A 274,077-nucleotide genomic window follows, 5' to 3' on the forward strand; every position below is an offset into this window, starting at 1 on the left:
AAGCGTAGTCAGCATATTGGAAAATGCAGCCCAAGGTGGGTCTTGATGTGCCACAGGTGCTGCGGCTGACTACGGGGGGCAGAACTCTCACTACCTGAACCCTCAGCAGAAATATTTTCCTCAGATAAATCCGTCTGCGGATTTCCCGCCCTGTGTAGCAGACATTATTGGGAATGTAGCCGTAGGGCGTAACAGTACAATATAGCCAGACAAACACAATACCTGATAATAACCCCGTGTTATGTGACCGCAAATGTACAGCACAACAGAGAAATTAAGCGGTATGAAGTGACTGAAACACAGTGAAAAATACTAAACAGTTTATCCTGTGGAACACTATATGGTATATGAGACCCTGACGCACTTAGATCCCCAGGGTAAAGAATATAGTGATAGCAATATGTGTGGTACACAGAAAAGAATTCACACAGCAGCTATAGGCACACACAGTCACAGGTACAATGCAGAAATTATTACATATAATCAATAAAACTGCACTGGACTAGTAATACTACATATAGCTATGTATGTATACAGATATAACAATGCACAGTAAACACTGGATGTATATCACAGAATACTTGTACTAAACATTCATATAGAATACTTGTACTAAACATTCACTTGTTCTTAACTAACGCTGTCTAAAGACATGTAGTGTCCTGTAAATGCACAGCGCTGATGAGGCAGGCGGCTTTACAGAGGAGACAGTGCCCAGCAGTCCCAGGATCAGCGCAGCTCTGTGAAATGGCGCCCAAACGCTGACATGCAGTTAGGGAGAGAGAGATATGCAGCTCCAGGGCGGGAACACCTGCTGTAGATGGCGCCTGGAACTGGGGGAGGGGCTACAGGTCCGCGCCTTATCCCCTCTGCTGGACTTCACCACCGGGTACTATGGCGCCTATGTTAAATGGATTTTATTAAATCCCACCTGTGCTCCCTGCCCTGGTGGATATAGTGGGGTCCCTGCATTGCCAGTGTCCATGCCAGCGGTGCGGTCCGTATCCTGGGACCGCGTCTGGATCGCGATTTCGTCGGGTCCCAGCTAGGCGACCCTCTTACCTCCTCCCTGAAGTGCGGTCACGCTATCCAGGATAGCAGCAGCGGTGATGTATGCCTTAAGGGAACCGAAGAGCCTCCGCTGCAAGTACCCGGCAACCAGGGCGCGGGAGTATGCAGCGCCGCTGAGGAAGGTGACAGAGCCGCAGCTCTATAGAGGAGGCGGTGCAGTGCATCCTGGGAACAGTCAAAGCTTTAGCCTGTTGGTGCCTCGGATCAAGATCCAACTCTACACCCCAATGTTATTCCCTGTGGAATACCAGTGTACCCCGCTGCAGAAACAAACATTTGTGTAGTAGTTTAAAATAATCTGTACGGAAAGATCCAAGAACATCCTGCCCGCAGAAAACCACAATCACAACGGTTACTTTTTCCTGATAAGATGTGTCCCTTGTAAATAATAATAAAAAAAATTGATCCCTGGGGAATTTAACATTGAGCCTTTAAATCAGTACAATACTGTACATTAAACACACACCGCTGATCATTTTACAGCACTTGATTTATTTAATATAAGTTTTATGTGGGTCAGTATAGACAAAACAAAATAGATTTGTGGCATTATTGAATACCATAAACATATAACCAAACCGTTCAAACCAGTCATTCTCAGAATTCCTGGGACTGAAATACTGTGTGGACAGTGCCAGACCAGAACAAAGGTTTAGGGGAAACAGGTAATACTAGTTCAGATCCTAGATCATTCCAAGTGCTTTAACTTCATGAACCACAGTTAACCTTTTCAGGCGGTTTGATAAATGGTACTCACGGAAATCCATGAGTTTCTTCAGCTTGGTTAATACCCTACAGTCTTAAATGGACAGCAATTTTCATTTACAGTTTGTTTGTTTTTTTAAATACAAAGGTGGCAATTCTCCAAGCACTGTGATTTACTTTTAATTCAAATCAAAATGCCCAGACATGGGGTAACTGACACCAACAATAGCTATTAAATGTAATAAATCACTTCATTAGTAATTGTGTAGACAAAATTTCAGTTGTATTTCTCCTGACAGGTTGCTGGGTTTGGCGACTTAACAGTGAGTACGCGTTTTAGAACATTTGAAGGCTTTTTTCACCCCATATTTGACAATGGTGTGTCAGAGGGTGAACGTTCATTTACAGAGTCCACAGTACAAAACTGAGCAATAATGGCACTGGTATTAACCGTTGTCTAGTGTCAGTCAGGCACCCCTCGAAGTACAGCAAAAAAAGAAAAAAAAAGCCCTGTAAAAAAGTTATTGAGCAGCAAATGCAGACAGGGGATTGGTGTGCGTATGTTAGGGAGAGGATGCCCGTCGTGTGTACTGCACTCTGTATCTGGTGACTGTCATGCCATGAACCTCAGAAACCTGACATATTGTCTTGCAGGGAACCATCTCTTCATCTTCTTCACCAGTCAACCAGTCCTGTACCAATTCTGCTGCCCTGGGATTGACATTTTCTTGTAACCAGCTCTTGTGCCAGGCAGCAAATTTCTCATGGTGCTTCTGGAAGACCATAGGCTGAAACTAAAGTTGAAACAAAATTTAAGTTTGAGAAGAGTAAGAGGGGAAAAAAAAAAAAAAAAACCCACTAAATTTCAAATGCAATTTAGGTTGGAGTATGAATAATAGGATTTTAATTACCTACCGGTAACTCCTTTTCTCGTAGTCCGTAGGGGATACTGGGAATCCATTTAGTACCATGGGGTATAGATGGGCCCACTAGGAGCCATGGGCACTATAGAAGTTTGATTAGGTGTGCTGGCTCCTCCCTCTATGCCCCTCCTACCAGACTCAGTCTAGGAAACTGTGCCAGAGATGACGGACATACTTTGTAAGAAGGAAATAGATAAGGAAAGTGGTGAGAATTCGAACCAGCACAACCATAACAAGAGGAAAGCCATGCTAACCAAAACTTGTAAACAGGAACAGCAACAGCTGAACCAAACAACATTTATTAACCAAGTAACAGTGCAGAAGAACGAAGCACCGGGCGGGAGCCCAGTATCCCCTACGGATTACGAGAAAAGGATTTACCGGTAGGTAATTAAAATCCTATTTTCTCTTACGTCCTAGGGGATACTGGGAATCCATTTATTACCATGGTGAGGTACCAAAGCTCCCAAACCGGGTGGGAGAGTGCTGAGGTTCCTGCAGAACTGAATGACCAAACTGAAGGTCCACAGAGGCCAAGGTATCAAACTTGTAAAACTTTGCAAACGTGTTCGAACCCGACCAAGTAGCTGCTTGGCAGAGCTGTAATGCCGAGACACCCCGGGCAGCCGCCAAAGAGGAACCCACCAACCTAGTAGAGTGGGCTTGTACAGATTTTGGAATCGGCAAGCCTGCCGTGGAATAAGCATGCTGAATAGTGAGCCTGATCCAGCGAGCAATTGACTGCTTTGAAGCAGGACACCCAATCTTGTTGGCACCATATAAAACAAACAGCGAGTCCGATTTCCTGTGACGAGCAGTTCGCTTTACATACTGTATACCTTCAAAGCCCTTACAACGTCCAAAGACTTTGAAGTAGCAGAGGCGTCCGTAACAACAGGAACCACAATTGGCTGGTTGATATGAAACACAGACACCACCTTAGGAAGAAATTGCTGACGAGTCCTGAGTTCAGCTCTGTCCTCATGGAAAATCAAGTAGTGGCTCTTGTAAGACAATGCCCCCAGTTCCGACACACATCTTGCTGAAGCCAAGGCCAAAAGTGTGACGGTCTTCCACGTAAGGTACTTTCCGTCTACCTCCTGTAATGGTTCAAACCATTACAATCGGACCGATTAGAGGAACTGCAGCACCAAATTTAGATCCCAAGGTGCCATGGGAGGCACAAAGGGAGGTTGGATGTGCAGAACACCTTTTAAGAAGGTCCGGACCTCAGGGAGAGAAGCCAATTGTTTCTGAAAGAAAATAGACAAGATCGAAATCTGGACTTTTATGGTGCCTAGACGTAGGCCCACATCCACTCCCAACTGCAGAAAAAGCAGGAAACATCCCAGATGAAATTCCACCGCAGAATATTGTCTGCTCTCAAACCAAGAGACATATTTCTTCCAGATACGATGGTAATGTTTAGACGTTACCCCCTTCCTGGCATGGATCATAGTCGGGATGACCTTGTCTGGAATTCCTCTCCTGGCTTGAATCAGCCGTTCAACTTCCACTCCATTAAACGAAGCCATGGTAAGTCTTGATAGACGAACGGGCCTTGTTGCAGAAGATCCTCGCGAAAAGGCAGAGGCCACGGATCTTCGTTCCGCATACCAGGCCCTTCGTGGCCAGTCCGGATCAATGAAGATTGCTTGAACCTTTTCCCTTTTTATTCTTTTTAGAATTCTTGGGACCAGAGGAAGTGGAGGAAACATGTACACCAGCTGGTAGACCCACGGAGTTGTCAGGGCATCTACCGCCACAGCCTGTGGGTCTCTCGACTTGGAACAACACCGCTTGAGCTTCTTGTCGAGTCTAGAGGCTATCATGTTGATCTGTGGATATCCCCACCGACACGTCAACCACCAGAACACTTCCGGTGTGAAGGCCCCAATCCCCCGGGTGCAGGTTGTGTCTGCTGAGGAAGTCTGCTTCCCAGATGTCTACTCCCGGAATGAAGACCGTCGACAACGCCACGGTGTGTTTTTCCGCCCAGAGGAGAATTATTGACATCTCTGACATTGCAGCTCCGCTCTTTGTTCCACCCTGTCAGTTTATGTACGTCACCGCCATCACATTTTCCAACTGGAACTGAATGGCCTGATTCTGAAGAAGCCTGCAGAAGGGCATTGTAGATAGCCTTGAGTTCCACTTTGTTTACTGGAAGGACGACTTCCTGACTTGACTATCTTCCATGAAACTGAACCCCCTGGGTGACTGCACCCCAACCTCTCAGGCTTGCGTTTGTGGTTAGCAGAATCCAATTCTGAATCCCGAACCTCCGACCCTCGACTAGGTGACAAGTATGTAGCCACCACAGGAGGGAGATCCTGGCTTTTGGGGACAGACGAATCCTCTGGTGCATGTGAAAATGCGATCTGGACCATTTGTCCAACAGATCCAGCTGGAAGGGCATGAAACCTTCCGTACTGAATCGCCTCGTAAGAGGTCACCATTTTTCCCAGAAGTCGTATGCAGAGATGGACAGAGATCCTGGTTGGCTTCAGGACAGCCCGAACCATCGACTGGATTATCATTGCCTTTTCCAAGGGAAGGAATACTTTCTGAGACTATGTCCAGTATCATTCCCAGGAAATGAAGCCTCTGCATTGGTTCTAGGTGAGATTTTGGTAGGTTCAGAATCCACCCATGATCCAGGAGTAGTCTGGTTGAGAGACCAATGTTCTCCAACAACTGCTCCCGGGATGGTGCCTTTATCAGAAGCTCGTCCAGGTACGGAATTATGATCACTCCTTGTCTGCGGAGCAGTAACATCATCTTTGGTGAACACCCTCGGTGCCATGGAGAGACCAAATGGCAGGGCCTGGAACTGGTAGTGACAGTCCTGCAGTGCAAACCGTAGATAAGTCTGATGAGGCGTCCAGATCGGAATGTGAAGGTACGCATACTTGATATCCAGAGACACTAGGAATTCCCCCTCCTCCAGACATGAGATTACCGCTCTCAGAGACTCCATCTTGAATTCGAACACTCATAATTACGGGTTCAACGATTTGAGGTTCAGAATCGGTATTACCAAACCGTCCAGCTTCGGTACTACAAACAAGCTGGAACAGTAATCCTTGGTTTGTAGATGAGGCGGAACTGGAACAATGACCTGGGTCTGTAACAGTTTTTGAATGGCGTCCAGTAAGGTTATTCTTGCCTCTTGTGAAACTGGTAAGCCTGATCTGAAGAATATGTGAGGTGGGTGCTCCTGGAACTCCAGTCTGTAGCCCTGGGATATAAGGTCTTTAACCCAGGAATCCTGGCATGATCTTGTCGAGACATGACTGAAGGCGGAAGGTTTTGAGGAAGCAGAGCTTGACCTCTGTTGCTGTGACCCGGCAGTAGCTGGTTCTCGTGGTTTACCTCTAGCGGCGGTAGAACCACCTCTGGTCTTGCCCCTAAACTTGGCAGTCCAAAAGGACTGTAAATTGGATCCTGAACAGGCCTTCCTAGCTGGGGGAGCTGCAGAAGGTAGGCATGTGGACTTACCTGCAGTAGCTTTGGAGATCCATTTGTCTAGTTCATCTCCAAATAAGGCCTCACCTGTGAAAGGTAGGACTTCCATGCCTTTCCCGGAGTCCGCGATCGCAGTCCACTGGCGTAGCCCTAAGCCCCTGCGTGCCGACACTGCCATAGCTGTAGTGCGTGCATTAAGCAAGCATCTCTCTTTTATGGCTTCCACCATAAAGTTTACAGAGTCCTGTATATGTTGCAGGAGCAAAATAATCTCCTCTTGAGGTAAGGTGTCTAACCCCTCAATTAGGTTACCCGACCATTTAGCAATGGCTCGCGTAATCCACCCACATGCTATAGTGGGTTTCTGGGACAACCCAGCAGCTGTATGCAAAGATTTCAGCGTAGTTTCAATCTTGCTATCAGCCGAGTCTTTTAGGGAGGCTGCACCCGGGACAGGCAATACAATTTTCCGTGAGAGCCTGGAGACTGATGCATCCACTATCGGTGGATTTTCCCATTTTTTCCTATCCGCAGGAGGAAAAGATGATATCAACCTTTTAGGGATTTGAAATTTCTTATCTGGATTAACCCACGGTTCTTCAAACAGGGTATTGAGTTCCATTGACACAGGAAAAGTAGCTGAGGATTTTTTCTTTATATTAAAGTAAGATTCCTCAATCTCCTTTGTCACCTTATTAGAGATATTGAGGGCTTCCCTCATAGCATCTATGAGAGCCTCTATTCCCTGCGACAGAGTACCCTCCCTTACCTCTGAGTCCACCTCACCCTCCTCATTATCAGGACATGGGCCAAAGTACGTCTTTGCGGACAAATGGCAGGGGACTGAGACGCTGGTCTGGGTACGGAGTCCTTTTTCATAAACTCAGCCATAGACTGTCTTAAGTGTTAAGTCTCTTTCTCATTCTGAGATAATTTAGTAGAAATGGTGGAAATCATTCCCCTAATGGAGTCCAGCCATGCTGGTTCTGCCCCACTAGCCTGGGAAGGGATACTACACACCAGTGAACCCCCTGGAGAAGAGGAACATTGTGCTTTACATGAAACAGTCTTTGCCTGACATACTGTAGCAGTGACAGCACACACACACAGAGGAAAAATAAGAATTTACTCACCGGTAATTCTATTTCTCGTAGTCCGTAGTGGATGCTGGGAACTCCGTAAGGACCATGGGGAATAGCGGGCTCCGCAGGAGACTGGGCACTCTAAAGAAAGATTAGGTACTATCTGGTGTGCACTGGCTCCTCCCTCTATGCCCCTCCTCCAGACCTCAGTTAAGGAAACTGTGCCCGGAAGAGCTGACATTACAAGGAAAGGATTTGGAATCCAGGGTAAGACTCATACCAGCCACACCAATCACACCGTACAACTTGTGATAACCTTACCCAGTTAACAGTATGAACAACAACTGAGCATCACTCAACGGATGGCTCATAACAATAACCCTTATTAAGCAATAACTATATACACGTATTGCAGAAAGTCCGCACTTGGGACGGGCGCCCAGCATCCACTACGGACTACGAGAAATAGAATTACCGGTGAGTAAACTCTTATTTTCTCTAACGTCCTAGTGGATGCTGGGAACTCCGTAAGGACCATGGGGATTATACCAAAGCTCCCAAACGGGCGGGAGAGTGCGGATGACTCTGCAGCACCGAATGAGCAAACACAAGGTCCTCCTCAGCCAGGGTATCAAACTTGTAGAACTTTGCAAAAGTGTTTGAACCCGACCAAGTAGCCGCTCGGCAAAGCTGTAAAGCCGAGACCCCTCGGGCAGCCGCCCAAGAAGAGCCCACCTTCCTTGTGGAATGGGCTTTCACTGATTTTGGATGCGGCAATCCAGCCGCAGAATGAGCCAGCTGAATCGTGCTACAGATCCAGCGAGCAATAGTTTGCTTTGAAGCAGGAGCACCCAGCTTATTGGGTGCATACAGAATAAACAGCGAGTCAGTCTTCCTGACTCCCGCCGTTCTGGAAACATATATTTTCAAAGCCCGGACTACGTCCAGCAACTTGGAGTCCACCAAGTCCCGCGTAGCCGCAGGCACCACAATAGGTTGGTTCAAATGAAACGATGATACCACCTTTGGGAGAAATTGGGGACGAGTCCTCAATTCTGCCCTGTCCATATGGAAGATTAGATAGGGGCTTTTACATGACAAAGCCGCCAATTCTGACACACGCCTAGCCGATGCTAAGGCCAACAGCATGACCACTTTCCACGTGAGATACTTTAGTTCCACGGTCTTAAGTGGCTCAAACCAGTGGGATTTCAGGAAATCCAACACAACGTTAAGATCCCAAAGTGCCACTGGTGGCACAAAAGGGGGCTGAATATGCAGCACTCCCTTAACAAACGTCTGAACCTCAGGCAGTGAAGCCAGTTCTTTTTGAAAGAAAATGGATAGGGCCGAAATCTGGACCTTTATGGACCCTAATTTTAGGCCCATAGACACTCCTGACTGTAGGAAGTGCAGGAATCGACCCAGCTGGAATTCCTCTGTAGGGTCCGTCCTGGCCTCACACCAAGCAACATATTTTCGCCATATACGGTGAAAATGCTTTGCTGTCACGTCCTTCCTAGCCTTTATCAGCGTAGGAATAACTTCATCCGGAATGCCTTTCTCCGCTAGGATCCGGCGTTCAACCGCCATGCCGTCAAACGCAGCCGCGGTAAGTCTTGGAACAGACAGGGCCCTTGTTGCAGCAGGTCCTGTCTGAGAGGCAGAGGCCATGGGTCCTCTGTGCGCATTTCTTGCAGTTCCGGGTACCAAGTCCTTCTTGGCCAATCCGGAACAATGAGTATTGTTCTCACTCCTCTTTTTCTTACAATTCTCAGCACCTTTGGCATGAGAGGAAGAGGAGGAAACACATATACCGACTGGAACACCCACGGTGTCACTAGCGCGTCCACAGCTATCGCCTGAGGGTCCCTTGACCTGGCGCAATATCTTTTTAGCTTTTTGTTGAGGCGGGACGCCATCATGTCCACCTGTGGCAGTTCCCATCGATTTGCAATCTGTGTGAAGACATCTTGATGAAGTCCCCACTCTCCCGGGTGGAGGTCGTGTCTGCTGAGGAAGTCTGCTTCCCAGTTGTCCACTCCCGGAATGAACACTGCTGACAGTGCTTGCACGTGATTCTCCGCCCAACGAAGAATCTTTGTGGCTTCCGCCATTGCCACCCTGCTTCTTGTGCCGCCCTGGCGGTTTACATGGGCGACCGCCGTGATGTTGTCTGACTGAATCAGCACTGGTTGGTCTCGAAGCAGGGACTCCGCTTGACTCAGGGCGTTGTATATGGCCCTTAGTTCCAGTATATTTATGTGCAGACAAGTCTCCTGACTTGACCACAGCCCTTGGAAGTTTCTTCCCTGTGTGACTGCCCCCCATCCGCGGAGGCTTGCATCCGTGGTCACCAGGACCCAGTCCTGAATGCCGAATCTGCGACCTTCGAGAAGGTGAGCACTCTGCAGTCACCACAGGAGAGACACCCTGGCTCTGGGGGATATGGTGATTAACCGATGCATCCGAAGATGTGATCCGGACCACTTGTCCAGTAAGTCCCATTGGAAGGTCCTCGTATGGAACCTGCCGAAGGGAATGGCCTCGAATAATGCCACCCTCCTTCCCAGGACTCGAGTGCAGTGATGTTTTGGTTTTAATAGATTCCTGACCAGTGTCACGAGCTCCTGAGCTCTCTCTATCGGGAGATAAACCCTTTGCTGGTCTGTATCTAGGATCATGCCTAGGAGAGGAAGATGAGCTGTAAGAACCAACTGCGACTTTGGAATATATAGAATCCAGCCGTGTTGCCGTTTCACTTCCAGAGAAAGTGATACGCTGTTCAGCAACTGCTCTCTTGATCTCGCTTTTATGAGGAGATCGTCCAAGTACGTGATAATAATGACACCTTGCTTCCGCAGGAGCACCATCATTTCCGCCATTACCTTGGTGAATATTCTCAAGGTCGTGGAGAGACCAAACGGCAACGTCTGAAATTGGTAATGACCATCCCGTACCGCAATTCTGAGGTACGCCTGATGAGGTGGATAAATGGGGACATGAAGGTATGCAACCTTTATGTCCCGAGTCACCATAAAATCTCCCCCTTTCAGGCTTGCAATAACCGCTCTTAGCGATTCCATCTTGAACTTGAACCCTTTCAGGTATATGTTCAGGGATTTTAAATTCAATATGGGTCCGACCGAACCGTCTGGTTTCGGGATTACAACATGGTCGAAAAATAATCCCCTCCTTGTTGAAGGAGGGGAACCTTGACCACCACCTGTTGAAGATACAATTTATGAATTGCAGTTAACACTGTTTCCCTCTCGTGGGGGGAAACCGGCAGGGCCGTCGGTGAGGGGGCATCTTCTCAAAGTCCAGCTTGTATCCCTGAGACACAATATCTATTGCCCAGGGATCTAACCGGGAGTGAACCCACTTGTGGCTGAACTTACGAAGGCGTGCCCCCACCGGGCCTAGCTCCGCCTGTGGAGCCCCAGCGACAAGCGGTGGATTTTTCTAGAGGCCGGGGAGGACTTCTGTTCCTGGGAACTAGCTGTGTTGTGCAGCTTCTTTTCTCTGCCCCCGCCTCTGGCAAGAAAGGACGCACCTCGGACTTTCTTGTTTCTATATTTGAAAGGCTGCATTTGATACTGTCGTGCTTTCCTAGGCTGTGCAGGAATATAAGGCAAAATTTTAGAATTACCAACTATAGCTGTGGAGACCAGGTCCGAGAACCCTTCTCCACACAATCCTCAGCCTTCCACATGCCTCTTAAGTCGGCCTCATCTGTGCATTGCATATTCTACAGGACACATCAAGCAGAAATCGACATAGTTTTGACTCTAGGACCCAGTATACTCATGTCTCTTTGGGCATGTTTTATATATATATATATATATATATATAGTCCAAAAGAAAGATACGGCACTCCAGGGCTAATATAACATGCCTTAGGGCAGCAGAGAATAAAGCTGGCGGCGCAGCATAATTGTGTCAACGTTTCATTTAATTTCTTAAATTTCGTCAGGACAATATTGTCCGTGATATTGGGGGGGGGGGGTTTACATATATACAGTGCCTGACTGTATATATGTATTTTATGCCAAAAAGGTACTTCAATTGCTGCCCAGGGCGCCCCCCCCAGCGCCCTGCACCCTACAGTGACAGTGTGAAAGTGTGCTGGGAGCAATGGCGCACAGCTGCGGTGCTGTGCGCTACCTTAAATGAAGACAGGAGTCTTCTGCCGCCGATTTCGCCGTCTTCAAGCTTCTGTTCTTCTGGCTCTGCGAGGGGGACGGCGGCGTGGCTCCGGGAACGGACGATCGAGGACAGGTGCCTGTGTTCGAACCCTCTGGAGCTAATGGTGTCCAGTAGCCGAAGAAGCGCAACCTAGCTGCAGATAGGTAGGTTTGCTTCTCTCTCCTCAGTCCCACGTAGCAGTGAGTCTGTTGCCAGCAGAAGCTCACTGAAAATAAAAAACCTAACAAATACTTTCTTTTACTAAAACTACACAAAGACCCTGTTAATCCTCCAGGGCGTCAGATAGTCTCGGGGATAGGTTCTCTTTCCTCTCGACTATCCAAATATGTAGATTCCTTCTTACAAATACTGGTACAGGAACAAAAGAGCTATGTGAAAGATACATTACACATTCTACAAATATTAGAAACTGTAGAATGGCAAAGTCACTATGTCCTTTGCACTAGCGATGTCCGCTCACTATACACATGTATAGCTCATGATATCGGGAGTGATGCCAGTAGATTCTTTTTATCTAAATGTACAGAACTCCCAAATTCACAAATAAATTTCATTATTAGCTGTATACAGTATATACTGAGTAGAAACTATTTTTGGAACCAAGGAGTGTTCTACAATCAGAAGAAATGGACAGCAATGGGTTCCTCCTTCGCACCCAGTTACGCAAATTTATTCGTGGCCAGGTGGGAGGAGGAAACCATTTGGGAAAATAACCCATTTAGGGAGTATATCGTCATTTGGAGGAGATACATCGACGATCTGTTCATATGGAGTGGGCCGAGAGATATTCTATCTGAATTATCTTCAATACATGGAGAATAATCACTATGGACTGGAATTCACATCCACTGTCAGCCCAGATATGGTAATATACCTAGACTTGGAGATTTTCATCCAGGAAAACCAAATATGTACACGGAACCATACAAAAGAATGTAGTGGCAACAATACACTTAGTCGAACCAGTAATCATCATACCAATTGGCTGAAGAATATTCCGAATGGACAATTTAGAAGACTCAGGAGGAATTGTACACATTCAGAAACTTACATACAACAATGTCAAATCATGAAAAAGAAATTTATGGACAAAGGATACAAAGAAGAATATCTTCACACTGAAATCGAGCAGATTGCCAAGATGGACAGAAGATCAATGTACCAATACAAACAAGAAACCAGTAACGCTGACAATAAGACAGTGTTCGTAACACAATTTAACAGTCAGCACCACCAGTTTGAATTTATACTGCAGAAACATTGGCACATTTTACAGTTAGATAAACAATTAAAACCATATATAAAGGACAAACCACAGATTGTGTATAGAAAGGCAAGAAGTCTGAAGCAAAATTTAGTCAAAAGCTATACACAGATGGAGACAACAAATCAAGAAGACAGAAAAGGTAATTTCCATTGTTTGTGTTGCCGCCCCTGCAAGATAACTGGTAATAAATCCACAAAACCAATCTCTGAATTTATGTCAAATATAACTAAGAAGATATACAACATTAGAGAAAAAATCACATGCGACTCAGAAGGAGTCATCTATCTTCTCTATTGCCCTTGTGGATTCCAGTATATTGGACAGACCAAGAGAAAACTTCGAGTCAGGATCTCTGAACATATATATATATAATATATACAAGGAATTGGACACACATAGTGTCTCCAAACACTACAAAGATTGTCACAATAGTGACCCATCAAGTCTGAAATTTATAGGGATTCAAAAGATATTTAAAAACTGGAGAGGAGGAGATATAAGTCTTGAATTAAGAAAGAGGGAAACCAAATGGATATATTGTATGAGAACTTTACAACCAGAGGGATTAAATGTTGAAATAGATGTTAACGCCTTCTTGCTAGACAATTAATTCCATTAGATTACCACATGAAATTACTATCAGGAATATATTAAGCAATTATATTAATCTTATTGAACGCCATACCAAAAATTAACGAAAAAATTCTTTTTACACCCTTAGGGAACATAAGGGCACATGGTTGCCGCTTTTTATTTATAACTTCCATTTTAACATTTCCTGTTTTAAGTAAAAATCAATAAAGTTTTTTAACTATAAATAAGAAGTCTATACAAACAAACACCATCCTAGTTAAAGGGTTTTTGAACCCGAAACGCGTTGGAGATTCTACGGTGTATAACGGAGGACCTTCTGCCAGTGTATGCACACGCTGGCACGCTCCGAAGCAAGAAAGCCGCATGAGAAGACTAAGCCGGAGCGGCCGTAGCAACGGAAAGACGGGACCAATTACATCCGCGGCAGACACTTATGCAGTAACATCAAGCCGCGAGAGGTACAAGTAGGGATAGCAGGGAGAGTAATACCCGCATAAAAGGACTGTTCAGCCCGACCTTAATTGGGAAACCACTACTACTAATTATCTCCGTTACACCACCTTATCACAAAAGAGCTGTAACATTGTTATTAACCAATTTCTTTTTTACAGGTATGTGCGTTCAACACATAATTTAAATAATCAAGCACTCCTATTGATTGTTTCTTTTATTGGTATTTATTATATGGAGCTGCTGACAAAGCATATACAAGCGCGGCAATTATTTTATTATCTTACTTTCTTTTACTAGCAGGCTCAGGAGAGCCCACTAGGAGCACCCAGCTCTGGCCGGGCACAGATTCTAACTGAGGTCTGGAGGAGGGGCATAGAGGGAGGAGCCAGTGCACACCAGATAGTACCTAATATTTCTTTAGAGTGCCCATTCTCCTGCGGAGCCCGCTATTCCGCCTGGTCTTTACGGAGTTCCCAGCATCCACTAGGACGTTAGAGAAAGGTTAAATACACAGTTAACCCACAAAGAGCCCTTCCAGGGAGAGACAGAGAGAGTATGGAACCAGCACACGGCGTCCTTATTGTGAATGCCAAGCATAGCCAGGTCGCAGACTAAGTACCTAGATTAGGGACTTAATACACTAATAAGCACCCCCCCACGCTATAACCCCCTGGTACCTCTGAGGTAATCTGGAGTCTCTCCGGAGGAGCTGCGTGTCCCTGTCAGACAGCGTCAGTGTCAGCTGCAGTAGGGAAAATGGCGCTTGTGAGCTGCTGGATCCACTCATAGTGAAGCACCACCCCTTCAATGGCGCGGTCTTCCCGCTCTTCTTTATACTGGCTGTGTGTGTGTCTATGTGCATAAAATGGAGTAAACCTCATTTAATGGCTGTGGTGCCAGTCTGGGTACTGTGTACGTTGTAGTGTACACAGTCAGGAGACTCAGTCCGCCCCGTTCAGAAGCTGTGCGTCTCCATACCCTCATGCCACCATAATGGCCGGCGACCCGCTAACCGGGACGCCGGCTTAGTACTCACCACTCTTCTTCTGTTAGGGGTGTCGGCGTGCTGCGGGAATGTACGCTCGCCGTGGCGGGGCTTGCAAATAGTTGCCTCAGGAGCTAGTGTCCTGTCAGCAGGGAATGGGACAATTAACCCTTCAAAAGGTTGGGCCGTTCCCCCCACCTCCTCCCCAAGTCCCACGAAGCAGGCAGGCTGGTGCCATCCAGTCCTGCCTGAAAATAATAAACTTAGAAAATAAATGCAGAAAACTCTTCAGGAGCTTCCAGCAACGTGACCGGCTCCTCCGGGCATATTTTCTAAACTGAGTCTGGTAGGAGGAGCATAGAGGGAGGAGCCAGCACACCTAATCAAACTTCTATAGTTCCCATGACTCCTATTGGACCAGTCCATACCCCATGGCACTAAATGGATTCCCAGTATCCCCTAGGACGTAAGAGAAATAAACGTTATGGTAAGAACTTACCGTTGATAGCGTGATTTCTCTTATGTCCACAGGTATCCACAGGATAACATTGGGATATTGTCGAGCGACAGCGAAAATGGCACCAACACGGTCACAAGCTTTCTGGCCTCCCAGGATGCATTGGGGCCTCCACTATATAGTCCCGCCCACTGACTCAGTCAGATCAGTTCTTTCCACAGCGATTATAGGCAGGAACATTAGGTAGAGACCTGTACAGGCGATAAGAACACACATGCACACCCTTCCATACAAGAAGGAAGAGGTTTTTAGTGTTTGTCTAGATCCTCAAATCAGATGCGTCCGGGTGGGATCCCTGTGGATACCTGTGGACATAAGAGAAATCACGTTATCAACGGTAAGTTCTTACCATAACGTTTATTTCTCTGGCTGGGTCCACAGGATTATCCACAGGATAACATTGGGATTCCCAAAGCCATTTTAGTGGTGGGGACGCTCCTGATTGCACAGGAGGACCTTTCGCCCGAAGTCTGCATCATGAGAGGCAAAAGTATCCAAGGCATAATGTCTGATGAATGTGTTTATGGAAGACCATGTGGCTGCCTTACATATCTGTTCTGCTGATGCACCCTGTTGTGCTGCCCAAGAAGGACCTACCTTACGTGTAGAGTGTGCAGAGACATTAGCCGGAATAGGGAGATCTGCATGAGAATAAGCTTCAGATATTACCACTCGGAGCCATCTCGCCAGCGTCTGTTTACTAGCAGGCCAACCTCTCCTATGGAATCCGTAGAGGATGAAGAGGGAATCTGTTTTCCTGATGGCACTAGTACGATCTATATAGATTTTTAAAGACCGGACCACGTCCAGTGACGCTTCTCCCGCAGATAGTCCCGATACCTGAAAAGCTGGGACTACAATCTCTTCATTCAGGTGAAACTTTGACACCACCTTTGGAAGATAACTAGATCTCGTTCTGAGAACTGCTCTGTCTGGAAAAAAACTTAGGAAAGGAGACTTACATGATAATGCTCCTAAATCTGACACTCTTCTGGCTGACGCCATTGCCAGTAAAAAAAGAACTTTAATCGTTAACCACTTAAGATCCGCTCTCTCAAGTGGTTCAAACAAAGGACCCTGGAGAAATTTAAGAACTAAATTCAAATCGCAGGGAGCTGCAGGAGGAACAAATGGAGGTTGAATATGTACTACTCCTTGGAAAAACGTACGTACATCCTGTAGGTCAGAAATCTTCTGCTGAAACCATACAGTCAACGCTGAGACTTGCACCCTCAAGGAAGCAACCTTCAACCCCTTATCTAATCCTGCCTGCAGAAAATCCAAAATTCTAGCTACTTTAAAGGCTCTTGGATTGTAATTTTTTCCAGAACACCAATGAATATAGGCTTGCCATATTCTATGATATACACGGGCCGAAGAAGGCTTTCTTGCTCTAAGCATGGTTTGGATTACTTGCTTTGAAAATCCTTTAGCCTCTAAGATAGAGGTTTCAACAGCCACGCCGTCAAAGACAGGCGATCCAGATGACTGTGACAACAAGGACCCTGCATTAACAGATCTGGACGTTGAGGGAGCAGTATTGGTGCTTCCACGGACATTCTCCACAGATCTGTGTACCAATGCCTTCTTGGCCAAGCTGGAGCTATTAGAATGATTGCTCCTTTTGCCTGTTTTATCTTTCTCACTACTCTGGGTAACAGAGATATTGGAGGGAACAGATATGCCAGCTGAAACCTCCATTCTACTGACAGTGCGTCTACCAGGACTGCTCCTGGGTCCCTTGTTCTTGATCCGTACCTCGGAACTTTGTTGTTTAGACGAGACGCCATAAGGTCTATCTCCGGTAGACCCCATCTGTTCACCAGTGTCTGAAACACTTCTGGGTGTAGTGCCCATTCGGTTTCCTGAATGGTGTGCCGACTGAGAAAATCCGCTTCCCAATTTAGTACACCCGGGACAAATACTGCTGACAATGCTGGGAGATGGAGTTCTGCCCACTTTAGAATGGGAGTTACTTCCTCCATCAGACTCTTGCTGTGAGTCCCTCCTTGATGATTTAGGTATGCTACTGCCGTCGCATTGTCTGAGCGGATCTGGACTGGTCTTCCTTGTAGATTGTCCTTTGCCTGAACTAGGGCCAAGTAAATGGCTCTAATTTCTAACAGATTTATCGGCAGGCGACTTTCCCTTGCGGTCCATTTTTCCTGGAACCATAGGCTTCCGAGTACCGCCCCCCAACCTTGCAGGCTGGCATCTGTCGTCAGGACTTGCCACTCTTTTATCCAAAAGGGTCTCCCCTTGTTTAAATGGTCTGTCTGTAGCCACCATGCTAGAGACCTTTTTACATTTACTGGAATCTTTATCATCTGCTTCTTTATTGTTTGATGATTTCCGTTCCATTTTGTCAAAATGAGATGCTGCAATGGTCTGGAGTGGAATTGCGCATATTCCACCATGTCGAACGTTGATACCATCAGACCCAACAGTCGCATTGCTGCATGGACTGACATTGTCTGGGCTTGCAACGCTTCCTGAGCCATGACCTGCACCTTGACTATTTTCTTCTCTGGTAAGAGAACTCTCTGTAGGTCTGAATCCAATATGGCTCCCAAATGAACCATCCGCTGTGATGGATTCAGGGACGACTTCTCCCAATTTATGAGCCACCCGTGTCTCTGTAAACAAACTATCGTTTGTTGGAGATGGCTCAACAGTAAATCTTGCGACTGTGCTAAGATTAATAGGTCGTCTAGGTATGGGAATATCCTTATCCCTTGTTTGCGCAGACAAGCTGCCATAACCACCATGATCTTGGTAAACACCCTGGGGGCTGTAGCTAGCCCGAAGGGCAGAGCTTGGAACTGGAAGTGTTCCTTGAGGATGGCAAACCTGAGGTAACACTGATGTGATAGTGCTATATGCACATGTAGGTAAGCATCCCGCACATCCAGAGATACCATATAGTCTCCCGGTTCCATAGCCAACATTATGGAGCGTAACGTCTCCATGTGGAACTTCGGGATCCATATGTAATTGTTCAACATCTTCAGATTTAGAATTGGTCGATATGACCCATTTGGTTTCTGGATTAGAAACAGATTGGAGTAATACCCCTGTCCCTTTTGTGATGGAGGTACTGGGACAATCACACCTGACTGCAGTAATTTTTGGACTGCTTCTTGCAGGGCATTGGCCTTCGACTCTATACGAGACGGGCTGGTGCAAAAAAATCTTTGAGGAGGCTGCCTCCTGAATGGGAACCCATACCCCCTGAGATACTACCTTCTGCACCCAGGTATCTGTTGTTGACTGTTGCCATGTGGGTGCAAATTGCAGGAGTCGGCCCCCAACCCTGGAATCCTCCAGGCGGAGGCCCGTCTCTTCAGGCTGAGGGCTTTTGTTCAGGTTTGGAAGCTGGCTTTTTGCTAGCCCACTGCTTCCTACCCCTGGATTTAAACTGGGGTTGTTTAGGCTCCTCTTTACCTTTCGCTTTGCTTTGCCAGCGAAATGAGCGAAATTTTAAACCCTTGGACTTAGGGTTGTAGGTAGCCGGAAATCTGACCTTCTTCGATTCAGCCTCTGACTCTAGGATATCCGATAAAGGTTTTCCAAATAATATATTACCCACGAAAGGCAATGCTTCCAATTCCTTCTTGGACTCCGCATCTGCCTTCCAGGTCCGTAGCCAGACTGCTCTGCGAGCGACTACTGCCAGGGCTGAAGCTTTAGAAGCAACAGTGCCTACATCAATGGCTGCTTCTTCTAAATACTGGGCAGATTGTCTTAAACGGCAAAGACGATCCTCTTGCTCCCTAGTAGGAGAAGGGATGTCATTCTCTAGTTCCTCTATCCATTCGCCCATTGCCTTTGCTACCCAGGCCGAAGCCATAGCAGGTCTTACCACTGCACCCACAAGAGAAAAAATATTTTTCAATAGGCTCTCTACCCTCCTGTCTGTGACATCATTCAAAGAGGTAGATGACAGTGGCAAAGCAGATTTGTGCACTAGTCGCAGAAAATGTGCATCTACTTTTGGAGGAACTTCTCTCTTCGAACAATCTCCAGCAGGAAATGGATAAGAATCCTATCTCCTAGGAATCTTATACTTTTTACCGGGCGCTGCCCAAGACTCATCCATCATTTCCGTCAACTCCTCTGACGCTGGAAATTCAGCTTTCACTGACTTTGTTCGTTTGAATACAGGTGCTTTTGCTTTTAACGCTGTCTTGGCTGGTTCTTCCAGAGAAAGCACAGCCTTTACTGCATTAATGAGTTCAGCTACATCATCTGAACTAAAGCTCTGCGACTGATCATCATACGGAGTTGAATCTATTGTTTCCACATCATCATCCGATGTATCCTCTTGTGTAGTCTGCCATACAGACGTATCTGTCTTAGTCTTACCTACCCCTTGGTTGCTTGTAGAGGCTACTGGAACCAAACCATAGGAAGGGAGCTGCATGTATGGGTTCATAGTGTAACCTAACCCTTGAGGTGGTGCTACTGGAGCTAACCTGTCCGCTATTGAAGACAGAGTCTTTGCGAACATATTCCATAGTGGCTCTACTGGAGGTTGAACTAACTCCTGTTTTTTACTTTGCTGAAAAGCGAAACAGTTTGCACACAAACCCTCATAAGTGACCAATTGAATCATATCAATTACCCCTGACTTACAAGATAAGCATGTTAGGGCTGTAGGAGTGCTTGACAAATTCTCCTCATCACTTTTGCCGCTCACAGACATTTTTTCTGATATTGACTACACAATTTTGTGACTGAACCACACCCTATAATCAGTATATAGAGGTGAAATCAATCTGACCACAGTGCACCTGATTTGAGGGTCAGAACAGGACTGACATTACACAGAAAAGTCAGCACACATACTAGCAGTCAGTCACATGTTAAAGCATTTAGACATTGTCATATGAGAATACAACCTCCATAATAACTTATACATAAGTAGGAAAATTGTACTTCTGTTTAACTGGTTCTTTTTCAACATAACATGCAGAAAACACAGTAATATACAGGTCTCATATGCAATAGGTACTAAAAATTAACAGTGCACACTAAGAAGTAGAAGGAATTTTTAGTACTGCATACCCTGCCTCCAGGGAGCGGGATACAGGGAGACTCACCACACTTCCATATCCAAGCAAAGACGCTCGAAAGACGCTGAGTGGATTCAGACGCTACTGGTGTACACTGCCGCTCTTGGTAACTGATAACGGACACGGACGCTCACCAACGGACACGGACGCTGAGCGACTCCACGTGCATGCAGACACTAAAGGCCTGCGACTCGGTCTGGGCGGGTTTATATCCAGTGTACACAACCGCAGCGTCTAAGCTGCGACCGAGTACCCTCGTGGTAGCGTCTGAGCCGGAAGTGAGGTCATTCAGTTCATGAAACGAGAGACCCGCGGGAACTGGCCATGAACTCGGAGGAGGGACGGCCAGGAGAGCGTCTGAAACCCCCTGTTGACTTAAACTCCCAGGATCGCGGCCTCACCTAGTCCTGGCGCCTATGATCCCCGGAGCGTAGCGCTGTCACACTCGAGATGTTCGGCGCATCAACACGCTGTTTGTAGTCTCCACCAAATCAGCGTAGCTGTGTCCTGACCCCTCTAGTAAGAGGAAGTCCATATACTCACTGTCTCCCCATGCTCCGGCCACAGCCTGGTAACGTCTGCTGGACCTGCTAGAACATCCGACACAGACGCCCGTCGAGACAGCACTGTACCGCGAAGGTAAGCGTTGTTGCGACCCGGTGGGGAGTTGTTGGAGCGACTCTTTCTAATACACGTTTAAGACGCTGTTAAGAGAAGTCGCTCAAACCAAAACAGTAAGTCTATAAAAAATAAAGTAATGAAAACTTGAGGCTGCTTTCACAGCAGCCCTGTGACCATGCGGCTTCCTACCGCACCAAGCAAAAAACTGATCTGACTGAGTCAGTGGGCGGGACTATATAGTGGAGGCCCCAATGCATCCTGGGAGGCCAGAAAGCTCGTGACCGTGTTGGTGCCATTTTCGCTGTCGCTCGACAATATCCCAATGTTATCCTGTGGATAATCCTGTGGACCCAGCCAGAGAAATACAGTATATCCATCCATTAAGACTTTTTAGATGAATTACTGATCCAGGTGCCCTCCACTTTGCAACAGTTATACATACATACATAAACACACACACTTATTTTAGTAGTAAAAGTAGGTGTCAACCTTTGGAACTTTTTAACTAGCACTGGGAAGTATTAGACTGGGAGCCCATGACCTACATTAATATCAGCATTAATGACTATTTGCATTGCTGAGCCCTCTAAAATCTTTTTTTTTTTTACAAGCTCAAAAAGTCAAACTGTGAGCAGAAGGTAAGTATCGCAGGGAGCGTATTTGATTGAACATGTATTATCGCCATCCACTCTGGTGCTGCAGTTCCATCCTCGCAGCAGCTCCCGTCCTCTAAAACTCAACAAAAACAATAGTCACCTATGCCAAACCGATAAAGATATGGGACTCGTGGTCTTGGGTAGTTGGGAGGGTTAATTTCCCCAAATAAATTGGTCTCTATTAAATTGTGGGATGTATCCAATCATGTATGCCAAAAGTAATTCTGGGCAGCTTTTGAACCTTTAACCACTTAACTGACAAATTTTTCCCTAAAAACCACTGAAAAATTTACTATTTTTTTAGCTAATAAAGTAAAATAGCCCCCAAACGCCCCAGTGGAAAAAATCTCAAGCCTTGCCCCCTAGTGGTAATATGCAGAGATCAGTATAGCTGTGCTGGGGGTTGGGGTGGGGCGGGGAGAGGGGGGGTGGAAAAATAAGAATTTACTCACCGGTAATTCTATTTCTCGTAGTCCGTATTGGATGCTGGGGACTCCGTAAGGACCATGGGGAATAGACGGGCTCCGCAGGAGACTGGGCACTCTAAAGAAAGATTTAGTACTATCTGGTGTGCACTGGCTCCTCTCTCTATGCCCCTCCTCCAGACCTCAGTTAAGGAAACTGTGCCCGGAAGAGCTGACATTACAAGGAAAGGATTTTGGAATCCAGGGTAAGACTCATACCAGCCACACCAATCACACCGTATAACTCGTGATAAACTTACCCAGTTAACAGTATGAACAACAACTGAGCATCACTCAACGGATGCCACATAACCATAACCCTTTGTTAAGCAATAACTATATACACGTATTGCAGAAAGTCCGGACTATGAGAAATAGAATTACCGGTGAGTAAATTCTTATTTTCTCTAACGTCCTAGTGGATGCTGGGGACTCCGTAAGGACCATGGGGATTATACCAAAGCTCCCAAACGGACGGGAGAGTGCGGATGACTCTGCAGCACCGAATGGGCAAACACAAGGTCCTCCTCAGCCAGGGTATCAAACTTGTAGAATTTTGCAAAAGTGTTTGAACCCGACCAAGTAGCAGCTCGGCAAAGCTGTAATGCCGAGACCCCTCGGGCAGCCGCCCAAGAAGAGCCCACCTTCCTAGTGGAATGGGCTTTTACTGATTTTGGATGCGGCAATCCTGCGGCAGAATGAGCCTGCTGAATCGTGTTACAGATCCAGCGAGCAATAGTTTGCTTTGAAGCAGGAGCACCCAACTTGTTGGGCGCATTCAGGATAAACAGCGAGTCAGTCTTCCTGACTCCCGCTGTTCTGGTTACATAAACCTTCAAAGCCCTGACTACGTCAAGCAATTTGGAATACTCCAAGTCACGAGTAGCCGCAGGCACCACGATAGGTTGGTTCAAATGAAAAGATGACACCACCTTTGGCAGAAACTGCGGACGAGTCCGCAATTCTGCCCTGTCCATATGGAAAACCAGATAGGGGCTTTTACATGACAAAGCCGCCAATTCTGACACACGCCTAGCTGAAGCTAAGGCCAACAGCATGACCACTTTCCACGTGAGATACTTTAGCTCCACTGTCTTAAGTGGCTCAAACCAGTGGGATTTCAGGAAATCCAACACCACGTTAAGATCCCAAGGTGCCACTGGTGGCAAAAAAGGGGGCTGAATAAGCAGCACACCCTTAACAAACGTCTGAACCTCAGGCAGTGAAGCCAGTTCTTTTTGGAAGAAAATGGATATGGCCGAAATCTGGACCTTTATGGACCCTAATTTTAGGCCCATAGTCACACCTGACTGTAGGAAGTGCAGGAATCGACCCAGCTGGAATTCCTCTCTAGGGGCCTTCCTGGCCTCACACCAAGAAACATATTTTCGCCATATACGGTGATAATGTTTTTCTGTCACGTCCTTCCTAGCCTTTATCAGCGTAGGAATAACTTCATCCAAAATGCCCTTTTCCGCTAGGATCCGGCGTTCAACCGCCATGCCGTCAAACGCAGCCCCTGTTGCAACAGGTCCTGTCTGAGAGGCAGAGGCCATGGGTCCTCTGTGAGCATTTCTTGCAGCACCGGGTACCAAGTCCTTCTTGGCCCCAACGAAGAATCCTGGTGGCTTCCGCCATTGCCACCCTGCTTCTTGTGCCGCCCTGGCGGTTTACATGGGCGACTGCCGTGATGTTGTCTGACTGAATCAGCACTGGTTGGTCTCGAAGCAGAGGCTCCGCTTGACTCAGGGCGTTGTATATGGCCCGTAGTTCCAGGATATTTATGTGCAGACAAGTCTCCTGACTTAACCACAGCCCTTGGAAGTTTCTTCCTTGAGTGACTGCCCCCCATCCTCGGAGGCTTGCATCCGTAGTCACCAGGACCCAGTCATATATGCCGAATCTGCGGCCCTCGAGGAGGTGAGCACTTTGCAACCACCACAGAAGAGACACCCTGGCCCTGGGGGACAGGGTGATCATCCGATGCATCTGAAGATGCGATCCGGACCACTTGTCCAGCAGATCCCACTGAAAAGTGCTCGCATGGAACCTGCCGAAGGGAATGGCTTCGTATGACGCCACCATCTTTCCCAGGACTCGCGTACAGTGATGTACAGACACCTGTTTTCGTTTTAGGAGGTCTCTGACCAGAGTCATGAGCTCCTGAGCCTTCTCCTCCGGGAGAAACACCTTCTTCTGGTCTGTGTCCAGAATCATGCCCAGGAAGGGCAGACGCGTCGTAGGAATCAGCTGCGACTTTGGAATATTCAGAATCCAGCCATGCTGACTCAACACTTCCTGAGAGTGTGCTACGCTGATCAATAACTGCTCCCTGGACCTCGCCTTAATGAGGAGATCGTCCAAGTATGGGATAATTGTAACCCCTTGCTTCCGAAGGAGCACCATCATTTCCGCCATCACCTTGGTAAATATTCTTGGTGCCGTGGACAGGCCAAACGGCAACGTCTGGAATTGGTAATGACAGACCTGTACCACAAACCTGAGGTACTCCTGATGAGGCGGATAAATGGGGACATGCAAGTAAGCATCCTTGATGTCCAAAGACACCATAAAATCCTCCTCTTCCAGGCTTGCAATGACCGCTCTGAGCGATTCCATTTTGAACTTGAATTTCTTCAGATAAATGTTCAGGGATTTTAAATTCAATATGGGTCTGACCGAACGGTCCGGTTTCGGTACCACAAACATAGTGGAATAGTAGCCCCTTCCCTGTTGAAGGAGGGGAACCTCTACCACCACCTACTGGAGAAAAAGTTTGTGAATTGCCGCCAACACTACCTCCCTTTCCATGGGGGAAGATGGCAAGGCCGATTTTAGGCAACGATGAGGGGGCGTCACCTCGAATTCCAGCTTGTATCCCTGAGACACAATTTGTATAGCCCAAGGATCCACCTGTGAGCGAACCCACTGGTGGCTGAAATGTCGGAGACGCGCTCCTGGCTCCGCCTGCGGAGCCCCAGCGTCATGCGGTGGATTTAGTGGAAGCCGGGGAGGACTTTTGTTCCTGGGAACTAGCTGCATGGTGCAGCTTTTTTCCTTTACCCCTGCCTCTAGCAAGAAAGGATGCACCTCTAACTTTCTTGCTCTTCTGAGAACGAAAGGACTGCAATTGGTAATACGGTGCTTTCTTAGGCTGTGGGGGGACATAAGGCAAGAAATTTGACTTCCCAGCTGTAGCTGTGGAAACTAGGTCTGAGAGACCGTCCCCAAACAATTCCTCACCCTTATAAGGTAAAACCTCCATGTGTTTTTTAGAGTCGGCATCCCCTGTCCATTGCAGAGTCCATAAGACCCTTCTGGCAGAAATGGACATTGCGTTTACTCTAGAGCCCAGCAGGCAAATGTCCCTCTGGGCATCCCGCATATATAGGATCGCGTCCTTGATATGTGCCAGGGTCAGTAGAACAGTGTCCCTGTCCAGGGTATGTATCTCCTCAGACAGAGTATCCGTCCATGCTGCTACCGCACTACACATCCAGGCCGAAGCAATTGCTGGCCTCAGCAGTGTACCAGAATGTGTATAAACAGACTTCAGGATAGCTTCCTGCTTTCTATCCGCAGGATCCTTTAGGGCGGCCGTATCCTGAGACGGCAGGGCCACCTTCTTAGACAAGCGTGTCAACGCCTTGTCTACCCTAGGGGAGGATTCCCAGCGTAACCTGTCCGTTGGCGGGAAAGGATACGCCATAAGTAATCTCTTGGAAATTATTACCTTCCTATCAGGGGAATCCCACGCTTTTTCACATAATTCATTCAATTCATGTGACGGGGGAAAAGCTACTTCTTGCTTTTTCTCCCCATACATATAAATCCTCTTGTCAGGGACAGGATTTTCCTCAGAAATGTGTAACACATCCTTCATTGCTATAATCATGTAGCGGATGGCTTTAGTCATTTTAGGCTGCAACTTTGCATCATCGTCATCGACACTGGAGTCAGATTCCGTGTCGACATCTGTGCCAACTACCTGGGATAGTGGGCGCTTTTGAGACCCTGATGGCCTCTGCGCTGTAGGATCAGGCATGGGTTGAGACCCTGACTGTCCCAAGGCTACAGCTTTATCCAATCTGTTATGCAAGGAGCTTACATTATCATTTAACACCTTCCACATATCCATCCAATCAGGTGTCGGCACCGCCGGCGGCGACACCACATTTATCTGCACTTGTTCAGCCTCCACGTATCCTTCCTCGTCAAACATGTCGACACAGGCGTACCGACACCGCACACACACAGGGAACGCTCTGACTGAGGACAGGACCCCACAAAGGCTTTTGGGGAGACAGAGAGAGAGTATGCCAGCACACACCCCAGCGCTATATAACCCAGGGATTACACTGTACCTTAGTGTTTACCCAGTAGCTGCTGTTTTATATACCTCTGCGCCTAAATTTATGTGCCCCCCCTCTTTTTTCCCCTCTATTGCACCTGTATACTGCAGGGGAGAGCCCGGGGAGCGTCTTTCCAGCGGAGCTGTGAAGAGGAAATGGCGCTGGTGTGCTGAGGAAGAAGGCCCCGCCCCCTCAGCGGCAGGCTTCTGTCCCGCTTCTTATGTGTAAAAATGGCGGGGGCTCGTACATATATACAGTGCCTGACTGTATATATGCATATTTTTGCCATCAGGTATCTTATTTGCTGCCCAGGGCGCCCCCCCCCCTGCGCCCTACACCCTACAGTGACCGGAGTGTGCGGGTGTGCTGTGGGAGCAATGGCGCACAGCTGCAGTGCTGTGCGCTACCTTAAGTGAAGACAGGAGTCTTCTGCCGCCGATTTCGATGTCTTCATGCTTCTGCTGCTTCTGTACTTCTGGCTCTGCGAAGGGGACGGCGGCGCGGCTCCGGGAACGGACGATCAAGGTTAGGTACCTGTGTTCGATCCCTCTGGAGCTAATGGTGTCCAGTAGCCTAAGAAGCGCAACCTAGCCGCATTTAGTAGGTTTGCTTCTCTCCCCTCAGTCCCACGTAGCAGAGAGTCTGTTGCCAGCAGAAGCTCTCTGAAAATAAAAAACCTAACTAAAATACTTTCTTTCTTTGTAAGCTCAGGAGAGCCTACTAAAAGCACCCAGCTCTGGCCGGGCACAGATTCTAACTGAGGTCTGGAGGAGGGGCATAGAGGGAGGAGCCAGTGCACACCAGATAGTACTAAATCTTTCTTTAGAGTGCCCAGTCTCCTGCGGAGCCCGTCTATTCCCCATGGTCCTTATGGAGTCCCCAGCATCCACTAGGACGTTAGAGAAAACAATGTTCCCCTCCTCGCACTTTTAGTTTAGGCGTATGTGCTCCAGTGTGCCACTTGCGCTGCATTCTGAGGTACTATTTCGGGAGCGATGTCAGTGGTGACAGAGAGCAACATCACTCCCAGGGGGCTGTGGGGAGTGCCGGATGTATGGGATACAACCTGCTCAAGTAACGCACTCCTGGCTGCAGTCGTATCCCATATGTTAGTGACAGCTTGGAGAAGTGTAACCACCTACCTATCATTCCTGGAGATGTAATAATTATTGGCACAGGGGAGCAGTGAGTAGCTCCTGAGTAAGACTTCAAGTATACAAAATGTTTGAGGCCCATGTACTTTCATAGATGTGCTCACCTCTTTGGCTCTGGTTAGTGTTCCCCAGCGGTACATGTAATCTTCAGAGTTTACTATAAACATCATTTTGTGACTATTGAGCCTGAAACGGCAATCCATATTGCTGGCACTTTCTACTCCCATCAATCTTTTCCATGAGCTTTTCACTTCATCTTTCATCATCCGCATTGTCCTGCACTGCCATCTTTGAAAATGTCTGATATTCCTGCAGAAAGACACGAATCAGCAATATAAAAATCTCTAATAGTATATTATAAAAAAATAAATAAAAATAAAGTAGTGAGCATCTTGGTTGGGAAAACGGACCCCAATTTTTCTATAACAAATTTTGGCCAATACCCACAGAGGTAGGTAGTTCCATAAAAGTTCCTACATTGACCGATTATGTGCCTCTAATGATTAGAATGTACATCAGAGACCACGATTTTTGCATATGTAAATTTTATTTCTGTATAGATGAATGACAAGGTGTTTTAGTTAGTTAATTTACTGTACTTCGTTCACTTATAAAACTCAATAAAAATCTATTGGATTTAAAAAAACAAAAGTTCCTACATACCTCTGCAAAAGCACTGGCTTCAGAACAAATCCCTCATTATGGTTGTGTTGTTCTCCTTCCACAGCAATGAACTGCTCCATGTAATTGGATAAGTGCTGGAATACACAGAGGGATGACCATGAATCTAATTGTCACGCTATGCTTCTATACAAATATTTTTCAACCAATTAAAAATAATAATAATTTTTTAGCTGCAGGCAAAATGTGCTACATCTAATCAGTCATGACAACCTATTTTGCCCTGGCTTCGGGCAAAATGAAAAAAACAACAACTGCTTTTTAGATGGACAAAACACCAGACTTTGGGGGTAATTCAGACTGGATCGCAATCTGAATTCCTATGTGGAGTGCGCTCGTGCAGCAGGCGCACTACACGTGCGCACCCCGGGATCCCAGTGAGATGCTAACAGCATCTCTGGGCTGCGCTTGCCTCTGCCTGATTGACAGGCAGTCGCGAGTCGGGAGGTGGCGTGCCAACGACGTTAGAATGTTGTTGTTGGGGCGGGCTGCGTGACGTCACTGGCAGCTGCTGCGACCGGGTGGGGGGTAGCACATCTACGATCAGATCTGTGTTAGGCTCTTTGTATATCCTCAATATTTTTATATTAGCAAATATCTCTATTATGGCTTAGGGTCTCCCTAGGGAATGGTTACCTTGCACTATATCATATACCAGACAATCCCAAACTTTACCATTGCAGTCCAGGTTTTAAAATATCCATGCTTAAGCACAGGTTACTTAATTAGTACGTCAGTCAATATGATTTAACCTCTCTGGACTTAAGCATACAGGTCTTTTAAACCTGGACTGTAATGGCAGTATCTGGGAAACGATCATATACAATAGATGTTTTTAATAGTGTTCACTCCAGGGTGAACCATGGGCAGGGCACATCTGGAGACCAGGCAGTTCTGAGTGGCTGTGGCTGTCCTGGAGGAGGTGGCCTTGGGGGCTGTCCCCAAGCTCTCCTAGCACTGTGAATACTATTCCGGGCACGAGTGATGACAGTAGAGAGGAGGCGGTTTCGGCATCACGCCTCCATAAGGGATGGGCGCATTTTGTCATTTTACAATTGTGCAGCGAGTGACACTATTTACTTCGCTGGGTAAGCAGGCCACGCTTGTGATCAATGGCTTGCATAGGAGGGTCTAGTATGCAGACAAGGTGTCCTCGTATGCATTTTTGTCCAATCCAAAGACAACAATTTCTCTAGTGAAGTACAGATGCAGGTCTAGACCCCTGCATCAGACTACTGGCCAAACTCTCACTGCAGCCCTATGGCTACCATGCTACCAGCTGCCCAAGTAGATCACTGGCACCCTTCATCCTCCCCTGCATTTAGACTCCCGCAGCAGCCCTGAGTTGCCTTCAGGTAAGAAGAGAGAAAAATAATGAAAATATCTATACACAGGGTGCAGGTAAAGAGAGGATTTTGGTACTTACCGATAAATCCATTTCTCTGAATTCAGTCGGGGACACTGGAGATCTCAGACAGCTGGGGAAGGGGGGGGGTGAAGGATGCAGACCGGAGGTAGCACAATCTAAAAAAAAATATGCACAGCTGGCTACTCCCCTTCACACCCCCTAATCCCTCCAGTTTGAAAAATTGACGGAGAGAAGAGGGAACATGAAAAGATTAGACCATCCTGGAAGGAACCAACCATACCAACAAGTCAAACAGCAACCAAGAACTATGAACATAATAATCAAACTGTTTGAACTAAATATAACAAGAACACGCAGGCTTACAGCACTGAGGTGGGCGTCCAGTGTCCCCGAGTGGATTCAGAGAAATGGATTTATAGGTAAGTACCAAAATCCTCTTTTCTCTTTCATCCACTAGGGAACACTGGAGATCTCAGACAACTGGGGATGTCCCAAAGATTCTCCCATGGGCAGGAGCGCTGTCCGAAGCCTGAAGAACCAAACGTCCAAAACTTGTATCTCTGGTTGCAAATGTACCAAACTTGTAGAACAGAGTGAACGTTTGTGCTGATGACCACATTGCAGCTCTGTAAAGTTGGGTAGTGGAGGCTCCTCTAGCCGCAGGCCATGAAGCACCCACTAATCTGGTGGTATGAGTACTTGCCCGAAATGGAACACTCTTACCACCAGCGATATATGCTTGTCTTATGGTTAGTCATATCCATTTGGCCAAGGTTCGTTTTGAAGCTGGCCAACACCTCTTGGGTCCATCATACAGAACAAACAAAGTATAACATTTCCTAACAGGAGCCGTAGCCTGTACGTAAACAAGTCCCCCTCTGTCAATTCGAGGAAGGAAGGAACCACAATGGGTTGGTAATGTGGAAACCCGAAACCACCTTAGGTAAAAAAATCTGCTTTAGTACAGAACTCCGCTCTGTCTTCATGAAAAACTAGGAAAGGTCTTTTACACGACAGAGCCCCCATCTCCGAGTCCCTCCTCGCTGATGCTAAAGCTAAGAGCAGGGCCTTTCCAGCTCATGCATTTCAGATCTGCCTTCTCCAAAGGCTCGAAAACTGACGATTTCAAAAATTCTAGTACTAAATTTAAATCCCATGAGGCCGTGGGAGAACGAAAAGGTGGTTGTATCCTCACCACACCCTTTGAAAATGTCTGGATGCCAGACGTTGCTGGAATAAAATGGAGGGGGCCGAGATTTGTACGCTCTTTCCCGTTTCACCTTTTTCAACACTCTCGGTAACAGGGGAAATGGCAGGAAGATGAACATCAGATCATATGTTCTGGGAATCGCCAGCGCGTCCACCGCCTCTGCTGCTGGTTCCCACGTCCTGGCCACATATTTTGGCAGCTGATGTTTGTTCCGAGAGGTCATCAAGTCTATCTGCGGTAGACCCCACTGTCGTACTACTGCATTGAATATCTGAGGGTATAGATCCCCTAGATGCATATTTTGACGACTGAGGTAGTCTGCTTCCCAATTGTCCACTCCTGCAATGAAGACTGCCGACAGGATTATGTTGAGCTTTTCTGGCCTCTTTTAAAGCCATGTGACTTTTTGTTCCTCCCTGATGGTTTATATATGCTGTTGTCGTCACATTGTCCGACTGCACTCTTACGTGCTGAGCCCATACTAGGTCTTCCACCATCAGAAGTGCATTGTAAATGGCTCTTAGTTCTAGTACATTTATTGGGAGACTGCTCTCCTGCGGTGACCATCTTCCCTGAAACTGATGACTGTCCAATACTGCTCCCCATCCTCTGAGACTGGCATCTGTTTTCAAAATTTTCCAATGCCAGATTCCAAACCTCTTTCCCGCAATTACCATCTTTCCTAGAAGGCGTACACAAAGATGCAGAGATAGTCAGGTTTTGTAGAACCCGACGTACCATTTCCTTGATGTCTTGAATCTGGTCTTCTGGGAGAAACACCTTCATTTGAATCGTATCTAAAATGGGGCCTAGGAATTTAATTCTCTGCATAGGTTGCAGATTGGATTTCTTGAAATTTATGATCCAGCCGTGTAGAATCAAACTGGTGAGTAATCTGAGCCTCCCGGATCAACTGGTCCTGAGATGGAGCCTTGATAAGAAGGTCATCTAGATATGGTATTGTTACCCCTAACAATCTCAAATTCACTACCATGGCTGCCATGATCTTTGTGAAGACTCTCGGGGCTGATGATAGACTGAAAGGTAGAGCTCTGAACTGGTAATGAGTCTTGCCCACAGCAAACCGTAAATAGGTTTGGTGCGGGGTCCAAATTGGGACATGTAGGTTATGCATTCTTTATGTCCATCGACACCATGAACTCCCCTTGCTCCAGTCCCGCAATGATTGATGACTGTATTGATTCCATTTTGAATCTGTCATTTGTCAGAAATTGGATTAACACCTTTAAATTAAGAATTGGTCTGACAGACCCGTTCGGTATTGGCACTACAAAAAGATTTGAATAAAATCCCGATCCTCTTTGAGAAGTTGGAACAGGCATAATCACTTGCGTCTGAAGTAACTTTTTAATAGCCATGTGTAATGCCTTTGCTTTCTGAGGGCATCGAGGAAGGCCTGTCTTAAAGAACTGACTGTGAGGTCGGTTTAGAAATTCTATTTTGTAACCCTGGGAAATAATCTTGTTGGTCCAGACTTCTGGTGAGGTTTCGGCCCAGGTGTCCTGAAACCTTTCCAACCGTGCGCCCACCATAGGAGACCCAAGGTGAGCTGGGAGAACGTCATGCCACGGTCTTGTCAGCGGGTTTAGGGTCCTGCTTTCGGACTGTGGTCTGGTAACAGCCTCTGTTTCCACGAGTTTGACCGCCAAAACCTCTTTTTCTAGATCGAAAGGATTGAGACCTAAAGGAATTGAACACCAGCCCAAAGTAATTTCTTCTGATCGTTGGCGTAGTTCTACGATACGTGTTAGGCAGAAAAGTGGATTTTCCCGCTGTTGCCTGCAAAATCCATTTGTCCAATTCTGGCCCAAATAGAGCTTCCCCTACAAAGGGGATCTCCGCCACTGCCTTCTTGGAACCAGAATCCACTTGCCATTCTCTGAGCCACAGAATCCTTCTGGCCGATATAGCCAAAGCCGAGATGCGTTGACGCTATCCTGCTAGCATCCGTCGTAACTTGGAAAATGTATGTAGCCGACTCACGGATACGCTAGTCGAACTATACCTTCCTGGTTGTTATCCGCTACTGCCTGAACAATTTGACTAGCCCATGCTACAATAGCCTTACTAACCAAGCATTGACAATCGTAGCTCTTTGTGATGCTCCTGCAGCCACAAATATAGATTTTAGCGCCGTATCCAACGTACGTTCTGAGACATCCTTTAGTGTAGTCACGTTTGGTATAGGTAAGATTGTCTTCTTAGACAGTCTAGCCAAGGAGGCGTCCACAATTGGCGGGACCTCCCACTTAGACCTTACACCCTTAGGTAGTGGGTAATTAACTGTAAACTTTTTGGGAATCTGGAGGCGTCTATCAGGGTTCTTCCAAGCTTCTCCCATTTGATCCTGGAGTGTCTGAGGAATTGGAAAAACTGCTGTTTGTGGTTTCTGAGACTCAAAAAGAACAATGACCTCAGGTTCCTTAACCTCTTCTTTGAAATTAAGGACTTGTTTTACTGCCTAAATAAGGAAGTCTAATCCCTTGACCTCAGCATCCTCAGTTATCAGTTATAGCCTCTACTGACTCTTCCTCCTCCTCCGCATCTATGAGACCCTCCTCCTCTTCCAACTATTGGGAGGTGTCTCTTTACTGCTTTACGCTCATTCATTTCTACCTGTGCGGGTGGAGTTATTCTAATTAGGAATTCCTCCATAGTCTTGGAAAAACCCGCAGCCCATTCTAAATGTTGCTTGCATGATTCCACTATTTCCTTGGAAAGGTCTGCCAGGACATTTTCCCATGACCCGGATGGACCACTGCACCCAGGTTGAGCGTCCATTCCTAAACATGTGTCGCACACCCCGGAGCTGCCAACTTTTGTGCTCTTTTTCTCACGTTTTGAGCATACATAACAAGTTTTTGTGGTCATGGTTGGTGCTTTAGACATGTTAAAAACACACACACACACACACACACACACACACACACACACACACACACACACACACACACACCAATCAGCAGTACTTTTACCCTATTAGAATAGGAGGAGAAAGACCGTAGGGATTATAAAGAGCAATGAAAAATTTAGGAGTCACACAGCTGGAATTATATTAAAGTGGAAAATCAAAAATTCATTAACCAGCCTGACGTTTGCAAACACCACACCATCAACTGTTGGTACAGCTTGAGTTGACTGGCTTGATATTCTGGTGCTCCTCCTCCGCAGGACCTGTCAGCAATGGCATTTGTAAGATTAAACATTCTTTATTTGAATAATTACAGAAGATCTCAACAGATTCTAAAGCCTACACTAAGCTGGCGCCAGTACCTCTCCTGGATACCTGCCAGCAAGAACCGCAGTTCCTAAATACTGCACTGAGCGCAATATATATATATATATATATATATATATATATATATATATATATATATCTATACAATTCCTTTGGCAGCACTCCCAGTCTCAGAGTGTATCGGTCCGGTGCCCTCCTGACCCGTATGGCAACGGGTATAACGTAGTGTACATTCGGCGGCACTCCGGTACAAAGAAGCATACAAGCAGGTTGATAGAAAACAACGTTTCGAAGTTTTTATTAATAAAAACTTCGAAACGTTGTTTTCTATCAACCTGCTTGTATGCTTCTTTGTACCGGAGTGCCGCCGAATGTACACTATATATATCTATATATATATTCTCTATCTATCTATCTATCTATCTATCTATCTATCTATCTATCTATCACTAAGATATTCTCCGAGCCACTGCCTCTCCTTTCTGTAACAGGACTCTTAGCAGTCCGCCCCCCTCAGGGGCTTGGCGCTCTATCTACGCGCCTGAGGAGAAAAATAAAATGGACGAAAATGAAATTTTTCCTTCAGCTCGTGGTCTACTCCCAACCTGTTCGGCTGCTCACCAAGAGCCCCATGTTCTACACACCCGCTCTGAGAGCCGCCAGGGAACCCCCTTTACCTCAGAGTCCCCCCGTGAACCTCTGTTTTCTAACACTCTTGTATTGCTACGCGGCTGTGCTGCCGTCCACGCGGCTGCCGCTCAGAGCCTCCGGCCGCCTGCACCGCACCTCCGCTTCAGCGGAGAACTTAGCAGCTCACCTCAGTCAGCTGCGCGCCTGGTAACTCTAGCCCTGCAGCCGCCGACTATACTAATGAGCAGAGCGCTATTTACTGCACTGAGGATAACCTTACTGTGCTTGCTTGCCACCTCTGTTGATCTTCTGAGAGATGCCAATTCCTTCCACACGGGATCTTTGTCATACTTTTTTTTAAATAAAGTATTTTGGGAACCATCACCCTCCTTTCATATAGGCAGGCTTGGCCCCTTGAAATTTTAGAAAGGTCAGAAAAACATTTAATGGAGCAAGAGCTCCTTTCTTGTGCTGCACCTCCAAGCACAATTTTTCAAACAGAAGGGATAAGGGGGCGTGAAGGGGAGGAGCCAGCTGTGCATCATTTTTTTTTTTTTGTAGACTGTGCTAACTCTGGTCTGCATCCTTCACACCCCCACCCCAGCTGTATGAGATCTCCAGTGTCCCCTAGTGGATGAAAGAGAGAATAGAATAAAAAAAAAAACAAAAAAAACTCTAGTCAACATACTCCTTCAAGCCTTAATTTAAAACAGAGTAAGGGATTGGAGGGGAGGATCTTCTATAATACAAAAATTTTTACCTATTAAGTGCTAGCTCCTCTACCCTCACAAGTAGAGGAAGTAGTAAATTATTCACAAACTTTATGCTTTTTGTTTCAGAAGAATAATGAAAACTACATTTATATATCCAGCAAAACAATAGTTACATTCCTTGAAATGCTTCTACCTCATTAGAGAGGTGCTGTGATGATAAGATCTCACCTGCACTTCAGCGGGATCCTCTGTCTGCACATCTTCTGTGTCAAGCAGTTCAATTGTCATTATTACCTGGCCCTGTCTCTGCAGAAACATCACCTGACAAAGAGCAGAATTAAATAAATGGCACATAAAGCAGAGTTATTCTAGAGACCGTTTCTACGGATTTATTAGTGCAAGTTTGATTTAGTATGGGAGGGGGGCTACCAAAAACAGTGAAAAGTAGTGTTAGGCCAAACTAGATACATATTTGTCCCAAAGATTGGTATGTTTGTTACTGTAATCCTTTAGACTAAACCAATCAATGGTGGGCGTAGGTATCATAAGATGGGTATGAGCTGGCCACAATGTTGTGTGGGCACACTGAGCGTGAGTTAATACAAGTACATAAATCGCATCAGACCAATAATCTCTACAGTTGGGGGTTCTGTCCTCTGCAAAAAATAAGATTTTACTCACCGGTAAATCTATTTCTCGTAGTCCGTAGTGGATGCTGGGGACTCCGTAAGGACCATGGGGAATAGACGGCTCCGCAGGAGACTGGGCACACTAAAAGAAAGATTTGGTACTACCTGGTGTGCACTGGCTCCTCCCTCTATGCCCCTCCTCCAGACCTCAGTTAGGATACTGTGCCCGGAAGAGCTGACACAATAAGGAAGGATTTTGAATCCCGGGTAAGACTCATACCAGCCACACCAATCACACCGTATAACTCGTGATATTTAACCCAGTTAACAGTATGAAATACAACTGAGCCTCTTAACAGATGGCTCAACAATAACCCTTTAGTTAGGCAATAACTATATACAAGTATTGCAGACAATCCGCACTTGGGATGGGCGCCCAGCATCCACTACGGACTACGAGAAATAGATTTACCGGTGAGTAAAATCTTATTTTCTCTGACGTCCTAGTGGATGCTGGGGACTCCGTAAGGACCATGGGGATTATACCAAAGCTCCCAAACGGGCGGGAGAGTGCGGATGACTCTGCAGCACCGAATGAGAGAACTCAAGGTCCTCCTCAGCCAGGGTATCAAATTTGTAGAATTTAGCAAACGTGTTTGCCCCTGACCAAGTAGCAGCTCGGCAAAGTTGTAAAGCCGAGACCCCTCGGGCAGCCGCCCAAGATGAGCCCACCTTCCTCGTGGAATGGGCTTTTACTGATTTAGGATGCGGCAATCCAACCGCAGAATGCGCCAGCTGAATTGTGCTACAAATCCAGCGAGCAATAGTCTGCTTAGAAGCAGGAGCACCTATTTTGTTGGGTGCATACAGGATAAAAAGCGAGTCAGTTTTCCTGACTCCAGCCGTCCTGGAAACATAAATTTTCAAGGCCCTCTTGAAGCTCTGGGTACCAAGCTCTTCTTGGCCAATCCGGAACCACGAGTATCATTCTTACTCCTCGCCTTCTTATTATTCTCAGTACCTTTGGTATGAGAGGCAGAGAAGGGAACACATAAACCGACTGGTACACCCACGGTGTCACTAGAGCGTCCACAGCTATCGCCTGAGGGTCCCTTGACCTGGCGCAATATCTCTTTAGCTTTTTGTTGAGGCGGGACGCCATCATGTCCACCTGTGGCCTTTCCCAACGGTTTACCAACAGTTTGAAGACTTCTGGATGAAGTCCCCACTCTCCCGGGTGTAGGTCGTGTCTGCTGAGGAAGTCTGCTTCCCAGTTGTCCACTCCCGGAATGAACACTGCTGACAGTGCTAAGACGTGATTTTCCGCCCATCGGAGAATCCTTGTGGCTTCTGCCATCGCCATCCTGCTTCTTGTGCCGCCCTGTCGGTTTACATGGGCGACTGCCGTGATGTTGTCCGATTGGATCAGTACCGGCCTGTTTTGAAGCAGGGGTCTTGCCTGACTTAGGGCATTGTAAATGGCCCTCAGTTCCAGAATATTTATGTGTAGGGACGACTCCTGACTTGACCCAGTCCTGTATGCCGAATCTGCGGCCCTCTAGAAGATGAGCATTCTGCAGCCACCACAGCAGAGACACCCTGGTCCTTGGAGACAGGGTTATCAGCCGATGCATCTGAAGATGCAATCCGTCCAAGAGGTCCCACTGAAAAGTTCTTGCATGGAACCTGCCGAATGGAATTGCTTCGTAGGAAGCTACCAATTTTCCCAGGACTCGCGTGCAGTGATGCACCGACACCTGTTTTGGTTTCAGGAGGCCTCCGACTAGAGATGACAGCTCCTTGGCTTTCTCCTGCGGGAGAAACACTTTTTTCTGTTCTGTGTCCAGAACCATCCCCAGGAACAGTAGATGCGTCGTAGGAACCAGCTGCGACTTTGGAATATTCAGAATCCAGCCGTGCTGTTGTAGCACTTCCCGAGATAGTGCTACTCTGACAACAACTACTCCCTGGACCTCGCCTTTATAAGGAGATTGTCCAAGTACTGGATAATTCTTTCGGCCATTACCTTGGTAAATACCCTCGGTGCCGGGGACAGACCAACGGCAACATATGGAATTGGTAATGACAATCCTGTACCATAATTTTGAGGTACTCCTGGTGAGGAGGGTAAATAGGGACATGCAGGTAAGCATCCTTGATGTCCAGTGATACCCTGAAATTCTCCAGGCTTGCAATAATCGCCCTGAGCGATTCCATTTTGAACTTGAACCTTCGTATATAAGTGTTCAAGGATTTCAATTTTAGAATGGGTCTCACCGAACCGTCTGGTTTCGGTACCACAACATTTTTGGAATAGTAACCCCGGCCTTGTTGAAGGAGGGGTACCTTGATTTCACCTGCTGGAAGTACAGCTTGTGAATTGCCGCCAGTACTAACTCCCTATATCCGAGGGCAGCAGGCAAGGCTGATGTGAGGTAACGGTGAGGGGGAGTCGCCTCGAACTCCAGCTTGTATCCCTGTGATACTACTTGCAGAACCCAGTGATTCACCTGTGGGCAAGCCCACTGGTCCCTGAAGTTCCCGAGACGCGCCCCCACCGCACCTGTCTGTGGAGCCCCAGCGTCATGCTGTGGACTCAGAGGAAGCGGGGGAAGATTTTTGATCCTGGGAACTGGCTGTCTGTGCAGCTTTTTCCTTCTTCCCTTGTGCAGAAAGGAAGTGCCTTTGGCCCCCTTGCTTTTCTGAAGCCGAAAGGACTGTACCCGATAATACAGTGCTTCCTTAGGGTGTGAGGAAACCTGAGGTAGAAATTTTTCTTCCCAGCTGTTGCTGTGGATACGAGGTCCCAGAGACCATCCCCAAACAATTCCTCACCCTTATAAGGCAGAATCTCCATGTGCCTTTTAAAGTCAGCATCACCTGTCCACTGCCGGGTCTCTAATACCCTCCTGGCAGAATGGACCTTGCATTTATTCTGGACGCCAGCCGGCAAATATCCCTCTGTGCATCCCTCATATATAAGACTACGTCTTTAATATGCTCTATGTTAGCACCATATTCTCCCTGTCTAGGGTATTAATATTATCTGACAGGGTATCAGACCCTGCTGCAGCAGCACTATTCATGCTGAGGCAATTGCAGTTCTCAGTATAATACCTGAGTGTGTATATACAGACTTCAGGATAGCCTCCTGCTTTTTATCAGCAGGCTCCTTCAAAGTGGCCGTATCCTAAGACGGCAGTGCCACCTTTTATGACAAACGTGTGAGCGCCTTATCCACCCTAGGGGATATCTCCCAACGTGACCTATCCTCTGGTGGGAAAGGGTACGCCAGCAGTAATTTTTTTATCGGGGGAACCCACGCTTCTTCACACACTTCATTCACTCATCTGATGGGGGAACAAAACACCGGCTGCTTTTTCTCCCCAAACATAAAACCCCTTTTATGTGGTACTTGGGTGAATGTCAGAAATGTGTAACACAATTTTTATTGCCGAGATCATGCAATGGATGTTCCTAGTGGATTGTGTATATGTCTCAACCTCGTCGACACTGGAGTCAGACTCTGTGTCGACATCTGTGTCTGCCATCTGAGGTAACGGGCGTTTTTTGAGCCCCTGATGGCCTTTGAGACGCCTGGGCAGGCGCGGGCTGAGAAGCCGGCTGTCCCACAGCTGTTACGTCATCCAGCCTTATATGTAAGGAGTTGACACTGTCGGTTAATACCTTCCACCTATCCATCCACTCTGGTGTCGGCCCCACAGGGGGCGACATCACATTTATCGGCATCTGCTCCGCCTCCACATAAGTCTCCTCATCAAACATGTCGACACAGCCGTACCGACACACCGCACACACACAGGGAATGCTCTGACTGAGGACAGGACCCCACACAGCCCTTTGGGGAGACAGAGAGAGAGTATGCCAGCACACACCAGAGCGCTATATAATGTAGGGATTAACACTATCACTGAGTGAATTTTCCCCAATAGCTGCTTGTATAAACAATATTGCGCCTAAATTTAGTGCCCCCCCTCTCTTTTTAACCCTTTGAGCCTGAAAACTACAGGGGAGAGCCTGGGGAGCTGTCTTCCAGCTGCACTGTGAAGAGAAAATGGCGCCCAGTGTGCTGAGGGAGATAGCTCCGCCCCTTTTTCGCAGACTTTTCTCCCGCTTTTTTAAGGATTCTGGCAGGGGTAATTATCACATATATAGCCTCTGGGGCTATATATTGTGATCATTTTGCCAGCCAAGGTGTTTTTATTGCTGCTCAGGGCGCCCCCCCCCCCCAGCGCCCTGCACCCTCAGTGACCGGAGTGTGAAGTGTGTATGAGGAGCAATGGCGCACAGCTGCAGTGCTGTGCGCTACCTTGGTGAAGACTGAAGTCTTCTGCCGCCGATTTTCCGGACCATCTTCATGCTTCTGGCTCTGTAAGGGGGACGGCGGCGCGGCTCCGGGAACGAACACCAAGGACGGGTCCTGCGGTCGATCCCTCTGGAGCTAATGGTGTCCAGTAGCCTAAGAAGCCCAAGCTAGCTGCAAGCAGGTAGGTTCGCTTCTTCTCCCCTTAGTCCCTCGTTGCAGTGAGCCTGTTGCCAGCAGGTCTCACTGTAAAATAAAAAACCTAACATATACTTTCTTTCTAGGAGCTCAGGAGAGCCCCTAGTGTGCATCCAGCTCGGCCGGGCACAGAAATCTAACTGCGGTCTGGAGGAGGGGCATAGAGGGAGGAGCCAGTGCACACCAGGTAGTACCAAATCTTTCTTTTAGTGTGCCCAGTCTCCTGCGGAGCCGTCTATTCCCCATGGTCCTTACGGAGTCCCCAGCATCCACTAGGACGTCAGAGAAATTTTTTGTAATTGCTCCCCATTATAAAAGCAAATTATACTTACCTATAATTTCATTTCTTCAAGATACTTCATGGCAGCCTTACACGTGGGATTGTATCCCATTGCCCAAGATGTAGACAGGAAGTTATTTTGGACCTGGGATCGCACCTTTTGGGTATATACAGTACCTCACCCTTGCCTCTTTGAGTGTCTCCTTCATTCGCTCTTTAAAACACACCAGTAGGGAGGGCATATTGTAGGCTGCCATAAAGTATCTTGAAGAAATTAAATTATCAATAAGTATAACTTGCCTTTTTCTTCTGCAATACTTCATGACAGCCTTACACGTGGGATCTTACCAGCAATAACAACCAGAAAACCATATATGGTGCTATTTATTCATTCATTCAAGATGTTGTCCTTTCCAGGACCAACTCCCAAAGTGGGCAGTAGACACATCCAAAGCATAATGACTTCAAAAAGTATGGACAGATGACCATGCAGCTGCTGCACAAATGTCACTGATAATTATTCCTTCTTAGCCAGGGAATTCGCCACAGCCATGGTCAAGTGTGCCTTAATATTCTCCAGAACTTCACGACCATTCTTTTCATATACAAATGTTATTCGCACTCTAATCCACCTTGCAATGGTTTGCTTCATGGGTGCACAACCTTTTTTCATACCTGCATGCAGGACAAATAAGTATTTTGTCTTCCGAACATCCTTAACTCTGGTTAGATAAACAGAAATCACTCGACACGTCCAACATAGGCAATCTTTCATCCTTCTCATTTTTTGGTTGAGGAAAGAACGAAAGTAAAATTATTTCTTGATTCACATGAAATGTTGACACCACCAAAGATGGATTTGCTCTTAGAACAATCTTATCTGGCAAAATATTTAAGTAGGGTTCTTCTGCCCATAGCGCTTGTATTTCACGGACTCTTCTGGCTGAAGTGATAGCAGTTAAAACACAACCTTCTAAGTTAGCGACTTCATTGGAATCTCTTGCAATGGTTCAAATGGAGACAGTGTTAAAGTGTTCAAAATAAGATTAAAATCCCATTGAGCTAGAATTAACTTTAACGGAGGTTGTACTCTTTTCAAAGCTTGACAGAAATTCACCAACTGTTCTTCAGATAATCTTGTATCTAATAATACGCTTAAAGCTGCAATGTGCACTTAAAAGGTGGAGACATTTCTGAAACGTTTCATGCAGGAACTGTAATACATGAGCTGTGTTAGCTTTCATGACATCAAATCTGGAATTAGCCCATAAAACAAAGATTTCCAAACTCTATAAACAAGCTAGAGATGATACCTTCTTCCTTGATTTCATCATGAACTGAACCACTTATTCAAATAATTAATTTTGACTCAATAGCTGCCGTTCAATTTCCACGCTGTCAAATGCAGACTGAGGGTTTGGATGAAACAACAGACCTTGACTCAATATCTCTGATGAAAGTAGTAACTTCCATGGGGTTCCTACTGCCATTCTCAGTACAGTTGGAAACCAGACTCTCCTTGGCCAATAAGGAAGGATCATAATCACTTCTACTTGGTCCTCCCTGAATTTTCCTCAAGACACGAGCAATCATAGGGAACGGGGGAAACCCAGCGTGAACTTCCATGTTATGGAGAAAGCACCCACTTCACTTGTTTGTGGTAGATGGTACCTGGAAAAGATTTTGTTACAATTTGCTGGAACAACTTCTATCTCCCATTCTCCTGGCAACACTATGTGCCTGATGAGGAAATCTGCAACAATGTTGTCCCTTCCTGGTACATACAGGGCTGATAGGGTACACAGATGACGTTGTGCCCATTCCAAGATTCTTGTTACCTCTTCCAGCAGTATCACACTCTTGGTGTCCCCTTCCCGGTCCAAATAAGACACCACAGTCATTATCTGAAAATACCTTCAACTGGGATTGAAAGAATCTTATTGCATTCCAAACCGCTCTCATCTCTCTCTGGTTTGAAGATATCTTCCTCTCCCATAGAGTCAAAGACCCTTGACAGTTCTGATTTGCTAGATGTGCTCCGCAACCTGCTGTACTCGCATCGGTTGTCAACACAAAATAATGAGGTTCTGTCAGGGATGTTGCTCTGAGATAGAGACCCGCCTCTGTCCACCAAGACAGGGATTCTTTTGCAACCCAACTCCGTTTCAGTTGGTAATTTAAAGACACTCCTTTCCGACTGTATTTCAATAGCTCCCACTGTAACTTCCTCATTTGCCATTTTGCCCAAGGAATAATATTTATGGTCGAGGACATCATTCCCAACAACCGCAGTACGACACGTATAGCTATTCTATTGCTTGGTTGTATCAATGTGGCCAGTTCCTGAATTTTTCTGAATCTTTCCCGTGACACAGGAACAGAATTTGTTGAACTAGACCCAATTTACTTTTTTCCCAATTTATCATCCATCCATGGGACTTAAGGACCTGTAAAGTTTTGTATACAGCATTTCTTACGGTTTCTCTTGATCTTCTGCAGATTAATACATCATCCAGATACGGCCATATCGCTACCCCTTGTTTCCTTATATGAGCAATAAGTGCCACTAACGCCTTTGTGAACGTTCTTGGGGATGAAGCCAGACCGAACCAAAGGGAGGGCATGTTAACTGCAGATGTTTTCCTAGGACGCAAAATCTGGAGTTGTTTTCGATGTCCTCTGTATATCGGAACATGGAAGTAAGCACCCTTCAGCTCTATGGATGCCACAAAATCTTATTTGTTTACACTCATCTAGATAGATTTAAAAGTTTCCATTTGGAATTTTATTATCTTCAGAAATTCGTTCAACTGTCTGCGATCCAGAATTGTTCTGAACCCCCCTGTGGATTAATAGAAACCTTTCCCTATTTTGGATGATGGGACGACCTCCACAGCCTTTAAATTGATTAGTTTTAGTGCTTCGACTGAGTCACAGTGGGGTTTCTTGATTCTACAAATTTGTCCTTTTGTGGGATCTCTGAGAACTCTATCAGGTATCCACGAGATATTCTATCCAGAACCAACATATCTACAGATTCTTTCCATTTTTGGGAAATTTTAGAAATCTGCCTCCTACAGGTATTGCAGGAGGACTGGCGTAGTCATTGTCTTCGACATTCTGTCTTTCTTATAGGACTGCTGTATGTACCTGTCGAGAATCTGCCCTTATACTGCTGACCTGGCCTGTAACTTCTGGCTTCTCTAAACTGCTGTCTAGAAGGAATAGCTGGATGCCTAGATCTCTTGTCCCGGGGCAATATTGCTAATTTGCCTCCCGTCATCGTCTGTATTATAGCCCCCAATTTGTTACCTAACAATAAGGAACCTTCATAGGGTAAAGACACCAGCCCATTTTTGTAGTGTGCGTCTGCCGACCATGAATGCAACCCTAGGACTCGTCATAACTAGGGAGGCCAATCCCGGGATCGGGGGGATCCCGGGATTTGGGCCCAAAAATGCCGGGATTTGAATCCCGGGATTGGAGCATCCAATCCCGGGATTCACAGGATTATACTGCGCATGCGCGGCGGCGGGAGGGTGGGTGTGTAAGTAATAGTACTTACTCATTTAGGCGGGCAGCAGCCATGAACAAGTTGAACGCGCGCGGCACTTCACATGTAGCGCCGGCCGCCAGCCAATCAGAGCTGGCGGACCGGCAGCCAATCAGGGAAGCTGCAGCGGCAGCCAATCAGGAGCGACTGCTGTGGCCGCTTCCCTGATTGGCTGCCGGTCCGCCAGCTCTGGTTGGCTGGCGGCCGGCGCTTCATTTGAAATGCCGCCGTGTTCAGTGTGTTAATGGTTGCAGCCCGTCTAATAGTAAGTACTAGTACTTACACACATGATCCTCTCTCCCTCGCCTTCCTCCCTCCCTGCCGCGACCTACACCCTCTGTCCTGAGTCCCGCACCGCTACCTACACCCTCCCTACCTCCCGCACCACTACCTACACACTCCCAACCTCCCGCACCGCTACCTACACCCTCCCTCCAGCGCTGCTCCCTACAATTTTCTCTAATCCCTACTGCAATCCCGGGATCCCGGGATTGACCGTTTTTCAATCCCGAATCCCGGGATTGAAAAAACGGCCCGGGATTGGCCTCCCTAGTCATAACAAATACATCGAGCAATGATTCACCAAATATTCTATTGCTTTAAGCATAATAGCCAAACTTTTCTGTAGATATTGTCTTGAAATTTTCACTTCTATATCAGCACTTAATATAGACCCCCAGAGTCTCAAAACCCTAGAAACCGAGGCTATGGCACCTCCAGATCTTAAAGAAACAGCTGTAGAACTATGGAATTTCTTCAATGCATTTTCAAGACGTTTATCCATACCATCTCCTAAGATCACACCATCTTCCAGAAGAATGTTGGTTTTGGATAACACCTCTGCTACTGCAGCGTCAACTTTAGGAATAGTACACCAATTCAAGTACTGCTCATCATTAATTGGGAACATACGTTCAACTCCCTTGATGTTACCGAAACGTTTATCCACACCTTGCCATTCCTTAGACATAATTTCCTTAAATAATTTTATCCACTAGAAAATATCTTTCTCTTGGATCTATCCTCAAACATTAAATCCGTATCCTCAGGCTTTTCCACAATTTCTTGTAATTCATGGATTTATAAATATTCTTCAACAGACTATTCACTAGATCCAAATTAAACAGCCTAGTCTCTTCTAAGATTTGACCAGACTGCACTGGACATATTCTGTTCATTCTCCTCAAACATATAGTCTGGCGTAACAGAGACATACTTCAAATCCAAACCCGTTTGAGATATAGATCTCTTGGCACACTGCATATCTAACAGTTCATTTTTAGTGACAAATTATTTTTTCATCCACTCCATCAAATCTTGCAGCTGCTAAGACTGATTAAAACCCTGTGAAGGCTAATTAATACAATCATCACAAAACTTGACTCCCAAGAAAGACTGTCATTTGCAGCACAAAGATTAGAAATAAGGACAGTTATGATAGACTTACCATTGTTAACTGTCTCTTTCTGCGAATTACACTGTGTTCCACAGGGAAACATTGGGGTGTAGAGTGGATCTTGATCCAGACGCACCAGTAGGTAAAGCTTTAGCTGTCCCTGAGAGCACAGTTTTGATTACCAGTCCAACGAAGGAGCAGGCAAGAGAGAAGGCAGACATTACTCACATAAGAACACATTCTCACGACAGGAGAAGGTACCAGTGGCTAATGCCATACAAACGCAAAGAAGCTAGGTGCGTCAGAGTGGGCGCCCTGTGGAACCCAATGTACTTCGCAGAAATAGAGTCCTCCTTTTCGGCAGCAGGATACATTGGTTTCCACAGGGAAACATTGCAGATGTCCTAAAGCAGTTCCTCACGCGCCTTAGCGGATGTGAGAATCTGACGTCCAAAAGGAGGCATCCTGGGAGGCGAAGGTATCAAAGGCATAGAAACTAAGAAACGTATTCACTGAGTAGCCGCCTTGCACAATTGTTCTGCGAACGCGCCACAGCGGGCCACCCAAGAAGGTCCAACAGACAGAGTAGAATGGGCCTTTATCGCAGCAGGAGCTGGGAGTCCAGCCTGCGCATAACCATGTGCAATCACAATTCTAATCCATCTGGCCAAGGTTAGCTTGTTCGCAGGCCTAATAGAGGCAGTAATCTCCACAGATACGGACAGCCCTTACCACATTCAAAGAACATTCTTTGGTAGACCAGTCCGAAGAGGTAAAGGCCGGAACTACAATCTCTTGGTTAAGGTAAAATGATGACACCACCTTAGGCAAATAACCTGGTCTAGTTCATAGAGCTGCCCGGTCACGGTGGAAAATCAGAAAGGGTGGACGACAGGACAAAGCGCCTAAGTCAGACACCCATTTTGCAGAGGCAATAGCCAGCAAGAACAGGACCTTGGCCGTAAGCCATTCAAGGTCCACAGACTCAAGATGTTCAAAGGGAGACCCTTGTAGGGCATTAAGCACAACAGACAAATCCCATGGAGCCACAGGGGGAACATAGGGAGGCGGAATACGTAGAACCCCCCACAGTGAATGTATGAACATCAGGTATAGAGGCAATCTTGCTCTGAAACCATACAGACAAGGCAGATATGTGAACCTTGAGGGATGCCAGACGAAGACCTAAGTCCAAGCCTCTTTGCAGAAAAGCCAGAATTCTGGAAGTTTTAAATCTACCAGCGTCATAATTCTTATCAGCACACCAGGTGAAAAAAGAATGCCAAACCCTGCAATAAATTTGGGCAGAGGCCGGTGTGTGGGCCTTCAGCATAGTTTGAATAACCGCCTCAGTAAATCCTTTGGCCCTCAGGAGTGATGCTTCAAGAGCCATACCGTCAAAGCCAGTCTGGCCAGGTCCAGGTAGAGACATGGATGTTCTGTCGACAGACCCTGCAGGTCTGAGAACCAATGCCGTCTGGGCCACGCAGGAGCGACTAGAATTAGCATTCCTCCTTCTTGCTTGAACTTCCGCAGTACCATGGGCAGGAGTGACACAGTATGGAATACGTAAGGCAGCCGAAAGTTCCACGGATCTGCCAGTGCATCCATGAACGCTGCCTGAGGATCACTGGTCCGAAGATCGGAAACCTTGTGATTGTGTTGAGACGCCGAGGTCTACGTCTGGTAGGACCCACCTGTCCAGCAGGAGTTGAAAGACTTCTTGATGAAGGCTCCACTCTCCGGAGTGAACGACCAGGCGACTGAGGAAGTCTGCTTCCCAGTTTAGGACACTGCCGATATGGCTGGCAGATGGCGTTCCGCCCAATAAAGGATTTTTGACACTTCTATCATTGCCATGCGGCTTCAAGTGCCGCCTTGATGGTTTATGTATGCCACCATGGTGGCGTTGTCAGACTGTACCTGAACAGACCTGTTCCGTACCAGAGGCAGGGCTAGAGAAAGTGCATTGAACACTGCCCTCAGCTACAAAATGTTGATCGGGAGGTGTGATTCCTCTAGTCCAACGACCCTGAAACGAGTGTTGCTCCAACACCGCTTCACATGCCTGCAAACTGGCGTCCCTTGTCAGTGAGTCAATGAGTCCATCTGCAATCTGATCAGATGAGGTAGGCCGTCCCACTTTGATAGGATCAACCGTCGCAGGGGACAAGAGTAAAACTGAGCGTACTCCACCATGTCGAAGGATGACACCATCAGGCCAAGGACTTGCATCGCCGAGTGTATCGACACTCTGGGGCGACGAATGAAGTGTCTTATCCTACCCTGAAGCTTCAGGACGTTGTCTGGAGACAGGAACAGTCTCTGTGTGTGTCCAAGAGTGCCCCAAGGTGCACCATGCTCTAAGCTGGGACCAGCGAGGACTTCTTCCAATTTATTAGCCACACATGGGATTGCAGGAAATCCACCATCATTTGCAGATGACTGAGGAGGACTTTGTAAAATTTGCCAGAATCAGCAGGTCGTCCAAGTACGGGAGGATTCTGATTCCCTGGCAACGGAGGTGGGCCATCATCACGGCCATGACCTTGGTGAAGATCCGAGGAGCCGTAGCCAGTCCAAATGGGAGAGCCTGGATTTGACAGTGAAGGATGCCAATAGCAAACCGCAGGAACTGCTGATGCGATATGGCAATAGGAATAACGAGTTTTATGGTAAGAACTTACCTTTGTTAAAACTCTTTCTGCGTGGTACACTGGGCTCCACAAGGATAGACATTGGGGTGTAGAGTAGGATCTTGATCCGAGGCACCAACAGGCTCAAAAGCTTTGACTGTTCCCAAGATGCATAGCGCCACCTCCTCTATAACCCCGCCTCCCTGCACAGGAGCTCAGTTTTTAGTTACCCAGCCCAATGCAGTAGCAGGAAAAGAGACGACAACAGTTAGTAGCCACAAACACCACATTCTCACGACAGGATAAGTGTCAGCGGCTAATACCATACCATCCCAAAGAAGGTAAGTGCGTCAGGGTGGGCGCCTTGTGGAGCCCAGTGTACCTCGAAAAAAGAGTTTTAACAAAGGTAAGTTCTTACCATAAAACTCGTTTTCTGCTGCGGGGTACACTGGGCTCCACAAGGATAGACATTGGGGATGTCCTAAAGCAGTTCCTTATGGGAGGGAACGCACTGTAGCGGGCACAAGAACCCGGCGTCCAAAGGAAGCATCCTGGGAAGCGGCAGTATTGAAGGCATAGAACCTTCTGAACGTGTTCACTGAGGACCACATAGCCGCCTTGCACAATTGTTCAAGGGTCCCACCACAGCGGGCCACCCAAGAAGGTCCAACAGACCGAGTAGAATGGGCAGTAATGTGAGCAGGAGCTGACAGACCAGCCTTCACATAAGCATGTGCAATCACCATTCTAATCCATCTGGCCAAAGTCTGCTTGTGAGCAGGCCAGCCACGTTTGTGAAAACCAAACAGAGCAAAGAGAGAATCAGATTTCCTAATAGAAGCAGTTCTCTTCACATAGATACGGAGAGCCCGTACCACATCCAAAGACCGCTCTTTGGGAGACAAGTCAGGAGAGACCAGGGCCGGAACCACAATCTCCTGATTAAGGTGGAACGAAGATACCACCTTAGGTAAATATCCGGGACGAGTTCGAAGAACCGCCCGGTCATGGTGAAAAATCAGATATGGGGAACTGCACCCAAATCCGACACTCTTCTAGCAGAGGCAATAGCCAGCAAAAACACCACCTTAAGGGAAAGCCATTTAAGGTCAGCTGAGCACAGAGGTTCAAACGGAAACTCTTGCAACGCCTCCAACACCACCGACAAGTCCCAAGGAGCCACAGGCGGGACATAGGGAGGCTGGATACGCAACACACCCTGAGTAAAGGTATAAACATTAGGCAAGGTCGCAATTTTTCTCTGAAACCACACCGACAAGGCAGAAAAATGAACCTTGAGGGAGGCCAGACGCAGGCCTAAGTCTAGGCCCTGCTGAAGAAAAGCCAAAAGTTTGGCTGTACTAAACTTGGAAACGTCATAATTGTTAGATGCGCACCAAACAAAGTAAGAATGCCAGACCCTATGGTAAATCCGAGCAGAAGCTGGTTTCCGAGCCCGCAACATAGTTTTAATGACCGCCTCAGAAAAACCTTTAGCCCTCAAGACGGAAGCTTCAAGAGCCACGTCGTCAAAGACAGTCGGGCCAGGTCCTGGTAGACACAGGGGCCCTGAACGAGGAGATCTGGGCGTTGTGGAAGTAGAATCGGACGCTCTGACGATAGGCCTTGCATTGAAGAATCCGTGAAACTTCCTTCATTGCCAAGCGGCTGCGAGTGCCACCTTGATGGTTTATGTAAGCCACTGCTGTGGCGTTGTCCGACTGTACATGAACAGGACGGTTCTGTATTAAATGCTGGGCCAGGTTCAACGAGTTGAATACCGCCCGCAATTCCAGAACGTTGATCGGGAGGAGAGACTCCTCATTGGTCCACCGACCCTGAAGGGAGTGTTGCTCCAACACCGTGCCCCAACCCCTTAGACTGGCATACGTCGTCAACAGGACCCAGACAGATATCCAGAAGGGACGGCCCCTGCACAATCATTGGTCCTGGAGCCACCAGTACAGTGACAGACGGACCTCCGGAGTCAATGAGATCATGTGATCCGGTGAGGCAGGCCATTCCACTTGACCAGAATCAGCCTCTGGAGGGGGCGAGAATGGAATTGAGCATACTCCACCATGTCGAATGCTGACACCATGAGGCCCAGCACCTGCATCGCCGAATGTATAGACACTTGCGGACGAGAGAGGAAGCAACAAATCTAGTCCTGAAGCTTCAGGACTTTCTCCTGAGACAAGAACAACCGCTCGTTGTGAGTGTCCAATATCGCTCCCAGGTGCACTATGCTCTGATCAGGGACCTGGGAGAAATATTCTTCCAGTTGATGAGCCACCCGTGGGCTTGCAGAAACCGGACAGTCAGATCCAATTGACGTATGAGAATTTCTGGGGAATTTGCCAGGATCAACAAGTCGTCCAGATACGGTAGGATCCTGACCCCTTGACGGCGGAGTTCCGCCGTCATCACCGCCATAACTTTGGTGAAGACTCGCGGAGCCGTGGTTAAACCAAAAGGTAATGCCCGAAACTGATAATGGAGGTTGCCAACCGCAAACCTCAGGTATTGCTGATGCGACGCTGCTATAGGAATATGCAGGTAAGCATCCTGTATATCCAGGGAGACAATATAATCCCCAGGCTCCAAGGCCAGAACATTAGAGCGAAAGGTTTCCATACGGAATTTGGAGATTCTCACAAACTTGTTCAATGCCTTGAGGTTGAGAATGGTCCGGGAGGACCCATTCGGTTTCAGGACTAGAAAGAGCGGAGAATAGTACCCCTGGCGCCTCTGAGCAAGAGGCACCTGTACTACCACTCCTGTGTCCAGGAGGGTCTGTACCACCGAATGTAAAGTCTTTGCCTTCACCTGATCCGAAGGGACGTCTGTCAGGCAAAATCGGCGAGGGGGACGGTTTTTGAAGGCTATGGCGTAACCTCGAGTGACGACTTCCCGTACCCAGGCATCTGAAGTGGTCTTCAACCATTCCTGGATATACCCTAGAAGCCGGCCCCCCACCCTGGGATCCCCCAGGGGGAGGCCCGCCCCTTCATGCGGTAGGCTTATCGGTCTTGGAAGCTGGCTGACGGGCAGCCCAGGCTCTTTTGGGTTTCGGCTTACCAGGTTTGGAAGTGCGGGTCTGTTTGTGGTACGCCTGACCTTTTGCTTTACCTGAAGGACGAAAGGAAGTACTTTTAGCCTTCGGCACAGAAGGATCGGTACTTGGCAGACAGGCAGTTTTGGCAGTAGCCAAATCAGCCACTATCTTATTTAAGTCCTCCCCAAACAGAATATCTCCCTTAAAAGGGAGTACCTCCAGGGTTTTTCTAGAATCCAGATCCACGGACCAGGATCTCAGCCACAATATCCGGCGGGCCAGGACTGACGTAGTAGAAGCCTTGGCTGCTAGAATACCGGCATCAGAAGCCGCCTCTTTAATATAGTGAGAAGCTGTGACAATATATGACAAGCACTGTCTAGCATGGTCAGAAGAAATTTCAGCTTCCAACTCAAGGGCCCACGCTTCAATAGCTTCTGCAGCCCATGTCGCTGCAATAGTGGGCCTTTGCGCAGCACCCGTAAGGGTATAAATCGCTTTCAGACAACCCTCCACACGTTTATCCGTAGGCTCTTTCAGAGACGTGACGGTAGTGACCGGTAGAGCTGAGGAAACCGCCATCCTTGCCACATGCGAGTCCACTGGAGGAGGTGTCTCCCAATTTTTTGACAGCTCTGGCGCGAGGGGATAGCGAGCCAGCATGTGAGGCACAAACTTCTTGTGAGGCACAAACTTCTTCCCTGGATTTTCCCAAGATTCCTGACGTATATCTGGTGAGGTGATCAAAATGAGGTAAAACTTGTTTAACCACCTTCTGACGCCTGAACCTATCTGGTTTCTTAGGAGGGACGGATGGCTCGGGATCATCCGTAATCTGTAGAATCAACTTAATAGCCTCCAAAAGATCAGGAACATCCACTTGCGAACTACCCTCCCCATCAGCAGTATCTGTGTCAGAATCTGTGGGGTCAGTGTAAGCGTCATCTTCATCAGACGAGGTGTCAGTGACAGCAGTGGATTGTGAGGAGGTAAGAGCTCGCTTAGAGGACACCTTGGTCTTAGGTGAGCGAGGGTCAGACTTTTTAGTAGTCAAAGACTGGTTCAATTTCTTCAGTTGAGCAGACAAGTTATCTGCCCAAGGCGGCTTAGCCGCGGGGACCACATACAGTTGAACCGGCATATGAGGTCCCATAGGGGCGTTAGTTTAAAAGTGTGGAGAAAGCAGCCCACAGTGGGTCATTATGGACCCCCGTTGCCACAGTCCCACTGGGGGGCAAAGAGCCCCCAGAACCAGAGCCCTCGGCTGCTATATTATCCTCATAGGGATCTGTGGCGTCAGCAACACCGGTAGTGTGTTCAGCCCCAGAACCGTTACCCTCAGAAGCAGACATGATATAACTTGCAGTATGAGGTAACACAGTACAATTATCAGCAGCACAAAACCTCTTGCCCAAACCCCTGCGCGGTGTAGTCAGCACAAGCAGGGATATAGGAGAGATATGGTGACTAAAATCACAGAGAAAAATACAATTACAGTATATCTTGTGAATATTACAGTATTATAAACCTGACGCACCAAGCCCCCTCAGGTTACAGAATATAGGGATAGCAAGTTGAGTGAGAGACACGAAATGAAATTCACCCAGAAAGCTAATGCACACACATGTAGTCACAGTTGTACAATGCAGAGGTTATTACAAACAATAATACTGTACTGGACTAGCTTATATATAGCTATGCAGTCAATAGATATAACACTGCACAGTAAAAAAACTGGATGTATATCACAGGGCACTTATACCAAAGAACCCTGACTAAATGCACTTTTTCTTAACTATCACTGTCTAAACGACATGTAGAATACTTAAGTGTCTTGTAAAGTCACAGCGCTGACTATCAGGCGGCTTTACAAAGGAGGATTTGCCCAAGCAGTCCCAGGAACATTGTTGCTGCGATAAATGGCGCCCAAACACTGACAGGGAGTGAGGGAAAGACAGATATGCAGCTCCAGAGCGGGAACATTTACTCCAGGTCTAAAGGGGGGTACTCACGGAGCGATCGCTGCTTAAAATCTAAGCAATCTGACTAGATTGCTTAGATTTTAAGCACGATCGCTCCGTGTGTAGCCCCCTCAGCGATAGCGATGCGCAGCCCCGCGCATCGCTATCGCTGCTGCTAGATTGGCCTGCATGCAGGCCAATCTAGCGGGTCGCTCACTTCACCCGCTGGGTGAAGTGAGCGGCCCCCCCGTCTCCCCCCGCACGCTCAGCACAGATCGCGCTGTGCTGAGCGCCGGGAGAGATGTGTGCTGAGCGGTTCGCTCAGCACACATCTCTCTGACATCGGCCAGTGAGTACTGGCCTTAAGCCTTATCCCCCGCTGGCAAAACCACCTGGTACTGCGGGCTACTTGTAAAAAGGTTTAGAGAGAAAACCTGACCTGCACCCATGCCCCGGTGATCTAGTGGGATCGCCTGTATGCCACAGTGTCCACCGCCAGCCCGCCTCCCACCGACCGCGCCGGACCCACTCACCACCTTCCGAAGCACGGCCACGCGATCCCGGAGAACCCCAGCCGTGTGTACCTGACAGGAAGAAAACCGCAGCCTCCCGCTGTAGTTACCCGGCAACAAGGGCGCGGGAGTGTACAGCGCCGCTAGGGAGAGAAGGAACTGCAGCAGTGAATGTCTCCTGACATCTACACACTGCTGCAGCCCTTGAAGTCTTCACTTTTCTTCTTTAACAGCTCTTCTTTAGGGCTGCTAGGAGCAGCCCCTCTGTTAAGTGCCTGCTATCTGCGGCACCAACTACAAAACTGAGCTCCTGTGCAGGGAGGCGGAGGCGCTATTCATCTTGGGAACAGTCAAAGCTTTTGAGCCTGTTGGTGCCTCGGATCAAGATCCTACTCTACACCCCAATGTCTATCCTTGTGGAGCCCAGTGTACCCCGCAGCAGAAATAAAGATATATATCCTGTATATCTAGGGATACCATATAGTCTCCGGGTTCCATAGGCAGCACAATTGGGTGCAGCGTTTTCATACGGAACTTGGACACTCTCACAAAGTTGTTCAGAGATTTGAGGCTGAGTATAGGCCAGAAAGACTCATTGGGTTTCGGGACCAGAAACAGGGTCGAGTAGTAACCTCTGCCCCTCTGGGACAAAGGCAGGGGTACAACCACGCCTGTACTCAGGAGGGAACCTACAACTGTTTGCAGAGACTGCGCTTTCAACGGATCCGAAGGGAGAGCCGTAGTGCAGAACAGGTGAGGACGTCTTTTGAAGGAGACAGCGTACCTGTGAGACAATTTCCAGTTCCCATGCAATGAAGTGTCTTATCCTGTACTGAAGCTTCAGGACGTTGTCTGGAGACAGGAACAGTCTCTGACTGTGTGTGTCTAAGAGTGCCCCAAGGTGCACCATGCTCTAAGTTGGGACCAGCGAGGACTTCTTCCAATTTATTTGTCTCAGGTATGTCTGACCTTTTGTTTTCCCTTGAGGCTGAAAGGAGCAAAAAGTGGTACCCTTTGCCTTCTGTGCAGAAGGATTAGTAGATGGGAGAAAAGCTGTCTTAGCAGCTGCCAGTTCAGACAAAATTTTATTTAGGTCTTCCCCAATCAAAATATCCACAGTGGATATTTGGAGTCAAGGTCCACTTTCCATGACCACAACCACAGTATGCGCTCATCAGGACAGATGTAGCAGAAGCCTTGGCTGCCAATACTCCCGCCTCAGAGTGTAATAAGAGGCAGTGGTAATGTGAGATAGGTATTGTCTGGCATTGTCAGAAATATCCTCGGGCAGCTCTTCCTCTAACGCCTGAACACACGCCTCAATACATTTTGCGGCCAAAGAGGCAGCAATAGTGGGTCTATGAATAGCTCCAGTAAGGGAATATACAGATTTCAGGCACCCTTCAACACGATATCTGTCGGTTCCCTCAGTGAGGTGACAGTGGTGACAGGCAGAGTGGATGACACCACTAGACGGGTGACATAAGAATCCACCGGCGGTGGAGTCTCATTCGTTACACAACTCTGCAGGGAGAGGTAAGCGAGCCAAGGACCGTTTAGGAATAAGGAATTTCTTCCCTGGATTAGACCAGGGTTCCAGTCTGATGTCCACTAAATGATCAGAATGAGGTACAACAGTTTCAACCACCTTCTGCTGTTTAAACTTATCAGTTTTCTTCGCCACAGCAGTGGAATCCTCCTCATCAGTGATTTGAAGGATATGCTTAGGAGAAACCATCACGGCAGGGACATCAATTTGTAAGGGAGAATCCTCATCAGTAACACAGGATTCAATGTCTGACAGGACCGTATGCTCCCCCCTCCTCTTCAGATGTAGATTTCTGTCTAACCAGAGACTGGTTTAGCTGTTCAGTTGGTTAGACAAATTTTCTGCTCAAGGCGGATTAACCATGGGCACAATTTCTGGGAGTAATGGCACAGGCGGCCCCATAGGGGGCGCAAGGCGCTCCACTAGAGTACCCAGCAGGGTAGTGTATGCTGCCCATGGAGGCTCCTGACTAATGATAGGGGCTGCGGACTGACTGGGAGGTGCATGACAAGCAGTACACAGACCATCATACAACACTTCCCCCTCTGATACATCCTTGGAGCATGCTTCCACAGATTTACTGCCTTTTCTGTTAGACATTATATATGCAACAAATTGGCTAACACAGTACGATTATAAAACCAGACAAAAGCAAAAACCTGTGGAATAAAACAGGGTATAACGTGACTGTAACACAGTGGCAATATACTTATATAGATCAGATCAACACTGTGTATAACTTATATCGTAAGACCTAAACGCACCTAGTCCAGGGTACAGAATATAATGACAGTTATATCTGGGAAACACTGACAGTGAAACCACACAGCAGATACAGGCACACAGTCACATGCAATGCAGAAATTATGAGAACAATAAAGCTGCACTGGACTTGTATAAATATATCACAGCTCGGCCACAGACTGGAGGATATAAAATACTTGTACAATATACTCTGCGATGTACATCTTCTCTTAACGAACGCAGTCTCTAAGACAGGTAGGATACTCAAGTAAATGTAAAGTCTCAGCGCTGTAGACAGGCGGCTTTACATGGGAGACCTTGCCCTGCAATCCCGGAGACCTGCTGCAGCTATGCTGTCAAGAAGGTGCCCAGAGTCTCTGTGAGGGAGAATGAGGCAGCTCCAGGGTAGGAAATCTTTAAGGAGATGGCGCCTGGGCCGGGGGAGAAGCTACAGGTCAAGTGCTGCCTCCCCTATGCTAGACTTCCACTCCAGGTACTGTGGAGCCTTATTAAACAGGTGTTCACACACCTGACCTGTGCTCCGATTGCCCTGGTGGTCTTATGGGGTCCCTGCCCATTGACAGGGTGCCGCCTAGATGACCCTCTTATCTCCTCCCCGTAGCAGCCACGCGATCCAGGAGAGCAGTCTGGGATCGTGCTTAAGTCGAGACGTCTCCGCTGCAGGTACCGGGAATCAGGCCAACGGGAGTGTGCGGCGCCGCTTGGGAGGTGATGGAGCTGCACCGCTGAATGTCACTCTGTCACATAGCACTGCTAGCCCAGTCAGAAAAGCGGAAAGTCTTATTTAAAAGTGCAGGCACCAACTCAAAAAACAGAGCTCTCAGTGCCTGGGGGTGGGGTTATGGAGGAAGCCCCTATGCATCCTAGGACAGCTAAAGCTTTACCTGTTGGTGCCTCTGGATCAAGATCCACTCTACACCCCGATGATTTCCTGTGGAAACCAATGTACCCTGCTGCAGAAATTCTTTTTTGAAACCTTCTTTTTAGCTCCCAAGTCCTTAGACACACTATAATGGTATAACCTCATTAAAATGTCACCTTACTATGCTTAAGGAATAGCAACAATTGCCCTCTATGAGGACTTACTTCCTAAGGGCATTCTCAGGCTTTTGGGGAGAAGGATCTTTATCCATGGCACAGTCCACAGCAGTTCGGTTTCAGTTTCACCAAGTACCAAGAAAGAGGCACAAAGCAGCTCCTATATTTCAGTGGTGTGCAGCACCATCTTTTATTGCTTATAGGGGGCGGTGCATGCGCAGAAAGCCCTCGCAATGACTTCCGGGGAAGCTGCGTCATCACGCTACCGCCCGCCGCCAACCATCACAATGCCCGCTGGTAGCTACGTTATCGGCATGGCCCCGATCACAGTGGTCACTGGGGAAGCCACGTCACCGGCACGACTCTCGCCAACAACCGCAATGTGCTGAAGGCATGAACCGGGACTTCCGCCTGCCTCCAACCACTCTGGATCTGGGTACGGCTCTAGACAACATGCAGCAGCGAAATAGCCACAGACAAACCCCGGGCACTTACTGGCCCAAATCCGTGCTGCACACCAAACCTTTCCCAGGGAGCCACTCATCCAGACTGCAGCTACAGAAGTGCACCTGCTGAAAACCATGAGGTAAGTCCTTGAAAAAAATAAAAAATAAAGCTAACCGGTACTAACTAGGAGACAGGAAAAAGACTGTGGGAGAGAGGCAGGGGTGAGGCTATATACCCAAAGTGGTCAGTCCCAGGTCCAAAAGAATTTCCTGTCTACAAACCTACGTGTAAGTCTGCCATGAAGTATTGCAGAAGAAGTAATATTCTATAAAATACTGTATATTGCACAAAAATACAAGATATGTAAAGTACAGAGAGTAAGAGTAAATTTGTGTCACTTCAGAAAATACTGTGTAACTGTAAATGCTAGAGTCATCTAAAGAGTTTTAAAAATGCTTTATTCACATTAAGATACTTTCTGGGGTACACAGGAATTGATGTCAGATGTTCCTTTCATTACCTTGAAGCAATTCTCATCTGCCATGCAGTGTTCTGCTTTCCACTGATAACTGGTTTCCTTTGCTGTGCGGACACACTGGGTGACCAGACTTCCTCCTGCAGCTCCCCTCTTTTTCTCAGTCAGGTACAGCTCCACCACTTTCAAGCAGATCTCATCACTCACCAGATGGTGGAGCTATGAGAAAGAAACAAAGTGATAGGTGTCACACAAAGGCTCTAAAGAATATTTATGGTGCCATATTAGAAGATCTGTTGCTAGTCACCACACAGGTAGTGTGCTCACCTGCCGTGTGATGTTTTGGATCAGCTTGTCCATTGTGAAGCCAATGTAAGCATGTATAGTGAACATTTCCCGTAGTGTGTCCTCATAATGTGTGGGGTCTAGATTTCCAACAAGAAGGTTCCTCGCCATGTCTAAGAATGCAGGATAATACTCTTCTAACTCCACCTCGCCTGAAAAATCAACACCATGTCTGTATTACAAAGGACATCAACAAAGGGGATGTACTGGGCTTGTCAGGCTAACATGTTTGTACTGGCGACATTTAACCTATACTAAAATAAATAAAATAGTATGGATAACAAAGTAACACTACATCCATCATAAACTGAAAAAAGCAAAAGTGCAAAATAACAAAGGCACACTAGTTATCACTTCATTATCATTAGAGCCAAGCATGCCGTTATGCTAGTACGCCTACATATTTCCCGCCATCTGGCCTAGCTTATGTATGTGCAGATGGCGTGAGGAAACATTTCTTAGCATAACATTGTCACATGTGGGTCATTGCTAATGCTTGACTGCTGCTGGAGATGCGGAGAGGAGACACTGAACCGGAAGTACTTAATACCCTGTGTCCATTACTGTATTTTAATTGTACTTAATTTATACTTGTGTTTTCCCTTATTTATTGTCCTTCATTGTCCTTATATATTCGTCTACATATAAAGATTGCCCCGCTCTTTTTTGATTTTCTGAAAGTAATAGGGAGTCGGCACTAATTAAAAAATGGGTGGAGCCGCGACTGAGAATCTCACTCAGTGCGTGTCGTGCATGATGTATGCGCACCTGGAACAACAGTCCGAGTGTGAATACATCTGTGCGAGATGTGAGCGAACGGCTGCCCTGGAAGCCCAGGTAACTGATCTAGAGCAGACCGTTACGCGACTGAGGGATATTCACAATCTTGAGTAAAGTTTAGGTGGAGGAGTTGCAGGGGAATCACTGGTAGACAAGGATGATCAGGTAGCCAGCTGGGTCATGGTTAGAAGGAAGAAGAGGGGAGACAGGACATCTCTGATCGGCCCAACCCCAATAAATTTGCTCGATTGGACGAAGATTCCGAGGATGGCAGTGAGGAAATGACAGAACCGGAGGTGACTGTTCCCTCTAGCAACCAGAGGAGCGGTCCCTCCAGTACAGATGGAAAATAGTGAGGTATCTAGTCAGATTGTAGTGGTAGGGGATTCTATTATCAGGGAGGATAGACAGGGCAATCTGCTACCAGGACCGTGATCGCTGTACAGTCTGTCTCCCGGGTGCTCGGGTACGGCACATCGCAGACTGGGTAGATAGTTTGTTGGGAGGGGCTGGTAAAGGCCCGGGTGCATGTTGGCACCAATGACAGAGTTAGTGGTAGGTGGGATGTCCTTAAGAAAGACTATAGGGAATTAGGCAAGAAACTTAAGGCAAGGACATCTAAGGTAATATTCTCCAAAATATTACCAGTGCCACGCGCTAGTCCAGGGAGGCAGAGGGAGATTAAGCAGGTAAATTAGAGATTGGTGTAGGAAAGAGGGGTTTGTGTTCTTAGAACACTGGGTGGACTTCTCAGTCAGGCGCCATCTTTTTGTTGTGATGGACTGCACCTGAATGAGGAGGGGGCTGCGGTGCTGGGGGGCAGGATGGTTAGAAGGTTGGAGGAGCTTTTAAACTAGGAGCCTGGGGGGAGGGTTTAGCTAGAAACAGCGGGTCAATCAGCGAGAACAAGGATGGGGGTAGTGAACAAATTGGGGGTGGAGAAGGGGGGAGCGAAAGATCAGCCGGCACCACGATTGTGGCTCAACAATATGGTATATAGAAAATGATGCCCATAGCATAAGGGAAGATACTAACATCAGCAGCAGGGGCTTAATAAGTCTTAATAGGTCGAATAGGGATATTAGTGAGAGAGGCTGTAGTATGTATGATTGGGGGTAAGGGGGGGGTGGGAGGGAGAGAGGAGAATAACAGTCGGTAAGGTTAATTCTAGAAATGCACTAGAAAATATAGATAAGTTAGCAATAAAACAGACAAGGGAGATGCTAAGCTAAATTGTATGCTTGCGAATGCAAGAAGCCTATCAGGTAAAAATAAGAATTTACTTACCGATAATTCTATTTCTCATAGTCCGTAGTGGATGCTGGGAACTCCGTAAGGACCATGGGGAATAGCGGCTCCGCAGGAGACTGGGCACAAAAAGTAAAAGCTTTAGACTAGCTGGTGTGCACTGGCTCCTCCCCCTATGACCCTCCTCCAAGCCTCAGTTAAGATACTGTGCCCGGACGAGCGTACATAATAAGGAAGGATCTTGAATCCCGGGTAAGACTCATACCAGCCACACCAATCACACCGTACAACTCGTGATCTGAACCCAGTTAACAGTATGATAACCGTAGGAGCCTCTGAAAAGATGGCTTCCAACAATAAACAACCCGATTTGTTTGTAACAATAACTATATACAAGTATTGCAGACAATCCGCACTTGGGATGGGCGCCCAGCATCCACTACGGACTATGAGAAATAGAATTATCGGTAAGTAAATTCTTATTTTCTCTGACGTCCTAGTGGATGCTGGGAACTCCGTAAGGACCATGGGGATTATACCAAAGCTCCCAAACGGGCGGGAGAGTGCGGATGACTCTGCAGCACCGAATGAGAGAACTCCAGGTCCTCCTCAGCCAGGGTATCAAATTTGTAGAATTTAGCAAACGTGTTTGCCCCTGACCAAGTAGCTGCTCGGCAAAGTTGTAAAGCCGAGACCCCTCGGGGCAGCCGCCCAAGATGAGCCCACCTTCCTCGTGGAATGGGCTTTTACAGATTTTGGCTGTGGCAGGCCTGCCACAGAATGTGCAAGTTGAATTGTACTACAAATCCAACGAGCAATCGTCTGCTTAGAAGCAGGAGCACCCAGCTTGTTGGGTGCATACAGTATAAACAGCGAGTCAGATTTTCTGACTCCAGCCGTCCTGGAAACATATATTTTCAGGGCCCTGACTACGTCCAGCAACTTGGAGTCCTCCAAGTCCCTAGTAGCCACAGGTACCACAATAGGTTGATTCATGTGAAACGCTGAAACCACCTTAGGGAGAAATTGAGGGCGAGTCCTCAATTCCGCCCTATCCGAATGAAATATCAGGTAAGGGCTTTTATAGGATAAAGCCGCCAGGGCCAACAGCATTACCACTTTCCATGTGAGATATTTCAAATCCACTGTGGCAAGTGGTTCAAACCAATGTGATTTTAGGAACCCTAAAACTACATTGAGATCCCAAGGTGCCACTGGAGGCACAAAAGGAGGCTGTATATGCAGTACCCCTTTGACAAACGTCTGAACTTCAGGCACTGAAGCCAGTTCTTTCTGGAAGAAGATCGACAGGGCCGAAATTTGAACCTTAATGGATCCTAATTTTAGACCCATAGACAATCCTGCTTGCAGGAAATGTAGGAAACGACCCAGTTGAAATTCCTCCGTAGGGGCCTTCTTGGCCTCACACCACGCAACATATTTTCGCCAAATGCGATGATAATGTTTTGCAGTTACATCCTTCCTGGCCTTGATCAGGGTAGGGATGACTTCATCTGGAATGCCTTTTTCCTTCAGGATCCGGCGTTCAACCGCCATGCCGTCAAACGCAGCCGCGGTAAGTCTTGGAACAGACAAAGTCCCTGCTGGAGCAGGTCCTTCCTTAGAGGTAGAGGCCACGGGTCCTCCGTGAGCATCTCTTGCAGCTCCGGGTACCAAGTTCTTCTTGGCCAATCCGGAGCCACGAGTATCGTTCTTACTCCTCTCCTTCTTATGATTCTCAGTACTTTTGGTATGAGAGGAAGAGGAGGGAACACATATACCGACTGGAACACCCACGGAGTTACCAGAGCGTCCACCGCTATTGCCTGAGGGTCCCTTGACCTGGCGCAATATCTGTCCAGTTTCTTGTTGAGACGGGACGCCATCATGTCCACCTTTGGTTTTTCCCAACGGTTTACAATCACTTGGAAGACTTCTGGATGAAGTCCCCACTCCCCCGGGTGGAGGTCGTGTCTGCTGAGGAAGTCTGCTTCCCAGTTGTCCACTCCCGGAATGAACACTGCTGACAGTGCTATCACATGATTTTCCGCCCAGCGGAGAATCCTTGCAGCTTCTGCCATTGCCCTCCTGCTTCTTGTGCCGCCCTGTCTGTTTACGTGGGCGACAGCCGTGATGTTGTCCGACTGGATCAATACCGGTTGACCCTGAAGCAGAGGCCTTGCTTGACTTAGGGCATTGTAAATGGCCCTTAGCTCTAGGATATTTATGTGAAGAGACGTTTCCATGCTTGACCACAAGCCCTGGAAATTTCTTCCCTGTGTGACTTCCAGCAGATCCCACTGAAAAGTTCTTGCATGGAATCTTCCGAATGGAATCGCTTCGTAAGAAGCCACCATTTTTCCCAGGACTCTCGTGCACTGATGCACTGACACTTGTCCTGGTTTTAGGAGGTTCCTGACTAGCTCGGATAACTCCCTGGCCTTCTCCTCCGGGAGAAACACCTTTTTCTGGACTGTGTCCAGAATCATCCCTAGGAACAGTAGACGTGTTGTTGGAATCAGCTGTGATTTTGGGATATTTAGAATCCACCCGTGCTGACGTAGCACTACCTGAGATAGTGCTACTCCGACCTCTAACTGTTCCCTGGACCTTGCCCTTATCAGGAGATCGTCCTGATAAGGGATAATTAATACGCCTTTTCTTCGAAGAAGAATCATCATTTTGGCCATTACCTTGGTAAAGACCCGTGGTGCCGTGGACAATCCAAACGGCAGCGTCTGAAACTGATAATGACAGTTTTGTATCACAAACCTGAGGTACCCTTGGTGAGAAGGGTAGATTGGGACATGGAGATAAGCATCTTTGATGTCTAGAGATACCATATAGTCCCCTTCTTCCAGGTTCGCTATCACTGCTCTGAGTGACTCCATCTTGAATTTGAACCTTTTTATGTAAGTGTTCAAAGTCCGGCTTCGGTACCACAAACAGCGTGGAATAATACCCCTTTCCCTGTTGTAGGAGGGGTACCTTGATTATCACCTGCTGGGAATACAGCTTGTGAATAGCTTCCAATACTGCCTCCCTGTCGGAGGGAGACGTTGGTAGAGCAGACTTCAGGAACCGGCGAGGGGGAGACGTCTCGAATTCCAATTTGTACCCCTGTGATACTACCTGCAGGATCCAGGGGTCCACTTGCGAGTGAGCCCACTGCGCGCTGAAATTCTTGAGACGGCCCCCCACCGTGCCCGAGTCTGCTTGCAGAGCCCCAGCGTCATGCTGAGGACTTGGCAGAAGCGGGGGAGGGCTTCTGCTCTTGGGAAGAGGCTGCATGGTGCAGTCTTTTCCCCCTTCCTCTGCCCCGGGGCAGGAACGAGCGGCCTTTTTCCCTCTTGCCCTTATAGGGACGAAAGGACTGGGTTTGAAAAGACGGTGTCTTTTTCTGCTGAGAGGTGACCTGGGGTAAAAAGGTGGATTTTCCAGCCGTTGCTGTGGCCACCAGGTCCGATAGACCGACCCCAAATAACTCCTCCCCTTTATACGGCAATACTTCCATATGTCGTTTGGAATCCGCATCACCTGACCACTGTCGCGTCCATAACGTTCTTCTGGCAGAAATGGACATCGCACTTACTCTAGATGCCAGGGTGCAAATATCCCTCTGTGCATCTCGCATATATAGTAATGCATCCTTTAAATGCTCTATAGTTAACAATATACTGTCCCTATCCAGGGTATCAATATTTTCAGTCAGGGAATCCGACCAAGCCACTCCAGCGCTGCACATCCAGGCTGAGGCGATCGCTGGTCGCAGTATAACACCGGTATGTGTGTATATACCTTTTAAGATATTTTCCAGCCTTCTATCAGCTGGTTCCTTGAGAGCGGCCGTATCAGGAGACGGCAACGCCACTTGTTTTGATAAGCGTGTGAGCGCCTTATCTACCCTAGGGGGTGTTTCCCAACGTGCCCTAACCTCTGGCGGGAAAGGGTATAGTGCCAATAATTTATTAGAAATCAGCAGTTTTTTATCGGGGGAAACCCACGCTTTATCACACACCTCATTTAATTCATCTGACTCAGGAAAAACCACTGGTAGTTTTTTCACACCCCACATAATACCCTTTTTTGTGGTACTTGTAGTGTCAGAAATGTGCAATGCCTCCTTCATTGCCGTGATCATGTAACGTGTGGCCCTACTGGACATTACGTTTGTCTCGTCACCGTCGACACTGGATTCAGTATCCGTGTCAGGGTCTGTGTCGACCATCTGAGGTAACGGGCGTTTTAGCGCCCCTGACGGTGTCTGAGACGCCTGAACAGGCACTAATTGATTTGTCGGCTGTCTCATGTCGTCAACAGTTTTTTGCAAAGTGCTGACATTGTCACGTAATTCTTTAATTACTACCATCCAGTCAGGTGTCGACTCCCTAGGGCAGGCTTTTTCAACCAGTGTGCCGTGGCACACTAGTGTGCCGTGACCAGTTGCAAGGTGTGCCGCGGAGCCAGAGCAGCTTCCTGCACCTTCAGAGTGAACTGTTGGCCCAGGCTCTTCTTAGAGGATCAGTCGTGCTCCGGCTGTGACGTATGCCTTGAAGACGCTGCGGTGTAATATCATAGGTCACAACCGCCGCGTCTCACCACCCAGCCAGCCCACCTGCCTGCATACACATCTTACAGTTCCTGCCTGCACACACAGCTTTCCTTGCCCACCCACATCCACACCTGCCCGACTGCCCGCTGCTCAGTATTCGCAGTACTCCACTATGAACAACCCCCGCCACTTAGGGACAGGGAGGAGGACAGCTGACCGGTAGGGACTAATATTTGGTATTTTTTTTCTCCTGTGGGGAACAATAGGATTTATGTGGGGAGAATAAGGAATTATGGATTTATGGGGGGAACAATGTGAATAATTCATGTGGGGAGCAATAGGATTTATGTAGGGAGCAATATGATTTATGTGGGGAGCAATGTGATTGATTTTCCTGTGTAGGCCAATGTATGTGTGGATATTTTTTTACTATGAGGGCCAATGTGTGTGTTTTGTTTTTTTCTGTGGGGAACTGATGGTGTGCCTTGGCAATTTTAAAATATTGTTCGGTGTGCCGCGAGTAAAAAAAGGTTGAAAATCACTGCCCTAGGGGGTGACATCACTAACACAGGCAATTGCTCTGCTTCCACATCATTTTCCTCCTCATACATGTCGACACAATCGTACCGACACCCAGCACACACACAGGGAATGCTCTAATAGAGGACAGGACCCCACTAGCCCTTTGGGGAGACAGAGGGAGAGTTTGCCAGCACACACCAGAGCGCTATATATATATACAGGGATAACCTTATATAAGTGTTACTCCCTGTTATAGCTGCTGTATTTATATATTAGCTGCCAATAGTGCCCCCCTCTCTGTTTTACCCTGTTTCTGTAGTGCAGGACTGCAGGGGAGAGTCAGGGAGCCGTCCTTCCAGCGGAGCTGTGAAAGAAAATGGCGCTTGTGTGCTGAGGAGAAAGGCTCCGCCCCCTTCACGGCGGCCTTTTCTCCCGCTTTTTTTCAGGAAACTGGCAGGGGATAAATGCATCCATATAGCCCAGGAGCTATATGTGATGCATTTTATTTAGCCATATAAGGTTTTTATCTCATTTTTATTGCGTCTCAGGGCGCTCCCCCCCAGCGCCCTGCACCCTCAGTGACCGGAGTGTGAAGTGTGCTGAGAGCAATGGCGCACAGCTGCAGTGCTGTGCGCTACCTTATTTGAAGACAGGAACGTCTTCTGCCGCCGCTTTCTCCGGACCTCTTCGCTCTTCTGGCTCTGTAAGGGGGCCGGCGGCGCGGCTCCGGGACCCATCCAGGCTGAACCTGTGATCGTCCCTCTGGAGCTAATGTCCAGTAGCCAAGAAGCCCAATCCACTCTGCAGTCAGGTGAGTTCGCTTCTTCTCCCCTTAGTCCCACGATGCAGTGAGCCTGTTGCCAGCAGGACTCACTGAAAATAAAAAACCTATTTAAACTTTTACTTCTAAGCAGCTCAGGAGAGCCACCTAGCTTGCACCCTTCTCGTTCGGGCACAAAAATCTAACTGAGGCTTGGAGGAGGGTCATAGGGGGAGGAGCCAGTGCACACCAGCTAGTCTAAAGCTTTTACTTTTTGTGCCCAGTCTCCTGCGGAGCCGCTATTCCCCATGGTCCTTACGGAGTTCCCAGCATCCACTAGGACGTCAGAGAAATGGGGGAATTGGAATGGCTTGCATCACATTCTCAGTATGATATTATAGGTATTACGGAAACATGGTGGGACGACTCTCACGACTGGGTTGCGAATATGGAGGGATATTCTCTTTTCAGGAGGGACAGGGTTGCCAAAAGGGGAGGAGGGGTATGTCTCTTTGTTGAACCACCTCTAAAACCAAATTTTATTAGATGGTATTTACGAGGGGGCTGGAGATAACGTGGAGTCGCTATGAGTTGAGATCACAAGTGGGGGCACTGAAGCAAAGAAACTAGTCATTGGCACGTGCTACAAGCAACCGGATATTGGCGTACATGACATGGAACAACTTTTACAGCAAATTGAAAGAGCTGCGGGAATGGGAGACATCCTAATGTTAGGGGATTTTAACTATCCTGATATAAATTGGAGTAACGATTCATGTGTAAAAACTAGGAGCAGCAGGTACTTAAATAAATTAAAGGATCAATACTTGACTCAAATAGTCAAGGACCCAACTAAAAGGTAAAACTATTCTGGACCTAGTTATTACCAATAATGTGGACATTATATCAAACACTAAAGTTGGGGAGACCTTGGGAAACAGTGATCACTATATGGTCACATTCAACATCAGTTACGAGAAACATAGCTATAAGGGAGCAACCAAAACATTTAACTTTAAAAACGCTAACTTCAATATGCTGAGACGGAGCACTAAACGACATTGACTGGGAAGTTTTGTTTCAAGGCAAGGACACATCGGAAATGTGGGATGCTTTAAAAGGGTTGCTTGAAAGCAATATTCACAAATACATTCCCATGAGCAGTAAAAGCAGAAGTACTAAGCATAAACCAATGTGGCTTAATAAGGAAGTCAAGGAAGCAATGGCTAATAAGAGGCATGCTTCCAAAACATTTAAATCTAATAGAGAGGAGGTTTCATTCCGGTATTACAAGGAATGCAATGAAAAATGCAAAAAAGTAATAAGAGCAGCTAAAATTGTAAACGAAAAGCAAATCACTATAGAGAGTAAAACCAATCCTAAAAAGTTTTATAAATATATATAAACAGTAAAAGGTTAAAGAATGAGAACGTAGGCCTATTAAGAGATGAATTGGGAGCTTTGATAAATGACAACAATTTAAAAACGGAAATATTGAACAACTTTTTTTCCCTCCGTATTCACCAGGGAGGATGAGCCGGTGACAGCAGTGCATAGCGACAGGGAAGGAAATGAGTCGTGGCTTGATGCTTGTTTAAGTGAGGAAGTAGTCCTGGAGAGACTAAGCTACTGTAGGTAAAGATTAATAAATCACCAGGCCCAGACGGTTTTCATCCGAGGGTCATTAGGGGAGCTTAGGTCACAGCTAGCAAAACCCCTATACTTGATTTTCGATAGTTCAATTAGATCAGGCATGGTACCTAAGGATTGGCGCATAGCTGAGGTAGTGCCTTTATTTAAAAAGGGAACAAAAAGTAACCCCCAGTTAGTTTAACCTCTATAGTGGGTAAAATATTGGAAGGCATTTTGAGGGATAGCATAGAGGAGCACCTACAGGCTACTAAGTTTATTAGCAAAAGTCAGCATAGGTTTGTAAGGGACAGATCATGTCAAACCAACTTAATTAGCTTCTATGAGGAAGTGAGCAAGAATCTTTATCAGGGAAAAGCAGTGGAAGTGGTGTATTTAGATTTTGCAAAAGCCTTCGATACAGTGCCTCATAGGAGACTGATCAACAAATTAAGGAAACTTGGCCTAGGATATACTATTTGTAGATGGATAAGTAATTGGCTGGATAACAGAGTACAAGGAGTAGTGGTCAATGGGATGTTCTCCAGCTAGGCACCAGTAGTCAGCGGAATCCCACAAGGGTCCGTTCTTGGCCCATTGCTGTTCACTATAGTTATCAATGATCTAGGAACAGGCCTGGAAAGCACAGTGTCAATCTTTGCAGATGATACTAAACGGTGTAAGTTAATTAATTCAGAAGGTGATGTGGAGTCTCTACAGAATGACTTATTTAAACTTCAAACCTGGGTGTCTAAATGGAGAATGAGGTTCAATACAGAAAAATGCAAAGTTATGCATTTTGGGACAAAAAACACACTTGCATCCTACACTCTAGATGGGGAAAATATAGGGGTAATTATGGTTGAAAAAGATTTCAGGGTGCTCATAGATAATAGGCTTAATAACAGTACACTGTCAAATTGCAGCAAAGAAGGCAAGTAAAGCGCTTGCGTGCATGAAACGGGGCATTGAGACAAGGTACTCGGATGTAATCCTGCCGCTTTACAAATCATTGGTACGTCCGCACCTGGAATAATGTGTTCAGTTCCGGGCACCATATTATAAAAAAAGATATCGGGGAACTAGAAAGAGTTCAAAGAAGAGCTACTAAATTGATTAAAGAGACACTGGAGTAAAGGCTTACTAGGTTAAATATGTATACACTAGAAAAGAGGCGACTAAGAGGAGACATTATTAATATCTTCAAATATGTAAAGGGTCATTACAAGGAGCTAGCAGATTTGTTTATTAAAAGAACTCCGTATAGGACGCGTGGGCACTCGCTGAGGCTAGAGGAGAGGAAATTCCGTACACAACGTATGAAAGGGTTCTTCACGGTAAGGGCAATTAAGATTTGGAACTCCCTGCAGGAGAAGGTTAATAATGGCGGACTCTGTAAATGCATTTAAAAACGGATTGGACAAATTTCTAACTGGAAAATGTATCCAGGGCTAAACACACTTACATTAAATTATCTGGGAGTGGTAAGATTCATAGCGATCAATTGGTACTAAACCATTACTCCAGCAGGCACATTATAATATGAACAGATTAACACAGAATGCAGGTTGAACCCAATGGGCATTTTGCCTCTTTTGAACCTCACTGACTACGTAACTATGACAGGATCCTTTTCCAATGCAGAGCAAACCCCTGCTGAAGACATCCTCCTAGACTTTTATAGTGCACATTACCTTGCAATACTGGATACCAACTTGCACATTAGAAAGTTTCCAGAGAATTCTATCTGGTACCATTAAAAAAGGGACCTAACCACAGGCTTAAAGAAAGTTTTTAAAGAAGCCTACTTTTTTTTTTTTTTAAGAGCTGATACGCAGTTACATATTTTGCAGGAACACTTTCTTTTAACACTGTAATAAGATGGCATACACTAGGATATTTCTTTTCTTATCCAATCTAAATTCTGGCAAGAATATCCTGACTCCACCATAGATCTTATAAGCCATCTTGTAAATAAATTCTGCTCCGCACAACATTCTAACACTGTTATGAACATCCTGAGCCTAAACTATTACATTCATTTCCATCTCGCATAAATACAGAATCAAATTAACATGAACAAAATTCTTGACGCTCATAGCTAATTGCATTCCGTTCATCTTCTATACAGCATATAAAAAAACCTCCACAAAATCTCAGAAACAGCAATTTAAAAGTAAACAATTGCTCACTGGGCTGTTTTAACCGGAGCTCCATGGCAGGCCCATTAGACTTGTCTTTCTTGCCCTCACACAGCAATTTCTCCCGCTCCTTCTCAGTCCGATATTCCAGCAATTGAATCTGTGCCTGGCGATAGATCCTTAGAAGCCGGGAGCACAATGTGTGATGCAGCCGAAAGAAGAAATACCAGTTATTATTTGTGAAGAATAAGCTGTACATTTCTTCAGTTGTCTTAGGTGGAGGCTCAGGGGGTGAGCGGGTTGGGGTAGTTGGTTCTGGTTCTGGTGTTACTCCAGGAGGGTTTGGGGCTTTTCTCCGGCGTTCAGGAAGCTCTGTTACAGAAGGTTCTGTGACTGTTTCTGTTGGCGCTTCTTCAGTGGTGGTGCTGAGTAAGGACTGACAGGAAGTAGAGGAGGAGGAGAAAAACAACTCGGGGATGAACTGATGTAGGACTTGCCGGATAGTGTCTTTATCTTCCTTTTGAATTGCCGGCTGCCTTTTCACATAGTAGCTGATCAATGATGCGGCATCCTCCAGAATCTGCCAGTCTTCATATGTGTAAATGAGGTGTGGTCCACTGGATGTGGTCGTCCTGCCTTCTGGTTGCTGTTCCTGGTGCTGTTGGAGTAAACAAGAAGGGGCAATAAGACTGTTGCTATCTGCATATGAATATCCAACAGAAAGGATCTTTTGCATTCATTCATTTTTTTTTTAAGTGCATAAGAATTTATTGACCATATTGTTTTATTTCTGGACATAACACAAACTAAACAACTAGTTGTTGAACTAATATCTTATGTTTCAAAAAGCTAAACCTGTAATCAAACTCCATTATGAAAATATACTTTGGAATCTGGAATATGTCACCTCATCATAGACACTCAATTGGAATCTTTTATAATGCAGAAAAGATAATTTGGAATATCTCACCTCATCATAGACACTTTCAATCTCATTGAGCAGACTCTTAGAGCGCAGAGCCTTGGTGTCATTCTGCTTGAAGTTGACAGCCTGGTGGTCTAGAGATTTTAGGTATGCCCGCTCATACTGTTCCCGCCAAGTCTTGTTAAATCCCTGCTGAGCTTCCCTCCACTCTTCTTCTTTTGCTTTCAATCTGTACAACAGGACATAATTAATATTTTAGGGATTCCTATGACAAATACATGCACAGAAGAACATGGTGCTTCAAATTCATTCAAAATTTTTAGTTGAAAATTGCCCATAGGAACCTTCATTACCTAACTGCAGCTGCTATTACTAAGAGTACACATAATCTTTCGTGTGCTGGCAATTCAAGCAATATGGCTAATCATAAGCCGGTACCACAATCTCCTGATTGATGTGAACCTGCGACACAACCTTGGGCAGACAGCTGATCAGCATCCGGAGAACTACACTATCTGCATGAAAAATAAGAAAAGGAGCACGACAAGATAATGAGCTTAAGGGGTATATGCAATTGCGGTCGAATTGCCAAAAATGTCGAAAAACGGGTCATTTTCGACACAAAAAACCTGTCGAATTTGATTCGACAATTCAATACAGTACTTTCGACAAAAAACCTGCCGTTTAATTTTCGACTTTTGGCAATTCGACATTTATTCAATTCGACATGTCAGCAATGTTAAAATGCGCCTTTTCGACAAAAGTATATTCAATTGAAGAATGTCGATTCGACAACAGTGCTTTTCGACAGTCATTTCGTCAATTTCATTCCGCCTCATTTTTCTGCCGTGATCTAATCAAATTTTTTAAAAACATTAATTTTTTGATGCTTTTTTTATTGCTAATAGCTTATCTATTTATATTAGAAGGGATTAACTACTTGGTTTGTCTATTTAGGAGCCACAAGTATTATTTAATCGATTTTTTAAAAAGAATATATATTTTTTTTTTTACTAACTACAATAATATGGAGAGATCAGTGCATGTTTTTCAGTTGGAAGGGGTGAGAAAGTGTTAAAATTCCTGAAAAAAAATGCGTGGGGTCCCCCCTCCTAAGCATAACCAGCCTCGGGCTCTTTCAGCCGGTCCTTGTTGTAAAAATACGGGGGGAAAAATAAGATTTTACTTACCGGTAAATCTATTTCTCGTAGTCCGTAGTGGATGCTGGGGACTCCGTAAGGACCATGGGGAATAGATGGGCTCCGCAGGAGACAGGGCACTCTAAGAAAGAATTAGGACTACTGGTGTGCACTGGCTCCTCCCTCTATGCCCCTCCTCCAGACCTCAGAAGAAGTCCGCACTTGGGACGGGCGCCCAGCATCCACTACGGACTACGAGAAATAGATTTACCGGTAAGTAAAATCTTATTTTCTCTAAAGTCCCAGTGGATGCTGGGGACTCCGTAAGGACCATGGGGATTATACCAAAGCTCCCAAACGGGCGGGAGAGTGCGGATGACTCTGCAGCACCGAATGAGCAAACACAAGGTCCTCCTCAGCCAGGGTATCAAACTTGTAGAACCTTGCAAAGGTGTTTGAACCTGACCAAGTAGCCGCTCGGCAAAGCTGTAATGCCGAGACCCCTCGGGCAGCAGCCCAAGAAGAGCCCACCTTCCTTGTGGAATGGGCCTTTACTGATTTTGGATGCGGCAATCCAGCCGCAGAATGAGCCTGCTGAATCGCGTTACAGATCCAGCGAGCAATAGTTTGCTTTGAAGCAGGAGCACCCAGCTTGTTGGATGCATACAGGATAAACAGCGAGTCAGTTTTCCTGTCTCTAGCCGTTCTGGCTACATAAACCTTCAAAAGCCCTGACTACATCTAGTAACTTGGAATCCTCCAAGTCACTAGTAGCCGCAGGCACCACAATAGGTTGGTTCAAATGAAAAGATGACACCACTTTTGGCAGAAATTGCGGACGAGTCCGTAATTCTGCCCTGTCCATATGGAAAACCAGATAGGGGCTTTTATGTGACAAAGCCGCCAATTCTGACACACGCCTAGCCGATAGCATGACCACCTTCCACGTGAGATGTTTTAACTCCACGGTTTTAAGTGGCTCAAACCAGTGTGATTTCAGGAAACTCAACACCACGTTAAGATCCCAAGGTGCCACTGGAGGCACAAACGGGGGCTGAATATACAGCACTCCCTTTACAAAAGTCTGAACTTCAGGAAGAAAAGCCAGTTCCTTTTGAAAGAAAATGGATAGGGCCGAAATCTGGACCTTTATGGACCCCAATTTTAGGCCCATAGTCACTCCCGACTGTAGGCAGTGACGTAAACGGCCCAGCTGGAATTCCTCTGTAGGGGCCTTCCTGGCCTCACACCAAGCAACATATTTGCGCCATATACGGTGATAATGCTTTACTGTCACGTCCTTCCTAGCCTTTATCAGCGTAGGAATAACTTCATCCGGAATGTCTTTTTCCGCTAGGATCCGGCGTTCAACCGCCATGCCGTCAAACGCAGCCGCGGTAAGTCTTGGAACAGACAGGGCCCCTGCTGCAACAGATCCTGTCTGAAAGGCAGAGGCCATGGGTCCTCTGCGAGCATTTCTTGCAGTTCCGGATACCAAGTCCTTCTTGGCCAATCCGGAACAATGAGTATTGTTCTCACTCCTCTTTTCCTTACGATTCTCAGCACCTTGGGTATGAGAGGAAGAGAAGGAGACACATAAACCGACTGGAACACCCACGGTGTCACTAGTGCGTCTACAGCTATCGCCTGAGAATCTCTTGACCTGGCGCAATAGCGTTTTGTTGAGGCGGGATGCCATCATGCCCACCTGTGGCAGTTCCCACTGCCTTGCAATCTGCGTGAAGACTTCTTGATGAAGTCCCCACTCTCCCGGGTGGAGGTCGTGTCAGCTGAGGAAGTCTGCTTCCCAGATGTACACTCCCGGAATGAACACTGCTGACAGTACTCTTACGTGATTCTCCGCCCAGCGAAGAATTCTGGTGGCCTCCGCCATCACCACTCTGCTCCTTGTACCGTTTACATGAGCCACTGCTGTGATGTTGTCTGACTGAATCAGCACCGTTTTTTCGCGAAGCAAGTTCTCCGCTTGACTTAGGGCGATGCATATGGCCCTTAATTCCAGGATATTTATGTGAAGGCAAGTCTCCTGACTTGACCTCCGCCCCTGGAAATTGTTTTCCTTGTTTGACTGCCCCCCACCCTCGGAGGCTTGTATCCGTGGTCACCAGGACCCAGTCCTGAACGCCGAATCTGCGACCTTCGAGAAGGTGAGCACTCTGCAGCCACCACAGGAGAGACACCCTGGCCCTGGGGGATAGGGTGATTAACCGATGCATCTGAAGATGTGATCCGGACCACTCGTCCCGTAAGTCCCATTGGAAGGTCCTCGCATGGAACCTGCCGAAGGGAATGGCCTCGTATGATGCCACCATCCTTCCCAGCACTCGAGTGCAGTGACGCACTGACACCTGTTTTGGTTTCAATAGATTCCTGACTAGTGTCACGAGCTCCTGAGCTCTCTCTATCGGGAGATAAACCCTTTTCTGGTCTGTGTCTAGGATCATGCCTAGAAGAGGCAGATGAGCAGTAGGAACTGCGACTTTGGAATATATAGAATCCAGCCGTGTTGACGTTACACTTCCAGAGAAAGTGATACGCTGTTCAGCAACTGCTCTCTTGATCTCGCCTTTATGAGGAGATCGTCCAAGTACGTGATAATAGTGACACCTTGCTTCCGCAGGAGCACCATCATTTCCGCCATTACCTTGGTGAATATTCTCGGGGCCGTGGAGAGACCAACCGGCCACGTCAGAAATTGGTAATGACAATTCCGTACCGCAATTCTGAGGTACGCCTGATGAGGTGGATAAATGGGGACACGAAGGTATGCATCCCTTTTGCCCCGAGACACCATAAAATCTCCCCCTTTTTAGGCTTGCAATGACCGCTCTTAGCGATTTCATCTTGCACTTGAACCCTTCCAGGTATATGTTCAGGGATTTTAAATTCAATATGGGTCTGACCGAACCGTCCGGTTTCGGGACTACAACATGGTCGAATAATAACCCCCTCCTTGTTGAAGGAAGGGAACCTTGACCACCACCTGTTGAAGATACAACTTGTGAATTGCAGTTAACCCTGTTTCCCTCTCGCAGGGGGAAGCCGGCAGGGCCGATAGTGAGGAGGCATCTTCTCCAAGTCCAGCTTGTATCCCGGAGACACAATATCTATTGCCCAGGGAACTAATAGGGAGTGAACCCACTTGTGGCTGAACTTACGAAAGTGTGCCCCCACCGGGCCTAGCTCTGCCTGTGGAGCTCCAGCGACATGCAGTGGATTTTTGTAGAGGCCAGGGAGGACTTCTGTTCCAGGGAACTTGCTGTGTTGTGCAGCTTCTTTCCTCTGTCCCCGCCTCTGGCAAGAAAGGACGCACCTCGGACTTTCTTGTTTCTTTGTTCGGAAGGCTGCATTTGATAATGACGTGCTTTCCTAGGCTGTGCAGGAATATAAGGCAAAATATCAGAATTACCAGCTATAGCAGTGGAGACCAGGTTCGAGAACCCTTCTCCACACAATCCTCAGCCTTCTATATGCCTCTTATGTCGGCATCCTCTGTCCATTGCATATTCTACAGGACACGTCAAGCAGAAATCGACATAGCTTTGATACTAGGACCCAGTATACACATGTCTCTTTGGGCATGTTTTATTATATATATCTCTTAAGACAGCATCTTTAATATATAGATATATATCTCTATATATCCATATATATATATATATATATATATATATAATATATATATACACACACATACTAGGGTCTCAATTAGTCCACGCCGCCACATCGCTATAAACCCATGCCGACCCAATCGCCGGTCTGAGTGGTGTATCAGAATGTGCACGCTATCTGCAGGATCCCTGAGAATAGCTGTTTCGTCAGGGTTACCTTTTGGGCAAACGTGACACCCTAGGGGAAGATTCCCATCATATCCTCGCACTAGTGGGGAAAGGATACTGCCTGAGAAATCTTTGTGGGAAGCTGCAGCTTCTTGTCTGGAGATTCCCGCTCTTTTCCCTCATGAGAGGAGGGAAATTTACCTCAGCTTTCTTCCCCTTAAACATGTGTACCCTTGTGTCAGGGACAGATGAGTCATCAGTGATATGCAAATCATCTTTTATTACAATAATCTTTTCTGCCATTTTGGCTGTAACTTTGCATTATCGTAGTCAACACTGGAGTCACACTCCGTGTCGACATCAGTGTCTATTATTCTGGATAGTGAGCATTGAGAGACTCTGAAGGTTTCTGCTCCATAGGGACAGACATGGGTAGATTTCCTGTCTGTTCTCTAATCTTTTGTGCAATAAATTCACCTTAGCACTTAATTACACATATCCAAACAGGTGTCGGCGTTGTCGACGGGGACACCCTCTCACACACATATTTGCTCCATCTCCTCCTTATGGGAGCCTTTTACCTCAGACATGTCGACACACACATACCGACACCACACACACAGGGGATGCTCTATTTGAAGACAGTTCCCCCATAAGGCCCTTTGGAGAGACAGAGAGAGAGTATGCCAGCACACAACCCAGCGCTATATGTCCCAGGAATCACACAGTAACTTAGTGTTAACCCAGTAGCTGCTGTATATACTGTTTTTGCGCCAAATTTATGTGCCCCCCCTCTCTTTTTACCCTCTTCTACTGTGCAGGGGATCTGTGGAGAGAAAATAGCGCTGGTGATTGCTGAGGAAGAAGCCCCGCGATTTTGTGTAAAAATAATGGCGGGGGCTCATGCATATATACAGTGCCCAGCTGTATATATGCCCTATTTTGCCAGGAGGTACTCAATTACTGCTCAGGGCGCCCCCCCCCCCTGCGCCCTGCACCCTACAGTGACCGGAGTGTGTGGGTGTAATGTGGGAGCAATGACGCACAGCTGCAGTGCTGTGCCCTACCTCATATGAAGACAGGAGTCTTCTGCCGCCGATTTTGACGCCTTCTTGCTTCACCCGCCGGCTTCTGTCTTCTGGCTCTGCGAGGGGGACGGCGGCGCGGCTCCGGGAACGGACGACCAAGGTTATGTTCCTGTGTTCGATCCCTCTGGAGCTAATGGTGTCCAGTAGCCTAAGAAGCGCAACCTAGCCGCAGTTAGTAGGTTTGCTTCTCTCCCCTCAGTCCCACGTAGCAGAGAGTCTGTTGCCAGCAGAAGCTCTCTGAAAATAAAAAACCTAACTAAAATACTTTCTTATTAGCAAGCTCAGGAGAGCTCACTAAAATTCACCCTGCTCTGTCCGGGCACAGATTCTAACTGAGGTCTGGAGGAGGGGCATAGAGGGAGGAGCCAGTGCACACCAGTAGTCCTAATTATTTCTTAGAGTGCCCTGTCTCTTGCGGAGCCCGTCTATTCCCCATGGTCCTTACGGAGTACCCAGCATCCACTAGGACATTAGAGAAAATGACAGGGGTTCCCCCGTATTTTAACAACCAGCACCAGGCTCTGCACCTGGTCCTGGTGCAAAAAATACGGGGACAAAAGACGTAGGGGTTCCCCGTATTTTTTAACACCAGCACCGGGTTCCACTAGCCAGAGAGATAATGCCACAGCCGGGGACACATTTATACCGGTCCCTGCGTGGCATTAAATCCCCAACTAGTCAAATCAAGAGGTCCCCCCTCCAGCCACCCAAGGGCCAGGGGTGAAGCCCGAGGCTGTCCCCCCCCATCCAAAGGCGGCGGATGGGGGGCTGATAGCCTTTTGTGTAAAAAAATAAGAATTTACTTACCGATAATTCTATTTCTCGGAGTCCGTAGTGGATGCTGGGGTTCCTGAAAGGACCATGGGGAATAGCGGCTCCGCAGGAGACAGGGCACAAAAAAGTAAAGCTTTTACCAGATCAGGTGGTGTGCACTGGCTCCTCCCCCTATGACCCTCCTCCAGACTCCAGTTAGGTACTGTGCCCGGACGAGCGTACACAATAAGGGAGGCAATTTGAATCCCGGGTAAGACTCATACCAGCCACACCAATCACACCGTACAACTTGTGATCTAAACCCAGTTAACAGTATGATAACAGAAAGAGCCTCTTAAAGATGGCTCCTTAACAATATAACCCGAATTTGTTAACAATAACTATGTACAGTATTGCAGATAATCCGCACTTGGGATGGGCGCCCAGCATCCACTACGGACTCCGAGAAATAGAATTATCGGTAAGTAAATTCTTATTTTCTCTATCGTCCTAAGTGGATGCTGGGGTTCCTGAAAGGACCATGGGGATTATACCAAAGCTCCCAAACGGGCGGGAGAGTGCGGATGACTCTGCAGCACCGAATGAGAGAATTCCAAGTCCTCTTTTGCCAGGGTATCAAATTTGTAGAATTTTACAAACGTGTTTTCCCCCGACCCACGTAGCTGCTCGGCAGAATTGTAATGCCGAGACCCCTCGGGCAGCCGCCCAAGATGAGCCCACCTTCCTTGTGGAATGGGCCTTAACAGATTTAGGCTGTGGCAGGCCTGCCACAGAATGAGCAAGTTGAATTGTGTTACAAATCCAACGAGCAATCGTCTGCTTAGAAGCAGGGGCACCCAACTTGTTGGGTGCATATAGTATCAACAGCGAGTCAGATTTTCTGACTTCAGCCGTCCTTGAAAATGTATATTTTTAAGGCTCTGACAACGTCCAACAACTTGGAGTCCTCCAAGTCGCCAGTGGCCGCAGGCACCACAATAGGTTGGTTCAGGTGAAACGCTGATACCACCTTAGGGAGAAAATGCGGACGAGTCCTCAGTTCTGCCCTATCCGAATGGAAGATTAGATAAGGGCTTTTATAAGATAAAGCCGCCAATTCAGATACTTTCCTGGCGGAAGCCAGGGCCAGTAACATAGTCACTTTCCATGTGAGATATTTAAAATCCACCTTTTTCAATGGTTCAAACCAATGGGATTTGAGGAAATCTAAAACTACATTTAGATCCCACGGTGCCACCGGAGGCACCACAGGAGGCTGTATATGCAGTACTCCTTTAACAAAAGTCTGTACCTCAGGAACTGAGGCCAATTCTTTTTGGAAGAATATTGACAGGGCCGAAATTTGAACCTTAATAGATCTCAATTTGAGACCCATAGACAATCCTGATTGTAGGAAATGTAGGAAACGACCCAGTTGAAATTCCTCCGTCGGAACACTCCGATCCTCGCACCACGCGACATATTTTCGCCAAATGCGGTGATAATGTTTCGCGGTGACTTCCTTCCTTGCCTTAATCAAGGTAGGAATGACTTCTTCTGGAATGCCTTTCCCTTTTAGGATCTGGCGTTCAACCGCCATGCCGTCAAACGCAGCCGCGGTAAGTCTTGAAAGAGACAGGGACCCTGTTGTAGCAGGTCCCTTCTCAGAAGTAGAGGGCACGGGTCGTCCGTGACCAACTCTTGAAGTTCCGGGTACCAAGTCCTTCTTGGCCAATCCGGAGCCACTAGTATTGTTCTTACTCCTCTTCACCGTATAATCTTCAATACCTTTGGTATGAGAGGCAGAGGAGGAAACACATATACTGATTTGTACACCCAAGGTGTTACCAGTGCGTCCACAGCTATTGCCTGTGGATCTCTTGACCTGGCGCAATATTTGTCCAGTTTCTTGTTGAGGCGAGACGCCATCATGTCTACCATTGGTCTTTCCCAACAGTTTATTAGCATGTGGAAGACTTCTGGATGAAGACCCCCCTCTCCCGGGTGAATATCGTGTCTGCTGAGGAAGTCTGCTTCCCAGTTGTCCACGCCCGGGAAGAACACTGCTGACAGTGCTATTACGTGAGTCTCCGCCCAGCGAAGAATCTTGGCAGCTTCTGCCATTGCACTCCTGCTTCTTGTGCCGCCCTGTCTGTTTACATGGGCGACCGCCGTGATGTTGTCCGACTGAATCAACACCGGTTTTCCTTGCAGGAGTGGTTCCGCCTGGCTTAGAGCATTTTAGATTGCTCTTAGTACCAGAATGTTTATGTGAAGAGACTTTTCCAGGTTCGTCCATACCCCCTGGAAGTTTCTTCCTTGTGTGACTGCTCCCCAACCTCTCAGGCTGGCGTCCGTGGTCACCAGGATCAAATCCTGTATGCCGAATCTGCGGCCCTCCAATAGATGAGCCTTTTGCAACCACCACAGAAGATATACCCTTGTCCTTGGCGACAGGGTTATTCGCAGGTGCATCTGAGGATGCGACCCTGACCATTTGTCCAACAGATCCCTTTGGAAAATTCTTGCATGGAATCTGCCGAATGGAATTGCTTCGTAAAAAGCCACCATTTTTCCCAGGACTCTTGTGCATTGATGTACAGACACCTTTCCTGGTTTTAGGAGGTTCCTGACAGGTCGGATAACTCCTTGGCTTTTTCCTCGGGAAGAAAAACCTTTTTCTGAACCGTGTCCAGAATCATCCCTAGGAACAGCAGACGTATCGTCGGAAAACAGCTGCGATTCTTGGAATATTTAGAATCCAGTCGTGCCGTCGAAGAACTACTTTAGATAGTGCTCTTCCGACCTCCAACTGTTCTCTGGAACTTGCCCTTTTTAGGTCGTGCAAGTAAGGGATAATTTAGATGCCTTTTTTCTTTGAAGAAACATCTTTTCGGCCATTACCTTGGTAAAAAGGCCCGGGGTGCCGTGGATAATTCAAACGGCATCGTCTGAAACTGATATTGACAGTTCTGTACCACGAACCAGAGGTACCCTTGATGAGAAGGACAAAATTTGGACATGGAGGTAATCCTTGATGTCCAGGGACACCATATAGTCCCCTTTTTTCCGGTTCGCTATCACTGCTCTGAGTGACTTTATCTCGATTTGAACCTTTTATGTAAGTGTTCAAAACATTTTAGATTTAGACTATGTGTCACCAAGCCGTCTGGCTTCAGTACCACAATATAGTGTGGAAAAATAATACCCTTTTCCTTGTCGTAGGAGGGGTACTTTGATTATCACCTGCTGGATATACAGCTTGTGAATTGTTTCCAATGCTGCCTCCCTGTCGGAGGGAGCCGTTGGTAAAGCAGACTTCAGGAACCTGCGAGGAGAAGATGTCTCGACTCTCCAATCTTTACCCCTGGGATAATACTCGTACGATCTAGGGGTCAACTTGCGAGTGATCCCACTGCGCCCTGAGACTCTTGAGACTACCCCCCCACCTTGAGTCCGCTTGCACGGCCCCAGCGTCATGCTGAGGACTTGGCAGACGCGGTGGAGGGCTTCTTTTCCTGGGAAAGGGCTGCCTGCTGCAGTCTACTTCCCTTACCTCTATGTCTGGGCAGATATGACTGGCCTTTTGCCTGCATGCCCTCATGGGAAAGGAAAGATTGAGGCTGAAAAGACGGTGTCTTTTTTAGCTGAGATGTAACTTGGGGTAAAAAAGGTTGGATTTCCCAGCTGTTGCTGTGGTCCCCAGGTCCGATGGACCTACCCCCAAATAACTCCTTCCCTTTATACAGCAATACTTCCATCTGCCGTATGGGATCTGTATCACCTGACCACTGTCGTGTCCCTGACATCTTCTGGGAGATATGGACAACGCACTTATCTTGATGCCAGAGAGCAAATATCCCTCTGTGCATCTCACATACATATATATATAGAATGCATCCTATTAAATGCTCTACATGAATAAAATATTTTCAGTCAGGGAATCCGACCAAGCCAACCCAGCACTGCATCTCCAGGCTGATGGCGATCGCTGGTCGCAGTATAACCACCGTATGTGTGTATATACTTTTTAGGATATTTTTCCAGCTTCCTATCAGCTGGCTCCTTGAGGGCGGCCGTATCTGGAGACGGTAACGCCACTTGATAAGCGTGTGAGCGCCTTATCACCCTAAGGGGTGTTTCCCAACGTACCCTAATTTCTGGCGGGAAAGGGTATAACGCCAATATTTGCTATCGGGGTAACCCTACGCATCATCACACACTTCATTTTATTTTATCTGATTCAGGAAAAACTACAGGTAGTTTTTTCACTCCCACATAATACCCTTTCTTGTGGTACTTGTAGTATCAGAAACACGTAACACCTCCTTCATTGCCCTTAACGTGTGGCCCTAATGAGAAATACGTTTGTTTATTCACCGTCGACACTGTATTCAGTGTCCGTGTCTGTGTCTGTGTCGACCGACTGAGGTAAATGGGCGTTTTTAAAACCCCTGACGGTGTTTCTGAGACGCCTGGACCGGTCCTAATAGATTGTCGGCCGTCTCATGTCGTCAACCGACCTTGCAGCGTGTTGACATTCTCACGTAATTCTCTAAATAAGCCATCCATTCCGGTGTCGACTCCCTAGAGAGTGACATCACCATTACAGGCAATTTCTCCGCCTCCTCACCAACATCGTCCTCATACATGTCGACACACACGTACCGACACACAGCACACACACCGGGAATGCTCTGACAGAGGACAGGACCCACTAGCCCTTTGGGGAGACAGAGGGAGAGTCTGCCAGCACACACCAAAAACGCTATAATTTTATAGGGACAACCTTATATAAGTGTTTCTCCCTTATAGCATCTTTTATATATATACAATATCGCCAAAATCAGTGCCCCCCCTCTCTGTTTTAACCCTGTTTCTGTAGTGCAGTGCAGGGGAGAGCCTGGGAGCCTTCTCTCCAGCTTTTCTGTGAGAGAAAATGGCGCTGTGTGCTGAGGAGATAGGCCCCGCCCCTTTTTCGGCGGGCTCGTCTCCCGCTATTTTTGAAGTTAGGCAGGGGTTAAATATCTCCATATAGCCTCTGTGGGCTATATGTGAGGTATTTTTTGCCTCTAATAAGGTTTTTATTTGCCTCTCAGAGCGCCCCCCCCAGCGCTCTGCACCCTCAGTGACTGTTGTGTGAAGTGTGCTGAGAGGAAAATGGCGCACAGCTGCAGTGCTGTGCGCTACCTTTATGAAGACTCAGGAGTCTTCAGCCGCCGATTTTGGACCTCTTCTCTCTTCAGCGTCTGCAAGGGGGCCGGCGGCGCGGCTCCGGTGACCATCCAGGCTGTACCTGTGATCGTCCCTCTGGAGCTAGTGTCCAGTAGCCAAGCAGCAAATCCACTCTGCACGCAGGTGAGTTCACTACTTCTCCCCTAAGTCCCTCGTTGCAGTGATCCTGTTGCCAGCAGGACTCACTGTAAAGTAAAAAACCTAAGCTAAACTTTCTCTAAGCAGCTCTTTAGGAGAGCCACCTAGATTGCACCCTTCTCGTTCGGGCACAAAATCTAACTGGAGTCTGGAGGAGGGTCATAGGGGGAGGAGCCAGTGCACACCACCTGATCTGGTAAAAGCTTTACTTTTTTGTGCCCTGTCTCCTGCGGAGCCGCTATTCCCCATGGTCCTTTCAGGAACCCCAGCATCCACTTAGGACGATAGAGAAAAAAAAGAATATTGTTTTTTGTAGCAGAACTACAAGTCCCAGCAAGCCTCCCCCGCAAGCTGGTACTTGGGAGAACCACAAGTACCAGCATGCGGGGGGAAAACGGGCCCGCTGGTACCTGTAGTTCTACTACAAAAAAATACCCAAATAAAAACAATACACAGACACCGTGACAGTATAACTTTATTACATACATGCACACCTACATACACACATACTTACCTATGTTGACACGAAGAGTCGGTCCCCTTCTCCACGTAGAATCCACGGGGTACCTGTAAATAAAATTATACTCACAACAATCCAGTGTAGATCGGTCCTCTTCTATTTGTAATCCACGTGCTTGGCAAAATAAAAAATAAGATTTTAAACCTACCGGTAAATCTTTTTCTCCTAGTCCGTAGAGGATGCTGGGGACTCCGTAAGGACCATGGGGATAGACGGGCTCCGCAGGAGACATGGGCACCAAGAAAGAACTTTAGGTATGGGTGTGCACTGGCTCCTCCCTCTATGCCCCTCCTCCAGACCTCAGTTAGAGAAACTGTGCCCAGAGGAGACAGACAGTACGAGGAAAGGATTTTAGATAATCTAAGGGCAAGATTCATACCAGCCCACACCATCCACACCGTATAGCTTGGGATATATGAACCAGTTAACAGTATGAAACAACACAGCATCAGTCCGAGACTGAGGAAAACTGTAACATAACCCTTATGTAAGCAAAAACTATATACAAGTCTTGCAGAAGTAGTCCGCACTTGGGACGGGCGCCCAGCATCCTCTACGGCAGGGCTGGCCAAACCAGTCCTCGAGATCTACCAACAGTTCACATTTTCCAGACCTCCTAGCTTACCGATCCTGCCCGGCCCACTGCCTCCCACCAGCAAGCAATGACAAGCGGCCCGACCAGCTGAGCTGCTTGTCATTGCTCTGCACTGCAGTAACTCCAAGCTGCCAGCGGCGCCTCTCTCCCCTGCTGCTGCGTTGTAGCAGCCTCCTCCTCCCGTCTCCAGACTCCCCAGTGACAACGGCTGTGTTCAGCAGAAAAGGGGGCAGGGCTACGTGCCAATGAAAGGGCGGGGCTACACGGGACCTCAGGGGGCGGGGTTACACGGGACAAAAGCCAGACTGCTGCAGATCCATCCTTCCTGCCACTGCCAGCCAGATCAGTAAGTTAATGGGAAAAGTGAGTGAAAGTGTGTGTGTGTGTGTGTGTGTATATATATATATGTGAGAGTGTGTGTGTGTATATATATATATGTGAGAGTGTGTGTATTTGTGTGTGCGGGCAGTGGCGTCAGACTGTTTTTAGGTTGGGGGGAGAGATCTTTAGCTCTCGCTGTACCAAACCCTCCTGTGTTCTGTCACCGTGTCACTCCCCCCACCCCGTGTTCTGTCACCATGTCACACCCCCCATGGGCTGTCACCGTGTCACCCCCCCGTGTTCCGTCACCGTGTCACACCCCCCGTGTGCTGTCACCATGACACCCCCCGTGTTCTGTCACCGTGTCACCCCCCCATGTTCTGTCACTGTGTCACCCCCCCGTGTTCCGTCACCGTGTCACCGGGTGTGGTGACACCCGGAGCGCACTCTGTACTATTAACCCCCCCCCCCCCCGCTCAAGCCGTGTGGTGCCCAAAAGGGGGTGTGGCTTAATAAAAGGGGCGTGGCCTGGTGGTTCTTTTCTCTTTCGCTCCGGGGCCATGCCCAGCTTCCCCGAAGATGCTGGCTGCCCCCAGAGACTGGACTGTGTGTGTGCCGACTCTTATCTGTGACCCCTCGTGTTCTGTCACTGTGTCCCACTCCCCGTGTCCTATCACTGTGTCACACCTTTCCCCAGGGGCCATAAGACACTGGATAATTTGCTTGCTGCGCAATAATTATCCTAAATAAAATGTTAATGTGTAAAAGGAAGCTCTACCTTCCGTACTGTGTAAAAGGGAGCTCTACCTGCTGTAATGTGTGTAAGTGGCGCAATTTGAATAATGGAGACTATTGTGCAGCCTAATACGAATCTGTATTATTTTTTTGTCCACACTCCTTCCACATGAAGCCACGTCCCTATATTTTTGGCAAGTGGGGGGAGCTGCTAATTTGTGTGTGGCCCTCGGATACTGACAGAAAATGTCAATTGGCCCCTCAGCTGAAATAATTGCCCACCCCTGTCCTAGCTGGTGCACAGGTGTAGTCATTACTAATTAAGATGTGCTGCATTCATTCCTAACTGACAATTCTACAGCTCTCCAAGAGGCTTGGAAAACATGAACTGTTGGTAGATCTCGAGGACCGGTTTGGCCAGCCCTGCTCTACGGACTAGGAGAAAAAGATTTACCGGTAGCTTTAAAATCTTATTTTCTCTTACGTCCTAGAGGATGCTGGGGACTCCGTAAGGACCATGGGGATTATACCAAAACTCCCAAACGGGCGGGAGAGTGCGGATGACTCTGCAGCACCGATTGAGCAAAACATGAGGTCCTCCTCAGCCAGGGTATCAAACTTGTAGAATTTTGCAAAAAAGTGTTTGAACCCGACCAAGTAGCAGCTTGGCACAGCTGTAATGCCGAGACCCCTCGGGCAGCCGCCCAAGAAGAGCCCACTTTCCTGGTGGAATGGGCCCTTATTGATTTTGGTAACGGCAAGCCAGCCGTAGAATGAGCCTGCTGAATCGTGTTACAGATCCAGCGAGCAATAGTCTGCTTAGAAGCAGGAGCGCCAACCTTGTTGGCTGCATAAGGACAAACAGAGCCTCTGTTTTTCTGACCCGAGCCGTTCTGGCCATGTAAATTTTCAAAGCCCTGACTACGTCAAGGGACTCGGAATCCTCCAAGTCCCGCGTAGCCACAGGCACCACAATAGGATGGTTCATATGAAAAGATGAAACCACCTTGGGCAAGAATTGAAGACGAGTCCGCAATTCTGCTCTATCCACATGGAAAACCAGATAGGGGCTTTTGTGAGACAAAGCCGCCAATTCAGACACTCGCCTAGCCGAAGCCAAGGCTAACAACATAAACACTTTCCAAGTGAGATATTTTAATTCTGTTTTAAGTGGTTCAAACCAGTGAGACTTAAGGAAACTTAACACCACGTTAAGATCCCAAGGCGCCACCGGAGGTACAAAAGGAGGCTGAATATGCAGCACTCCCTTCACAAAAGTCTGTACTCCTGGGAGAGAAGCTAATTCCTTCTGAAAGAAAATGGATAGGGCCGAAATCTGAACCTTAATGGAGCCTAATTTTAGGCCCAAATTCACTCCAGTTTGTAGGAAGTGAAGGAAACGGCCCAGATGGAATTCTTCCGTAGGAGCATTCCTGGCCTCACACCAAGAAACATACTTCCGCCATATACGGTGATAATGTTTAGCTGTCACGTCCTTCCTAGCCTTTATCAGAGTAGGAATGACATCATCCGGAATGCCCTTTTCCGCCAGGATCCGGCGTTCAACCGCCATGCCGTCAAACGCAGCTGCGGTAAGTCTTGGAACAGACCGGGCCCCTGTTGCAACAGGTCCTGTCTTAGAGGAAGAGGCCACGGATCTTCTGTGAGCCTTTCCTGCAGATCCGGATACCAGGCTCTTCGCAGCCAATCTGGAACAATAAGAATTGTCTGTACTCCTCTTTTTCTTATGATTCTCAACACCTTGGGGATGAGAGGAAGAGGAGGAAACACATAGACCGACTGGAACACCCACAGTGTCACCAGGGCGTCCACTGCCACCGCCTGAGGGTCTCTTGACCTGGCGCAATACCTCTGTAGCTTTTTGTTGAGGCGGGACGCCATCATGTCTATTTGGGGCAGCCCCCACTGACTTGCAATCTGTGCGAAGATTTTCTGATGAAGTCCCCACTCTCCTGGATGTAGATCGTGTCTGCTGAGAAAGTCTGCTTCCCAGTTGTCCAACCCCGGAATGAACACTGCTGACAGTGTGCTTACATGATTTTCCACCCAGTGAAGAGTCCTGGTGGCTTCCGTCATTGCCAATCTGCTCCTTGTGCCGCCTTGGCGGTTTACATGAGCCACTGCGGTGATGTTGTCTGACTGAATCAGAACCGGTAGATCGCGAAGCAAAGTCTCTGCTTGACGAAGGGCGTTGTATATGGCCCTCAGCTCCAGGACGTGATGTGAAGACAAGTCTCCTGGCTTGACCAAAGACCTTGGAAGTTTCTTCCCTGTGTGACTGCTCCCCAACCTCGGAGGCTCGCGTCCGTGGTTACCAGAATCCAGTCCTGAATGGCGAACCTGCAACCCTCTAGAAGGTGAGCACTCTGTAGCCACCACAGGAGAGACACCCTTGCCCTGGGGGACAGGGTGATCAACTGATGAATCTGTAGCTGTGACCCGGACCACTTGTCCAGTAGGTCCCATTGGAAGGTTCTCGCATGGAACCTGCCAAAGGGAACGGCCTCGTAAGATGCAACCATCTTTCCCAGGACTCGAGTGCAGTGATGCACTGACACCTGTTTTGGCTTCAATAGGTCCCTGACCAGAGTCATGAGTTCCTGAGCCTTTTCTATCGGAAGATAAACCCTTTTCTGGTCCGTATCCAGAATCATGCCTAAGAAGGTCAAACGAGTCGTAGGAACTAACTGTGACTTCGGGATATTGAGAATCCAGCCGTGTTGTTGTAACACCTTCAGTGAAAGTGACACGCTGTTCAACAACTGCTCTCGTGACCTCGCTTTTATGAGGAGATCGTCCAAGTACGGAATAATTGTGACACCCTGCTTGCGCAGGAGCACCATCATTTCCGCCATTACCTTGGTGAAAATCCTCGGGGCTGTGGAAAGCCCAAACGGCAACGTCTGAAATTGGTAATGACAATCCTGTACCGCAAATCTCAGGTACGCCTGATGAGGTGGATATATGGGAACATGAAGGTATGCATCCTTTATGTCCAGGGATACCATAAAATCCCCCCCTTCTAGGCTGGCGATGACTGCTCTGAGCGATTCCATCTTGAATTTGAACCTTTTCAAGTATAGGTTCAAGGATTTAAAATTTAAAATGGGTCTGACCGAACCGTCCGGTTTCGGGACTACAAATAGGGTTGAGTAATACCCCCTTTCCTTGTTGAAGCAGGGGACCTTTGACCACCACCTGTTGAAGACACAATTTGTGAATTGCATTTAAAACTATCTCCCTTTCTGGGGGAGAAGCTGGTATTTGAAAAACCGGCGAGGAGGCACCTCTTCGAATTCCAGCTTGTAACCCTGGGAAACAATTTCTATTGCCCAGGGATCCACCTGTGAGTGAACCCAGTTGTTGCTGAAAAGTCGAAGATGTGCCCCCACTGGGGCGGACTCCCTCAGCGGAGCCCCAGCGTCATGCGGTGGATTTTGTAGAGGCCGGGGAGTAGTTCTGCTCCTGGGAACTAGCTGTGGTTGGCAGCTTTTTTCCTCTGCCCTTACCTCTGGCCAGAAAGGACGATCCTCGTACTCTCTTGTTTTTATTTGACTGAAAGGACTGCATTTGATAATGTGGCGCTTTCTTAGGCTGTGAGGGAATATAAGGCAAAAAATTTGACCTGCTGTAGCTGTGGAGACCAGGTCCGAGAGACCTTCCCCAAACAATTCCTCACCCTTGTAAGGTAAAACCTCCATATGCCTCTTTGAGTCGGCATCACCTGTCCATTGCCGGGTCCATAGGACTCGTCTAACAGAAATCGACATAGCGTTGACTCTAGAACCAAGTAGGCCAATGTCTCTTTGAGCATCCCTCATATATAAGACAGCATCTTTAATATGACCCAGGGTCAATAAAATGGTATCCTTATCCAGGGTATCCAATTCCGCCGATAAGGTATCTGTCCACGCTGCTACAGCGCTACAAACCCAAGCCGACGCTATCGCCGGTCTGAGTAAGGTACCAGACTGTGTGTAAATGGACTTTAAGGTAGCCTCCTGCTTGCGATCAGCAGGATCCCTGAGGGTAGCCGTATCTTAGGATGACAGTACTACCTTTTTGGATAAGCGTGTCAACGCTTTGTCCACCCTTGGGGAGTATTCCCACCGTATCCTGTCCTTAGCCGGGAAAGGATACGCCATAAGAATCCTTTTGGGAATCTGAAGTTTCTTGTCTGGAGATTCCCACGCCTTTTCAAATAACTCGTTCAGCTCATGAGAAGGGGTAAAGGTTACCTCAGGTTTCTTTTCCTTATACATGTGTACCCTCGTGTCAGGGACAGGGGGTTCCTCTGTGATATGCAAAACATCCTTTATTGCAATAATCATATATTGAATACTTTTAGCCAATTATGGCTGTAACTTTGCATCATCGTAGTCGACACTGGAGTCAGAATCCGTGTCGGTATTAGTGACTACTATTTGGGATAGTGGGCGCTTTTGAGACCCCGTGGGTCCCTGCGACATAGGGGCAGGCAGGGCCTGACTCTCTGCATAATTCCTGGACTCAGCTTTGTCCAACCTTGTGTAATAAATTCCCATTAGCACTTAAAACATTCCACATATCCACCCATTCCACATATCCACATATCCTCCAGTTGAGGTCAGTAGTGGAACTGGGCATACTCCACCATATCGAAGGTGGAGACTAGGGTCCCTAGGAAAGGCATGCAAGCATGGATAAACACCTGGAGAAGTACCAGAAACGAGAGCATCTTGGAGTGTAGGGCCCGATTCTTGTCTTTTGAGTATTTTTTCTCTGACAGTTGGAACTCAAATGCAACATCTACAGAAAACCCGAGGGGCTGTAGACACGCTAAACGGCAAAGCCTGAAACTGGTAATTATCGGACTGAATTGCAAACCTGAGGAAACACTGGTGACTGGGTTGTACGGGATGTCAGATACACATCCTGGATGTCCAATGAAGCCATAAAGTCCCTCAGTTCAAATGCAAGAACAATGGATCGAAGAGGCTCTATTTAAAACCTAGGGATTTGCAAATACTGAAAGAAATAGAAAAAAAACTAGAAAGAGGTTCGCATAAAATCCGGAGCAATGCTTCTGGAGGCCAGAGATTGAATGGACTCCCTGAGTGTTTCTACTTTTTCCGGGTCTTCTGGGAGGCCAGTAAAAAAGAACTGCGCCAAGAACGCTTCCAATAGGTTAGCACGTAACCTTGAGAGTCCACTGTGGTGTCCATACAAACCAGAGCGAGAAAGAGAAGCCTGCCTCCCACCCAGGGATCTCAGGGGGAGGTACGCCCTATCACGCAGTAGGCTTGTCTTCAGGTTTGGGAGCAGGCTGTCTGGTAACCCAGGACTGCTTACCATGGGACTTAGATCCCTTGGAGGACGAACTCTGAAAACAAGACGATGCCCATCCCTTGGCTTTTCCTTGCGGGCAAAAGGAACAAAAGGTTTTAACTTTGGGAAGCATTGCAGAGGGAAGAAAGACTGTTTTAGATGCCACAAAGGTGGCGACTATTTTGTTTAACTCCTTGCCAAAGAGAATATCTCTGGTAAATGGAAGTGACTAAGGCTAATCAGAATTCGGATTGGACTGTCAAAATCGAAACCAGAGGTTTTCCTGGCTGTGATTGTAGCTGCCTAACTTTAGATGTGAAATATACGTTATGGTAAGAACTTACCGATGATAACGGTATTTCTCCTATGTCGACAGGTTTCCACAGAATAACATTGGGATATGATGGAGCGACAGCGGCTTGGCACCAAACGATCACAAGCTTTCTGGCCTACCAGAATGCAACGGGCTCGTCCATATATCCCCACCCACTGGCTCAGGCAAATCAGTTGTATTCCAAAGCATTTAGGCAGGAGCATTATGTAGAACCCTATTCAGGCGAAAAGAACACACATGCACACCCTTCCATACAAGAGGGAAGAGGTTAGTGAGTATAAAGATTCTCAAATCAGGTGCGTCAGGGTGGGATCCCTGTGGACATAGGAGAAATACCGTTATCAACGGTAAGTTCTTACCATAACGTATATTTCTCCGGCAGGGTCCACAGGTTATCCACAGCATAACATTGTGATCTCCCAAAGAAATTTTTAGTGGTGGGGACGCTCCTGGTTAGACAGGAGAACCTTACAACCGAATTCAGCGTCATGAGAGGCAAAAGTATCCATGGCATAATGACTAATGAATGTGTTAATGGAAGACCATGTGGCTGCCTTACATATCTGTTCTGCTGAAGCACCATGTTGTGCTGCCCATGAAGGACCTACCTTACGTGTAGAGTGAGCAGAGACATTAGCCGGAATAGGGAGATCAGCTCCAGAATATGCTTCTGAAATATACGTTATGGTAAGAACTTACCGTTGATAACGTGATTTCTCTTATGTCCACAGGTATCCACAGGATAACATTGGGATATTGTCGAGCGACAGCGAAAATGGCACCAACACGGTCACGAGCTTTCTGGCCTCCCAGGATGCATTGGGGCCTCCACTATATAGTCCCGCCCACTGACTCAGTCAGATCAGTTCTTTCCACAGCGATTTTAGGCAGGAACATCAGGCAGAGACCTGTTTAGGCGATAAGAACACACATGCACACCATTCCATACGAGGAGGAAGAGGTTTTAGTGATTGTCTAGATCCTCAAATCAGATGCGTCAGGGTGGGATCCCTGTGGACATAAGAGAAATCACGTTATCAACGGTAAGTTCTTACCATAACGTATATTTCTCAGGCTGGGTCCACAGGATTATCCACATTGGGATTCCCAAAGCCATTTTAGTGGTGGGGACGCTCTCTATTGCACAGGAGGACCTTTCGCCCAAAGTCTGCGTCATGAGAGGCAAAAGTATCCAAGGCATAATGTCTGATGAATGTGTTTATGGAAGACCATGTGGCTGCCCTACATATCTGTTCTGCTGAAGCACCCTGTTGTGCTGCCCAAGAAGGACCTGCCTTACGTGTAGAGTGTGCAGAGACATTAGCCGGAATAGGGAGATCTGCATGAGAATAAGCTTCTGATATTACCATTCGGAGCCATCTCGCCAGCGTCTGTTTACTAGCAAGCTATCCTCTTCTATGGAATCCGTAGAGGATGAAGAGAGAATCTGTTTTCCTGATGGCACTAGTACGATCTATGTAGATTCTTAAGGCTCGGACCACGTCCAGCAACGCTTCTCCCGCAGATAGTCCCGATACCTGAAAAGCTGGGACTACAATCTCTTCATTCAGGTGAAACTTTGATACCCACCTTTGGAAGATAGCTAGATCTCGTTCTGAGAACTGCTCTGTCTGGAAAAAAACTTAGGAAAGGAGACTTACATGATAATGCTCCTAAATCTGACACTCTTCTGGCTGACGCCATTGCCAGTAAAAAAAGAACTTTAACCGTTAGCCACTTAAGATCTGCTCTCTCAAGTGGTTCAAACAGAGGACCCTGGAGAAATGTAAGAACTAAATTCAAATCCCAGGGAGCTGCAGGAGGAACAAATGGAGGTTGAATATGTACAACTCCTTGAAAAAACGTACGTACATCCTGTAAAGCAGCAATCTTTTGCTGAAACCATACAGTTAACGCTGATACTTGAACACTCAAGGAAGCAACTTTCAACCATTTATCCAATCCTGCCTGAAGGAAATCCAAAATCCTAGCTACTTTAAAAGATCTCTGATTGAAATTTTTTCCAGTACACCAATGAATATAGGCTTGCCATATTCTATGATACACACGGGCCGAAAAAGGCTTTCTTGCTCTAAGCATAGTTTGGATTACTTGTTTCGAAAATCCTTTAGCCACTAAGATAGAGGTTTCAACAGCCACGCCGTCAAAGACAGGCGATCCAGATGACTGTGACAACAAGGACCCTGCATTAGCAGATCTGGACGTTGAGGGAGCAGTATCGGAGCTTCCACGGACATTCTCAACAGATCCGTGTACCAATGCCTTCTTGGCCAAGCTGGAGCTATTAGAATGATTGCTCCTTTTGCCTGTTTTATCTTTCTCACTACTCTGGGTAACAGAGATATTAGAGGGAACAGATATGCCAGCTGAAACCTCCATTCTACTGACAGTGCGTCTACAAGGACCGCTCCTGGGTCCCTTGTTCTCGATCTGTACCTTGGAACTTTGTTGTTTAGTCGAGACGCCATAAGGTCCATCTCCGGTAGACCCCATCTGTTCACCAGTGTCTGAAACACTTCTGGGTGTAGTGCCCATTCGGTTTCCTGAATGGTGTGCCGACTGAGAAAATCCGCTTCCCAATTTAGTACACCCGGGACAAATACTGCTGACAATGCCGGAAGATGGAGTTCTGCCCATTTTAGAATGGGAGTTACTTCCTCCATCAGACTCTTGCTGTGAGTTCCTCCTTGATGATTGAGGTATGCTACTGCCGTCGCATTGTCTGAGCGAATCTGGACTGGTCTTCCTTGTAGATTGTCCTTTGCCTGAACCAAAGCCAAGTAAATGGCCCTTATTTCTAACAGATTTATTGGCAGACTTTCCCTTGCGGTCCATTTTCCCTGGAACCATAGGCTTCCGAGTACCGCCGCCCAGCCTTGTAGGCTGGCATCTGTTGTCAGGACTTGCCACTCTTTTATCCAAAAGGGTCTCCCCTTGTTTAAATGGTCTGTCTGTAGCCACCACGCTAGAGACCTTTTTACATTTACTGGAATCTTTATCATCTGCTTCTTTATCGTCTGATGATTTCCGTTCTATTTGGTCAGAATAAGGTGCTGCAATGGTCTGGAGTGGAATTGCATATATTCCACCATGTCGAAGGTTGATACCATCAGACCCAACAGTCGCATTGCTGCATGGACTGACATTGTCTGGGCTTGCAACGCTTCCTGAGCCATGACCTGCACCTTGACTATCTTTTTCTCTGGTAAGAGAACTTTCTGTAGGTCTGAATCCAATATGGCCCCCAAATGAACCATCCGCTGTAACGGATTCAGGGACGACTTTTCCCAATTTATGAGCCACCCGTGTCTCTGTAAACAAACTATCGTCTGTTGAAGATGGTTCAACAGTAAATCTTGCGACTGTGCTAAGATTAACAGGTCGTCGAGGTATGGGAATATTCTTATCCCTTGTTTGCGCAGACAAGCTGCCATAACCACCATGATCTTGGTAAACACCCTGGGTGCTGTAGCTAGCCCGAACGGTAGAGCTTGGAACTGGAAATGTTCCTGGAGGATGGCAAACCTGAGGTAACACTGATGTGATAGTGCTATAGGCACATGTAGGTAAGCATCCCGTACATCCAGAGATACCATGTAATTTCCCGGCTCCATAGCCAACATTATGGAGCGTAACGTCTCCATGTGGAACTTCGGGATCCATATGCACTTGTTCAACATTTTCAGATTTAGAATTGGTCGGTATGACCCATTTGGTTTCTGGATTAGAAATAACCCGTTCCCTTTGTGATGGAGGTACTGGGACAATCACACCTGACTGCAGTAATTTTTGGACTGCTTCTTGCAGGGCATTGGCCTTCGACTCTATACGAGACGGGCTGGTGCAAAAAAAATCTTTGAGGAGGCTGCCTCCTGAATGGGAACCCATACCCCTGAGATACTACCTTCTGCACCCAAGCATATGCTGTTGACTGTTGCCATATGTGTGCAAAAAGAAGGAGTCGGCCCCCAACCCCCTGGAATCCTCCAGGCGGAGGCCCGTCTCTTCAGGCTGACGGTTTCTGTTCAGGTTTGGAAGCTGGCTTTTTGCTAGCCCACTGCTTCCTACCCCTGGATTTAAACTGGGGTTGCTTAGGCTCCTCTTTAGCTTTCGCTTTGCCAACGAAATGAGCGAAATTTTAAACCCTTGGAAATCTGACCTTTTTCGATTCAGCCTCTGATTCTAGGATATCCGATAAAGGTTTTGTAATAATAAGAATTTACTTACCGATAATTCTATTTCTCGTAGTCCGTAGTGGATGCTGGGAACTCTGTAAGGACCATGGGGAATAGCGGCTCCGCAGGAGACTGGGCACAAAAGTAAAGCTTTAGGACTACCTGGTGTGCACTGGCTCCTCCCCCTATGACCCTCCTCCAAGCCTCAGTTAGGATACTGTGCCCGGACGAGCGTACACAATAAGGAAGGATTTATGAATCCCGGGTAAGACTCATACCAGCCACACCAATCACACCGTACAACCTGTGATCTGAACCCAGTTAACAGCATGATAACAGAGGAGCCTCTGGATAGATGGCTCACAACAACAATAACCCGATTTAGTTAACAATAACTATGTACAAGTATTGCAGACAATCCGCACTTGGGATGGGCGCCCAGCATCCACTACGGACTACGAGAAATAGAATTATCGGTAAGTAAATTCTTATTTTCTCTGACGTCCTAGTGGATGCTGGGAACTCCGTAAGGACCATGGGGATTATACCAAAGCTCCCAAACGGGCGGGAGAGTGCGGATGACTCTGCAGCACCGAATGAGAGAACTCCAGGTCCTCCTCAGCCAGGGTATCAAATTTGTAGAATTTAGCAAACGTGTTTGCCCCTGACCAAATAGCTGCTCAGCAAAGTTGTAAAGCCGAGACCCCTCGGGCAGCCGCCCAAGATGAGCCCACCTTCGTTTTGGAATGGGCTTTTACAGATTTTGGCTGTGGCAGGCCTGCCACAGAATGTGCAAGCTGAATTGTATTACAAATCCAACGAGCAATAGTCTGCTTAGAAGCAGGAGCACCCAGCTTGTTGGGTGCATACAGGATAAACAGCGAGTCAGATTTTCTGACTCCAGCCGTCCTGGAAACATATATTTTCAGGGCCCTGACTATGTCCAACAACTTGGAGTCCTCCAAGTCACTAGTAGCCGCAGGTACCACAATAGGTTGGTCCAGATGAAACGCTGAAACCACCTTAGGGAGAAAATGAGGACGAGTCCTCAATTCCGCCCTGTCTGAATGGAAGATCAGATAAGGGCTTTTACAGGATAAAGCCGCCAATTCTGACACGCGCCTGGCCGAGGCCAGGGCCAACAGCATGACCACTTTCCATGTGAGATATTTTAACTCCACAGATTCAAGTGGTTCAAACCATTGTGACTTTAGGAACCCCAAAACTACATTGAGATCCCAAGGTGCCACTGGAGGCACAAAAGGAGGCTGTATATGCAGTACCCCTTTTACAAACGTCTGAACTTCAGGAACTGAAGCTAGTTCTTTCTGGAAGAAAATTGACAGGGCCGAAATTTGAACCTTAATGGACCCCAATTTTAGGCCCATAGACACTCCTGTTTGCAGGAAATGCAGGAATCGACCTAGTTGAAATTCCTCTATCGGGGCCTTACTGGCCTCGCACCACGCAACATATTTTCGCCTAATGCGGTGATAATGCTTTGCGGTTACATCCTTCCTGGCTTTGATCAGGGTAGGGATGACTTCATCCGGAATGCCTTTTTCCTTCAGGATCCGGCGTTCAACCGCCCTGCCGTCAAACGCAGCTGCGGTAAGTCTTGGAATAGATAGGGTCCTTGATGGAGCAGGTCCCTTCTTAGAGGTAGAGGCCACGGGTCCTCCGTGAGCATCTCTTGAAGTTCCGGGTATCAAGTCCTTCTTGGCCAATCCGGAGCCACGAGTATAGTTCTTACTCCCCTCCGTCTTATAATTCTCAATACTTTTGCTAAGAGAGGAAGAGGAGGGAACACATACACTGACTGGTACACCCACGGTGTTACCAGAGCGTCCACAGCTATTGCCTGAGGGTCCCTTGACCTGGCGCAATACCTGTCCAATTTTTTGTTTAGGCGGGACGCCATCATGTCCACCTTTGGTTTTTCCCAACGGTTTACAATCATGTGGAAGACTTCTGCTGAGGAAGTCTGTTTCCCAGTTGTCCGCTCCCGGAATGAACACTGCTGACAATGCTATCACATGATTTTCCGCCCAGCGAAAAATCCTTGCAGCTTCTGCCATTGCCCTCCTGCTTCTTGTGCCGCCCTGTCTGTCTACGTGGGCGACTGCCGTGATGTTGTCCGACTGGATCAGCACCGGCTGACCTTGAAGCAGAGGTCTTGCTTGGCTTAGGGCATTGTAAATGGCCCTTGGCTCCAAGATATTTATGTGAAGTGATGTCTCCAGGCTTGACCACAGGCCCTGGAAATTTCTTCCCTGTGTGACTGCTCCCCAGCCTCGCAGGCTGGCATCCGTGGTCACCAGGACCCAGTCCTGAATGCCGAATCTGCGCCCTCTAGAAGATGAGCACTCTGCAACCACCACAGGAGAGACACCCTTGTCTTTGGTGACAGGGTTATCCGCTGATGCATCTGAAGATGCGATCCGGACCACTTTTCCAGCAGGTCCCACTGGAAAGTTCTTGCGTGGAATCTGCCGAATGGAATTGCTTCGTAGGAAGCCACCATTTTTCCCAGGACCCTTGTGCACTGCTGCACTGACACTTGGCCTGGTTTTAGGAGGTTTCTGACTAGTTCGGATAACTCCCTGGCTTTCTCCTCCTGGAGAAACACCTTTTTCTGGACTGTGTCCAGGATCATCCTTAGGAATAGAAGACGTGTCGTCGGGATCAGCTGCGATTTTGGTATATTAAGAATCCAACCGTGCTGCCGCAACACTACTTGAGATAGTGCTACCCCGACTACCAACCGTTCCCTGGATCTTGCCCTTATCCGGAGATCGTCCAAGTAAGGGATAATTAAAACTCCCTTCCTTCGAAGGAGTATCATCATTTCGGCCATTACTTTGATAAAGACCCGGGGTGCCGTGGACAAACCAAACGGCAGCGTCTGAAACTGATAGTGACAGTTCTGTACCACAAACCTGAGGTACCCTTGGTGAGAAGGGTAAATTGGGACATGGAGATAAGCATCCTTGATGTCCAGAGACACCATATAATCCCCTTCTTCCAGGTTTGCCATCACCGCTCTGAGTGACTCCATCTTGAATTTGAACCTTTGTATGTAAGTGTTCAAGGATTTCAGATTTAAATTAGGTCTCCCCGAGCCGTCCGGCTTCGGTACCACAAACAGCGTGGAATAATACCCCTTTCCCTGTTGTAGGAGGGGTGCCTTGATTATCACCTGCTGGAAATACAGCTTGTGAATGGCTTCCCATACCGCCTCCCTGTCGGAGGGAGACGTCGGTAAAGCAGACTTTAGGAAAACGGCGAAGGGGAGACGTCTCGAATTCCAATTTGTACCCCTGAGATACCACCTGAAGGATCCAGGGGTCCACCTGTGAGTGAGCCCACTGCACGCTGACATTTTTGAGACGGGCCCCCACCGTGCCCGAGTCCGCTTGTAAAGCCCCAGCGACATGCTGAGGACTTGGCAGAAAACGGGAGAGGGCTTCTGTTCCTGGGAACTGGCTGTTTGCTGCAGCCTTTTTCCTCTCCCTCTGCCACGGGGCAGAAATGAGGAGCCTTTTGCCCGCTTGCCCATTATGGGGCCCAAAGGACTGCGCCTGATAATACGGCGTCTTCTTATGTTGAGAGGCTTCCTGGGGTAAAAATGTGGATTTCCCAGCCGTTGCCGTGGCCACCAGGTCTGTTAGACCTACCCCAAATAACTCCTCCCTTTTATAAGGCGATACTTCCATATGCCTTTTGGAATCAGCATCACCTGACCACTGTCTTGTCCATAACCCTCTTCTGGCAGAAATGGACAGCGCACTTACTCTTGATGCCAGTCGGCAAATATCCCTCTGTGCATCACGCATATATAGAAATGCATCTTTCAAATGCTCTATAGTCAGTAATATACTGTCCCTATCTAGGGTATCAATATTGTCAGTCAGGGAATCCGACCAAGCCACCCCAGCACTGCACATCCAGGCTGAGGCGATTGCTGGTCGCAGTATCACACCCGTGTGAGTGTATATACATTTTAGGATATTTTACTGCTTTCTGTCAGCAGGTTCCTTAAGGGCGGCCGTATCCGGGGACGGTAGTGCCACCTGTTTAGACAAGCGTGTGAGCGCTTTATTCACCCAAGGGGGTGTTTCCCAACGTGCCCTATCCTCTGGCGGGAAGGGGTATGATGCTAATAACTTTTTAGGAATTAACAGTTTTTATCGGGGGAAACCCACGCATCATCACACACTTCATTTAATTCCTCAGATGCAGGAAAAACTACAGGCAGTTTTTTCTCACCCAACATAATACCCTTTTTAGTGGTACTGGTATTATCAGAAATGTGTAAAAACATTTTCCATAGCCTCAATCATGTAACGTGTGGCCCTACTGGAAGTCACATTCGTCTCTTAATCGTCGACACTGGAGTCAGTATCCGTGTCGGCGTCTGTATCTGCCATCTGCGGTAAAGGGCGTTTTAGAGCCCCTGATGGCTTTTGAGACACCTGGACAGGCACAGGCTGAGTCGCCGGCTGTCTCATGTCATCAATCTTTTGTAAAGAGCTGACACTGTCACATAATTCCTTCCATAAGCTCATCCACTCAGGTGTCGACTCCTTAGGGGGTGACATCTCTGTTACAGGCAATTGCTCCGCCTCCACCTCATTTTCCTCCTCATACATGTCGACACAACGTACCGACACACAGCACACACACAGGGAATGCTCTGATAGAGGACAGGACCCCACTAGCCCTTTGGGGAGACAGAGGGAGAGTATGCCAGCACACACCAGAGCTCTATATATATATATATATATATATATATATATATATATATACAGGGATAACCTTATATAAGTGTTTTTCCCCTTATAGCTGCTGTATTGTTATACTGCGCCTAATTAGTGCCCCCCTCTCTTTTTTAACCCCTTTCTGTAGTGTAGTAACTGCAGGGGAGAGCCAGGGAGCTTCCCTCCAACGGAGCTGTGAGAGAAAATGGCGCCAGTGTGCTGAGGAGATAGGCTCCGCCCCCTTCTCGGCGGCCTTTTCTCCCGTTTTTATGTGGAATCTGGCAGGGGTTAAAATTCATCCATATAGCCCTGGTGGCTATATGTGATGTATTTTCGCCAGCCAAGGTGTTTTTATTGCTGCTCAGGGCGCCCCCCCCTAGCGCCCTGCACCCTCAGTGACCGAAGTGTGCTGAGGAGCAATGGCGCACAGCTGCAGTGCTGTGCGCTACCTTGGTGAAGACAGGATGTCTTCTGCCGCCGATTTTCCGGACCTCTTCTTGCTTCTGGCTCTGTAAGGGGGCCGGCGGCGCGGCTCTGGGACCGGACTCCGAGGCTGGGCCTGTGTTCGGTCCCTCTGGAGCTAATGGTGTCCAGTAGCCTAAGAAGCCCAAATCCACTCTGCACGCAGGTGAGTTCGCTTCTTCTCCCCTTAGTCCCTCGATGCAGTGAGCCTGTTGCCAGCAGGTCTCACTGAAAATAAAAAACCTAAAACTAAACTTTCACTAAGAAGCTCAGGAGAGCCCCTAGTGTGCACCCTTCTCGGCCGGGCACAAAAATCTAACTGAGGCTTGGAGGAGGGTCATAGGGGGAGGAGCCAGTGCACACCAGGTAGTCCTAAAGCTTTACTTTTGTGCCCAGTCTCCTGCGGAGCCGCTATTCCCCATGGTCCTTACGGAGTTCCCAGCATCCACTAGGACGTCAGAGAAAATATATTACCGACAAAAGGCAATGCTTCCAATTCTTTCTTGGACTCCGCATCTGCCTTCCAGGTCCGTAGCCAAATTGCTCTGCGAGCGACTACTGTCAAGGCTGAAGCTTTAGAAGCAACTGTGCCTACATCAACTGCTGCTTCTTCCAAATACTGGGCAGATTGTCTTAAACCGCAAAAACGATCCTCTTGCTCCCTAGTAGGAGAAGGGATGTCATTCTCTAGTTCCTCTATCCATTCGCCCATTGCCTTTGCTACCCAGGCCGAAGCCATAGCAGGTCTTAGCACTGCTCCTACTACAGAAAAAATATTTTTCAACAGGCTCTCTACCCTTCTGTCTGTGACATCATTCAATGAGGTAGATGACAGTGGTAAAGCAGATTTATGCACGAGTCGCAGAACATGTGCATCTACTTTTGGAGGAACTTCTCTTTTCGAACAATCCACAGCAGGAAATGGATAATAAGAATCCCATCTCTTAGGAATCATACTTTTTACTGGCTGCCCAAGACTCATCCATCATTTCCGTCAGCTCATCTGACGCTGGGAATTCAGCTTTCACTGATTTTGTTCTTTTAAATACAGGTGCTTTTGCTTTTAACACCGTCTTGGCTGGCTCTTCTAACGAGAGAACAGCCTTTACAGCATTAATAAGTTCAGCTACATCTTCTGAACTAAAGCTCTGTGACTGATCATCATACGGAGTTGAATCTATTGTATCATCATCATTCGATGTATCATCTTGTGTAGTCTGCCACACAGACGCATCTGTCTTAGTCTTACCTGCCCCTTGGTTGCTTGTAGAAGCTACTGGAACCAAACCATAGGAAGGGAGCTGCATGTATGGGTTCATAGTGTAAACTAACCCTTGAGGTGGTGCTACCGGAGCTAACCTGTCCGCTATTGAAGACAGTCTTTGCGAACATATTCCATGGTGGCTCTGTTGGTGGTTGAACCAACTCCTGTTTTTTACTTCGCTGAAAAGCGAAACAATTTGCACACAAACCCTCATAAGTGACCAATTGATTCATATCAATTACCCCTGACTTACAAGATAAGCATGTTAGGGCTGTAGGAGTGCTTGACAAATTCTCCTCATCACTTTTGCAGCTCACAGACATGGTATTAACCTGTTAATGACTACACAATTTGTGACTGAAAATCACCCTATATGTCAGTATATAGAGGTGAGATCAATCTGACCACAGTGCACCTGATTTGAGGGTCAGAACAGGACTGACATTACACAGAAAAGTCAGCACACATACTAGCAGTCAGTCACATGTTAAAGCATTAGACATTGTCATATGAGAATACAACCTCCATAACAACTTATGCACAAGTAGGAAAATTGTACTTCTGTTTTAAACTGGTTCTTTTTTCAACATAGCATGCAGAAAACACAGTAATATACAGGTCTCGTATGCAATAGGTACTAAAAATTAACAATGCATACTAAGAAGTAGAGAGAATTTTTAGTACTGTATACCCTGCCTCCGTAGAGCGGGATACAGGGAGACTCACCACACTTCCATATCCAAGCAAATACGCTTGTAAGACGCTGAGTGGATTCAGACGCTACTGGAGTACACTGCCGCTCTTGATAACTGATAACAGACACGGACGCTCACCAACGGACACGGACGCTGAGCGACTTCCACGTGTATGCAGACACTAAGGCCTGCGACTCGGTCTGGCGGGTTTATCTCCAGTGTACACAACCGCAGCGTCTAAGCTGCGACCGAGCACCCTCGTGGTAGCGTCTGAGCCGGAAGTGAGGTAATTTAGTTCATGAAACGAGAAACACGCGGGAACTGGCGATTAACTCGGAGGAGGGATGGCCAGGAGAGCGTCTGAATACCCCTGTTGACTTAAACTCCCAGGATCGCGGCCTCTACCTAATCCTGGCGCCTATGATCCCCGGAGCGTAGCGCTGTCGCACTCTAGATGTTTGGCGCATCAACACACTGTTTGTAGTCTCCACCAAAATCAGTGTAGCTGTGTCCTGACCCCTCTAGTAAGAGGAAGTCCATAGACTCACCGTCTCCCCATGCTCCGGCCACAGCCTGGTTACGTCTGCTGGACCTGCTAGAACATCCGACACAGACGCCCGTCGAGACAGCACTGATACCCGAAGGTAAGCGTTGTTGCGACCCGGTGGGGAGTTGTTGGAGCGACTCTTTCTAGTATGCGTTTAAGACGCTGTTAAGAGAAGTTGCTCAAAAAAACAATATAGCATGTCTATAAAAATAAAATAATAAAAAGCTTGAGGCTGCTCTCACAGCAGCCCTGTGACCATGCGGCTTCCTGCCGCACCAAGCAAAAAACTGATCTGACTGAGTCAGTGGGCGGGACTATATAGTGGAGGCCCCAATGCATCCTGGGAGGCCAGAAAGCTCGTGACCGTATTGGTGCCATTTTCGCTGTCGCTCGACAATATCCCAATGTAATCCTGTGGACCCAGCCAGAGAAATAAGTCATTCGAAGCCATCTTGCTAGCGTCTGTTTAGTAGCAAGCCATCCTCTCTTGTGAAATCCGTAGAGAATGAAGAGAGAATCTGTCTTTCTGATGTCACTGGCACGATCCATGTAGATTCTTAATGCCCGGACTACATCCAGCGACGCATCTCCCGCAGAAAGTCCAGACAACTGAAAAGCCGAAACTACAATTTCTTCGTTAAGGTGAAACTTAGAGACCACCTTAGGAAGATAACCAGACCTAGTTCTGAGAACTGCTTTATCTGGATAAAAAAAAAAATCAGAAAAGGAGACTTACATGACAGCGCTCCTAAATCTGATACTCTTCTAGCTGATGTCATAGTCAGTAGAAAGAGTACTTTAGCTGTCAACCATTTAAGATCCACTTTATTAAGTGGTTCAAACGGAGCCCCTTGAAGGGCTTTGAGGACCAGACTTAAATCCCAAGGTACTGCAGGAGGAACAAAGGGTGGTTGAATGCGCAGCATTCCCTGGAAAAAAAATACGCACATCCTGTAAAGTGTCAATTTTCTTTTGGAACCATACAGTCAATGCTGATACTTGAACTCTCAAGGAAGCCACCTTCAAACCCTTTTTCCATTCCTGCCTGAAGGAAATCTAAGATTCTGGATACTCTGAAAGATTTTGGATCCATACTTCTTTCACTGCACCAATAGGCCTGCCATATTCGGTGATAAATGCGAGCTGAGGAGGGTTTCCTTGCTCTGAGCATAGTTTGAATTACCTGTTGTGAAAAACCTCTTGACTTCAGGATAAAGGTTTCAACAGCCACTCCGTCAAAGATAGCCGATCCAGATGCCTGTGATAACAAGGACCCTGCATCAGTAGATCTGGACGTTGAGGGAGCAGAATTGGAGCATCCATCGACATCCTCTGCAGGGGATCCGGTCTGAAGGTCGACACTGTCTAGGTCGACAATGTTTAGGTCGACCACTATAGGTCGACATGTGCTAGGTCGACAGGTCTAAAGTTCGACATGAGGTTTTCAAAAAAAAAAATCTTTTTTTTTCTTTTTTCATACTTAACGATCCACGTGGACTACGATTGGAACGGTAATCTGTGCCGAGCGAAGCGGTAGCGGAGCGAAGGCACCATGCCCGAAGCATGGCGAGCGAAGCGAGCCATGCGAGGGGACGCGGTGCACTAATTGGGGTTCCCGGTCACTCTACGAAGAAAACGCCACCAAAAAAAATATATGAAACCTCATGTCGACCTTTAGACCTGTCGACCTAGAAACCCTGTCGACCTTCCACCCATGTCGACCTCGTGACTGTCAACCTATAGTGGTCGACGGAAACATTGTCGACTTAGATACTGTCGATTTGAGGAACCACACCCCCTCTGCAGATCTATGTACCAATGCCTTCTGGGCAAAGCCGGAGCTATTAAAATCACGGCACCTTTTGTTTGCTTTTTTTTTCCTCACCACCCTGGGTAGCAGGGAGATTGGAGGAAACAGATATGCCAAATGAAATTCCCATTTCACCGACAGTGCGTCCACAAGAATCGCTCTGGGGTCTTTTCTTCTTGACCCATATGCCGAAACTTTGTTGTTCAGATGGGACGCCATGAGATCTAGCTCTGGCCAACCCCACTTGTCTACTAGAGTCTGAAAAACTTCCGGGTGTAGAGCCTATTTGCTTGCTCGAATGGGGTGTCGACTGAGAAAGTCCGCTTCCCAGTTTAGGACTCCTGGAATGAACACTGCGGATAATGCTGTAAGATGGGGTTCTGCCCATTTTAGTATGTGACTTACCTCCTTCATTGCTTTTTGGCTGCGAGTTCCTCCCTGATGGTTGAGGTACGCTACTGCCGTTGCATTGCCCGAGCGGATCTGGACTGGTTTTCCTTGCAGAATGTCCTTTGCCTAAATCAGTGCCATGTATATGGCCCGGAGTTCCAACAGATTTATTGGCAGGCGACTTTCTTCTGTGGTCCATTGTCCCTGGAACCATAAACTTCTGGTCACTGCTCCCCAGCCCTGTAGACTGGCAACCGTTGTCAGGATCTCCCAATCTGATATCCAAAAGAGACTCCCCTTGACTAGATGGGATGTCTGTAGCCACCAGGCTAATGACCTTTTTACCTTTACTGAAAGTATCATTTGTTTCTTTATTGTCTGATGTATTCCATTCCATCTGGTCAGAATCAGATGCTGCAGAGGTCTTGAGTGGAATTGTGCATATTCCACTATGTCGAATGTTGACACCATCAACCCCATCACTCGCATTGCTGCGTGAATTGATATTGTGTGACTGTGCAACAATTCCTGAGTAATTAACCGCACCTTGGATATCTTTTCCCGAGGTAAAAATATTTTCTGCAGACTTGAATCCAATACAGCCCCCAAGTGAATCATCCGTTGTGACGGAATCAGAGACGACTTTCCCCAAATTATGAGCCATCCGTGTTTCTGTAGACAAGTTATTGTCTGTTGGAGATGGCTCAAGAGCAATTCCTGGGATTGTGCCAGGATTAAAAGATCGTCGAGGTATGGAAAAATTTGTATACCCTGCTTGCATGGATAAGCTGCCATAACCACCATGATCTTGGTAAATACTCTGGGGGCTGTGGCTAACCCAAAGGGTAAAGCCTGGAACTGAAAATGTTGATGAAGGATGGAGAACCTGAGGTAACACTGATTGGACAATGCTATAGGCACATGCAGGTAAGCATCCTGTATATCCAGAGATAACATGTAATCCCCCGGTTCCATGGCCAAAACTATGGAGCATAACGTCTCCATGTGGAACCTTGGGACCCAAATGTATTTGTTTAACATTTGGCCGGAATGATCCATTTGGCTTCTGAACCAGTAATGTACCGTGGGCACTGGAATAATTACCCCGGACTGAAGCAATTTCTGAACTGCTTCTTGCAGGGCTCTGGCTTTCACCTCTATATGAGACGGGCTGGTTCAAAAAAACCTTCGAGGAGGATGCTTCTTGAAAGGGAAAACATAACCCAGAGAAACCACTTCTTGTACCCAAGCATCTGTTGTCGGCTGATGCCATATGTGTGCAAACTGAAGAAGTCGGCCCCCTACCTTGGGGTGCCCCAGGTGGAGGCCCGCACCATCAAGCTGATGGTTTCTGTTCTGGTTTGGAAGCTGGACCTCTGGTGACCCATTGCTTCTTTGCTTTACTAGACTTATTGTACTGGGTCTGCTTAGAATCATTTTTGCCTTTTGTTTTACCTTGCCATGTCCGAAACCCCGAACCGCTAGGCTTAGGTTTATAAGTGGCAGGAAACCTGACCTTCTTGGATTCTGCTTCTGACTCCAGAATATCTGTCAATTCCTTACCAAAGAGAATGTTCCCAACAAAAGGCAAAGCTTCCAGAACCTTCTTGGATTCTTAATCAGCTTTCCATGTACGTAGCCAAATTGCTCTGCGAGCAGCTACCGTTAAGGCTGACGCTTTGGAAGCAATCGTACCCATATCCATTGCTGCTTCTTCTAAGAATAACGCAGCCTGTTTCATATGAGCTATATGGGATTGCTGCTCCCTAATAGGTGCCGAGAGCCCGTTTTCCAGTTCGTCAGCCCATTCAACTACCGCTTTTGCCATCCAGGCTGAGGCCATAGCTGGCCTTATGACTACAACTGACAGAGAAAATAGGTTTTTAAAAAAACCATCAACTCTTCTGTCTGTGACATCATTTAATGATGTTGATGGTAAAGGCAAAACAGATTTTCGCACTAATCGAATTATGTGCTTATCTACCTTAGGAGGTACATCTCTTTTTAAACAGTCTCCAGTTGGAAAAGAGTGGAATCCCATTTTTTTGGAATTCTATATTTCCTATTGGGTGTAGCCCAAGCTTCCTCCATAATTTCCGTCAGTTTCTCTGACCCTGGAAACTCAACCCTAACTGTTTTGGGACGTTTAAACACAGGTGCCGTAGTTTTTATTATTGGCTCTGCTGAATCCTCTAGAGACAGAATAGCCTTCATTGCTCCTATTAACTCAGCTATATCCTCTGAGCTGAAACTTTCTACTTGTTCTTCATACGGTGAAGTAGAGTATATGGATCTATCCTCATCTGATGTATCATCCTGTGTAGCCTATGAATTTGATGATATATTTACCCTTGGTTTATCAGCTTGTTAATTTGTAGAAGCTGTTGGGGCTATACCATAAGATGGGAGCTGCATGTATGGGTTAATAGTGTACCCTATTCCTGAGGTTAAAGCTGTAGGGACCAACCTGTCAGCTATACTGGATATAAGGTTTGTGCAAACATTGCCCAAGGTAGATCTATTTGTCGTTGAGTAGGAATCTGCCTTGCAATCTGCTGAAACTCAAAACAATTTGCACATAACCTATCATGTGCCAGATGCTGAGTTGATAACCCCACCTTGCAGAATAAACATATTATGAGTGTTGGTGTTACTGTAACCTCGTCACCTTTGCCGCTCTTAGACATGATAATCAGCTTTACACAGTATACTACACAATCTGCGACTGTAATCACTTTACTGTATTAAAGTGATATTAATCTGACCCCAACCCAAGCACCAGCATTGAGGCTCAGAAGAAACCGCTGACAAACATATATAAAGTCAGCAATCACACTAGCAGTCAATCACGTTATATATTAGTCATATGAGCATATTATCAACTACGAACACATTTCAAGTATGTAGGAGTACATTTACTGAATTCTGTTCTATACAGTTATTTAACGTATTCAGACGCATTGCGAAGGAAACCAGAGTAATGTACACAAACTCATATGCAATAAGCACTACAGTTAACTATTCATACTAACAAAAGTAGATAGAATTTTAGTGCTGTATAACCCGTACTCCGTAGAGTGGGATACAGGCAGACTCACCCCACTTCCAGGATCGATCAATACGTTAGCGAACGCTGAGTGGACCCAGACGCTACTAGTGTACATTGCAGCTCCGGGTACTTTTTAGTGGACACAGGCGCTCAGTGAACGCTAATGCATGCAGACGCACCTGTCTGCGACCCAGTCTCCTAGCGGTAACCTTAGTGTACACAGACGCAGCGGCCTATGCTGCGACCGAGACCCCTCATGGTAGCGTCTGAGACGGAAGTGAGACAATCAGTTCATGGCGGGAGACGCGCGGAAACTGCTCATGAACTGGGGGGAGAGGCGACCAGGAGAGCGTCTGACCCCCCACCGCTGACATCAACCCTAGGGATCGCAGCCTCAAACTAATCCTGGTGCCTTATGATCCCTAAGGCCTAGCTCTGGAACACCCGTGGTGGCGGCGTGCCAGCTACTGTTTGGTAGTCTCCTCCCAAAACAGTGCGGTTGTGTCCGTATTCCCCTTCTAAGCGGAACTGATGCCTTACCTTCTCCCCGTGCTCCGGCCACAGCCTGGTAACGTCTGCTGGACCTGCTAGTATATCCGACACAGACGCCCATCGAGACAGCACTTGTACCATGGGTAAGCGTTGTTGCGACCCGGCGGAGAGTTGTTGGAGCGACTCTTTCCGATATGCGTGTAAGACGCTGTTAGGAAAGATCACTCAAAAACAATGTATTAAGACTATAAAAATAAAATATGAAAGCTTAGGGCTGCCAAACACAGCAGCCCTGTGACCATGGTCCGGCTCCTGCCGCACCAAACAAAAAGAGGATTTTGGTACTTACCGATAAATCCATTTCTCTGAATCCTCTAGGGGACACTGGAGTTCCACTTAGACATTAGGGGTGTGAAGTCTGCGAACCGGAGGTGTGGCACAATCTTAAAAATTTGCATTGACTGCACAGCCGGCTCCTCCCCCTTCACGCCCCTCATGCCTCAGTTTTGAAAATTTGACTGAGAGACTAGGACACGTACGAGAGCCTATTGCGAGGAACCGAACCGTGCAACATGCCAAACAGCATCCAAGAACATCTTTAAAAGAAAACCAACGCTGTTTGTACGAACTGTATGAACAAGAACTATGAACACCGCAGGATTGACAGCACAGAGGCGGGCATCCAGTGTCCCCTAGAGGATTCAGAGAAATGGATTTATCGGTGAGTACCAAAATCCTCTTTTCTCTTTCATCCACTAGGGGACACTGCAGTTCCACTTAGACATTAGGGGACGTCCCAAAGTTATCCCCCAGGGAGGGAGTGCTGTCTGTTGCCTGCAAAACCAAACGTCCGAAGTTAGAATCTTCAGACGCAAAGGTATCGAACTTATAAAATTTCGCGAACGGGTGGGCTGAGGACCACGTCGCCGCTCTGCAAAGTTGAGTAGTGGAAACCCCTCTGGCAGCTGCCCAGGAGGCACCCACTGATCTAGTGGTATGCGCACTTGTCCGCAATGGAACCTGTTTACCACTGGAAATATACGCTTGCCTAATAGCAAGTCTAATCCATCGAGACAGGGACTGCTTAGAAGCCGGACAACCTTTCTTTGGCCCATCATAAAGTACGAACAAATGATCTGACTTCCGAAAGGACGATGTAACTTGTACGTACACCCTTAAAGCTCGTACTACATCCAATGACACATCCCCATCTGCTAGACTCTGAAAAGATGGGACCACAATTGGTTGGTTTACATGAAAACCTGAAACAACCTTAGGAAGGAAATCTGCTCTTGTACGGAGTTCCGCCCGATCCTCATGAAAAATCAAAAAGGGACTCTCACACGACAAGGCTCCCAACTCAGAGACCCATCTAGCCGAAGCTAAGGCTAGCAACAACGTTACCTTCCAAGAAAGATATTTTAGGTCAGTCCGTAGTAACTGTTCAAACAAAGGTGATTTTAAAAAATCTAACACTAAATTCAGGTCCCAAGGTGCCGTGGGGGTACAAAAATGGGGTTGTATCCGTAGCACCCCTTGCAAAAAAGTTTGAACCTCTGGCAAGGATGCCAACCGTTGTTGAAACAGAATGGAAAGAGCCGACACCTGAACCTTCAGAGATCCCAATCGCAGGCCTAATGTCAGGCCTGCTTGAAGGAACAGTAAAAGTCTAGATAAGTGGAAGGATTTCGAGTCCCATCCTCGTTCCTGACACCAGTCTATATATTTCTTCCAAATTCTGTAGTAATGTCCCGCTGTAACCGGCTTTCTAGCCGCAATCATCGTAGGAATAGCCAATCTTGGTATTCCTCTGTTTCTTAAGATCCGAGTTTCAACAGCCACGCCGTCAAACGCAGTCTGTTCAGGTCTGGGTGAAGAAACGGTCCTTGAGATAGTAGGTCCTCTCTGAGGTAACCTCCACGGGTCTTCTGACAGTAATCCCTGCAGGTCCGAGTACCAACTCCTGCGTGGCCAATCTGGTGCGATTAGAATCGCCCACACTCATTCTCGTTTCAACCGTTTCAGTATCCTTGGTATGAGGGAAGGGTGGAAAGATGTACACCCTTTCGTAATCCCAAGGAAGTGTCAACGCATCTATTCCTTCTGCTGCAGTATCCCTTGTCCTGGATACATATCTGGGCAGTTGGTGGTTCTGCCTCGATGCCATGAGGTCGATTTGCGGAAGACCCCATCTCCTCACTACCATCTTGAAAATCCGCGGATGAAGACACCATTCTCCCGGATGCATGTCTTGTCGACTGAGATAATCTGTTTCCCAGTTTTCTACTCCTGGAATGAATATTGCCGAGAGGATGATGTTTCGCCTTTCCGCCCACAACAGGATCTTTGTTGATTCCTTCAACGCCATCTTGCTCTTCGTTCCCCCTTGACGGTTTATGTAAGCCGTCGCCGTGAGATTGTCCGACTGTATCCGTAGATACTGACCTATGACCAGATTCTCGGCCAATAGAAGTGCGTTGTAAACAGCTCTTAGTTCGAGAATGTTTATGGGTAATCTGCTCTCTTGAGGCGTCCACCTTCCCTGAAATTGATTGTCTTCCAGGACGGCACCCCAACCTCTGAGACTGGCGTCCGTTGTCAGAATCCTCCAGTCCCAAATGCCGAATCTCTTTCCTGCTGCGAGATTCTTGTGCATCAACCACCATGTCAGGGAGATACGTACCTGTGGTTGAAGTCTGATTCTCCGATGAAGTAGCCAATGCGAACCTGCTCCTTGAGCAATGAGATTCATTTGAAAGAGTCGGGAATGAAGTCTTCCGTACTGGATAGCTTCGAACGACGCTACCATCTTTCCTAGAAGTTGTACACAGATGTAGAGACACCGTCGGTGCCCCTAGTACTTGAGTCACCAACTTCCGTATGTCCTGAATCTTGGATTCTGGCAGAAAAATTCTCAATTTCACCGTGTCCAATATAAGACCTAGGAACTGAATCCGTTGTGTTGGAATGAGGTTGGATTTCTTGAAGTTCACTATCCATCCGTGTTGAATCAGAAATTGGTGAGATGTGTGAGCATCCTGTAACAGCTTCTCCTGAGAAGAGGCTTTGATTAGGAGATCGTCTAGATAAGGTATTATAGTGACTCCCCTTATTCTCAATTCTGCCACCATAACCGCCATGATCTTCGTGAAGATCCTCGGGGCTGAAGATAGACCGAACGGTAGAGCTCTGAATTGATAATGATCCTTCACCAATGCAAACCGTAGGTAAGCTTGGTGGGGAGACCAAATTGGGATATGGAGGTACGCATCCTTTATGTCCATGGATATCATGAACTCCTTGTGTTCTAGACCTGCAATGACCGACTGTATTGATTCCATCTTGAATTTGTAAATTCTTAGGAATTGGCTTAAAACTTTTAAATTTAGAATCGGTCTGACTGTTCCGTCTGGCTTTGGCACGACAAAAAGACTGGAATAAAATCCCGTTCCTCTCTGAGGGGTAGGAACTGGAACAATGACCTCTGACTGTAGCAATTATTGAATTGCTGAAAGTAACACTTTTGCTTTCTGAGGGCACCGAGGTAAGCCTGTTGTAAAAAATTGACTGTGAGGTCTCTCTTGAAAATCCATTTTGTACCCCTGAGAGATTATGTTGTTTATCCAGCTCTCTGGAGAGGTCTTGGCCCTTGTGTCCTGAAACCCCTCCAGTCGTGCGCCCACCAGGGGAGACCTCAGGTGAGCTGGGAGACCGTCATGCCACGGTCTTTTCAGCAGGTTTATCCTGCTTTCTGTTCGTTGCCTGTGAGCGGCCTCTACCTCTGCCCCCACGTGCCGGTCCACCAAAACCTCTTCCTCGGCCTCGAAAGGACTGAGATCTGAAGGAATTAAACGTTGGTCCCGAATAACCTCTCTTAACCTGTGGAGTGGTTCTTGTATAAGGAGTAGGCAGGAATGTGGACTTCCCAGCTGTAGCTTGGGAAATCCACTTATCCAATTCTGGACCGAAAAGCGTGTCACCCGCAAATGGATTAGCTTCCACTGCCTTTTTAGTGTCAGAATCTCCCTGCCATTCTCTAAGCCATAAGATTCTCCTTGCTGATATGGCCGATGCGGATATGCGCGATGCAATCCTACTGGCATCCTTAGATGCCTGGCAAGAAAAAAGGCATTTGTTTCCCCCAGCACCCTGAATCCTTAGATGCCTGACATAAATATGAAGCTGATTCTCGAATGTGTTCCGCCAGATGAGTAATCTCTTCCAAGCTATTTTCCTCTTCAATAGCTTGTATAATACGGTTGGCCCATGCTCCCATGGCCTTGTTAACCCAAGCACAGATGAGGGTAGGCCTCTGTGCTGCACCTGCTGCTACAAAAATAGACTTTAAAGCTGTGTCAACTTTACGATATGAAACATCCTTTAAAGTCGTTACATTAGGTATCTGCAAGATTGTCTTTTTCGATAATCTACCTAGGGAAGCATCCACTACCGGTGGATTTTCCCATTTATCCATTACCCCCTTAGGTAAAGGATACTTTACCTGAAACCGTTTTGGGAATTGGAAGCGTTTATCAGGTTTGTTTCCAGGCTTCCTCCATTTGATTTTGGAGGGACTTAGGAATGGGAAACACTGCTGAACATGGTTTCTGGGATTCGAATAAGTCGAATTCCTCAGGCTCTTTAACCTCTTCACCTTTAAAATCCAGTATTTCCTTAACTGCCTCAATTAAAGAATCAATACCTGAGATCGCTGAATCCTCTTCTGTGGAATCAGCATCCAGGTTAGGTTCAATTAACTCACCTTCCTCCGTATCCATAAGGAGACCCTCCTCTTCCTCCGTTACCTGAACAACAGGAAGGGGTCTTTTAACTGCCTTGCGCACAATCGTGTCTGGTTGTGCGGGCGGCGTTAATCTAATGAGGAACTCTTCCATTGTCTTTGAGAACCCCGCAGCCCACTCTGATTGTTGCTTGCGTGATTCCGCCATTTCCTTGGATATTCTGTCCGTAAGAACATCCTCCCATGACCTTGATGGAGCACTGCTCCCCGGCTGTGCGCCCCTGTCTACGCAGGAGTCGCACACCCCAGCACTGCCAATCCTCGTGCTTTTCTTATTACATTTCGTACACACGTAATAGGTCTTTGATGTCTTGGTTGCTGCCTTAGACATGATTAGCCCTTTAGTTGACAATTAAACAAAACTTTCACCCTTGATTCAGGAAAAGAAAGCTTGTAGTATATGACAGAAGTGAAGTGTTTGGAACCGGCTGTAATAACTTTTTCTTGTTTAAGATATGTAAATAAAAAAAACAAAAAAAATTAATTATCAAAATATATAAAACACCAGCCGGTTAGCAGCCCTCACAGACCCAGCTGTCAATCAGCTACAGTGATAGGGTTGTCCACGTACTCCCCGTATTTTCCTCAGGATCTTTGATCAGAAGTCCCTTGAAAATATAAATAATAATAATTATTCCATTTTTTATCAGGAGATCCTCATTTTAGCTATATAATTTTCACCAGCAGAGGGAGTCTAAATATAACCTTTATTCATTGGTTATAATCTATAAGAGGGGGAGGGATTACTCTTCCCCTCAGGATGGCGCCTAAATGTAAAAAAAAAAATGGCCGCCGCTGAATTTTTTTGTAGACATCATTAACCCCCTATGAAGCGCCAAACTTATCCTTAACTCTGCTCCCCGGCTGTATTCTCAGACTGTAATACATGCTGCCGCTCCCCCCCTTGGCCGCCACTAACTCTGTTTAGCGTATGGTCTCTCGCGCCGAACCGGGAGCTCTGTCTATTCCCCCGTGCATCGCGTGCTTCCCCGCCGCGCGGGCACATCTCTGCCGGCGCGATCTGTCTAGCTAGGCGCGCAGCCCAGCGGCGCCCGACTCAGCCCCAGGTGGAGACCGTAACTCTCCCCGCTGCTCGGCGCTATATTCCCCAGCTGGGCGCGCATTACGCGGCACCTGACTCTGACTGAAAGAAGTGGAGACCGGAGGATTAAGCTCCGGTTCTCCTGGTGGGGGGGGGGGGGGGGGGGGGGGGGGGATTGCCAAATCTTATAGTTAAATATGAGGCTTGCTTTAATTATTCCTATAAGCGCCTAAAAACTATGCAGGGACATAATATTATTCTAGGGCCCGTATAACAACCAGTACTCACTCAAATAGGATATATAGAGGATCTCCTGAGGAGAGATGCCGATCCCTTCAGAAGGGATCTTTGTCTCTCAACTATATTCAGGTCTTTTGTCCCCCTTTTGTTAGGTTGACGCAGCCGGTTAGTAGGAAAATTTACTTTTTTAGTCAGGAGCTATCTGCTCCTACGTGCTGACACCTCAAGCACAATTTTCAAAACTGAGGCATGAGGGGCGTGAAGGGGGAGGAGCCGGCTGTGCAGTCAATGCAAATTTTTAAGATTGTGCCTTACCTCCGGTTCGCAGACTTCACACCCCTAATGTCTAAGTGGAACTCCAGTGTCCCCTAGTGGATGAAAGAGAAAAACTGATTTGCCTGAGTCAGTGGGCGGGGATATATATGGACGAGCCCACTGCATCCTGGGAGGCCAGAAAGCTTGTGATCGTTTGGTGCCAATCCGCTGTCGCTCCATCATATCCCAAATGTTATTCTGTGGATAACTTGTGGACCCTGCCGGAGAAAATATCAGAATAAACTGCAGCTTCTCCTAAGTAAGTGCTTGCGGTTTTTAAATGTGCAACAAGAAGCAAACAACTCCTTACTACTAGTACTGTACCAGAGCTGAGATCATCCTCAAGATCCTCAGCAGCCGACAGCTTTTGCCACCCAGGCCGATGCTAAGGCCGGACGCATGATAGCAACCGCGTTAGAGCAAGCTGTTTTAAGGAATTTTTAAAGCTTATGATCAGTGGGATCCTTAAGGGAAGCAGCATCTAGGATAGGTAGGATAGATAACCTAACTAGTCGAGCAACATGGGCATCCACCGGAGGTGGGGTCTCCCACTTGGACTGTAACTTAGCCGGCAATGGATAAAAAGGAAGCCATGCACTTCGACAGCTAAAAGCATTGAGTAGGCTGAGCCAATGCTGCTTCTTGGAGATTCTGAAGTGTACAGAACACGGGTTATTTCCCAGTTCTGGCGCTTAAAGACATAGGTCAGAGTCCTCGACGAGGACAACAGACTTAATCGCCCTGACCAAAGCCACCACATCCACCAGAGGTAGCGAATCCTCATGTGCTGAGGAAGTCTCCCCTTCAGAGGAGACCGAGCCACTAGCTTCGTGGTGAACTCTACCATCTGGAAGGCCTATGCCTGGACATCCTAATCCCTGTCCAGCAGCTGCTTCTACACCTACATAGACTGCGCAAATGACTGCATCCACGGGTGTTACACAGAACCTAACTGGATGGATTGCATCGGTGGACTAACTGTGGGAGCGCACGACACTACATTAAGGAAGGGGGGGAGCAGGAGCTGCAAGGCGGTCAACCAACTGAGACATTATCTGCATCAGCATGGAAGTCCAAGCTGGTTCCCGAGTGGATGGTGCAGCTAAAGGAGTCTCCTGCAATGTAGCCGTGAAGCAACAGACAGTCATTATCTGGGGGGAATGAAGGCTAATGTAAACTGTACAAATGCGTGGCACTGGAGCAATCACATCATTAGGAGCCTTGTTCTTGGAAGACTTAAGTACTCCAAGAAAGAACCTCCAACACAATTCTGACAGAAATGTGTATAAAAACAGTGTACAGCAGACCAGTTATCAGGTATGGGTCAGCTAATAGTAATCTATAAAATCGACACAGATTAGTCCTGCAAGGTGTTCCCAGTGAGACCGGTATCTGTAGGAGACACACACAACCTGACTTAGTACATGCACGCAAAGACTCCAAGCACAGAAATATGCGGGCAATATACTCAACAGCCCAGCAATTAAGCATGAAAGCAGTTGGAATAAGTTTACCAGGCTGCTGAGAGCAAGGTATAACCGGAGACAGGAGCTGAGGCAGGTATGTGCCTAAAATGGCTGTCCAGCTCCAGCGTTCTGAGGGAGGAGAAAGAGGAAGAGTGTACCTGAGGAGGGCAGTTAACAGAGTTACAACCTCAGGGGTGGGGTAGGGGGGCTAACAAGGAAAATCTGCCCCCCTTCTGGTGTGTACCTGAGGGCACTGACAGAGCGGGATCCCACTGAAGCGGTCACAACCAGCACCACCGGTGGTCTCACCGGTAGTGTAAAGCTGTGCTTACCTTCCTCAAGTGTCTGGCTGCTGGTAACACTGGGAGTGGCGTGTGCAGGCCCGCCCAGGCTGCCTATGGCGGAAGTCACCAACACAGTCGAGGAGCTGCCACCACCGGCGCCACGTGTTGGAGGGGTAGGGAGGGCGTCTCACAGGACAGTATGGTTCTTGGCTCCGGTAGATATATCCAGTGTTGTAGTACAAGGTAACCAACCTCTCTGCTCCTCCGTCTCTACTATTACTACTACAGCATGTATTTTCAACCACAAGTACGGAAGACAAGTGCAAACAGACCCATGAATCCAGGTGCAGCTTTAAATCCAATAATACAATGTTTCAGCACCATGGCTTTCATTATCTAAGCAGCAGTGTGAACAACTAGCTGAAGCTACTACTTGGCATAAATATACAGCTATCAAAGAGGCTCAGAGGGCAGGAAGATGCAGAAAAATGCACTTTTCTCAGAGTCTATCTTGGGGACACTGGAACCATGGGGTTGCTTGAGGGGACAGTAGGAGCTGGCACTTAGACAATTAGACTATAGTAGTATAACTTTAAGAGTGTAACTTTTCCCCTCTGTAACCCCAAGGTCTACAGTACAACTTCAAAAGTAGTCCTAAACTAAGGGTGAACCACATAGTATAACTTAGAAATCAACAAGAACTAACCAACAAAACAAAAAATACTGAGCAAAAGGGTGGGAACGCAGTGTGCCCCAGATGGATTTAACGGTAAGTACAAAAATCCAGTTTTCTCCTTTACCCAATATGGTGAATACTGGTATATGGGACATTCAAAAGCTGCCCCTAGGGAAGGGTATGCTCAGAAAATCATAAACTGAAGATTTTCCGACCAAAACAAGCATCCTTGGATAGTTACACTGGAAATCAATAAAGCAGTGAGCAGAGGACCAATGTGTCACTGGCATAGCTGCTCCAACACAAAAGCCACAGCTCGCATAAAGGGATCATAGTAGAATTGGAAAACAACCAGTGTAAATTCAGCAGGGAGCCACATGGCAAGGAATGCGTGGATACCAGACACCAAAGGACTACTCACAGAGGAAAGAAAAAAAGCATAAGGTTCACTTAACATAATAAACATTGTCCTGCTTTGTTGTCTAGACTGCTGTACACTGGCCCTGCACAATTGCAATCCCACTGCTGATCAATATGTGGCCTAGACCTGCTCTTTTTCCAACTTTGGCCAGGTAACCTGTCTTGCCTAACCTGGTGCCTCTGAGCTCAACCAGAGCCACTATCCTGATGGTTAACTTAATCCGTACACCTGATGAGCATAGCTCAATGGGGGCCAGAACTCCTAGACTGCTAATATTGTAACAGACTCCCAAAAAACTGGGATTACTGGCACACACCACAGTGCCCGGCCACACAGAAGCAAAACAGTATAAAAGAATTAAAAAGGAGACAATATGGTGAAGCCGGAATGCAAATTGATTCAGCACTCAACAACAATGGCAAAGCAAAAAAAGCTTGTTCAAGTCCAGACTACTGCCTCAAGGACGAAAAACAAACAAGGAAAATAAGATTTTACTCACCGGTAAATCTATTTCTCGTAGTCCGTAGTGGATGCTGGGAACTCCGAAAGGACCATGGGGAATAGCGGATCCGCAGGAGACTGGGCACGAAAGCTTTTAGGTCACCTGGTGTGCACTGGCTCCTCCCACTATGACCCTCCTCCAAGCCTCAGTTAGGACACTGTGCCCGGACGAGCTGACATAATAAGGAAGGATTTTGAATCCCGGGTAAGACTCTTACCAGCCACACCAATCACACTGTATAACTCGTGATACAATACCCAGTTTAACAGTATGAAAACAACTGAGCCTCTCAACAGATGGCTCAACAATAACCCTTTAGTTAACTGTAACTATGTACAAGTATTGCAGACAATCCGCACTTGGGACGGGCGCCCAGCATCCACTACGGACTACGAGAAATAGATTTACCGGTGAGTAAAATCTTATTTTCTCTGACGTCCTAGTGGATGCTGTGAACTCCGAAAGGACCATGGGGATTATACCAAAGCTCCCAAACGGGCGGGAGAGTGCGGATGACTCTGCAGCACCGAATGAGAGAACTCAAGGTCCTCCTCAGCCAGGGTATCAAATCTGTAGAATTTTGCAAACGTGTTTGCCCCTGACCAAGTAGCAGCTCGGCAAAGTTGTAAAGCCGAGACCCCTCGGGCAGCCGCCCAAGATGAGCCCACCTTCCTTGTGGAATGGGCTTTTACTGATTTAGGATGCGGCAGTCCAGCCGCAGAATGCGCCTGCTGAATTGTGCTACAAATCCAGCGAGCAATAGTCTGCTTAGAAGCAGGAGCACCCAGCTTGTTGGGTGCATACAGGATAAATAGCGAGTCAGTTTTCCTGACTCCAGCCGTCCTGGAAACATAAATTTTCAAGGCCCTGACTACGTCCAGCAACTTGGAATCCTCCAAGTCCCTAGTAGCCGCAGGCACCACAATAGGTTGGTTCAAGTGAAAAGCTGATACCACCTTAGGGAGAAACTGAGGACGAGTCCTCAATTCTGCCCTATCCATATGGAAAATCAGATAAGGGCTTTTACATGACAAAGCCGCCAATTCTGACACACGCCTGGCCGAAGTCAAGGCCAATAACATGACCACTTTCCACGTGAGATATTTTAGATCCATGGTTTTAAGTGGCTCAAACCAATGTGATTTTAAGAAACTCAACACCACGTTGAGATCCCAAGGTGCCACTGGAGGCACAAACGGGGGCTGAATATGCAGCACTCCCTTCACAAACGTCTGAACTTCAGGCAATGAAGCCAGTTCTTTCTGGAAGAAAATCGACAGAGCCGAGATCTGTACCTTAATGGAGCCTAATTTCAGGCCCATAGTCACTCCTGCTTGTAGGAAATGCAGAAATCGACCTAGTTGAAATTCCTCTGTTGGGGCCTTTTTGGCCTCACACCAAGCAACATATTTCCGCCATATGCGGTGATAATGCTTTGCAGTTACATCTTTCCTGGCTTTAATCAGCGTAGGAATGACTTCCTCCGGAATGCCCTTTTCCATCAGGATCCGGCGTTCAACCGCCATGCCGTCAAACGCAGCCGCGGTAAGTCTTGGAACAGACAGGGCCCCTGCTGCAGCAGGTCCTGTCTGAGCGGCAGAGGCCATGGGTCCTCTGAGATCATCTCTTGAAGTTCCGGGTACCACGCTCGTCTTGGCCAATCCGGAACCACGAGTATTGTTCTTACTCCTCGTTTTCTTATTATTCTCAGTACCCTTGGTATGAGAGGCAGATGAGGGAACACAAACTGACTGGTACACCCACGGTGTCACCAGAGCGTCCACAGCTATCGCCTGAGGGTCCCTTGACCTGGCGCAATATCTCTCTAGTTTTTTGTTTAGGCGGGAAGCCATCATGTCCACTTGTGGACGTTCCCATCGATTTACAATCAGCGTGAAGACTTCTGGATGAAGTCCCCACTCTCCCGGGTGGAGGTCGTGCCTGCTGAGAAAGTCTGCTTCCCAGTTGTCCACTCCCGGAATGAACACTGCTGACAGTGCTAGTACGTGATTTTCCGCCCATCGGAGAATCCTTGTGGCTTCTGCCATTGCCATCCTGCTTCTTGTGCCGCCCTGTCGATTTACATGGGCGACTGCCGTGATGTTGTCTGACTGGATCAGTACCGGCTGGTTTTGAAGCAGAGGCCTTGCCTGACTTAGGGCGTTGTAAATGGCCCTTAGTTCCAGAATATTTATGTGTAGGGAAGTCTCCTGACTCGACCATAGTCCTTGGAAGTTTCTTCCCTGTGCGACTGCCCCCCAGCCCCGAAGGCTGGCATCCGTGGTCACCAGGACCCAGTCCTGTATGTCGAATCTGCGGCCCTCTAGAAGATGGGCACTCTGCAGCCACCACAGCAGAGACACCCTGGTTCTTGGAGACAGGGTTATCAGGCGATGCATCTGAAGATGCGATCCGGACCACTGGTCCAACAGGTCCCACTGAAAGATTCTGGCATGGAACCTGCCGAAAGGAATTGCTTCGTAAGAAGCCACCATCTTTCCCAGGACCCGCGTGCAGTGATGCACCGATACCTGTTTCGGTTTCAGGAGGTCTCTGACTAGAGATGACAGCTCCTTGGCTTTCTCCTCCGGGAGAAACACTTTTTTCTGGACTGTGTCCAGGATCATACCCAGGAACAGTAGACGTGTCGTCGGAACCAGCTGTGATTTTGGAATATTCAGAATCCAACCGTGCTGGTGTAGCACCTCCTGAGATAGTGCTACTCCCACCAACAACTGCTCCTTGGACCTCGCCTTTATTAGGAGATCGTCCAAGTACGGGATAATTAAAACTCCCTTTCTTCGAAGGAGTATCATCATTTCCGCCATTACTTTGGTAAACACCCTCGGTGCCGTGGAGAGTCCAAACGGCAGCGTCTGGAATTGGTAATGGCAATCCTGTACCACAAATCTGAGGTACTCCTGGTGAGGATAGTAAATGGGGACATGCAGGTGTCAAGGGATACCATGTAATCCCCCTCGTCCAGGCTTGCAATAACCGCCCTGAGCGATTCCATCTTGAACTTTATTTTTTTTATGTATGTGTTCAAGGATTTCAAATTTAAAATGGGTCTCACCGAACCGTCCGGTTTCAGTACCACAAACAGTGTGGAATAGTAACCCCGTCCTTGTTGAAGTAGGGGCACCTTGACTATCACCTGCTGGGAATACAGCTTGTGAATTGCCTCTAGCACAGCCTCCCTGCCTGAGGGAGTTGTCGGCAAGGCATATTTTAGGAACCGGTGGGGTGGAGACGCCTCGAATTCCAGTTTGTACCCTTGAGATACTATTTGCAGGATCCAGGGATCCACCTGTGAGCGAGCCCACTGATCGCTGAAATTTTTGAGGCGGCCCCCCACCATACCTGGCTCCGCCTGTGGAGCCCCACCGTCATGCGGCGGACTTGGAAGAAGCGGGGGAGGACTTTTGCTCCTGGGAACCTGCTGTTTGTTGCAGCCTTTTTCCCCTACCTCTGCCTCTGGACAGAAAGGACCCGCCTTTTCCACGCCTGTTTTTCTGAGTCCGAAAGGACTGTACCTGATAAAACGGCGCCTTTTTAGGCTGTGAGGGAACATGGGGTAAAAATGCTGACTTCCCAGCAGTTGCTGTGGAAACTAGGTCCGAGAGACCATCCCCGAATAACTCCTCACCCTTATAAGGCAAAACTTTCATGTGCCTTTTTGAATCTGCATCCCCTGTCCACTGGCGAGTCCATAAGCCTCTCCTAGCAGAAATGGACAGTGCACTTATTTTAGATGCCAGCCGGCAGATCTCCCTCTGTGCATCTCTCATGTATAAGACTGAGTCTTTTATATGCTCTATGGTTAGCAGAATAGTGTCCCTGTCGAGGGTGTCAATATTTTCTGACAGGGAATCTGACCACGCAGCGGCAGCACTGCACATCCACGCTGACGCAATAGCAGGTCTAAGTATAATGCCTGAGTGTGTATATACAGACTTTAGGATAGCCTCCTGCTTTCTATCAGCAGGTTCCTTGAGGGCGGCCGTATCCGGAGACGGTAGTGCCACCTTTTTAGACAAATGTGTGAGCGCTTTATCCACCCTAGGTGGTGTCTCCCAACGTGACCTATCCTCTGGCGGGAAAGGGAACGCCATTAGTAACTTCTTGGAGATTACCAATCAGGGAAAGCCCACGCTTCTTCACACACTTCATTTAATTCTTCTGATGGGGGAAAGACTACGGGTAGTTTTTTCTCCCCAAACATAATACCCTTTTTAGTGGTACCTGGGTTTATATCAGAAATTTGCAACACCTCTTTCATTGCTTCAATCATGCAACGAATGGCCTTAGTGGACATTGGACTAGACTCATCGTCGTCGACACTGGTGTCAGTATCCGTGTCGACATCCGCGTCTGCCATCAAATTTTTTGTGTAAGGAGTCGACGCGTGCACGCAATTCCTTCCATAAGTCCATCCACTCAGGTGTCTGCCCCGCAGGGGGTGACATCCCTTCTATATGCATCTGCTCCGCCTCCACATCATTATCCTCATCAAACATGTCGACACAGCCGTACCGACACACCGCACACACACAGGGAATGCTCTAACAGAGGACAGGACCCACAAAAGCCTTTTGGGGAGACAGAGTGAGAGTATGCCAGCACACACCAGAGCGCTATATAATGCAGGGACTAACTGAATTATGTCCCCTATAGCTGCTGTTATATATACTGCGCCTAAATTTAGTGCCCCCCCTCTCTTTTTTACCCTTTTCTGTAGTGTAGACTGCAGGGGAGAGCCAGGGAGCTTCCTTCCAGCGGAGCTGTGAGGGAGAAATGGCACCAGTGTGCTGAAGGAGATAGCTCCACCCCTTTTTCGCGGACTATTCTCCCGCTTTTTTATGGATTCTGGCAGGGGTAATTATCACATATATAGCCTCTGGGGCTATATATTGTGGTATTTTTTCCAGCCAAGGTGTTTTTATTGCTGCTCAGGGCGCCCCCCCCCTAGTGCCCTGCACCCTCAGTGACCGGAGTGTCACCGGAGTGTCAAGTGTGTATGAGGAGCAATGGCGCACAGCTGCAGTGCTGTGCGCTACCTTGGTGAAGACTGATGTCTTCTGCCGCCGATTTTCCGGACCTCTTCTTACTTCTGGCTCTGTAAGGGGGACGGCGGCGCGGCTCCGGGACCGAACACCAAGGCCAGTTCCATGCGGTCGGTCCCTCTGGAGCTAATGGTGTCCAGTAGCCTAAAAAGCCCAAGCTAGCTGAAAGCAGGTAGGTTCGCTTCTTCTCCCCTTAGTCCCTCGCTGCAGTGAGCCTGTTGCCAGCAGGTCTCACTGTAAAATAAAAAACCTAAATATATACTTTCTTTCTAGAAGCTCAGGAGAGCCCCTAGTGTGCATCCAACCTCGGCCGGGCACAAAATCTAACTGAGGCTTGGAGGAGGGTCATAGTGGGAGGAGCCAGTGCACACCAGGTGACCTAAAAGCTTTCGTGCCCAGTCTCCTGCGGAGCCGGGTCCTTTCGGAGTTCCCAGCATCCACTAGGACGTCAGAGAAATAGACATTCGTCCAGAATAAGCGCCCTGTGATGAAGACGTCAGGGAGTCCCAAAACATAGGGATTGAAATCAGCACGCATGACTAGTAAGAAAAACTGAACCCGGGAGGGCATCCTGAGCCAACCAGGCTTCTATGGCGCAACAAAAGGAAGTTGCATGACCTCAGTCTTAAAAATGGGGGGAGAAAAATCCCAAACCTTAGGAAAGAGACATTCGGTCCTCTATGCCATCTAGGCTCCCAGTACACCTATGTTGGATGCAACACAGAGTAGCAGAGACACCCACTCCAGAAACACACATGTGGAACAGGCTTGGTACCAAGGCAATGCTGAGGGAAGCTGAGATTGTGACTACAGAATCAGAAATACTTGGCAAAGGTGGACACAACTGGCTAGTGCTAGTCCAGTGGGTCCCAGAACAGAGAAGCAACAACCAGTATCGATGACAAACTCCAGAAAAAAAACAAGTCTAAAGCCAACCCAGTCTCCGTAGAAAATATACAGAGACTGAACAAGGAAAATGGACCTCCAGAACAATCAGCTACCAATCCCTCTAACTGAAAAGCAGCAACGGAAAACTAACCACTCTAAGCAGAGCTGAGCCTACGCGGTGTACAACCATAAAAAACAAGTTCATAAAGCAGTCTGCAGAAGAGCTACAGGATGTCCAACAGAGCTACACGGCCCAACAGACAAACCAACACCGGAATCGACTCAGACTCTCTGCCCTGCCGAGAATAAATAAATAAACCTGAAAACACAGATGGAAGAGACATGTCAGGGCCGTCATGTCATAACCCACGGGCCCCGTTGAACACCACCACAAAAGGAGGTGCAACAAAGCAGACTAGAGTCCTGAAAGAAGCATTTAGCTCACTGTTCTTAGATTCCGAAAGAGGGGCTGACATGCAGTGGCCATGCTGCTGCCAAAATTGATCCACTAATCAGTAAGTAAACCACCACAGCAAACTAGTCGTGGTGCCATGACCACAATGACTCAAGACCACTGCAGGTATTACTATCCCTGAAAAAGATGAAACCAAGGACCCATAGACTTAGGCACAAATACTGGGAGGGAAGTACTCTTATCACCAGAAGCCACTGCTAGTTCTGACCCAAAGAGAATGCCACCCATGAAGGAAAGCACTTCTAGGCTATAAGAATTAGCCCCTGCAACAAGGAGGTAAACTCCCAAACCAAAGTTCAGAAATGACAACTAATGTATCCTGCCTGGGAGAATGATCTAAAGCACCCATAGCTCATGGGTGCTTTAGATCATAAAGATGATAATTGCAAACATCCCAGACAATCTCCCCGGAATATACATATGGCTCAAAAACAGATGGCAGGAAGATAGGACACTATGAAAAAAAAAAGCCCTTGCCTGTCTAGGGCAGCCCCAACTTCAGTGCTGGTTCCAGCTGCAGGGCCTGCGTAGCTGCTATAGGCCGTGAGATACCTACTGTTTCAGAGGCACTGGGAAAACTCAAAGGCAGAAACACCCCTGCGACTTGACATCCAGACATGGGCAAAGACAGCCCTCCAGCATGAGTACAACTACAGCTTAGCATATGGCACGAGGAGTCTGGACAATTTTCAAATCCAACTGTCAGGCTCCTCCCCCTCTGTATCAGCAAAGGCTTATTCCTGCATATATCATTACTGTGCATGGCTTTATTGTGGTTACTATTGAAAAAGCCATTCTGAAAGCCAAGTGTTTTGCAGACAACGTGGTAAAGACAATATCGACGGGATGAAAGCCATTCTCGGCCAAAATAAAAAAATGTATTGTCTAACCTAGGGGTGGGCAAAATACGGCCCGCGGGCCGGATGCTGCCCGCAAACCGATCCTGCCCGGCCCACTGCCTCCCACCAGCGAGCAATGACAAGCGGCCCGACCGGCTGAGCTGCTTGTCATTGCTCTGCACTGCAGTACCTCCAAGCTGCCAGCGGCGCCTCTCTCCCCTGCTGCTGCGTTGTAGCAGCCTCCTCCAGAGTCCCCAGTGACAACGGCTGTGTTCAGCCGAGAAGGGGGCGGGTCTACGTGCCGATGAGGGGGCGGGGCTACACGGGACAAGAGCAAGACTGCTACAGATCCATCCTTACTGCCACTGCCAGCCAGATCAGTAAGTTAATGGGAAAAGTGAAAGAAAGTGTGTGTGTGTGAGATAGTGTGCATATATTTGTGTGTGCTGGCAGTGGCGTCAGACTGTTTTTAGGTTTGGGGGAGAGATCTTTAGCTCTCGCTGTACCAACCCCTCCCGTGTTCTGTCACCATGTCACTGTCACCCCCCCGTGTTCTGTCACTATGTCACACCCCCCCGTGTTCTGTCACTATGTCACACCCCCCGTGTTCTGTCACCATGTCACCCCCATGTTCTGTCACTATGTCACCCCCCTCCCCGTGTTCTGTCACTGTGTCACCCCCACCGTTCTCTGTCACTGTGTCACACACCCGTGTGATGTCACTGTCATCCTCCCCTCCCCGTGTTCTGTCACCGTGTCACCCCCCCCATGTTCTGTCACCATGTCACCCCCACCGTGTTCTGTCACTGTGTCACACCCCCCGAGTTCTGTCACCCCCACCGTGTTCTGTCACCATGTCACCCCCATGTTCTGTCACTATGTCACCCCCCTCCCCGTGTTCTGTCACCGTGTCACCCCCACCGTTCTCTGTCACTGTGTCACACACCCGTGTGATGTCACTGTCATCCTCCCCTCCCCGTGTTCTGTCACCGTGTCACCCCCCCCATGTTCTGTCACCCCCACCGTGTTCTGTCACTGTGTCACACCCCCCGAGTTCTGTCACCCCCACCGTGTTCTGTCACCATGTCACCCCCATGTTCTGTCACTATGTCACCCCCCTCCCCGTGTTCTGTCACCGTGTCACCCCCACCGTGTTCTGTCACCGTGTCACACACCCGTGTTCTGTCACTGTCACCCCCCCTCCCCGTGTTCTGTCACCGTGTCACCCCCCCCATGTTCTGTCACCGTGTCACCCCCACCGTGTTCTGTCACTGTGTCACACCCCCCGAGTTCTGTCACCCCCACCGTGTTCTGTCACCGTGTCACACCTTTCCCCAGGGGCCATAAGACACTGGATAATTTGCTTGCTGCACAATAATTATCCTAAATAAAATGTTAATGTGTAAAAAGGCTCTCTACCTGCCGTAATGTGTGTAAAAGGGGCTCTACCTGGTGTAATGTGTGTAAGGGGCCCTACTCATTTGACGATGCGCCGCCGAGGTGCCCGACGGCCGAAACGGCCGACGAGCGACCCGGCGGCGGGGGGGCAGTGACGGGGGGAGTGAAGTTTCTTCACTCCCCCCGTCACGCGGCTGCATTGAAGTGCAGGCAAATATGGACGAGATCGTCCATATTGGCCTGCATGCACAGCAGACGGGAGACCAGCGATGATCGAGCGCGGGGCCGCGCATCGTTCATCGCTGGAGTCTCCACACTGAAAGATATGAACGAGTTCTCGTTCATTTATGAACGAGATCGTTCATATCTTTCAGAAAATCGGCCAGTGTGTAGGGCCTATAAGTGGCGCTGTGTGGCGCAATTTGAATAATGGAGACTATTGTGCAGCCTAATATGAATCTGTATTATTTTTTGCCCACACCCCTTCCACATGAAGCCACGTCCCTATATTTTTGGCAAGTGGGGCGAGCTGCTATTTTGTATGTGGCCCTCGGATACTGACAGAAAATGTCAAGTGGCCCCTCAGCTGAAATAATTGCCCACCCCTGGTCTAACCCGATTACCTTCAGTCATTCTGGATGGATTAGAATATGATATACTTCTAAATTCATTGAAGGAGCTACTTGCAGTTTTTCCAGAAGTACAGACTTTCCTAGAGGGTGTATGGCATATTCACCTCACTCACGCGGCAAGATGTGTAAGGACACATCTTTATTATATTCAGTTGTGTTGTTACACAATACCTTCTTACACCTTAACTGTGTCCAACGGCTTGTATGCAGTTGAGTTTCTGGCAGTCAGGATACAGACGCCGGGATCCTGACTGCTGACAATGCCACAAGCTGGAATCCCAGCTAACGGGCTATTCCCACTCGTGGGTGTCCACGACACCCATAGAGTGGGAATAGAACCTGTGGAGAGTGCAGCGAGCCCGCAAGGGGACTCCCTGCGCTCGGCCTGCTGCCGATCGGCATGCCGTTGCTGGTATGCTGACGGCAGGCATACCAATCATTCGTAAAATCATACTGATCCCCATGGCTTTGTTAGTTAAACTGAGGTCCTCAAAAGTTGGTGGGGTATAGTGGGAGACAGTTTGGTTTGGAAAGTGCCAATGCTCCATGCTTGTCTACTGTAATTCTTACTGTTGTCAAGGCCCAATCTCGGAACCAATATTAAATGTGGGCATCAAAATGGTTAGTCGTAAGGACAAGGACTCCAACACCAACCTGTGTAGGACAGGGGTCAAGTCAGAACTCCAGGCAGAACTGTATATACTCTTCCTGTGTCTCTTCTATGAATAATAAGGGGGAGATTCAAATGTTTGAAAAGTCAGTTGGGAGTCTGTTTTTTACTATCTAATAGACAGGAAAAAACAGACATCCAACCGACTTTTCAAACATTTGAATTCCACCCAAAGTGTCCAATTTAGAGCTAACAGTACTAAGCCTCAGAGAGGGTAACAGGGTTAGCAGACACTACTCAATGTTTTTAAGGGGTATGGGACTCAGGGTCGACACTGTCATAAGGTCGACCTGAACAAAGTCGGCATAAAAAAATGTCGACATGAGATTTTCATGGGCTTTTTTTTGGTGTCGTTTTCTTTGTTAAAAGTGACCGGGAACCCCAATTAGTGCACTGTGTCCCCCTCGCCGTTCCAAATCGTAGTCCACGTGGATCGTAAAGTATGAAAAAAATGAAAAAGTCATGTCGACCTTTTTTGTGTCGACCTAGCCACTGTCGACCTAATGGGTGTCGACCCAGAGTGCGGATACTGTATTTAAGACAACATTACAGTAAACCCCTAGGCCTTCTAACATCATCTTATTACTTACACACCTACCTCCTACTGGATGCAGCTCACACTACACAAACGGCTCCGGTGTTACAACTGATTTTTAAAAACACCCAAAAAAACAACAACAAAAACACACGGTTAAAAAAAAAAATAAAAAAAAAAATCTGATTTGTTGCAGGTGAAAAATTTTAAGAAGTTTATTGTAGACAGAACTTAATTTTTCTAACAGGTAAATTAATATTTATAATAAGATTTTACTCACCGGTAAATCTATTTCTCGTAGTCCGTAGTGGATGCTGGGGACTCCGTAAGGACCATGGGGAATAGACGGGCTCCGCGGGAGACTGGGCACTCTAAAGAAAGATTTAGTACTACTGGTGTGCACTGGCTCCTCCCTCTATGCCCCTCCTCCAGACCTCAGTTAAGGAAACTGTGCCCGGAAGAGCTGACATAATAAGGAAAGGATTTTGGAATCCAGGGTAAGACTCATACCAGCCACACCAATCGCACCGTACAACTCGTGATAAACTTACCCAGTTAACAGTATGAACAACAACTGAGCATCAACCAACGGATGCCAACATAACATAACATAACCATTTATTAAGCAATAACTATATACACGTATTGCAGAAAGTCCGCACTTGGGACGGGCGCCCAGCATCCACTACGGACTACGAGAAATAGATTTACTGGTGAGTAAAATCTTATTTTCTCTAATGTCCTAGTGGATGCTGGGGACTCCGTAAGGACCATGGGGATTATACCAAAGCCTCCAAACGGGCGGGAGAGTGCGGATGACTCTGCAGCACCGAATGGGCAAACACAAGGTCCTCCTCAGCCAGGGTATCAAACTTGTAGAATTTTGCAAACGTGTTTGTACCCGACCAAGTAGCAGCTCGGCAAAGCTGTAATGCCGAGACCCCTCGGGCAGCCGCCCAAGAAGAACCCACCTTCCTTGTGGAGTGGGCTTTCACCGATTTTGGATGCGGCAATCCTGCCGCAGAATGAGCCTGCTGAATCGTGTTACAGATCCAGCGCGCAATAGTTTGCTTTGAAGCAGGAGCACCCAGCTTGTTGGATGTATACAGGATAAACAGCGAGTCAGTCTTCCTGACTCCAGCCGTTCTGTTAACATAAATCTTCAAAGCCCGGACCACGTCCAGCAACTTGGAATCCTCCAAGTCACGAGTAGCCGCAGGCACCACAATTGGTTGGTTCAAATGAAACGAAGACACAACCTTTGGTAGAAATTGCGGACGAGTCCGCAATTCTGCCCTGTCCATATGGAAAACCAGATAGGGGCTTTTACATGACAAAGCCGCCAATTCTGACACTCGCCTAGCCGAAGCTAAGGCCAACAGCATGACCACTTTCCACGTGAGATACTTTAGCTCCACGGTCTTAAGTGGCTCAAACCAGTGGGATTTCAGGAAACCCAACACCACGTTGAGATCCCAAGGTGCCACTGGTGGCACAAAAGGGGGCTGAATATGCAGCACTCCCTTAACAAAAGTCTGAACCTCAGGCAGTGAAGCCAGTTCCTTCTGAAAGAAAATAGATTAGGGCCGAAATCTGGACCTTAATGGACCCTAATTTTAGGCCCATAGTCACTCCTGACTGTAGGAAGTGCAGGAATTGACCCAGCTGGAATTCCTCTGTAGGGTCCCTCCTGGCCTCACACCAAGCAACATATTTTCGCCATATACGGTGATAATGCTTTGCTGTCACGTCTTTCCTAGCCTTTATCAGCGTAGGAATACTTCATCCGGAATGCCCTTTTCCGCTAGGATCCGGCGTTCAACCGCCATGCCGTCAAACGCAGCCGCTGTTAGTCTTGGAACAGACAGGGTCCTTGTTGTAACAGGTCCTGTCTGAGAGGCAGAGGCCAAGGATCCTCTGTGAGCATTTCTTGCAATTCCGGGTACCAAGTCCTTCTTGGCCAATTCGGAGCGCTGAATATCGTTCTCACTCTTCTTTTTCTTACAATTCTCAGCACCTTTGGTATGAGAGGAAGAGGAGGAAACACATAGACCGACTGGAACACCCACGGTGTTACTAGTGCGTCCACAGCTATCGCCTGAGGGTCCCTTGACCTGGCGCAATACCTGTTTAGCTTTTTGTTGAGGTGTGACGCCATCATGTCCACCTGTGGGAGTTCCCATCGATTTGCCAGCAGCGTGAAGACTTCTTGATGAAGTCCCCACTCTCACGGGTGGAGGTCGTGCCTGCTGAGGAAGTCTGCTTCCCAGTTGTCGACCCCCGGAATGAACACTGCTGACAGTGCTTGCACATGATTCTCCGCCCACCGAAGAATCCTGGTGGCTTCTGCCATCGCCACCCTGCTTCTTGTGCCGCCCTGTCGGTTGACATGGGCCACTGCAGTGATGTTGTCTGACTGAATCAGCACTGGTTGGTCTCAAAGCAGAGGCGCCGCTTGGCTTAGGGCGTTGTATATGGCCCTTAGTTCTAGGATATTTATGTGCAGACAAGTCTCCTGACTTGACCAAAACCCTTGGAAGTTTCTTCCCTGAGTGACTGCTCCCCATCCGCGGAGGCTTGCATCCGTGGTCACCAGGACCCAGTCCTGTATGATGAACCTGCGGCCCTCGAGGAGGTGAGCACTCTGCAGCCACCACAGAAGAGACACCCTGGCCCTGGGGGACAGGGTGATCAGCCGATGCATCTGAAGATGCGATCCGGACCACTTGTCCAACAGATCCCACTGAAAGATCCTGGCATGGAACCTGCCGAAGGGAATGGCTTCGTATGACGCCACCATCTTTCCCAGGACTCGCGTGCAGTGATGCACCGACACCTGTTTTGGTTTCAGGAGGCCCCTGACTAAAGTCACAAGCTCCTGAGCCTTCTCCTCCGGGAGAAATACCTTCCTCTGGTCTGTATCCAGAATCATGCCCAGGAAGGGCAGACGCGTCGTAGGGATGAGCTGCGACTTTGGAATATTCAGAATCCAGCCGTGCTGCCGCAACACTTCCTGAGAGTGTGCTACGCTGATCAGTAACTGCTCCCTGGACCTCGCCTTTATGAGATCGTCCATGTATGGGATAATTGTAACTCCTTGCTTCCGAAGGAGCTCCATCATCTCTGCCATCACCTTGGTAAATATTCTCGGTGCCGTGGACAGGCCAAACGGCAGCGTCTGGAATTGGTAATGACAGTCCTGTACCACAAACCTGAGGTACTCTTGATGAGGCGGATAAATGGGGACATGCAAGTAAGCATCCTTGATGTCCAGCGACACCATGAAATCCCCCTCTTCCAGGCTTGCAATGACCGCTCTGAGCGATTCCATTTTGAACTTGAATTTCTTCAGATAAATGTTCAGGGATTTTAAATTCAAGATGGGCCTGACCGAACCGTCCGGTTTCGGTACCACAAACATAGTGGAATAGTAACCCCTTCCTGTTGAATGAAGGGAACCTTTACCACCACTTGCTGGAGATATAGTTTGTGAATGGCTGCCAATACTACCTCCCTTTCCATGGGGGAAACTGGCAATGCCGATTTTAGGAAACGGTGAGGGGGCGTCACCTCGAATTCCAGCTTGTATCCCTGAGACACAATTTGTATAGCCCAAGGATCCACCTGTGAGAGTACCCACTGGTGGCTGAAATTTCGGAGACGCGCCCCCACCGCACCTGGCTCCGCCTGTGGAGCCCCAGCGTCATGCGGTGGATTTAGTGGAAGCTGGGGAGGACTTTGGTTCCTGGGAACTAGCTGTATGGTGTAGCTTTTTCCCTCTACCCCTGCCTCTGGCAAGAAAGGATGCACCTTTGACTCTCTTGCTTTTTTGTGAATGAAAGGACTGCATTTGGTAATACGGTGCTTTCTTCGGTTGAGAAGGAATATATGGCAAGAAATTTGACTTCCCAGCTTTAGCTGTGGAAACTAGGTCCGAGAGACCGTCCCCAAATAATTCCACACCATTATAAGGCAAAACCATGTGTTTTTTCGAGTCGGCATCCCCTGTCCATTGCCGAGTCCATAAGACCCTTCTGGCCGAAATGGACATTGCGTTTATTCTAGAGCCCAGCAGGCAAATGTCCCTCTGGGCATCCCGCATATATAGGACAGCGTCTTTGATATGCCCCAGGGTCAGTAGAACAGTGTCCCTGTCCAGAGTATCTATCTCCTCCGAGAGATTATCAGTCCAAGCTGCTACCGCACTACACATCCAGGCCGAAGCAATTGCTGGCCTCAGTAGAGTACCAGAATGTGTATATACAGACTTCAGGATAGCTTCCTGCTTTCTATCCGCAGGATCCTTCAGGGTGGCCGTATCCTGAGACAGCAGAGCCACCCTCTTAGATAAGCGTGTCAACGCCTTGTCTACCCTAGGGGAGGATTCCCAGCGTAACCTATCCGTTGGCGGGAAAGGATACGCCATCAGTAATTTCTTGGAAATTACTACTTTCCTATCAGGGAAATCCCACGCTTTTTCACATAAATTCATTTAATTCATGTGAAGGGGGAAAAGTCACTTCTTGCTTTTTCTCCCTATACATATAAACCCTCTTGTCAGGGACAGGGTTTTCCTCTGATATGTGCAATACATCCTTCATTGCTATAATCATGTAGCGGATGGCTTTAGTCATTTTAGGCTGCAACTTTGCATCATCGTCATCGACACTGGAGTCAGACTCCGTGTCGGCATCTGTGTCCACCATCTGGGACAGTGGGCGCTTATGAGACCCTGACGGCCTCTGAGCTGTGGGATCCGACATGGGTTGAGACCCTGACTGTCCCAATAAATCAGCTTTATCCAACCTTTTATGCAAGGAGCTTACATTATCATTTAACACCTTCTACATATGCATCCAATCAGGTGTCAGCACCGTCGGCTGCGACACCACATTCATCTGCACTTGTTCTGCCTCCACGTATCCTTCCTCATCAAACATGTCGACACTGACGTACCGACACACCGCACACACACAGGGAATGCTCTGACTGAGGACAGGACCCCACAAAGGCTTTTGGGGAGACAGAGAGAGAGCACACACCCCAGCGCTATATAACCCAGGGATTACACAGTACCTTAGTGTTTACCCAGTAGCTGCTGTTTTATATAAAATGCGCCTAAATTTATGTGCCCCCCCCCTCTCTTTTTCACCCTTTTTCTACCTTGATACTGCAGGGGAGAGCCTGGGGAGCTTCTTTCCAGCGGAGCTGTGGAGAGAAAATGGCGCCGGTGTGCTGAGGAAGAAGGCCCCGCCCCCTCAGCGGCGGGCTTCTGTCCCGCTTCTATGTGTAAAAAATGGCGGGGGCTCGCACATATATACAGTGCCTGGCTGTATATATGTGTTATTTTGCCAAAGGTACTCTAATTGCTGCCCAGGGCGCCCCCCCCCCCCCCCCTGCGCCCTGCACCCTACAGTGACCGGAGTGTGCGGGTGTGCTGTGGGAGCAATGGCGCACAGCTGCAGTGCTGTGCGCTACCTTAAGTGAAGACAGGAGTCTTCTGTTGCCGATTTCGATGTCTTCTTGCTTCTGCCGGCTTCTGTACTTCTGGCTCTGCGAGGGGGACGTCGGCGCGGCTCCGGGAACGGACTTTCAAGGTTAGGTACCTGTGTTCGATCCCTCTGGAGCTAATGGTGTCCAGTAGCCTAAGAAGCGCAACCTAGCCGCAGTTAGTAGGTTTGCTTCACTCCCCTCAGTCCCTCGTAGCAGAGAGTCTGTTGCCAGCAGAAGCTCTCTGAAAATAAAAAAACCTAACTAAAATACTTTCTTATTAGCAAGCTCAGGAGAGCTCACCAAAAAACACCCAGCTCTGTCCGGGCTCAGATTCTAACTGAGGTCTGGAGGAGGGGCATAGAGGGAGGAGCCAGTGCACACCAGTAGTACTAAATCTTTCTTTAGAGTGCCCAGTCTCCTGCGGAGCCCGTCTATTCCCCATGGTCCTTACGGAGTCCCCAGCATCCACTAGGACGTTAGAGAAATATAGTCATTCTGAATAAGATATTGTTGCTTCCATGTACTCAGACTAGCTCACCTCTTTAGCACAACTGGTACTGCAGTGACTGGGTTTTTCTTGAGGCTCTCTATGATATCAGGGGCTTTGTCCCCATAAATTCGGTAGATAGCACGTCGTTGGATAACTTCAGATGTCCCACCTAAGCAATCATCAAGTCGAAACTTTTCCTGATCTTCAGTGGACATGCGAGAGAGTTTCTTCTGGACGCTTTCCAGGACACGGATTGTTGCCAAATTGGTCTCCAACACAACGTCCAGCTGAATATAAAATTAAGAAAGCTGGTTTACATAATGAATTGTATGATGTACATTTATTTGAGAGGTGTGGAAACCTCTTACAGAATACTAAATTATAAATCCTTCATGGAATTCGCTCGGAGGGGTTTGAGATAAAATAAATTTTTGTTTTCATTCGGAACTTGTTTGAAATCAACTGCTTGTATCTAGTATCACATAGGTTCATTGTTTAGTCAGGTGATAAACATCTCACAATGTCTTTTGCAATACGTCCTGCTGATAAGCATACTAAATACTTTAATTCATTGTGGAATTTTGAGCATTTTACTATTTATAAACTATTGTAACCACAATATCACCTTCACAGTGATATATGAGAAGTGTGTGGTGATAAATCAGTGTATGACTAATGTCCGTAAGCCTGCAATAAAAGTACTGGGGGGATGGGGGTGGGGATTTGGGGGTAGGTAGGGGGTAGGAACGGGTACTACTCCACAGCTCCCTTCGGAATCAGTGTGACAGGGATGTAGTCATGATCACGGCAATCGGGATCCTGACGGTCAGCATACCGATGCCGGGCTCCCAGACCGCCAGAAGGGGGCCGAGGCCTATTCACACTCGTGCGAACGAAACCTGTGGCGAGCACAGTGAGCCACCATGCCCGCAAGGGGCTTCATTGCGCTCACCCCCCTGTCGGCATACTGACCGCGTAACGCCAGTAAAATCCCTTCCTATGATACCATGGGAGAACACTGGAGTATGGAGTCTGGCATTTTGAATATTGAATGATTTGAACATGGTGCCTCCACCTCTAGACCCCACTGGGCCTTAGTTAAGTTTACCAAGCCCAAGAAGAGAAGAGATGGAAAGGATGAAGGAAACAACCCCCCAACTAGGTGCCAGAACACCACAGAAATAACGGTAAACAACAACAAATCAGCATGCAACCATAATGCTGGGAAGGCGTCCAGTAAGAAAAAAAGGAGATTTATGGTAGACTTACCATTGTTAAATTTCTTTCTGCGAGGTACACTGGTTTCCACAGGGAATAACATCGGGGTGTAGAGTTGGATCTTGATCCGAGGCACCAACAGGCTAAAGCTTTGACTGTTCCCAGGATGCACTGCACCGTTTCCTCTATAGCCCCGCCTCCAGGCACTGGAGCTCAGTTTTGTTAACCAATCCAATGCAGTAGCAGGTCAAATAGAGACGGTAAATGTTAGCCACATAGAACCACATTCTCATGACAGGAGAAGGTACCAGCAGCTAATGCCATATAAACCCAAAGAAGCTAGTTCCTCATGGGAGGGGACGCACTGTAGCGGGCATAAGAACCCGGCGTCCAAAGGAAGCATTCTGGGAGGCGGAAGTATCAAAGGCATAGAACCTGATGAACGTGTTCACTGAGGACCACGTAGCCGCCTTGCACAATTGTTCAGCAGACGCGCCAGGGCGGGCTGCCCAAGAAGGTTCAACAGACAGAGTAGAATGGGCCGTGATAGCAGCAGGAGCTGCGAGTCCAGCCTGCGCATACGCTTGTACAATCACCATTATAATCCATCTGGACATGGTCTGCTTATTCGCAGGCCAGCTACGTTTGTAAAAACCAAATAGTACAAAAAGAGAATCTGATCTCCTGATAGAGGAAGTCCTTTCTACATATATACGGAGAGCCCGTACCACATCCATAGACCGCTCTTTGGAGGACAAACCAGGAGAGATAAAGGCCAGAACCACAATCTCTTGGTTAAGGTGGAAAGATGACACCAACTTAGATAACCAGGGCGAGTTCTAAGAACTGCCCAGTCACGGTGAAAAATCAAAAAGGGTGGACGACAGGACAAAGATACCCTCCTAGTAGAGGCAATAGCCAACAGAAAAAATAAGATTTTAAACCTACCGGTAAATCTTTCTCTCCTATTCCGTAGAGGATGCTGGGGACTCCGTAAGGACCATGGGGTATAGACGGGCTCCGCAGGAGACATGGGCACTATAAAGAACTTTAGAATGGGTGTGCACTGGCTCCTCCCTCTATGCCCCTCCTCCAGACCTCAGTTAGAGAAACTGTGCCCAGAGGAGACTGACAGTACGAGGAAAGGATTTTGTTAATCTAAGGGCAAGATTCAAAACCAGCCCACACCGTATAACATGGAATATACGTAACCAGTTAACAGTATGAAGAAAACAGCATCAGCCAAAGACTGATCTCAACTGTAACATAACCCTTATGTAAGCAATAACTATATACAAGTCTTGCAGAAAAATGTACGCACTGGGACGGGCGACCAGCATCCTCTACGGACTAGGAGAAAGATTCACCGGTAGGTTTAAAATCTTATTTTCTCTTACGTCCTAGAGGATGCTGGGGACTCCGTAAGGACCATGGGAATTATACCAAAGCTCCAGATCGGGCGGGAGAGTGCGGATGACTCTGCAACACCGATTGAGCAAACATAAGGTCCACATAAGCCAGGGTATCAAACTTGTAGAATTTTGCAAAAGTGTTTGAACCCGACCAAGACGCAGCTCGGCAAAGCTGTAACGCCGAGACGCCTCGGGCAGCCGCCCAAGAAGAGCCCACCTTCCTAGTGGAATGGGCCTAAACCAAATTTGGTAACGGCAATCCAGCCGTAGAATGAGCTTGCTGAATCGTGTTACAGATCCAGCGAGCAATAGTCTGCTTAGAAGCAGGAGCGCCAACCTTGTTGGCTGCATACAGAACAAACAGTGCCTCTGTTTTCCTAACCCGAGCCGTCCTGGCTACATACATTTTTAAGGCCCTGACTACATCCAGGGACTTGGAATCCTCCAAGTCATTCGTAGCCACAGGTACCACAATAGGTTGGTTCATGTGAAACGATGAAACCACCTAAGGCAAAAATTGAGGACGAGTCCTTAATTCTGCTCTATCCACATGGAAAATCAGATAGGGGCTTTTGTGCGACAAAGTCGCCAATTCGGACACCCGCCTTGCAGATGCCAAGGCCAACAACATGACCACCTTCCAAGTGAGAAATCTTAACTCAACCGTTTGAAGAGGTTCAAACCAGTGAGATTTTAGGAACTGTAACACCACGTTAAGGTCCCATGGTGCCACTGGAGGCACAAAAGGAGGCTGTATGTGCAGCACTCCCTTTACAAAAGTCTGGACTTCTGGGAGAGAAGCCAATTCCTTCTGAAAGAAAATTGATAGGGCCGAAATCTGTACCTTAATGGAGCCTAATTTCAGGCCCATATCCACTCCTGTCTGTAGAAAGTGGAGAAAACGGCCCAGATGGAAATCTTCCGTAGGAGCATACATACTTTCTTCAGATACGGTGATAATGTTTCGCCGTCACTTCCTTCCTAGCCTTTATCAGAGTAGGGATGACTTCCTCCGGAATGCCTTTCCCAGCTAGGATTCGGTGTTCAACCGCCATGCCGTGAAACGTAACCGCGGTAAGTCTTGGAACACGCAGGGCCCCTGTTGCAACAGGTCCTCTTTGAGAGTAAGAGGCCACGGATCTTCTGTGAGCATTTCCTGAAGATCTGAATACCAGGCTCGTCGAGGCCAATCTGGAACAATGAGTATTGTCTGCATTCTTTTTTGTCTTATGATTCTCAATATCTTTGAGATGAGTGGAAGAGGAGGGAACACACAGACCGACTGAAACACCCACGGTGTCACCAGGGCGTCCACTGTTACTGCCTGAGGGTCCCTTGACCTGGCACAATACCTCCGAAGCTTCTTGTTGAGACGTGAAGCCATCATGTCTCTTTGAGGAAGTCCCCAACGACTTGTTATCTTTGCAAAAACTTCTTGATGAAGTCCCCACTCTCCTGGATGGAGATCGTGTCTGCTGAGGAAGTCTGCTTCCCAGTTGTCCACTCCCGGAGTGAAGACTGCTGCCAAAGCGCTTATGTGATTTTCCGCCCAGCGCAGAATCCTGGTGGCTTCCGCCATTGCCACTCTGCTCCTTGTTCCGCCTTCGCGGTTTACATGAGCCACGGCTGTGACGTTGTCTGATTGAATCAGAACCGGTAGGTCGCGAAGAAGATTCTCCGCTTGACGTAGGCCGTGGTATATGGCCCTCAATTCCAGTATGTTGATGTGTAGGCAAGAACAAAACCAAAGAATATTAACTGTTAAAAAAGCGCCTCAGCAGAGGATGAACATGAGATTAAAAATATGTATTATACCTATTTCAGAAATCCTGCGCTAACCAGACAACTATATGTGTTATAGTGTGGCAAGGAATAAACAAGAGAAAAAAAGGCAGCTGCGCTGAATTTCAGAAATATATGTGATATAATCAATAGAGAGAGCCAACGTATCAATTATAAAAATGAACAAATTTATTTAAAACACTGTTAAGAAGAATTTACTTACCGATAATTCTATTTCTCGTAGTCCGTAGTGGATGCTGGGAACTCCGTAAGGACCATGGGGAATAGCGGCTCCGCAGGAGACTGTGCACAAAAGTAAAGCTTTAGGACTACCTGGTGTGCACTGGCTCCTCCCCCTATGACCCTCCTCCAAGCCTCAGTTAGGACACTGTGCCCGGACGAGCGTAGACAATAAGGAAGGATTTTGAATCCCGGGTAAGACTCATACCAGCCACACCAATCACACCGTATAACTTGTGATCTGAACCCAGTTAACAGTATGATAACAGAGGAGCCTCTAGAAAAGATGGCTCACTACAACAATAACCCGATTTAGTTAACAATAACTATGTACAAGTATTGCAGACAATCCGCACTTGGGATGGGCGCCCAGCATCCACTACGGACTACGAGAAATAGAATTATCGGTAAGTAAATTCTTATTTTCTCTGACGTCCTAGTGGATGCTAGAAACTCCGTAAGGACCATGGGGATTATACCAAAGCTCCCAAACAGGCGGGAGAGTGCGGATGACTCTGCAGCACCGAATGAGAGAACTCCAGGTCCTCCTCAGCCAGGGTATCAAATTTGTAGAATTTAGCAAACGTGTTTGCCCCTGACCAAGTAGCTGCTCGGCAAAGTTGTAAAGCCGAGACCCCTCGGGCAGCCGCCCAAGATGAGCCCACTTTCCGTGTGGAATGGGCTTTTACAGATTTTGGCTGTGGCAGGCCTGCCACAGAATGTGCAAGCTGAATTGTATTACACATCCAACTAGCAATAGTCTGCTTAGAAGCAGGAGCACCCAGCTTGTTGGGTGCATACAGGATAAACAGCGAGTCAGATTTTCTGACTCAAGCCGTCCTGGAAACATATATTTTCAGGGCCCTGACAACGTCTAGCAACTTGGAGTCCTCCAAGTCCCTAGAAGCCGCAGGCACCACAATAGGTTGGTTCAGGTGAAACGCTGAAACCACCTTAGGGAGAAACCGAGGACGAGTCCTCAATTCCGCCCTGTCCGTATGGAAAATCAGATAAGGGCTTTTACAGAATAAAGCCGCCAATTCTGACACGCGCCTGGCCCAGGCCAGGGCCAACATCTTTAAGTGGTTCAAACCAATGTGACTTTTTGAACCCAAAAACTACATTGAGATCCCAAGGTGCCACTGGAGGCACAAAAGGAGGCTGTATATGCAGTACCCCTTTTACAAACGTCTGCACTTCAGGGACTGAAGCTAGTTCTTTCTGGAAGAAAATTGACAGGGCCGAAATTTTAACCTTAATGGACCCCAATTTCAGGCCCATAGACACTCCTGTTTGCAGGAAATGTAGGAATCGACCCAGTTGAAATTCCTCCGTCGGGCCAAACTGGCCTCGCACCACGCAACATATTTTCGCCAAATGCGGTGATAATGTTTTGCGGTTACATCCTTCCTGGCTTTGATCAGGATAGGGATGACTTCATCCGGAATGCCTTTTTCAGGATCCGGCGTTCAACCGCCATGCCGTCAAACGCAGCCGCGGTAAGTCTTGGAACAGACAGGGTCCTTGCTGGAGCAGGTCCCTTCTTAGAGGTAGAGGCCACGGATCCTCCGTGAGCCTCTCTTGAAGTTCCGGGTACCAAGTCCTTCTTGGCCAATCCGGAGCCACGAATATAGTGCTTACTCCTCTCCATCTTATAATTCTCAGTACCTTGGGTATGAGAGGCAGAGGAGGGAACACATACACTGACTGGTACACCCACGGTGTTACCAGAGCGTCTACAGCTATTGCCTGAGGGTCCCTTGACCTGGCGCAATACCTGTCGAGTTTCTTGTTGAGGCGGGACGCCATCATGTCCACCTTTGGTTTTTCCCAACGGTTTATAATCATGTGGAAGACTTCTGGGTGAAGTCCCCATTCTCCCGGGTGGAGGTCGTGTCTGCTGAGGAAGTCTGCTTCCCAGTTGTCCACTCCCGGAATGAATACTGCTGACAGTGCTATCACATGATTTTCCGCCCAGCGAAGAATCCTTGCAGCTTCTGCCATTGACTGCTTCGTGTGCCACCCTGTCTGTTTACGTGGGTGACTGCCGTGATGTTGTCCGACTGGATCAACCCGGCTGACCTTGAAGCAGAGGTCTTGCTAAGCTTAGAGCATTGTAAATGGCTCTTAGCACCAGGATATTTATGTGAAGTGATGTCTCCAGGCTTGACCATAAGCCCTGGAAATTTCTTCCCTGTGTGACTGCTCCCCAGCCTCGCAGGCTGGCATCCGTGGTCACCAGGACCCAGTCCTGAATGCCGAATCTGCGGCCCTCTAGAAGATGAGCACTCTGCAACCACCACAGGAGGGACACCCTTGCCCTTGGTGACCGGGTTATCCGCTGATGCATCTGAAGATGCAACCCCGACCATTTGTCCAGCAGGTCCCACTGGAAAGTTCTTGCGTGGAATCTGCCGAATGGGCTTGCTTCGTAGGAAGCCACCATTTTTCCCAGAACCCTTGTGCATTGATGCACTGAGACTTGGCTCGGTTTTAGGAGGTTCCTGACTAGCTCGGATAACTCCCTGGCTTTCTCCTCCGGGAGAAACACCTTTTTCTGGACTGTGTCCAGAATCATCCCTAGGAACAGAAGACGAGTCGTCGGAACCAGCTGCGATTTTGGAATATTGAGAATCCAACCGTGCTGTCGCAACACTACCTGAGATAGTGCTACACCGACCTCCAACTGTTCCCTGGATCTTACCCTTATCAGAAGATCGTCCAAGTAAGGGATAACTAAAACTCCCTTCCTTCGAAGGAGTATCATCATTTCGGCCATTACCTTGGTAAAGACCCGGGGTGCCGTGGACCATCCAACGGCAGCGTCTGAAACTGATAGTGACAGTTCTGTATCACACCCTGAGGTACCCTTGGTGAGAAGGGTAAATTGGGACATGAAGGTAAGCATCCTTGATGTCCAGAGACACCATGTAGTCCCCTTCTCTTGAATTTGAACCTCTGTATGTAAGTGTTCAAAGATTTTAGATTTAAAATCGGTCTCACCGAGCCGTCCGGCTTCGGTACCACAACAGTGTGGAATAATACCCCTTTCCCTGTTGCAGGAGGGGTACCTTGATTATCACCTGCTGGGAATACAGCTTGTGAATGGCTTCCAAAACTGCCTCCCTGTCTGCTTGTAAAGCCCCAGCGTCATGCTGAGGGCTTGGCAGAGGCGGGAGAGGGCTTCTGTTCCTGGGAACTGGCTGATTTCTGCAGCCTTTTTCCTCTCCCTCTGTCACGGGGCAGAAATGAGGAACCTTTTGCCCACTTGCCCTTATGGGAACGAAAGGACTGCGCCTGATAATACGGCGTCTTCTTATGTTGAGAGGCGACCTGGGGTAAAAACGTGGATTTCCCAGCTGTTGCCGTGGCCACCAGGTCTGAAAGACCGACCCCAAATAACTCCTCCCCTTTATAAGGCAATACTTCCATATGCCATTTGGAATCCGCATCACCTGACCACTGTCGTGTCCATAACCCTCTTCTGGCAGAAATGGACAGCGCACTTACTCTTGATGCCAGTTGGCAAATATCCCGCTGTGCATCACACATATATAGAAATGCATCTTTTAAATGCTCTATAGGCAATAATATATTGTCCCTATCTAGGGTATCAATATTTTCAGTCAGGGAATCCGACCACGCCAACCCAGCACTGCACATCCAGGCTGAGGCGATTGCTGGTCGCAGTATAACACCAGTATGTTGTGTAAATACATTTTAGGATACCCTCCTGCCTTCTATCAGCAGGATCCTTAAGGGCGGCCATCTCAGGAGAGGGTAGAGCCCCTGTTTTGACAAGCGTGTGAGCGCTTTATCCACCCTAGGGGGTGTTTCCCAACGCACCCTAACCTCTGGCGGGAAAGGATATAATGCCAATAACTGTTTAGAAATTATCAGTTTTTTTATCGGGGGAAACCCACGCTTCATCACACACCTCATTTAATTTCTCAGATTCAGGAAAACTACAGGTAGTTTTTCCTCACCGAACATAATACCCCTATTGGTGGTACTCGTATTATCAGAAATGTGTAAAACATTTTTCATTGCCTCAATCATGTAACGTGTGGCCCTACTGGAAGTCATATTTGTCTCTTCACCGTCGACACTGGAGTCAGTATCCGTGTCGGCGTCTGTATTTGCCATCTGAGGTAACGGGCGCTTTAGAGCCCCTGACGGCCTATGAGACGTCTGGACAGGCACAAGCTGAGTAGCCGGCTGTCTCATGTCAATCACTGTCTTTTGTAAAGAGCTGACACTGTCATGTAATTCCTTCCAACAGTTCATCCACTCAGGTGTCGACCCCCTAGGGCGTGACATCCCTATTACAGGCAATTTGCTCCGCCTCCACATCATTTTCCTCCTCATACATGTCGACACAAACGTGTCGACACACAGCACACACACAGGGAATGCTCTGATAGAGGACAGGACCCCACTAGCCCTTTGGGGAGACAGAGGGAGAGTTTGCCAGCACACACCAGAGCGCTATATATATATATATATACAGGGATAACCTTATATAAGTGTTTTTCCCCTTATAGCTGCTGTATTGTTTATACTGCGCCTAATTAGTGCCCCCCTCTCTTTTTTAACCCTTTCTGTAGTGTAGTGACTGCAGGGGAGAGCCAGGGAGCTTCCCTCCAACGGAGCTGTGAGGGAAAATGGCGCCAGTGTGCTGAGGAGATAGGCTCCGCCCCCTTCTCGGCGGCCTTTTCTCCCGTTTTTCAGTGTAATCTGGCAGGGGTTAAAATTCATCCATATAGCCCTGGGGGCTATATGTGATGTATTTTCGCCAGCCAAGGTGTTTTTATTGCTGCTCAGGGCGCCCCCCCCTAGCGCCCTGCACCCTCAGTGACCGAAGTGTGCTGAGGAGCAATGGCGCACAGCTGCAGTGCTGTGCGCTACCTTGGTGAAGACAGGATGTCTTCTGCCGCCGATTTTCCGGACCTCTTCTTGCTTCTGGCTCTGTAAGGGGGCCGGCGGCGCGGCTCTGGGACCGGACTCCATGGCTGGGCCTGTGTTCGATCCCTCTGGAGCTAATGGTGTCCAGTAGCCTAAGAAGCCCAATCCACTCTGCACGCAGGTGAGTTCGCTTCTTCTCCCCTTAGTCCCTCGATGCAGTGAGCCTGTTGCCAGCAGGTCTCACTGAAAATAAAAAACCTAAAACTAAACTTTTCACTAAGCAGCTCAGGAGAGCCCCTAGTGTGCACCCTTCTCGTTCGGGCACAAAAATCTAACTGAGGCTTGGAGGAGGGTCATAGGGGGAGGAGCCAGTGCACACCAGGTAGTCCTAAAGCTTTACTTTTGTGCACAGTCTCCTGCGGAGCCGCTATTCCCCATGGTCCTTACGGAGTTCCCAGCATCCACTAGGACGTCAGAGAAATAATGAATGAAAAACAATAAACATGAATGAATATTACTCAGTCACTTATCTCAAAGTGTCAGCATCATTAAAGGGCTTATATCAAATTGCAGCTGTAATGTGTAAAGCTGAAGTCCGCGTTCCGTAGCTGAAGCGAGGTGCTGCTAATGGTGCACAGCAAAGAACACAGGGTGCAATTGTGAAGCTCCTATGATAGAATAAACGTGTATAGCCAGTGGGTCAATTCAATGGTTAATACCTCTCCGATGGGCTGGTCCGTTTACCGGGCGTCCCCGGTCTGGTGTCCTGCGTTGCCCACAAGTGCTATGCAGCGGAGAGGAGACGGAATGCAGTGTGTGGTCGGCTGGCTGGTGCGGCGTGAATGACAGCAGCTGCTGGGAGCAGAGAACAATCAGGAGCGTTGCCGTCTGAGAATGCTGAGCTCTGCACCAAATGTGAGACACCTGAGCAAGGTGTGTAGAGAGGCGGGTCCTAACGCGTTTCGACACGCTCCACGTGACCTTTTCACCTTTGAAAAAGTCACGTGGAGCGTGACGAAACGCGTTAGGACCCGCCTCTCTACACACCTTGCTCAGGTGTCTCACATTTGGTGCAGAGCTCAGCATTCTCAGACGGCAACGCTCCTGATTGTTCTCTGCTCCCAGCAGCTGCTGTCATTCACGCCGCACCAGCCAGCCGATCACACACGGCATTCCGTCTCCTCTCCGCTGCATAGCACTTGTGGGCAACGCAGGACACCAGATCGGGGACGCCCGGTAAACGGACCAGCCCATCAGAGAGGTATTAACCATTGAATTGACCCACTGGCTATACACGTTTATTCTATCATAGGAGCTTCACAATTGCACCCTGTGTTCTTTGCTGTGCACCATTAGCAGCACCTCGCTTCAGCTACGGAACGCGGACTTCAGCTTTACACATTACAGCTGCAATTTGATATAAGCCCTTTAATGATGCTGACACTTTGAGACAAGTGACTGAGTAATATTCATTCATGTTTATTGTTTTTCATTCATTATATTAACAGTGTTTTAAATAAATTTGTTCATTTTTATAATTGATAGGTTGGCTCTCTCTATTGATTATATCACATATATTTCTGAAATTCAGCGCAGCCGCCTTTTTTTCTCTCTTTTTTCTGATGTGTAGGCAAGCCTCCTGGCTTGACCATATCCCCTGAAAGTTTCTTCCTTGTGTGACTGCTCCCCAACCTCGGAGGCTCGCGTCCGTTGTCACCAGAACCCAGTCTTGAATGCCGTACCTGCGACCCTCTAGAAGATGAGCACTCTGCAGCCACCACAGGAGAGACACCCTGGCCCTGGGGGTCAGGCTTATTTTCTGATGAATTTGGAGATGGGACCCGGACCACTTGTCCAGAAGGTCCCACTGAAATGTCCTCGCATGAAACCTGCCGAAGGGGATGGCCTCGTAGGTCGCCACCATTTTCCCCAGTACTCGAGTGCATTGATGGACCGACACTCTTTTCGGTTTTAACAGGTCTCTGACCATGTTCTGGAGTTCCTGGGCTTTTTCCGTTGGGAGAAAAACCCTCTTTTGTTCCGTGTCCAGAATCATGCCTAAGAACGATAGCAGAGTTGTTGGAACCAACTGTAACTTTGGTAGATTTAGAATCCAGCCATGTTGCTGCAGCACTACCAGGGAGAGCACCACGCTTTTCAGCAACTGATCTCTCGATCTCGCTTTTATCAGGAGATCGTCCAAGTACGGGATAATTGTGACTCCCTGCCGGCGCAGGATCACCATCATGTCCACCATTACCTTGGTGAAAATCCTCGGGGCCGTGGAAAGCCCAAACGGCAACGTCTGAAACTGGTAATGACAGTCCTGTACAGCTAATCTCAGGTACGCCTGATGAGTGGGATATATGGGGACGTGAAGGTATGCATCCTTTATGTCCAGTGACACCATAAAATCCCCCCCTTCCGGTCTGGAGATTACTGCCCGGAGCGATTCCATCTTGAATTTGAACTTTTTCAAGTACAGGTTTAGGGATTTTAAATTTAGAATGGGTATGACCAAGCCATCCAGTTTCGGGACCACAAATAGGGTTGAATAGTACCCTTTTCCCTGTTGAACCTCGACAACCACTTGTTGTTGACACAATTTTTGAATTGCAGCTAAAACTATCTCCCTTTCTGGGGAAGAAGCTGGTAAAGCCGATTTGAAAAACCGGCGAGGAGGCACGTCTTCGAATTCCAGCTTGTAACCCTGGGATACAATTTCCATTAACCAAGGATCCACGTCTGACTGAACCCAGACGTGGCTGAAGAGTCGAAGACGTGCCCCTACCGGCGCAGACTCCCTCAGTGGAGCCCCAGCGTCATGCGTGGATTTAGTATAAGCCGGGGAGGACTTCTGCTCCTGGGAACTAGCCGTAGCCGGCAGTTTTTCCCCTCTACCCTTACCTCTGGCGAGGAAGGAAGAGCCCCGACCTCTTCCGGACTTTTGCGACCGAAAGGACTGCATCTGATATTGCGTCGTTTTCTTTTGCTGTGGGGAAACATAAGGTAAAAAAGTAGATTTACCCGCGGTAGCTGTGGAAACCAGGTCCGCGAGACCTTCCCCAACTAAATCTTCACCTTTGTAAGGTAAAACTTCCATATGCTTCTTTGAGTCAGCATCACCCGTCCATTGGCAGGTCTACAGGGCTCGCCTAGCAGAAATCGCCATGGCGTTGGCTCTTGAACCTAGTAGCCCAACGTCTCTCTGAGCGTCTCATATATAAGACTGCGTCTTTAATATGACCTAAGGTCAATAAAATGGTATCAATGTCAGCTGACAAGGTATCTGTCCAAGCTGCTACCGCACTACAAACCCAAGCCGATGCTATTCCCGGTCTGAGCAAAGCACCCGTATGTGTATAAATTGATTTTAAGGTAGTTTCCTGTCTGCGATCAGCAGGATCCTTGAGGGCTGCTGTGTCTAGAGACGGTAGAGCCACCTTTTTTGACAAGCGCGTTAACGCCTTGTCCACTCTGGGCGAGGTTTCCCACCGTAACCGGTCCTGTGCAGGGAAAGGATACGCCATAAGAATTCTTTTGGGAATCTGCAGTTTCTTGTCTGGAGTTTCCCAAGCCTTTTCAAATAACGCGTTCAGCTCATGAGATGGGGGAAAGGTTACCTCAGGTTTCTTTTCCTTAAACATGTGTACCCTCGTGTCAGGGACAGAAGGGTCATCTGTGATATGTAAAACATCCTTTATTGCAAAAATCATGTAATGAATACTTTTGGCCACCCTTGGGTGTAACCTCGCATCATCGTAGTCAACACTGGAGTCAGAATCCGTGTCGGTATCAGTGTCTGCTACTTGGGACAGGGGACGTTTCTGAGACCCTGAAGGGCCCTGTGATACAGTCAAAGCCATGGATTGACTCCCTGCTCTATCCCTGGACTCTGCTTTGTCCAATCTCTTATGTAATATAGACACATTTGCATTTAAAACATTCCACATATCCAACCAATCCGGTGTCGGCATTGTCGACGGCGACACCACAATCATTTGCTCCACCACCTCCTCCTTAGATGAGCCTTCCGTTTCAGACATGCCGACACACACGTACTGACCCCCCCACACACTCAGGGATATATTTATATGGAGACGATTCCCCACTAAGGCCCTTTGGAGAGACAGAGAGAGAGTATGCCAGCACACAACCAGCGCCACCTGACTCTGGAAACAGAATTCCCAGTTAAACAGCGCTTTAATACCAATATATGTATATACACTCACTGCGCCAATTAAATGTGTTGACCCTTCCCCCCTCTTTTTTGTCCTCTGTCACCAAGTTCAGCAGGGGAGAGTCCGGGGAGCCAGCTTCTCTGCAGTGTGCTGTGGAGAAAATGGCGATGGTTAGTGCTGGAGGATCAAGCCCCGCCCCCTCAGCGGCGGGCTTCGGTCCCGCTCAAATTAACAATACTGGCGGGGGATTATTTTATATACTGCCTCCCCAGTATATCTATACACTTTTGCCAGTCCCAAGAGGTTTAATATTGCTGCCCAGGGCGCCCCCCCCTGCGCCCTTCAGTGCCCCGCTGTGTGTGTGCGCGCGTGTGTGGGAGCAATGGCACGCAGCGTTACCGCTGCTCGTTACCTCAGAGAAGATCTGAAGTCTTCAGCCGCCTTTGAAGTCTTCTTTCTTCTGATACTCACCGGGCTTCTATCTTCCGGCTCTGTGAGGGGGACGGCAGCGCGGCTCCGGGACGAACGGCGAGGGTGAGACCTGTGTTCCGACCCTCTGGAGCTAATGGTGTCCAGTAGCCTAAGAAGCAGAGCCTATCATTTAAGTAGGTCTGCTTCTCTCCCCTCAGTCCCACGATGCAGGGAGCCTGTTGCCAGCAGTGCTCCCTGAAAATAAAAAACCTAACAAAATTCTTTTTCAGAGAACTCAGGAGAGCTCCCCTGTAATGCACCCAGTCTCCTCTGGGCACAGGATCTAACTGAGGTCTGGAGGAGGGGCATAGAGGGAGGAGCCAGTGCACACCCACATAAAGTTCTTTATAGTGCCCATGTCTCCTGCGGAGCCCGTCTATACCCCATGGTCCTTACGGAGTCCCCAGCATCCTCTAGGACGTAAGAGAAATGACCTTAAGCGTAAGGCATTTAAGGTCCACAGACTCAAGAGGTTCAAACGGAGACTCTTGAAGGGCACTAAGGACAACAGACAGATCCCATGGAGCCACAGGAGGGACATAAGGAGGCTGAATCCGTAGTACACCCTGAGTGAATGTATGAACATCTGGGGCCAAAGTGGCAATCATTTACACAGCAAGATCAGCCTGGTTTTGCAGTGTAAATGATTGCCACTTTAAAAAAAACCTGAAAAACCTTACCAAATCTCTCACTCTATTACATTTGGCCCCAGGAATAGATACAATTTTTCTCTGAAACCACACAGACAAGGCAGAAATGTGAACCTTGAGGGAAGGCCAGGCAAAGTCCTAAATGCAGGCCTTGTTGCAAAAAAGCCACAAGTATGGAAGTACTAAACTTGTACGCATCGTAATTCTTAGCAGCATACCAGGTGAAGTAAGAATTTCAGACCCTATAATAAATCCGTGCAGAAGCCGGTTTGCGAGCCTTCAACATAGTTTGAACAACCGCCTCAGAAAATCCTTTGGCCCTCAGGAGTGAAGCCACGACATCAAAGTCAGTCTTGCCAGGTCCAGGTAAACACAAGGGTCCTGAACGAGGAGGTCTGGACGTTGAAGAAGTAGAAGAGGACGCTCGATAGAGAGACCCTGCAGGTCTGAGAAGCAATGCCATCTGGGCCACGCTGAGGCGAGTAGAAGCAGTATTCCTCCTTCTTGCTTGAACTTCCGTAGTAGCCTGGGCAGGAGTGACACTGGAAGGAACATGTACGGCAGCAGAAAGTTCCACGGAATTGCCAGTGCGTCCGAAGACCGAAACCTTGTGATTGTGTCGAGACACCATCAGGTCTACATCTGGTAGACCCCACTTGTCCACAAGGAGTTGGAAGACCTCCGGATGAAGACTCCACTCCCCGGTGTGTACGTCCTGACGACTGAGGAAGTCCGCTTCCCAGTTGAGGACCCCCGGAATGAACACTGCCGATATTGCTGGCAGATGGCGTTCTGACCATCGAAGAATTTTTGCCACTTCCATCATTGCCATACGGCTTCGAGTGCCGCCTTGATGATTTATGTATGCCACCGTGGTGGCGTTGCCTGATTGTACTTGAACAGGCTTGTTCTGTACGAAAGGCAGGGCCAGTGTCAATGCATTGAACACTGCCCGCAATTCCAGAAATGTTTATCGGGAGGAGAGATTCCTCCCTGGTCCACCGACCCTGGAGAGAGTGTTCCTCCAACTCCGCACCCCAACCCTGCAGACTGGCACCAGTCGTTAGGAGAACCCAGTTGGAGATCCAGAAGGGACGACCCCTGCTCAATTGTTGGTCCTGTAGCCACCAACTCCGTGACAGACGAAACCTCCGGAGTCAAGGAGATCATTTGAGACCTGATCCGGTGAGGCAGGCCGTCCCACTTGGAAAGGATTAACCTCTGCATAGGGCGGGACTGAAATTGACCGTACTCTACCATGTCGAAAGCAGACATCATGAGGCCTAGTACTTGAATCGCCGAGTGTATCGACTCTCTTTGGCGAGAGAGAAAACATCCGATTCTGTCCTCAAGTTTCAGGACCTTCTCTGGAGACAAGAACAAACGTTAGGTATGTGTGTCCAGTAATGCTCCCAGGTGCACCATGCTCTGAGCAGGGACCAGTGAGGATTTCTTCCAGTTGATGAGCCACCCGTGGGCTTGTAAAAATTAGACTGTCCGTTCCAGATGACGGAGGAGAACCTCTTGGGAGTTCACCAGGATCAACAAGTCGTCCAGATATGGCAGGATCCTAATACCCTGATGGCGGAGAAGGGCCGTCATGACCGCCAAGACCTTGGTGAAGATGCGAGGAGCTGTGGTCAGTCAAAACGTAAGGCTTGAAACTGATAATGAAGGTTGCTAATAGCAAACCGCAGATATTGCTGATGCGACATGGCAATAGGTATGTGTAGGTAAGCATCCTGTATATCCAGGGATACCATATAGTCCTTGGGCTCCAAAGTTAGTACCAATAGGAGTGCAGAGTTTCCATACGGAATTTGGACACCATCACAAATTTGTTCAAAGATTTGAGGTTGAGTATAGGCCGGGAGGATCCATTCGGCTTCGGAACAAGAAACAGCGTCGAGTAGTATCCCCTGCCTCTCTGAGACAGAGGCACCGGCACTATCACTCCTGTATCCAAGAGAGATTGGACAACCAAATGTAGAGTTTGTGCTTTTAACAGATCCGAAGGAATAACCGTTGAGCAAAACTGACGAGGGGGACGTTTCTTGAAAGAGATCGCGTACCCATGAGAGACCATTTCCTGCACACAGGCGTCCGAAGTGGTCTTTAACCATACCTGGATGAACTGCATAAGTCGGCCTCCCACCCTGGGAACATTTAGGTTTGAACATAGAGGACTGGTAAATGCGAGCCTGACCCTTTGCTTTACCTGGAGGTCGAAAGGAACGAAAAGTAGTACTCTTAGCCTTCGGGTACCGAAGGATTAGTACTTGGGAGAAACTCAGTCCTGGCCGACGCCAAGTCAGTCACAATCTTGTTCAGATCATCTCCAAATAGTATATCTCCCTTAAAGTGGAGTACCTCCAAGTTCTTCTTAGAGTCCAGGTCCACCGACCAGGACCGTAACCACAAAATCGGCGAGCCAGGATAGACGAAGTAGATGCCTTGGCTGCCATAACGCCTGCATCAGATGCCTTTTGCTTCAATGCCTTTTGCAGCCCAAGAGGCTGCCATAGTGGGCCTATGTACAGCACCTGTAAGAGTGTAAATAGACTTCAAACAACCCTCCACTTGGTTATCCGTCTGTTTCTTCAAAGAGGTGACGGTGGTGACAGGCAGAGTAGATGACACCACATGACAGGCTACATGTGAGTCCACTGGTGGCGGGGGTTCCCACTTGTTACTCAACTCCACAGGGATACAGTAGGACAGTGATGGCTAACCTTGACACTCCAGCTGTTGTTGAACTACACATCCCAGCATGCTACAGTTTTGCTATTTGGCCTTGCTAAAACTGATGCAGGGCATGCTGGTATGTGTAGTTCAACAACAGCTGGAGTGTCAAGGTTAGCCATCACTGCAGTAGGATAACGAGCTAGCATCTTTTTTAGACAGGGAAAACTTCTTTCCTGGAGAAAACCAGGATTCCTGATGTATGTCAATTAAATGGTCGGAATGTGGTAAGACTAATTTAGTAACCTTCTGACGTTTGAATTTATCAGGTTTCTTAGACGTATCGGGAGGGTCAATCTCCTCATCAATCTGAAGAATCCGCTTGATAGCCTCCACTATGTCAGGAACATCAACCTGTGTTGTAGAATCTTATATTCCCCATCCGAATCAGAAGAATCATCCAAAATATTAGTGGATTGTGAGAAAGAAATGGCCTGCTTAGATGACCCTTTGGTCCCAGTAGGGCGAAGGTTAGGTTTTTGTTTAAACAAGGACTGATTTAATTGCTGTAACTGGGTTGACAGAGTATCCGCCCATGGTGGATTAACTACAGGGACAATGTGGCTGTAATGGCACAGGAGGTCCCACAGGGGGCGTAAGTCTTATTACAAGCGTAGTCAGCATATTTGAAAATGAAGCCCAAGGTGGATCTGCCACAGGTGCTGCGGGCTGACTAGGGGGTGCAGAACACCCAGTACCTAAACCCTCAGCAGAAATAATTTCCTCACGTAAATCCGTGGCACCAGCACTGCACGATGCAGGAGCGTCTGTGGATTTCCCGCCCTGTGTAGCAGACATTATTGGGAATGTAGCATTAGGGCGTATCAGTACAATATAGCCAGACAAACACAATACCTGACAAAAAAACCCCTAACATATGTGATCGCAATTGCAGAGCACAAAAAGAGGATTTAAGTGGTATGAGGTGACTGAAACACACAGTGAAAAATATAACAGTATATCCTGTGGAACACTATATGTTATACGAGACCCTGACGCACTTAGACCCCCAGGGCACCGAATATAGTGATAGCAATGTGTGTGATACACAGAATAGAATCCACACAGCAGATATAGGCACACAGTCACAGGTACAATGCAGAAATTATTACAAGTAAACAATAAAAATGCAATGGACTAGTAATACTACATATAGAAATCTATGTATACAGATATAACAATGCACAGTAAACACTGGCTGTATATCACAGAATACCTGTACTAAATATTCATATAGCAGTACACTTGTTCTTAACGAACGTTCTCTAAACGACATGTAGAATACTTAAATGTCCTGTAAATGCACAGCGCTGATGAGACAGGCAGCTTTAGAGGAGACAGTGCCCAGCAGCCCCAGGATCAGCGCAGCTCTGTGAAATGGCGCCCAAACGCTGACAGGTAGGGAGGGAGAGAGAAATGCAGCTCCAGGGTGGGAACACCTGCTGTAGATTGCGCCTGGAGCTGGGGGAGGGGCTACAGGTCAGCGCCTTATCCCCTCTGCTGGATTTCACCACCAGGTAATATGAAGCCTATAATATATGGTGCATATAGTGGGGTCCCTGTACTGCCACAGTGTCCACGCCTGGCGATCCAGCAGTGGTGATGTGTGCCTGATGACAGGAGCGCCTCCGCTGCAAATACCCGGCAACCAGGGTGCGGGAGCATGCAGCGCCGCTGGGGGAGGCGATGGAGACGCAGCACAGAATGTCAGCATGACATACACAGCATCGAGTGCCTGAGCTGTGGCCCTTCAAGTCTTCTTTCTTCTTAAAAAGCTCTTATTAGGGCTGCCTAGCGCAGCCCCACCTGTTAGCTGCCTGGAGCTCCGGTGCCTGGAGGCGGGGCTGTAGAGGATGCAGTGCAGTCTGGGAACAGTCAAAGCTTTAGCCTGCTGGTGCCTCGGATCAAGATCCAACTCTACACCCCGATGTTATTCCCTGTGGAATACCAGTACCCTGCTGAAGAAAATAAGAGTTTACTCACCGGTAATTCTATTTCTCGTAGTCCGTAGTGGATGCTGGGAACTCCGTAAGGACCATGGGGAATAGACGGGCTCTGCAGGAGACTGGGCACTCTAAAGAAAAGATTAGGTACTATCTGGTGTGCACTGGCTCCTCCCTCTATGCCCCTCCTCCAGACCTCAGTTAGGGAAACTGTGCCCGGAAGAGCTGACATTACAAGGAAAGGATTTTTGGAATCCAGGGTAAGACTCATACCAGCCACACCAATCACACCGTACAACTTGTGATAACCTTACCCAGTTAACAGTATGAACAACAACTGAGCCTCACTCAACGGATGGCTCATAACAATAACCCTTATTTAAGCAATAACTATATACACGTATTGCAGAAAGTCCGCACTTGGGACGGGCGCCCAGCATCCACTACGGACTACGAGAAATAGAATTACCGGTGAGTAAATTCTTATTTTCTCTGACGTCCTAGTGGATGCTGGGAACTCCGTAAGGACCATGGGGATTATAGCAAAGCTCCCAAACGGGCGGGAGAGTGCGGATGACTCTGCAGCACCGAATGAGCAAACACAAAGTCCTCCTCAGCCAGGGTATCAAACTTGTAGAACTTTGCAAAGGTGTTTGAACCCGACCAAGTAGCCGCTCGGCAAAGCTGTAAAGCCGAGACCCCTCGGGCAGCCGCCCAAGAAGAGCCCACCTTCCTTGTGGAATGAGCTTTTACTGATTTTGGATGCGGCAATCCAGCCGCAGAATGAGCCAGCTGAATCGTGCTACAGATCCAGCGAGCAAAAGTTTGCTTTGAAGCAGGAGCACCCAGCTTGTTGGGTGCATGCAGGATAAACAACGAGTCAGTCTTCCTGACTCCAGCCATTCTGGAAACATATATTTTCAAAGCCCTGACTACGTCCAGCAACTTGGAGTCCTCCAAGTCCCGAGTAGCCGCAGGCACCACAATAGGTTGGTTCAAATGAAACAATGATACCACCTTTGGGAGAAATTGGGGACGAGTCCTCAAATCTGCCCTGTCCATATGGAAGATCAGATATGGGCTTTTACATGACAAAGCCGCCAATTCCGACACAAGCCTAGCCGATGCTAAGGCCAACAGCATGACCACTTTCCACGTGAGATACTTTAGTTCCACGGTCTTAAGTGGCTCAAACCAGTGGGATTTCAGGAAATCCAACACAACGTTAAGATCCCAGGGTGCCACTGGTGGCACAAAAGGGGGCTGAATATGCAGCACTCCCTTAACAAACGTCTGAACCTCAGGCAGTGAAGCCAGTTCTTTTTGAAAGAAAATGGATAGGGACGAAATCTGGACCTTTATGGACCCCAATTTTAGGCCCATAGTCACCCATGACTGTAGGAAGTGCAGGAATCGACCCAGCTGGAATTTCTCTGTAGGGGCCTCTCTGGCCTCACACCAAGCAACATATTTTCGCCATATACGGTGATAATGCTTTGCTGTCACGTCCTTCCTAGCCTTTTGCAGCAGGTCCTGTCCATGGGTCCTCTGTGCGCATTTCTTGCAGTTCCGGGTACCAAGTCCTTCTTGGCCAATCCGGAACAATGAGTATTGTTCTTATTCATCTCTTTCTTACTATTCTCAGTACCTTGGGTATGAGAGGAAGAGGAGGAAACACATATACAGACTGGTACACCCACGGTGTCACTAGGGCGTCCACAGCTATCGCCTGAGAGTCCCTTGACCTGGCGCAATATCTTTTTAGCTTTTTGTTGAGGCGGGACGCCATCATGTCCACCTGTGGCAGTTCCCATCGCTTTGCAATCTGTGTGAAGACTTCTTGATGAAGTCCCCACTCTCCCGGGTGGAGGTCGTGTCTGCTGAGGAAGTCTGCTTCCCAGTTGTCCACTCCCGGAATGAACACTGCTGACAGTGCTTGCACGTGATTCTCCGCCCACCGAAGAATCTGTGTGGCTTCCGCCATTGCCATCCTGCTTCTTGTGCCGCCCTGGCGGTTTACATGGGCGACCGCCGTGATGTTGTCTGACTGAATCAGCACTGGCCGGTTTCGAAGCAGGGGCTCTGCTTGACTCAGGGCGTTGTAAATGGCCCTTAGTTCCAGTATATTTATGTGTAGAGAAGTCTCCAGACTTGACCACAGCCCTTGGAAGTTTCTTCCCTGAGTGACTGCCCCCCATCCTCGGAGGCTTGCATCCGTGGTCACCAGGACCCAGTCCTGTATGCCGAACCTGCGGCCCTCGAGAAGGTGACCACTCTGCAGCCACCACAGAAGAGACACCCTGGCCCTTGGGGACAGGGTGATCAGCCGATGCATCTGAAGATGCGATCCGGACCACTTGTCCAACAGATCCCACTGAAAGATCCTTGCATGGAACCTGCCAAAGGGAATGGCTTCGTATGAAGCCACCATCTTTCCCAGGACTCGCGTGCAGTGATGCACAGATACCTGTTTTGGTTTCAGGAGGTCCCTGACCAGAGATGCTAATTCCTGGGCCTTCTCCACCGGGAGAAACACCCACTTCTGTTCTGTGTCCAGAATCATGCCCAGGAAAAGCAGACGAGTCGTAGGAATCAGCTGCGACTTTGGAACATTCAGAATCCAGCCGTGCTGTTGCAACACTTCCTGAGAGAGTGCTACACTGATCAACAACTGCTCTCTGGACCTCGCCTTTATGAGGAGATCGTCCAAGTACGGGATAACTATAACTCCCTTCTTCCTAAGGAGTATCATCATTTCGGCCATTACCTTGGTAAATATCCTCGGTGCCGTGGACAGGCCAAACGGCAACGTCTGGAACTGGTAATGACAGTCCTGTACCACAAACCTGAGGTACTCCTGGTGAAGTGGGTAAATGGGGACATGCAAGTAAGCATCCTTGATGTCCAGCGACACCATAAAATCCCCCTCTTCCAGGCTTGCAATAACCGCTCTGAGCGATTCCATTTTGAACTTGAATTTCTTTATATAAGTGTTCAAGGATTTTAAATTCAGAATGGGTCTCACCGAACCGTCCGGTTTCGGTACCACAAACAGTGTGGAATAGTAACCCCCTCCCTGTTGAAGGAGGGGGACCCTGATAATCACTTGCTGGAGGTACAGCTTGTGAATTGCCGCCAGTACTACCTCCCTTTCCATGGGGGAAGCTGGCAAGGCTGATTTGAGGTAACGGCGGGGGGGAGTCGCTTCGAATTCCAGCTTGTATCCCTGAGATACAATTTGTACAGCCCAGAGATCCACCTGTGAGCGAAGCCACTGGTTGCTGAAGTTTCGGAGACGCGCCCCCACGGCACCTGGCTCCGCCTGTGGAGCCCCAACGTCATGCGGTGGACTTAGTGGAAGCAGGGGAGGACTTTTGTTCCAGGGAACTGGCTGCATGGTGCAGCTTCTTACCTCTACCCCTGCCTCTGGCAAGAAAGGATGCGCCCCTGACCCTCTTGCCTTTCTGAGAACGAAAGGACTGCATTTGATAATACGGTGCTTTCTTAGGCTGTGAGGAAACCTGAGGCAAGAAAGTCGACTTTCCAGCTGTCGCTGTGGACACGAGGTCCGATAGACCGTCCCCAAACAATTCCTCACGCTTATAAGGCAAAACCTCCATGTGTCTTTTAGAATCAGCATCTCCTGTCCATTGCCGAGTCCATAAGACCCTCCTGGCAGAAATGGACATAGCATTAATTCTAGAGCTCAGCAGGCAAATGTCCCTCTGAGCATCCCGCATATATAAGACGACGTCCTTTATATGGCCCAGGGTTAGCAAAACAGTATCCCTGTCGAGGGAATCTATGTCGTCTGACAGAGTATCTGTCCATGCTGCTACAGCACTACAAATCCAGGCTGAAGCAATAGCAGGTCTCAGTAGAGTACCAGAGTGTGTGTACACTGACTTCAGGATAACTTCCTGCTTTCTATCCGCAGGCTCCTTTAGGGCGGCCGTATCGTGAGACGGCAGGGCCACCTTTTTAGATAAGCGTGTCAGCGCCTTGTCCACCCTAGGGGATGTTTCCCAACGTAACCTGTCCGTTGGCGGGAAAGGGTACGCCATCAGTAACCTCTTAGAAATCACTAGATTCTTATCAGGGGAACTCCACGCTTCTTCACATAATTCATTTAATTCATCAGATGGGGGAAAAGTCACTGGCTGCTTTTTCTCCCCAAACATATAAACCCTCTTGGTATTAACAGGGTTAATCTCAGAAATGTGTAATACATCTTTCATTGCAATAATCATGTATCGGATGGCCTTGGTCATTTTAGACTGTAAATGTGCCTCATCATCGTCGACACTGGAGTCGGACTCCGTGTCGACATCTGTGTCAACCATCTGAGATAGAGGGCGTTTATGAGCCCCTGACGGTTTCTGAGTCGCCTGGGCAGGCGCGGGCTGAGACCCCGACTGTCCCAAGGCTGCAGCGTCATCAAACCTTTTATGTAAGGAGCTTACATTGTCGTTTAAGACCTTCCACATATCCATCCAATCAGGTGTCGGCCCCGACACCACACTTATCTGCCCTTGCTCCGCCTCCACGTAACCCTCCTCAAACATGTCGACACAGCCGTACCGACACACCGCACACACACAGAGAATGCTCAGACTGAGGACAGGACCCAACAAAGTCCTTTGGGGAGACAGAGAGAGAGTATGCCAGCACACACCACAGCGCTATATAACAGGGATTTTCACTTATAATAAGTGATTACCCAATAGCTGCCTTATAGGTTTCATTTGCGCCTAAATTTATGTGCCTCCCCTCTCTTTTTTACCCTTCTTGTACCTGGATACTGCAGGGGAGAGCCTGGGGAGCTGCTTCCAGCGGAGCTGTGAAGAGAAAATGGCGCTGGTGTGCTGAGGAAGAAGGCCCCGCCCCCTCAGTGGCGGGCTTCTGTCCCGCTTTCTGTGTAAAAAAATGGCGGGGTTTTTTACATATATACAGTGCCAGACTGTATATATGTATTTTTATTGCCAAAAGGTACTTCAATTGCTGCCCAGGGCGCCGCCGCCGCCCCCCCCCCCCAGCGCCCTGCACCCTACAGTGACCAGAGTGTGTAAGTGTGCTGGGAGCAATGGCGCACAGCTGCGGTGCTGTGCGCTACCTTAAATGAAGACAGGAGTCTTCTGCCGCCGATTTCGTCGTCTTCAAGCTTCTGTTCTTCTGGCTCTGCGAGGGGGACGGCGGCGCGGCTCCGGAAACGGACGATCGAGGACAGGTGCCTGTGTTCGAACCCTCTGGAGCTAATGGTGTCCAGTAGCCTAAGAAGCACAAGCTAGCTGCAAGCAGGTAGGTTTGCTTCTCTCCCCTTAGTCCCACGTAGCAGTGAGTCTGTTGCCAGCAGAAGCTCACTGAAAATAAAAACATAATAAATACTTTCTTTACTAGTAAGCTCAGGAGAGCCCACTAGGAGCACCCAGCTCTGGCCGGGCACAGATTCTAACTGAGGTCTGGAGGAGGGGCATAGAGGGAGGAGCCAGTGCACACCAGATAGTACCTAATCTTTTCTTTAGAGTGCCCAGTCTCCTGCGGAGCCCGTCTATTCCCCATGGTCCTTACAGAGTTCCCAGCATCCACTAGGACGTCAGAGAAAATCCTATTTTCTTTTTCTTCTACTGTGGTATAATGGAAATACTGGGGACATCCCAAAGTCCTCACGGATGGGAGTGCGTTATAGCCGTACGAAGCACACTGCATCCAAAGTTGTGCACAACTGATCCACAAATGCACCATGTCGCACAGCCAAGGAAGCCCCAACAGCACGATTCCAGTGAGCTCAAATGGCATCAGGTACCTTCACAATTGATAAGCCTGTCGAATGGCTCAGGTGACCCATCTAGCAATAGATGCCTTAAAGTCTGGCCATCCACATTTTGGTCCACATACCAATACCAACAAGGAATATGTACGATGGAGACGTTGTACATTCCCAATAAATATGTAAAGCACGGACCACATCTAAGAGGGATGAATGTGAACTATCTTCAGAGATCAAGGCCCGCTTAAATGTGGGAAGGACAATGTCCTGGTTCATGTGAAATCTGCACACTACCTTCGAAAGAAAAGATGGATGATTTTGTGCGCAAAACCACCCTATGCAAATGGAAAATAACCAGTGGAGTTTTACAAGAAAGAGCCACCAGCTCTGAAACCATTCTAGTTGAGAAAATAGCCAGAAAGAAAAATAAAACCCTTCAAAGTAAGATAATGTAATTCCACTGATTCAAGAGGCTCCAAAGGAGCCTTTTATAAAGACCCCAAGACCAAATCTAAGTCACACGCGGGAACTGGAGGAACATAAAGAGGTTAAATGCGTAAAACACCCTGGAGGAAAGTATGAACCTCCGGAAAGTAAGCTAACCTCCTGTGAAAAAGGATAGATAAGGCCGATAACTGTCCCTTAAGAGACGACAAGTGGAGGACCTTCGACAAACCATCCTGGAGAACAGACAATATTTGAGAGACACAAGAAACCTCAGGTTGCCATTTACGACACACCAGGAAATATAGGTTTTCCATACAAAATGATAAATCCTTCAGGTAACTGGCTTTCTGGACTGAATCATGGTTTCTACTACCTTACGGGAAAACCCTTTAGCTCTCAGAATTTTGGATTCAAGAGCCAAGCCGTCAAAGCTAACCAATTCAAATCGGAGTGAAGATATGGCCCTTGATGAAAAAGATGTAATGGAAGATGGATTGGGTCCTCAGCCACCATGTCCTGAAGAATGGTGAACCACTAATGAAGTGGCCAGTATGGTGCTATGAGAATCAGAGCAGGCCTTAGCTATAGGCAGGCTAGGCATTTGCCTAGGGCTTCCAAGCATGTCTAGGGGCATTCAAGCATGTCCCTGCAGTATCTCATGCTGGGAGGGACAGTCTGCAAACTGTTACTTTCCAAATGTATTCAAATCAGTACTTGTATACACTGATGTTTACATTTGTCAAATAGAATGCACACTGTCCCTTAAACTCCCTCCGACATGCTTGAATGCACCTGACTTGTGAGACCTCAGACAGCAGAAGCCTGGTAACTGCAATGCCTGGACCTGTGACATTTTCACTGACCAAGGTTATTACTGGATGGCTCCTTATACCACATGTGTATTTTGGAATACTGCCTAACATAAATCTGACATCACCTATACTGCTTGTGCACATGAGGGAGGAGGACCCCGCCATCCTGTGTGTGTCTCTTATCCCTGTGCAAACCCCAGGTGTCTGCACGGACATAACATGGGCAGTGTTCTCCCCACACTTTATTTCCTAGTCAGTCCATGCTGTAAAATTCCCCTGCCTTCCATCACTGTAACGTGGTCAGTAAGTTACATACACACAACAAAAAGTAATCCCGCACCAGTAACCATTTTCTGTACAAGTTGTTCTCCTTCCCTTTTTCCCTATTCTATAGCCTCAAATAGGCAACAATATAGCCGATTAGGGAGTGCCACCCAAAGCTTAGATAATATGACACAAACACACAGAAAAAGAAAAAGCTCTATTCTGGGTGCACTGAGAACCTCACAATTAAATTTAAAACTTAACTTTTATTAGTATATACTCATGCAAAAATTATTGATCAGCCAATATGGAATAATAAGATTTTACTAACCGGTAAATCTATTTCTCGTAGTCCGTAGTGGATGCTGGGGACTCCGTAAGGACCATGGGGAATAGACGGGCTCCGCAGGAGACATGGGCACTTTAAGAAAGAATTTAGATTCTGGTGTGCTCTGGCTCCTCCCTCTATGTCCCTCCTCCAGACCTCAGTTAGAGAAACTGTGCCCGGAAGAGCTGACAGTACAAGGAAAGGATTTTGGGAATCCAGGGTAAGACTCATACCAGCCACACCGTATAACTTGTGATAACTTTACCCAGTTAACAGTATGAACAACAGAGCATCAGATAAACCCTGAAGCAACTATAACTTAACCCTTATTTAAGCAATAACTATATACAAGCATTGCAGAAAAAGTCCGCACTTGGGAGGGCGCCCAGCATCCACTACGGACTACGAGAAATAGATTTACCGGTAAGTAAAATCTTATTTTCTCTAACGTCCTAGTGGATGCTGGGGACTCCGTAAGGACTATGTGGATTATACCAAAGCTCCCAAACGGGCGGGAGAGTGCGGATGACTCTGCAGCACCGAATGAGCAGGGTATCAAACTTGTAGAACTTTGCAAAGGTGTTTGAACCTGACCAAGTAGCCGCTCGGCAAAGCTGTAATGCCGAGACCCCTCGGGCAGCCGCCCAAGAAGAGCCCACCTTCCTTGTGGAATGGGCCTTAACTGATTTAGGCAGCGGCAACCCAGCCGCAGAATGAGCCTGCTGAATAGTGTTACAGATCCAGCGAGCAATAGTTTGCTTTGAAGCAGGCGCCACAAGCTTGTTGGAAGCATACAGGATAAACAAAGATTCCGTTTTCCTGACCTTAGCCGTTCTGGCTACATAAACCTTCAAAGCCCTGACCACATCCAGTGACTCGGAATCCTCCAAGTCAGTAGTAGCCACAGGCACCACAATAGGTCGGTTTATATGAAAGGATGAAACCACTTTCGGCAGAAATTGTGGGCGGGTCCGCAATTCTGCTCTATCCGCATGGAAAACCAGATAAGGGCTTTTATGTGACAAAGCCGCCAACTCTGACACACGCCTGGCCGAAGCCAAGGCTAATAGCATGACCACCTTCCACGTGAGATATTTAAATTCCACCGTTTTGAGTGGTTCAAACCAGTGTGATTTCAGGAAACTCACCACGTTAAGATCCAAAAGTGCCACTGGAGGCACAAAAGGGGGCTGAATATGCAGCACTCCCTTTACAAACGTCTGAACTTCAGGCAGAGAAGCCAGTTCTTTTTGAAAGAAAATGGATAAGGCCGAAACCTGAACCTTAATGGAACCCAATTTAAGGCCCAAAGTCACTCCCGACTGTAGGAAGTGAAGGAAACGGCCCAGCTGGAATTCCTCCATAGGGGCATTCCTGGCCTCACACCAAGCCACATATTTTCTCCATATACGGTGATAATGTTGAGCCGTCACATCCTTCCTAGCCTTTATCAGCGTAGGAATAACTTCATCCGGAATGCCTTTTTCTGCTAGGATCCGGCGTTCAACCGCCATGCCGTTAAACGCAGCCGCGGTAAGTCTTGGAACAGACAGGGCCCCTGTTGCAACAAGTCCTGTCTTAGAGGCAGAGGCCACGGGTCCTCTGTGAGCATTTCTTGCAGATCTGGATACCAAGTCCTTCTTGGCCAGTCCGGAACAATGAGTATTGTTCTCACTCCTCTTTTTCTTATGATTCTCAGCACCTTTGGTATGAGAGGAAGAGGAGGAAATACATAGACCGACTGAAACACCCACGGCGTCACCAGTGCGTCCACAGCTATCGCCTGAGGATCTCTTGACCTGGCGCAATACGTCCGTAGCTTTTTGTTGAGGCGGGATGCGATCATGTCCTCCTGTGGCAGCTCCCACCAACTTGCAACCTGCGCAAAGACTTCTTGATGAAGTCCCCATTCTCCCGGGTGGAGGTCGTACCTGCTGAGGAAGTCTGCTTCCCAGTTGTCCACTCCCGGAATGAACACTGCTGACAGTGCGCTTACGTGATTCTCCGCCCAGCGAAGAATTCTGGTGGCTTCTGCCATCGCCACCCTGCTCCTTGTGCCGCCTTGGCGGTTTACATGAGCCACTGCGGTGATGTTGTCTGACTGAATCAGAACCGGGTGGTCACGAAGTAGGGACTCCGCTTGGCGTAGGGCATTGTATATGGCCCTTAGTTCCAGGATGTTGATGTGGAGGCAAGTCTCCTGACTTGACCACAGACCCTGGAAATTTCTTCCCTGTGTGACTGCCCCCCACCCTCGGAGGCTTGCATCAGTCGTCACCAGGACCCAGTCCTGAATGCCGAATCTGCGGCCCTCGAGGAGGTGAGCACTCTGCAGCCACCACAGGAGAGACACCCTGGCCCTGGGGGATAGGGTGATTAACCGATGCATCTGAAGATGTGATCCGGACCATTTGTCCAGTAGATCCCATTGAAAGGTCCTCGCATGGAACCTGCCGAAGGGAATGGCCTCGTATGATGCCACCATCTTTCCCAGGACTCGCGTGCAGTGATGCACTGACACCTGTTTTGGTTTCAATAGGTTTCTGACCAGTGTCATGAGCTCTTGAGCCTTCTCCATCGGGAGGTAAACCCTCTTCTGGTCTGTGTCCAGAATCATGCCCAGGAAGGGCAGACGAGTCGTAGGAATCAACTGCGACTTTGGAATATTTAGAATCCAGCCGTGTTGCCTAACACTTCCAGAGAGCGTGCTACGCTGATCAGCAACTGCTCTCTGGACCTCGCCTTTATGAGGAGATCGTCCAAGTATGGGATAATTGTGACCCCTTGCTTCCGCAGGAGTACCATCATTTCTGCCATTACCTTGGTAAATATTCTCGGTGCCGTGGAGAGACCAAACGGCAACGTCTGAAATTGGTAATGACAATCCTGTACCACAAACCTGAGGCACGCCTGATGAGGTGGATAAATGGGGACATGAAGGTATGCATCCTTGATGTCCAGAGACACCATAAAATCCCCCCCTTCCAGGCTTGCGATGACCGCTCTGAGCGATTCCATCTTGAACTTGAACCTTTTCAGGTATATGTTCAGGGATTTTAAATTCAATATGGGTCTGACCGAACCGTCCGGTTTCGGTACCACAAACATGGTCAAATAATAACCCTTTCCTCGTTGAAGGAGGGGAACCTTGACCACCACCTGTTGAAGATACAATTTGTGAATTGCAGCTAACACTATTTCCCTCTCTAAGGGGGAAGCTGGCAGGGCCGATTTGAGGTATCGGTGAGGGGGCATCTCTTCGAATTCCAGCTTGTATCCCTGAGACACAATATCTAATGCCCAGGGATCCACCTGTGAGTGAACCCACTTGTGGCCGAAATTTCGGAGACGCACCCCCACCAGGCCTGGCTCCGCCTGTGGAGCCCCAGCGTCATGCGGTGGATTTTGTAGAGGCCGGGGAGGACTTCTGTTCTTGGGAACTAGCTGTGTTGTGCAGCTTCTTTCCTCTGCCCCTGCCAAGAAAGGACGCACCTCGGACTTTCTTGCCTTTTTGTGATCGAAAGGACTGCATTTGGTAATACGGTGCTTTCTTAGGCTGTGAGGAAACATATGGCAAAAAATGTGACTTTCCAGCAGTAGCTGTGGAGACCAGGTCCGAGAGACCCTCCCCAAACAATTCCTCACCCTTGTAAGGTAAAACCTCCATGTGCCTTTTTGAGTCGGCATCACCTGTCCATTGCCGAGTCCACAGGACCCTTCTGGCAGAAAACGACATTGCATTTATTCTAGAGCCCAGTAGGCTAATGTCTCTGAGCATCTCTCATATATAGGACAGCATCTTTTATATGCCCCAGGGTCATTAATATAGTATCCTTGTCTGAGGTATCAAGTTCCTCAGATAAGGTATCCGTCCATGCTGCTACAGCACTACACACCCACGCCGACGCAATTGCCGGCCTTAGTAAGGTACCTGAATGTGTATAAATGGACTTCAGGGTACCCTCTTGCTTTCTATCCGCAGCATCTTTTAGGGTGGCCGTATCCTGTGACGGCAGGGCTACCATCTTGGATAAGCGTGTTAAAGCTTTGTCCACCCTAGGGGAGGATTCCCAGCATACCCTTGAAGACAGCTCCCCCAACAAGGCCCTTTGGAGAGACAGAGAGAGAGTATGCCAGCACAAACCCCAGCGCTATATAACCCAGGAATCACACAGTAACGTAGTGTTAACCCAGTAGCCGCTGTAATAATGATTTTTGCGCCTAATTATATGCCCCCCCCTCTCTTTTTTACCCTCTTCTACCGTGTATCTGCAGGGGACAGCCTGGGGAGCTTCCTCTCAGCGGAGCTGTGGAGAAAAAAATGGCGCTGGTGAGTGCTGAGGAAGAAGCCCCGCCCCCTCAGCGGCGGGCTTCTGTCCCGCGTTTATGTACAATATTATGGCGGGGGCTCATACATATATACAGTGCCCAACTGTATATATGTCAAACTTTTGCCAAGAGGTCCTAATTGCTGCCCAGGGTGCCCCCCCCTGCACCCTACAGTGACCGGAGTATGTGGGTGTAGTGTGGGAGCAATGGCGCACAGCTGCAGTGCTGTGCGCTACCTCAGTGAAGACTGGAGTCTTCTGCCGCCGATTTCGAAGTCTTCTTGCTTCTTTCACCCGGCTTCTGTCTTCCGGCTCTGCGAGGGGGACGGCGGCGCGGCTCCGGGATCGGACGACGAGGGTGAGATCCTGTGTACGATCCCTCTGGAGCTAATGGTGTCCAGTAGCCTAAGAAGCAGGACCTATCTGCAGAGAGTAGGGCTGCTTCTCTCCCCTCAGTCCCACGATGCAGGGAGTCTGTTGCCAGCAGAGCTCCCTGAAAATAAAAAAACCTAACAAAATACTTTCTTACAGCAAGCTCAGGAGAGCTCACTGAACAGCTCCCAGCTCGTCCGGGCACAGATTCAAAACTGAGGTCTGGAGGAGGGACATAGAGGGAGGAGCCAGAGCACACCAGAATCTAAATTCTTTCTTAAAGTGCCCATGTCTCCTGCGGAGCCCGTCTATTCCCCATGGTCCTTACGGAGTCCTCAGCATCCACTAGGACGTTAGAGAAATTAAAAAAGATAGTGTGATGATAGAAAAGAAAAAGTGTTTAAAACAAATCTTTTATTATTTAAAAACAGAGGCTGTTACGAATCTAGGGAATTCCCTATATAAAGGCTATATAGCCCACCGCTGTAGTATTATGTATTATCCTTTCTGTCCTCTAAGTGTTACTTTCTGTAGTTAAATTGATTCACATAAGTTGAAGAACTAGATATATTCAACTATCTTGCTTTTTAGATTGTGTTGATACAAATAGGAGAAAAAGGTTGTCACCTTTAAATTATACTCATTTCATAATGTATCCTAGTGACAGTCTGTAATAAAGTATCCTATTAGTTGCTTCTGTTCTTCAATTCGTTACATATTACAGAGGTCAGGTAATGTGTTATCAACATTCTGTATTGTCATTCTAAATGCTACTTTATTTAAACAGAATTTAACCAGAAATCGCACCCATGTTCTTTGTATTCTAACTAATCCGTATGCTCTCCAGCACCCCGTCTCTGACTCTTAGTGCTGATTAGTCTGGTGCTGACTGATTGCCTGTATTCATTTTCAGTGTTTGTCTGTTACTATTGTGTCCCAAAAATAGGAGAGTCCTTTATAGGTACAATTCATTGTTTCCTTATAGCCTGCGTTTTAGTAGGTTAATGGCACCAGTAAGGAAAGATTTACAGATCCCTGAATTTCACTTGTGCCTATTGGCCTTTACTAGGTTTTAATAATGGGCACACTCTTATTGTTTTAAATACGTTGCCTCTATACTTCCCACTGTGCCTACTTGCCTCCTGTCTCTATTATGAATCACATACAACTCCCCTTTGACACAAATGTATCTAGACAAATGATATTGTACACTGTGTAACAAGCTTGGAAGCGGCTATTGATTAGATCCTGCTGCATGTGAACCTCAGCCGTCTGTGTGCTAACCGCCGCTTGTTAGTGATTGTAAGTAGCTGACCACGTGTGACCGCCCTGCTGCTGTGAGCAGTGTGCGGCTCGTTCTCCCTCCGGCGTTCGTACCGCCGTAGCCCGCTCACTACCACACAGTGACACTAAGGTGGTCCACATAAAATTGGTGTAACACTATACTTGGTACAATCATGCACATTAATCTATAAAACTTGGTATAGTTTGCTGCGCTGTGAATGAAAGTGCTGCTCAGGTTGTTTGTTGGTGCTTTCTGGATTTTTGGTTAAACCGAGCGCTTGTGTGTATTGCTAACTGGTGTTGTGTGAAGAAAACTTAAATAATGTAATAAGGAAAAATAATGTAAAAATAAAATAAAAATAAAAATTAAAAATAAAAAATAAAAATAAAATAAAATTAAAAATTAAAACGAGGGAGGGGGAGAGAGGAGGGGTAAAGTGCAATGTTTACAGCTCCTTTCAGAATGATTGGTTGGGAGCTTGGATACACTTATCAAAGGGCAAAGTCTTTTAGGGTGTAACTGTCCCTGACTTACCCTAATAGTGCATGTGAGCGTTGCTGGAGGTTCCTGTATGTAGTGGCAGAGATCAGGTTGGTGGGCGGGCTGGCCTCACTCCTGGTGAGCTGTAACTGCCTTTCTTCTTCCTCCTCCTGCTGGCCGCGCTTTTGCCGCTGCTCCGTCTTTTCCGCCGCGACCGGAAGTTCGGGTCCTTACTTCCGGTATTACGGACGCTGGCGGTTACGGAGTAAGTGTCCTTGTAGTTGCTTCTAGTCTTCTCCAACGCGTTTCGAATCCAAATAGGATTCTTTCTCAAGGAGATGGTGAAGTCTTTCCAGTTGTTTTTAGTCCTTTTTATATGGTAACTTTATTAGAAAAACAGGAAGTGCACATGACCGGAAGTGAGCTTCCCGGCGGCATCCTCATGGTAAAAAAGGAGAGGGAATATATTTGAATTATTCCCAAATTAAAAAAGCAGTTAAAATTCATATGAACCATTGCACTTATGGGGAAAAAAAGGGGGGGGGGGAAGGGTGATAAAATAAAAAATAATGATAAAAAAATAATAATATTAAAATAAAAATAAAATAATAAAAATAAAAATAAATAAAAATAAATATAGAAAAAAAAATAATAATAATAAAAAAATAAATTAATAGAAAGGAGTTTTTCTTGTGTATGGACGATTACAGAAAGACATTGAGTTCTATGTCTATATTGAGACCATATGGTTCAAGGCTCTTCATTTTATATATCCATTCTGTTTCTTTTTTCTTCAATGATTTGACGATGTCTTCTCCTCTCCAGTGGGCTGTAATCTTTTGAATCCCAATGAATTTTAACCCAGTGGGATCTTGATTGTGTTTTGTGAAGAAATGAGCTATGTGTTTTCAGACCTCTTTTTATATTGTATATGTGTTCTGCTATTCTTACTTTCAATTTGCGTTTCGTTTGTCCCACATATTGTTTTCCGCATGTACATTCCAGAATGTAAATGACCCCCTCTGTATGGCACGTGACTTGGTTTCTAATTTCAAATTCTTCTTTTGTTATGTTGGATTTAAAGGTGGTTGTGGGTTTGGTAGAAGTTTTCTGGTTCCTGCAACCCATGCAGGTCATGCAATGATGGAATCCTTTAGTGTTCAGGCATTCTTTAGGTTCTTGTGAAATCGGTAAAAAGCTATGAGTCAGCTGTTTTAAATTATTGGCTTTTTTATAAATTATTTTTGGTTTGATGGGAATAGATTCTTTCAGGTCCTCGTCGAGAAAAAGAATATGCCAATTTTTTTCAAGAATTTTTTCGATGTCTTTATGGTTGCTGTTAAACTGTGTTATGAATGTTACAGGTAATTCTTTTTTATCTTTTTGTTTAAAGGAGAGTAAGTCATTTCTTTCCAGTTTTTTAATCTTTTCTAGTTGTTGGTTCAGGTGATTTTCTTTGTATCCTTTTGGAACAAATTTGTTTTTCATTTCTTGAGCTTGTTGTTCAAATACTGTATGGTCAGTGCAGTTCCTCTTTAATCGACGGAATTGTCCTCCTGGGATGTTTTCTATCCATTGTCTGTGATGATTGCTACTGTGTGAAAGCATGTTGTTCCCGTTCACTTTTTAGAAATGAGTTCTTGTCTGTATTTTGTTTGCTTCAATATAGATTTCCAGATCGAGAAAGATTACTGTGTTTTCACTGTGTAAGGTAGTGAATTCAAGATTCATATTGTTGTTGTTGATATGTTCTTTGAATTGTGATAGAGCGTCATGGGTTCCTTTCCAGATGAAGAACACGTCGTCTATGTAGCGATGCCAACTTATGATGTTCGGTAGGAATGGGTTATTGTTCCAGATGTTAAGATCTTCCCAACGCGAGACGAACAAGTTTGCGTAACTTGGGGCGAATGATGTTCCCATTGCTGTACCGCATTGTTGCAGGAAAAAATCGCCTTCATACCAGAAATAGTTATTATGAAGAATGTAATCAATACTGTCCATAATGAAATTGATTTGTGTGTTGGTGATAGTCGTCTGGGTACATAGAAAGTGGCATGTTGCTTCACATCCTGCTTGGTGGTTGATTGCGGTATACAGGGATTTGATGTCACTTGTGCATAGGATATACCCTTCTTGCCATTCAGTGTTGTTAAGAACTTGCAATATGTTTGTGGTGTCTTTTAGGAAACTTTTTTGTTTCCCTACAATGTCCTGAAGATAACAGTCGATGTATTTTGATAAATTTGAAGAGATTGAGCAGATGCCGGATACAATAGGTCTCCCTGGCGGTTTTTCCAGGCTTTTATGGATCTTGGGGAGATAATAAAAGGTTGGTATTTGATAAGTGTCTCCAAGCTCCCAACCAATCACTCTGAAAGGAGCTGTAAACATTGCACTTTACCCCTCCTCTCTCCCCCTCCCTCGTTTTAATTTTTAATTTAATTTAATTTTTATTTTATTTTTACATTATTTTTCCTTATTACATTATTTAAGTTTTCTTCACACAACACCAGTTAGCAATACACACAAGCGCTCGGTTTAACCAAAAAATCCAGAATGCACATTAATCTACAGCGGTTCTAATCTCGTAACGCCTCTGTAAACGCCTACGCACGTTTCACAGAAGGCTGCTTCGTCAGGGCATCAGGGATCTGTAAATCTTTCCTTACTGGTGCCATTAACCTACTAAAACGCAGGCTATAAGGAAACAATGAATTGTACCTATAAAGGACTCTCCTATTTTTGGGACACAATAGTAACAGACAAACACTGAAAATTAATACAGGCAATCAGTCAGCACCAGACTAATCAGCACTAAGAGTCAGAGACGGGGTGCTGGAGAGCATACGGATTAGTTAGAATACAAAGAACATGGGTGCGATTTCTGGTTAAATTCTGTTTAAATAAAGTAGCATTTAGAATGACAATACAGAATGTTGATAACACATTACCTGACCTCTGTAATATGTAACGAATTGAAGAACAGAAGCAACTAATAGGATACTTTATTACAGACTGTCACTAGGATACATTATGAAATGAGTATAATTTAAATGTGACAACCTTTTTCTCCTATTTGTATCAACACAATCTAAAAAGCAAGATAGTTGAATATATCTAGTTCTTCAACTTATGTGAATCAATTTAACTACAGAAAGTAACACTTAGAGGACAGAAAGGATAATACATAATACTACAGCGGTGGGCTATATAGCCTTTATATAGGGAATTCCCTAGATTCGTAACAGTCTCTGTTTTTAAATAATAAAAGATTTGTTTTAAACACTTTTTCTTTTCTATCATCACACTATCTTTTTTAATATTTCATATTGGCTGATCAATAATTTTTGCATGAGTATATACTAATAAAAGTTAAGTTTTAAATTTAATTGTGAGGTTCTCAGTGCACCCAGAATAGAGCTTTTACTTTTTGTGTGTGTTTGTGGTCAGTAAGTTGTGTTGCGCTATTTCTATATGAAACGTCAGCGCAGCATGACTTTCGTACACGTCAAACTGAAGGGCAGAGCATATCGCTTCCACAGTATAAAATAAAGGGCATGCAGTTGCCGGGAGTAACAGATACCAGCAAACACATTGAACAGTGAAGAGAATGGACAGTTGCTACATGTTTGATACTGGTCTTTTTGTATAACCAGCAAGTATGGCACTATCTGGACATTGCTATCACCGGTTTCAAATGAGCAAACAAAAATAAAGGGTGAGGCTTGCAAAGGACAGCATACCCTGTGAGGTCACATCCTTTGTACGGGTGCTCCTTTAACGGGTGCGAGCGCAAGCAAGCACCCACCCATCCTGCCACCCCCATTTCACAAAACGCAGTCACGGATCTGCATGGGCGCACACACTGACTGCCAGCACGCCAGCAAGCAAAAGTAAATTTTATTTAAAAAAAAAAAAAAAAGCTACTAGCATTACTAATGTGGAGCATATATGTAACGTGCATTAGTGTGTGATATGTGTATTATGGGCATTACTAATGTGGGGAATATGTGTAAGGTGCATTACTGTGTGGAATTACGTGTATTATGGGCATTACTAATGTGGAGCATATGTGTAAGGTGCATTACTCTGTGGAATTACGTATATTATGGGCATTACTAATGTGGGGCATATGTGTAAGGTGCATTACTGTTTGGAATTACGTGTATTATGGGCATTACTAATGTGGGGCATGTGTGTAAGGTGCATTACTGTGTGGCATTATATGTCTTATAGGCATTACTAATATGGGGCATATGTGTAAGGTGCATTGCTGTGTAGAATTATGTGTATTATGGGCATTAGTGTGTGGCATTATGCAGGGTCGAACTGGCCCACAGGGTAACACCCCGGTGGGCCTCACAGTCTGAGTGTTGCTGGGTCAGATGCAGAACAAGCGGTGGTGCTAGGGGGCACCAGACAAAATTTTGCCTAGGGCATCAAATTGGCTAGGGCCGGCTCTGATAAGAATGACTGGCCGAGCTTCCTGATGAATTCACTGAATCACCCGAGGAAGCATGGGCAGAAGAGGAAAGATGTATCCCAGCTGGAGGGTCCAGGGGCTTTTGCAGCATCCACTAAAAATGCCTTTGGATCCTTTGACCGAGCCCGTATACCGGAAGCTTCTTGTGAGACCATGAGTAACTCCCATCTGGATACAATATCCAGAAACACCTCCTAATGTAATTCCCTTTCTCCTTGGTGTATCTTGTGGTGACTTAGGAAGTCTGTCTCCTAATGGTCTACCCCTGGAATGTAAATTGCTGGAATACAAATCTCTGCCCACTTGAGGATATGAGAAACCTCCTGTATTATCTGCCAGCTATTTGTACTACCTTACTTGTTGATATAAGCCAATGCCGTAGCATTGTCAGTCTGAATCCACACAGGTAAGTTCTGCAGAATGGAATGGACCTTTATCAATACCAAACAAATTGCCCTCAATTCCAAAATTTTCCTGAATTGACCATTGCCCTTGCAAAATGTATGTTTTGTACCACAGCCACCCAGCCTGTGAGACTGGCATCTGTGGTAACAATCACCCAATTCCAAATTTTCATCAGAGAACCTCGTTAAATTTGTACTGCCGCACCACAAAAGCAGTGACTGACAAGTTTGTGGTGATAGCCTTAACATCTGCCTGTCTAATCGAACATCTGTCTTCGACCAGTGACAAAGCAACTGGTTCTGTAACAGCCTGGCATGAAATCCGGCAAAAGGGACTGCTTAGAAATATACCACCATCTTTCCCAGCAGCTGCACGGCCCTGATCATTTACACCTGAGACAGTAACAAAAGGGTGCTTACGCCGGATTAGATCTCCAAAACCTTTTCCTGTGGTAGTAAAACGGAGACACTGCGTGTCAAAAAAAAAAAAAAAAAAAAGACCCAGAAAAACGCATAATTTGTGAAGGATTTAAGTTGGATTTGGGAAAATGTACCATCTACCTGAAGTTTTGGAGTGGGCCTAAAGTCAATTGAAGAGGTTGCTGCAACAGGCTTACTGGCTGAGCCTTGATCAGCAGATCTTCCAGATAAGGTATAATATTTATACCTAACTTCCTGAGGAGAGAGACCATATGGGCCACGACCTTCGTAAAAACTCTGGGCACTGCTGACAGACCAAAAAGTAGAACCCAGAACTGAAAGTGCCTTTACCCTACCGCAAATCTTAGTAAATGGTGATGTCCTTTCCATATAGGGATATGGAGATCGGCATCTTTGATATCTATGGAAGCCAAACATTACATGAAGCCGTTTACAGATCGTATTTACTCCATCTTGAATTTACCCAAATGAAGGAGCGGATTTAGCCACTATAAATTGAGAATTGGACAGAATGACCACTCCGTTTTCTCCACTAAGAAAAGACTTGAATAAAAACCCTGGCCTTCTTGCTGTTCTGGAACAATTATCCCAGGCTCTACCAGAGAAAGGACCGCATGGGACATGGCCCATCTCTTGTCCTGATCCTGAAGAGAAGGGACAAAAATAAAAAATGGTCTGGAATTGGACTTTCCAGAACTAGAATGCAACCTCTGGAAACAAGTCTGCTCACCCAACAGTCCGGGTTGTACCGAATCCAAACATGCCGAAACTTGAGTAAACGGGCCCCTACCACTTACATGTGGATTAGAGCTACCAACCCATCACGCAGATGGCTTATCTGGTCTTTTGACCATAGAACGTGTGGTACCAGGGATCCCCTGTCCTCTAATGGAAACTCTTGTTGTACCCCTGAAAGTCTGTAACCTAACTCTCCCTTGTGGCCAACAAGTCCTAAACCTGGTAGACTTATTTTTGGGGACAGACTGGCAGGTAAGGGATCTTACCTACCTAATGTGTCTCCCCCATAAGCCAAAGCCTCAGTAATATGTTTAGCTGAGACGTTGGCTGCAGAAGAGTGCCCTGACTGGACTCCCTCAACCAACTGAGCCATCCAGGATTTAACAGCCTTAATCACACGAGGACTAGCCAAAATAGGTAGCAAGGTGATCAAAGATAATAAAAAATATATTTAAGAACAGATTCACATCTGGATCTTTAAGAGAAGCAGACTGTACTGTGGGAATGACTGTAGGTGGAATCTCCCAAGGCTTAGTGTCATCCTCTTTAAAGGGACAAACGTTCTTGACTCTCCTTGGTACCTGAAATTTAGTGTCTGGTTTCAGCAAGTCCTCTGCCATAACCTCTCCAAAATGGGAAAATTCTGGAAAAACTTCTGGATACTGGTTTCTTACTACAAATAAAAAATGAAGCAGAACTGGTTACTGGGGTATTATCCTCCTGTAATTGTAAAGTCTCACGAACTGCATTAATAAACAGGTCTATTTCTGAAGGTAGGGAGTCCCCCTCCCAAGCAGAAGTATCTTCACATTCAGAGTCTATTTCCACCTCTTCCTGGCATGAACCAGCAGATTCTGAATCAACACCAGGGAAATCAAAAGAGGACTATATAGGCCATTAGCTAGCAGCAGAGGCCTCAACAGATGCCACCATCCTTTTTAAAGATATGGCCATACCACAGATGCCAAATTACAGGCCCAAGGGGGCTCTATGGATGAATCGGCTATAGTCTGTGACTAAGCGAAGGGTGTAACACTAGTCTGATACTGCATTAACACAACAATGTCTTCTATCGGGATCGGTATGGGATGCCGGCGCACGGGAATGCCGAATGTCAGTATACAGACATTGTGATCCAGAATGCCGGCAGGGGGGCAAGCGCAACGAAGCCACAGGATATATTCTCCCTCCATGGGTGTCATGGACACTCACAGAGGGGGAATCACCTACCTTGCAAGTATTCCAGTGCGGTATAGTACCCGTTGGAATCCTGGTGGGCAGTATTGACACAGCCGGGATCCCGATGGGTGGTATTTTAACCGTAAACCCTTCTCCCTGACCCAATCAGGCAAACCAGACTGTTCCTTAGAACACCCAGACAGTGAGGCCACAGGCAGCCTGGAGCATGCTGCATATAGCGAGCCAGCTCTGTACAATCCGTAGGTAGTTTTTTTGTTGCAACTAACACAAGTAAAAATTATAGCTGACTTGTCCTTGAGAGTTTTGTCTAGTTTATCCAACATATTGCCCAATATTACTGTGATACAGAAAAACTGCCTAGAACCAACAGGAAGTAGTGCAGACTAACTCAGTATCACTAAAATAAAAAACAAATACATACTAATGTATGGACAAATAATTGCCTAAATCCCTAGCAGGGATAGTCTTTATACTTGATAATAATTTGTGCAAGGTTTGAAACAACTAGTAACAAATCCGAGCTCTGCTTATTTGCGTCTCCTTCCAACAAGCAATCCCCACAGCAACACGCAGCCCAGGTTTTAAAATGTCGGGGGCAGGGCTAAAAAAATTGTTTGTTTGTTTGTTTTTTTGGGGGGGGGGGGGGGGGGGGCTGGCCCTTAAAGTGGGTGGAGCTAACCTATAAGTGGACATAGCTAATCTAGCAACAAAAGTAGCCCAGAAATGGAGGACAGAGCTTAAAAGTTGCGCAAAAATCGTCCAGTACTAAGAAGTCCTTGTTTGGGGTGGGGCTAAACAGCACCTGAAAGTGCCAACCCTTAACTGCTGTGGATCAGAAAACTCTGTAACATGTTAGCCAGTGACTCGGTGGAATCTGCAGTAATTGGCTGTCAATATAACTGAGTGCATCTTAAAGTACGAGCTTACAAATAAACATCTTACTTTCTTCCATCCTTCCTGCTCCCCAGAATGTTGGTAAAAACGGGATTGTGGTACTTTCCGGTAAATCCATTTCTCTGATTCCATAAGGGACACTGGAGGATCTTTATGGTGGTCCAGTGGGAGCCTGGCACTTTAAATTGTTTAGAATTGTGACTGGCTCTTCCCCTCTATGCCCCCCCTACAGAGCAGTTTGAAAACTGAGCCCGAGAGGAGACAGCTTGAAACACTCGACAGAGGAGGAGGTGAAAAACAGAACAGTAAGACATATAATACAAACAACAACCACCACCGTAAATGTCACCAGTCAACCTAACATGTAGAAAAGAAACAATAGGGGAAAGAGGTACTCCAAACCGCGCTTCAAATTACAGTGGCTGCCTGTGTTTTTCAGAAAAAAAGCCTTCACCAAGACTATATTATATAATTATACATAGCAATAAACCAACACAAGTGAAAAACACGTGGCGCTACTATAAACCAAACACACTCAATACACTTAAAAGGAATTGCTCGCACATTATAATCAATGGTTAAAATATACAGTCCTTCTGTCAAGGAGGATTGCTTCCTCCCAATAACCTATAAATTAAAACAGAAGAAAAATAGTGCAACACCAGACGATATTTGGCCTCATCAAATGTGCATGTCTTTCTCATAAAATGTAACTCCACACTTCAAAACCTCAGCAGTTGTTGTTAATGGGATCTCCTGATGTGGGGTCCAGCGGTAGGTGTCCAACCAAGTCAGTTTCAATTAAAAAAAAAATAATAATGAAAAACTCATGTTGACATTTTAAAATGTTGGTATTTTGACCTTGCCGGGATTTTGACAGTCGGTCTTGATATTGACCATCGGGATTTTGATTGTAGGTATTTTATACCGATCCCAACCTGAGAAGCCGAAGCTGCAAAGGTATCGAATTTGATAAACATATGTTTCCGAGACCAAGTTGTCGTTCTGCACAACTGCTTAAAAAGAAACTCCCCTAGCAGCCGCCAAGGAGGAACTTACCGACGGCGTGGAATGGGCTGAAACCGAACTCGGTGGTGTTAGAGAGGCTGCGAGAGATGCTTGCCTAGTGGTAAATTTGATCTGAGCAAAAGTTTGTTTTGAGGCCGGCCAACCACGCTTTGCAGCATCATAGAGAACATCAGTTTTGCGTAAGTTAGCGGATCTCTCCACATAAATATGCAGGGCCCGAACAACATCCAGGGATATCAAAGAAGGATAACCGCCTGATAGCACCGAGACTACAATAGGTTGGTTAATGTGAAATGCTGAAACAACCTTTGGCAAGAAAGACCTCTGAGTGCGGCTTTCCACTCTGTCCTCATGAAATATTAAATCTGGAGGACGGCATGTGAAAGTTCCTAATTCGGAAACTCTCCGAGCCGAAGCCATGGTTAGTAGTAAAACTACTTTCCACGTCAGAAATTTTAGCTCCACCGATTCCAGAGGTTCAAATAAAGATGATTGTAAAAAGGATAGAACTGTATCCAGGGTCCAAGGAGCTGTGGGATGAATAAAAGGTGGTTTAAGATGGATAACCCCTTGAAGGAAAGTTTGTACTTCAGGCAGTAATGCCAATTTTTTCTGGAAAAAACCCTGAAAGGGTGGAGACTTAAACTTTGAGAGATTCAATGCTTAAACCTGCCGAGAAACTAGCTTGGAGGAAAAGCAGAAGCCTGGCCAATCTAAGGGACGTAGCAGAGAACGGATGCTGCTCACACCATGGGATGTATGCTCTCCATATGCGATAATACTGCTTCGAGGTGACCTCCTTTCTAGCACTCATCATAGTAGGAATAACTGGTGATGAAATGCCTTTGTGTCTTAGGATCTCCTTTTCATCAGCCATGCCGTCAAACGTAGCCGCACTAAGTTTGGATAAACGAACGGTCCCTGTACCAGCAGATCCTGCCGTAGAGGTAGAGGCCACGGGTCGTCTATGAGTAATTGATGTAGATCGCTGTACCATGTTCTTCGAGGCTAGTCTGGGGCCACAAGGAGAACCCTGACCGTTTCTCATTTGATCCTCTTGAGTAGATGCGGTAACAGGGAAATGGAGGAAAAAGATACACAAAGCAGAAATTCCAAGGAACCATCAACGCATCCACCGCCTCTGCCTCGGGGTCTCTGGAGCAAGAGCAACACCGAGGAAGCTTGTGGTTCCATCTGGACGCCATGAGATCTATCTGCTGAAGTCCACATCGATTTAAAGGCTGTTGAAAAACTGGAGGATGCAATTCCCATTCACCTGGATGCATATCCTGACGACTTAAGTAATCATCCTCCCAGTGTTCCACTCTTGGTATGAACACTGCCGATATTGCTACTGCATACCTTTCGGCCCTTAGTAGGATCTTGGTGACCTCTTTCATAGCTGCCCTGCTGCGGGTTCCTCCTTGCCGATTTATGTATGCCACTGCCGTGGCATTGTCCGACTACGCATATTGCTCGTCCCTGAAGGAGATGAAACGCCAAAAGGAGGGCGTTGTAGACAGCCCGAAGCTCCAATATATTGATAGGTAGAGTCCGTTCTTGTGGAGTACAGAGTCCCTGAAATTGACAGTGAAATTGACAGTCTAGAGTCACCGCTCCCCATCCGGAGACTAGCATCCATTGTGAGAAGCACCCAATCTGTGACAAAGTTTCTGCCTTTGGACAGATTTGCCATGTTCAGCCACCAAAGCAATGACAGACGCATCTTGGGCAGTAGCTGAACTATCTGATGCATAAAAAGATGTGAACCTGACCATTGGGAAAGGAGATCTAGTTGAAACAGCCTGGAATGGAATCTGCTGTATTGTACTGCCTCGAAAGCAGCTACCACCTACCCCAGAAGTTATATGCAAAGATGAAATCGATACTCCGCAATGTTGTAAGACCAGACGAACTAAATCCTGAATGGACTGTATCTTGTCCTGAGGTAAACTTATTTTCTGAAGCACAGTGTCCATGATCATTCCTAGGAATTGAATCCGCTGTGTCGGTTGTAACTAAGACTTCGGGACATTTACGATCCAGCTTTGTGTTATGAGAAAAGCTTGGACTATTTTCATATCGTTCACAAACTTTTCTTCTGAATGGGCCTTTAGGAGTAGATCGTCTAAGTAGGGAACAACATTCACCTTGAGAGCACAATTTCACCATCATTACCTTTGTAAAAACTCGAGGTGCTGAAGAAAGACCGAAAGTTAAGGCTTGGAATTGAAAATGTAAATCCTTGAGCGCAAACCTGAGAAAACTTTGAAGAGGAGGCCAAATGGTATATGGAGGTAAGCATCCTTGATGTCGACTGACACCATAAAGTTCCCCGCTTCTAGACCAGTTATAACAGAGAGCAGGGACTCCATCTTGAATTTGAACACTCTCAAAAAGGGATTGAGATTTTTCAAATTCAGAATGGATCTCACCGAGCCGTCCGGCTTTGGCACCACAAATAAAACTGGAATAAAATCCCTGTTATTGCTGGTAAATCAGTCGTAAAAAATCTTTAAGGAGGTTTGAACTTAAAATTTAATTTGTAACCCTGGGCAATGATGTCTCTTACCAATGCGTCTGTGCAGGTTTCTGACCAAACTTGTCTGAAATTCAGCAAACGAGCTCCCACCCTGGGATCCCCCAGGAGGGCAGGTAGCCCGTCATGCGGCAGGCACAGTGGCAGGTTTAGGGTTTTGGTTGCAAGGTTGTTGTGGTTGCAGCACGACCCTGGCCTCTGTTACCTCTGAAAGAGGTGGATCCTCCTCTGGCACGTCCTCTGAATTTTGACTGAACTCGAAAGGACCAGAAGGATGGTCCAGAATAAGTCTTCCTGGGCGCTGGAGCTTAAGAGGGAAGATAAGTCAATTTACCTCCCGTGGCTTTGGAGATTAGAGCATCCAGTTCTTGTCCAAACAGGAACTCGGTGGAACAGCATTTTCTTTTTCTTCGCCAAGTGGGGCCATTTTCTTTTCAATGCGTCGTCGAATCTGCCCAATAATTGAGCATAATACTGCCCTGTGATCGTTCTTCCGTTTTCCAAATAGTCGATGAAGATTATGTCTTTCGAATCCCAGAGAAGGGTGGCCATGACCTTTCCGGCCGATGGAACCGTCTTCGCCTTCTTTGGTGCACGTTCGCCGGGTGAAGTCCACGGTTTTGACTGTTCCTTAATTTCTGGCGTGTAGTGATGGATCCATGTTTCGTCAACAGTCACGAAATAGCAGAGAAAATCCTTCGGACTGCGCTTAAACAGGTCCAAACACTGCTTTGAAGTGGTCATTCGATTCCGCTTGTTGTCCACAGTGAGCACACGCGGCACCCATCTTGCAGATGGCTTTGTCATGCCCAAATGTTCATGTAGGATATTCTGCACACGTTCAAACGAGATGCCTATGATCTCAACAATCTCTCTGATCTTCACTTGCCGGTCTGCCAATACGATATCATGGATTTTGTTGACCATTTCATCCGTAGTCACCTCAATTGGGCGACCTGGGCGCTTTTCATCAAGGACGGATGTACAACCATGCATGAATTTCAGTGAACCAATATCTGATGTTTGTCATCGAAGGTGAAAAGTCCCCATAAACGGCTTCCAACTGTTCTTTGATTTCATCACACGTTTTCCCATACAAAAACAAGAATCTAATCACCGATCAGTACTGCACTTTCTCCATAGTTAGAAAAGACTCAAACTTGCTCACTTCCAACAGCTACCAAAACAAAAGTACACGATGAATTGATCTGAAATTCTGACAGATGATACTAAACGATGATACACAGGCTTGACGTCAGTGGAGCCATCCGTTTTCAAACGTGGGTACTTATCAATCACCCCTCGTAATTCAGTGTTTGAGTCTTGTTCAACTTACCCCTCCTCTAAAGGAGGCAAATCTTCGGTGTGATTCATCAGACTGCAATACTGGTATCTTTTTAGAGACCGTCTGTGTAGAAAAAGAAATGGGAGATTTAGACGCCCCCCATAATTCTCCTAAGCCCCTCTACTGACTTGGCTAAACATTGCGCCCAATCTGGTTCAGGTAGTGAAGCCTGGGACCTGGATGCTTCTCTATCCTTACGAGAAGCAGCCAGTTCCGCTGACAGATCAGACATGACCCCAGCCAGTTTTGCTAACCAAGCAAGAGTGGGGTCCTGTATAACGGCAGGACTTTCCACTGGGGTTGCTGACTCACAGCTATCACAGTATAATGAGCCCTTAGTTGCTGGGTAAATTTGGCAGAGCACTTCTTACAAGCATATAGCTTCTGTGAAGCTTTAGAAGAAGTGTCCCTTGCTAGTCATTTTGTCAATGTCAATACACACAAAGATTAGAAGGAGAGATTTTGAGAGAAGGAGGAGCATACAGGAGCGATCCAGTCATAGCCGCCCTATAATAACAGCTACAGTAAATAATGCATCTAAACAGATCACTGTGTCTCTTCTCTATATCCCCAGTAACTCAAGCTACCAGTGCCTGTTGCTGAATTTCAATATGTCCGCTGCCACGTGGAAGACGCGCGCCCCAGCTGCAATGAGGAGCCGCAGTAAATCAGCAGCATGTAATGGCGCTTTACCAGCCGGGAAGGAGAAGCCGTACGAAGCGCAGCTACGCCATCGCATTCTGGCGCCTATTTTAAAAGTGCTTTTAGAAAAAAAAAACCATTGAGCAGCGCCGGGCGCTGTAGTACTGCCGGTCATGTTAGACGCCATACTAGCGCTATGGAATAGTGCCCTACAGGAAGCTGCATGACCCCCGAGACTCTGCTAGTCAGAGCTCCAGGCTATACTCACCCCCTGCCATTGGGGACCCAAACGCAGCTCCGTTGGAATTACCTCCGGGACTGATGTCTATGTAGCCGGGAGCACTGGCTGCAGTTTGAAGAAACTGTGCCAGATTCCCACTGGTAGCGCCCACGGTGCAGACAGACAGGGGCAGTAGGCTGCCTTGTCTGTTCTCAGCTTGTTTGTAGAATTTCTCTGGAGAAGCCCAGATAGAGGACCGTCTTCCTCGGGCACAGTATTCAAACTGGTCTGTAGGAAGGGGCATAGAGGGGAGGAGCCAGTCACAATTCTAAACAATTTAAAGTGCCAGGCTCCCACTGGACCACCATCTATACCCACCGTAAAGATCCTCCACTGTCCCCTAGTGGATGAAGGAGAAAAACGAAGTAGCAGTTAGAGCCAGCTATGAAAAAAAAGACTGACCCGGCCGCAGCCCCATCAGTACGCCTGCATGCCGGGTACAGCAGGTAAATGGGGAATGTTTGCACATAGTGCCTTACCTTCCCTCATAGATGCATCCTCAGACTAGCCGGAGTACAGAGCCCCAGTTACTGCGCACAGTTTGGTGACTAACTGCAGAAGCTTAGGAGTGTGGGGTTTCAGGCTCTAGCCTCTGTCTGTCCCGACTCTGTTAATGCTTGCGTCTGTTGCCAAGGACTAAGCACCCAATAGTTTAAAAAAAATTATTTTTAAATATAAAATAAAACCTAACTAAAAGCTAAGCCTTTACAGCATGCCTTTCTCATAGCCTTTACAGCGTGCCTTTCTCCTAAGGCACTAAAAAGAAGACTGTGGAAGGTCGGAGGGGCTATGTAGGGGAGGGAGTCAGCTGATTGCTTAGTGTCAGACTCAGATAGGTCATACACATAACCTCGAGAAATGACGCCCGCACCCCCCCTCCGAAATTGACAATAGAAGAATAAGATAAGTTGAGGGATAGGGATAAGGCTCTGAAACCCTCCTGGCCAATGCAATCACCAGGCAGAATACCATCTTCCAAGAAAGAGGTTTGAGGTCCACCAGCAAAAGTGCGTTCCCATGGAGCTCTGGGAGGAAGAAAATAAGATTTTACTCACCGGTAAATCTATTTCTCGTAGTCCGTAGTGGATGCTGGGAACTCCGTAAGGACCATGGGGAATAGACGGGCCCCGCAGGAGACTGGGCACTCTAAAAGAAAGATTAGGTACTATCTGGTGTGCACTGGCTCCTCCCTCTATGCCCTTCCTCCAGACCTCAGTTAGGATACTGTGCCCGGAAGAGCTGACACAATAAGGAAGGATTTTGAATCCCGGGTAAGACTCATACCAGCCACACCAATCACACCGTATAACTCGTGATACTACACCCAGTTAACAGTATGAAATATAACTGAGCCTCTCAACAGATGGCTCAACAATAACCCTTAGTTAGGCAATAACTACATACAAGTATTGCAGACAATCCGCACTTGGGATGGGCACCCAGCATCCACTACGGACTACGAGAAATAGATTTACCGGTGAGTAAAATCTTATTTTCTCTGACGTCCTAGTGGATGCTGGGAACTCCGTAAGGACCATGGGGATTATACCAAAGCTCCCAAACGGGCGGGAGAGTGCGGATGACTCTGCAGCACCGAATGAGAGAACTCAAGGTCCTCCTCAGCCAGGGTATCAAATTTGTAGAATTTAGCAAACGTGTTTGCCCCTGACCAAGTTGCAGCTCGGCAAAGTTGTAAAGCCGAGACCCCTCGGGCAGCCGCCCAAGATGAGCCCACTTTCCTCGTGGAATGGGCTTTTACTGATTTAGGATGCGGCAATCCAGCCGCAGAATGCTCCAGCTGAATTGTGCTACAAATTCAGCGAGGAATAGTCTGCTTAGAAGCAGGAGCACCTATTTTGTTGGGTGCCTACAAGATAAAAAGCGAGTCAGTTTTCCTGACTCCAGCCGTCCTGGAAATATACATTTTTAAGGCCCTGACTACGTCCAGTAACTTGGAATCTTCCAAGTCCCTAGTAGCCGCAGGCACTACAATAGGTTGGTTCAAGTGAAAAGCTGATACCACCTTAGGGAGAAACTGGGGACGAGTCCTCAATTCTGCCCTATCCATATGGAAAATCAGATAAGGGCTTTTACATGACAAAGCCGCCAATTCTGACACACGCCTGGCCGAAGCCAAGGTCAATAACATGACCACTTTCCACGTGAGATATTTCAAATCCACAGTTTTAAGTGGCTCAAACCAATGTGATTTTAAGAAACTCAACACCACGTTGAGATCCCAAGGTGCCACAGGAGGCACAAAAGGGGGCTGAATATGTAGCACTCCCTTTACAAATGTCTGAACTCCAGGCAGTGAAGCCAGTTCTTTCTGGAAGAAAATCGACAGAGCCGAAATCTGGACCTTAATGGAACCCAAGTTTAGGCCCATAGTCTCTCCTGACTGTAGGAAGTGCAGAAAACGACCCAGTTGAAATTCCTCTGTTGGGGCCTTCCTGGCCTCACACCACGCAACATATTTTCGCCAAATACGGTGATAATGGTTTGCGGTTACTTCTTTCCTGGCTTTTATCAGCGTAGGAATGACTTCCTCTGGAATGCCCTTTTCCTTTAGGATCCGGAATTCAACCGCCATGCCGTCAAACGCAGCCGCAGTAAGTCTTGGAACAGACAGGGCCCCTGCTGTAGCAGATCCTGTCTGAGCGGTAGAGGCCATGGGTCCTCTGATATCATTTCTTGAAGTTCTGGGTACCAAGCTCTTCTTGGCCCATCCAGAACCACGAGTATCGTTCTTACTCCTCGTTTTCTTATTATTCTCAGTACCTTTGGTATGAGAGGCAGAGGAGGGAATACATAAACCGACTGGTACACCCACGGTGTCACTAGAGCGTCCACAGCTATTGCCCGAGGGTCCCTTGACCTGACGCAATATCTAGTTTTTTGTTTAGGCGGGACGCCATCATGTCCACCTGTGGCCTTTCCCAACGGTTTACCAACAGTTGGAAGACTTCTGGATGAAGTCCCCACTCTCCCGGGTGTAGGTCGTGTCTGCTGAGGAAGTCTGCTTCCCAGTTGTCCACTCCCGGAATGAACACTGCTGACAGTGCTAAGACGTGATTTTCCGCCCTTCGGAGAATCCTTGTGGCTTATGCCATCGCCATCCTGCTTCTTGTGCCGCCCTGTCGGTTTACATGGGCGACTGCCGTGATTTTGTCTGATTGGATCAGTACCGGCTGGTTTTGAAGCAGAGGCCTTGCCAGACTTAGGGCATTGTAAATGGCCCTCAGTTCCAGAATATTTATGTGTAGGGACGACTCCTGACTTGACCAAAGTCCTTGGAAATTTCTTCCCTGTGTGACTGCCCCCCAGCCTCGAAGGCTGGCATCTGTGGTTACCAGGACCCAGTCCTGTATGCCGAATCTGCGGCCCTCTTGAAGATGAGCACTCTGCAGCCACCACAGTAGAGATACCCTGGTCCTTGGAGACAGGGTTATCAGCCGATGCATCTGAAGATGCGATCCCGACCACTTGTCCAAGAGGTCCCACTGAAAGGTTCTTGCATGGAACCTGCCGAATGGAATTTTGCTTCGTAAGAAGCTACCATTTTTCCCAGGACTCGTGTGCAGTGATGCACCGATACCTGTTTTGGTTTCAGGAGGTCTCTGACTAGAGATGACAGCTCCTTGGCTTTCTCCTGCGGGAGAAACACTTTTTTCTGTTCTGTGTCCAGAACCATCCCCAGGAACAGTAGGCGTGTGGTAGGAACCAGCTGTGACTTTGGAATGTATAGAATCCATCCGTGCTGTTGTAGCACTTCCCGAGATAGTGCTACTCCGACCAACTGCTCCTTGGACCTCGCCTTTATAAGGAGATCGTCCAAGTACGGGATAATTAAAACTCCCTTTTTTCGAAGGAGTATCATCATTTCTGCTATTACCTTGGTAAAGACCCTCGGTGCCGTGGACAGTCCAAACGGCAGTGTTTGGAATTGGTAATGGCAATCCTGTACCACAAATCTGAGGTACTCCTGGTGAGGATGGTAAATGGGGACATGTAGGTAAGCATCCTTGATGTCCAGGGATACCATGTAATCCCCCTCCTCCAGGCTTGCAATAACCGCCCTGAGCGATTCCATCTTGAACTTGAATTTTTTTATGTATGTGTTCAAGGATTTCAAATTTAAAATGGGTCTCACCGAACCGTCCGGTTTCGGTACCACAAACAGTGTGGAATAGTAACCCCGTCCTTGTTGAAGTAGGGGCACCGTGACTATCACCTGCTGGGAATACAGCTTGTGAATTGCCTCTAGCACAGCCTCCCTGCCTGAGGGAGTTGTCGGCAAGGCAGATTTGAGGAAACGGCGGGGGGGAGACGCCTCGAATTCCAGCTTGTACCCCTGAGATACTACTTGAAGGATCCAGGGATCCACCTGTGAGCGAGCCCACTGATCGCTGAAATTTTTGAGGCGGCCCCCCACCGTACTTGGCTACGCCTGTGGAGCCCCCGCGTCATGCGGTGGACTCAGAGGAAGCGGGGGAAGAATTTTGATTCTGGGAACTGGCTGACTGGTGCAGCTTTTTCCCTCTTCCCTTGTCTCTGTGCAGAAAGGAAGCGCCTTTGACCCGCTTGCTTTTCTGAAGCCGTAAGGACTGTACCTGATAATACAGTGCTTTCTTAGGCTGTGAGGAAACCTGAGGTAAAAAATTTTCTTCCCAGCTGTTGCTGTGGATACGAGGTCCCAGAGACCATCCCCAAACAATTCCTCACCCTTATAAGGCTCTATGTGCCTTTTAAAGTCAGCATCACCTGTCCAGTGTCGGGTCTCTAATACCCTCCTGACAGAATGGACATTGCATTAATTTTGGATGCCAGCCGGCAAAATATCCCTCTGTGCATCCCTCATATATAAGACGACGTCTTATGTTCGCAAAATAGTATCCCTGTTTGACAGGGTTACAGACCACGCTGCAGCAGCACTATCTGCAGGTCTCAGTCTAGTACCTGAGTGTGTAAATACAGACTTCAGGATAGCCTCCTGCTTTTTATCAGCAGGTACCTTCAAAGTGGCCGTATCCTAAGACGGCAGTGCCACCTTTTTTGACAAACGTGTGAGCGCCTTATCCACCCTAGGGGATATCTCCCAGCGTAACTTATCCTCTGGCGGGAAAGGGTACGCCATCAGTAACTTTTTAGAAATTACCAGTTTCTTATCGGGGGAACCCACGCTTTTTCACACTTCATTCACTCATTTGATGGGGGAACAAAACACTGCCTGCTTTTTCTCCCCAAACATAAAACCCTTTTTTAGTGGTACTTGGGTTAATGTCAGAAATGTGTAACACATTTTTTATTGCCGGGATCATGTAACGGATGTTCCTAGTGGATTGTGTATATGCCTCAACCTCGTCGACACTGGAGTCAGACTCCGTGTCGACATCTGTGTCTGCCATCTGAGGGAGCGGGCGTTTTTGAGCCCCTGATGGCCTTTGAGACGCCTGGGCAGGCGCGGGCTGAGAAGCCGGCTGTCCCATAGCTGTTACGTCATCCAGCCTTTTATGTAAGGAGTTGACACTGTCAGTTTATACCTTCCACCTATCCATCCACTCTGGTGTCGGCCCCACAGGGGGCGACATCACATTTATCGGCATCTGCTCTGCCATCACATAAGCCTCCTCATCAAACGTGTCGACACAGCCGTACCGACACACCGCACACACACAGGGAATGCTCTGACTGAGGACAGGACCCCACACAGCCCTTTGGGGAGACAGAGAGAGAGTATGCCAGCACACACCAGAGCGCTATATAATTTAGGGATTAACACTATATTGAGTGAATTTTTCCCAATAGCTGCTTGTATATACAATATTGCGCCTAAATTTTGTGCCCCCCCTCTCTTTTTAACCCTTTGAGCCTGCAAACTACAGGGGAGAGCCTGGGGAGCTGTCTTTCAGCTGCACTGTGAAGAGAAAATGGCGCCAGTGTGCTGAGGGAGATAGCTCCGCCCCTTTTTTGCAGACTTTTCTCCCGCTTTTTTATGGATTCTGGCAGGGGTATTTATCACATATATAGCCTCTGGGGCTATATATTGATATATATTTGCCAGCCAAGGTGTTTTTATTGCTGCTCAGGGCGCCCCCCCCCAGCGCCCTGCACCCTCAGTGACCGGAGTGTGAAGTGTGCATGAGGAGCAATGGCGCACAGCTGCAGTGCTGTGCGCTACCTTGGTGAAGACTGATGTCTTCTGCCGCCGATTTTCCGGACCTCTTCTTGCTTCTGTAAGGGGGACGGCGGCGCGGCTCCGGGAACGAACACCAAGGCCAGTTCCATGCGGTCGATCCCTCTGGAGCTAATGGTGTCCAGTAGCCTAAGAAGCCCAAGCTAGCTGCAAGCAGGTAGGTTCGCTTCTTCTCCCCTTAGTCCCTCCTCGGCCGGGCACAGAAATCTAACTGAGGTCTGGAGGAGGGGCATAGAGGGAGGAGCCAGTGCACACCAGATAGTACCTAATCTTTCTTTTAGAGTGCCCAGTCTCCTGCGGAGCCCGTCTATTCCCCATGGTCCTTATGGAGTTCCCAGCATCCACTAGGACGTCAGAGAAACAAGGGCTGCAGATGGAGGACTCGCTGCATAAAAACTACTGCAATTCAGGAAGGCAAGGCGAAGATGGTATAAGATCAACAGCGCCGACACCAGCACATTCAGGTATCCAAGATGCACAACAGTGTCCAGGCTTGCCTGGAGGAGTAGAAGAAGATGGGAAAGTATAAAGTGGCAAATTCATTCCTCTCCCACCTGGATGAATAAAAATGCTGTATGCGGCACGAACACTGAGCAGAAACTGCCTATCAAAACATCAACATCATTTAGGATACAGCCTCAGGATGGCGGCCTCAACACTGTTAAATGCAGCCAATGTAAGGTGGGACAGCTTGTTTAATAAAGTCCGGACAATTTGGAACACTCGAAAAACTTGGCATATTCTGAGGCACAAATTTGGATTGAACGCATATAAATCATTATTTCTCACTTTCACCGATAATCCTGAATTTCAACATGGTAAGTTCTCCCCATCCCTTTAACATTTGGCAAACTCCTATTGTAGATACAGTAGGAAAGCTGGCTTGCAGGTCGACAAAGAGGCCTTCCATGTTCCAGGAGTTCAAGGAGCGATATCCCTTATTGGCAAATCACCCATTGCATTCTTGCAGGCCCAGCACTACACCAGTGGTGTCATAAGAGCTTTTTCAAATTTAGATTGGAATAATCCATTAGACCAGGCCTGGCCAACCTGTGGCTCTCCAGCTGTTGTAAAACTACAATTCCCAGCATGCTTTGCCACAGTTTTGCTATTAGGGAATGCTAAAACTGTGGTAGAGCAAGCTGGGATGTGTAGTTTCACAACAGCTGGAGAGCCACAGGTTGGCCAGGCCTGCATTAGACACTATTACAAAGCCCAAGTTTGATATGGAAAGCCATCGCAATGATTTACAATTTTATACGTCAGGTATTTTTGCAGGACAACTCTTCTAACTATCTCACTTCATGGCTCGCTCAATTTCCCAATGTATCAGCAAATTATCTACTTCGTTCCCATTATAGATCAAGCACACTATTACCCTATTCCCCGTACATTACTATGTTCCTGAACATACTACATAGAGCATCTCTCATAGAAGATTTTTAATGGGACACTCTTCAAATACAAACTGTTATAAATGTGGTACACCTTCAGCAGACCTGTTTCATTGTCTTTGGGCTTGCCCAGTAATTTGCGGTTTTTGGCTCCACGTTAAAAACTACTCCACCACCAAGCTGGTCAATTACATCCCCTTAACACCTGAGTGGGCTCTGTTTGGTATGTTACCCCCTGATATTCGCATTACACAAGGTGAGAAACGTCTTTAATTGGAAATTAGTGCAGCAGCCTGTAAGACTATATTACAGACCTGGTTGCAACCATCCCAGTCTTCCCTTTCACTCTTTAAGGCCAAATTACACTAATTATTCAGAATGCAATGGGTTGAGGTTATTTTAGATAGGGAAGCCAAAACAGACATTTTTTTTTAATGTGGGAGTCATACATAGCCACTCTATTGACACCATTGAAAACACAAATCCATAACAGCTTGAAAAACTCATCTTGGTACATGCTACAATTAGCAGCCAATAATCCTCCTATTCAACTTTAAAGTTCTCCTTGAAAGATATGTTGACATTTCATGTGTACTCCTTCTCTTTCTTGTTTGGGGGGGTGGTGGTGGTTGGTGGGGGGTGCCAATGGCCTGATGCCACATCAGTATAATTGCACTCAATTTGACTGTTCTCATGTTGTTTTGAAATAATACGCGCTAAGTATATTTTTGTGACAACTGATCAGCTTATTGTACTACTACAATTTGTGTCTTATGTCAATGCTTGTCAAATACCATGTCTTATAACAATTGTAATATTATTTACTACATTGCTTGTAAACTGGACGCATGATGCTTCAATAAAAACTTTTGAAAAAAAAAGAAAAGAAGAAAGTCCGGACAAGTGGGAGAGGCCACGAGTCCTCCATCATAAAACCCACAAGATCAGAGTACCATGACTATCTTGGCCAACCTGGAGCTGCCATAAGAAAAGTCGCCCGTTCTTGCTTGATGAGTTTCAGAACCAGGAGGTAGAAGCAGAAACATGTAGATCAGGCAAAACATTGTCTGTATTGTTCACTTCAAAAGCTCCAGGGTCTCTCATTCTGGAGTAATACACCTTGTTGATTAACAGAGATGCAACGAGATCGAAGTCTGGCAAACCCTACCTCAACACCAAATTCTGAAAAATGCCTGGGTCGAAGGACCATTTGCTGGGGTGAAGATCCTGGTGACTCATCTGCCTCCCAATTTTTTCGACCCAGAGAATGAAGACTGCCGCTATGACCAGAACGTGGCCTTCTACCCACCGAATGATGCAAGCCATCTCCCACAGGATCAAATGCTGTATGTGCACTCTTGGTGATCAATAAACCACAACCAAGGCATTGTCCAACTGGACCATCAGCAGACACCACCTGCAGGTGCCGCTGAGCTGCTAACAAGTCATTGAAGATCGCCCTGATTTCTAGCACATTTATGGGCATCAATGTCTCCAGTTGGGATCAAACTCCTTAAAACTGGAACTAGAGGACCACAGCTCCCAAACCCAAGAAACTGGCATCAATGATTAACAGAATCCAGTCTTAGCTGAATGGGCCGGGACCGATGCACAGATGTTTGGAATCCAACCACTACAGGAGGGACAGGCAAGCCTGAAAGTAGAGATGAATGACTTGAAACAAGCGGAGAAGAGAGTTGAAGACAGACCAAAGGGCAGGGCTCTAATTTGGTAAGGAGGGATTTGGTGAGGCTCCCAGATAGGGGTGTGGAGATAGGCATCCAGAATGTCCATGGAAACCAGAAATGTCCTGTTCCATGCTAGCTGTCACTAAATTACTGAGCACAGGGATTCAATACTGAATTTCTGGAACCTTAACTGAACATTCATAGAGTTGAGATTCAAGATGGGTTGTACTATGCTGTCCAGGTTTAATTTCCCCCCAAAAAATTGTTAAAAACCCTTTAGCTTCTGGCCCACCAGGACAGGGACTACCACACCGGATACAGGTTCCGCACTGGCCCCTCCGCCCAAAGGCCAAATGTTTTTGACATGAGGCATGTAGACCCATAGAAAAGAAGCTCTACACAAGCATCGCAAGAGGTCTTAAACCATATTTCTTGAAACTGAAGAAGTGCTCACACCCTAGGATCTCCTATGTTGGTGGGTAAATGGTAATGCAGAAAGCTTTTCTGAAAGCATGGCATCAGGACAGCAAAGACTAGCAGCCTTTGGACAGCTCAAAGAAAAAGGAAAAGCCTCTAAAGATCACTTGGATTCTGTATCCAACTGTCAGTTCCACAACGGGGCCTATGAGTAGCTATAGCCAAAGCAGTAACTTTAGAACAGACCAGGCCTACATTAATAGCTGCCTCACCCAGGTAAGAAATGTACTCTCTAATGAGCTCAACCAACAGGAGCAGACTTGCCTAAAGGGTACCAGAGCAAAGCTGGTCCACCCATTTTTCAAGAAAATTATACAAGGCGGAGACAACGATACGCCTAAGGGATGCCCCTACAGCAATGTAGGTGGCCTTCAGGGTAGACTACAGTTTGTGATGGGAGTGTCCCATAGAGAGATAGATCCCGGTAATGAAACAGTAGGTTTTTTTTTTGTTTTTTTAAGATATCTACCATAGGCAGGGATTCACATTTTGGCCTATCCACAGCTGGCAGAAGATATGGGGAGAATAAACCTGTGTCGGAAAGTGGCAGTTCCCTCTGGAGGTGCTCACATAGCGGGCAGACTACCGCAGCCAAAATCTGCAAGACGGGAACAATAAGATAAGAGAAAATAAATATAACAGGCTTGCAGCCTGAAGAAAAAAGCCACTCTCCAATGGGCACTTAAACTAAACTGTGTTCAAGTGGGGTATAGAGAGGGAGGAACCATGTTCAAATTATTCAAGATTTAAAGTGTCAGGCTCCATACACCACATCTATACCCCAGTGTTTCCAGAGTCCTCCAGTGGAAGAAAGAAAAAAAATTTGGTGTGGTGTGGCTATGGTGTATTGGCAGTCAGAGAATTGTCTTTTTTTTGTTAGACTGTGGCACATAAGCATTAACAAACGTGAAATAAAGAGTGAACTATTTTGTTGTCTAATGTTCTGCAGTTTTATCAGTTGTACAGTGAGGTAACAACTGGCTTTCAGAAACAGGACAACACACCTCAAACCTCTCATCCTCACAACGGTGAAGTTGCTCTTCATATGGGGTCTTCTTAGAGCTGACAAAAGTAGAGTCCTCAGACCATGCAGGAAAAGACACCCAGGTATCATTTAATACCTGCAGGAGAGAGAAATCTTTGGTACTATAGATCTTCATTATTTTTTTTTATTTTTTTTTATAGGAAATTCAAACAATGTTGTACATGGGTAACCAATAGGCAATCAATACCGGATATATATGTTATATTGAAATGTATATTTCTGAATACATACCTCTTAATCATAAAAATAGCTACCTAGCCATAAGCATTATTGGTAAACAAATAAAATATCTACAGATGGTCACAAATGGACATGCACATGTGGTTTATAAAAGAGGTGATAACGCACATGCCAAATGCTATCATGTGGGTATGCCTGTACGTAGAATGAGTAGATTGACCAATTAACTGGTAGTTGTCAGTTAGTACTTATAAAATTATCCCCAAATGCTGTTAGGCAATTACCAGCCTTTAATTTTGACAAACATGTTTTTTTTATCAACGCTATTCACAAATTATTACTTTCATTGGGATTGCTATGTATAAACAGTGCACACCTCTTTGCAGACAGCAGTCCTACCACTGCATTTTGGTTGCTGATAGGTCTTAGGAAGTGCTCTGTAGCTGGAACCGATTCGTTTACAGGAGGCGTAATCAATCTCACGTCCTATGCCTTCATTAGAACGATCATTGGTTACCGGTGAGGCAAAGGAGAGTTCTTTAACTCCCAAGAAAGACTTAAATTGAGCAAAGAGCTCTAGAAACTTTCTGTGAAAAGAAACAAAGCGAATACAAAATATGTAAAAGAAATGTAATTAAACAATATTTCATTACAAAAACTTACAATAGCTTAAGTTATATATTTAGTACATTGTCCTGATGCATCTATTAGGTAACAAATTGCTTAATGAATCATATTAATAAAACACACTCAATGCTATGAGGGAGTCACCGCAGCCAATCTTTATAGAGGGTCCCAGCTGTTGCGTCACGTTGGCCACTAAGGATTGTGGTCAGAGCTGTTGCTAGGCAGAGACCTGTACTTTCAAGGAAGCGAGCCGGAGGACCAAATCCAGACCCACCTACAGGAAGGAAAGGCCCTGTGAGAGCTCTAATGACCTCTGGGCAAACGCCAAACGTGGTGATAAATTTGAGCCAAAGGAGGCTTCCGGGCATTAAGCATAGTACGGAAAACCCCTTCGCTCTCATGACGGATGTCTCAAGAGCCACCCCGTCAAAGCGTGACGAGGACAGATCCAGATGGAAGCAAGGGCCCTGAGACAGAAGATCCAGTTGTAGAATCAGAAGAAAAGGAGCGTCGATTAAGAGGCCAAGTAGATCGGCGTAACACACCCACCATGGTCAATGTGCAGCCACCAGGATCACCATGTTGTCCTCCAATTTGAGCTTGGAGATGAAGGAAAGATGTAGATGAGCAGGTACATCCACACCACTGCCAGAGTGTCTATCAGGAGAGCTCTGAGATCCCTGGAACAGTAGCTCGGCAGGTGGTGGTTGTGGCGAGACGCCATTATATCTATGTCTGGGAGGCCTGAACGGTGGACCTGTAACTGGAAGATGTCTGGATGCAGAGCCCACTTGCCTGAATGTACATCCTGACAACTTTCGCCTCACAAATCTGTACGCCAGGAATGAATACAGCCATCAGAGTTGGAAGGTGAGTGAAGGATGCGGCTGACTTCATTCATGGCGATATGACTACCACCCTGGTGGTTTATGTAGGTGACAGCAGTCGCATTGTGCACTAATGAGCCGTCAGTGGTGAGCAGTATCCAGTCCGGGATCCAAAAGGCTTCCGTCCAAGTGGGACTGGTGTAGACACCATAAGAGGGAGGAAGAAAAAAAAAGTAATCAAGGCGCAAACACACCTGTGCAGCCACCTGAGGATGAAAGGGCCACTCAACCCTTATATACAAATGCAATACCGGAAAAATAATGACCAAGGTGCAAAGTATTTATATTCCCATTATTGAGGAGGAATATGGTTTGAAGCGTCTAAAGAAACCTTGATGCGAGGGTCCTTGCTTGTGGAGAAGTGAGTATGGTATGCATTATCTGACAGAGATTTATCACATCATTATCACGATAAAGATACCTTTATGTGTGGACAGACACCTTATACACTGTGAGTAGGGTACGCATTGGATCCCTAACATCTGTACCTGTTGTTGTTTGAAAGAAGTTTGGGACGTATTGCACCATGATCTTTCATTGTTTTCTTTTTATGTCATCTTGAGCGACTGCTGGAGACAGAGGTCCTTTCTGTGAGAACGTAATCAGAGGATCATAAGACAGGACTTTCTTATCTGCGGGACTGATTTGATCTTGATTTGGACTTTAAGAATTCATTGCTTATTGTTATATGTGAAACCATAAGAGGGAGAGACAACCCTCCGGTGAGAGAATGATAGTATGCTCCATGAGGTGTGGACTGGACTTATTCCACCTGGCTAGAATTCTCAGTTGAAGAGGACGGCAGTAAAACTGGGCATACTCGACCATGAACCTTTGAACAATTGAACCTTGGAATCCAGCAGAGCTCCTAAGTGCAACATCTCCTGAGAAGGTATTAATGTAGATTTTCGCCAATTTATCATCCACCTGTGTGACTGTGGACAATCCACTGTCAGACGAATATGGACTGTAAGGACATCAGGAGACTAGGCCAGGAGAAGAAGGTCGCCTGGATAAGGCAAGATTCTGACGCCCCTGCGACGAAGATGTGTTGCCATGACCTTTGTGAAAAAACAAGGAGCCGTGGACAGTACAAACAGTAATGCCTGAAATTAGTAGTGATCAGACTGAACTGCAAATCTAAGGAAGCACTGGTGCCTGACTCGGATGGGGATCTGTAAATAGGCATCTTGGATGTCCAATGATGCCATAAAATCACATGGCCAGGATGATGGAGAGAAGAGACCCCATGCGGAATCCAGGGATCCGCAAATAACTGCTCAGCACTTTCAGATTGAGGATGGGCCGAAACGAGCCATCCTGTTTCTGGACCAGGAAGGGGTTGGTGTAGAAATCTGTACCTCTTTGAGACAGGGGACCGGGATGATGACGTTGGAGGCCTTAAGGGAGCAAACGCTGTCATGGTCCCCATCCAAACCTCAGCAAAAAAAAAAGGGAGCCGGCCTTCCACACTGGGTTCCAACAGGTGAGGCCAGCCTCGTCATGCAAAAGGCTTGTTGGCTGGCTTGGGAGCCAGTCAAATACTGCTTACCTTGAGGCTTAGATCCCTTAGAAGAGGAACTCTTTGATCCCTTGGGAGGAGGAACACCTGACCACTGGCCTTTCCCTGAGGACGAAAGTTGCGGCCAAAGGAAGGCCGTCTTGGACACTGCCAGCATAGCAACGATCTTGTCCAATTCTTGACCAAAGAGGATGTCCCTTAAAGATGCAGTGCCTCAAATGCTTTCTTAGAAAGAGTGTCACTGCCCCGGAACGCAGCCAGAGGGCTCTCCTGGCCACCACAGTAGACCTCGGCACCTTAAATGTTAAGACCTCTGTGTCAATGGCTGCCTCACCTAGGTAGGAGCCCGCCTCTTTAAAGCATACCACTAGAGACAACAACTTCTTTTGATTGGTACCAGAGTCGAGTCCGTCCTCTAGTTCTGCCCAGAGGCCGATGGCCTTAGCCACCCAAGCCAACACCAGAGCCAGGCGTGCTATAGCCACCACATTGGTATAAGCTGTCTTAAGGAAGTTTTCTAGCTTCCTATCCATGGGATCTTTAAGAAAAGTCCCTATTCGGAATAAGGAGGATAGAAGGTCTAATGAGGCTTGCAATGTGGGCATCAACTGGGGGAGGGGAATCCTACTTGGCCCGTTCCGCAGCTGGTAGTAGGTAGAATGACACAATGCGCTTAGACAATCGTACAATCGTAAGGACCTATTTGGGTGATCCCATGCCACCCCATGGAGGTCCTCCAACTGCCCTGAATAAGGGAATTCAGTTGGCAACCTTCCTCTGACATTTGAATACCGGGCCCTTCGACTTGGGAGTTTGTTTGGAATCCTCGACCTGGAGTAAGGATTTAACCTACCTGATCAGAGTTTCATCAATAAGCTGAGACACAGAATCCTCAGGCATCAAGGTAGTCTCCATGTCAGAGACGACAAACGTTATCCTCACACTCCAAGGAAATCTCAGAGTCTGAACCACCCACCACCAGGGAGAGGCATAGAGCTTTCTCCTAGAAGTCCTGCGTGTGGATGATCTATTCCTGTCTAGCATCTGTTGAAAAGAAGCTGACATCTGCGCCAAAAGCTACACAGACTGTGTAAACGACCATGGTGGCTCTACCACAGACAGCTGGGCTGTCGGAGCAGTCAAAATGCTAATAACTGGGAATGCATCTGCAGCTAGACTGGAAGGAGGAGATGACTTTGTAGCTGCAAGTTGGTTAACTAATTAAGACATTACTCCTCTCAACGTTGAAGGCCAAGCCAAATCCAGACTGGACACCGCAGCTGAAGGAGTAAGTGTATTAACACAGACTCTACAAGTACGCAGTACAGAAGCACCCACCTTCTTCGGAGATTTGCTCTTGGAAGACATTGTAAATGCAAAGAATGGAAAGAGACTCCATAACACAATAAATGGAGCTGCAAACAGATTTATATATTTGGGGTGTCCCTAGTGTGACCAGTATCGGCAGCAGGGAACACAAGCAGAAAGTACTTAACACACTCACATGCACACAGACCACTCAATGCACAGAAATTTGGGGACATACAGTGCTCAACAATCCAGCATGGCAGCAGGAAGGAGCTAGACGCATAACCTACTATATAGGAGTGAGGTATATGGGGAGACAGAAGCAAAGCTTTTCTCCTGGCTGTGCTGAGGCAATCAATGCAGTTAAAATGACTGCCAGCGTCTTGGAGAGAGCAGAGTTGTTTGCCTGAGGTGGACTGTCTACACCGAGGGAGCACACCCAGGGGTGTGGGAGGGGCTAACCAGGGAAATGGCCATCACCGCTTCCAGTGGTGTCCTGTTCTAAAATGCCCTGGTGGTCTAGTGTGTGGAGCAGGGACACCTGATCCGGCAGTGTATTGCCGCAAATATGCAGCTTCCTTCAAGCAGGGAGCAGCGCTTACATGTCCCTCTGCATTTAGCGGTGGCTGCGGGAGGAGTGTTCTTGCTCCTGGAGTCCACGGCAAAGGTCACCGATCCAGTTGCCGAGGCTGCTGCCAACAGCATCAATGGAGGAGCAGTGAGCCTTTACTGCTAGCACAGTTGAAAAATAAAAATTAAGAAAAAATAAGAATTTACTTACCGATAATTCTATTTCTCGGAGTCCGTAGTGGATGCTGGGGTTCCTGAAAGGACCATGGGGAATAGCGGCTCCGCAGGAGACAGGGCACAAAAAAGTAAAGCTTTTACCAGATCAGGTGGTGTGCACTGGCTCCTCCCCCTATGACCCTCCTCCAGACTCCAGTTAGGTACTGTGCCCGGACGAGCGTACACAATAAGGGAGGCAATTTGAATCCCGGGTAAGACTCATACCAGCCACACCAATCACACCGTACAACTTGTGATCTAAACCCAGTTAACAGTATGATAACAGAAAGAGCCTCTTAAAGATGGCTCCTTAACAATATAACCCGAATTTGTTAACAATAACTATGTACAGTATTGCAGATAATCCGCACTTGGGATGGGCGCCCAGCATCCACTACGGACTCCGAGAAATAGAATTATCGGTAAGTAAATTCTTATTTTCTCTATCGTCCTAAGTGGATGCTGGGGTTCCTGAAAGGACCATGGGGATTATACCAAAGCTCCCAAACGGGCGGGAGAGTGCGGATGACTCTGCAGCACCGAATGAGAGAATTCCAAGTCCTCTTTTGCCAGGGTATCAAATTTGTAGAATTTTACAAACGTGTTTTCCCCCGACCACGTAGCTGCTCGGCAGAATTGTAATGCCGAGACCCCTCGGGCAGCCGCCCAAGATGAGCCCACCTTCCTTGTGGAATGGGCCTTAACAGATTTAGGCTGTGGCAGGCCTGCCACAGAATGAACAAGTTGAATTGTGTTACAAATCCAACGAGCAATCGTCTGCTTAGAAGCAGGGGCACCCAACTTGTTGGGTGCATATAGTATCAACAGCGAGTCAGATTTTCTGACTTCAGCCGTCCTTGAAATGTATATTTTTAAGGCTCTGACAACGTCCAACAACTTGGAGTCCTCCAAGTCGCCAGTGGCCGCAGGCACCACAATAGGTTGGTTCAGGTGAAACGCTGATACCACCTTAGGGAGAAAATGCGGACGAGTCCTCAGTTCTGCCCTATCCGAATGGAAGATTAGATAAGGGCTTTTATAAGATAAAGCCGCCAATTCAGATACTCTCCTGGCGGAAGCCAGGGCCAGTAACATAGTCACTTTCCATGTGAGATATTTAAAATCCACCTTTTTCAATGGTTCAAACCAATGGGATTTGAGGAAATCTAAAACTACATTTAGATCCCACGGTGCCACCGGAGGCACCACAGGAGGCTGTATATGCAGTACTCCTTTAACAAAAGTCTGTACCTCAGGAACTGAGGCCAATTCTTTTTGGAAGAATATTGACAGGGCCGAAATTTGAACCTTAATAGATCTCAATTTGAGACCCATAGACAATCCTGATTGTAGGAAATGTAGGAAACGACCCAGTTGAAATTCCTCCGTCGGAACACTCCGATCCTCGCACCACGCGACATATTTTCGCCAAATGCGGTGATAATGTTTCGCGGTGACTTCCTTCCTTGCCTTAATCAAGGTAGGAATGACTTCTTCTGGAATGCCTTTCCCTTTTAGGATCTGGCGTTCAACCGCCATGCCGTCAAACGCAGCCGCGGTAAGTCTTGAAAGAGACAGGGACCCTGTTGTAGCAGGTCCCTTCTCAGAAGTAGAGGGCACGGGTCGTCCGTGACCAACTCTTGAAGTTCCGGGTACCAAGTCCTTCTTGGCCAATCCGGAGCCACTAGTATTGTTCTTACTCCTCCTCACCGTATAATCTTCAATACCTTTGGTATGAGAGGCAGAGGAGGAAACACATATACTGATTTGTACACCCAAGGTGTTACCAGTGCGTCCACAGCTATTGCCTGTGGATCTCTTGACCTGGCGCAATACTTGTCCAGTTTCTTGTTGAGGCGAGACGCCATCATGTCTACCATTGGTCTTTCCCAACAGTTTATTAGCATGTGGAAGACTTCTGGATGAAGACCCCCCTCTCCCGGGTGAATATCGTGTCTGCTGAGGAAGTCTGCTTCCCAGTTGTCCACGCCCGGGAAGAACACTGCTGACAGTGCTATTACGTGATTCTCCGCCCAGCGAAGAATCTTGGCAGCTTCTGCCATTGCACTCCTGCTTCTTGTGCCGCCCTGTCTGTTTACATGGGCGACCGCCGTGATGTTGTCCGACTGAATCAACACCGGTTTTCCTTGCAGGAGTGGTTCCGCCTGGCTTAGAGCATTTTAGATTGCTCTTAGTACCAGAATGTTTATGTGAAGAGACTTTTCCAGGTTCGTCCATACCCCCTGGAAGTTTCTTCCTTGTGTGACTGCTCCCCAACCTCTCAGGCTGGCGTCCGTGGTCACCAGGATCAAATCCTGTATGCCGAATCTGCGGCCCTCCCATAGATGAGCCTTTTGCAACCACCACAGAAGATATACCCTTGTCCTTGGCGACAGGGTTATTCGCAGGTGCATCTGAGGATGCGACCCTGACCATTTGTCCAACAGATCCCTTTGGAAAATTCTTGCATGGAATCTGCCGAATGGAATTGCTTCGTAAAAAGCCACCATTTTTCCCAGGACTCTTGTGCATTGATGTACAGACACCTTTCCTGGTTTTAGGAGGTTCCTGACAGGTCGGATAACTCCTTGGCTTTTTCCTCGGGAAGAAAAACCTTTTTCTGAACCGTGTCCAGAATCATCCCTAGGAACAGCAGACGTATCGTCGGAAAACAGCTGCGATTCTTGGAATATTTAGAATCCAGTCGTGCCGTCGAAGAACTACTTTAGATAGTGCTCTTCCGACCTCCAACTGTTCTCTGGAACTTGCCCTTTTTAGGTCGTGCAAGTAAGGGATAATTTAGATGCCTTTTTTCTTTGAAGAAACATCTTTTCGGCCATTACCTTGGTAAAAAGGCCCGGGGTGCCGTGGATAATTCAAACGGCATCGTCTGAAACTGATATTGACAGTTCTGTACCACGAACCAGAGGTACCCTTGATGAGAAGGACAAATTTTGGACATGGAGGTAATCCTTGATGTCCAGGGACACCATATAGTCCCCTTTTTTCCGGTTCGCTATCACTGCTCTGAGTGACTTTATCTCGATTTGAACCTTTTATGTAAGTGTTCAAAACATTTTAGATTTAGACTATGTGTCACCAAGCCGTCTGGCTTCAGTACCACAATATAGTGTGGAAAAATAATACCCTTTTCCTTGTCGTAGGAGGGGTACTTTGATTATCACCTGCTGGATATACAGCTTGTGAATTGTTTCCAATGCTGCCTCCCTGTCGGAGGGAGCCGTTGGTAAAGCAGACTTCAGGAACCTGCGAGGAGAAGATGTCTCGACTCTCCAACTCTTGAGACTACCCCCCCACCTTGAGTCCGCTTGCACGGCCCCAGCGTCATGCTGAGGACTTGGCAGACGCGGTGGAGGGCTTCTTTTCCTGGGAAAGGGCTGCCTGCTGCAGTCTACTTCCCTTACCTCTATGTCTGGGCAGATATGACTGGCCTTTTGCCTGCATGCCCTCATGGGAAAGGAAAGATTGAGGCTGAAAAGACGGTGTCTTTTTTAGCTGAGATGTAACTTGGGGTAAAAAAGGTTGGATTTCCCAGCTGTTGCTGTGGTCCCCAGGTCCGATGGACCGACCCCCAAATAACTCCTTCCCTTTATACAGCAATACTTCCATCTGCCGTATGGGATCTGTATCACCTGACCACTGTCGTGTCCCTGACATCTTCTGGGAGATATGGACAACGCACTTATCTTGATGCCAGAGAGCAAATATCCCTCTGTGCATCTCACATACATATATATAGAATGCATCCTATTAAATGCTCTACATGAATAAAATATTTTCAGTCAGGGAATCCGACCAAGCCAACCCAGCACTGCATCTCCAGGCTGATGGCGATCGCTGGTCGCAGTATAACCACCGTATGTGTGTATATACTTTTTAGGATATTTTTCCAGCTTCCTATCAGCTGGCTCCTTGAGGGCGGCCGTATCTGGAGACGGTAACGCCACTTGATAAGCGTGTGAGCGCCTTATCACCCTAAGGGGTGTTTCCCAACGTACCCTAATTTCTGGCGGGAAAGGGTATAACGCCAATATTTGCTATCGGGGTAACCCTACGCATCATCACACACTTCATTTTATTTTATCTGATTCAGGAAAAACTACAGGTAGTTTTTTCACTCCCACATAATACCCTTTCTTGTGGTACTTGTAGTATCAGAAACACGTAACACCTCCTTCATTGCCCTTAACGTGTGGCCCTAATGAGAAATACGTTTGTTTATTCACCGTCGACACTGTATTCAGTGTCCGTGTCTGTGTCTGTGTCGACCGACTGAGGTAAATGTTTTTAAAACCCCTGACGGTGTTTCTGAGACGCCTGGACCGGTCCTAATAGATTGTCGGCCGTCTCATGTCGTCAACCGACCTTGCAGCGTGTTGACATTCTCACGTAATTCTCTAAATAAGCCATCCATTCCGGTGTCGACTCCCTAGAGAGTGACATCACCATTACAGGCAATTTCTCCGCCTCCTCACCAACATCGTCCTCATACATGTCGACACACACGTACCGACACACAGCACACACACCGGGAATGCTCTGACAGAGGACAGGACCCACTAGCCCTTTGGGGAGACAGAGGGAGAGTCTGCCAGCACACACCAAAAACGCTATAATTATATAGGGACAACCTTGTATAAGTGTTTCTCCCTTATAGCATCTTTTATATATATACACAATATCGCCAAAATCAGTGCCCCCCCTCTCTGTTTTAACCCTGTTTCTGTAGTGCAGTGCAGGGGAGAGCCTGGGAGCCTTCTCTCCAGCTTTTCTGTGAGAGAAAATGGCGCTGTGTGCTGAGGAGATAGGCCCCGCCCCTTTTTCGGCGGGCTCGTCTCCCGCTATTTTTGAAGTTAGGCAGGGGTTAAATATCTCCATATAGCCTCTGTGGGCTATATGTGAGGTATTTTTTGCCTCTAATAAGGTTTTTATTTGCCTCTCAGAGCGCCCCCCCCAGCGCTCTGCACCCTCAGTGACTGTTGTGTGAAGTGTGCTGAGAGGAAAATGGCGCACAGCTGCAGTGCTGTGCGCTACCTTTATGAAGACTCAGGAGTCTTCAGCCGCCGATTTTGGACCTCTTCTCTCTTCAGCGTCTGCAAGGGGGCCGGCGGCGCGGCTCCGGTGACCATCCAGGCTGTACCTGTGATCGTCCCTCTGGAGCTAGTGTCCAGTAGCCAAGCAGCAAATCCACTCTGCACGCAGGTGAGTTCACTACTTCTCCCCTAAGTCCCTCGTTGCAGTGATCCTGTTGCCAGCAGGACTCACTGTAAAGTAAAAAACCTAAGCTAAACTTTCTCTAAGCAGCTCTTTAGGAGAGCCACCTAGATTGCACCCTTCTCGTTCGGGCACAAAATCTAACTGGAGTCTGGAGGAGGGTCATAGGGGGAGGAGCCAGTGCACACCACCTGATCTGGTAAAAGCTTTACTTTTTTGTGCCCTGTCTCCTGCGGAGCCGCTATTCCCCATGGTCCTTTCAGGAACCCCAGCATCCACTTAGGACGATAGAGAAACAAAGAAAATAAGAATTTACTCACCGGTAATTCTATTTCTCGTAGTCCGTAGTGGATGCTGGGTACTCCGTAAGGACCATGGGGAATAGACGGGCTCCGCAAGAGACTGGGCACTCTTAAAAGAAAGATTAGGTACTATATCTGGTGTGCACTGGCTCCTCCCTCTATGCCCCTCCTCCAGACCTCAGTTAGGGAAACTGTGCCCGGAAGAGCTGACATTACTAGGAAAGGATTTGGAATCCAGGGTAAGACTCATACCAGCCACACCAATCACACCGTACAACTTGTGATAACTATACCCAGTTAACAGTATGAACAACAAATGAGCCTCATTAACAGATGGCTCATAACAAAACCCTTTAGTTAAGCAATAACTATATACACGTATTGCAGAGAGTCCGCACTTGGGACGGGCTCCCAGCATCCACTACGGACTACGAGAAATAGAATAACCAGTGAGTAAATTCTTATTTTCTCCGACGTCCTAGTGGATGCTGGGTACTCCGTAAGAACCATGGGGATTATACCAAAGCTCCCAAACGGGCGGGAGAGTGCGGATGACTCTGCAGCACCGAATGAGCAAACTCAAGGTCCTCCTCAGCCAGGGTATCAAACTTGTAGAATTTTGCAAATGTGTTTGAACCCGACCAAGTAGCAGCTCGGCAAAGTTGTAAAGCCGAGACCCCTCGGGCAGCCGCCCAAGAAGAGCCCACCTTCCTCGTGGAATGGGCTTTTACTGATTTAGGATGCGGCAATCCAGCCGCAGAATGTGCAAGTTGAATCGTGCTACAGATCCAGCGAGCAATAGTCTGCTTTGAAGCAGGAGCACCCAGCTTGTTGGGTGCATGCAGGATAAATAGAGAGTCAGTTTTTCTGACTCCAGCTGTCCTGGAAACAGATTTTTAGGGCCCGGACTACGTCCAGCAACTTGGAATCCTCCAAGTCCCGAGTAGCCGCAGGCACCACAATAGGTTGGTTCAAATGAAAAGCTGATACCACCTTTGGGAGAAATTGGGGATGAGTCCTCAATTCTGCCCTGTCCATATGGAAATTCAGATATGGGCTTTTACACGACAAAGCTGCCAATTCTGACACACGCCTGGCCGAAGCCAAGGCCAACAGCATGACCACTTTCCACGTGAGATATTTTAGCTCCACGGTTTTAAGTGGCTCAAACCAATGTGATTTTAGGAAATCCAACACAACATTGAGATCCCAAGGTGCCACTGGAGGCACAAAAGGGGGCTGAATATGCAGCACTCCCTTAACAAACGTCTGAACTTCGGGCAGTGAAGCCAGTTCTTTTTGAAAGAAAATAGACAGGGCCGAAATCTGAACTTTTATGGAACCCAATTTTAGGCCCATAGTCACTCCTAACTGTAGGAAGTGCAGAAATCAAACCAGCTGAAATTCCTCCGTTGGGGCCTTCCTGGCCTCACACCAAGCAACATATTTCCGCCATATGCGGTGATAATGTTTTGCGGTCACATCCTTCCTAGCTTTTATCAGCGTAGGAATGACTTCATCAGGAATGCCCTTTTCCTTTAGGATCCGGCGTTGAACCGCCATGCCGTCAAACGCAGCCGCGGTAAGTCTTGGAACAGACAGGGCCCCTGCTGTAGCAGATCCTGTCTGAGCGGCAGAGGCCATGGGTCCTCTGAGATCATTTCCTGAAGTTCTGGGTACCAAGTTCTTCTTGGCCAATCCGGAACAATGAGTATAGTTCTAACTCCCCTTTTTCTTATTATCCTCAGTACCTTGGGTATGAGAGGAAGAGGAGGGAACACATACACCGACTGGTACACCCACGGTGTCACGATCGCCTGAGGGTCCCTTGACCTGGCGCAATATCTTTTTAGCTTTTTGTTGAGGCGGGACGCCATCATGTCCACCTGTGGCCATTCCCAGCGATTTACAATCAGCTTGAAGACTTCTGGATGAAGTCCCCACTCTCCCGGGTGGAGGTCGTGTCTGCTGAGGAAGTCTGCTTCCCAGTTGTCCACTTGTCCAGAATCATGCCCAAGAACAGCAGACGCGTCGCAGGAATCAGCTGTGACTTTTGGATATTCAGAATCCAGCCGTGCTGATGCAGCACTTCCTGAGATAGTGCTACGCTGACTAGCAACTGCTCTTTGGACCTCGCCTTTATAAGGAGATCGTCCAAGCACGGGATAATTATGACTCCCTTCTTTCGGAGGAGCATCATCATTTCGGCCATTACCTTGGTAAATACCCGTGGTGCCGTGGACAGACCAAACGGCAACGTCTGGAATTGGTAATGACAATCCTGTACCACAAATGTAGGGAAGTTTCCTGACTCGACCATTGTCCTTGGAAGTTTCTTCCCTGGGTGACTGCCCCCCAACCTCGGAGGCTTGCATCCGTGGTCACCAGGACCCAGTCCTGTATGCCGAATCTGCGGCCTTCGAGCAGATGAGCACTCTGCAGCCACCACAGCAGAGACACCCTGGCCCTCGGGGACAGGGTGATCAACCGATGCATCTGGAGATGCGATCCAAACCACTTGTCTAACAGATCCCACTGAAAGATCCTTGCATGGAACCTGTGATGCACCGACACCTGCTTTGGTTTCAGGAGGTTCCTGACCAGAGATGATAATTCCTGGGCCTTCTCCTCCGGGAGAAACACCTTCTTCTGTTCCCTGAGGTACTCCTGGTGGGGTGGATAAATGGGGACATGCAGGTAAGCATCCTTGATGTCCAATGACACCATAAAATCCCCCTCTTCCAGGCTTGCGATTCCATCTTGAACTTGAACTTTTTTATATAAATGTTCAAGGATTTCAAATTTAGAATGGGTCTCACCGAACCGTCCGGTTTTGGTACCACAAACATTGTGGAATAGTAACCCCGTCCCTGTTGAAGGAGGGGTACCTTGATTATCACCTGCTGAAGATACAGCTTGTGAATTGCCGCCAGTACTACCTCCCTTTCTCTGAGAGCAGCAGGCAAGGCTGATATGAGGTAACGGCGAGGGGGAGTCGCCTCGAACTCCAGCTTGTATCCCCGTGATACTACTTGCAGAACCCAGGGATCCACCTGTGAGCGAACCCACTGGTCGCTGAAGTTGCGGAGACGCGCCCCCACCGCACCTGGCTCCGCCTGTGGAGCCCCAGCGTCATGCGGTGGACTTAGAGGAAGCGGGGGAGGATTTTTGATCCTGGGAACTGGCTGTTTGGTGCAGCTTTTTCCCTCTTCCCTTGCCTCTGGGCAGAAAAGAAGCGCCTTTGACCCGCTTGCCTTTCTGGGGCCGAAAGGACTGTACCTGATAATACGGTGCTCTCTTAGGCTGTGAGGGAACCTGAGGTAAAAATGTCGACTTCCCAGCTGTTGCTGTGGAAACGAGGTCCGAGAGACCATCCCCAAACAATTCCTCACCCTTGTAAGGCAAAACCTCCATGTGCCTTTTAGAATCCGCATCACCTGTCCACTGCCGAGTCCATAATACTCTCCTGGCAGAAATGGACATTGCATTAATTCTAGATGCCAGCCGGCAAATATCCCTCTGTGCATCTCTCATATATGAGACGACGTCTTTAATACGCTCTATGGTTAGCAAAATCGTATCCCTGTCGAGGGTATCAATATTTTCTGACAGGGTATCGGACAAAGCTGCAGCAGCACTACACATCCAAGCTGAAGCAATTGCAGGTCTCAGTATAGTACCTGAGTGTGTATATACAGACTTCAGGATAGCCTCCTGCTTTCTATCCGCAGGCTCCTTTAAGGCGGCCGTATCCTGAGACGGCAGTGCCACCTTTTTTGACAAGCGTGTGAGCGCCTTATCCACCCTCGGGGTTGTCTCCCAACGTAACCTGTCCTCTGGCGGGAAAGGGTACGCCATCAGTAACTTTTTAGAAATCACTAGTTTCTTATCGGGGGAAGCCCACGCTTCTTCACACACTTCATTCAACTCATCTGATGGGGGGGAAAAAAAATAAGAATTTACTTACCGATAATTCTATTTCTCATAGTCCGTAGTGGATGCTGGGGACTCCGTCAGGACCATGGGGAATAGCGGCTCCGCAGGAGACAGGGCACAAAAAGTAAGCTTTTAGGATCACATGGTGTGTACTGGCTCCTCCCCCCATGACCCTCCTCCAAGCCTCAGTTAGGTACTGTGCCCGGACGAGCGTACACAATAAGGAAGGATCTTGAATCCCGGGTAAGACTCATACCAGCCACACCAATCACACCATACAACTTGTGATTTGAACCCAGTTAACAGTATGATAACAACGAAGAAGCCTCTGAAAAGATGGCTCACAACAATAATAACCCGATTTTTGTAACAATAACTATGTACAAGTATTGCAGACAATCCGCACTTGGGATGGGCGCCCAGCATCCACTACGGACTATGAGAAATAGAATTATCGGTAAGTAAATTCTTATTTTCTCTAACGTCCTAGTGGATGCTGGGGACTCCGTCAGGACCATGGGGATTATACCAAAGCTCCCAAACGGGCGGGAGAGTGCGGATGACTCTGCAGCACCGAATGAGAGAACTCCAGGTCCTCCTCAGCCAGGGTATCAAATTTGTAGAATTTAGCAAACGTGTTTGCCCCTGACCAAGTAGCTGCTCGGCAAAGTTGTAAAGCCGAGACCCCTCGGGCAGCCGCCCAAGATGAGCCCACCTTCCTCGTGGAATGGGCTTTTACAGATTTTGGCTGTGGCAGGCCTGCCACCGAATGTGCAAGCTGAATTGTACTACAAATCCAGCGAGCAATAGTCTGCTTAGAAGCAGGAGCACCCAGCTTGTTGGGTGCGTACAGGATAAACAGCGAGTCAGATTTTCTGACTCCAGCCGTCCTGGAAACATATATTTTCAGGTCCCTCACAACGTCCAGCAACTTGGAGTCCTCCAAGTCCCTAGTAGCCGCAGGTACCACAATAGGCTGGTTCAGGTGAAACGCTGAAACCACTTTAGGGAGAAATTGAGGACGAGTCCTCAATTCTGCCTTGTCCGTATGAAAAATCAGGTAAGGGCTTCTACAGGATAAAGCAGCCAATTCTGACACACGCCTGGCCGAAGCCAGGGCCAACAGCATGACCACTTTCCATGTGAGATATTTCAAGTCCACAGTGTTGAGTGGTTCAAACCAATGTGATTTTAGGAAACCCAAAACAACATTCAGATCCCAGGGTGCCACTGGAGGCACAAAAGGAGGCTGTATATGTAGCACTCCCTTAACAAACGTCTGGACTTCAGGCACTGAAGCCAGTTCTCTTTGAAAGAAAATCGACAGGGCTGAAATCTGGACCTTAATGGATCCTAATTTTAGGCCCATAGACACTCCTGCTTGCAGGAAATGCAGGAATCGACCCAGTTGAAATTCCTCCGTCGGGGCCTTTTTGGCCTCGCACCACGCAACATATTTCCGCCAGATGCGGTGATAATGCTTTGCGGTTACATCCTTTCTGGCTTTTATCAAAGTAGGGATGACTTCGTCTGGAATGCCTTTTTCCTTTAGGATCCGGCGTTCAACCGCCATGCCGTCAAACGCAGCCGCGGTAAGTCTTGGAACAGACAGGGTCCCTGCTGGAGCAGGTCCCTTCTCAGAGGTAGAGGCCACGGGTCCTCTGTGAGCATTTCTTGAAGTTCCGGGTACCAAGTCCTTCTTGGCCAATCCGGAGCCACGAGAATAGTTCTTACTCCTCCCCGCCGTATAATTCTCAGCACCTTGGGTATGAGAGGCAGAGGAGGGAACACATACACTGACTGGTACACCCACGGTGTTACCAGAGCGTCCACAGCTATTGCTTGAGGGTCCCTTGACCTGGCGCAATACCTGTCCAGTTTTTTGTTGAGGCGGGACGCCATCATGTCCACCTTTGGTTTTTCCCAACGGTTTACAATCATGTGGAAGACTTCTGGGTGAAGTCCCCACTCTCCCGGGTGGAGGTCGTGCCTGCTGAGGAAGTCTGCTTCCCAGTTGTCCACTCCCGGAATGAACACTGCTGACAGTGCTATCACATGATTTTCCGCCCAGCGAAGAATCCTTGCAGCTTCTGCCATTGCCCTCCTGCTTCTTGTGCCGCCCTGTCTGTTTACGTGGGCGACTGCCGTGATGTTGTCCGACTGGATCAGCACCGGCTGACCTTGAAGCAGAGGCCTGCATTGTAAATGGCCCTTAGCTCCAGGATATTTATGTGAAGTGATGTCTCCAGGCTTGACCACAAGCCCTGGAAATTTTTTCCCTGTGTGACTGCTCCCCAGCCTCGCAGGCTGGCATCTGTGGTCACCAGGACCCAGTCCTGAATGCCGAATCTGCGGCCCTCTAGAAGATGAGCACTCTGCAACCACCACAGGAGAGACACCCTTGTCCTTGGGGACAGGGTTATCCGCTGATGCATCTGAAGATGCGATCCGGACCATTTGTCCAGCAGGTCCCACTGGAATGTTCTTGCGTGGAATCTGCCGAATGGGATTGCTTCGTAGGAAGCCACCATTTTTCCCAGGACCCTTGTGCATTGATGCACTGATACTTGGCCTGGTTTTAAGAGGTTTCTGACTAGCTCGGATAACTCCCTGGCTTTCTCTTCTGGGAGAAACACCTTTTTCTGGACCGTGTCCAGGATCATCCCTAGGAATAGAAGACGTGTCGTCGGGATCAGCTGCGATTTTGGGATATTGAGAATCCAACCGTGCTGCCGCAGCACTACTTGAGATAGTGCTACTCCAACTACCAACTGTTCCCTGGATCTTGCCCTTATCAGGAGATCGTCCAAGTAAGGGATAATTAAAACTCCTTTCCTTCGAAGAAGTATCATCATTTCGGCCATTACTTTAGTAAAGACCCGGGGTGCCGTGGACAATCCAAACGGCAGCGTCTGAAACTGATAGTGGCAGTTCTGTACCACAAACCTGAGGTACCCTTGGTGAGAAGGGTAAATTGGGACATGGAGGTAAGCATCCTTGATGTCCAGAGACACCATATAATCCCCTTCTTCCAGGTTCGCGATCACCGCTCTGAGTGATTCCATCTTGAATTTGAACCTCTGTATGTAATTGTTCAAAGATTTTAGATTTAAAATAGGTCTCACCGAGCCGTCCGGCTTCGGTACCACAAACAGCGTGGAATAATACCCCTTTCCCTGTTGCAGGAGGGGTACCTTGATTATCACCTGCTGGGAATACAGCTTGTGAATGGCTTCCAATACCGCCTCCCTGTCGGAGGGAGACGTCGGTAAGGTAGACTTTAGGAAACGGCGAGGGGGAGACGTCTCGAATTCCAATTTGTACCCCTGAGATACTACCTGAAGGATCCAGGGGTCCACTTGTGAGTGAGCCCACTGTGCGCTGAAATTCTTGAGACGGGCCCCCACCGTGCCTGAGTCCGCCTGTAGAGCCCCAGCGTCATGCTGAGGACTTGGCAGAAGCGGGAGAGGACTTCTGTTCCTGGGAACTGGCTGTTTGCTGCAGCCTTTTTCCTCTCCCTCTGCCCCGGGGCAGAAATGAGGAGCCTTTTGCCCGCTTGCCCTTATGGGGCCGAAAGGACTGCGCCTGATAATACGGCGTCTTCTTATGTTTAGAGGCTACCTGGGGTAAAAATGTGGATTTCCCAGCGGTTGCCGTGGACACCAGGTCTGATAGACCTACCCCAAATAACTCCTCCCCTTTATAAGGCAATACTTCCATATGCCTTTTGGAATCAGCATCACCTGACCACTGCCGCGTCCATAACCCTCTTCTGGCGGATATGGACAGCGCACTTACTCTTGATGCCAGTCGGCAAATATCCCTCTGTGCATCACGCATATATAAAAATGCATCTTTTAAATGCTCTATAGTCAGTAATATACTGTCCCTATCCAGGGTATCAATATTTTCAGTCAGGGAATCCGACCAAGCCACCCCAGCACTGCACATCCAGGCTGAGGCGATTGCTGGTCGCAGTATAACACCCGTGTGAGTGTATATACATTTTAGGATATTCTCCTGCTTTCTGTCAGCAGGTTCCTTAAGGGCGGCCGTATCAGGAAACGGCAGTGCCACCTGTTTAGACAAGCGTGTGAGCGCTTTGTCCACCCTAGGGGGTGTTTCCCAACGTGCCCTATCCTCTGGCGGGAAAGGGTATGATGCCAATAACCTTTTAGGAATTATCAGTTTTTTATCGGGAGAAACCCACGCTTCATCACACACTTCATTTAATTCCTCAGATGCAGGAAAAACTACAGGTAGTTTTTTCTCACCAAACATAATAGCCTTTTTAACGGTACTTGTACTATCAGAAATGTGTAAAACATTTTTCATTGCCTCAATCATGTAACGTGTGGCCCTACTGGAAGTCACATTCGTCTCTTCATCGTCGACACTGGAGTCAGTATCCGTGTCGGCGTCTGTATCTGCCATCTGTGATAGCGGGCGTTTAAGCGCCCCTGATGGTCTTTGAGACGCCTGGACAGGCACAAGCTGAGTAGCCGGCTGTCCCATGTCATCAAACTGCTTTTGTAAAGAGCTGACGCTTTCACGTAATTCCTTCCATAAGCCCATCCACTCAGGTGTCGACCCCCTAGGGGGTGACATCTCCACTACAGGCAATTGCTCCGCCTCCACATCATGTTCCTCCTCATACATGTCGACACAGCCGTACCGACACACAGCACACACACAGGGAATGCTCTGATAGAGGACAGGACCCCACTAGCCCTTTGGGGAGACAGAGGGAGAGTATGCCAGCACACACCAGAGCGCTATATATATGTACAGGGATAACACTATACAGAGTGTTTTTCCCCTTATAGCTGCTGTTTATATTATTACTGCGCCTAATTAGTGCCCCCCCCTCTCTTGTTTTACCCTTTTCTGTAGTGCAGGACTGCAGGGGAGAGTCAGGGAGACGTCCTTCCAGCGGAGCTGTGAGGGAAAATGGCGCCAGTGTGCTGAGGAGATAGGCTCCGCCCCCTTCTCGGCGGACTTTTCTCCCGCTTTTTTTTTTTTATCTGGCAGGGGTTAATATACATCCATATAGCCCTGGGGGTTATATGTGATGTATTTTTGCCAGCCAAGGTGTTTATATTGCTGCTCAGGGCGCCCCCCCCCAGCGCCCTGCACCCATCAGTGACCGGAGTGTGTGGTGTGCATGAGGAGCAATGGCGCACAGCTGTAGTGCTGTGCGCTACCTTGGTGAAGACTGATGTCTTCTGCTGCCGATTTTCCGGACCTCTTCTTGCTTCTGGCTCTGTAAGGGGGCCGGCAGCGCGGCTCTGGGACCGGACTCCGATGCTGGGCCTGTGTTCGGTCCCTCTGGAGCTAATGGTGTCCAGTAGCCTAAGAAGCCCAAGCTGGCTGCAAGCAGGCAGGTTCGCTTCTTCTCCCCTTAGTCCCTCGATGCAGTGAGCCTGTTGCCAGCAGGTCTCACTGAAAATAAAAAACCTAAAACTAACTTTTTCTAAGAAGCTCAGGAGAGCCCCCTAGATTGCACCCAGCTCGGTCGGGCACAAAAATCTAACTGAGGCTTGGAGGAGGGTCATAGGGGGAGGAGCCAGTGCACACCAGGTAGTCCTAAAGCTTTTCTTTTGTGCCCAGTCTCCTGCGGAGCCGCTATTCCCCATGGTCCTTACGGAGTTCCCAGCATCCACTAGGACGTCAGAGAAACCACTGGTTGCTTTTTCTCCCCAAACATAATACCCTTTTTAGTGGTACCTGGGTTAATGTCAGAAATGTGCAACACATTTTTCATTGCCGTAATCATGCAACGGATGGCCCTAGTGGAATGTACATTAGTCTCGTCCTCGTCGACACTGGAGTCAGACTCCGTGTCGACATCTGTGTCTGCCATCTGAGGTAGCGGGCGTTTTTGAGCCCCTGATGGCCTTTGAGACGCCTGGGCAGGCACTGGCTGAGAAGCCGGCTGTCCCACAGCTGTTATGTCATCGAACCTTTTATGCAAGGAGTTGACACGGTCGTGTAAAACCTTCCACATATCCACCCACTCTGGTGTCGGCCCCGCAGGGGGTGACATCACACTTATCGGCACCTGCTCCGCCTCCACATAAGCCTCCTCATCAAACATGTCGACACAGCCGTACCGACACACCGCACACACACAGGGAATGCTCTGACTGAGGACAGGACCCCACAAAGTCCTTTGGGGAGACAGAGAGAGAGTATGGCAGCACACACCACAGCGCTATATAATCAGGGATTTACACTAACACAAAGTGATTTTTCCCTATAGCTGCTTTACATATACAGTTTGCGCTTAAATTTAGTGCCCCCCCTCTCTTTTTTACCCTTTGAGCCTGGAAACTGCAGGGGAGAGCCTGGGGAGCTGTCTTCCAGCGGAGCTGTGAAGAGGAAATGGCGCCAGTGTGCTGAGGGAGATAGCTCCGCCCCCTTCTCGGCGGACTTCTCCCGCTCTTATATTTATATTATGGCGGGGGATTTTTGCACATATATAGTTTTTTAGACTATATTATGTGCTGTTTGCCAATGTAAGGTACTCTAATTGCAGCCCAGGGCCCCCCCCCCCCCAGCGCCCTGCACCCATCAGTGACCGGAGTATGTGGTGTGCATAGGGAGCAATGGCGCACAGCTGCAGTGCTGTGCGCTACCTTAATGAAGACCGGAGTCTTCAGCCGCCGATTTTCAGGATGTTCTTCTTGCTTCTGGCTCTGCAAGGGGGACGGCGGCGCGGCTCCGGGACCGGACGATCGAGGACGGGTCCTGTGTTCGATCCCTCTGGAGCTAATGGTGTCCAGTAGCCTTAGAAGCCCAAGCTAGCTGCAAGCAGGTAGGTTCACTTCTCTCCCCTTAGTCCCTCGTAGCAGTGAGTCTGTTGCCAGCAGATCTCACTGAAAATAAAAAACCTAACAAATACTTTCTTTACTAGAAGCTCAGGAGAGCCCCTAGTGTGCAACCAGCTCTGGCCGGGCACAGATTCTAACTGAGGTCTGGAGGAGGGGCATAGAGGGAGGACCAAGTGCACACCAGATATAGTACCTAATCTTTCTTTTAAGAGTGCCCAGTCTCCTGCGGAGCCGGTCTATTCCCCATGGTCCTTACGGAGTACCCAGCATCCACTAGGACGTCAGAGAAATAAAAGTAACAAGGGGCCACTTTGAAGCAGCCCCCCATAAAACGGTGCCTGCTCCTGCCGGCACCAGACTTAAACTGGTTGTTAGGCAGCAGGGGTGGGATATAGGTGAGAAAGTCCTGGTCTGCTAGAAAAAATAAGTAACTATTTGGTACCCAGACTCTCCTCCCCAGGCTATACCCATCGTCCTCTCTGTTATATGACAAAATGCAATGCAGTGAACACAGGAGGAATTAATTTGTTTCTCCAGTGCTGGCGGGCTGAAATATGCTAAAAGTGAATACTACCCTTGACATCTCCCGTCACTTTAGACGTACAATGTAGCAGAGTAATGCACAGCATATATATACACCTAGCAACCAGTTTATAATATGGCGGCAACCGTTGGGGTACTGTGTTCGGAGACTGTAAAGTATACTGCTATTAAGGCTGCGAGCCGGAGGTCACCGCCTGATGGCCCTCCAACACACTGGTTGATTTAATTTTACTAAATAGGTGTCTCTGTTCCTTATGGTCTGGGCGCACCAGCATCTTTTAGTCCCCCTTGATAGTCAAGGAGTTAGGGTGTACTTACCACCAGCCAGCCGATGCGCGGGGGGGCCTTGGACCCAGACACTAGCCGCAGACAGCTGTGGCAGGTTCCCAAAGTCTGCTGATCCTGTGGCCAGGGACCCGGACACTGGCCACAAGAAGCTGTGGTGGGTTCCTCTGGAGGCTCCCACAGAGCAGGCAGACTGCAGCAATTTGCAATCTGCCTGCTGCAGCCTTGATAGAAGAATCAAATAAAAATAAAATATATAAAGGGTTGGAGACAGTCCAAGAAGCACCCGGTTCCCTGGAGCTCTGTTTATCTAAATTGGGCTTGGAGGGATAAAGAGGGGGGAGGAGCCAGCAACACAACATTTTAAGTGCCAGACTCCACTCATACACACATCTACACCATACTGTATATGCTCCAGTGTCCCCTGGTGGATGATGGAGAAAATTTAATTCTCCCCATACTGCACAACTGAAAACCCTTGAAACAGGTAAAGAAGTGCTAAATGACAATTCTTATTACATTTTGGCGACAGTGTTCACATTATTTTGGTGATTGTGTTCTTTTAACATACCCCAAAAACGGCGTGACCAGCTGCAAAAGCTCTGAACCAGATACAAGTTCTTGGTTGAAGAGGGCGATACATCGTAGAAAATTCTCATAAACTTCCTGGCTCTTCAATACGCGGCGAACCTTAAAATGAAATGGATCCTTAGTAGAGGGCACAAATCTTGTTGTCTCTCTCTGGTATGAATACTCCACACATTATAAGCTTTATCAGAGAAATTAAAATCAACCAAGTCCACAAATAAAAAACATCTTATATTCATGCCATTAAACCTGCACAGATTGTGAGCAAGACTGCAAAGCTTATTTTTATTTTTGCACACTTGTTGGAACCAGTGGATTTAAAAAAAATACACAATATCTGAATCCGTTCATCAGTTTATAGTCTAAACTCTAGTGATCTATTAAATTTCCACCCAAGCTGTGAGGGTATACAGTCATTAGGTCGACCACTATTGGTCAACATGCATTAGGCCAACATGATCATTTTGTCGACGTGGTAAAAGGTCGACATAGGTTTTTCATTTTTTTGAACCGTTTCATATTTTACCATTCACGTAGACTACAATAGGGAACGGTAAACTTGGCCGAAGCATGGTGAGCCAAGCGAGGTGACACCGTGCACTAATTGGGGTTCCCCGTCACTTTATGAAGAAAACGACACCAAAAAAGTAAAAAAAAATAATAATAATAAAAAAAAAAAGAGACTCATGTCGACCTAATGACCACGTCGACCTAGTGACCATGCTGACCTAATGCATGTCGGCCAATAGTGGTCAACCTAATGACTGTCGACCTAAGTTTGGTCGACCTAATGACCCATACCCGCGGTGAGAACTATCAAAATCTCTTCATTTTTGGGGGGAGAATTCATAGAGGGTATATATATATATATATATATATATATATATATATCTATCTATATTTTTGAGTAGGTGGCCATGGGCTACATGCACCCCACCCTATTAGTGGCGAGTGCGGATACTGCACCCCGCAGTTCTGGGGTGGCGAGTGCTGTGGTTTTCTATTTGTTGGTATATATATATATATATATATATATATATATATATATATATATATAAATAGGCAAGAAGAGGCGGCACTCGGAGGCTTTGAAGAACAAATGGTGTATTCAACAAGGAACCTTCCTTGTTGAATACACCATTTGTTCTTCAAAGCCTCCGAGTGCCGCCTCTTCTTGCCTATTTATGTGAATTTGTTTGGAGGGCACCGGAGCCATTACACCAAGTGAAGGAGGAAGTGCCGGTCCGTTGGGAGCACATGTGATTGATACTGGACCACGTATACTGGTATAAGTATCAGCCTGGGACAAGGCAACCCCCACATTACTGCAGACCTCGATAGCAGAGGTTATTCTCCTGTCAGGAGTGGACATATTGCACACCACGCAGTAGCACTTTGGACACACGGCACTTTAAAAGGCACATTCACTTTAAGCACATTGCACCTTTACCCATATGGAGCTGGACGATACAGACGACTCACCTGGATGCAAAGGTATGTTCTCCACAATAGGAGAATCCTTTAGCTACACCGATGACGACGCAGAGCGTCTACGTTTTAAGGAGCACCTTAATCCAGAGGAGTCTGCAGGAAATATAGAGGTTCTCTACCATCAGCTTCTTAAACTTAAGAGAAGAGAGGTTGATTTTCTTCTACATGGAATTTCCCTCTCAGACTACCATCGTCAAAAAATGGTGCCCAGAGGATTCCGCATAAGAAACGTCCCCACCATAGGACGATTTAATCCCGACTTCTGCAGAAAATGGGTCGGGATTTTAAATAAATGCAGTCTAGATCTTATGCTGCTCGTGGTGGAGGAAGCGGGCAAAGAGCTGGGCATCACCCGGGGAAAAATCTCCAACATAGAGAAGGTACACAAAACCGACTTGCTGAACGACCTCAATCAAGAGTGGGTGACCAAACTGCAGCACCAAGTCGACAAGTATAGAAGCGACCTAGTTAAGTTTAAACGTAACAAACAACTTATTGTAAAGGAGGATTACGACTCCAATCGAGTATACAGATGGCTGATGGGGGACAACTCAGCGAATGCCAGACCGCACAATTTCCGGAATAAGCAGAGTTGGCTTAAGAGGAGAGAGGCGCAGCAAAGCGCACCTGGCACGTCCAACAGTGATAGCGACTTCGGCCCTGTAGACTCAGAAGGAACATCCCAACGGAGGACGGTCCCTTTAGGGACGGCACCGGACACTTCAACAGAAAAAGGAAGAAGAGGTCGTCCACCCGCAGGGGTGGCCAAAACGCACGGAACCAGAGGAGCATCTGTAAACAAAAAACTTTAGTCTACAATCTATCACACAGGAGCCTCTCAGAGATGGAGCAGGCGGTGTTAGAAAAAGGACTGTCTTTCGTCCCCACTAACCCCTTCAATGATTTTAACTGGCACACTGAACTGCACCTATTTTCCCGCAAGTTAAGACGGCAAGAATTTTTCCAGGCCACCGTGAAGGAGCCTCCTTCCCCCTCTTCACTGGATGTTGTTCACCAGAAGTTTTTGAACAAACGTTCAAGATCTTCTTTTGATCCAGTGTCCACCAACGCATCCATCAAATCATTTACAAGATTGTTGGGAGATTCGGTCAAGAGATACAATGAAGCTCCAAAAATACCCAAATCACACTGTAACTTATCCAAAGCGGAATGGGATGCCTTGAAAGCATTGGGGGACAGACGAGATATTGTGATTCGCCCAGCGGATAAAGGGGGCGGAGTGGTGGTGTTGGACCTGGAATATTATCTTGAAGAGATTTACAACCAACTAGCTGAGACAACCACCTATGAGGAACTCTTGTACGACCCCACTGCCGAATATCAAAAGGAGCTTAATGCCGTCCTGGATCAAGCTAAAACAGCAAACAAGATTACCTCCAGTCTGTGCAAGGCATTAAAACAAGAACATCCACTGGTCCCCATTTTCTTTACTGTACCGAAAGTACACAAAAACTCCCAGTCCCCGCCGGGAAGGCCTATTATATCAGCCCGGGACTCCATCTTTCAACCTGTATCTATCTTCCTAGATAGCATCCTGCAACCCCTAATTCTTAAACATCAGCACTTCATCAAGGACACTATGAGCTTCATTAACCGGCTGGGTGAAATTAAGCAGGTTCCAGATAACACTCTGATCTGTGTAGTTGACGTGGTGAGTTTATACACCAGCATTCCCCACGAGGCAGGCCTATCAGCCATGAAAGTTTTTTTGACAGAGGAAAGGATGGAATCCCTTGACCATACTCTATTTTTGACCCTCCTGCGTTTGACCCTGGAGAAAAATTACTTTCTTTTTAACGGCAAGTTCTATCGCCAGAAGACAGGGTGTGCGATGGGGAGCAGTGTCTCGCCCTCATTCGCCAACATCTTTATGTTTAAGGAGGAGCAAGATTCCTTTTTTGAAGATAAGACCATAGCTGACCATATCCTCCTGTTTACGCGATATATAGATGATCTCTTCATCTTGTGGACAGGAGGTATGGACCAATTCATATCACTGATGTCTTCAATCAACTCTAGAGCCTCAAGTATCAAGTACACTTATCAGATGCACACAAGAACCTTGAATTATCTCGATGTGCAGGTCTCCATCCGTGATGGGACTTTGCATACAAGCTTATTCTGTAAACCTACCGACAGGAATACCCTGCTTAAGGCTAGTAGCCACCACCCCAAGGCTTTAAAAGAGGGGTTACCTCGATCGCAAATGATCAGAGTGTCACGGATCACCAGTGACCGCCATAGTTTAGAACAAGAACTGGATAACATGGTGATAAAATTCCTGGAAAGGGGATATGACTACCAACAACTATTGAAACATAAGGAAGAAGTAATGCAGATCCCCAGGGAGGCGCTGTTAATTCCTAAGAACCCAGAACAGAAGCCAGTGATCATCTTTCCAACCAAATACAATACATCCAGTCCGGTGATCCAGAGGGCCACCAAAGCCCTATGGCCACTAGTGGCTACAGACCGAGCCCTACATTCCCTTCGCAACAAAAGACCTATGGTCTGTTATCAACGGGGCAGGAATATTAAAGATAGAGTAGTCCACTCAGATGTGACAGGCTTCCAAATAGAAGTTAATAGACGCAGCCGACCGCAAGGAACTTTTTTAGAAAAGAAACCAGGCTGCTATAAGTGCATAAAATGCACGACATGTGATTACATGATTATGGGCCATAACTTCAAGCATCCCCACAACGAGCGGATCTACAACATCAAATATATTTTAACTTGCACAACTACCCATATCATCTATATCATTAAATGTCCCTGTCAGCTCCATTATGTGGGCAAATCCATAAGATCGTTTCGGGAGAGAATGGCCCTCCATCGTTCGGCCATAAAGCAGGCATTACAAGGTAAAGAATCAGAACAACCAGTAGCAAGGCACTTTGCAGCAGCTGGACACTCCATGAAAGACCTGCGTTATCTGATCATCGACCATGTCCCTAAAAACATCAGAGGAGGCGACAGGGACGGAAAATTACTACGACTGGAAGCTCAGTGGATATTCAAGTTGGGGACCACCAGCCCAAATGGCCTCAACGAGAAACTGAGTTTTAACATCTTCCATTGACACTGTTTATGCCCTCCTCATATGATACTACCGTTCTGTACTTGTATTCTTTTCTTTCCTCCAGCCTAGAGTCACCTCTGCAGAGTTTATTAATTACTAATATAATCCAGGTTATCATCCAGGCTGATCCCAGCTTTTCCATTTCCTTCATCATCCCCGTTTTATTTTATTTCATTTCCTGGTTATTAGCTATTAAGGCTCCCTATCGGCTAGCTGTGGGTCATCAATGATACAGTCAGTCTCCCGCCATCTATTTATTTTTCCCCTGTACGAGGGCAGTAATTTCTCCTCCCATTTTCAGCCCAACAGCAGGGTATACGTAAACCAAGGTAATATCACCCAGTCATTACTGATACCTGTAGAGATCGCATACTAGGCTGACTCCTATGTGGGTGATAGGGTTTTGTTTAATTAGCATTTCGGCACTTGTCACTCGTATTCTTATTACTTTTGTCACACTCACAGTACCGCTGCCCGGCCACCTGATACGTCTGGCCACCATGGCAACCAGACGCGAACCCGACAGATCTACCCGCCGGAAGTAAACAGAGAAAAGGGACAGCGTCTTAGGTTACTACGGCAACCGCTGAAGCACTCACTGACGTCATCCAACATTTCCGGAAATGACGTAGGGCTCAGCGTGGCCGGGGCAGCGGCAGACACGGAGGGTTTCTTCCCTATTTAAGGTACGTTTATTGTATTACACACTTACTGTTCACCTTGACAAAGGGGTACATCTGACCCCGAAACGTTAGGTTCCTTGTTGAATACACCATTTGTTCTTCAAAGCCTCCGAGTGCCGCCTCTTCTTGCCTATTTATGTGAATTTGTTTGGAGAGCACCGGAGCCATTACACCAAGTGAAGGAGGAAGTGCCGGTCCGTTGGGAGCATATATATATATATATATATATATATATATATATATTATTATTTTTTTTATTTTATTTATTTATTTATTTATATATTTATTTTTTTCAAGTTTTTTTATTGACAGGTTTCAGTATCAAATCAATAATACACATCCAAGACACAAATACATGCAATGACAGAATATAAAGTCAAAATGGGAAATGTACCACGGCATCAGACAAGACCGAACATAAATCTGCAAAGGCAAAGATTATATACAAAATGCTGCAGTAGTAAATACATAAAATATCCAGTGTTCAGTTTGGATAAAGAAAAAAGGATTTTAATTACCTACCGGTAAATCCTTTTCTCGTAGTCCATATAGGATGCTGGGATCCACATTAGTACCATGGGGTATAGACGGGTCCCTTGGGAGCCATGGGCACTTTAAGAGTTTAACAGTGTGGGCTGGCTCCTCCCTCTATGCCCCTCCTACCAGACTCAGTACAAACGCAAGAAAAAAAGGTACTGGCGCTAAGGATGTTTCTCCAATATTAATAACCAAACGTGGATAACTGTACAAATATATAAAATTTAATGAAAAAAAAACATGTGTACCATAACATGTGTAGTAGAATAAAAACAAATAGTTAGGGCATGCATATGACTGAAAATTTGGAAGTCTCCGTCGCCATGGCTAACACCAGCTGTATTTCATCTCTATATTCCCCAGGGAACTTGTTTTCATCTTTTCAGTCTGGGATCCCTTGTGGACACATACCAGCAGCTCCATCATGTTGGGCATCAGGTCCTTAAAGGTGTTTAAATAGATCCCATACTCAGACTGAGCTTTACTTCTGATGAAGCTAGGTGACCGAGCTGAGGGAAACGCGTTAAGTGACAAGCTGCATCACCCGCATTTGCTCCACCTTTAAGGATCCAGATATGGACTTTTACTAATCCCTGCATTTGGAACTTTCTCTGTGGGACAGCATCATTACGGCACCGATTTGAGAGACCCAGCTTGCCGAATCATCTCAGCTTGCCTGCTGTTAATTTTCAAGCATTTGGAAGTCTCCGTCGCCATGGGTAACACCAGCTGTATTTAATCTCTACATTCCCCAGGGAACTTGTTTTCATCTTTTCAGTCCGGGATCCCTTGTGGACACATACCAGCAGCTCCATCATTCATATTCTCAGTCATATGCATGCCCTAACTATTTGTTTTTATTCTACTACACGTTATGGTACACATGTTTTAATCATTAAATTTTATATATTTGTACAGTCATCCACGTTTGGTTATTAATATTGGAGAAACATCCTTAGCGCCAGTACCTTTTTTCTTGCGTATTGTACTTTTGGGACTGACAATCCCTTACTGGCAGCAGTGACAGCGCGTCTGGACTTTGTGTTTCTATTTAGACTCAGTACAGAAACTGTGCCCGAGCAGACGGATAACTTCGAGAGAAGGAATTTACACAGATAGTGGCGAGATACACACCAGCTCACACATACAAGGCAACCCAAGCTAACCAGCTTGAAAACTCAGCAACGGCTGAACAACATTACTCCACCAACTAACAACACAGTACTATACGAAGAACTAAGCAGTACTGAAGTAACCACTGCAGGATTACGAAGCACTGGGCGCGCGTGCAGCATCCTCTACGGACTACGAAAAAAAGGATTTACCGGTAGGTAATTAAAATCCTATTTTCTCTTACGTCCTAGAGGATGCTGGGGTCCACATTAGTACCATGGGGATGTACCAAAGCTCCCAGAACGGGAGGGAGAGCGCGGAGGCTCCTGCAGAACTGATTGGCCTCTGAGTACCTAAAGTTTGGTCAAAGTATCAAACTTGTAGAACTTGGCAAACGTGTTCGACCCAGACCAAGTTGCTGCCCGGCAAAGCTGTAAAGCAGAGACACCCCGGGCAGTCGCCCAGGAAGAACCCACTTTCCGAGTAGAGTGGGCCTTAACAGATTCTGGACACAGCAATCTTGCCGTAGAATACGCATGCTGGATAGTGAACCTGATCCAGCGAGAAATCGTCTGCTTAGAAGCAGGACACCCAACCTTGTTGGGATCGTAAAGGACAAACAGAGAGTTCGACTTTCTGTGACGAGCCATCCTCTTCACATAGATCTTCAAAGCCCTCACAACATCCAAAGGACTAAGAGGGAATCGAGAAATCAGTAACCACTGGCACCACAATGGGTTGGTTGATACGAAAAGCCGACACAACCTTTGGAAGGAACTGCTGACGCATCCTGAACTCAGCTCTATTTTCATGGAAAATTAAGTAGGGGCTTTTAAAGGACAAAGCCCCCAATTCCGACACACGTCTAGCAGATGCCAACGCCAACAGTGTAACTGCCTTCCAAGTGAGAAACTTGACCTCAACCTCCTTTAAAAGCACAAACCAATCCGATTGCAGGAACTGCAACACCACACTAAGATCCCAGGGTGCCGTAGGAGGCACAAAGGGAGGCTGGATGAGTAGAACCCCTTTCAAGAAAGTCTGAACCTCAGGGAGGGCAGCCAATTGTTTCTGGAAGAAAAATGGATAAGGCTGAAATTTGACCGTTATGAATCCCAAACGTAGGCCCACATCCACACCTGCTTGCAGGAAGAGTAGAAACCGTCCAAGTTGAAACTCCACCATAGGAAATTTCTTGGGTTCACACCAAGACACATACTTTTTCCAAATCCGATGGTAATGCTTAGACGCTATTCCTTTCCCAGCCTGTATCAGGGTAGGAATGATCTTATACGGAATGCCCTTCCGAGCTAAGATCAACCTCCATGCCGACAAATGTAGCCGTGGTAAGTCTTGAAAAGCGAACGACCCCCGTTGCAGAAAGTCTTCGTGAAGAGGAAGAGGCCTCGGATCTTCCAGCAGGAACTCCAGAAGACCCGCGTACCAACCCCTTCTTGGCCAGTCAGGAACAATGAGGATCGCATGAACTCTTGTCTTTTTGATGAGTTTGAGAATCCTTGGGAAGAGCGGAAGTGGAGGGAACACATACACTGACTTGAACACCCACGGAGAGACCAGGGCATCCACCGCCACTGCCTGCGGATCCCTTGATACCTCCAAAGCTTCTTGTTGAGGCGTGAGGCCCTCATATCTATATGAGGTACGCCCCAAAGACTTGTCACCTCTGTGACCACCTCTGGGTGGAGGCACTACTCTCCCGTATGGAGATCGTGTCTGCTGAGGAAGTCCGCTTCCCAGTTTTCTACTCCCGGAATGAAGATTGCTGACAGCACCACCGCGTGCTATTCCGCCCAGAGGAAGATTCTTGTAACCTTTGACACTGGAGCTCAGCTCTTAGTTCCGCCCTGTCGGTTTATGTAGGCCACCGTCGTTACATTGTCTGACTGCACCTGAATGGCCTGATCTTGCAGAAGATGTGCCGCTTGTAGAAGACTGTTGTACACGGCTCTTACTTCAGAAATGTTTATCGGAAGGATGGATTCCAGCCTTAACCACCTTCCTTGGAAGTTTTCCCCTTGGGTGACATTGCCCCAACATCTGAGACTTGCATCCATGGTTAGAAGGATCCAGTTCTGAATCCCGAACCTGCGGTCCTCGAGAAGGTGACAGTCCAATAGCGCAATCTGAGATAAGCCTGGTGTGGCGGCCAAACCGGAATGTGGAGGTACGCATCACTGATATCTAGGGATACCAGGACTTCCCCCTCCTCCAGACCGGAGATCATCGCTCCCAGAGACTCCAGAACTCCATCAAATAAGGGTTTAACGACTTCAGGTTCAAAATTGGTCTGACCAAACCATCCGGTTTTGGTACCACAAAAGTTTTGAATAGTAACCCTAGCTTTCCTTTTCCAATTTTTGAATGGCTTCCTGTAGGATAACCCTTTCTATCAGCAAAGCTGGTAAGCCTGATTTGAAGAATCTGTGAGGCGGGAGCTCCTGAAACTCCAGTCTGTACCCCTGGGACACAATATCCTGTGCTCAGTGATCCAGGCCGGAAGACACCCAGACGTGACTGAAAGTCTGAATCTCGATCCCACCCGCCCGCTCTCCAGGCTGGGCGGTCCACCGTGCTGAGTATTTTGAGGAAACAAAGCCAGGCTTCTGTTCCTGGGAACCTGCAGGTGCAGGTTTTCTAGATTTTCCCTGACCACTACTGAAGAAAGTGGTAGGGGGGCTTGGACTTCTTAACCTTTGCGGTCCAAAAGAACTGCATTGTAAACGTAGAAAAGGATTTCTTCGGTGTCTGAGTAGCAGAGGGAAGAAAGGTTGACTTACCTGCGGATGCCGTGGAGATTCACGCATCCAATGCTTCCCCAAATAGAGCCTGACCTGTGAAGGGTAGGTTCTCCACACTACTCTTGGATTTCGTGTCTGCAGACCATTGCCGTAGCCAGAGTCCCCTGCGTGCCGAGACAGCCCTGGAAGATGCCTTTGCAGTAAGATGACCCCGGTCCTTCATGGCCTCTACCATGAAACCTGCAGAATCCTGTATGTGACGTAAAAACATTTCAATGTCACTTCTATCCAGAGAATCTAATTCCTCTAGTAATGTGCCTGACCACTTTACTATGGCTTTAGAAAGCCATGCACAGGCAATAGTGGGCCTTAACGCCACTCCTGAAGCAGTGTATATGGATTTTAGCCTAGTTTTAATCTTGCGGTCTGCTGGTTCTTTCAAAGCGGTAGACCCAGGAACAGGTAAAACCACCTTTTTAGACAGTCTAAATCAGGCATTCCCAACCGCAGTCCTCAAGGCACACCAACAGTGCAGATTTTAGTGATATCCAGGCTTCAGCACAGATGGTTAAATCAAAATAACGTACTAATTAAGTCACCTGTGTTCAAGCCTGGATATCACTAAAACCAGGACTGTTAGTGTGCCTTGAGGACCGTGGTTGGGAAACACTTAGTGTTCACTATAGGCTGTTTTAGCAGGGCGCCACGCCCTGCCCGATTTTTTAAAGGCAAAATTCGCCCTGCCCCTTCTGCGGCGCCCTGCTAGAACAGCCGCCGCTTCCTGCCCTCCCAGCGTGTAAAGATGCCGTGCGCATGCGCACAGCATCCATTCACGCTATGGGAGAGAGCTGGGGGAAGCCCAGCACCTCACGCCCCCAACAGTGACGTCGACTGCCAAGAACGCAACGTCTGTATGCCGCACCGCCCACTAAAATGACGTTAGCGTGGCCACGCCCCGTTTCAGATGTGCGCGCGTAGATATGCCCCCGGAGTCCGGCGCCCTGCCCCATATTAATCCTAGAAGGAACACTAACACTGGTCTAGATACAGAAGCGTCTACTATAGGTGGGTTTTCCCACTTTTTCCTATCATCCTCAGGGAAAGGAAAAGCCACAAGAACCCTCTTTGAGATCTGGAATTTTTCTCAGGATTTTCTCAGGATTTTTCAAATAATGCGTTTAATTCCTTAGACGCAGGGAAGGTCAGGGAGGTTTTCTTATTGTCTGTAAAGTAAGCCTCCTCTACCTGCTCAGGTGGTTTGTCAGTAATGTGTAACACATCCCTAATAGCCTCAATCATGAGTTGCACCCCTCTTGCCAGGGAAGCCTCCCCCCCCCCCCCCCCCCCCCCCCGCGCATATTCGCATCACTGTCTGCCGTTTCAGAGTCGATGTCTGTGTCGACTTGCATAATCTGAGCAAACGCACCTTTCTTTCGGTGTATACAAGGGAATTGTGAGGTATGGTGAACAGAACAACACAAAACCTCCACAGATTGTTTTAAAAACTGTGATTCAGTCTCAATGCTCAATCCTAGTAGAAATCTGGGATATCATTCCCTTAATAGAAGCTACCCACTGGGGCTCAGAATCAGAAGGATGAGACAAAATATTACATTCTTGTGTACATGGAATGGATTCCACTGGAGAAGATACATATTCTGCAGCACAAGACACAGAGTCCCTGGACGTGGTAATGTGTAATCTTCATCAGAAGAAGATGATACACATTCTGCAGCACAGGACACAGTCCCTAGACATGGTAAAGCGGATACACACACACACACACACAGGAAAATGTCAGACACTGTTTCCCCCAAGTACCTTCAAAGAGAGACAGAGTAATAGAGCCAGCCCCCATACAGTGCCCCAGAAGGCAGATACAGAATCTGTGCCTGGCGCCGACGGTGTAACCTTAATAGATTACACAGTTGTGACTGTTGCCAGCAGCCTCCCTGTGCCTAACATCTTAATAAAATAATAAAAACTAGAAAAGCTCTAGGAGCTCCGCTAGCTGTGACCGGCTCCACCGGGCACATTTTCTAAACTGAGTCAGGTAGGAGGGGCATAGAGGGAGGAACCAGTCCACACTATCAAAGTCTTAAAGTGCCCATGGCTCCTAGTGGACCAGTCTATACCCCATGGTACTAGTGTGGACCGCAGCATCCTCTGGGATGTAAGAGAAATGTAGTGTTTCCACTTGCCTTACTGAAGAAGGAGAATTCCTGCAGTGTACCATACTTTCCTACGCTTGCCACTGACGGGTCCTTGGACTTTCGCATCTTCATCTTTTTCTGTGTGAAAGATGTATAAGAGTTGTGTTTTCAGCAGTGGAAAACGCCCATCAGGCTATTACTGATTATCATGGGATAATCTAAGTAAATTACCTTGGAAGGGCAAGACATAGGACGTAATAAGAGAGATCTTGACCGTTTCCGACTTTGCTCCAGGTTCCGCTGGTACTCCAGTTTTCTGGCACTACTAAGGTCACATGCTCCATTTCCAGTGAACTATGAAGGAAGCAGGGCATATTGTTATATCTTACACCACTCTATGCTGTTTGTCATTTCAAAATATTATACGTACAAGTTCTGAAAATATATAGCTGTTCTACACAACAGTCAAAAACAGATGTAAAGACAGAATTATTTCCATTCAGGAACAGAGAGAGGATTCCAAATCTCACAAGTCAGAAAAACCCATAATTTAACTCTCATACCAGCGATCGCTTTGCCTCTGGAAGGAACTGGCCAAATTCAGAAAGTAAATCCTCCTGTCCACGGAATAGATTGGCTACTTCTGTGAACACCTCCTCCTCAGACATGCCACGAAATGGACGGCCTTTTGGATTTAGTTGATCCTTCTAACAACAAAGGGAAATTATAACAACATATAAATTACACTATCATTACATTGTGGCTAATGTCAAAATGTAAATAAAATATATAGAACTATTGTGTCATGGGCATGCCTGTACAATAATGCTCTTATTTACTATATATCTTTGTTACTCACTAGTATGGATACAGAGAATTTAGATAGAACTTTCAGAAGCTAGACACTGCTGGTATGTGAAGTTTTGGTGAAGTTACTATTGACCTAATAGGGTGTACCTCTTCCAAAGTTTATTAAAAACCCGTATTATGACCAGCCTTGTTATAATAGGAATTTACTTACCGATAATTCTATTTCTCGGAGTCCGTAGTGGATGCTGGGGTTCCTGAAAGGACCATGGGGAATAGCGGCTCCGCAGGAGACAGGGCACAAAAGTAAAGCTTTCCGATCAGGTGGTGTGCACTGGCTCCTCCCCCTATGACCCTCCTCCAAGCCAGTTAGGTACTGTGCCCGGACGAGCGTACACAATAAGGGAGGAATTTTGAATCCCGGGTAAGACTCATACCAGCCACACCAATCACACCGTACAACTTGTGATCTAAACCCAGTTAACAGTATGATAACAGCGGAGCCTCTGAAAAGATGGCTTACAACAATAATAACCCGATTTTTGTAACTATGTACAAGTATTGCAGATAATCCGCACTTGGGATGGGCGCCCAGCATCCACTACGGACTCCGAGAAATAGAATTATCGGTAAGTAAATTCCTATTTTCTCTATCGTCCTAGTGGATGCTGGGGTTCCTGAAAGGACCATGGGGATTATACCAAAGCTCCCAAACGGGCGGGAGAGTGCGGATGACTCTGCAGCACCGAATGAGAGAACTCCAGGTCCTCCTTAGCCAGGGTATCAAATTTGTAGAATTTAGCAAACGTGTTTGCCCCTGACCAAGTAGCTGCTCGGCAAAGTTGTAAAGCCGAGACCCCTCGGGCAGCCGCCCAAGATGAGCCCACCTTCCTTGTGGAATGGGCATTTACATATTTTGGCTGTGGCAGGCCTGCCACAGAATGTGCAAGCTGAATTGTATTACACATCCAACTAGCAATAGTCTGCTTAGAAGCAAGAGCACCCAGTTTGTTGGGTGCATACAGGATAACAGCAAGTCAGTTTTCCTGACTCCAGCCGTCCTGGAACATATTTTCAGGGCCCTGACAACATCTAGCAACTTGGAGTCCTCCAAGTCCCTAGTAGGTGCAAGGCACCACAATAAGTTGGTTCAGGTGAAACACTGACACCACCTTAGGGAGAGAACTGGGGACGAGTCCGCAGCTCTGCCCTGTCCGAAAGGACAAACAGATATGGGCTTTTTTTGAGAAAAAACCACCAATTTGACACTCGCCTGGTCCAGGCCAGGGCCAAGAGCATGGTCACTTTTCATGTGAGATGCTTCAAATCCACAGATTTGACTGGTTTTAAACCAATGTGATTTGAGGAATCCCAGAACTACGTTGAGATCCCACAGTGCCACTGGAGGCACAAAAGGGGGTTGTATATGCAATACTCCCTTGACAAACTTCTGGACTTCAGGAACTGAAGCCAATTCTTTCTGGAAGAAAATCGACAGGGCCGAAATTTGAACCTTAATGGACCCCAATTTGAGGCCCATAGACACTCCTGTTTGCAGGAAATGCAGGAAACGACCGAGTTGAAATTTCTTTGTGGGGCCTTCCTGGCCTCACACCACGCAACATATTTTCGCCACATGTGGTGATAATGTTGTGCGGTCACCTCCTTTCTGGCTTTGACCAGGGTAGGAATGACCTCTTCCGGAATGCCTTTTTCCTTTAGGATCCGGCTTTCCACCGCCATGCCGACAAACGCAGCTGCGGTAAGTCTTGGAACAGACATGGTACTTGCTGAAGCAAGTCCCTTCTTAGCGGCAGAGGCCATAAGACCTCTGTAAGCATCTCTTGAAGTTCCGGGTACCAAGTCCTTCTTGGCCAATCCGGAGCCATGAGTATAGTTCTTACTCCTCTACGTCTTATAATTCTCAGCACCTTAGGTATGAGAAGCAGAGGAGGGAACACATACACCGACTGGTACACCCACGGTGTTACCAGAACGTCCACAGCTATTGCCTGAGGGTCTCTTGACCTGGCGCAATACCTGTCCCGTTTTTTGTTCAGACGGGACGCCATCATGTCCACCTTTGGTATTTCCCAACGGTTTACAATCATGTGGAAAAAACTTCCCGATGAAGTTTCCACTCTCCCGGGTGGAGGTCGTGCCTGCTGAGGAAGTCTGCTTCCCAGTTTCCATTCCCGGGATGAAACACTGCTGACAGTGCTATCACATGATTTTCCGCCCCGCGAAAAGTCCTTGCAGTTTTTGCCATTGCCCTCCTGCTTCTTGTGTCGCCCTGTCTGTTTACGTGGGCGACTGCCGTGATGTTTTTCCCACTGGATCAATACCGGCTGACCTTGAAGCAGAGGTCTTGCTAAGCTTAGAGCATTATAAATTTACCCTTAGCTCCAGTATATTTATGTGGAGAAAAGTCTCCAGACTTGATCACACTCCCTGGAAATTTTTTCCTTGTGTGACTGCTCCCCAGCCTCTCGGGCTGGGCTCCGTGGTCACCAGCATCCAATCCTGAATGCCGAATCTGCGGCCCTCTAGAAGATGAGCACTCTATAACCACCACAGGAGAGACACCCTTGTCCTTGGATATAGGGTTATCCGCTGATGCATCTGAAGATGCGATCCGGACCATTTGTCCAGCAGATCCCACTGAAAAGTTCTTGCGTGAAATCTGCCGAATGGAATTGCTTCGTAGGAAGCCACCATTTTTACCAGGACCCTTGTGCAATGATGCACTGTTTTTAGGAGGTTCCTGACTAGCTCGGATAACTCCCTGGCTTTCTCTTCCGGGAGAAACACCTTTTTCTGGACTGTGTCCAGAATCATCCCTAGGCACAGCAGACGTGTCGTCGGGATCAGCTGCGATTTTGGAATATTTAGAATCCACCCGTGCTGTTGTAGCAGTATCCGAGATAGTGCTACTCCGACCTCCAACTGTTCCCTGGACTATGCCCTTATCAGGAGATCGTCCAAGTAAGGGATAATTAAGACGCCTTTTCTTCGAAGAAGAATCATCATTTCGGCCATTACCTTGGTAAAGACCCGGGGTGCCGTGGACAATCCAAACGGCAGCGTCTGAAACTGATAGTGACAGTTCTGCCCCACGAACCTGAGGTACCCTTAATGAGAAGGGCAAATTTGGGACATAGAGGTAAGCATCCCTGATGTCCCGGGACACTATATAGTCCCCTTCTTCCTGGTTCGTTATCACTGTTCTGAGTGACTCCATCTTGATTTGAACCTTTGTAAGTGTTCAAAAAAAATTTTTTTTTTAGAATAAGTCTCACCTAGCCTTCTGGCTTCAGTACCACAATATAGTGTGGAATAATACCCCTTTTCTTGTAGTAGGAGGGGTAATTTAATTATCACCTGCTGGGAATACAGCTTGTGAATTTTTTCCCATACTGCCTCCTTGTCGGAGGGAGACCTTGGTAAAGCAGACTTCAGGAGCCTGCGAAGGGGAAACGTCTCGACATTCCAATCTGTACCCCTGGGATACTACTTGTAGGATCCAGGGGTCCTGTACGGTCTCAGCGCCATGCTGAGAACTTGTCAGAAGCGGTGGAACGCTTCTGTTCCTGGGAATGGGCTGCCTGCTGCAGTCTTCTTCCCTTTCCTCTATCCCTGGGCAGATATTATCTTATAGGGACGAGAGGACAGAGGCTGAAAAGACGGCGTCTTTTTCTGCAGAGATGTGACTTAGGGTAAAAAACGGTGGATTTTCCAGCAGTTGCCGTGGCCACCAGGTCCGATGGACCGACCCCAAATAACTCCTCTTCCTTTATACGGCAATACACCTTTGTGCCGTTTGGAATTTGCATCACCTGACCACTGTCGTGTCCATAACATCTTCTGGCAGTTATGGACATCGCATTTACTCATGATGCCAGAGTGCAAATATCCCTCTGTGCATCTCGCATATATAGAAATGCATCCTTTAAATGCTCTATAGTCAATAAAATACTGTCCCTGTCAAGGGTATCAATATTTTTAGTCAGGGAATCCGACCAAGCCACCCCAGCTCTGCACATCCAGGCTGAGGCGATCGCTGGTCGCAGTATAACACCAGTATGTGTGTATATACTTTTTATGATATTTTCCAGCCTCCTGTCAGCTGGTCCTTGAGGACGGCCCTATCTATAGACGGTACCGCCACTTGTTTTGATAAGCGTGTGAGCGCCTTATCCACCTTAAGGGGTGTTTCCCAACGCGCCCTAACTTCTGGCGGGAAAGGGTATACCGCCCATAATTTTCTATCGGGGGGAACCCACGCATCATCACACACTTTATTTAATTTATCTGATTCAGGAAAAACTATGGTAGTTTTTTCACATCCCACATAATACCCTCTTTTGTGGTACTTGTAGTATCAGAAATATGTAACACCTCCTTCATTGCCTTTAACGTGTGGCCCTAATAAGGAATACGTTTGTTTATTCACCGTCGACACTGGATTCAGTGTCCCTGTCTGTGTCTGTGTCGACCGACTAAAGTAAACGGGCGTTTTAAAACCCCTGACGGTGTTTTTGAGACGTCTGGACCGGTACTAATTGTTTGTCGGCCGTCTCATGTCGTCAACCGACCTTGCAGCGTGTTGACATTATCACGTAATTTCCTAAATAAGCCATCCATTCCGGTGTCGACTCCCTAGAGAGTGACATAACCATTACAGGCAATTGCTCCGCCTCCTCACCAACATCGTCCTCCTATATGTCGACACACACGTACCGACACACAGCACACACACAGGGAATGCTCTGATAGAGGACAGGACCCACTAGCCCTTTGGAGAGACAGAGGGAGAGTTTGCCAGCACACACCAAAAACGCTATAATTATATAGGGACAACCTTATATAAGTGTTTTCCCTTATAGCATCTTAATATATAAGCATATCGCCAAATTAGTGCCCCCCCTCTCTGTTTTAACCCTGTTTCTGTAGTGCAGTGCAGGGGAGAGCCTGGGAGCCTTCCCTCCAGCCTTTCTGTGAGGGAAAATGGCGCTGTGTGCTGAGGAGATAGGCCCCGCCCCTTTTTCGGCGGCCTCGTCTCCCGCTCTTAACGGATTCTGGCAGGGGTTAAATATCTCCATATAGCCTCCGGAGGCTATATGTGAGGTATTTTTAGCCAAAATAGGTATTCATTTGCCTCCCAGGGCGCCCCCCCTCCCAGCGCCCTGCACCCTCAGTGACTGCCGTGTGAAGTGTGCTGAGAGGAAAATGGCGCACAGCTGCAGTGCTGTGCGCTACCTTTAGAAGACTGAGGAGTCTTCTGCCGCCGATTCTGGACCTCTTCTTACTTCAGCATCTGCAAGGGGGCCGGCGGCAAGGCTCCGGTGACCATCCAGGCTGTACCTGTGATCGTCCCTCTGGAGCTGATGTCCAGTAGCCAAGAAGCCAATCCATCCTGCACGCAGGTGAGTTCACTTCTTCTCCCCTAAGTCCCTCGTTGCAGTGATCCTGTTGCCAGCAGGACTCACTGTAAAATAAAAAACCTAAGCTAAACTTTTCTAAGCAGCTCTTTAGGAGAGCCACCTAGATTGCACCCTTCTCGGCCGGGCACAAAAATCTAACTGGCTTGGAGGAGGGTCATAGGGGGAGGAGCCAGTGCACACCACCTGATCGGAAAGCTTTACTTTTGTGCCCTGTCTCCTGCGGAGCCGCTATTCCCCATGGTCCTTTCAGGAACCCCAGCATCCACTAGGACGATAGAGAAAAATTGAAAATACAGCACTTAAGCCATATACATGGATAGGACATGACATTAGCAATAACTAGGTAGACTATGGGGTATATTCAATAGATGTCGGATCCGACATCTAAGTATACAATGATCTGTCAAATCCGACAGGATTTTGCCGCTCCCAACAATGTCAACCTGACTTTTTTTTAAAGTCGGATTGACTTTGTCTGAAACAGGGCTAAAAGCTGTCAGATTTAACCACGTTTCCAACAACACACATGGATCAGCGGCCGCGTGCTTTCCGACAAGTCGGAATTCCCGACTTGTCGTAAAAACAGAGCTGGCATGGAATAGGTCAGAACCCCTTCCTACATAAACAAGTTGGAAACAGCTGTCTTTCCGACTGAATGGAGAGCCATCAGCGTATATCCCTACATGACAGGTGTTAATTTACAAATATGCTAATAAGTTACCTGGTAAGTATGGAGAATTTCCAAAAACGACCGATAGATCTCAGGCCGATCGAGGAATCGGGTTTTGATTTTATTGACATAACTGATGGCATTATGAAACTCCAGTGAATCAGATTCTGGTGGAGCCTGAGTCTTCTCCTTATCATGTGGCCGAGGTTCCTGGGCTGCCTCACTAAGTGAATTTTCAGGCACAGGAGGAACTACTACACGAGTGCTAGGTAAGCTGCTGGTGGCTGCATCAGAAGATACCTAATGAGATACAGGTAAAGACAATCTCACCATCTATCTTGTTTGTAATATTAGAAAGGTGAATACAAATACGCAAAAACATATTTTACTTGCTTACCGGACTGGACAATGATGTCTGTACCACCAGTTTGCCATTTTTTGGAAGCTCAATTTTATAGCCAAGTGGTAAAAATGCATTAAAGCCCAGCATTAAATCCGGATGCTCATGGAACAACTGGGAAACACGGCGGATAACACCGGGAGTGTCAATACTGCAAAAAAAGTGAACATGGTGGATTTTGGTAAAAAGGGAAATTCTTCAACACTGTAATTTAAAAACTTATGGAGTAAACCTATGCACCAGCACCAAACCTTTGCCTCCTTTCTTGCTCAGTGGATTCAATACACATGGCTCAGCTTTAAGCCTGTTCCACTATTAGCTAAATGCACTGATATTCCATCCATTCTAGATGGAAAATGGAAAGTGAGCACCAAAGGCTTTAAGGACTCCGGTATTAGGTATTACCAGATTTACATGCTTGCTATAAAGTATTGGGTTTAATGTTCTATATTTATTACAAGGTAATTTCTCCAGTTATCATTGCCGGCAAATAAAGCCTACGTGTTGGCAGACTCGGGCTCCATTATATACCCAGAGTATGGCTCACTTCTCTATATTTGTCCCCGGATTAGGCCTAAGGTATCCATTTTAGCCACAATCTCATGGTCCGGTTACCTATATTTGTGACCAAACACACATGACACATATATAATTTTTTGGAAAATAACTTTTTTTCTCCCCTCTCTGTCCCCGAAAAAAAGCTGTTTGTATACTACCTATAAGAAGGATCCTCATATTTATACAAGAAGGCGGACACAGGCCTGTACTCAGCTTTTGTATAATAGCAATAGATCCACTTTGTATATTAGCTGCTAGAAAGGGGTCAGTTTTTATACTGGTCAAGAAGAATCTGGCTACATAACTGTCTACGGACCAAGTGGGAGCTGCATTAGGAAACAGCTCGCATGCCCTATATAGATAATAAAGACGGAGAATCTTTATCTTTATTATAAAATGTTGATACTAAGAAACTGGTGGTAAAGTGGTGGTATGTATAAAGAAACAACATTCTAAAGTATATTACTATTATTCGTACAATAGGGAATGTTTCTCATTCTGAAATGATTCGAGAAGAACAGAGAAATCATTGTGGTTATAAGGGCCTGTTCTGCTGGAGCCCTTCCCTGCGTCACGCAGGTGGGGTGAGCCTCCAGACACTCAGTCAAGTAAGCCAATCACAAACAAGCTGGAGCTTTCAACTGACCAATCCATGCGCACACCAGGAGAGTGACTAGCATTACTTCAGTAGTCAAGTACATGAAGGTGACATAACAGAATGAGAAGGAGGGATTGAAGCACTAAGGAACACAGGAGCAGATGTATTAACCTGGAGAAGGCATAAGGAAGTGATAAACCAGTGATATGTGCAAGGTGATAAAGGCACCAGCCAATCAGCTCCAATATGTAAATTAACAGTTAGGAGCTGATTGGCTGCTGTCTTTATAACCTTGCACATATCACTGGTGTATCACTTCCTTATACCTTCTCTAGGTTAATACATCTGCCCCACAGAGTGGACATACTGGATACAGAGGGAGGAGGAGGGAACAGTAAAGAAACTGAGCATTGGTTCAGTAACAGAGGAAATTCTGAAACACTAGCAAGAGGAAGGAGGAACAGTAAGGACATAGGAGCAGATGTATTAACCTGGAGAAGGCATAAGGAAGTGATAAACCAGTGATATGTGCAAGGTGATAAATGCACCAGCCAATCAGCTCCTAACTGTTAATTTACATATAGGAGCTGATTGGCTGGTGTCTTTATCACATTGCACATATAACTGGTTTATCACTTCCTTATGCCTTCTCCATGTTAATACATCTGCACCAGAATACTGTAAGCCACTGCAGATAGAAAAAAGGAAACAAAACGGCTACAAAAGGTGCGATAGATATGGATATAGACAAATCACATGAGATGGTGACCTGCCACAAGTAATGGCCCATACACACTATGCAATATCGTTCACAATATGAACGATATTGTTCAGTCCTAAATGATACTGCATAATGTGCATGCATGATCCGACGTACGATGCACGCTCCCGCGGGTAGTATGCGATGCCGTACGTAGGATTGCATGCAGTCTTGATGAGGCGACATTGTGTGGTTTTAAACTCCAGTGATAACTTTGTTTCTAGACATCGTTTCCGATCTGATATCTTATACAATATCGTACGATATTGTATCGTATGGGATCGCATAATGTACATAGCATAAGTGTGTTCGAGTTCTTGTGGGTTAAGAACGGCAGACAACCGAGCAGTTTGTAAACACACTGCACACTGAAAGCCATTACCCCTCCAGTGCATACTAAGCTAGTAGTGGGAAAACACATGGTTGTGTCTATTGATACAATTAATTTCTCCATAAAAGTTACTTATTTTTAAAAGCATAATTGAACAGAACTCACTCCTGTAGTGTTCCCTCTAGGTCTCCACTGTTTGTGTATCTGCCACTGACAGAACTGAACCAGCACTGACTCTCTAATACTCCTTTCACAGCGCACAAATAACCCGGTACTGACCCGGTATATTGCCTGGTCGACGCGGGTCACTGTGCGGTGTGAAAGTGGTCACTGACGAATTTGGTTATTTCCGGTTCAGGTGCAGCATCAACGATGCGACGCGGGACCCGTTCACAGTATAGGCAGAGGCGGCGTGGAGATGATCTCATCTCCCAGTGCCACTTCCGCACCCACCCCCGATGCCGCCGCGGTCCCCACCCCCGATGGCAACCCAACCCGGCATATTGCCGGGTCGGGATGCCAGTGTGTAAGGGCTGTAACACACGCACCGGCTCCTGCCGCCCGCCAAAATCCCGGACGGCTTTTTGATGCGACCGTGCTGCTAAGACACATTCAGAGCAATGTGTCCTTTCACACGGCACGGCTGCCGGGTTGCAGCCGGAAATATCCACTGGAAGGTCCGGCGGCCGTGTTTGGAGGCAGTGAACCGTGTGTGTGAAGGGGAGCTTTCACACACGGTTTTTTAGCCGCCACCTCTGCTGCTGCGCATGTGCACAGCATTACACACGGCTCAAAGCCGTTGTGTGGGAAAGACTATTCCGGATGGCAAAAAGCCGGACAAAGTATGTCCGGCTTTTTGCCATCCGGGGAAACCGGAGCGTGTTACAGCCCTAAGGGTCCAATGCCGGGGCGCACCCGGGAAGAACCAGTTTCCAATTCCCTGGTGCGAACCAGTGTAAGAGTATCATCTCTGTTCTTTATAACCTCTTACTCTTTGTTAAGCAACCAGTTACCACGGGTCATGATCTTTAGTAAAAGAGGGATCTGGGTAGCCCAGCTGATAAAACCTGGTCTGTGGCATGGGAGAGGGTCCCTAAGTCCTCATTGATTAAGGAGAATGCATACAAGTTATATTATAGACGGTACTTGTTACCCACCCATCTATGCAAAATGTGTAACGCCACCTCAAACTGGCGTTGGAGGAGATGCAGCAAAATCTGTACTTTCTTACATATCTGGTGGGCATGCCCAAAGATGGTCCAATACATGGTTGAGGTTACCTGTCTCCTCTCAGATGTTCAGTACCACTGAAAAAGGTGCCCTGGTTTTTTCTCCTTGGCTGCCCCTTAGAAGGCCTAAATAAGCATCCTGATAAGATCTTTAGATATTTTGAATGCAACTCTGTCTGATTGCTAGGTAATGGAAGTTTACTGACCCTCCTTCTCGTCAGCAACTCCCATAAACTTGCTTTTACTTACTACCTTTCCCCTCCCATTTTTCTTAGTTTCATTTTGTGATCTGAAGTGTTACCTTTCACCTCTTCAAATACTTGCCTCAATATTGAGCGATTTTGTAACCCCCTATATCCATTACAATTCAGCGCTATAATACAATTTAGTATATTTATATTTAAATGTATACTATTGTGTATGCTCTTGACATCTTACTTGCTCTCGCACGTGTATTTGTACCTTCTTTTTCATACTGTAAGACTTAAAATAAAAACGTATTTAAAAAAGAAACAAAACAGCTTAACTGACAAAGGCTTTACTCCTCAAAACAATATTATTATTACTACTACTACTACTGATCTCTGGAAAAAGCATTGAAGAGTAACTGCATATAAGATGACTGCAATTCCGCTTACCTCTGAGACTTAAACTCCTTCATAATCTCCAGGAAACCGTTATATGTCGCTGGATCACTGCCAAAACGAATTTTTACCTGATCCAGATAGGATAAGGCATCCTCAACCTAAGGAAGACATTAAATAGAAATATTTTTCATTATTATACATAAAGGCAGGGTCATTCCTTATAATATGTGCATTGTATATTATGTACAACAATGGTCGTCAACATATTTTAGGTCAAAGAACGTTTGGAGAAGAAAAACACGATAATTATAATTTTTTCTAACGTCCTAAGTGGATGCTGGGGACTCCGTAAGGACCATGGGGATTAGCGGCTCCGCAGGAGACTGGGCACAACTAAAGAAAGCTTTAGGACTATCTGGTGTGCACTGGCTCCTCCCACTAAGACCCTCCTCCAGACCTCAGTTAGATTCTTGTGCCCGGCTGAGCTGGATGCACACTAGGGGCTCTCCTGAGCACCTAGAAAGAAAGTATATTTAGGTTTTTTATTTTCAGTGAGATATGCTGGCAACAGACTCACTGCAGCGAGGGACTAAGGGGAGAAGAAGGCAGCGAGGGACTAAGGGGAGAAGAAGCGAACCTACCTAACAGGTGGTAGTTTCGGCTTCTTAGGCTACTGGACACCATTAGCTCCAGAGGGATCGACCGCAGGACCCGACCTTGGTGTTCGTTCCCGGAGCCGCGCCGCCGTCCCCCTTACAGAGCCAGAAGCACGAAGAAGGTCCGGAAAATCGGCGGCAGAAGACTTCGGTCTTCACCAAGGTAGCGCACAGCACTGCAGCTGTGCGCCATTGCTCCTCATGTACACCTCACACTTCGGTCACTGATGGGTGCAGGGCGCTGGGTGGGGGGGGGGGGGGGGGGCGCCCTGAGGGCAATAGATAACACCTTGGCTGGCAAATATACATCATATATAGTCCTAGAGGCTATATAGATGTAAAATTACCCCTGCCAGTATTACAAAAAAAGCGAAAGAAAGTCAGCCGAAAAGGGGGCGGGGCTTCTCCCTCAGCACACTGGCGCCATTTTCTCTTCACAGTGCAGCTGGAAGACAGCTCCCCAGGCTCTCCCCGTAAGTTTTCAGGCTCAAAGGGTTAAAAAGAGAGGGGGGGCACTAAATTTAGGCGCAATATATGTATACAAGCAGCTATTGGGGGGGAAATCACTCAGTTATAGTGTTAATCCCTGCATTGTATAGCGCTCTGGTGTGTGCTGGCATACTCTCTCTCGGTCTCCCCAAAGGACTTTGTGGGGTCCTGTCCTCAGTCAGAGCATTCCCTGTGTGTGTGCGGTGTCTCGGTACGGCTGTGTCGACATGTTGGATGAGGAAGGTTACGTGGAGGCGGAGCAGAGGCCGATAAATGGGATGTCGCCCCCTGTGGGGCCGACACCAGAGTGGATGGATAGGTGGAAGGTATTAACCGACAAGGTCAACTCCTTACATAAAAGGCTGGATGACGTAACAGCTGTGGGACAGCCGGCTTCTCAGCCCGCGCCTGCCCAGGCGTCTCAAAGGCCATCAGGGGCTCAAACAACGCCCGTTACCTCAGATGGCAGACACAGATGTCGACACGGAGTCTGACTCCAGTGTCGACGAGGTTGAGACATATACACAATCCACTAGGAACATCCGTTACATGATCTCGGCTATGAAAAATGTGTTACGCATTTTCTGACATGAACCCAAGTACCACATAAAAGGGGTTTTATTTTTGGGGAGAAAAAGCAGCCAGTGTTTTGTTCCCCCATCAGATGAATGACTGAAGTGTGTAAAGAAGCGTGGTTTCCCCCGATAAGAAACTGGTAATTTCTAAAAAGTTACTGATGGCGTACCCTTTCCCGCCAGAGGATAGGTCACGTTGGGAGATATCCCTTAGGGTGGATAAGGCGCTCACACGTTTGTCAAAAGGTGGCACTGCCGTCTTAGGATACGGCCACCTTGAAGGAACCTGCTGATAAAAAGCAGGAGGCGATCCTGAAGTCTGTATTTACACACTCAGGTTATATACTGAAACCTGCAATTGCCTCAGCATAAATAGTGCTGCTGCAGCGTGGTCTGATACCCTGTCAGATAATATTAATACGCTAAGACAGGGATAATATTTTGTTAACATTGAGCATATTTAAGACGTTGTCTTATATATAAAGGATGCATAGAGGGATATTTGCCGGCTGGCATCCAGAATTAATGCAATGTCCATTCTGCCAGGAGGGTATTAGAAACCCGGCAGTGGACAGGTGATGCTGCATTTAAAAGGCACATGGAGATTCTGCCTTATAAGGGTGAGGAATGGTTTGGGGATGGTCTCTGGGACCTCGTATCCACAGCAACAGCTGGGAAGAAAATTTTTTACCTCAGGTTTCCTCACAAAAGCCTAAGAAAGCACCGTATTTTCAGGTACAGTCCTTTCGGCTTCAGAAAAGCAAGCGGGTCAAAGGCGCTTCCTTTCTGCACAGAGACAAGGGAAGAAGGAAAAAGCTGCACCAGTCAGCCAGTTCCCAGGATCAAATATCTTCCCTCGCTTTCTCTGAGTCCACCGCATGACGCTGGGGCTCCACAGGTGGAGACAGGTGCGGTGGGGGCGCGTCTCGGGAACTGCAGGGACCAGTGGGCTTGCCCACAGGTGGATCCCTAGGTTCTGCAAGTAGTATCACAGGGATACAGGCTGGAGTTCGAGACGACTCCCCCTCGCCGTTGCCTCACATCAGCCTTGCCTGCTGCCCTCGGAGAAAGGTAGTACTGGCGGCAATTCACAAGCTGTACTTCCAGCAGGTGAAATCAAGGTACCCCTCCTTCAACAAGGCCGGGGTTACTATTCCAAAATGTTGTGGTACCGAAACCAGATGGTTCGGTGAGACCCATTCTAACATTGAAATCCTTGAACACTTATATACGAAGGTTCAAGTTCAAAATGGAATCGCTCAGGGCGATTATTGCAAGCCTGGAAAATTTCAGGGTATCACTGGACATCAAGGATACTTACCTGCATGTCCCTATTTACCCTCTTCACCAGGTGTACCTCAAAATTGTGGTACAGGATTGTCATTACCAATTCCAGACGTTGCCGTTGGTCTGTCCCCGGCACCGAGGGTATTTACCAAGGTAATGGCCGAAGTACTTATCCCGTACTTGGAAGATCTACTTATAAAGGCGAGGTCCAGGGAGCAGTTGTTCGTCGGAGTAGCACTATCTCGGGAAGTGCTACAACAGCACGGCTGGATTCTGAATATTCCAAAGTCGCAGCTGGTTCCTACGACGCGTCTACTGTTCCTGGGTATGGTTCTGGACACAGAACAGGATAAAAAGGGTTTTCTCCCGGAGGAGAAGTCCAAGGAGTTGGCGTCTCTAGACGGAGACCTCCTAATACAAATACAGGTATCGGTGCATCTATGCACGCGAGCCTTGGGAAAGATGGTAGCTTCTTATGAAGAATTTCCATTCGCCAAGTCCCATGCAAGGATCTTCCAGTGGGATCTGTTGGACAAGTGGTCCGGGTCGCATCCTCAGATGCATCGGCGGATAACCCTGTCTCCAAGGGCCAGGGTGTCGCTGTGGTGGTGACTGCAGAGTGCTCATCTTCTAGGGGGCCGCAGATTCGGCATACAGGACTGGGTCCTGGTGACCACGGATGCCAGCCTTCAAGGCTGGGGGGCAGTCACACAGGAAAGAAACTTCCAAGGCCTATGGAAAAGTCAGGAGACTTCCCTACACATAAATGTTCTGGAACTATGGGCCATTTACAATGCCCTAAGTCAGGCTAGACCCCTGCTTCAACACCGGCCGGTGCTGATCCAGTCAGACGACATCACGGCGGTCGCTCATGTAAACCGACAGGGCGGCACAAGAAGCAGGATGGCGATGGCAGAAGCCACAAGGATTCTCCTATGGGCGGAAAATCATGTGTTAGCACTGTCAGCAGTGTTCATTCCCGGAGTGGACAACTGAGAAGCAGACTCTCTCAGCAGACACGACCTCCACCCGGGAGAGTGGGGACTTCATCCAGAAGTCTTCCAAATGATTATACACCGTGGGGAAAGGCCACAGGTGGACAGGATGGCGTCCCGCCTCAACAAAAAGCTACAAAGATATTGCGCCAGGTCAAGGGACCCTCAGGCGATAGCTGTGAACGCTCTGGTAACACCGTGGGTGTACCAGTCGGGGTATGTGTTCCCTTCTCTGCCTCTCATACCCAGGGTAATGAGAATAATAAGAAGGAGAGGAGTAAGAACTATACTCATTGTTCCGGGTGGCCAAGAAGAGCTTGGTACCCAGAACTCCAAGAAATGATCTCAGAGGACCCATGGCCTCTGCCGCTCAGACAGGACCTGCTGCAGCAGGGGGCCTGTCTGTTCCAAGACGTACCGCGGCTGCGTTTGACGGCATGGCGGTTGAACGCCGGATCCTGAAGGAAAAGGGCATTCCGGAGGAAGTTATCCCTACGCTATTTAAAGCTAGGAAAGAAGTGAACGCAAACCATTATCACCGCATATGGCGGAAATATGTTGCGTGCTGTGAGGCCAGGAAGGCCCCAAAGGAGGAATTTCAGCTAGGTCGATTTCTGCACTTCCTACAAGTCAGAGGTGACTATGGGCCTAAAATTGGGTTCCATTAAGGTCCAGATTTCGGCTCTATCGATTTTCTTCCAAAATAGAACTGGCTTCACTGCCTGAAGTTCAGACTTTTGTTAAGGGAGTGCTGCATAGTCAGCCCCCGTTTGTGCCTCCAGTGGCACCGTGGGATCTCAACGTAGTGTTGGATTTCCTGAAGTCGCATTGAGTTGAGCCACTTAAATCCGTGGAGCTACAATAACCTCACGTGGAAAGTGGTCATGCTGTGGGCCTTGGCGTCGGCCAGGCGTGTATCAGAATTGGCGGCTTTGTCAAAAGCCCTCATCTGTATTTTATATGGATAAGGCGGAATTGAGGACTCGTTCCCAATTCCTTCCTAAGGTGGTAGCAGTTTTTCATGTGAACCAACCTATTGTGGTGCCTGCGGCTACTTGGGACTTGGAGGATTCCAAGTTTCTGGACGTAGTCAGGGCCCTGAAAAGTATATGTTTCCAGGACGGCTGGAGTCAGGAAAACTGACTCGCTATTTATCCTGTATGCACCCAACAAGCTGGGTGCTCCTGCTTTTAAGCAGACTATTGCTCGCTGGATCTGTAGCACGATTCAACTTGCACATTCTGCGGCTGGACTGCCGCACCCTAAATCTGTGAAAGCCCATTCCACAAGGAAAGTGGGCTCTTCTTGGGCGGCTACCCGAGGGGTCTCGGCTTTACAAATTTGCCGTGCTGTTACTTGGTCGGGTTCAAACACTCTTGCAAGAGTCTACAAGTTTGATACCCTGGCTGAGGAGGACCTAGAGTTTGCTCATTCGGTGCTGCAGAGTCATCCGCACTCTCCCGCCCGTTTGGGAGCTTTGGTATAATCCCCATGGTCCTTACGGAGTCCCCAGCATCCACTTAGGACGTTAGAGAAAATAAGATTTTACTCACCGGTAAAGCTATTTCTCGTAGTCCGTAGTGGATGCTGGGCGCCCATGCCAAGTGCGGATTGTCTGCAATACTTGTATATAGTTATTGCCTAACTAAAGGGTTATTGTTGAGCCATCTGTTGAGAGGCTCAGTTGTTATCATACTGTTAACTGGGTATAGTATCACGAGTTATATGGTGTGATTGGTGTGGCTGGTATGAGTCTTACCCGGGATTCAAAATCCTTCCTTATTGTGTCAGCTCTTCCGGGCACAGTATCCTAACTGAGGTCTGGAGGAGGGTCTTAGTGGGAGGAGCCAGTGCACACCAGGTAGTCCTAAAGCTTTCTTTAGTTGTGCCCAGTCTCCTGCGGAGCTGCTAATCCCCATGGTCCTTACGGAGTCCCCAGCATCCACTACGGACTACGAGAAATAGATTTACCGGTGAGTAAAATCTTATTCTTAAGCAATGAAACTAATCAATGGTCTCTAAGGTAAAAATGCCATAACGATACACTGAAGCCTTGGACCCACCAAGTGTAGAACATGCCGTTTACAACTGGTGTTCACAGGAGATATATTCACAACTAATAATACACTTAATGAAGGTTGGGCCAAGTAATGTTGCATAACGGGGTCATAACCAAGGCTTCCTTTGGAATATAAATAATGGTCCTTAGAGAAAAGGGTCTCATTCATTGCTAGATCTGCTGTGACTGTCAGTCTGTTACATCACATTCTCTAACCACTTTGAGAGCTGCTTTGGAAACTGAGAGTTTGCTTTTTCTCAACCTCTCTCTTCTAGGTATATCTAGACTAACGCAGAATTTACAGTCAACCATTTGTGCAGTTATTTTACAAAGTATTGCTTCTGAAGAAACCCTCCTGCCTTTTCCACAGCTTCAGGACTCCTTCAAGCTGGATTTGGCGGAAATACCAGGATATATGCCACTGGCTACGGGACTTCTAACCTCCATAACATAAACCAATAGCTATTCTGAACAAGGTTGCACAGATTTAAAACGATGTAAATCAACAATTTAAAATCAGGATTTAGATCAAAACATTAAAAAAACTACAACTTTTGTAGAGAAAGAGACAGATGTGTAGGTGGGGGCAGTCTTTTTTATTTTTTTTAGCTCATTTGGGCAGAATAATGGTTGGTGTATAGGAGATTTTACCAAGTATATACCTGTACTACCAAGTGACGTACGCTTGGAGTCCTTTCTGAAAAACTGGCCCATTCTTGTTAGAATACGTGGAGAAAAATAGGATTTTAATTACCTACCAGTAAATCCTTTTCTCGTAGTCCGTAAAGGATGCTGAGGTTCCATTTAGTAATATGGGGTATAGAAGGGTCCCTTGGGAGCCACTGGCACTTTAAGAGTTTAATAGTGTGGGCTGGCCCCTCCCTCTATGCCCCTCCTACCATACTCAGTCTAGAAACTGTGCCCGATGAGACGGACATACTTCGAGAGAAGGAAATACACAGATAGTGGTGAGGTTCACACCAGCTCACACATAACAAAAGTTAAGCCAAGCTAACCAACTTGAAAAGATTCAGCAACGACTGAACCAACAATACTTAACCAAATAACAATGCAGGAATAAGAAGCACTGGGCAGGCGCCCAGCATCCTCTACGGACTACGAGAAAAGGATTTTCCGGTAGGTAATTAAAAATAAGATTTTACTCAACGGTAAATCTATTTCTCGTAGTCCGTAGTGGATGCTGGGGACTCCGTAAAGACCATGGGGAATAGACTGGCTCCGCAGGAGACTGGGCACTCTAAGAAAGAATTAGTACTAATGGTGTGCACTGGCTCCTCCCTCTATGCCCCTCCTCCAGACCTCAGTTAAGGAAACTGTGCCCGGAAGAGCTGACATTACAAGGAAAGGATTTTGGAATCCAGGGTAAGACTCATACCAGCCACACCAATCACACCGTACAACTCGTGATAACACATCCAGTTAACAGTATGAACAACAAACGAGCATCACTCAACGGATGCCACATAACATAACCCTTTATTAAGCAATAACTATATACACGTATTGCAGAAAGTCCGCACTTGGGACGGGCGCCCAGCATCCACTACGGACTACGAGAAATAGATTTAACGGTGAGTAAAATCTTATTTTCTCTAACGTCCTAGTGGATGCTGGGGACTCTGTAAGGACCATGGGGATTATACCAAAGCTCCCAAACGGGCGGGAGAATGCGGATGACTCTGCAACACCGAATGGGCAAACACAAGGTCCTCCTCAGCCAGGGTATCAAACTTGTAGAATTTTGCAAAGGTGTTTGAACCCGACCAAGTAGCAGCTCGGCAAAGCTGTAATGCAGAGACCCCTCGGGCAGCCGCCCAAGAAGAGCCCACTTTCCTTGTGGAATGGGCTTTTACTGATTTTGGATGCAGCAAGCCAGCCGCAGAATGAGCCTGTTGGATCGTGTTACAAATCCAGCGAGCAATAGTCTGCTTTGAAGCAGGAGCACCCAGCTTGTTGGATGCATACAGGATAAACAGCGAGTCAGTTTTTCTGACTCCAGCCGTTCTGGCTACATAAATCTTCAAAGCCCTGACTACATCAAGCAACTTGGAATCCTCCAAGTCACGAGTAGCCGCAGGCACCACAATAGGTTGGTTCAAATGAAAGGATGACACCACCTTCGGCAGAAACTGCGGACGAGTCCGTAATTCTGCCCTGTCCATATGGAAAACCAGATAGGGGTTTTTACATGACAAAGCCGCCAATTCTGACACACGCCTAGCCGAAGCTAAGGCCAATAGCATGACCACTTTCCACGTGAGATACTTTAGCTCCACGGTCTTAAGTGGCTCAAACCAGTGGGATTTCAGTTAACCCAACACCACGTTGAGATCCCAAGGTGCCACTGGTGGCACAAAAGGGGGCTGAATATGTAGCACTCCCTTAAACGTCTGAAACCTCAGGAAGAGAAGCCAGTTCTTTTTGAAAGAAAATGGATAGGGCTGAAATCTGGACCTTTATGGACCCCAATTTTAAGCCCATAGTCACTCCTGACTGTAGGAAGTGCAGGAACCGGCCCAGCTGGAATTCCTCTGTAGGGGCCTTCCTGGCCTCACACCAAGCAACATATTTTCGCCATATACGGTGATAGTGCTTTGCTGTCACGTCCTTCCTAGCCTTTATTAGCATAGGAATAACTTCATCCGGAATGCCTTTTTCCGCTAGGATCCGGCGTTCAACCGCCATGCCGTCAAACGCAGCCGCGGTAAGTCTTGGAACAGACAGGGTCCCTGTTGCAACAGGTCCTGTCTGAAAGGCAGAGGCCATGGGTCCTCTGTGAGCATTTCTTGAAGTTCCGGGTACCAAGTCCTTCTTGGCCAATCCGGAACAGTGAGTATTGTTCTCACTCCTCTTTTTCTTACGATTCTCAGCACCTTGGGTATGAGAGGAAGAGGAGGAAACACATAGACCAACTGGAACACCCACGGTGTTACTAGTGCGTCCACAGCTATCGCCTGAGGGTCCCTTGACCTGGCGCAATACCTTTTTAGCTTTTTGTTGAGGCGGGACGCCATCATGTCCACCTGTGGCAGTTCCCATCGATTTGCAATCTGCGTGAAGACTTCTTGATGAAGCCCCCACTCTCCCGGGTGGAGGTCGTGCCTGCTGAGGAAGTCTGCTTCCCAGTTGTCCACTCCTGGAATGAACACTGCTGACAGTGCTTGCACGTGATTCTCCGCCCAACGAAGAATCCTGGTGGCTTCCGCCATTGCCACCCTGCTTCTTGTGCCGCCCTGGCGGTTTATATGGGCCACTGCGGTGATGTTGTCTGACTGAATCAGCACCAGTTGGTTTCGAAGCAGAGGCTCCGCTTGACTCAGGGCATTGTATATGGCCCTTAGTTCCAGGATATTGATGTGCAGACAAGCCTCCTGACTTGACCACAGCCCTTGGAAGTTTCTTCCCTGAGTGACTGCCCCCCATCCTTGGAGGTTAGCATCCGTGGTCACCAGGACCCAGTCCTGTATGCCGAACCTGCGGCCCTCGAGAAGGTGAGCATTCTGCAGCCACCACAGAAGAGACACCCTGGCCCTGGGGGATAGTGTGATCAGCCGATGCATCTGAAGATGCGATCCGGACCACTTGTCCAACAGATCCCACTGAAAGATCCTCGCATGGAACCTGCCGAAGGGAATGGCTTCGTATGACGCCACCATCTTTCTCAGGACTCGCGTGCAGTGATGCACCGACACCTGTTTTGGTTTTAGGAGGTCTCTGACCAGAGTCACGAGCTCCTGAGCCTTCTCCGCCGGGAGAAACACCTTCTTCTGGTCTGTGTCCAGAATGATGCCCAGGAAGGGCAGACGCGTCGTAGGAATCAGCTGCGACTTTGGAATATTCAGAATCCAGCCGTGCTGTTGCAACACTTCCTGAGAGTGTGCTACGCTGATCAGCAACTGCTCCCTGGACCTCGCCTTTATGAGGAGATCGTCCAAGTATGGGATAATTGTAACTTCTTGCTTTCGAAGGAGCACCATCATTTCCGCCATTACCTTGGTAAATATTCTCGGTGCCGTGGACAGGCCAAACGGCAACGTCTGGAATTAGTAATGACAGTCCTGTACCACAAACCTGAGGTACTTCTGATGAGGTGGATAAATGGGGACATGCAAGTAAGCATCCTTGATGTCCAGAGACACCATAAAATCCCCCTCTTCCAGGCTTGCAATGACCGCTCTGAGCGATTCCATTTTGAACTTGAATTTCTTCAGATAAATGTTCAGGGATTTTAAATTCAAAATGGGTCTGACCGAACCGTCCGGTTTCGGTACCACAAACATTGTGGAATAGTAACCCCTTCCCTGTTTAAGGAGGGGAACCTTTACCACCACCTGCTGGAGATATAACTTGTGAATTGCCGCTAACACTACCTCCATGGGGGAAGCTGGCAGGGCCGATTTTAGGTAACGGTGAGGGGGCATCACTTCGAATTCCAGCTTGTATCCCTGAGACACAATCTGTATAGCCCAGGGATCCACCTGTGAACGAACCCACTGGTGGCTGAAATTTCGGAGACGCGCCCCCACCGCTCCCGGCTCCATCTATGGAGCCCCAGCGTCATGCGGTGGATTTAGTGGAAGCCGGGGAGGACTTCTGTTCCTGGGAAATAGCTCTATGGTGCAGCTTCTTTCCTCTATCCCTGCCTCTGGCAAGAAAGGATGCCCCTCTGACTTTCTTGCTTTTTTGTGAACGAAAGGACTGCATTTGGTAATACGGTGCTTTCTTAGGCTGTGAGGGAATATATGGCAAAAAATTTGACTTCCCAGCCGTAGCTGTGGAAACTAGGTCCGAGAGACCGTCCCCAAACAATTCCTCACCCTTATAAGGTAAAATCTCCATGTGTTTTTTAGAGTCGGCATCACCTGTCCATTGCCGAGTCCACAGGACCCTTTTGGCAGAAATCGACATTGCGTTTATTCTAGAGCCCAGTAGGCAAATGTCCCTCTGGGCATCCCTCATATATAGGACAGCGTCTTTGATATGCCCCAGGGTCAGTAAAATAGTCTCCCTGTCCAGGGTATCTATTTCCTCAGACAGAGTATCTGTCCATGCTGCTACAGCACTACACATCCAGGCCGAAGCAATTGCTGGCCTCAGTAGAGTACCGGAATGTGCATAAACAGACTTCAGGATACCTTCCTGCTTCCTATCCGCAGGATCCTTTAGGGCGGCCGTATCCTGTGACGGCAGGGCCACCTTCTTGGATAAGCGCGTCAACGCTTTGTCTACCCTAGGGGAGGATTCCCAGCGTAACCTGTCCGTTGGCGGGAAAGGATACGCCATAAGTAATCTTTTGGAAATCAGCACTTTCCTATCAGGAGAATCCCACGCTTTTTCACATAATTCATGTGAAGGGGGAAAAGTCACCTCTTGCTTTTTCTCCCCAAACATATAAACCCTCTGGTCAGGGACAGGGTTTTCCTCTGATATATGCAACACCTCCTTCATTGCTATAATCATGTAGCGGATGGCTTTAGCCATTTTAGGCTGCAATTTTGCGTCATCGCCATCGACACTGGAGTCAGAATCCGTGTCGATATCTGTGTCAACTATTTGGGCTAGTGGGCGCTTTTGAGACCCTGCCGGCCTCTGTGCTGTAGGATCAGGCATGGGTTGAGACCCTGACTGTCCCAAGGCTTCAGCTTTATCCAACCTTTTATGCAAGGAGTTTACATTAGCATTTAACACCTTCCACATATCCATCCAATCAGGTGCCGGCTCCGTCTGCGGAGACACCACATTCATCTGCACCTGTTCTGCCTCCACGTAGCCTTCCTCATCAATCATGTCGACACAATCGTACCGACACACCGCACACACACAGGGGATGCTCTAATTGAGGACAGGACCCCCACAAGGCCTTTTGGGGAGACAGAGAAAGAGTATGCCAGCACACACCCCAGCGCTACATAACCCAGGGATTACACAGTAACTTAGTGTTTACCCAGTAGCTGCTGTATAACTGATTTATGCGCCTAAATTTATGTGCCCCTCCCTCTCTTTTTACCCTCTTTCTACCTGGAGACTGCAGGGGAGAGCCTGGGGAGCTTCCTCTCAGCGGAGCTGTGGAGAGAAAATGGCGCTGGTGAGTGCTGAGGAAGAAGCCCCGCCCCCTGTGTAAAAATAATGGCGGGGGCTCATACATATATACAGTGCCCAGCTGTATATATGTGACTTTTGCCAAGAGGTATCATAATTGCTGCCCAGGGCGCCCCCCCTGCGCCCTGCACCCTACAGTGACCGGAGTGTGTGGGTAGTGTGGGAGCAATGGCGCACAGCTGCAGTGCTGTGCGCTACCTCATGTGAAGACAGGAGTCTTCTGCCGACGATTTTGATGTCTACTTGCTTCTGCCGGCTTCTGTCTTCTGGCTCTGCGAGGGGGACGGCGGCGCGGCTCCGGGAACGGACGACCAAGGTTAAGATCCTGTGTTCGAACCCTCTGGAGCTAATGGTGTCCAGTAGCCTAACAAGTGCAACCTAGCCGCAGTTAGTAGGTTTGCTTCTCTCCCCTCAGTCCCACGTAGCAGAGAGTCTGTTGCCAGCAGAAGCTCTCTGAAAATTAAAAAAAACCTAACTAAAATACTTTATCAGCAAGCTCGGGAGAGCTCACTAAAAGCACCCAGCTCTGTCCAGGCACAGATTCTAACTGAGGTCTGGAGGAGGGTCATAGAGGGAGGAGCCAGTGCACAGTCTCCTGCGGAGCCCGTCTATTCCCCATGGTCCTTACGGAGTCCCCAGCATCCACTAGGACGTTAGAGAAATCCTATTTTCGCTTACGTCCTAGAGGATGCTGGGGTTCCATTTAGTACCATGGGGGATGTACCAAAGCTCCCAGTATGGGAGGGAGATTGCGGAGGTTCCTGCAGAACAGATTGACCAAACTTTATGTCTTCAGAGGCCAAAGTATCGAACTTGCAGATCTTAGCAAACGTGTTCAAATCTGACAAGTAGATGCTCGGCAAAGTTGTAACGCCGAGACACCCAGTGCAGCCGCCCAGGAAGAACATACTTTACGAGTAGAGTGAGCCTTAACAGATTTTGAACACTGCAAGCCTGCCGTAGAATAAGCATGCTGGATAGTTAGCCTGATCCAGCGAGAAATCGTCTGCTTAGAAGCAGGACAACCAATCTTGTTGGGATCATAAAGGACAAATAGATCGTCCGACTTCCTGTGACGAGAAGTTCTCTTCACATAAATCTTCAAAGCCCTCACAACATCCAAGGACTTTGAGGTAATTGAGGAGTCAGTAACCACTGGCACCACAATAGGTTGGTTGATATGAAAAGTTGACATAACCTTTGGAAGAAATTGCTGACGCGTTCTGAGCTCAGCTCTATCCTCATGGGAAATCAAGCAGGGGCTCTTGCATGTTAATGTCCCCAATTCCGACACCCGTCTAGCAGATGCCAATGCCAACAGTGTGATCGCCTTCCAAGTAAGAAACTTGACATCCATCTCCTGTAAAGGCTCCAACCAATCAGATTGCAGGAACTGCAGCACCACATTAACATCCCAAGGTGCAGTCGGAGGCACAAAGGGTGGTTGGATGTGCAGAACCCCTTTCAAGAATGTCTGATCCTCAGGGAGAGAGGCCAATTGTTTCAGGAAGAAAATGGACAAGGCCGAAATCTGGACCTTTATGGAGCCCAAGTGTAGGCCCACATCTACACCTGCTTTCAGAAAGAGGAGAAACCGTCCAAGTTGAAACTCCACCGTAGGAAACCTCTTGGATTCATACCAAGACACATACTTTTTCCAAATACGATGGTGATGTTTAGACGTTGCTCCCTTTCTAGCCTGTATCAGAGTAGGAATGACCTTGTTCAGAATGCCCTTCCGAGCTAAGATCTGGCGTTTAACCTCCATGCCGTCAAACGTAGCCGCGGTAACTCTTGATAGGCGAATGGCCCCTGTTGTAGAAGGTCCTCGCGAAGAGGACACTGATCCTCTAGCAGTAATTCCAGAAGATCCGCGTACCAAGCCCTTCTTGGCCAGTCCGGAGCAATGAGGATCGCCTGAACTCTTGTTCTTTTTATTAGTTTGAGAATCCTTGGGATGAGTGGAAGTGGAGGGAACACATACACTGACTGGAACATCCACGGAGTTGCCAGTGAGTCCACCGCCACTGCTTGCGGGTCTCTTGACCTGGAACAGTACCTCAGAAGCTTCTTGTTGAGGCGAGAGTACACCCCATCGTCTTGTCACTTCTGCGAACACCTCCGGGCAGAGGCCCCATTCTCCAGGATGGAGATCGTGTCTGCTGAGGAAGTCCGCTTCTCAGTTGTCCACTCCCGGAATGAAGATCGCCGACAGCGCCATCGCATGCCTTTCTGCCCAGAGGAGGATTCTTGTTACATCTGCTCTTCGTTCCACCCTGTCGGTATGTAGGACACTGCAGTTACATTGTCCGACTGAACCTGAATGGCCTGATCTTGCAGAAGATGTGCCGCTTGTAGAAGGCCATTGTATATGGCCCGTAGTTCCAGAATGTTTATTGGAAGGATGGATTCCAGGCTTGACCACTTTCCTTGGAAATTTTCCCCTTGGGTGACTGCTCCCCAACCTCTGAGACTTGCATCCGTGGTTAGAAGGATCCAGTTCTGAATCCCGACCCTGCGGCCCTCAGGTAGGTGAGAAGTTTGCAGCCACCAGAGGAGTGAAATTCTGGCTTTCGGCAACAGGCGTATCCGATGGTGCATGTGAAGATGTGATCCCGACAATTTGTCTAGGAGATCCAGCTGGAAGGACCTCGCATGGAATCTTCCATACTGTAGAGCCTCGTAGGAGGCTACCATCTTCCCCAGAAGGCGAATGCACTGAAGAACCGATACCCGGGCTGGCTTCAGGACATCCCGTACCATTGATTAGATCACCAACACTTTCTCTACCGGTAGGAACCCCCTCTGCACTTCCGTGTTGAGTATCATCCCCAGGAAAGGCAGTCTCCTTGTCGGTTCCAAATGTGACTTTGGAAGGTTCAGGATCCACCCATGACCCTGGAGTAGTCGAGTTGAGAGAGCAATACTCTGCAACAACCTCTCCCTGGAAGATGCTTTTATCAGCAGATCGTCCAGATATGGAATTATGTTCACTCCCTGCCTGCGGAGGAGTAGTATCATCTCTGCCATCACCTTGGTGAGCACCCACGGTGCTGTGGAAAGGCCAAATGGCAGTGCCTGGAACTCATAGTGACAGTCCAGTAGCGGAAATCTGAGATAAGCCTGGTGAGGGGGCCAGATCGGAATGTGAAGGTACACATCCTTGATATCCAGGGATACTAGGAATTCCACCTCCTCCAGACCTGAGATCACCGCTCTGATAGACTCCATCTTGAATTTGAATTCCCTCAAGTATGGGTTCAATGGACTTTAGGTTTAATATCGGCCTTACCGAACCGTCCGGTCTCGATACCACAAACAGGTTTGAGTAATAACCCTTGTGTTTTAGGTGAGGTGGAATAATAACATTTGTTTGAACCAATTTTTGAATGGCTTCCTGTAGGATAGCACTTTCTGTCAGCGAAGCTGGTAAGCCTGATTTGAATAATCTGTGAGGTGGGAGTTCTTGAAACTCCAGTCTGTACCCCTGGGCAACGATCTCTCTTACCCAGGGGTCTGGACATGATGACCCCCAGATGTGACTGAAATTTTGAAGTCTTGCACCCACCTGCCCGATCTCCAGGCTGGGAGGTCCATCATCATGCTGAAGATTTTGAGGAAGCAGAACCTGGTTTCTGTTCTTGAGAACCTGTTGGTGCAGGTTTTCTGGACTTTCCCCGACCACTCCTAAAGAAAGTGGAAGGGGGTTTGGACTTCTTAACTTTCGTGGTCCGAAAGGACTGCAGTGTAGACGTAGGATAAGATTTCCTAGTCGGTGGAGTTGCGGAGGGAAGAAAAGGTTGACTTACCCGCAGTTGCCGTGGAGATCCATGCATCCAATGCGTCCCCAAACAGAGCCTGACCTGTGAAGGGTAGGTTTTCCACACTTTTCTTGGATTCTGCATCCCCCGTCCATTGGCATAGCCAGAGTCCTCTGCGCGCTGAGACCGCCATGTACGTAGCCCTTGCGTTTATCATGCCAAAGTCCTTCATGGCCTCCACCATGAAACCTGCAGAATCCTGTATGGGACGTAAAAACAATTCAATGTCACTCCTATCCATAGTATGCAAGTCCTCTAGTAATGTGCCTGACCACTTTACTATGGCCTTAGAAATCCACGCACAAGCAATAGTCGGCCTTAAAACCACGCCAGAAGCTGTGTATAGTGATTTGAGCGTAGTCTCAATCTTGCGGTCAGCTGGCTCTTAAGGATTTTTAGACAACCTAGATACAGAAGGGTCTACTATAGGTGGGTTTTCCCACTTCTTTCTATCCTCCTCAGGGAAAGGGAAAGCAATGAAAATTCTTTTAGGGATTTGGAATTTCTTCTCTGGGTTTTCACAGGATTTTTCAAGTAAAGAGTTTAACTCTTTAGAAGCAGGGAAGGTAAGCGAGGATTTCTTATTTTCGGTCAAATAAGATTCCTCCTCCTGCTCAGCTACCTTCTCAAAAATATGTAAAACATCCCTAATGGCTTCAATCATTAGCTGCACCCCTCTAGCAAGGGATGCATGTCCCCCCTGCATATCCCCATCACCGTCCCCTGTATCAGAGTTGGTATCGGTGTCAACTTGCATTATCTGGGCAAGTGTACGTTTTTTCGGGTATGTAGGTGGGGTGTTTGAGGAAGTAGCGGTAGCTGAATACGTCAAGCCCTCTACAGATTTTCTCAAAAACTGCGTCTCTTTCTCAGTATGTGACATCCTCGTGGAAATCTGGGATATCATTCCCCTTAAAGAATCCACCCATGGGGGTTCGGACTCCAAAGGCTGGAAAGTACATTGCAGTCCTGAAAACATGGGATGGACTCATCAGAAGATTCACATTCTGCAGCACAGGACACAGTCCCTAGACATGGTAAAGCGGATATACACACACAGGAAAATGTCAGACACAGTTTCCCCCAGAGTACCTTCAGAGAGTCACAGAGTAAATGGAGCTAGCCACAGCGCCCTTGTAGGCAGTTGTTATGATAAAAGCCTGGCGCTGACTAATTAACCTTAATAGGGTAACTAGTACTATAAGCACACTCCCCCCGTCTATAACACCATGGTACCGCAGAGGTATTGCTGGAGTTATCTGGAGGGCAGCGATCCCTGTCAGCGTCTCTTTCCTATAATCTGCAGAGAAAATGGCGCTGGCGAGTGCTGGATCCGCTGAGAGTAAGGTATCCGGACTCCAGGTCGACAACAAAAAGGTCGACACACCTTAGGTCGACACACCTTAGGTCGACACACCTTAGGTCGACATGGAAAAAGGTCGACATGGGTTTGTTTTTTCGAACCTTTTCATACTTAACGATCCACGTGAACTACGATTGGAACGGTAATCTGTGCCGAGCGGAGCGTAGGCACCGTGCCCAAAGCATGGCGAGCCATGCGAGGGGACGCGGAGCACTAATTGGGCTTCCCGGTCACTCTACGAAGAAAACGACACCAAAAAAACAAAAAATTCATGTCGACCTTTCTCCATGTCGACATTTTGTCCATGTCGACCTAGGGTGTGTCGACCAATTGGCGTCGACCTAAGGTGTGTCGACCTTTTTGTTGTCGACCCTCAGTCCCAGACCCGAGAGTAAGCCCCGCCCCTTGCAATGGCGCGCGGCTTCCCGCACTAAGTTGTTTATACATGCCTGAGGTGTTTGTTGCTAACAGCAGGGATTAGCCCGTTAGCAGAGTGACCAGTTTAGGGTGACTTGCGCTGGCCCAGGACGCCCCTCAAGCGCCTACACAGTGTGCTGCTAAGCCTGCCGGAGCGCAGCCTGTCAGAGCTGCGCTCCCACCCTTGTGCCGCCATTCCCGCCGGCGCTGTACTCACCACTCTTCTTTCTTCTGGCTCTGTTAGGGAGTGGCGGCCGTGCTGCGGGAGTCAGCGGACGCCTCGTGGGCTTGCGATCAGTACCCTCAAGAGCTCAGTGTCCTGTCAGCGGAGAAAGAGAACCATTAACTTCAAGAGTTGGTTTCTACTCCCCCTTTAAGTCCCACAAAGCAGGAAGGCTGTTGCCAGCAGCCTGCCTGTACCTAACTAAACTCAGAAAACAATAAAACTAGAAAAACTCCTAAGGGCACATTTTCTAAACGGAGTCTGGTAGGAGGGGCATAGAGGGAGGAGCCAGCCCACACTATTAAACTCTTAAAGTGCCAGAGGCTCCCAAGGGACCCGTCTATACCCCATGGTACTAAATGGAACCCCAGCATCCTCTAGGACATAAGAGAAACAAATATGATATCCCACAAGACATTATTAACATAGTTAATAACTTTGGTATTAAGCGGAGTGCTGAAGATTATTTGGCTGTAGCCCTGGATCGTGCACAAAGACGCAACTGCACAATCAGTGAGGTCGTACAAGTGTGGAAGAAGCTGTTAGATGATCTTGAAGAGATTGGACACCACAGCAGTTTAGTAAAGATGGCAAAGGCAAGAGCTAAAATTGAACTCACAGATGCCCGCTTGCTGGTAAATCTACTTGGTCCTAGGGACAGGGGAAATAAGCTTAGTGCTGCTGAATCGGAGACTGCTATAGAGTTTGCTCATATCAATAATAGTCAAATTATGCCAGTCATCATCAACTTTCGTTTATCCATGAAACCATTTGCCAAGTATCTCCTCTAGCCTGGTGGATGTCCTACGCAACTCAACTTCAGTTAAGGCCCATACACACTGGCCGAAATATCGGCCATTCTATTGAACGGACGATATATTGAGGGTCCATCAGCCAGTGTGTACGGGCGATACGTCTGTGAACTCTGTCGTTCACACACATATCGCATCGGCCCTGCAGCACAGCAGACGGCCAATATATCTACCGATATATTGGCGCATCGCTGTGTGTGTACGGGTGACCAGCCGACCGGCTGCACCCAAGCAGCGGCAGCCGGCGGTGAGTGACAGCTGAACCGGGCGGGCGTGTGTACATGCCCAACCAGTTCATGACGTCAGTGCCCGACAGATCGGGCAGTGTGTATGCACAGCACACTGCCCGATCCGTCCATAGCTATATCTGCAGATCAATTGATCTGCAGATATATCTATCAGCGTGTACCCACCATTAGACACTTCTGTAATAAATCTTCTGAATCAGATGTTCACCGCAGTTTCATCAAGTGCAGGAATTGAAAGAATTTTTTCAACGTACGGTTTTGTACAATCCAAAACACGGAACAGAGTGGGAAATGAAAAAGCAGCTAAGCTGGTTGCATGCTACAGAGCATTTTCTGTTGATGAGAAATGTGAGGATGTGGACAAAGACATGTACATGTTAGACTCAGACTCAAACAACTGATTGAATTTCACTCAATTCACTAATTCTAGATGATTCTTCTTGATGCAACTGTTTAGTGTGTATTTATTCTATTACTGTGTTCATTATGTTTCTGATCTCACTTCAAAATTGTTCATGTATTACTAAAACAAGGTGGAAACATCTAAAATTAAACACTTTACTTTAAATAAAAAAAAAGTTAATTAAAAAAAAATAGGATTTTAATACCTACCGGTAAATCCTTTTCTCTTAGTCCGTAGAGGATGCTGGGGACTCCAAAAGGACCATGGGGGGTATAGACGGGATCCGCAGGAGACATGGGCACTTTAAGACTTTAAATGGGTGTGAACTGGCTCCTCCCTCTATGCTCCTCCTCCAGACCTCAGTTATAAGAACTGTGCCCAGGGAGACGGACATTTTGAGGAAAAGGATTTTTGTTAACCAAGGGTGAGATACATACCAGCTCATAATACAACACACCGTACAACATGGCATTTAACTAAAACCAGTTAACAGCATGAACCAAAAAATCAGCAACAGGCTGATCGAAACCAAAAACACAACCTTTGTGTAACAAAAGCAATAACTATGAACAAGTACTGCACGGGTGCCCAGCATCCTCTACGGACTAAGAGAAAAGGATTTACCGGTAGGTATTAAAATCCTATTTTCTCCTTCGTCCTAGAGGATGCTGGGGACTCCAAAAGGACCATGGGGTTTATACCAAAGCTCCAGACCGGGCGGGAGAGTGCGGATGACTCTGCAGCACCAATTGAACAAACATGAGGTCCTCATCAGCCAGGGTATCAAACTTGTAGAATTTTGCAAAAGTGTTTGAACCCGACCAAGTAGCTGCTCGGCAAAGTTGTAGCACCGAGACTCCCCGGGCAGCCGCCCAAGATGAGCCCACACCTTCCTGGTAGAATGGGCCTTCACTGATTTCGGTAACGGCAATCCAGACGTAGAATGAGCATGCTGAATCGCATTACAGACCCAGCGTGCAATAGTCTGCTTAGAAGCAGGAGCCCCAATCTTGTTGGAAGCATACAGGACAAACAGAGCCTCCGTTTTTCTAATATGAGCCGTTCTGGCTACATACATTTTCAAAGCTCTGACCACATCGAGAGACTTTGAATCAGCCAAGGCTTCAGTAGCCACAGGTACCACAATAGGTTGGTTCATGTAAAACGAAGAAACTACCTTTGGTAGAAATTGTTGACGAGTTCTCAACTCCGCTCTATCCTCGTGAAAAATCAAATAGGGGCTTTTGTGAGACAAAGCCGCCAATTCCGACACCCGCCTTGCGGACGCCAATGCCAATAGCATGACCACTTTCCAAGTGAGAAATTTCAACTCAACCGTTTGTAAAGTTTCAAATCAATGTGACATAAGGAACTGTAACACCACGTTAAGGTCCCATGGTGCCACTGGGGGCACAAATGGAAGTTGGATGTGCAGCACTCCCTTCACAAAAGTCTGTACCTCTGGTAGCGAGGCCAAGTCCCTTTGAAAGAAAATTGATAAGGTCGAAATCTGCACTTTAATGGAGCCTAACTTCAGGCCCGCATCCACATCTGCTTGTAAAAAATGGAGAAACCGACCCAGCTGAAATTCTTCCGTAGGAGCCTTCTTGCATTCACACTAAGACACATATTTTCTCCAAATACGGTGGTAATGCTTCGCCGTTACCTCCTTTCTAGCTTTCAGTAGAGTGGGGATGACCTCACCGGGAATACCCTTTTGCGCTAGGATTTTGTGTTCAACCGCCACGCCGTCAAACGCAACCACAGTAAATCTTGGAACACGCACGGCCCTTGCTGTAACAGATCCTCTCTTAGAGGAAGAGGCCAGGGATCTCCTATGAGTAATTCCTGAAAATCCGGATACCAGGCCCTCCTTGGCCAATCTTTAACAACGAGTATCACCTGAACCCTTGTTCTTCTTATGATCCGTATCACCCTTGGGATGAGTGGAAGCGGAGGGAACACATAGACCGACTGAAACACCCACGGTGTCACTAGGGCATCCACTGCTACTGCTTGAGGGTCCCTCGACCTGGAACAATATGTCTGAAGTTTCTTGTTGAGGCGAGACGCCATCATGTCTATTTGAGGAAGTCCCCAACGACTTGTCACTTCTGCATAGACCTCTTGATGAAGACCCCACTCTCCTGGATGGAGATCGTGTCTGCTGAGGAAGTCTGCTTCCCAGTTGTCCACGCCTGGAATGAAGACTGCCGACAGAGCTTGCCTGTTTTTCCCCCCAGCGAAGAACTTTTGTGGCATCCGCCATCGCCGCTCTGCTCCTTGTTCCGCCCTGACGGTTTATGTGCGCCACTGCTGTTATGTTGTCCGACTGAATCAGGACGGGCAGGCCGCGAAGAAGATGTTCCGCTTGTAGAAGGCCGTTGTAGATGGCCCTTAATTCCAGAATGCTTATGTGCAGACAAGCTTCCTGGCTTGACCATTTTCCCTGGAAATTTTGTCCCTGTGTGACTGCTCCTCAACCTCGGAGACTCGCATCCGTGGTTACTAGGATCCAATCTTGGATACCGAACTTGCGTCCCTCTAGAAGGTGAGAACTTTGGAGCCACCACAGGAGAGAAATCCTGGCCCTGGGAGATAGGCTTATCTTCCGGTGCATTTGTAGGGGAGACCCGGACCACTTGTCCAGCAGGTCCCACTGAAAAACCCTGGCATGGAACCTGCCAAACGGGATGGCCTCGTAGGCCGCCACCATCTTCCCCAGCACCTGAGTGCATTGATGAATCGACACTCTTGCCGGTTTCAGAATCCCCTTGACCATGTTCTGTATTTCCAGAGCTTTTTCCATTGGGATAAAAAATTCTTTGCAGTTCCGTGTCCAGAATCATGCCCAAGAACGACAGCCGTGTTGTCGGAATAAACTGTGACTTTGGCAAATTTAGGAGCCAATTTAGGAGCCAACTGTCAGGGAGAGCGCAACGTTTTTTTAGTAACGCTCCTTTGATCTCGCCTTTATCAGGAGATCGTCCAAGTACGGGATAATTGTGACACCCTGCTTGCGCAGGAGCACCATCATTTCCGCCACTACTTTGGTCTTTCCACTGCCCCGAGGATTTTCACCAAACGGCAACGTCTGAAGTTTGTAATGACAATCCTGAACCGCAAACCTCAGGTAAGCCTGATGTGGAGGATATATAGGGACATGTAGGTAAGCATCCTTTATGTCGACTGACACCATAAAATCCCCCCCTTCCAGACTGGAGATCACTGCTCGGTGAGATTCCATCTTGAATTTGAATCTTTTTCAAATATAGATTGAGGGATTTTAAGTTCAGAATCGGTCTGACCGAGCCATCCGGCTTCAGCACCACGAACAGGCTTGAATAAAACCCTTCTCCCCGTTGTGACGGGGGTACCATGACAATGACTTGCTGTTGACACAGTTTTTGTATTGCAGCGCACACTACTCTTTCTGGAAGAGAAGCTGACAAGGCCGATTTGAAAAATCAATGGGGTGGGGGGTGGGGGGGGGTACGTCTTGAAACTCCAGTTTGTATCCTTGGGCCACAATTTCCAACACCGAAGGATACAGGCCTGAGTGAGCCCAGACCCGACTGAAGAGCTGAAGACGTGCCCACACCAGTGTGGACTCCCGCAGCGGAGCCCCAGCGTCATGCGGTGGACTTGGTAGAAGCCGGGGAGGACGTCTGCTCCTGGGAGCTTGCCACAGCCGGCGATCTTTTTCCCCTTCCCTTACCTCTAGCAGCAAGGAAGGAGGACCCACGTCCTTTTTTGAATTTATTAGACCGAAAGGACTGCATCTGATACGGAGGCGTTTTTTTTTGCTGTGGAGGGACAAAAGGTAGAAAAGATGACCAGCGGTAGCTATAGATACCAGGTCCGCGAGGCCTTCACCAAACAAAACGCCACCTTTGTAGGGCATAGCCTCCATAGCCTTCTTGGAGTCAGCATCACCATTCCATTGATGAGTCCACAACGCTCTCCTAGTCGAGATTGCCATGGCATTGGCCCTTGATCCCAAGAGGCCAATATCTCTCGCAGCCTCCTTTAGATAGACTGCAGCGTCCCTGATATGACCCAGCGTCAAAAGCACGCTATCCCAAGCCAGGGTGTCAATTTCAGATGACAAGTTATCTGCCCACTATTCAATAGTGCTACTCACCCATGCGGCTGCCACAGCAGGTCTGAGCAGCGTACCTGTAGTGACATAAATAGATTTCAAGGTAGTTTCCTGCTTACAATCCGCAGGATCCTTTAGGGCTGCCGTGTCGGGGGGCGGAAGTGCCACCTTCTTGGACAACCGCGCTAAAGCTTTGTCCACCGTGGGCATCGACTCCCACTTTACCCTATCCTCAGAGGGAAACGGATATGCCATAGAAATTCTCTTGGGAATCAGCAACCTCTTGTCAGGAGTATCCCAAGCCTTTTCAAAAAGAGTGTTCAGTTCATGAGAGGGAGGAAACGTTACCATAGGTTTCTTTCCCTTATACATACATACCCTTGTCTCAGGCACAGCAGGGTCTTCCGTGATATGTAACACGTCCTTAATTGCCACAATCATGTACTGAATGCTCTTAGCCAGTTTAGGATTCAATTTGGCATCACTATAGTCGACACTGGAGTCCGAATCCGTGTCAGTATCTGTGTCTGCTATCTGGGTAAACGAACGTTTCTGTGATCTTGAGGGGGTCTGAGTTTGTGACAAAATATCTTCCATGGATTGTCTCCATGCTTGGTTCTGAGACTCAGATTTGTCTAAACTCTTATGCAACGAAGCCACACTTGCATTTAAGACACTCCACATATCTACCCAATCAGCAGTCGGCGGTGCCGACAGAGTCACTCCCACATTCTGTTCTGCCACCACACCAGCCTCCTCCTGGGAAGAGCATTCAGCCTCAGACTTGTCGACACACGAGTACTGACACCCACTATCACATTGGGCTATAGGGAACAGACCCACAGTAAGGCCCTTCAGAGAGACAGAGAGGGAGTTTGCCAGCTCACACCCAGCGCCTCACCCGGTCTGAAGGAATATACAATGCCCCAGACCTTGCAGCGCGCACCGTTGCTTGTGACAGAAGTGAAGGGCCAGGACCAGAGTCTCTGCAGCTTGCTGTGAAGAGAAAAGATGGCGCTGATAAGAGCTGGAAGGACGAAGCCCCGCCCCCTAAACGGCGCGCTTGTGTCTCGCTTATTTTTATACTGGCGGGGGTCTGTATACAGTGCCTGCGCACTGTTAACCTCTGTGCCAGATCTTAAAAGAGGTTTTATTGCTGCCCAGGGCGCCCCCCCTGCGCCCTGCACCCGTGTAGTGCCGTTTGTGAGCGGGCGCAATGGCGCGCAGCGCGGTACCTCTGAGACTGATGTCTTCTGCCGCCTTCACTGAAGTCTTCTTTGCTTCGGTTACTCACCCGACTTCTCTCTTCTGGCTATGTGAGGGGGACGGCGGCGCGGCTCCGGAAACGAGCAGCTAGGCTATACCAAGTGATCATACCCTCTGGAGCTAATGGTGTCCAGTAGCCTAAGAAGCAGAGACTTTAACGCACAGAAGTAGGTCTGCTTCTCTCCCCTCAGTCCCACGAAGCAGGGAGCCTGTTGCCAGCAGTACTCCCTGAAAACAATAAACCCAACAGAAAGTCTTTTCTAGAGAAACTCTGTAGAGCTCCCCTAGTGTGTGTGTCCAGTCTCTCTGGGCACAGAATCTAACTGAGGTCTGGAGGAGAGGCATAGAGGGAGGAGCAAGTTCACACCCATTTAAAGTCTTGATGTGCCCATGTCTCCTGCTGATCCCGTCTATACCCCCCATGGTCCTTTTGGAGTCACCAGCATCCTCTAGGACGAAGGAGAGAACTATCCACTAAATCCACAAAAGAACCCTGATTTAAAATCAATAAAAACGGATTTAAAATCAATCTGAATTTATTTTTATTTTTTTTAAAATCAGATTTTTATGCAACCCTGATTCTGAACTACATTTTAGCAAAATTATCTTGTCCCAATCACAAACATGACATTAGCTGGTGGTATCGCATGTTGTATGGTGACCAAAAACATGAAAAGCCTTTAGTTCAGCTGAAATAGGAATCTGACTGATCACAGACAATGACACGGGGAAGATTTTTTACACTTGTTTTAAAATGTCACACTGCATTAATAATGTATTAATGCTTTAAGCTCTTAAACAGACCACATCTGACCAGATAGACCACACAAGGGCCCAGATTTATCAAGCCTAGAAGAGTGATAATTTGAAAGGTGATAAAGTACCAACCAATCCACCCATAACTGTAATTTATCAAACACAGCCTGTAACATGGCAGTTAGGGGCTGACTGGTTGGTACTTTATCACCGTGCAATTTATCACTCTCCAAGGCTTGATAAATCTGGGACAAGATTTGTCCTTCTTTATCTAAATATTGGGGTCGATTCTATTCGGCAACCTAAGAATAGCGCCGTGAATTAGCTCCCGACGCTATTCAATTCAGCTGCTAGTGACCCGCAATTGTCGGGAATTCTTCTCTCATCCCCGGGGGATGACAGAAGAAACACGACAAAAGTGCTGCCTCGCGGCCGGCGCGAGGCTGATTCTGTCGGGAATCAGCATCGCCGCGGGTAGTTAAGTCGGAGAATGCCCGTTCTCCCGACAAAACTACCTGTTAAGTCGGCGAGAACGGGACATCGCCGACTTAACTGGAGCTGAATTGAATAGCGTCGGGAGCTAATTCCCGGCGCTATTCTTAAGTTGCCGAATAGAATCGACCCCATTGTTGGAGAAACTGTTTCCAGGTGGGGGGATATACAGGTGAAACTCAGAAAATTAGAATATCGTGCAAAAGTTCATTTATTTCAGTAATTCAACTTAAAAGGTGACACTAATATATTACATATACTCAGTACATGCAAAGTGAGATATTTCAAGCCTTCTGTTATCATTTTGATGATTGTGGTTTAAAGCTTAAAATAACCCCAAATCAAAAATCTCAGAAAATTACAATATTACATAAAATCAATAAAAAAGGATTTTAAAAGACAGAAATGTCAGTCCTCTGAAAAGTATAAGCATATGTACTCAGTACTTGGTTTTGGCCCCTTTTGCATGAATTACTCAATGCGGCATGTTATGGATTCTATCAGCCTGTGGCACTGCTGAGGTGTTATGGAAGAGCAGGATGCTTCAGTACAGGCAGTCAGCTCTTCTGCATTGTTCTGTCTCATATCTTTCTCTTGGCAATGCCCTATAGATTCTCTATATGGTTCAGGTCAGGCGAATTTGCTGGCCAATCCAGAACAGTAATCCCATGGTCATTGAACCAGGTTTTGGTACTTTTGGCAGTGTGGGAAGGTGCCAAGTCCTGCTAGAAAATGAAGTCAGCATCTTCATAAAGTTTGTCTGCTGAAGGAAGCACAAAGTGCTCTAAAATGTCCTGGCAGACAGCTGCGTTGACTCTGGACTTCATAAAGCACAGTGGACCAACACCAGCAGATGACGTGGCTCCCCAAATCAATACAGACTGTGGAAACTTCACACTGGACTTCAAGCATCTTTGATTGTGTGCCTCTCCATTATTCCTCCATACTCTGGGACCTTTGTATCCAAATGAGATGCAAAATTTGCTCTCATCAGAAAAGAGGACTTTGGACCACTGAACAACAGACCAGTTCTTTTTTTCTTTAGCCCAGGTAAGACGCTTCTGATGTTGTTTGTTGTGCAGGAGCGGCTTGACAAGAGGAATACGTAATTTGAAGCCCATGTCCTGGATCTGTCTGTGTCTGGGGGCTCTTGATGCACTAACTCCAGCCTCAGTCCACTTCTTGTGAAGCTTCACCAGGCTTTTGAATGGCCTTTTCCTGACAATCCTCTCCAGGCTCTCTATGGGGCATTGGCAAGAGAAAGATGAGATACATGAGACCGAACATTGCAGAAGGCCGCTATTGAAGCATCCTGGTCTACTATAACACCTCAGCAGTGCCACAGGCTAATAGAATCCATGCCACGCCGCATTGAAGCGGTAATTCATGCAAAAGAGGCCCAAACCAAGTACTGAGTACATATGCATGATTATACTTTTCAGAGGGCCGACATTTCTGTATTTAAAATCCTTTTTTTATTGATTTTATGTGATATTCTAATTTTCTGAGATTTTGGATTTGGGGTTATCTTAAGATATAAGCCACAATCATAGAAATTATATCAAATAAAGGCTTGAAATATCTCACTTTGCATGTAATGAGTCTATATAATATATTAGTTTCTCCTTCTAAGTTGAATTACTGAAAAAAATGAACTTTTGCACAATATTCTAAATTTCTGAGGTTCGCCTGTACTGTGCATCATGTGATGTGGGACTGCATGGTTATTAGGTTATCATGGATGAATGTTTTTACATGCTTAGACGGGTTACATGAGTAACCCTTAACCCTAAATTGTCCCTCTTTCATATGAATACCAGTGATATGGTCTTGTAAAATCGTTATGTTACGGGACACATACTGATCACCACCAACACGGCAATTGCGTATTTATGGCATTCATGCTCATTCCTAGTTTGGTCACCATTGAGGTGAAAGTGCAGACATAATGAACTAGAATTTGTAGGTTAATACACCAGCTAAGTCTCCTTTGCTAAAATGAAGTGGTTTTATTATAACAATTATTTGGCTGGTGTTATACGATTGTTTATAAATTGGAAATGTAAAAATACTTATAATGAACGAATATAAATACAGTTTCCATGGAAAGTGGTATTACCTCAACATGCAGTTATAAAGTACTAGGTGTTCTACCTGTTATTCGCACGTGGGAGTTCTGATTTTCACGGTTGTAAATATAAATGAGTGTTAAAAAGGAGATTTATGGTAGACTTACCATGGATAAATCTCTTTCTGCGAGGTACACTAGGTTCCACAGGGAAACATTGGGGCGTAGAGTTGGATCTTGATCTAGAGGCACCAACAGGCTAAAGCAGGCATTCCCAACCACGGTCCTCAAGGCACACCAACAGTGCAGGTTTTAGCGATATCCAGGCTGCAGCACAGATGGTTAAATCAAAATAACTGAGCTACTAATTAAGTCACCTGTGCTGAAGCCTGGATATCACTAAAACCTGCACTGTTAGTGTGCCTTGAGGACCGTGGTTGGGAATGCCTGGGCTAAAGATTTGACTGTGCCCAGGATGCATTGCAGGGCCTCCTCTATAACCACGCCTCCGGGCACTGGAGTTCAGTTTCGTTAACCAGTCCAATGCAGTAGCAGGTAAAAGAAGGAAGATGTTAGTCACATAGAACCACGTTCTCACGACAGGAGAAGGAACCAGTGGCTAATGCCATACAATCCCAAAGAAGCTAAGTGCGTCAGGGTGGGCGCCCTGTGGAACCAAGTGTACCTTGCAGAAAGAGGTTTAACCATGGTAAGTCTACCATAAATCTCCTTTTCTGCAGCGGGGTACACTGTGTTCCACAGGGAAACATCGGGGATGTCCTATAGTAGTTCCTCATGGGAGGGGACGCACCGTAGCGGGTACAAGAACCCGGCGTCCAAAGGAGGCGGAAGTATCAAAGACATAGAACATGTTCACCGAGGACGACGTAGCCGCTTTGCACAATTGTTCAGCGGACACGCCTCAGCGGGCCGCCCAAGAAGGTCCAACAGAACGAGTAGAATGGGCTTTAATAGCAGCAGGAGCTGGAAGACTAGCCTGTGCATACGCTTGTGCAATCACCATTCTAATCCATCTGGCCAAGGTTTGCTTATTCGCAGGCCAGCCACGTTTGTGAAAACAAAAAAAGTACAAAAAGGGCATCTGACCTACTGAGGCAGTCCTCTCCATGTAAAGATGGAGAGCCCGTACCACATTCAAAGACCGCTCTTTGGAGGACAAACCAGAAGAGATAAAAGCCGGAACCACAATCTCTTGGTTAAGATGGAAAGATGACACCACCTAAAGCAGACAACCAGGACGAGTTCTAAGAACTGCTCGGTCACGGTGAAAAATTAGAAAGGGTGGAAGAGAGGACAAAGTGCCTAAATCCGACACCCTCCTAGCAGAAGCAATAGCCAGCAGAAACACGACCTTAAGCGTAAGCCATTTAAGGTCCACTGTCTCAAGAGGTTCAAATGGAGACTCTTCCAGGGCAGTCAGGACAACAGACAGATCCCATGGAGCCACATGAGGGACATAGGGAGGCTGAATCCATAAAACACCCTGAGCGAAAGTATGAACATCAGGAATAGACGCAATTTTCCTCTCAAACCACACCGACAAGGCAGATTTATGAACCTTGAGGGAAGCCAGACGAAGGCCCAAGTCCAGGCCTTGTTGCAGAAAAGCCAAAAGTCTGGAAGTTCTGAATTTGTATGCGTCATAATTCTTACCAGCACACCAGGTGAAGTAAGAATTCCAGACCCTATAATAAATCCGTGCAGAAGCCGGTTTACGGGCCTTTAGGATAGTTTAGATAACCGCCTTGGAAAACCCTTCGGCCCACAGGAGTGATGCGTCAAGAGCCACGCCGTCAAAGCCAGTCTGGCCAGGTCCGGGTAAACACAAGGGCCCTGAACGAGGAGGTCTGGGTGCTGAGGAAGTAGAAGAGGACGCTCTATCGATAGACCCTGCAGTTCTGAGAACCAATGCGGTCTGGGCCACGCAGGAGCGACTAGAAGTAGTATTCCTCCTTCTTGCTTGAACTTTGACTGAGGAAGTCCACCTCCCAGTTGAGAACTCCCGGAATGATCAATGCCGATATTGCTGGCAGATGACGTTCTGCCCAACAAAGGATTTTTAACACTTCCAACATAGCCATACGGCTTCGAGTGCCGCCTTGATGATTTATTTATGCCACCGTGGTGGCGTTGTCTGATTGTACTTGAACAGGCCTGTTCTGTATCAGTGGCAGGGCAAGAGTCAAAGCAAAGAACACTGCCCGCAATTCCAGAATGTTTATCAAGAGGAGAGATTCCTCCTTGGTCCACCAACCCTGGAGAGATTGTTGCTCTAGCACCGCGCCCCAACCCCGCAGACTGGCGTCCGTAGTCAGTCGGACCCAGTTGGGAATCTAGAAGGGACGGTCCCTGCAGCCACCAGCCCAGTGACAGACGAACCTCCGAAGTCAAGGAGATAATTTGAGACTTGATCAGATGAAGCAGACCGTCTCACTTGGAAAGAATCAACCGCTGCAGAGGGCGGGAATGAAATTGAGTGTACTCTACCATGTCGAAAGCAGACACCATGAGGCCTAGTACTTGCATTGCCTAGTGTATCGACACCCTTGGGCGAGAAAGGAAGCATCTGATTTCAGGACTTTCTCTTGAGGCAGAAAGTCTTTGACTGTGTGTGTCCAGCCATGCCCCCAGGTGCACCATGTTCCGAGCAGGAACCAGTGAGGCCTTCTTCCAGTTGATTAGCCACCCATGGGCTTGTAGGAATTGGATCGCCAGGATCAGCAAGTTGTCCAAATACGGCAGGATCCCGATTTCCTGACGACGAAGGGCCGTCATCATGGCCATGACCTTGGTGAAGATCCGAAGGGCCGGGGCCAGTCCAAACGGCAGAGCCTGGAATTGATAGTGTAGGTTGCCAATAACAAACTGCAGATATTGCGGATACGATATGGCAATAGGTATATGTAGGTAAGCATCCTGTATATCCAGGGATACCATATAGTCTTCGGGTTCCATGGCCAGTACAATCGAGCACAGCGTTTCCATACGGAATTTGGACACTCTCACAAACTTGTTCAGTGATTTGAGGTTGAGTATAGGCCGGAAACACCCATTAGGTTTCGGAACTAGAAACAGGGTCGAGTAGTATCCTCTACCTCTCTGGCACAGAGGTACCGGCACTACCACTCCTGTATCCAGGAGGGATCGCACAACCAGGTGTAGAGCTTGCGCTTTCAACGGATCCGTAAGAATAACCGTTGTGCAGAACTGGCGAGGGGGACGTCTCTTGAAAGAGACTTTGTACCTGTGAGAGACAACTTCTCACACCCAGGCATCTGAAGTGGTCCTTAACCAGACCTGGGCGAACTGCAAAAGTCGGCCTCCCATCCTGGGATCCCCCAGGAGGTGGCCCGCCCTGCCATGCAGCTGGCTTGTCTTGTTTGGAAGCAGGCTGACGGGCAGCCCAGGATTGCTTAGGTTTGGGCTTGGTGGTTTTGGAAGCACGAGCCTGTCTCGGGTACGCCTGACCCTTTGTTTTCCCTGGAGGCCGAAAGGAACGAAAAGCGGTGCTCTTTGCCTTCGGTGCAGAAGGATTAGCATACGGTAGAAATGCAGTTTTAGCAGCTGCTAAGTCTGTCACAATCTTATTAAGATCTTCCCCAAACAGTGTCTCCCTTAAAAGGGAGTACCTCCAAAGTCTTCTTGGGAGTCCAGATCCACCTTCCATGACCTCAACCACAGAATACGGCGAGCCAGGATGGACGTAGCCGACGCCTTGGCCGCCATTACACCTGCATCGGAGGACACCTTCTGAATATAATGGGAGGCTCTGGCAATATGAGACAGATATTGTCTGGCAGTATCAGAGATATCCTGAGGTAGCTCTTCCTCAATAGCCTGAACACATGCTTCGATACCTTTTTTGGCCCAAGAGGTTACTATAGTGGGTCTATGTACCGAACCTGTAAGGGAGTAAATAGATAAGCGTGTGGAGGGATGCCTGAAGTCTGTCAGTTCCTTCAATGAAGTGACAGTGGTGACAGGCAGAGTAGAGGACACCACAAGCCTGGTGACATGGGCATCCACCGGAGGTGAATTTTCCCACTTGTTACACAACTCAGCAGGGAGAGGATAATGAGCTAACATCTTTTTAGACAGGGAGAATTTCTTTCCTGGAGAAGACCAGGGTTCCTGACGTATATCAACTAAGTGGTCAGAATGTGGCAATACTACATTAGTTACCTTCTGATGTTTAAATTTATCATATTTCTTAGACGCAGTAGTGGGATCTACCTCAATTTGTAGAATCAGCTTAATAGCCTCCACTAGGTCAGGGACATCAACCTGAGCTGTAGAGTCCTCGTCAGAAGCAACTGTATCAGTGTCTGACGGGTCGGTGAATTCTCCCTCCTTATTATAAGTAACATCTGAAATATTAGTGGATTGCGAGGAGGAAGCAGCCCGCTTAGAGGACCCCTCGGCCCCAGAGAGACGTGGGGTAGGTTTTTGACTAACCAAAGATTGATTCTATTGTTGAATCTGGAGAGATAGCGTATCTGCCCAGGGCGGATTAACCGCAGGGACAACATGTGGCTGCAACGGCAAAAGAGGTCCCATAGGGGACGTAAGGCGTGTGACTAGTGTATTAAGCATAGTTGAAAATGCCGCCCAAGGTGGTTCCTGATTGGCTACCGAAACAGGGGACTGACTAGGAGATGTACAACACCCAGTACAGAGACCATCAGTCAAAACCTTGGTGCAAGCACTGCATGATGCAGGAGCGTCCGCGGATTGCCCACCCTTTGTTCCAGACATTATAAAGAATGTAGCCACAGAGTAGGGTGCATCAAACGCCCAGACATTCGGAATGCTTGCTGTCCCTATTCTTAAAATGTTCCTTTGTAGCATAGAAACAACTGTGCAAATTTTTTTTGATGTACGATTTGACTTAGGTGGTCCACCTCCACACCCAAAAATTGTCTGTATCTTGGTACTAAAGCACGTGTATTGTATTATACAAAACTACTAACTTTAGCAAAACGAAGCCAACTTTTTTTATGTGTGCCATGAATGCGTGTCTTACATTGATTTAAGAACATAACAAAGAAAGGGAACAGCATGAAGCCTCATGGGCCTAAAATAAATTCACAGATCTCTAAGAGTGCCATTCATCAGAATCAGAATCAGCTTTATTGGCCAGGTATACTTACGTATACTAGGAATTTGTCTTCGGTTTGCTATACAACAACCAAGTAGGTAACAGGTAAGCAGGTGTGTGTGTGTGTGTGTGTGTGTGTGTGTGTGTGTGTGTGTGTGTGTGCGATGCATTCAAGCTCCATCACTGGAATCTCACTGAAGAAATGATCCCTCTAGCACTTTTCAGCAACCAAGTGAAGAGCTGAAAAGATCCATCTCTGACAGATTGCAAGCTATTAAACCAGATCCAGAAGTTAGCCTTCCACAAAAACGCTTTAGAACAGGCTTTGGCAAACCAAGATTTCCTCAAGCAGTTAACCTATCTTCAACTACTACTCTTGCTGATCTGGTTGGAACAGATTCATGGTTTATGTTTGACATTCTTCAGCTAAACAGTGATTTTCTTACGAAAGACATCTGATGCTTATCAGAATTCACAAACCAATATTCAAGCATTGAATGTTGTCAATGATTGTGCTTAGTTCAGACTTCTTATCATCGGCTAAGAAGGAAGAGCACTATCAAAATGTACTCCAAGTAGTTGAAGATGAATTGCATAGAGAGACCAAACTTACGTAAGCCCAGCGGCCAGCAATAAGAGAGTTATAACTTTGTAATAGCCAACTGTAACATGTTGTTCACTGTTCCGTCACTAATTCTGCTTATATCTCTTTGTTTAGTTGTTAACAATGAATAAATCACTATCATTAACCTACTAAATTGTTTTAAGTCCTTGTATCAGAGAAGTGAAAACAAGTGTTATTGCATTTAAAATAAATAGAAATCTTTAATCTTCAGGGGCATGGTGCGCAACATAAATATCATCTCAGATTCTTCAAAATTTGTATGCAATATATCCTTAACAATTCTAAAAAATGTAGCATGGGGACAAATCATTTTTCTTACTTTTAAAAATTCATGGGGCGTTTGATGCACCCTACCGCAGAGCGTAACAGTACAATATAGCCAGACAAATACAGTACCTGCAAATAAATCCCTGAGTTATGTGACAGTAAATACAGG

The 274,077-nt window shown here is 47.5% G+C and overlaps 1 protein-coding gene across 1 annotated transcript; it reads right to left on the reverse strand.

Moving 5' to 3' along the window:
• Window positions 1-1,543: 1,543 nt before the first annotated feature.
• SIN3B (SIN3 transcription regulator family member B) lies at window positions 1,544-239,898 on the reverse strand. Its single transcript, XM_063914501.1, has 18 exons — window positions 239,797-239,898; window positions 235,680-235,833; window positions 235,334-235,582; window positions 228,925-229,068; window positions 228,593-228,715; window positions 228,410-228,499; window positions 216,506-216,624; window positions 194,047-194,257; window positions 193,450-193,566; window positions 135,114-135,352; window positions 71,227-71,410; window positions 70,308-70,914; window positions 58,607-58,776; window positions 58,325-58,498; window positions 35,687-35,779; window positions 28,260-28,354; window positions 27,701-27,905; window positions 1,544-2,570 (listed from the first exon to the last, which is right to left on the reverse strand). Exons 1-18 carry the CDS (start codon window positions 239,817-239,819, stop codon window positions 2,340-2,342), a joined length of 3,228 nt encoding a protein of 1,075 aa, XP_063770571.1. The 5' UTR covers window positions 239,820-239,898; the 3' UTR covers window positions 1,544-2,339.
• Between the last annotated feature and the right edge of the window lie 34,179 nt (window positions 239,899-274,077).

The sequence above is a fragment of the Pseudophryne corroboree genome, chromosome 1 (assembly GCF_028390025.1).
Source record: "Pseudophryne corroboree isolate aPseCor3 chromosome 1, aPseCor3.hap2, whole genome shotgun sequence".
Taxonomy (NCBI): domain Eukaryota; kingdom Metazoa; phylum Chordata; class Amphibia; order Anura; family Myobatrachidae; genus Pseudophryne; species Pseudophryne corroboree.

Coding starts and splice junctions, on each gene's coding strand:
- SIN3B (XM_063914501.1), bottom strand. CDS start 239,819: ATGAAGGAGTTTAAGTCTCAGAG. Junction 194,258..216,505: donor CTGGTCACGCCGTTTTTGGG/GTATGTTAAAAG, acceptor TTCTTTTCACAG/AAAGTTTCTAGAGCTCTTTG. Junction 70,915..71,226: donor TTGAAAGTGTCTATGATGAG/GTGAGATATTCC, acceptor TTACTCCAACAG/CACCAGGAACAGCAACCAGA.